The sequence below is a fragment of the Varanus komodoensis genome, unplaced genomic scaffold, assembly GCF_004798865.1.
Source record: "Varanus komodoensis strain SLA01 unplaced genomic scaffold, ASM479886v1 scaffold8, whole genome shotgun sequence".
Classification (NCBI taxonomy): domain Eukaryota; kingdom Metazoa; phylum Chordata; class Lepidosauria; order Squamata; family Varanidae; genus Varanus; species Varanus komodoensis.
Window position 1 is genome coordinate 32616813 of NW_025336481.1, and position 288358 is coordinate 32905170.

General features: G+C 41.2%; 1 protein-coding gene across 11 annotated transcripts; it reads right to left on the reverse strand.

The window, feature by feature from the left end:
• Nucleotides 1–24134: 24134 nt before the first annotated feature.
• FAT1 (FAT atypical cadherin 1) lies at nucleotides 24135–151248 on the reverse strand. 11 transcript variants are annotated; one of them, XM_044455249.1, is made up of 29 exons: nucleotides 150987–151247; nucleotides 137141–140418; nucleotides 103913–104227; nucleotides 89054–89115; nucleotides 78754–79083; nucleotides 77853–78063; nucleotides 73085–73224; nucleotides 68133–68408; nucleotides 67333–67543; nucleotides 60888–64955; nucleotides 55222–55418; nucleotides 54971–55124; nucleotides 51894–52127; nucleotides 50561–50950; nucleotides 49186–49400; nucleotides 48625–48762; nucleotides 47373–47516; nucleotides 44467–44664; nucleotides 41705–42506; nucleotides 40934–41065; nucleotides 40668–40831; nucleotides 39574–40036; nucleotides 38022–38175; nucleotides 37485–37595; nucleotides 35749–36377; nucleotides 34580–34717; nucleotides 31921–31980; nucleotides 27077–27112; nucleotides 24135–25632 (listed from the first exon to the last, which is right to left on the reverse strand). In XM_044455249.1, exons 2-29 carry the CDS (start codon nucleotides 140397–140399, stop codon nucleotides 25007–25009), a joined length of 13857 nt encoding a protein of 4618 aa, XP_044311184.1. In that variant the 5' UTR covers nucleotides 140400–140418; nucleotides 150987–151247; the 3' UTR covers nucleotides 24135–25006. The 11 variants fall into 11 exon arrangements, with proteins under 11 accessions (XP_044311184.1, XP_044311191.1, XP_044311190.1 ...); XM_044455256.1 differs by having other exon boundaries at nucleotides 150991–151007; XM_044455255.1 differs by lacking the exon at nucleotides 150987–151247 and adding an exon at nucleotides 150370–150473.
• Between the last annotated feature and the right edge of the window lie 137110 nt (nucleotides 151249–288358).

Sequence of the window (288358 nt, forward strand, 5' to 3'; positions counted from 1 at the left end):
TAAAAGGAGTAAAGGCCTAATGAAAGAAAGTGAGCACTGAAAGTGATGAAGCCAGTAAGCTGGGTGCATATAAAAGTAATGTGATTCATAGAAACATAGAAGCAGAGTGAGTCAGAAGGGGTCCCCTGGGTCATCTAGTTTGACCCCTGGCTCCAGCTGGCTCCACTCATGACATGCCTACCATGCCATAGCTAGCACCAGTCAATTCCTATGGGGCAAAGCTCAGGGAGCCAAGATTTAGGGTGGATGCCAGGAAGTGCTTCCTGACAGTTAGGACCCCAAGGGTAGAATGGGCTTCCATGGGAGGTGGTTGAAGCCCCATCAGTGAGGGTGTTTAAGGATAGGCTGGAAATGTACATGGTAGACATGTCATGAATGGAGCTGGCTGGAGCTGGGGGTCAGACTAGATGGCCTGGGAGGATCCTTCTGACTCTTTATGTTTCTAAATGAGTCAACTAGAAAATTCCCTAAGGAAAATAAGCAATACTTGATCATGTTCTAGCACATGCACTTTACTCACTATGGTGGTGAGATAAGGGCAGAAATTGTATGGCACTGTTGCCAAGAGAGAGGAAGAGACTTTGGGGAAGTAAGACTGTTCAAGTTGGGAACATAACTTTTGAAGCTAGAATGGATTCTTTTCTTCCTCGCCTGTAACTAGCAGGGAAGAAAATTGTGACCTACTATAATGGATACTTTGATGCTTATTGTGATATTGGGATAATGCATGTGAAATAGGAGTCTTGCAAGAATTCAGACTGGGTACCTGGATAGGGAAGCACCACTCTTCAAATTCTTGGCAGTGCAATGATAGCTTTCCCCTCGGTTCTGCCTGAACTGTTCCTGCAGGTCCTGCTAGATTCTGACTACTTGTCCCAGAATCTCAGGGCAAAGTGATGCATTGCAGACTACTTAAATGCAGGTTGCCCGCCCCAAGGTACATTTTGGAGTCTTTAGAGAGGTCGTGGTGGGAATACAGGTAGCTTGTTATAATGATGTAAAACACTGAACAAGCATCAAGCCTCTTTCAAAAGGAACAGTAACATCTTCAGTAACCCCTCTTGGAAAGTTCTTTGGTGAGCCAGTAAGCAGGAAATATAAAATACACGAGGTGCATCGTATATATGCATTCATTATACTGAATTTAATTAAATCTCGTGAGAAAATTGCAATATTTCATTTAATTTTCATTTTATTCCCTTTTTCATTTTGGTTTTGATTTTGAAATTCACTCTAGCTAGCTAGATAGCTAGATGATTGAGAGACTGCTGATAGATCAATCAATAGATAGATGATTTCCTTTTATCAGTCCAGAATCTCCCAGCATCATTCAGCTCCATTGGAAGACCCCACTGAGCTCTCTTATTAAGAAGAATTAAAACATATCTCTGTTCACTTTCACCACAGTGTAGAGAATTTTATTAACCTGTATCCCATCCCTCTCACAACCTGTTCACCCTTTTCTAGACATGCATCTTGCCCTGAACTTGGAGTCATGGACCATGTAGACAGTCAGTTCTGTCTCCAGGTACAATTCTGCTCATTCATAGTCACAAGACTGTCACAAATTCCTGCAGAGGAATGTGACATGAAATCTCTTCTCAGAGGCAGCAAAGCCTACCAAAAGCAGCCTGGATTCTGCAGCACAGGAGCCCCAGGGAAACCGGCCTCTCTGTAGTATAACTGACCTCCCTCTGCCCTTCTCCATCAAACACAAGGCTATTTTGCTGCCGCCTCCTTCTCAGTATTATTATTTTCAAATGGAGCTTTAGCTTTCTTGCAATGGCACCCTTTGTTTTTATTTTTTAAAATATAGATGCAGCTGAATTGCAGCAGCTGTGAACATAAAGTCAGCAGCTGTTAAATAGAGGCAGTATCAATATTTTGTCAAGATTCAGCTTTCTCATAATAGCAGCAGTCATTCAGAATGGGCCTGCCTTTAAAAAGATCTTTCAAGTGATAACTGAAATGAAGGCTCCTATATGATGAGTAATCACAGTGTGATTTTGCAGATCTGACAATCTCGATTCATGCCGTCTCCTTTTCCTTTCTGCTTTGCCTAGGCCTTGTCGGTGCGATGCTATTTTATTTTTCAAGTGAGCAAAGAATAACTTACAGTTATTGAGAAAGGTTGCTGGTGAGATTAAGCCTGGTTGGGCACTGGCCAAGAATCCACACCCCAGTGCTGAGAAGACCCCGGACTTGCTGCTCCCCTTCCCCACTGCAACCTGCTTCTTCCTCTGCTTCTCACTTTGCTTCAGGCAGTGCTGGCTGGTGAGAAAAGGAACCAGAGATGCTGCTGCTGGTTATAGGTTGTCTCTCAGCCTGTCAAAGCAGCAAGTGGGAGGACGAGGAGGAGGAGGAAGAGGAAGAACAAGAAGTAGAGCAGCTGGTGGCATGGCCATGAGAAGGGGGACAAATCCTGGAGTCAGCAATGCTCCGAACCCCGGGGTGTCTCCCTTGGCATCATCTAGATTGTCGTTATATAGAGAGTGAGGACGATCGTTACTCTTGGCAGGTGACCCAGGGTCACTGTGGCTAGGATGGGACAAGGACAAGGACAAGGACGAGATGATGACAAAGAGGACCTTGAGAAAACAGAGATGGGAGTTTAGGAATAACCTTTGAAGTACCCTCAAGGTCTCTGCCTACAAATTAAAGATTTCTGCTGGCAATTCGCCAAAGGATCTTCTGCATTATCATTTTGCTACCATAACCAAAGCTCTTTGGGTGGTTTACAATATATGTTCCTGGGGAGACTCAGTGGCTCCTGGCATCACAAGCAGGCTTAGAAAACTGGTTAGTGCGCAGCTCCCTGGAACTGGGTATCAGCTCAGTGGAAACCAAGTTCAACATCCAGGGCCTTCCTCTGGAGCCACCTCTGAGAGAGGAACAGTGGCTGGCAGCAAGGAAGACTGAAGAACAAGCTCCAGGCCTGCCTGTTCTGCACCAAGACATCTAATGGCTTGCATAGATTTGGGGGGCTTATGTTCTCACCCAGCTTACTGGATGAATTTCAACTCAATCCTGAATGGGTTTTCAAACTCTGTTTCTCATATTTGTATTCACTTTTTGCTGTCTTGATCTCTTGCACATCATTATTAATGATTTTCAAATGGCAGTTGTAAGCCATCCAGAGAACTGCAGTTATTAGGCAGTATAGAAATTAATTAAATAAATAAAACTAGCCCAGAAAGCTTTGGCTATTGCATGGGGATGATGGTGGTGGTAGTAAACCACCTCATATTTATTCAGAAAGTTCCCCAAATCAGATTTTGCCCTTGGGGGGGGGGTGTGTATGACTGAGTATATTAAGATAAAACCACAAATGATCTGAAAGAGCGAGTCTTGCAAAGCAGGTCTAAGTCTAGCTGGTGCCTGGATGGAAGAAGGATACCCTAGAACCCCATAGCACCCACAGAGCAGAAAAGGGGGGCAAGAAACATTAAACAGTATGTTCAGATTTGTTACATGCTTCTCATGGCACCCAAGGGTACCGTGAGATTTTTCTAAAGTAAATGAAGTTTGCTAGCAAATATCTACAACATAGAAGCCCTTGAATTTTTGAAGCAATGACATTTCCTGGGAGATGTGAAGTTCCCTTAAATCTTATTAGGAATTGACTCAGCACATAATGGAAGGAACAGCACCTTCAATCATGGCTATCAGTGCCAGTTAAGTCCCCCTGCTGGCATTGCCCTTGTCCCAGCGGCATCTATAGGTTGCGCCGACATGCAGTGTGAAGCTGTGTCCCACTGTGTAACCATCCTGATCAAACATTAGCTGGAAAAAGAAACTCAAGAAAGCTTTGCATTTCCTTCTGCTTGCCACTTCATGGCTCACATGGAGACAGACTTGCTTTCTTGTCTCTTTTTCCTGAATTAAGAAGTGCAAGTGGAACATGGAGAAGCTATTTCTTCAGCAAAGATGCTAAACTGTGCCATAACCTGGAAGGAAAACAACAGCTGTTATACAGTCATTTTGCTTAAGAAGCACATGGTGGTCAGGGTGAGGCGCTCACACATGACAGTTCGGGGCTTCACCTGCAATATCAAAGCAAATGGATTACCCTGCTATATGTGCATAGGAAAATCTATGTGCATACATCTCTTGAAAGGCTATATATGCATGGGGGCTGCATGGGACATTTCACTGCCCAAGGTAAATGGAGAATCCTGCCCCCCAAGATAAGTTGCATGGTACCCAAGGCTAACTATGCAATGCAATCAGGCTGCCAGAGGATGTGGGGCATCGCACAGAAGTTGCAAGGAGCACAGAAGCAAAGATTGCCTCTGTGTTTCTCCTGCCCTGCAAAACACCTGGATGACTGTTTTTGATGCTCTCCCTGCAGTGCAAAGACTCAAGGCTGAAGTGCCGTTGGATAAGGAGTGTGCTGGCAACACCTGTCCCCTGTAAACTGTATTGTTGCTGCTCTCCAACTTCTCCCTTTTTACCTGGCTTTTATCCTTTTAGCCTCTATGTTTTAGTCTCTCCATCCCTATGTTTTATCATTTTCATAAACTTGTTTGGTTCCTCAAGCTTGGGATGGTTGTATGCCTGAGAGCTTCCATGTAGCCTGAAGGGCCTGATCATGCCTTATCTTGGAAGCTAAGCAGGGTCAGGCCTGGTTGGAATCTGGATGGGGGACTTCAATGTTGTGAACTACCCAGAGAGCTTTGGCTATGGGTGGTATAGAAATATAATTAATAATAATTAATAATAATAATGCTGAATCCAGTGACTGGTCCAGGGCTCTGGGACCAGAGAAATTCTGGGCAAGATTTTGCCCAGGTGGCTGGGGGATTGAGGATTCCCTGCCATCTTTGCATTACACTAGCCATTTAGTATCCAGGGCCAAGCTGAGAGAGGTATTCTTGCCAGCTGCTTGATGAATAACCCAAGGAAGCCTAGTGCATGAACTAGGTAGCACGGGTTACCTTAGATTATCCAGTTTTCCCAACTTTGCTCCATAACTAAGATCAAGATTATTAATAAGTTGAAGAGTTTGTTTTCTGCTCCAGCTGCTGTGAGTTTTGATACTCCCAGTCATATTGGGCAAGCTGGTGGTTCCCCGAGTCGGGTTCAGAAGGGCCTTGTGGGCCACCAGTGGGGACCATATCACAAGAGGCTAAGGGTATTTCTCCTGCAGTCTATAAATTGAATTTCAAGCGCCATGAATTTCAAAGGCAGGGGATAACTATGCTTGGCTGGCAAACAGCAGCCAAAACCCAGCAGCATCCCCTTTGTCTCAGCCAGTAGCTGAGGTGACTGGCTGGATCAGCTGCACCCAGTGTTCCCAAGGAAGCTGGTCACACCTCTCCCGGTGCTGCTGTACTCTTCGTTTCATCTCCACCTGCTCCTGCCTCCCCTACACCAACACACCATGAGCACCTGCAGATGTGCAATGTTGACAATGTGTATGTAACTTTCCAGCATGTATCATGAGTGTATTCCCTTGCCCATGTCCCCAGATTCATATAATAAAATAAAATAAAATGAGCTCATAGTTTCTTAAAACAAATGTAATATGTGATGGAACTTATAAACACTCTCCCTCTCCCTCTCTCAGTACTAGCACTTGAAGAAGGATGTGATGGGAAACAAAATAAATGACATTGTATACATGCTTACTCAGATGTAAGCCCTACTGAGGTCAATGAGAATTACTTCCAGGTACGTATGCACAACAATTCATCCTTAGACTAGAGTCCCATAACTTACCTGCAATAAGTCCCACTGGGTTCAGTGGTATTTACATCTCAGTAGACATGTACAGGATTGCACTGAATAGGATTAGTGCAAGGTTCCTTTTCAAGCTTATTGATTGCCATTAATAAAAGAATCCCTCATAAATCTGCCAGCCCTTGCCACCCTAAGGATGATGGGTATGATTTGCTTGGAAGCCCACACACTGGCTGAATTCTTCTGCAATTCTTGACACTGGTTTTGTCATCGTTCATTAATTCTTGCAAGGCCTGAAGCTTTGGGTGTAGCCTGATCAGAAACGGATGCAGGTTGTGCTAGCAAGTCAGCTGCATTACACGTCACATACCAGTCTGCCAATTCTAATACTGTCAGCCTGTGCTGTACTGATATGACTTGAAGCTGCCTGGCTGATGTGAGTTGATGGACTTTGGTGGTTAATCAACCGAATGCCAACTGGAAGTATGCGGAACTCTGGTTCTGCATAGCTTCCCATTAATTTGCTTCTGGTTATGATAATGCTCCTTTTCTTTCTTTCTTTTAAAATTGTATTTCTCCCATTTTCCCAAGTGGTGCACAATTTAGGACAGAAATGAAGAGGTTTGTGAAACCATAAGTAAGGCCAAGCCAGTCCTGCAACCTTTTCCATTTCGTACCCACCCAGATGGTCCTGGAAAGTCCCAAAGTAATACATGAAAATAATCATCCTTCAGTTGTCCCCCATCAACCCATATGCCATGAAAGCACTGACTGAATTCTGAAATTCTGTTTAACCCAGGCATGGGCAAATTTCAGGAGCTTTCAGCATGCAATCAGCTCAGACCCCCCAGCCAGACTGATCCATCCATTCTCTGGCAACCTGCTGCAGGGGAAGAGAGAGAGAAGCCAGGGAAGAAAGAGAAACTGAGGTGACCTGCCATGTTCAGCTATGGTCCTTCCCACCATTGTCTTTGGCTTCACTCACCACTGACATGCGGCCCTCTGACAGGCTACCCACAAGTGAATGCTTGAGAAAAAGGTTGCCCATTCCTTATCTAGCAAGCAGGCTAATATTCACTAGGCTAGCATTTCCATTTAATGGGCATGCACAACTCCAGTGGCCATCAACACATCTCACAACAGTGAATTGTATAAATGACCTGCACATGAAAAGATACTTCCTGTACTCCCTAACTCTACTGCCTGTTGAGAGTAACTATAATGCCTTTATAAAAGACCAAAACAAAAAACTGTATATATTTATAGATGCACAGCTGATAAAGAATTACAGCTTTACAACAGCAACCCTAGGCAAAGGCAGGCTCAGTCCAGGTCACAAACATCACAATCACTAAGCATGTGAAGTCAGCGCATTCTATTTTTGGAAAACTGCAAGGGCAGTGCAGTCTAATGCTAATCACTTTCTTCTCCAAGGTTAGACAAGACAGGGGAGTGAGACTGGGCATGTATTGCCCAAACAATCGCTTGCTTGCATGGAAATGACACTTCCTGGTTCAAAACTATAGTTCACTGCTAGATGTGAATACCAGTCTGAACTCAGAAGCCTTATGGCTAATGGGATGTGATAAAAATCTAATAAATAAATACACCAGGAAGGGAAGAATGAGCCATTTTAAAGCTTACCAAGGTTTTCTAAAATTCCACTTGAACTTTATTTTCACATCCTCCTGCATTTTAACTGTCTTTTGACATTTAAACAGGGGAAGTGCAAAGTTTGAAAGAAAAATTGCACTGTTTTGCATTTTGCAGTATTTTTGTATTTTTCAAAAGTGTACACTTTCCCCTGTTGACTAAAGGGTACAACTACATTTTGAATTCTGGATGGAATTTATCTTTTTAAAAGCTGCTTAGTGTTAGAGAAGGGGCTGAGGCAGGATTGATGCAGGAACGCTCAGTGGGGTGCCATCCGATTGACTCCCAGAGGACAGAATGGCTGGCACGCTTTTAGGTTTCCAGCTATTCCATGCCCTGGAAATTCCCTCTTCCTGTGGCACTGTGGGCATAGCACATTTGGCCACTTGAAGAGGAGACCTTAGCAAGTAATACTAGTATTGGTGCATCCAGGTGCTGTCTAAAGGTGCCCAGTCTGAGCTGCAAGAACCGAGTCTACGATTGTAATTTCTGTTTTGTCATCTTTATCTGTGGATAAGAAGTGGGCAGAGTTACTTTTGCACTGGCTTACAGCTTACACAAAATCCTATCCCTTTCCACAGTTTCCAGTCTAGGTGACTTCCTTCAGTTCTCTGGTACAGTTGTGCTTCTGGGTCATCCCGCACTCAGCGGAAATGAATGCAGCATCGAAAATGACGTGGTGTGTGTCGCTTTCATCCATCTGGAGCAGGTGGCAAAATGCAAGGACTCTTTGTTCTGTAAGAAAATGGCTGTTTCCCCAGTTCCATTTTTCAGAACTAGCACAACAACAATGCCACTGAAGGTTACACAAGGGGAGAAAGCCATTCCCTGACATTTTCCACCAGGCTCTTATTGTATCATCACAAGGAAAGTACCTGCCACTTTGATGGGTCATGTGAGAAGATGAGCTTGGCAGAGGCCTTTTCCGCAGCAGGCTGCTGCTGCAGCACAAAGAGCAAATGGTCCCATGGCAGTGGTGACTGGCATTTGGCAGCTGGAACTGGGGCTCAGGGGAGGACCCTGAAGAAATGGAAGCTGGCACTGCTACCAAATACCAGCAAAGCATAATGTTACCAGACAGCCAGAGGATTTCTACGCAAGGCTCTTCATGGGCTATTAATCCACGTGCTCTATTTTTAGTTTTGCTGCAGTTTTGAGATCTGAGCACCGCATGAAGTGCATTTCCTTTCCTGCATTTTCACTATGTAACTTCTAGGTGGCACTGTGGTATACCAAAACAGCACATATACACGAGTGAAAAAAACGGTTTCTTTCTTTACAATTAAAGCCTGTGGTGTACTTGGGAAATTTTAGATCTTGGTCTTATGGGGTGGTGAGAATCTCATTTAAATATGTTGCAAAACATGCAGGCAACTCTCCTCTCCTCTCCTTCTCTCCAGCACTATGCTTTACAACAGCTTTCACACTCCTGTTACGGTGGATCAAAATAAACCAGCCACAAAGTGTTCATCAATCCTGCATAGGAAAGGCACAGTTTTGCCTATTAACCACACTTAAATCATGGCACCAACAAAACTATAGATCTGAAATGCGGTTGGCTTTTGCTGCCTCAGGGCAAAACCTGTCTGCTTGGGAATTGTGCTTGACAAGGTTAACGTACTTCTAAAATACAAGCAAGGAAATGAGCTGCTGTGACCATGTCCTTGTCCAGCTGGCTTTTCCATGACTATGACATGCTTGTAAAATTAAGAAGAAAGAATGGATGTAGGATGAGCCTTGCTGAGCCCTGGCTTACCAGGTGTCGACACCAGGCCTCTTGGCTGCTGCACCAGCCCCTGGCCCTGTCTGGTTCATTTTTGGGAGGCCCCTGGGCTTGGGGCCGTGCACTTTAGCCCTGTAGCCACTGAGGAATTGCCACCAAAGTAAAATAAAATAAAACAAGAGTAAATGCAGCATCAGAAAGAGGCCTGCAGAGGACACTGGTTTCATAACATTTACATATGCTGATTTATAGATACAGATGGAAATTTAGACAATAATTATAATTTAAATAGATATTCAGAACATCCGATCATAATAAGGAAGACCGTGGCCAATGAACCTGTGTGCTTGCCTGCTGAATCTTCTGCTCAGCTGCCAACTATAGAGGGGCATGGTCCTTGGAGTTCTTTACCTTGAAACTGGAATTGGACAGGACATCCCTTCAAATGCAGGACTCTTTCAAAGGACAGTCCATGGCAGCCTTTCAAATAGACGTCTGTCCTCTGTAAACAAGGGCACATGATCATGAGGTCTAGACTTAGCTGGATCGCTAAGTGTGGCATTTGTACCTGCCTGTTCTACACAAAAAGTAACAGTGTTGTCAGTTTTGGCAAGGAAGGGGAAAAGTTAACAATATCTCCTCGAATGCTTTGAAAATAATTGCCTGAAAGGAAGATGCAAATAAATAAAAAATAAATAAATACACAATTGACTTTTTGATTGCTCATATGAGATGATGAAAAGAGTTCTACTTTAGGACAGATTGTGGCTTTGCCTATGTCAATATTTAAGATAAATTCACAGTTGGATATAGAACTTGGATTGCTGAGAAAGAGCTGGTGGAAAAAATTAATATCTGTAAGCATCAAAAAAGAATATGAGAGAAATGGTTTTGCAGAGACAAATGCAGCTATCAGACTGTCATTAGTTATATTCCTAACACAGAATATTAATAAATAGGCACTGCTTCTTTCTTTGAAGAAAACTTCCTAGTCTTCAAGACGGAAAGTTCCATTCAAGGTTTATCACAGAGTCATGAAATACTAGAGCTGGAAGGGTCCAACCCTCTGCTCAGTGCAAGAGTCCAAGTTAAAGCACCCCTAAGTGATGGCTATCCAGCTGCATTTCCAATACCTCCACCGTGGGGAAGTCCACCATTTCCCTAGCTAAGTGCTTCATTGTCATATTGCTCTAACAGTTGGGAAGTCTTCCTGATGTTCAGCTGGAATCTGACTTCGTGTGACTTCAGCCCATGATTCCATGTCCTGCCCTCTGGAATAATCAAGAAGAGATCTTGGTCTTACTCTATGCGAAAAATTTTCACACTGGTTGAAGAGTGCTCTCATATCTCACCCAAGTCTTCTCTGCTCCAGGTCAACCATGACCAATCTTTCAACCTCTTCTCACAGGGCTTTGTTTCCAGTCCTCGGATCATCCTTGTTGTCTACTTCTGAACTATTTCCAGTTTGTCTGTACCATTCTTACACTGTGCTGCCCAGAACTGGATGCAGTACTCCAGATGAGGCCTAATCTGTGCTGAGTAGAAAGGAATTAGTACTTCATGTGCTTTAGAAGTGACATTTCTATTAATGAAGCCCAAAATAGCATTTGCCTTATGAGGAGTAAATTTATACTGCTACTTGTTCTTGGGCTGTAAAACCTGAAGGTGGTTCTCTTTGATTTTTCCTGATATGGGATGCTGTGAAACCAGGTAGCAGTTTTCTCATTATTGAATGATTACATTTCTATACTACTCAATAGTCAAAGCTCTCTGGGCTGTTCACAATGATTAATACTGTAAAAAAAACCTGATAAAAATGCAATATAAAAATTAAAATTTCTGTATAACAACAGCAAGAATAACAGCCCAATGAATTTAGCAGCTGTGCAAATATTTAAAATACAGTATCAATTTTAAATTTAAAAAGCAATAAAACCCCACAAGTTTGGGAATTACCCGCTCAGCTCAGTCTTTGGTCTCCAGATGCTGCTTAAACTATCAGGTTGGATCAGGTTAATATTCATTTAGAAGAATCTGGTGACACAATGGGTCTACAGGTTAATTGGGATAAATCTGAAATGATACTGTTTAATTACAATAACAAAGAAAAGGAGGGAATTAAGAGCAAATTTCATATTAAGATAAGTAAAATTACTAAATATTTAGGAATAAACATTTCAAAAATATGTAATGTTTTAAAAATAATATTTTTGATATATTGAAATCTGAAATAAAGGACAAAATGCATCAATTTAGAAAAAAAGGGTCTGGTAGAATAGTGGTATGCAAAATGAAAATTTAACCTAAGGTTAATTTTTTTGTTTGGGATGTTACTGATTAAGATAAGGAAAAGAATTGGAAGTTCGGAAAAATATGATTAATGAATATTTTAACAGGATAAGAAAGTGAGGATTAGCAAGTAAAGATGATATAAAGCACAACAAATGGGAGAATAAGGTATTCCAAATATCAAATTATATTACGTGGTGAATCAAATGATATATATGCCAGTTATATATAGTACAGTTTGACAAGGCAATATGGGCAGCACTACAACACCAATAAATTGAGGGATCACTTTTAAACCTTCTTTTTAAAGAGGATAACAAGAAGATTGTTAAAAAGATAGAAAACTCCTTCCTTAAGGATGTGGTGCAGATTTGGGACAAGTCTGGAACAAGAATTATGCCAACAATCTCAGCATTAATCCCAGTTGGAGAAAAGTATTGAACATGTATTAATAAAAGGGAAGAGTATCAAATCCTTGTATATTTCAATGCAATTTTGAATGGAGAAGAGTCATCCTTAAAGAGGGGAAACATAGAAGAAGAAGCAAAGGAGAAGAACAGTATATATGAATATGAATAACTAACTACCTTGTAGCCAAAGGTCCTGGTGTGGGGACGTCCTATTCATGTTTAGTATCAAATAAATTAAATTTTATTTTTTCTGACTGATATGTATGGTACAACTTCTTGTATTGAAAATTTTGTTATGGATGTATTTTTGTACTGTATTATTATTACTCAATAGAAATTAATTTAAAAAACCCACACAATTCCCTCCCAGAATTGTTGTGAAGATAAAATGGAGAGGTAGAGAATCATATGAAGCTTTGCAAGAGGGAAATAGTGGGTTATAAATGTAACGTAATAATAACCATAGTGATGATGATGATTCAAAAATTACTGATGTGCTTGACATAATTCTTCCAGTGTGCACTCTCCAAATTTGTACTGCTCCATTGTATACTCTAGAGCCAAGGACAGTGAAGCAAAATAGGGGACGACTTGAGTGCAGATGGAAGGGATGGATTGGAAAAGCTTACTAAGCTTAGTGAGCCAGTGTGGTGCAGTGGTTAAGAGCATGGGACTGGGACTCAGGCAATCTGGGTTCTAGTCCCCGCTCAGCCATGGAGCCAACTGGGTGACTTTGGGCCAGTCACAGACTCTCAGCCCAACCTACCTCACAGGGTTGTTGTTGTGAGGATAAGATGGAGGAGGAGAATGATGTAAGCTGCCTTGAGCCCTTTGTAGGAAAAAGGCAGGATATAAATCAAAAACTAAAATAAGAAGCATATCAATTACACCATAGATGAAAAACAAAGATTACCCTTTCTGGATGTCCCCTCAAACACTGAAAACCATCTAACTGTCCAAGAAGTACATTCTAAGCATACAGTTCTCACCTATATCTCAGCTGCAAGTCATTCATCTGAGCTTGGTTCTTTGGATGAATTGCATTTGCAATAATTAAGACAACTTCCAACATGATGTAAGACCTGAAAGAATACCAAGCAACAGTTCAGATACCCAGTCACATTCTTGAGTACAATAGGGTGTGTACAATGGCATCAGTAATATCCAGGGATCCCCTCCTTTATGAAGCAGACTGTTTGAAAGAAAATCACATTCCGTTTATTATGGACTACCATTCAGCTGCCCATAATTACTACCAGATAATGAAATACAGTTACCCTCTAATATCCTATTGTGCTCATTTAACAAAAGCCGTTCATTTGCTACCTTGCATCCTGTTCAGAAAACCACCCAGCCTGTGTAAATTGCTAGCTAAAACAGCACTTCAACCCAAAATCTCACCAGTATAAATCAGTGGGTTGCATTACCTGCAGCTACCTTTAAGATGTCACTTCTTTTAAGAATGCAGTTTCTAATGAAACCTATTGTGTTAGAGGTTTCTCAGCATGCATTTCCACTAACCTGATTTATTTAATTAAGTATGAAAATTAAATGACACATGAATGCCATATGCAAAATGTAGGGAAAAAAGAATGCAAAAGTCCTAAGGAAAGAGTATGTAAAGACAAATAGGAAATTCTCAATCAAGAAATGTAGAAAACTCTATTGAAAGACTTTTTTGATTCATTTGTGTATAGTTTTTCAGATGTACATGTTCTTTCCTATACGCAAAGGATACTGACATGCCTGATAGGAAAAGTTCTGAATCTAAATTTTGGATCTTTGTACGGTCTTAACCTGGAGGATAATTCAATAGCTTTATACCATTCCCACCTTTGCCGTTTTCCTTTCTAAGAATGTTCATCCCTTCATGGTCCAAACTTCTACTCTGGACACTAAATTCAACCTCTCAAGCCTTCCACTAAATGCCAATCCTATGAGAGGCTCAAAGGGTGGCAACCAGGAGGGCCTTTTCAGTGGCTTTACAGATCCAGGGGCCTGATGTGATGAACAGATGACTTTTTCTTTTCTTCTTGGCTGGGGATTTTTCTTGTAATGTATTTCAATGCTATTTATTTATTTCTGCACACATTAAATGTTGTTTCATTATTGTATTTTGTTCGTTTTATGCCTTATTGTAAATGGCCCAGAGAGCTTTGGCTATGGGCGGTATAGAAATTAAGTAAATAATAATACTCTACTGCTTCCCACCTGGTGCCAAATTTGCCAGCTTTTCAGCACCAGGTTAAGAAAGCTCACACAAGTAGAATGACCACCCTGTGGAATGTGTGTTCAACCTAAAAGGAGGGATGAGAAAACTTTGAGTGCTTTCAAATGGTATAAAAGTAAATGGTAAAGGCAGTAGATGGTTGTTCCAAAATGTGGCGATTGAATTATTATATTATTGAATTATTATTATTTCACATCACAGCTCCTTATGGTACAGGCACGCAGCATGATGAAGCCAGCATGCCATGTAGAACTCCTAAATCCTTGACAATGGGGACGTGCCCTCAGGATGCATCTTGTAATCATAACATGCACAAATGCATTTGTCTGTTTGTTTATTGGATTTTTATGCCACCCAATAACTGAAGTTCTCTGGGGTTTTTACAACCCCAAACTTAAAAACATAAAATGCAATAGAGTAATAGAAGATTATAGAAGCATTGGCAAGTTTAAAGCAAAATAAAAATAGAGTTCTCTAAATGCACAAAATAAAAGCCAGCAGCAGTGGGAGGTTCTTAAAATACCCTGACACGTGTTCTGAACATGAGAGACTAAAAAAAGCCAAAAGATAAAAAGGGCTTTACCTGAAACTGAAGACCACAACACAAGCACAAAGGGAGCCTTTCTGGGGAGGGAATTCCACAACTTGGGTGCCACCACTAAAAGAGCCCTCTCTTCACGGCATTCCGTCCCATCTCACTTCATCTGGCAGCTCCTTCTGGGCCATGGATCCAGGCTGTGATACCACTAGGTAAACACACATCAGTGTTGGGTCACCAGTGCCATTGCTCTTGGCTGTTGTAAGGGAAAGCAGTGCAGCTGAGGCAAGAGAGGGGGCTTTTCACAAAGAAGCAGGAGAGCCATGAAGGACATCAGAGCAGTTATACGATGCACCATATGTCTAATTGTCCACTGTTCACCTGTGTGGGATTCTCTGTTCTCCCCTCTCACTGTCCCAGAGTATTGCTCAGATAGGAAATTACATTCAGGGGCATTCTCATTTTGATTTATTGTCTCCTCTGCCCTTTATGTAAATGCAACGCTTCCAAAGATGAAAATTGATAGCAACTCTAGTTAGGAACTCAAACTGGAGCTTATGTATTAAATGGATTTTCAGATTAATGGAAATGGTGTGAAAATTTATGGGCTTAGTCATTAAACTTCATTGTGCCCTTCATAACTCACTCGTTTTGTGGGTGGAACTTAAATGGAGTTCCTTAACCCAGCATCCGAGCCAAGCGCAGAACCAAAGGTGACCAAAGCACCTTTTTGTTTCCCCATTTCCAATGATACTACAAGTTTAGGGAAGGGCAGAGAAACCAAACACTTTAGGGTGTGTTTGTTAATTCCCATGCCTTCTAGGCTTGATACTGAATGGGTGATTTGAAACAAGGAAACAGGCAGAGTGAAAAATGTAGCAAAGAAAATTCTTTGGCCAAAGGAAGAGTGGGCTGAGATCAGATAACAGGAGAGAATTGTCACTTAGACAAGATAGCAGGAAAAGTGCTCTATGAATGATCTCATGACTATTAACAATAATACTACAGATTTAGGGAAGGGCAGAGAGAAACAAAATACTTTAGGGCAGGAAATTACAACAGTTGTCCCTTCACTCCACTGCCACAAGATGCAAAGACTGCAAATACATTGCCACACTGAAATGTCCCCCATCTTTTCTTTCATGCGGACGCTGCATGAACTCACATAACGGGCTACATAAAGAGCAAGGAAACAGAATCAAATGACTGGGAATTTTTGATTCTCTTAGAAAAAGGTATGTTACTACATTTGTGGAACATTTCTAAATTAAATTTAGCATTAGTGCAGGATCAGTGCTCTTATTATCTGAGCCCTTCAAACTATTTCAGTGCAATTCCCCAAAGAAGTCTAAAGCAGAGAACCAATACTGACATCTTAACCATTTTTTCCAACAAACAGTGCAAAGAAAATATTTTTTTTTCCTTTTTTGCTTTTGTGACCTCAAAACATTGGCATAGTTCAATCTCATAGGTCCACGCACAAGACAACTGTGACCGGCACAGCGCTGCTTCTATCCCTGTAGGGCTGTTTGCATCCAGAACTGAAGAAAAGAGTAAAAAGAAGCTGCCATGATTGTAACTACAGTGAGTGCTTTAGAAGAGTAAGCGACACCGTCCAGCAGATTTTCTTTCAGATCACTTTTATCGCACCCTTTCACAGTAAGCACCAAAGCCTACTCTGTTCATCATGATAACTGTACAATAAATAATCTTTTGCTTTTGCCGCAGGGAAAAACAAAACAAAAGCTAACCCCAGCTTCACCCGCTTTTTTTGCTGTGCCCGAGTAAAGAGTGTGACTGAAACTGAAACTGCAAAGCAGAGCAAAGGAAAGAACAAGGAGTAGAGTCTAGTCCTGGCCCACAACAATGCAAAATACTATTAATTAATCAATCAAGGGCCTAGTATTCAAGCTGCTATTGTGTCTTTGTTTGTTTTCCTGAATCACCTCAGTAATTATAGGGTAATCGGTATCACGAAAAAATAATGCTCAGCCGAAAGGCTTAAATGAGCAGACTTCTGGCGGTTGCTCCAGGTGAGTCTTTTGCTGTGCACTCACCCTGCTGCATTCACCGGATTTTTCACAGGGTCTTGTTCTTAAATTGCTCCTGTTCTGAAAACAAGCTGTCATTCTTTAAATGGAGGCTGCCATTGCCTGTCATGTCTCAAATTAAAACAAGATTTTTTTTCAAAAATATCCTAGGGTGAATCACAGCTTGCAGGGGCGTACGGAAATCCATTTGACTCTCTCTGGCTATCTATGATGTTATACAAATTCCTTGTAGGCATTTTTTTTCAAAATAGTTCAGGAAAGCAGCCTTACTTGGGGAATCATATTATACTCCAGTTAAGCATTAGTTCATGCCTGCTTTTTAACCACCTACAGGCCTCTTTGCAATTACAGAATCAAAAGCATATTAATGTCCCAGCCGTAAGCTGTATTTGAAATGTTTTAACCTTTGTATAGCAAGAATTATTGCAAAGCCTTCTTTCACAAATTTCCCAGCCAATTTTCCAGCAATTACTGGATTCATTGTCCAGAGGTTTTACTCACAGAAGGATGAAATTGATTGGTAGGAAGCAACTGTTTTTCCCAGGCTATTCATATGTGCTGACACCTTGATATTGCTTCCAAGTTTAATATATTAGTCAGTTGTCTGAGTTCTTCTACATGCACATTACTGCTGGATTACACACTGCTTCATTTGAGAACAAAGCCCCAACGTCGTTAACAAAACGCATATACTCTTACTGCAGAAAACAAACAGGAAGAAAAATAAAGGGAGGTAGCATAGCAGAGCTATCTCGTTGGAATTTTATTCCCCAGCAGCCAAGCAGAAGTATAACCAGAGATAATATGATGTAATGAAGCCTGTTGTCATGAGCTGTGTTCGTCCCTCTGACCAGCATCAGCGCCATTTCTTTGCTTAATAATCTTTATTGTTTCACATAATTATCTGAGCATCCACAAAGTAGCGTGTTGAACCCTCTCTCCTGCCCATTTCTCCTTATGATTCCGTCTGCCCTGACCCTGGAAGGAGAAGCGCGGTGGGAACGGGCGTGGCTTCCAGCACCCCTAGCTGGGCTTTTCACTGGTGTTGGTGCTGCACCACTGGATCCACTCCTGGAAGGGAGAGTTGGCTTCCACTGGAGAGATTTCCCATTTGAATGTCCCCTCTGGCGGGCTGTAATTCCCCATCTCTCCCATGGTCGGTATGATCTGCGTCCCCATCTGCTCTTGAGCTAATTTCTTCTACTGCCTCCTCCGACTAAGTTCCGAGACCTCAAGCAGCAGCTTATGGCTGCGCAGTCTCAAGTGCAACCTCATTCTCTGAATCTGAACCATTAAAAATAGCACAGTTAGCCTCCCGCAAGCATGCCGGAGCATTGAGAGTGAGCATGTGCGTGACACCATCCTCAACCATATGCCGGTGAGACTGTAACTCTCATCATCCCCAGACTACAAGCTTAATAGCCATACTGACTCAGCCTGATGGCAACTGGATTTCAGCACATCTGCAGCACATCAAGTTGGGGGCAGTTGATGTAATGGAGCCCTTCCCATCCTTGAGCCTTCTGGACATTTTGGACTACTGACCAGTGACCATGCTGGCTGAGGATAAGAATTGCAGTTCAAAATATCTGGGGGACACCTGGTTGTCGAGAGATGAGGTAATGAATTAAAGAAGAAGGCCTGACAGTTTAGACTTGGCTGTTTAGCTCAGTGCAATTCTAGGACTGTAGTATTTCTTGATCCCGGGCAAAGAACCACAGTTCAGAATGTCACACAAGAACTGATTGAAAATGCTCAGCAACAGATTTTTGGTAAGTCAGTGAGAGGAAGAAAGCTTTCCAAAAACAAGAAGACCAAGAGAGAGCAATGAGGCGAGATATCCTTGAGAATCAAAGATATGAACTTACTTCTGCCCCGAGGCAGCCATTGAGGAAGAAAGTTGTCTTTATTTAAGCCTCTGCTTTGCATTATTTCAGGAACGTACAACAGACAGGGATAATGTTTTGAAGGCTATCAAGGAGAACACAATACTCCAGTGTGCCCTTTTAAAAGGGGGCTTAATTTGATTCTGCTGATTTGATCACCAGCTAGCTATTTTCTCCTCCATGTGATCAGCCTCAGATGAATTCATATTTGCATGAATTATTAGTTATGCATGTGCCTATTCTATTTACTTCCATCGAGCAGGGCAATGTGTGTTTTAGTTGCACGATTTGGTTATTTTAGAAATGATTTGGGAGCAGCAGCGCAGAAAAGATGGTGTCACTGAAGCGCAAGGCAAATCTCAGTCCAGTGGAATCAAAACTTATAATGAAGATGATAATAAAATGTGAATGTTTCTCAGCCTGATGGGGCGGAGGGGTGGCAGGGGTGGGGAGAGGCAAGAAACTACCTTTATTGAGGTCTGTGTAAGAGAGAAAAGAGATGTCTGGTGAATACACAATGGACAGTTTTAAAAAGAAATTATATTGAATTCAGGCCAACAGAAAGAAAATGGGTTTTTAGACATCCATTCTTACAAATTGCAGCATGAAAGAATTCTTATTTTCCACTACCAGCCAAGATGTCTCCTGTACCCAGAGTAAAAGAAAATTAGCATCAAACCATTTTTCCTTTTAAATGTCCTATCATCTCAGAGGAAACTTAAATGGTTTAGGATGTAAAAGATAGGATTGCTTTGGAAGAATACACCTTTTACTCTTGGTTCTTATTTAGTGCCAGCTTGCATTTGCATGGTTGCAGAGATGAGCCTTTGACAGCCTGATAGCCTCCAGGTGTGCCAGACTGCCACTTAACATCATTTCCAGCCAAAGGGACCGATAATACTATCACTGGTTAATTATGACATTTAAACTAACCTACATTGTGTCCAGTTATTTTGCGAGGAGCATCTTGTGCTCATTACCCGCTTCACCAAAAGCAACCCAGAGAAACTGATTTTTCCTTTGTCGGCACAAAACGGTCTGCTCCAGGATACCATGGTGGGGCAGCTGGGGGGGGGTGGTGGTGGTGGTGGTGGTGGAATAAAACAGGTGGCGATCTGGCAGAGCAAAGGTTGAGCAGACAGAGACTAGGGCTTGTGTGGCTTCTGTGATTGCAAGCTCACCACTTGGAAGCTATCAAACTCGAGGTTTCCAAGCAAGGTGGGAAAAGCAGTGGAGGTGATCTTGGTCTGTCCATCTTTCATCACTGGTAATTTTCACTGAACAAGCTTTTTGACCTGCCTAGTGAGGCCACTTTGGAGGGGGAAGGAAACAGGCTGAGGAAGCTCAGGGTATTTCCTAATCTGGCCTCCCTAGTCTCTTCCCCTCCCTGCCCCTTTTCTCCCTAAGGTTGATCTTCTATCTTAGGGAAGAGGCCAGAAATGTTCCCTGTATTCGAACTAAGAGAGAGCAGCTTTGGGGGTCAGATCTCCATTTCCCTCATTCAGGGCTGGAGCACTGTCTCAACCTCAGAGACAGGGTTTTCTGAGCAATTCTATGGCACCCAGGACACTATCCTAGTTACTTAGGATTGCTTTCTTAATGAATAATTTTCAGTCGCAGACAAAACTCCATGGTTTCAAGTTTGTCAGGAGCAAGTGATGCGTATGAGAATTTACTTGATCGAAAACTGAAGGTCTTGAAGACCTCTCTATATGGAAAACTTGCCCTGGCTCCACACACTTTCAGGATTTGAAGATGCAGAAACTATGATTAGATCCAGAGTAGCACTCAGCACTTGCTAAGGGGATAGAGAGGTGATCTTCACAATTCTCTCTCCTCTTGCAGCCCCCTGAAAAGCAGCACTGGGAGGCTGGGAGAGCTTTTGGAGCAGCAAAAGGCCTGATGGTGCTGGTTATGCTTCCCTTCTTCCATCAGGGAATCTTCCCTCCCTGATTCTGTGATTCGGAATGGCTCCTTCCAGCCTGGATCCAACTGATTGTTTGAAGTCATGCTCATCTTTGACACTCGTCATCTTCATCATAGGCTTCGTGGTAACCCATGCAGTCTTAGAAACACATAAAGCACCAATCCCTAACCTTTCTGGATACACATGAGAATTTGAGAAGCTATTAAGGGCAGCATCACAAAATGCCTAATCACTGCTCTGGCATCTACCTGTCTATGGATTGTAGGCTGCATCTTATTCAGCAAAAGCATTTGTTTCATGTCACTTGGGCAGCACAGCATCTCTTTAAGAAGGGCATGTCTAATCGGCTTGCTGCTGGTCATGCAATATGGCCAATGTTTCAACACATGTTTTGGTAGCATCCAGCTGTGGCTTCTTTTTCAGAGCATGTTATTATACTATTAAGTGTTGTACTAAAACAGTCTTTAAGATCCATTGATATATGAGTATACATGCTCTTTCAAATTCTTTGCCTGTTTCACAGACATTAATAAGCGGAAGAGGAAATGGATCCTTTTGAACCCTTTCGACAACTAAAACCTGATAATGCAAAACTGGGAGGATCAACATCTAGCAGCAATATTGAATGGAGAACTTACATGCAGACACCAATTTCACTTTAAGGATGAGGAATCTGTTCGGGGCGTGGGAATCCATTGGATTCCCTGGGCTCCAGCCCTCTTTTTCTCAGTCCTGAGTCTGTTTCTGGCATGCATGCCAAACATTTGTGGGGCACTCACCAGCAACTGAACCCCACCTTCTGGGTAATCAACATCCCTCTTCCGTGGCACATGGACGACCTTTGTTTGTGCTGCACCTGAAGCAGGAGAAGGTCGCTGCTTGTGCAACCATCGTTCTGGGAGCCTGACTCTCTTTCTGAGGCTGGGCTGAGCACAAGAGGAAGTCCATGAATGCTACAGGGATGGATTGCAGTAGGTTCAATCTCAACCGTACTTCAAATGGACAGAGTATGGTTTGAAGGAGGCAAATTAAGGCATCCAGCAGGTTGATGCTAAGCAGGTCTAGGGCTGGTGTGAGCTTGGAGGGGAACCGCATGGAGCCACCTGGAGTTCCACAAAGGGAGAAAGGGGGAATATATTTATTTGGTTATTTGGTCCACTTTTGTTGAAGCCTATGTATGACCGCTATAGACATGCAAGCATTTCATACACATCCAGGTACCTCTATTAAAAAAAACCTTAAAAATGAAATAAATTCACTTTTTAGACATATCCATGTACATATCTTTAACCATTCCCCCCCCCCTGTCAATTGAAATAAATCCATAGGTATCTCATGGGGCACCCCTAGAGGAACCCTCAGATGCCATGGATGAATCCAGGATCCACTTCAGGGACCTGGCTGTAACAAGCCTTTACCTGGTATTATATTAAGAAATGGAGCTTTATTTGCAGTTCCCAAGTCAATATATACATTGAGAATATACTTTAAATAAATAGTAATCACTGCAGAAGCAAAACATAATCAAACAGTATTTAGGCTTATCTGCAATCAATACAAACTTATTTAGAATAATGAACTACGAGAACTGTTTCCTGTGACCAGCTCTAACATGTTGTTAGAAGCTTGTTTTAATGGATTGTACTTCCTAGAGTGGAGCTTCGGTAACTCTCAATGGTTCCACTGGTAGGGAAATGCCTGAAAACGTTTAATTTCCCGTTGAACCACAAAGGTAAGCTTCATTCTTTATCACCAACAATCTTTGCTTTTCTTCACCACTCAGGCCAGTAACTTTCAGAAACACTGATTTTCAGAAAAGAAACATTGCATACATCCAGAATCTGAAACCCACTGTATGTATTTAGCAATTATATTAAATGTAAAATTTGGATGCCCAAGGTTGATTACATGCCTTATATAATTACATGCCTTGCTTACATGCCTTAAAGGTAATCCTCTAATATTGTGACCCAACAGGGTTAAGCATGGTGAAGCCCATTGAATTCAATTGGCCTAAATGCACTTTACTCTGCTGATTGTGTCACAAAAACACATCCGAGTTCCCTCATAGCACCTGGTTTCCTTAATCATTTTAAGCAGCATAATATCATAATCTCCTGTCCCACGCCTTGAAACCCCACCGTTTCAAAAGAAGTCAGACTGGCTGCTGCATTGTTAAAGAAAGATGGGTCCCATTATCCTTTTCTGTAAAGGATGAGTTCCATGGTTTTTGAATCCTGGCCAAAGAAACCGGCTACTGTGGTCCAAGCAGTAGAACCTGGAATGCAACATGGACTTCGTCTTCTGTTGGTAAAGAGGAGCTATGACTTGTCTCATTTTCTCACAACAACTTGTGAAGCACTTCATGGGTGTTACAAATGGATCATGTACATTGTTTTTCAGTTATCTTTATTTTTAATTATAGGGGGCAGGCAACTTATCACAGCATGTGGCCTTGGAAATCAAATGTATAAACAGAATTCTGTTTACCTTCCCACCAAAGTGGTACCTTTTTACCTACTTGCATTTGCATGCTTTTGAACTGCAAGGTTGGCAGGAGCTGGGACAGAGCAACGGGAACTCACCCCGTTGTGCAGATTTGAACCAGTGACCTTTCGATCAACCAGCCCAGCAGCACAGCAGTTTAAACCACTGCGCCACCTGCATTCCTTTTAAATGATGAAACTTTATAAAATCACAGCTAGGGATGTATGCATTTGGCTAAATCCATTCCATCTGTGTTTTGCAGGCTGGTTCTGTCATCTGCTTGGAATCAGATCTTCAAACATTCTATGTGCTGCAATTCATATTAGTATACATTAGTTAATGTGTATTTGCACAAGTGTGCAGTAGCATGGATGCACTCTAGTTAATGTCAATGAATGTTAATGCAACTTAGCATAAACCTTGATCCCATCCCCCAAAACCGATCTACAAGTCTGTAGGATCTGTATGACTTTTGGAAAGGCCACTCCACTGTAGGTAAGGATCAGAATTCAACTGAATCTGTTGAGTTTTCTGACATGCCTAGTAAAAACTACTCATTTATATGCTTCCCTAGAATTACACAGTGGAACAACTCCTGTACAAAACTAGTATGATGCTTCTATAGGAAAAGAGTGGTAAGCTCAGCAAATGCTTCGTATATTCCATCCTGACACCTGAACACATCTTTGCTTGGGTGCCATGTCTTGTGCCTGACCCCATTACATGCTTGTTGTAAACCATCCCAAGATGCCAGTAAAGGGACGCTCTATAAAAGCTTTAAATAAATATCATTATATGAATGATAAGTCTGTACAATTAAATTTTCACTGAATTTTAATGCTGCAATGAGATCTGGCATCTTCTAGTATCAGAACTGCATCAAAAGAACTAAATAAATTAAAACCAAATGAAAAGCATTAGCTGCAATTGAAAGAAAGTTAGGATTCCAGGAATCATTACAATTAACAAATATCTTGGTGATTTTCTAAGTAACAGATGCATACAGCTATCCCTCAGTGGCAGGAGGGGAGCATAAAGCAAATCACAAAAGCATGAGCTGGCACCAGAACAAAAGCCCCCAAAATTCCTGATATTATGTGCTATTCTTCAAGTATAGTATTCATGTATTCCTTGTACTGTGATTTATTTTGAACAATTATGTAGATACATAGTGCCACCTAGTGGTCATATGTCACACTGATTTCCACAACATCTGCATATGAAACCTGTATAATAGATATGAGAGAGATACAGAAAACAAAGCTAAAGTATTTTATTAATAATTTATTGTCAGTAAGAAAGACTGGCTAATGGTAGATTTCAGTAAAAACCTTTACAAGACCATTGCATCACAAATATACAGACACTATAAAAACTGTGCCAAGATGGTTTTGGTTCTAAACAGGTATGCAGCGGGCCCCCAAAACACTTTTCAAGAAAGGAAAAATGTATACTGTTCTAGAGTACAGAAACCCATGAAAGACACTGCCATGTTTCTTGCTTTAAAAAAATCTGGTATCTTTTACAACTGGAAATTATGTACACTTTGAAATGAATGATTAAATGACATTTAAAACTTTTGTGAGGACAAAACAAAAATATGCTGAATTCCTGAATGTCATAAAACCCAGGGGGTATTCGTTTAATGGCACACTAAACACCACTAAAATAAGTGGAAATCAAATTTGGAAATTATCTACAAAAATCTAGTTAAAATTATTGAAATCAAAACTGTACATAACATTTACAAAAAAAGAGATAAGAAAAAACAATTTGCTTTCGAACGATATAAATACATTTATCATGCTAAAATGATGAAACGGTATGCGTTTTTGCTTTATTTCTTTAACATAGACAATGGAAGTACAAAAAACACTTCTGGGAATGGCACAGCCAATGGGTGACCTGTGACAAGCCAAACTGCAAGAGGTCAGGAAAATGGAAAATCGGTTAATATGTTGAAATGAGCTGCATGATGAGTGCAGCCATGCCAGTTTTCGCTCACTGAAACAAAAGCGCTCAAGCACTGCTGCCAAGAAAAAAAATAAGCTCTCCGGGATTTTTGTAAAATCTTTTTTTTTTTTTTTTTTTAGTTCATTAACATCCAGGCACTTTTGTTGAGGAAGAGTGTCAGACTTGTGTGTGCTGCTGAGGATCAAGCGGGGGAATAATCACATCTTCGAAGTGTCCATCATCTCCACTCTCATAGTCACTCATCATGACCTCAGACTCCATTTCACAGCATGCCGACACATCAGAGCACGAAGCCGTGGAAGCGTATACAGACATGGACATGTTGTCTACAGGGGGTGCTTCAAAGTCTCTAGTGTACCCTACAGTGTAAGGAGCAAAGGGTTCTCTGTACGTACTGGAGACGTCGTTGGTTGTGTTCTGAGGTTCTGACATGTCTGAAGCATAGTGATGTGGAAGGTACTGGTTGAGATTGAACCTCTGCCTGCTCCTCGATGAAGATCCCAAACTACCTACAGCAGGCATGTCCCTAGATTGCTGTATGGAGTCAAACTGATCGCTGTAGGCGGGTGGTAACGGTGGAAGGTCGTCAGGCACTGGGAAGTCATCCGGCGGAGGTGGGAAGTCACTTTCAATGTCGTAACCTCCAGGGTAGTAGTCTGCATCAATGGAATTTGGATCTGTGTACAAAGGTGCTGGCTCTTCAACCATCTCGTAATTTGGATACTCCTGTATGCCAGGCAGTTGGACATTTGGCATCCAGTCAGAGGTATCCCAGTGATAGGCTGCAGGTGAAGAGAGATACAAACAAAAATGGGCATCAGCATCTTCTCCTGGGGAGACTCCCAACACTGAAAAAACCAATGCGCTGCACTGAAGACCACACAACCGCCAGTGATTAGAGCATAAGCATAATTGGAGCCAATTCCCCGCAAGGTTAACAAAAACATTCAACGTTACAATCACAAGTCCACAGTGTGCCATGCAGTACATAGTTTATATTATCCAAGTCTGGACTAGCTACAGTTTCAATGTACCTCACGCTCAATTGAGAGGAGCTCATGTTCACCAAAGGAATGAGCTGATGCATGATGGCAGGAAATCATTCTTTGTGTAAAATGAAAAATGTCTAACAGCTTCTGTGGTTCCACTAAAATAGCTGGCACAGGGCAACTCGTTCCTTTGAACCAAATGTAAACTTTTAAGCAAATCAGGTGTGGCCTGATTCAATCCCTGTTTACTTGAAGAAAATTGTCATTGAAATAAACTATATTTATTTCCAAGTAAGAATCTCCAGATTTGTAGGATTAGCCCATTAAAATTAATGGAACTAAAATAACAGTGATAAACTAATCCAGCCGATTTCAGTGTGTTTTAAATAAGGAGGTGGAAAGACTTAATTGGGACTGCATTTTTAAGCAGCTCTAATTCACAATATCTATCTGAGGTTTGTAACAGAGCTATCTTTTAGCCTGCACACTTCTCAGAATTTTGCAGCATAGTTCTCTGTCAAAGTTTTGTTACAAAAACATACTCTTTAGGGGAAATGTATCCAATTAAATGTGAATTTTCAAGTGTTGCTCCAAAATTCATACTGATATGGAAATGGGATGGAAGAGACTCAACAACATGAAAAGCTGACACGGAAATGGACTAATCTGCCCATCTCTAGTTTTAAAGTACAAATTTCTCTGGATTGAAGCTAAAAAGTTTAAACTTCTCTAATTGCTGTACTATCCCAAATCTTTATTGGTTTAATATTAAAGTCAGTTAATAATAACTGCCCATCAGCTCTGCAGTTAATCTTACAAAAGTATCCTATCAAAATATAATCACTTTTTTCCAAATTCAAAAAGACTATTAGTAAAGACATTCAAGCATTCAAATGTGAAAACAAAATTTCCAAAGGTATTAAAGTAATCATGCACAAGTTGCAAAATTGCTTTGTGTTGTAGAACAAATGCACTATGGTTGTGCTGGAAACAGAACTACTACCAGTTTGAGTGGTGAAACATTGCTATGTTACAAACAAGCTTCTTAATTTTTTCATAGCTTGTAAGAAAGGGAGAACTGTACAGGACTGCAATCAGGTGTAACATCCATGAAATGGGGAGAAATTACTGCATAAACACATTGAGCAAACAACTGAAGACAAGTTAGTGTTGAGGGAGCAAATATAGACAGAGACATTTAAGTGAATATCACTGAACAACTACATGCAGAAGTCACCTCTTGAATTGCTCAGGTCAGGAACAGCAAAAGACTCTTTAGATGGCAAAATGAGAGAGGGAAGAAAATATGTGCAGTTAGGAATCAAATCTCTCAAAAATTTGCAATGGCTTAAAAACAGTAAGAATGTACGCGATCGCAAGGACACACAAATCTGCCTTTGCCTTGATCTACTGCAGTATGGAGGGGGACTCTGTAGTTTAAAGCTAAAGCACTTTAGATATCTGGTATTTTAGGTGCCCCATCCCCACTGAAAAGCCATATTGCAAACTGCTTCTGCGAATCCTTTCAGTTTTGAAGGAGATTTATGATGAGGCCTGTCGTCTCAACAAATACAGTTCTTGGTCAAGTTAAATTAGTTGGATTACAGCCAATGGCAATGCTTGGAAGAAAAGAAGGCGTCCACCCAGTGTAACTTCCTGAGGGAGCAAAAAGGCTGAATACAGATTCTTGAGTCTTGTCCGAGTTGTTTAATGCCTATGTCTGCTTTGCATCCTTATGGCTAACTTGAAAATTACATGCTATTTATAATAAACTGAGGGGGGTTGTTTTGGCTTTGCTTTGTTTTGTACAGGGGTGGCAACTGGTGGAACTTCCAAGTAGTCTGCAGCACCTTCTCCTTGTACTGTTCCCTCCATGGGGAATTAGGCTTGGGGAAACTGGTGAAGCTGTAATTCTGTCGTGTTGAGATCTCTTCCCTAATTCCCCCACCGACTGCATTGCAATGAGGCGTTCCAAAGACATTCCACTGGTGCCAGTGGAAAGCTTCTGCTGCATGTACAGGGAGTGCTATTTCATTCACGATCAAAATGTGTGTGTGTGTGTGTGTGTGTATGGAAAAAGTGAATAAATGAATGGGTGCACAGGAGAACTGCCATGTATTGTGGAAACATACAGCGCTGGCTGTAAATCTGAAGCCCATGGGCAAGAAACCCTCAATGCGCTGCCTCGCTCAGTGAACTCAGCATTTGCTTACAGCTCCCCTCTTTCTCACCCTGCAGCTGCTTCCACTAGTTGTGCAACCTGGAATCCACCAGCAACTTCCTCTTGGCTCAACTTGCTTTGTAGGACTGGGCAGAACACAAGAAGTTCTGAATGGGTTCGTCCCAACCCTACCTGCTCTTGCTACCACTGGATGTGTATGAATGCATGAGTCTGTTTATGAAAGGGAGAGTGAGTGGCCCCACCCAACGTACCTTTGGCTTGCTCCCTCTGTGTGTGTGTGTGTGTGTGTGTGTGTGTGTGTGTGTGTGAACCTTGGGATTTCCCTCAGTCTGCTGGTTCTTCCCCTTTACAGAAAATAAGTTTGCTATTAGTATACAGGAAAGATCTTCATCTCCCTTTATTATTATGACCTTGACCTTCATTCAAATGCTTTACTGTAGCTAAGCCTGTAATCAAGCATAAGCTTGTGTAATTGAAACAGCTGCATATTCTTTTCTTGTTTATCCTCATCTTATTTCAGTCTTTCTCTCGTGTCAAAGAAATCTATCCGCTCCTGCTCTAGCAGGTACCATGAATACTGAAGCACAATGGTGACAAATAAAGCTGTCATTCAAGGTAACAGAATGACAGCTTTTAGAAATTTCTCTGCCCAGTGTAACGATATAGCCTGTATCGTGTGTGTGTATGCGCTAACCCAATGATTAGTGATTATTTACAGGGTTTAGTCACATAAGTCAAACACTTCCACCCCTGGCAACTACTAGGATATTGAGCAAAATGGCAAGTTCTGGACTGCTAGTTAGTCGCCCATGGACAGTTGAAATGATTGTAAGTACCATAATTTTCGCTCTATAAGATGCACTTTTTTCCCCCTCAAAACTAAGGGGAAATGTCTGTGCGTCTTATAAAATGAATGTGTGTGTGCCCGACGCCTGGGATGCTGCCGACCCGCCTGCACCATGTGGCACCACCTGGCCAGTGCGCGCTTGGTGCCCCCTACTCCGTCCCCCCCTCCGGCGCAGGTGAGAGCTGTGCCGCTCAGGGGGAGAGGTGCGGAGGAGGAGAAGCCGCGGGCTTTAACCCACCGGCCGCACGGAGAGATGGACTGCTTACCCCCACCGCCTGGGAACTGCTCACCCCCACTGCCCGGGAAGACCTGCTGCTGCTGCCACGCTGCCCGGAAGACGACCGCTGGCACGCTGCCGGCCCCGCGTGGCACCACCTGGCCGGCACGCGCTCGGAGCACCCTGTTCCACCCACTCCTCCAGCGCAGATGAGAGCTGCTAATCACAGGTCGGTGTGTGTTTTCAAATGGCAACCCGTCTTTTAATGAAGTCCATGGGGAAGTGATGGGGAATGTGCCTGTGATTATCAGGAAGCTTTCCATGGATCAGTTATCTGTTAGTTGATCAGACACATTTTTTTTAGGATCAGTGGATATTTGAACAGCATTACCTTCAAAGGCTACTTAGTCTGCTGTGTGTCTGATTTACCATACAATATCTCATTTTTTGTCAGAAGTTTTTTCTATTATTTACTAGTAGGGCAGCGTGGACATTACTGGCTTTTTTAGATTTGTTATTGAATTGTCTGCAGCAGCTCTTGTATAACTGGTGTAGATTGTGGATTCCTTCAATAATTCCACTACTAAGAAAGTGATGTCAGTGATTGTGAGCATCAGAGCTTCATAAATTCTGACTCTAGTGATGATGAGTTCTAAGGGTTCAATGAAAACTAGAAGAGTACTTGAACTTTAAAGTCTCTCTTTTGTTAATGACAGTGATGATGGTTCTTAATGCCACTGTTGACTGCTGTTCACTTTACAAGGTTGAAATATGGTATTACTGTATTCTGTTATAGTTTATTAAATAGTTTAGTAAACCATTTTGATTCAGAATATTTTTTTCTTGTTTTCCTCCTCTAAAAACTAGGTGCGTCTTATGGTCAGGTAAGTCTTATAGAGTGAAAAATACGGTAGATGTCACAATATAACTGGTTTTCTCTTCCTGCCTACTAATGTAATTAAATAACAATCACTGAACAGTAGAACTGGAAGGGGCCAAGAGGGCCATTGGGCCCAGCTCACTGCAGGAAGTTAGAACATCCTTAACTGATGGATGTCCAGCTTCCCATGCCCCAGTGTGGAAAAGCCCACCACCTCCCCAGGTAAGTAGATCCATTGTCTGGAAGTTTTTCCTGATGTTCAGCCAGAATCTGGGCTCCTGTGACTTCAGCCCATTATTCCATGTCCTGCACTCTGGGATGATCAAGAAAAGATCCTGGCCCTGCTCTGTGTAACAACCTTTCAAATACCTATCTCAGTCTTCTCTTCTTGAGGCTAAACACGCCTCACAGGGCTTTGTTTCCAGTCTTTTGATCATCTCTGTTGCCCACTTCAGAACTTCTTCCAGTATGTCTGCATTGTTCTTAAACTGTGCTGCCCAAAACTTGACATGGTACTATGAGCCATTGCTAGTGCTAAGCAGAGGGGAACTAGTACTTCATGTGATTTGGAAGTAATATTTCTACTAATGCAGCCCAAAATTGAATGTGCCTTTTTTGCAGCCGTATCACATTCTTGTGAGATAATTGTATACATAAAAACTGATTCAAGGAGAGTAAATTTGTGTTCAGTAGAATGGATAAACAAGCTTGCTTAATGCATGCACAGGATAGCAATAAATGTGCATTTGAATACGGAGATACTTCTGCAATGGGAAGAAGTTTAGGCATGCACTCAATATTTATGAAGAAATGAGCACTGCAATGCTGTGGCTGCTAGATAGGTGAGCATAAACGTTCTCAGAGAGCCAGCATATGGACTGGGCAAGTCTGTTACATGCTGCAGAAGTGTTCAGTAAGAGTTCCTGGAGGATTCTGAAGAGGAGCGAGGAGGAAGGGTGAAGCCTCTGAAGCTCCTTCAAGGCTGCCTAGTGAAGTTTCTTAGGCTGAGCATGAGCGTCGGTCTGCTTTGGAAGGGGAGGGTGGGCTTTGAGGAGGAGATGGGGAGCAGGTGCAAGGCCCAGTCCTTGACCCAGTGAGGAGGTGCTGGGAGAAGCAAGCTACTCAGTTGGAGGGGCTTCAGCACTTGATGGGACAGCTGATTTTGGTGGTGACTGCAAAACCAAGGGCTTTGGATGGGGGGGGGGGTGACACTCAAGAAGCACCTGTGTACTCGTGGGAGCATTCACCTAAGCAGTGGGGCTGAAACAATTGGAAATACTTGTTTAGTGAATGGGGGTGCTCATCAGAGCTTGCAGAAGTCAGCTCCACTCTGGAACCAAATGTTTTCACTGATTTTAGGTTATTTTTTAGAAGCACCAAAATCCTGTTGTCCAAATGATCACTCCCTGTTGGATACTTTCCAGAAATTTTGGAAGCACTTCTAATTGGGAAAGTGTGTTGCCATTATCAACGTGCATTGATATATAGGAAAATGTAGCTGGGAGGAAAGAAGATGCCCAAAGTCACCTGCACACTTCTGATGAATTCTGGAATCTCATATGGCCCTGTATGAAAGTTTTGCAACAGCACAGCTGTTCACTAGCACTCATTCACATCAGTGACGTGCAATCAAAGCTTGTTTCCTGTGGCCTGCGCTCAATGCTTTTGTTAACATGCCTGAATGTAATGCCACGTTGGTGGTAGAAGGTCTTTGTACATACATACAGACATACTAAGCAGAGACAGCCTCTTTGGAAACTGTCAGAACAACATGGAGTATGTTAACATACCTACATTCATGAGTGTGTGAAGTGTACACACCCATCACAATTCTAGTAATACGGCAAATAATAATTATGTCTGTATGCTCATCTAACATTATCTCCAGTTTATGCTAGAGGGCAAAAGCATGCAATGTTCTGCCCAGGCAGTAAATAAAAGTGAAAACTATATACCTTCTTTTTCCACCGAGTCAACAACAGCATTGACAAGGTGTATTACAGTCACTAGGGAAGCTTGCAAAAAAGTATGGGAGGAACAAATTAAAAAAAAGAAACCTATGATTAGCAGCAGTTTGAAACAGCATATAAAATGTCAACAAAAATCAACACAATGCTTACCAATTCTCTAGCAATTACACAGAATACTTAAAACATTGTAACTGGTTGTAGATATGTATTCTTTACACTGGCCTCACTGATACTGTGTTTAGACTGGACAGAAATATGCCAGAGTAACCAAATTTTTGTCTCTCTATTGTAACGGATACAATGAAAATATCTACAGGCAGTGCTATCCACATGAACAGATAACAAAGGTTATTAGGACTTCAAAAGTGTTGCAAAGATAAACATGCACATATATTTTTGCAGTCACCAAAACTCTCCTGTGTTTTTTCCTTTAGTGTGAGAAATAAACAGAATGGTGGCAGATAACTTAGTTTCTATGCAGGCAAGGTGTTGGACTAGGGTGCAGAACCTCAGGTCCAGGGACCAAATATGACCCTCCCAGAAGATCCCACCCCTCCCTTTCTTCCTTGCTTTCGGGCAGGTTTTCTTCCATTCTAAACTCCAAAGGCTCAGCTACGAGCAATACAAGACCTGGCCATTATTTATGGCATTGAGGCTGGCTCTGTTTGCTTTTGGCCTAGTGCACCACCAGAAGGTGGCTCCAAAGATCTTATTTAAAAGGGAATTTGGCCATCAGGTTGAAAGAGGTTCTGCCCCCTGACCCAAGAGAAGAGGCAGCCATGTGCTGTTGAAAAAGGCGCCTAAACAAGGCTTGTGATGAGGGCTGGCAAGCTGAAAGTTTAGACAGAGCAGGGTCCAAGGCACAGGGATGTGACAAAAGGGCATACAAAAAACCCTCCCAAGAGGTGGGCTATATGTAGTCCCTGCTGCCCCCCACTGCAAGCAATAAATGCAGATGTTTATTTAAAACAAAAGGGCATCTGAAATGGCTGTTTTGATTAGGGCCCCTTTCAGTATTCTGCAGTTATTATGAAGTACCAACAATTTTGGAGATCTGTCAGTGCCCAGGAGGTTTTGGAGTTTGAAGCTGCGCCAAACTCACTCTCTGTCTCTCTCTGGGGATGTGTGGGTGAATAGGGGAGGTCTGAGGAATACAAATATCCACTGAGCTTTCTGAAGTTTTCCAGCCCTGATGTAGGGAATAGAAGAATTCTGTGTTGTTTTCACAGGGCAAGGCAGAAGTTACGTGGAAAGAGGAACTGCAGAATAGCTGGATTTGGGATCGAGCAGACATGACAATAATGTGATTGGAGGCAAAACTTGATTGGGGAAGAAAAGTGGGAGAGAATGCGAGAAGCTGCGACACGCAGAGGTTAAGTACCGAGTGGAGTAAGATTCAATACAGAGCTGAATGATAGGCTGGGTTGTATACAAGTGGAACAGAGGGAAGTGGGTGGAGGAGCAGCCCAGATAACCTAGAAGAACTGACAGCCGGAAAGCCAAGTTGTGGGCAGAGAAGGTGATTTGAAATAACTTGACAAATTGTTGGTTAAGTTTTTCCAGATACAGTTAATGAATTAATTGAGCAGAGAGCCCAGATAAGTGAAGAGTCATGCTTCTATCTGCATAACATTTTCAACGCTGACCTTCAATTTATCATGACATTCCTTTCTTATCACATGACTAACGCATCTGAAATTTTCAAGTGGCCACAAAGGAAAGAATGATGCATAATGAAGGCTGCGCCATTCAGAGTAAACATGTTTCAAAACATGAATTCTATTCTACAGCTTTTAAGGAAATTTCTTTCACCACATACTAAGAACCACTAACACGGGCACACACATACACACACACTTCACTGAAAGTGCTGGTGATCAATACCACTTACTTTTTCATTAAGTAATAAAAGGAAGTTTTAGGCTGAAACTGCATACATGTTAATGCACTGAAATGAGTGGGCAGGACATCTTAACTATCAGCAATATGCATTTCGAAATCATAGCCAATAGTTTCTTTTAACAGTATTAACAGGAAGGGCACTGAGAAAGTGACTGAATAATCACACACTGAAGGTTAAATCTGTACAGATAAATATCAAATTCGCTGTTTTTATGATGGATCAGGGCCACTTTTGGAATGCTTCCCTCCATCTGGGGATAGAATTGGATCCTATGAAAGGGAACGCTTTGTCACTCAGTGTTTTGGCATACATTTGCTCCTTATCACGGCAAAAGCCAGATATCAACACAATTACAATGAAAGCTCTGTTGGACAACTTCCTTCATTACTAGTATAATCAGACTTACAAGCAAGTCCCTCATACTCTGCTTTCACTCAGTACTGCTCTGATCCATATGGGAGCTGAGGCAGCAGCAAGGAAAAAGAAAAGGAAACAAATAAAGCGGCAATCCAGTTTTAGACATTTTTAAGCCTCACTATGTTATTCCAAATATTAGCCTTTGTAACCCAGTAAAGGCTATTTTACAAACATTAAATGTTAAACATTAATGATGATTTGGAAACGTTTTACAAAGTAGCCTATGACATCCACAAAGATACTACTTAGCTCTCATCTGTGCTAAGATTAGCACAAGGCACCAATAAGACACAACAGCAACGAAGGGCAGGGCTTTCCACCTACCATTATCATCGCATGATTCCGACTGGAAAGAGCTCAGCGACTGGACCTCAGACACGCTCTCTCTAGCACTGTAAGGCTGAGAAACTTTTTCTTCAAGGGGCTTCTTTGAAAGGCAGGAATCAAGATCTACAACTTTAGCTAAAAGAAGAAAAGCCAAACAGTGAACGGGAGAAGCAGAGTATACGCAGCCACTTGAAAGATACTAGAAATAGAAATGCTTCAGTTTGATTAATCAGGCAAGTGAAAGCTTCAAGAAATGTTGTGTGTTGCACCAACTATGCATGCTTCTTCGGGCCTCCAGGCAGCCTGGACAAGAAGCCTGGAGTGCTGCCCTTGTCTGCAGATGCGGGGAGACGAGGAGGAAAGGGGTCTCCCCTGTTGTGCTAGGTTGCACTAAAGGACTAGGGTTTGGATGTGACTGCCAGTCCCAAAGCTGAGCTGAATGGGGTGAGGCGGAAGGAAGCCATTGCCACTGTTACTGACACTCCAGCATTCAAATTCTCAGCTTGACACCCTGGCATTCAAATTCTCAACCATGTATTAAATTAATAGACTTGCAGTATGATAAGCTTCTGGTGCCTTTAGACTCGTTTTTTTTTAAACTACCATATCACAAATAAAAGCTGCCTGTTAAAAGCAATAAATTTCATGATTTTTAGTGTAGTTGTGGCTAGGCAGAAGTGTGTCCCTTCTTCCAAAATAAAGCATCTGAAGCAGGAAATCAATGATAATCTGGAAGTTCCCTCTCTGGAGAATGAAATTGGTAACTATAGAATTGTATATTGCTACATGGTGAACCTTGGAAGATCATGGGTCTCTATGGGTCCTCTATTTGGGAACATATTACATTTTTTTAAAAAATGTACAAACTTCTACATCTTTGCATGCCTAGGGAGTTTTATGAGCATGCAGAAATCATTCCCTTGCTTTCATTTCCATTTCACTTCCCAACTGATAAGCCCTCCATCACCCAAGTTCACTACGAGAGGGAATTATTATTTATGAGGAATATTACAGATGAAAGAAAACCTTGTTATTTGTTACTCAGATTGAATGCTAAATGACTACCAGTGACATCTTATTTTATATGCACACCACCTCTTCCTAAATGAGTATCTTGGCATCCAACCATCAAAGTATTTCTAAGACAAAAAGAGGGTGTTGCTTACTGTCATAATCAAAGTCCCAGCTGGGCTTCTGTATTGAGTCACTATCTGATGGTGAATTGGATGGAGGTGGGGGAGGTAAATTGGGGGCTACACTGCAGACAGCCACTGCTTTCCGATGGCCATGCACAGAATCTGGATTAAAAGTGGTGAACTCTGGATGCTCTGGAATTGTAGAACCCTCAAAAGAATTCCGGTCCAGGTTGTTCCTGGAGTCACTTGGAATGCTTGGAGTATATGAAATGGGGCGAACAGGCACCTGGGGTGGAATGTCAGAATAAATGTTCTTATTCAGTTTTGAATCAAAGTATGGTCTCTGCAAGAAAGCTGTTGTCGTTCCCAGATGTTTGTCTTCCGGTTCTGGCTGGCGTTTCCTCTTCCGTCGGATTACTTGGCGGCAGAAAACAAAAAACCCAACCAGCACGAAGACTCCCACTAGGAAAAAGATAATGCCAAGGACTTCTCCTAAGCTAATGTTCCATGAGGTTGAAACATATGTATTCAGAACCTCAGCACAATGTTTTCCTCCAAATCCATGGCTACAGTTGCAGTGGTATGCACCGTATGTATTTTCACAGAGAGCACCATTTTGGCATGGGTTTTCCATGCATTCATCAACATCGGTCAAGCACCTGCAAAGACATACAAAGTTGAGGGATTACTGGTTCTAGGTGACCCAATCACAAGTTCATAAATGTGAGAGGGTGCAATATTTATAACATTGGCACACATAATTTTTGCACATTGTAAACTGTGAAGTATTTTCATTTGGAATCTGGATTGTCGGGTGCCAATTCCATTCCTTATCATGGAGCGCATAATGGCCCCTTTAAAAAGCCTAACAACAACTCTATGAGTAGCATGCACCAGTATATACAGAGACAGGGAAATTCTGTGTGTGTGTGTGTGTGTGTGTGTGACAGGAAAAAGAAACAAGCCACAAGTTTGAAAAAAAAATCTATGGAAAATGCTATGACAAATCATCTACAGAAATGCTATCCAGATAAAAAGAGCCAGGTCAAAATTACCCCTTTGGTTTCTGTTCAGAATGTTAGTGTTTATCAATTTAGAAATGTAAACAAAAAGACTGTAATGCTAGAGAGTCTGTGTTCTTCCCCATGAAATACAGAATGTTAATTAAGTACAAATCCCCTTCCTGATGGCATGAAAGAGAGAGACCTTAAAGAATTAATCACTTTATTTGTCTTGCAGTATGCTCTGTTAAAACAGTATTTCTGAAGACTTAATGTTCTGGCATTGTAAAATGAAGAAGAAGAAAAACAACCCTGTAAACCAGCTGAAATTCATGGCCCTGTATGCAAGTATTTATCATTCATACCTCCTATGCTGGAACTTTTAAATACAGAATATACCTAGAGTAAAAAGATAGTAAAAAACACGTTTTCCAGGTTCAGTGTCCTTAAGAGTACTAGAAGCAATGCCGGATGGAGTATGCATACCCTTGAATCCAATCTGGTTAGCATCATTTCAATTTCATGAGATAAATTCCAATGGACACCACTGATCTGAATACTCTGCAATTCAAGGAAGAATTCCATACTCCCATTTACACCACAGCCTTCCATGATAGATCTAGGTTTGTATTTTAACAGTGTACAGGCTGTAATATTTCAAGTCAAATATTTCACACCAAATTCTTCCACCCTCTCAGATGGATTTTATTCCCTCTGCTGCAATGTTAATCTCGGTTAAATTATGAACTGTGCAAAGCTACTAACCTCTCTCCATGAAAGCCACCCTCACATTCACAAACAGGTCCGTCTAAGCTATCAATACACTTGCCACTGTTTTTGCATGGATTGTCTTTGCAATATGGACCAATCTGACACCTGGGAAAGGATGAAAAAATATCCATTATTTTCTGCATAATAAACAGCATGTGTCTTGATGATAACCATCAAAGTCTGGCTAGGAATTTTGAATATGCTCAAAGACCCACAGAACCAGGTCCCCTAAATAGATATGAAGTTGTAGCGCAAAAAGGGCCTCGTCACAAATTATGCAGGATGAATCTGCCTGTAACAAGCATACTCAATAAACAATCTTTGCTTTCTAAAGCATGTGCATGAAAGCATCTGTTTAATCACCCACATCTGTCCTTACTCACCATTCACTCTTTTAAAATGTTAGGTCTGAAATTCACTCAAAGAATGCATTAACAAAGTGAACAACCACTGAGGAAATACATGAAGTTTACTTTGAAAAAGATACTGCAGATGAAAATAGATGTTAAATAGTTAGCAAAGAAGTCATACCTTTGACCTGTGTATAATCCTCTGCACTGGCAGACAAAATCATCATTCACAGGAATGCAAGTGCCACCATAAAGGCAAGGGTTGGAAGCACATGGATTGACACTTAATTCACAATATGTGCCCATAAATAAAGCTGCACACTTACAATAATAACCTACAATGAAAACACAGATTTCAAAAATGGCTTCAGGCACTTAAGACAAAGTAATTTTTCCACTTCATATAGAGAAAGGAAAATCAATGCAGTCTTTTTAAACTAATCATAAATAAAACAAAGACCCTAACATGCTGAGTAGGGATGCAGAGATCAGGTTAGATTCCAGCTCTTTTTTACCTGCTGGACTGCTTTTCCATGCTCAGTCCTGGTCAGGAAGTGAGCCAAGATCAAGTCTGCAAACGCATGTGAACACTAGCAATTTCTTTGTGCAAATGCACAATTCTTCACACAAAGTATGCAATTCTTGTGCAAGTCACATGTGCAGACACAAAACTCCACTTGCACAGTAGATGTGCAAAGAGTGTGCATGCAAGCTGACCTTGTGGACTCGCTTCATGCCAGACACCATGCAAATATTCAGTAAGAACAAACAGGGCAGAAAGAAAGTGGGCCAGAGTACAGGGAACCAAGCAGAGGAAGTCTGATCCATTCTCATTGCAAATCAGATTCCTCACTCATTGCTAATTCTAAGTATACAGAAACTTGAACACATTTACAAGCTCCCAAGAAAGTAAGAAGAGCCAGTTTAAGCTTTAAGCAGGCATGTGACTGATATAACCAGTCAACACAATCAACAAATCATATTGCTGATAGCCATTTCAAGCAAATTGTATGTTCTCATAATCCTTAGGGAAAAATAATTGTGTTCACATGACAGGATGTCCAAATAAGCTACACAATATGGGTTGTTCCTGGTACACAATTTTTCCAAACAACCTGCATTGGGACAAACCACATGGAACAAATGTTTGGTGAAGAACCCTTGGTGCACATGACGGATGATCAAGCTCATAGTAGACTGGTCCTTTCACCCCAAGGGGATCTGCAGAAGAAGGCATCTCCTCTCCTGCTGGAGAGTGTGAGCTTTTTTGCACATACTGTGCATTTCCCCCTTTTTTTAATGGAGGGTGTTCAGATTTCATGATCTGAACGTGATAGCACCTTCAAAAATGTCATGTATCCCTGATTTTTTTTTTTTTTTTTTTTGGGCATGCTTAGATTTGTGCAAACATTTCTTTTTTATTATTATTTGTTTTTTGTTGGCTTTTCAGAGGAGCCAGCCATTGTCGATTTAGAGCTATTAGACATGGAACCCCATATAACTATCTGGTGGGTGGAGGGAAGAGAGAGCGTGAGAGAGAAGGCACAGTACAATAAAACCTGGGTTTAGCTCAGTTCAGTGACTGATAATAACTCTTACTTCTTTCTGATAGTAACTAACAGAGTTTTCAAACACACAACATCTAAACTAGATGAAACTGGCCACAGCACAATCAGTTCAGCCATCAAAACAGTATTATTTAATGTAAAGTAAATACTGAAAAGAACAATTACCTCCACTGGGTAGCGGATTACAAATGCCCCCATTCTGGCATGGACTACTTGAACAATCCTCCGTAGAAGACAGTAAGCACCCAGGAGAAACATCCACGGATTCTTCCATGTGAGCATAACTCCGTGGTTTGCTGTTTAGGGGCAATTCTTGGCCATTAAGCACAATGGAATCCATACAACCTCTGAAGCCATTGCTGACCTGGGGGCTCCTTCCATGTCTTGCACCCTGCTGCCTAATGTGACCACCGAAATACACATGGTTGTCCAGGTTCAGTGTCCTTAGTGTACCGGGAGCAATACCAGACGCAGTGTGCACCCTGTCCAGAATTAGCTTGGCATAGTTTCCGTCAACTTCAAGAGACACCGAATGCCACTGGCCATCATTGATCTGAATGCTCTGCACTGACACAATCCCAGGACCACTTCCACAGTCAAATTTGTACTGGAGCCTCCCATGGTGGATCTAAGCAGAGAAGAAAAGCAATATGCCACATTTAGTGATATAGACCATTAGCGCTATAAGGTCCCAGTGCACTTCAGCTTTAAGTTGCCTCCAGTAAGAGATCAACCCTGAACATGGGACCTGAAAGCATGTCTCCCCCTTTCTCATGCTTTGGTTATGCTGGGTAACAGGTGTCTGAGCATCTCTTGGCAGGAGCTGCCAGAAGCGGCAGCAGCAGAGTGTGTGGATACACTGGTAGGTATGTAGTGAGATTAGGCAATTTAGTGCCCTCCACTTAATTTGGACTACAACTCTCCTAAGTCCAGTCAGTGGCGTCAAAGGTCACATGATATAGACTTTGCCATCCAACTGTATGAAGGATATTTTCCAACGTTCTAAAAGGCATCACCAATTTTGACAAACTTTTAAGGTACAATCCTATATAAACTTGGGATAGGCATGCTTGCATCCTTACTCTCTTTTATCTGCTTAATGCAGGACATCCTAGAGTAATTATAAGTGAGAGAACACTGAATTGAATGAAATCAAGCTTTCCAAGCCTGCAACAATGTAGATGTAAATGAGATTTAAAAGCAAGGGCAAAGATTCTTTCTCTGATAATTAAAGCTGTTTAGCATTTGGTGCTACATACCTCTAAGATACTGTAATCTGTTCCTCGGGCATACATGACAACTGCATGAGCGGAGTATGTTCTGAGCCTCAGGGTGAGCTTCATTTCTTCTTTGTTTTCATTTTCCATGAGGCGGTACTTCACATAGCTGCTTCCAGTAAAAGTCACTGCTGGTCCAGCTGATACTTGAACAAAGACGACAAAGAAGCAGATACGGTTCAAAACTGCCCGTCTGTGTGAGAAGGCGATAGCTCTCAGCCAAAAGATATTAAAAGCTGAAATCTTACCAGGGCATTGTGCAGTACTGCTTCCATGACAAACACAGGTATACTTTTCTTCTCTAGAGTCTGCTATGCATTCAGTCCCTTCGGGGCATGGGTTCCCCTCACAGGCAGTGTTCACAAGGGGACACCTTTCCTCTACAAAATATGCAAGATAAAAAAAGTTTTACATTTACCCTTTCCTTACAACCACAGGCATTTTTAAAGCCTAATTTTGCTCAGACACAACAGGTGATGAAAATGATAGATGTATTAAAGCAGGTGATATGGAAAATAAGCCAGGCAGCAAGACATCACAGGAGATATTGAATTTCTTAACTGCTGTAATATCAGCTCCTGCTAGGAGAATTGCTTACCTGATACTGTGTTCTTTTTTTCTACCAAGCAAAACACTATTATTTTTGTTACCTATGTAAATCCATGCACACATTTTCACTGTTTCCATACCCCTTAAGGTTAGTAATCCAAATATTCAAGGCTGTGCATTTTTTCCCAATAATACAGTTAGAATATTCTCTTTTAATGGCTGTGCTGATTACTTAAAGCCATGAAGGTTTGGTAAAGGGAGAAAAGGAATTCTTAAGTGTTAAAGAGTTCTTTTATAATGTAAAAGCTAATAGTATGAGTCCTTCTTTCCTTCCCTTGCTCATAAATCTGGTATGCTTATGACAGGGTCCAACCAGGTGCTGATGGTTGTATTTAATGTATATACCACTTAAGTCTTTAACTACTAAATCCTCAGATCATTTCTTCTCCTCCTATGCATACTTTCTTTACCTTTACAGAGACAAATGGAAGTTCTGTGGTGATGCGGTGTGACAAAACTCAGACGGGCAGTGCTGTGGGTGGACATGATGTTTTCATCCAGGGTCACTTTTTCTTCACAGTATTTCCAAGGGCAATCCAGGCCCAAACAGAGCTTGTGGAAAACGTTAAGTATCTGGATGCCTGAGATCTCTTCAAGGTCAGCCACAGAGGCGTTTATCTTGTGGACAAGGGCTCTGGTTGAATGCTGAGAATTACCCGACTTTTCAACAAACAGCAGCACCTCAAGGTTTGATGGGGGATCAGAGGGTTGCAGGCTAATAATCTGTATGTCGCTTCTTCTTACTCCCAAGAAAGTTCTTAACGCTCTCTGAAAATTGCGCCAGTAGTCTCCAATGAATTCCTCTGGAGCAAGGTTAGCAAAACGGATGGTTATGCTGTGATTCAGCAACTCTGGTGTGATTTGTCTGATGTGGACTGTAATGACAGCTGCAGTTGTAAATTTTCCATCTGTCACACTAACATTCAGATTGTACTGCCCCACATCGAGCCTTTTATGAGCAATTAGCTTGCCTCCTGCACCAGAGACAGAGAACAGGGTTTCCACACTGGGATCCAGACTATACGTTAACGTGTCATAAACGTCTTGGTCAGTTGCGTGCACTTTTCCAATAACACCACCAGCATACTCTTCCCCAAATGTTGTGATGAAGATTTCTAATGGCAGAATCGCTGGAGGATGGATACTTTCCTCAATGACTCTGATGTCAACGTAAGTCAAAGATGACAACTGAGGTCTTCCATTATCAGCCACCTAGTGAAAACAGTAAACAGCAAATGAATTTCTGCTCCATTTCATCAGCTTTTAACTAGAAGCATTATACGGTGCAGGTAATTAAGGAGGTGAAGGGCTTCTGCATCAGCATACATCTTGGCAGGATTATTAGTGAATAGCAATGAACTGTCATCTCAAAAGAGTGCAATTTGCTTTCAATTTGTGGACAGCAACCAAGACCCATTCATGACTGCATGGACGTCTCACTATTGTGCAATTGCTAAACAGTAATCTATGGCAGGTGTAGGAAGAAGGTAGATCTTTGCGTGATCTGCAATAGATCAGTCAGGGAAAAGAAACAAATGGAGAAGTCTATGCTAGCTTAGCTTAGATAGCTGAACTGAAGAGGGCTGGGGAAAAAACCAAGAATGAGTTTGTGAGTGAAAGCTCAGTTCTCACACTCAGGGAAGGGGAGGGGGATAAATTAATAAATAAACAAATAAATCCAGGGGTGAACACATGCCCTGCAGTAGCCTGGTCATTAGTTCTAAGTACCTGGGGGCCTCATAATCACTATTTTTCATTTGCGTTCAGCTGATGAATATTAAGATTCTCACCAAACCTAAGCTTGCAGATCCTGTAAGCCTGAAATCTTCCCATCCCTGATCTCTGTAGGGCACACAGCTGAGAGCTGGAGAGATCTGTTTGTGAATGTGGAGTACAGAAAAGACTGCAGATGGTGCCTGTTCTAAGGTCTCAGTTACATACACAGAACACTCTCTATTTACAAGAGCTTCCGTATTCATTGCAATGGAAGCTTCCAATCACTAAACACATTTCCCTTGTGTATACAGCTCACTCAGCAATTAAACTGAGAGCTTACATATATGCAGGAAATCCCCTTGCGCACAGCTGAACTGATGTTAACAGAACAAAGCAATTGCCCTTTCAAGGCAGTTTTAACATAGCCTTAGGATTATTTCATTTATTTCAGAACAATAGGATAAAAGTGCATTAAAGAAGCTATTAAGTAAAAGGGTTAGGGCCTTTTTTGAAGTGGGAACATAAATCCAGAATAAAAACTAGAATAAAATTATATTCTAGAATACATCTCCCCCTCTGCCCCAAACCTTAAGTTTCTGGGCACCCCGTAATTCAGAATGTTCTGGACTGCAACAGAAAAAGTAAAGTGATGCAGTAGCCAATCTGAAGCAGCAGATGGCGCTTGAAACACTCTTCATATTCAACATTCTCTTTTTTTTAAACTTAACTATTCACACTAAATTATTCACACATTAAACTATTTAACGGACAATTTTTTGATATTGTTACAAGTTATACCATAATGATTTCCTAAAAATGTTACTGAATATTCAACAAAATATTTTTGTAAACTGTTCTGGGAACCATGTAAGACTGTTGAACGGTATACAAAAGCAACTACAAACAAACAAGAAGGTAAATCCTAGTTGTTTTCTCCACTCCCTTCCTCTGGAGTTCAGGTTAAGCTAAGAATGTTTTAGCCTCCACTCTGGTTTTTCTGAAGCTTCATACTTGTGACTTCAGAAGTGGTTCCCATGAGTATGAGTTGGTCCACTTGTTGAAATGACTACTTGTGTGTAACACAAGCAGTGTTAAGTCTGGAACTTAAGCCAGGAGCATCATTAAGTCAGTTCAAAGAACAGGACTTGGGAGAATGTCACATGAATTCCTTTTTCCAAGGTTATGTGAATGATTATTTGTACAGATAATCTGCCTGCTGATAGGAAGCCGTTCTTAGGAAATACAGAGCATCATCCCTTGCTCTCAAGTGTTGCTGAGTGGACAGGCTTCAGGGTAACCACCATGAAGGTACTTCAGTTTAGCAACAGTGATTTATGGACTCCAAACTAAATCACGCCTTGCTCCACTCACAGAGGCCATTAAATATCTACAACCGCCACCAACAGTAGCAAAAGGATTCCAATATATTCCAAGCACACACTATAGCGTTTCATACCTTAATGTGAAGAAAATAATGATCCTTCACTTTGCGTTTTAGCTGAATGGCAGTGGAAAGTACGCCTTGTTGGTTAATCTCAAAAGCATTATCTTCATTTCCACTCACAAGGGTGAAAAGGAAAGGTGGCCCGTTGTGGGAAGAATCGTTGTCTGTCACCACCAGCTGCTGGATGTTAAACCCAACAGGCTTATTTTCCTGTTCAGACAGAAAGAAGTTGCAGAAGTGGATCTTATACTGGAATACGCTTTTATTAACCAGAGTGTCTCATAAGGATGAGTTAATGCTGCTTTGTTAATGTTGCTATACTTTCTGCATCGGTGAGGAATCTATTCAGGTGCATACAGGCTTTCACTGTGTGAGAAGGGCAATTTTGTCCCTACAGTATAAAATGGTTTTTGTCATTCGTCCTAGTACCACAGTCTCCTTACTGATGGCTTACTCTGATGCAATAAGCATCAAAAACTGTGATTAAACTGGCCATCACGTGGCGACTATAACGTCCTCTATACAAACAACTATGTTAACTGGACCCAAAGTACAAAAGAGGAAATAATTCTTCTTATAATGGTCCCTATTTACCCCACCCTTCCCTATTCTGGAGGACTTCAGAAGCATTTGGACTACAACTCCCAGAATTTCTATCCAGCAGGGCCACTGACTGGGAGTTCTGGGTATTGCAGTCCAAATGTGTCTGGAAGGCACAAGGTTGGGGAAGGCTGATTTACATGCATGCACCCTCAAGTTAGGAGTTGCCAGACCCCAAATTACATTTCCAACATTTCTGAGAGAAAGCACGCACACTGTGTACCTGGCTTTATAAAAGTGCAAATAATGGAAGGGAGAAAACCCACACTGTGGGTGCTGTTTACTTACACAGATGGTGAAATTTCTCTTTGGGAGAAAAAATCAAAAAGAAATTTCAGAGTTCTGAGTGAAAAAGGTTCAGTGGAAATTGTGTGCCCCTATCCTGGAATCACACGTAGGACTGAGATATAACACTGGGAGAAAAATGAATGTGTTTTCTTTGTAGAACATGCGGCTCCCAGGTGGTCTCCCCTCCAAGCTCAGGCCAGCCCAAACCTCCTTAGTTTCAACATGGTGGATGCCTTATGTACCTTAGATCCCACCCTTCTTCCTCTTACAAGGAACCCAATTCATTAGTTTACAGACAGTACTTCATATAGAAAAGAGTACTTTCTTTAAAATGTGAAAAACTTGCTTTATAAATGCTAGCAAATAAATGAAGTTCTAACTGTCAATAGCATGGGAACCGTAGTTTGCCCACCAAATGTGGGGTATTCTTCAAACAGAAGGTATGTTGCTTAGGCACAGACACTCGGTCCCTGTTCCACCCACATCAAACACATAAAACAACCTGGCCTGGGTATATGCCAAATTCCACCAAGCACAACCTATGCATCAGGCAGGACCTCGGAAAAACAGATAAAACTGGTGAACTAGTTTCAAAGAGCTGTAGTTCCCTCCGATTTGCTTTGCTGTGAGCTCTCTCACAGGCACTGCTGAGGTTGGCTGCAGCATTAGACGGGACAATGAGCTGACCTAGTAGGACAGTTGCTATGTATAAAACGACTGACAGTCAAAAGATCCTGGACTACTTCCTGCCTGTGTGGTAACCTCCTTGTGAAGCAAATCTTTTAATCTCTCTGTCATTCCACTTCCTATCTGGTTGAAGGAGGACAAAGCTTACTGTCTCCCGTCTTTGTCTGGCTCATCCATTTATGGTGTAACCCTATCATGTCCAAGGCCATCAACTCCACGTCATACTATTTGTTGTTGTAAAGCGCTGTCAAATTGTCTTTGACATACGGTGACCCTATGAATAAATGCCTTCCAACATGTCCTGCCCTTGACTGCCCTACTCAGCTCTTTTGAAGGTTACTTCAATGAGGAACCTTTAATTCTGCACCTGTATTGTTGCTATAGTTGAATTAAATATTCAGACATCACAAGTATAATACTCATTGTTAACAATCTTAAAACACAGAATTCAATATTCTGACGATGAGGGAATCAATCTGCTCACATCTACTCTATAAAGTTATAATACTATCAAAGGAAGGAGGCATTCAGAGGAGGGATTTCTATTTCAAATCAAAGCAGATTATAACACTCTTCATATCTTAACTAACCAGCTTCTAAGTTTAGAAGCACTGCATTATTAGGGCAGGATCATGGCAAAGAGTCGCAATCCAAATCTTCCAGTGCCCTTCTTTCTTGTCAGACAGCACAGTGTCCTCTTTCTGTGCATTTCTCTGTGTGAAGCTCATGGGCAGCTCATATCTGTATTTAAAATAGTACATTTGCCAACTTCTCCCTGCTGCTTCAGCTCAATAAACATTACAATCTTTCTCCTCTCTTGAGTGCATTGAAATGTAATTGTTTGACTTTGAGTAGTGCAAATTCCAAGAGTCCTTATCATTTCAAATCCAGCCTTCAGATGACACTGTAACACTATTCTTGGCATGGCAAGTTACATTTGGGAATATGTTCAGGGCTTTTAACAAGTCAATTTGAGCGTACGTATTTGGACTGTAATACAAAGGGGCCCTGCAAATAGATAACTGGCAACATTTACCACTATTCATTCCAACCCTGGTTTTCAGTGAATCTATAGCTGAGTGTCCCACCCCATGTGGGAAACTCTTGCCAGTTTAGAGTCCAGGGACTGTGCAGGATCCAGGTGAACTCAGTCCCAAGCTAGGGATGAAGTCTCAGTTTGTGAGCCAGACCAGCAGTGCTTCTGCACTGTTTGGATTTAATCTTAGTTTATGCATCCTCATCCAGGCTACGATTGAACCCAGTCAAAATTATGGTGGAAGTGCACCAGTGCTACAAAAACCCAAGATCAGATATCAAATGCTACAGACCACTACATAAATTACCTGGATAATAATACTGTAATTCCCTTTTGCAAATATGGGTGGGTTGTCATTTACATCAGATACATCAATATTGACCATAGTTGTGTTGATTCTAGGTGGGTTTCCATTGTCTGATGCTTGAACTGTCAGAGTGTAACCTGAGATCTTAAGAGTAAAACACACACACACGTACATTAAAAGGAAAGAGCAGTTAAATAAAATAAAAAGCAATAGAAACCACATATTTTGAAGCTGTTGTATAAAGATGTTTTGTGCAGAAGATTGCAAACGTACAATATAGCACCTGGAGACTTCTTTTTCCACACACACAAAGAGTTCAGCTCTGATCACTTGCCTATTACAACATCAACTACACACCTTCGACAACACATCTCAACCTTAATCCTTGGTCCTTCCATGAGATAACTTCTCAGACTGGCCACTCTCACGACATCATGAACCTGATTCTCTTGAGCACACACAGGATTCAGCATGCTGTAAAACTGCATGCTCCATCCTCCACTAGGATGCAAAGCTTTTCTCTTTGATGTGATGTCTGAATTGGCAAACTGTACTTAATATGTTGCCTCCAACCAAGGCCTGAAGTGGGTTTATGAGCAATGGTTTGAAGAGAAAATGCTAATCAGAAGTGCCAATTCAGACTTAACAACTAGGAATTGTTAAAGAATGCTGGGAAATGGAGGAGAGAACCTCCATGAAAGGGAAGGCATTCTACTGAGCCAATAAAACATGGTTTGGATGACTAGGCTGCTGATGATTGAACCAAGCCATTGCCTTTCCCACCAGTACTCCACCTTTAACGGCAATATTCTATTGCTTGTACCTTGTCCTTGTTTACATTTTGGTTCACCAGATTCACAATCACTAGAGCTTACTTGATATTATCAACTCCAATAAAAGAGTATGCCCATAAGTAGTGCAGTTGATTATTATTGATCATAATCTTATAATTTGTCCAAAATATGCATTACATAGGAGTGTTGAAATTTAGTTAATCTATGTAAGAAAGGCTTTCGGGACAGAAGCTGTGATTTCCAGGATGGCTTAAGTTCTGCTCTCCCTCCTTCATTAAAGAACTGCCTGGGGATGAAACTGCAGCAGCAAGAACCAGATCTCACCACTCAGTGACACGCTCAGATCTCCCTTCCCTCTTGTTAAGATCATTTGTATGAAAACGTAATTGAAACAAATGGATATCATGCAGCAATACGGACAGAGGATTATGCAGCAATCTCAACATGTAGCAGCTTACCATCTCTCTGTCAAGAGGTTTAGCCACTTTGACTTCGCCCAAGGTGGGGTCAATTGTGAAAGGGTTCCCTTGGTTGCCATCTATAATTGAGTACCGGATGTGGTTGTTCAAGGGTCCATCAGCATCAGCTGCCATAACCTAGAGGGCATCCAGTTCTCATTTAAAGCAAGTCCATGAAGACACAGGCATATTTCCAATAAGCTCAGCTTCTTAAAATAAAAATTCTGATATTCAGGACATATGCTGAATATCCAGAACCATCCATACAGCCTTTTTGGCTGATGGACACTATAGAAATATATAAACAAACAAGCTGCCAGTTAATTAATTTGCCTTTAATCTCAGTAAAATTGCACTCATAATGCAGAACAGTTCACACAACAATTATTTTGGACTCTCTGATGTTCTTAGACCCTCCCTGTTAATTAATATTTCAAAAATCTTTGTCATTAGAGAACAATACCACCCCATATAGCACCTCTTAAGAATAATTTTAATTTTTTCTAGAACATAAGAAGTATATAAGAATATGTCAGGGCAAGGGAGAATGAAGAGACCTACTGAGATAACAGACTGTTCCACTTCGGCATCTTCACTGATGACTGCCGTGTATGTGTCCTGACTGAACACTGGCGTATTGTCATTGATATCTGTAACATTGATGGTCACCGTTACCACATCACTCAGGGATGGTGTCCCTCCATCTGTGGCTTCCATGGTCAGATAGTACTCAGGGGAGCTCTCGTAATCAAGGCTCCCAATAATAAAGATGGCACCTAGAAGAAAAAACCACACGCTAAACACTTTTCTATTAAGGCAAATACCTTGATGACTGGAACAATAAAGAAGTAATCAGTAAGCTATTTCAGGGCCAGTGAGCACTTCTGTTTTCAAATGTCTTTCAAATATCATAATGCACCATTGCATCTCTTTGCTTTGTGGAGCACACAAATTAAGTGGAAGTGTTGCTCAGGAAAGCAAAGACCTGTTTTCAAAGTTAGAGCAATTCCCATGTATCTTCAGGCCGGAATAAACACTCTTCTAATAACACACAGTGAAGCTGAATTGAGACTATTATATTTTAGACCTATGGCAAACCATTTTCTGGTACCTTTTATTAGTCTAGTATCTTTTGTCACATTATTAATGTGACAAACTGCCATCAAGGCTGCTGAAATAGCGGACGTTTCACAATTAAGATGATATGCAAGCAAACAAGAGGAGCCCATTAAGACCTGCTCATGTTCGCAAAGCCTATATTTCAGACCTGTGTTTCTTACACACAAGGATATTGCTTCATGGCATGAGGTGAAACTGTGCCCTCATCTCTGGAAGCATTCTAGGGAAAGTTGAGGTCAGAAGAAGAAAAGGAAGATCAAGTAAGGGATGAACTGACTTTATACAGGAAGCCACAGCCTTGAATTTACAACAGCTAATCAGGGATGTCATGAATAGGTCCTTTTGGAGGACTTCTGTTCAAAGTGTTGCTATAAACCAGAGATGACTTGACAGCACATAACAACAATTTATCCCACATTTTTGCTATCTTAATGACTTTCATCTTCTCAGACTTGAATGAATAATATTTGACTACATGTAATTTGTTCATTAGCATCATAAATAGTATGAAGTGCCTGATCATGCCTAATCTTGGAAGCTAAGCAGGTTCAGGCTTGGCTAGAATCTGGATGGGTGACCTGAGTGTGTGATTCTATGATTATAGTTGTAAACTGCCAGCAGAGCTTTGGCTATGGGTGGTACAGGAATGTAAATGACAGTAATTACTGTGTGGAGGTAAAAATAAAGCAAGGAATATTGCCCATGAGGTTGTGATGGATTGGGCATGACTTTGCGATTAAACAACAAAAATAAAAACCTACATGTCAGTTACTAATTCTGTTCATTTTCCTACCCATTAGCAGCAATAGGTGATTACCTGTTTTTGAATCAATACTAAATTTCCCATGCTCATTCCCACTGACTATGGAATAAGTAATTTCTGCATTGGCTTCAATGTCTCGGCTAGCAGCATAGACTTGAAGAATCTCCATTCCAATCATGGCGTCTTCTGATACAGTTGCACTATACTCTCTGTACTCAAAGACAGGTGGATTGTCATTTATATCCAGAACAGAAACCACAAGAGTGCCAAGAGAAGACAGCCTTCTAGGGGAACCTTCATCTTCAGCTTTCAAAGTCAGCGTATACACAGCCTGTAACTCCCGATCTAAAGGCTTTTCCAATCGAACAATCCCAGAGAATTCATCAATAGAAAAATGTCCATCTGTAGAATCTACCAGGGAATAGTGAATCTTCTGATTTAAACCTACAATTAAAAAAGCAAGTCTTTCAATGGTATTCTGTAATGGATTTCTTAAGCCACTATTCCGATTTGCTGCATACACATGCACACAATCTATATGGAAAAATATGAAGAATACTGAAACATCATATTATGCACACAGTAATCACATACACATTTGCACAAAGGTTTGGTCAAAACAGCCTTTCATAAAGGCACCCCACCTGCTGAGTGCATGGGCTCCAGTGTCGTAAGAATATGTGTGTGTTCATGTCAAGTCAAGCCATCAGCTACAATCACCCCATGACCATGAGGCTGATTTGGGTGGCTATCTGCCAGCGAGGTGACCCTGACCCTGGTAATAGGTTCCAAGCATCCAGAAATAAAAGCAACAACCTTTTGGCAGCAAATATGCCTTTTTCACTAGGGCACACATGGGCAACACAAGGCCTTCGGGCTGCATATAAGCCTCATTGTACACTGAATTTGGTGGCAATGGCCAGAAAAAAGTAGCTTCTGCATTACAGAGTGCTAAAAGGTCAGCTTCAGCTTCAGAACAAGCTAGTTTTGGATTGCCACCAGATTTTTTTTTGGGGGGGGGCAACCTGTGGGATGCTGGTGAGGGGGGCAAAAGTGCCCCCTGGACTGCCTGCTAGGATCTCTAGACCTGCCCTACTGGCTGGAAGATTGTGTATTATGAAGCTTATAGGTTGATCTCATATGCACCTAAGGCCAGTCATTTATATGGGCTTATGAACAACAAATTCCATACAGGGAATGCACTGGGATGTTCAGTTGGGAGTAAGGGATGTTATGCCCTGCAACACTTATATCTGCATATCTGAGTCACAGAATGAATCTCAAAAGGGGCTAAAGCTACGAAATACAACAAGCAAACAAATTCAGATTAGTTATGAATTATTCCAGTGGCGCGGCTGTATTAGAAATGCTTCTCATTAAGTCATACCTGCATCTGCATCAGTAGCTTGAACTCTTGTCAGCAGAGTTTTTGGCTCAGTGTTTTCAAATACTGTGACAGAATATGGATCGGTTGTGAACTCCGGGGTGTTATCGTTCACATCCTCTATATTCAGAATAATACTGGCTTGACAAAATCTTCCTCCTCCATCTGAAGCCCTGACCATAAGAGTATATGCAGATTTCTGCTCACGGTCAAGCGTTGCTAAGGTTTTCAGTTCACCTGTAAATGAAATGACAAAAAACAAAGCCAAGAAAGGGCATTAACAGCATTTGAGCATCCCACAAAGGATATGAGATTAATCTTAAAACTAAACTTTTGAGTTGAGTTTTTAGTATTAAGTAAAAAATTATTGATTTATCTGATTTCTACTAGAGGAGACCCCCAAAAAACAGGAACTATCTTCTGGAGGGCGGCCCCCTTGTAATACAGGCTTCCCCTGCTAGGTGAGTGTTCTAGGAATCCATCCGCATCAGTGTACCCAGCTGGATTGTTGTGAGAGGCTGCTTTTCGCTTCAGAGAGGCTTTTTTGGAGACTCAAAGTGTTTGCCTATTTTGTGATGGCTGATTTACATGAACAATGTGCTGCAGTGAAATTATGTTCGGCTGAGTGTTCAGCAGTTTTTGACTCAAAACAGCATGACCCTTTTACCTCCCTATTCACCCGATCTCACCCCATGCAACTTTTTCTTTTGTTAGAATTTGGATGAGAAACGTTTGCTGATGTGGAAGAGGTGAAACAAGAAATGGCAGAAGCACTAAAACCATCAAATCGACAAGTTCAAAACCTATTTGAGCAATGGAAAGAAGTCTTGACAGGTGTATTGCATCAAACGCAGAGTACACAATAGATGTATTGCATCAAATGCAGAGTCTCAAGACTGAACATGTAAAAATAAATACATGATTTCTTTATAAATAAATTCCTGGAGGTTTTTTTTTTGGGTCCCCCCATATGCTGGCCAATATATATATATGTTTTATATGAGGAAAATCCCTAGAACCAATGGCATAAATCCACAGTGATAAAGGATATTTAAAGACAGACCCACAAAACTACCCTCTGCCCATTCAAGTACTTAAAAGAAGTGCACACATTTGAGTGATGCTACAAACCACAAAACTGGTTTGGAAAAATAGGAAAGCTTTTCAGATTTCCTACAAATGATTCAAGTGACATGGGTATTAAGATGTGTGAAGAATACATTTGGGGATGGGAAACTGCTGAATTCCCTTGTCAGCTTCCCTGACTCTGGTCTACTTTGCAGTGACCCTGAGTCCTAGTTCCTTGTGAGCATGCCCAAATGTTGCAGGCACTTGACAGGAACTGAACCCATGTGCTCCACAAGCAGCATCCCTCTCCTGTGTCAGGTGCAGCAGCCCAAGCATGCTACCCCTGGCATGGTAGAGAGATGCTGCTAGTGGTCATGTTGGACTTGCTGCGAATGGAGCCATATGGGACACTGAAGACTGGTTGAACAGGGCTCACCAGGAACAGAGACCTGCAGAACCACTACCAGTGTCCTTTTCCTGTGCCATCTGCAACAAGAAAAGTTGTCGGTTGCAGAACCTTCATTTTATTCATGCTTTCAGGCTTCCTCTTGGCTCACCTTGCTTTGCAAGACAGGGGCTGAGCATGAGAGGAAGTCTGCAAAAACCAGAAGAATGGATTCCACTAGGGTTTGCCCTAACCCTAGTGGGTTTTCTCAAAGAACATTCCTGCAAAGTATTGGCTATCCTGGAAAAGTTTAAATGCCTCAGGTTGGCTATGGAACATGGCAAGTGAAAAAGATAAGCCACTAAGGCACAGGAGACTGTGAAATGTGTTGTGGTGGGACAGGGAAGCAATGCTATAGATGGTGGTAGCTTCAATTCTACATAGATTTAGAAACTCACTATACTGAATTCTGTTATATCTGACCATATAGTAACAGTCGAATCTCTTGAAGCAGCTTTCAAAAAACTACTGTTTCACAAGAATTCAATGTACACATTATGATTAGGGCAAGAAATGAATATACTAAAAATGTTATTCTAGAAATCAGCAGTGTCCCTCTCATCAGCTTTGAGAGAATGAGGTATAGGGCTAGGAAGTGGGAGCCAGGATTTGTGTCTCTATTCATGGTCAACCTTTATACCACTTTGAGCTTCTGGGAAAGGACAGCTTACAAAGGTAACAAATGAATAATGAACAAATTATACAGAATATTCATCAAGGTTGTGCAATGGTAATCATGGAATCAGAACAGAGATAGAATTATAACAATTTCAAGCATTAACAAATGAAACAAAATGGAACAACCAGAGCTGCATGTATAAAATAGTCTTTGTTATAATAATTAAAGATGCAAATCTAAATACACTTATGAGCACTGAATTTTGTGAGACTTCTGAGCAAATACACAAAGGATTGAACTGTAAAGTAACTCAGTTAATGCATCTGCTGAAAGCGAGACCTATTCAAACAAGTGGGTGTAACAGGCCAACAATATTTTGATTCACTTTTTGTCCTTCACCATGCCTTTGTCTTCTCTATGCCACATGCCTGACCATTCAAACATCTAGGAGAAGTAATTAAAGGCAGAACACTCAAATAGGGCTGAGAGCTCCGGCCATGTTCAACACTGCGACAGGTCACACCAGCCAAGGCTGAAAACATGTGTGGGAGAGCGCTTGACAGACCTCGGTCTTCACAATTTCAGCTACTCTATCTCCAGGTATGGCACTGCTAAGCTGATGCTCGATTTAGCCCATGCAGGAAAATGCAATAGCTCTAGTTTGAAAGCAGGGTCCTTTCCAAAGCTGCACAGGAAACACCCTGTCTGGGATTTGTCTCCCATGCAAGGACCACATGGTTCCATGCAAGGACCACGAGTGGTAGCTCTTCATCCATCACAGTGCAGCAGAGGCCTTTCCTACTGCAGCATATCTGCCTCTCAGTGGTGCTCATCTCTGCAGACTGAGGCCAACAGAGAACCCAAAACACAGAACACTATCCCCCTCCGCCCATTAACACCAGAAGGTTAGTATTGCACCCCTAGTCTGTAACAGCCTCTGAACACTACCTGTCTCGGGTCCAAGCATGAAGTCTTCTGCTCCAGAACCATGCAGTGTATAAGTTATTTCTGCATTGGAACGAATATCTGCATCTGTGGCTGAGACCTGCATGATGAGTTTGCCCGGTGGTGAATCTTCTGAAACAGCTTCATTGTATAATGTCTGAAAGAATATAATATTTGGGATGCAGGAGTATTAAGCAATTGCATAAGAGACTGGGATATGAACTAAGGAGTGGTGTCACTACCAATACTAGTACCTTTTCACAAACAGGACTATTGTCATTTGAATCAAGAACTTTAACTTCCACAACAGCTTTTGTTGCAAACATCCCATCAGTAGCTGTGATATTTAGAAGATAATGATCTTTTACTTCTCTGTCCAGAGGCTTTCTGACGTATACTTTCCATTCATTCTGTATATTTTCCACAGCAAACTGTCCCAGTGGATCACCTCCTAAACAATTAATAATAGAAAGTCACTCATCTGAAAAAGGCTAGACTGGCTTAGACTGTACAGCAAAGGAATGCATTCTGGAACTGCAGTGCTTGCATATGGAAGGCAGAAATCACTTCTGCAGCTCTCAGTTCTGACATGTGTGATGGGCAGAGGATGAGAGCCTTCTATGCAGTACACAGCTAAAGAAGAGCCATCTTGGTATTGTGGCCTCAAAAGATCCCTCCTTCTCCCATCACGAGCAATTAAGTGTCCACATGCAAACAAAATCAGCACTGCAAAAGACATGATGGACCCAGCAAATAAATGGAGGCGCTTTTAAACTTGTCTTGACTCCTTCAAGGGAATCTTTTCGATATGGAATCCTTGCCAATAATTATATCGAACATTTGTTCAACTGTGCTGCAGAGATGATAAAAACAGGTTGCTTACCTGTAACAGATGTTCTTCGAGTGGCCATCTGTGCATTCACACATATGGGTGCGCTGCACCTGCGCAGTGCATAGGCTGGAAATATTGAAAGCTAATGGTTTTGGTGGGAAAACTCTGCTCCCCTCCCCCCTCGGTAGTATATATAGAGCGGAGTGTCTGCCATTTTCTCCAGTCTTTGGAGACCGAATGTTCGCCACCTCACAGAAGAAGATGGCATAACAACTTATCAAGTACCGCCGTAGTCACCCACGGTACCGATGACATAATAAAGTATGAGGTACCGAAGCAGTATCATACGGTACCGATGAAGAAACCACTCACCGACGCTGGGCAGGGCCAGTGGGTGGATTGTGTGAATGCACAGATGGTCACTCAAAGAACATCAGTTACAGGTAAGCAACCTGCTTTTCTTCGTCGTGGCCTCTGTGCATCACACATATGGGTGAATAGCAAGCTTACCAGAGATGGTGGTGGGCAGTGTCATCATTGAAGAACAGCACAAAGAACAGCTCTGCCGAAGGAACAGTCTCTTCTGGCACGCACGTCAAGGCGATAGTGCTTTGCGAAAGTACACGGAGTAGCCCAAGTTGCGGCCTCGCAGACCTCCTGGATCGGGACACCCGCAGCAAACGTGGAGGAAGCCGACACCGCTCTAGTGGAATGACCCCTTGGAACAACAGGTAAGTCCATCTTTGCAAGCTGGTATGCTAATGAAATGGTTTCAACAATCCACTTTGACAGTCTCTGAGACGAAATAGGTGATCCTTGGTCCCGTTGAGAGTACTTTACAGAAAGTCTACTGGAGTGTCTAAGAGACTCTGTGTGTGATCTATAGAAAGCCAAGCGTCATCAAACATCCAAGGTATGCAAAGACCTTTCGACTGGGTTCGATGGCGATGGAAAGAAGGCAGGTAACACAATCTCTTGCTTCAGGTGGAACAGCATGGCAACTTTAAGCAAAAAAGTCGGATCCATCCTTAGAACCACCTTTTCCTTATGGAAATTGACATAAGGCGGATCAATTCGAAGAGCACAAAGTTCACTGGCTCTACGAGCTGATGTAACCGCAACAAGGAAGGCCATCTTCCATGATACGAGATGCATATCGACAGTCGCTAAGGACTCAAACAGTGGTCTTGTAAGTGCCTGAAGGAAAAACCAAAAGACTTCATGTGGGCATAACCGGCCAAATAGAAGGATGAAGATTTTGCAGTCCTTTAAGAAATTTTCAAATAAACGGTTGTGAAAACACCGACAATCCTTGTACCATACCCCAATAATGTGACACGGCAGCTGCATAGACCTTAATTGAGGAAGGTTTCAGTCCCGAACGATGCAGTTGCAGCAGAAACTGAAGAATATTCTCAACCGAAGCTGTAATTGGATTGAATGAGCGTGATTTCGCAAAGGATGAGAAGCGGCACCACTTCGCTGCATAGGATTTCCGAGTTGATGGTCTTAGTGCAGACTCGAGAATCCTTAAAACATCTGGATCCAAAGAGCTCGGTCCCGACAATATCCCCGCCGGTACCGAGTCAGTGAGGGGGTCAGATTGGTCGTGAGTTGAGGTACCAAGTGACCTAGTAGATCTCTGTCCGGAAACAGTTTCTTGAGTTAATGAATTCTCCACGCAGTGAGGTTCAATGAGGACAGGTCCGGGTGATGGACAGTGCCCTTTTGTTGAGTTAGTAGATCTTGGACGGAAGACGAAGGAAATTGCCGTTCAAGATCTGAAGGAGAGTGGAAAACCATGCTTGACAAAGCCACCAGGGTGCTATGAGTATTCCTGTGGCATCGTCGTGTACAATCATCGAGACGACTTTCATCAGTAGAGGAATAGTCGGGAATGCGTAAAACCTGAGAGTTGTCCATGGGATCATAAGGATGTTTCCCATCGATCCCGGTCCTATTCACGCCCTGGAGCAGAATCTTTTGCACAGCTTGTTTTTGTGGGTAGCAAATAGGTCTATGTCCGAATGTCCCCAGTGTTGGAATAACTGTATACAAACATGATGATTCAGTTCCCATTCGTGGATGAGTGACATGTGTCTGCTCAAGGTGTCTGCTTCCTCATTGTCGGTCCCAGCAAGATGAACCGCCAAAAGGGTTATACCCCTCGGGATGCACCATTCCCAAATGTCCATGGACAGGCGGGCCAGAGCAGTGGACTTTGTTCTGCCCTGTTTGTTGATATAGAATACTGCCACTATGCTGTTGGACGTGAGCTGTATCACTTGATGGCGAACAACTTCCTCGAAGGACCGAAGTGCCTTGAAAATTGCTAGAAGCTTGAGGTAACTCAGTGACTCTTGGCGGTTCCACATGCCTTGGGATCAAAGCCCTGTGCATAGTGCACCCCACCCGAACAGCGAAGCATTGGTATATAGGGTCAGCGTCGGGTGAGGGGTGATGAAGGGGGTCCCCATGTTTAAATTGGCTGGGGTCATCCACCAAGTTAATGTTTGTACAACAGTGCAGGGCATACGAAGTGGTTTGTTGGGCAAATCTCTTTGTGGACGAAAGTTCTTGTTGAACCAGAGTTGAAGAGGATGGAACTTCAACCTGGCATGTGGGACAATGGTGACTATGGCAGCCATATGACCCAAAAGTCTCTGGATTGAGAGCGCTGTAACTACATTGTTTTGTCGGATCTTAGAAATACAGAAATACAGAAATACAAAATATAGAAGCGGAGGCTGTCCTGACGAGCTAGAGGGAGACACGCCCTCGCTACCATGGAATTGAGCTCCGATGAAGTCTATCACCTGTGTAGGGACAAGGGATGATTTTTCACCGTTAATACAAAGTCCAGATTGTCCAACAGATCGTCTCAGACTCGATACATAGATTCGTATCTTCTTACTGTGGGCTGAATCTGCGAAAGCAAGTCCCAAGATTGCGTCATCACCTGCCACAAAGTTGTAATAAGCGGTAAGACAATTGCAGGTGATTGCTCTCCCCTGACAATGTCGTAGAACTTGTCGCTGCTCGGATCTGGCTGGTGTTGCACCTCGATCTCGAGTGACCGAACAAGTCTAGACATGAGCTCCCCAAATGAGATATGGGGCTCTTCAGGTGATGATGGTCCCTGAGATGTAATAAGGCCATCCGGGGAGGTGGAATCAGCATCCGAGGCGGAGTCGGGCCCGAGGTGATACAGCTCCAACGAGGAGGTCCCTGGTGAAGTGGGACGTTCAGATTTGACCCGCCTAAAGGTGGATGGCATATCCTCATGGGCGGACGGTGAGGAACGGTCCCGTGGGTGAGGATGAAACCAAAGGAGTGGTAGTTCACCCAACCCAACGGGTAGCTGTAGTAGGGCTGGAACCATCCTTCTTCCCGCCTCTTGTCCAGTCGGGACCGAGGTGGTGGTGATGGAGATTGGTCTCGGGCTCTCTCCGTGGGCATAGGAGTCAGAGAATGAGCCCTAGGAGGGGAGCCTTGAATCTCCCCATCGGAGATCGACTCGCGATGTGGCTCCTCAGGCAGTTGAGCAGGTAGGCCCTGTTGTGGAGCAGGTTGTATTGGAGACCCTGGTGGGGTAACCTGCATCGCTGCTTGAAGCATCGGTACCGATGGTGTTGGTACTGAAGCTGCCGCCGGGATCGATGGTGCTGTCGAACCCGAATCCCTATGCTTCTTCTTATGGGGTGGTTTAGCCGCCTTATCTTTCTTCACCTTGTTATGGGCCGAAGATTGATCTGATCCTCCGTGCTTCCTCTTTTCCCATTGTTTACGCAGGGGGGAAAGAGATTGCTGAGCCCCGGAGGGGGAATTTCCATCATCCGATGGATGCGGCTGAGGCATGGGCAGCGTGGGCAAAGGGCGTTGTCCGGGCATGTCCAAGGCAGAGGCTGGGCATTGAGCTGACGTGGTCGAAGCTACGGCCTTGCACTTAGCACATGGAGCATGTCCTGGCCCGGGCTTTACTGCAGGCTGATCTGATTGCACCAGCGCTTGGTCCCATAGGAGTTTTCGCAATTGGTTCTCCCTATTTTTTCGCTCTTGCTTAGTAAAAGCAAGGCAATGGTGGCATTTATCCGTCCTGTGCCCCTCGCCGAGGCAAAGGAGGCACAAGTTGTGAGGGTCTGCCGGGGACATTTTGGACCCACATTCTGCACTTTTGCGGAAGACTGCCCGCTGCGCCATCGCAGAAACAGGAGAATTAGAATATAGGAAAGAGGGAAAAGTAATATTTTTGGGTTTGTTTTTTTTAATATATATAGGAAAGAAGAAAAAAAAAGGAGAGATAAAGCTGTAACAAGGGAATGATAACTTGGAATAAGAGCAAGAATGTTAGAACAGTAGAAACAACGAACAATACTGAGTCGAGCGAGAGACGAACAGGCACGAGGCACAGCGAACAGCGGTCGCAAAAGACTGGAGAAAATGGTGGACACCCCACTCTATATATACTACCGAGGGGGGAGGGGAGCGGAGTTTTCCCGCCAAAACCGTTAGCTTTCAATCTTTCCAGCCTAGGCACTGCGCAGGCGCAGCACCCAGATCTGTGATGCACAGAGGCCACGATGAAGAAGCAGTGCAGGAAAGGCATATCGGAGCGATGGGGAAGAAAACAGTTTTCTGTGCTTCCAGATACATGATGCTGCACAAATGACAGCACAGTGGAGTTCTTATCCTGCCCCTACCCTTCTAAGTTGGAGAAAAAATGCCCACCCGATATCAATGTATTGAGAATCTCTCTGCTTCTACCAGGAAAGACTTCTACTGGTATTTCTTTACAAGTGGTATAACCAAGGGTGGGGAAACACAGCACAATGACATCATAATATGGAGGAAAAAAAATGTGATATAGGCTGGCCATTCTCAGCAACTGCTCCACGGTTATTATAATAATATAGTTACCATGCCAAAACTGAGTTTCTAAGCACTGCTCCACAAATTTGTCATTTCTTACCAGATATCTTTGTCCCACAAAAAGCGGACGAAGGATAATACAAACCTGAAATTGTAGCAGTGATAGCTATCTAAAAATATCAAAGACCAAGCATTTTGGCAGGATTTCCGAATACTTACCTGTAATAAAATAGCTGACTTGTCTGTTAGCATGTTCTGAATCAGCATCAGTGGTACTCAAAATAGCAACTACTCCTCCTGTTGGGTCATCTTCACTGACTGTCCCTTTGTAAATCTCTGCAGTGAAGCGTGGAGGGTTGTCATTCACATCAGTTACAAATACTTCCACAACCGCTGTAGAAGACAATGGCATTTTTTCAGCACGGTCAGATGCCGCCACAGTAATTCTGTATTTGTCCTGCCTTTCATGGTCAAGCTCTTTCAGAGTGGTGATCCAGCCTGTTTCCAGGTTTATGGAAAAGGACTCCATGATATCAGCATCTTGTGTTGGCTCTAACCTATAAGTAACCTGGGCGTTGCTTCCAGAATCTTGGTCAAAAGCTTTCACTTGTATGACTTTTGTTCCTGCTGGCATGTTTTCTACAATGTATGCTTCATATGGATTGGACTCCAGGATTGGTTGGTTGTCATTTGCATCTTTTATCTGAATGCTTATGTCTACTGAAGAAATCACTTTGTAATCTTCGTTCATATAATATGCTAGCACTGAAAACTGGTACCACTTTGTTGTCTCATGGTCTAAGCTTTTCTCCAGTTTCAGTCTTCCACTATGCTTGTCTATCACAAAATATTCATCTCTGTTGCTTTCAGGAGTATTTCCTTTAACAAGAGTATACAGCAAAGTATGACTGTGCTCTGCACGTATAGTATCAATATCAGTTCCGATAGGAGTATTTTCAGAAAGAGTGTAAGAATAAAATGGTTCTGAAAATTTTGGAAGATGGACTTCAGGGGAGAGTATTCTAACATACAGAGGAACACTAGATTCCTTTTGTGGGGCTCCACCATCCAGTGCTCTAACAAAGAAAGTGAGAAACTCATTTTCTAAACCGATTAAGCTTTCTTTTGTGGTTATTACACCAGTTAAGGGATTGATTTCTAAATTCTCTTGAACATTTTCAGAATCTGCTTCAATTGCATACATGATATCTGCATTGGTGCCCTCATCAGCATCGGAAGCTAAAACCTTAACGACAGTTGTACCTCTTGGAACATCTGATCCAATATTTACTTCATACTCGGATGCGCGAAACAAAGGGGCATTATCATTAACATCAGTAAGTATGACATTGATGCTGCAGAAAGCTACTTTCCCTCCAGAATCCGTGGCCATTAACCTAATGAAGATTACTTTTTCAGTTTGAGTTTCACGGTCAAGCTTTTCCAACGTAAATATTTGCCCCCTCTCATTAGTATAAAACCTATCTTTTGCAAAATCATTCACAATATGGTATGTGATCGTTCCATACCTGCCGATATCTTTGTCAGTTGCAGTAACTTCAGTCACCAGTGTATGCAATGGAGCATTCTCAGCTAGTTCTACCTCATATTCATTTTGACCAAAAATGGGGCTATGTAAATTAGCTCCAATTACATTTATAAGAACCTGAGCTGAACTTCTGAAGACCCCATCAGAAACAGATATATTAAGATGGTAAAGAGGTTTCAGAGTCTGTTTATGCAGGTTTGAAAGGGCAATGACCCCAGTTTTGCGGTTGATTACAAAATTCATATGATCGTTGCCTGATAATATGGAATATTCCAGTTTATCTGCATCTGAACTGTCTGCATCTGAGGCCTTTACACAAGTTACGAAGTGTCCACGGGGAGCCAGTTCACTGATGTTAGCTTCATAAAGCAGCTGGTTAAATACTGGTGGGTTATCATTTAGGTCTGTTATATCAACTGTTACAATAACATCACTGCTCAGTGGAGGCATGCCATTGTCTATTGCTCTTACTAGCAATGTGTGTTGCTGAATCTGTTCATAATCCAAAGTCCTTGCTGTCAGAATGAGCCCAGTGCTACTATCTATGTGAAAATAATCATGACTCTTGCTGTTGTTTTCTACCAAGTGATAAGAAATCCCTCTGTTTGTTCCAGAATCAGCATCTGTAGCCCTGACATGTACAACAGATGTTCCAATTATAGATGCTTCAGAAAGGGCGGCAGCATAAAATTGCTCGATGAAGAGAGGCGGATTATCATTGATGTCTTCAACTATTATGTCAACAAATACCTCAGCATGGGCCCCAGTCAAAGAATCAGTGGCACGCACGCTCAGCTTGTAGGCAGGGTGTGACTCAAAATCAAGAGGAGCAAAAGTATTGATAACTCCTGTATTAAAGTTGATCGTAAACTGATTGTAAGGGTCACCATCTGTGATGCTATAAAACACTTTGAGTCCTTCTGGGCTATTTGCTTGCACATGCACAACAGGACTATGAATCTGTATATTTTCCGGTATCTCTGCACTGTAGAAAGCTTTTTCAAATACTGGCATGGCTTTATTCACTACGGTGATTGGGACTGTCACTTCAGCAGAAAGACTTGGCTCTCCTCCATCCTTTGCTACCACCAATAGAAGATATTCTTTATTCAGTGTATCTGGGTCAAAAGGTTTCTTGAGCGAGATTTCACCCGTGTTTTCTATTTGGAAGTGATCATAATGTTCTTTGAGATAATAATGCACTCTTCCATTTCTACCAATATCTTTATCAACAGCAGTAACACGCCGAATAACTTGGCCCACTTCAGTATCTATTTTAACGGTTGCGTAATACGGAAGACTGACAAAAACAGGGGCATTGTCATTTACATCTTCTACAGTGACCTTTACCACAACATGTGCAATTATCGATGGCTTATGCTCCAATGTCACTTCCACAACAATGTCAAAGGACTCCTGCAGCTCCCGATCAAATGGTATTCCAGTGGTTGAAAGGACTCCTGAAGTGTAGCTAATTTTAAATCTATTGTCTGGGTTTAGAATATGATAAAACAAAGGCTCATTTATTTGACTCCCTATAGGAGTGATAACAGCTATAGTTTTTGCCTCTGTGGAATTCTCTTGGACTACAGCACTGTAGGAGCTGCGTGTGAACTTTATCTGACTAGCTTTGCTTTCTTTCACATTAATTTTTACAGACGAGGTGCTCAAAAATCTGCCGTCAGATGCGCGGACTGTCAATTCATATCTGCTTCTTAACTGAGTTGTATTTTGTACAGTTATCTGTCCAGTCTTAGAATTGATTGAAAATTTCTCTCCAATGTTGCCTTCAATGATAGAATACATTATTTGTGAAAAGGCTTCTGAGTCAGCATCTTTCGCATGCACTGTGACAACTTTCACTCCTTTATAGGTTGGCACGAGAACAGATGTTTCATATAAATCTTTAGAGAACACAGGAGGGCAATCATTGATGTCAATTACATAAATGGTAACGTTGGCAGCATATTCTGCAAATAAGTGTGGCGTTCCCATGTCATACACTTGCACAGAAAAGTGAAATGTATTTGTTTCTTCGTAGTCCAAGCTCATTACTGTACGGATGGCTCCTGTACTGGAATCAATGGCAAAATACTTGTGGACAGATGGCTCCACAATCTGATAGACAAGCAAAGCATTGGATTCTTTGTCCGCATCTATGGCTTGTATCACTAATGGGACATTTTTGTCCGTTAGGACCACGCTGTTAATTGAGGCTGATTCACTTACGCGTCCCGTGTATTCTGCCTGCACAAAAGTTGGGGCATTATCATTTTCATCTTGAAGATGCACCAGTACTGTAGTGTTAGCTGATTGGCCAGCCATGTTTGTACTCTGAATGGTCAGACTATAAAAAGGCAATGTTTCAAAATCAAGTGTCTTCTGAGAGGTAATGACGCCGGAATTTGGGTTAATAGCAAAGGCATCACCTATATTACCATCTTTTATCTCGTAAACTACAGATGACTGACTGTATGCAATAACCATTCCAATGAAACTGCCGATGCGGCTGCCTTCACTGATTTCTGTAGAGTACTCTTTCATTGTGAATTTTGGTGCTGCATTATCAGAAATTGTGACTGAAATGTGCACAGATGTTACTTCACTCATGAGAGGGCTCCCTTTATCTCTTGCCTTCACCATCAAAGTGTATTCATCCTGACTGTTGCGGTCTAATTCTTTCGCGATGGTAATACTGCCTAAGATAGGGTGGATATTAAAAGCATTTCCAATATTTCCTGTTTAAAAAGAAAGAAAGACAATAGCAGTAAGAAAGAGAATGGAATTACAGATCTTAACAACGATATTTACAGAAGGTTAATTTTATTTAGAAAACCTGACAAACTTGAGCAATTGTATACCAAATTCATAGACACACACAGATGTTCATTAAATTCACAACACTTTTACCCAAGTAAAGAAAACCAGAAAACACAGTGCATGAATTTTGCATTAAAACTCTCAGATGGCAGCCACAAGCAATAAGGAATGGTACTCAGGTAAGTGCATGGAATGATACACAAGAAAGTAAGTGGGCTGGTAGAGAAGGGCTGGAGAATTCCTTCCCTCTGCTGTGCCTAGCACAGAAGGCAAAAGGGCTGTCTGAAGGACATACCTTTCTCTGTGCTCAACACAGGAAAACAGCAGGCTGCTGAAGAAGGTGCAAAGTCCTCTATCTATTCTGTCAGCCCACTAGAGGCTAGCATTTATCTGGGGACAGGGACAAGCTCTTACTGTTTTGTGGGCTTATTTACAAGACCAAGTTGTAGGCAACTATCCAGCATGTACAACCACAATCAAACATCCTTTCAAGCATTATTCTGAACGAGTCTCAATTGAATCTTAATTAATAGTTGTGAAAATGTCCTTTTATAATATTATTTCCAAATCAGAATTACTTCAGTGAATTAGTTAAAACATTTCAGCTTCAAAATTACTTCCAATTAAAATGTACAGTTTAAGCTCTGTATTAAAAAATTCCCTTTGAGAAATACCCACTAGAATTTGACTTAATGAAAGTGAACCAAGACAAGCCTTTCAAAATGAAGCAGACAGTACATTGGGGGTTTTATATTTCACAGGAATTTAAAAAAATGAAACAATGGATTAACAGAAACTTCATTTCTAATCTTTTAATTAAAAAGTGCAGCAAAAATGTGCTATTCTTGAAACATTACCTCATCATGAAGAGATGCAATTAAAAATATTAAAATTACGTATTTGGGTAGGCAGTTGATATTATCTTTTTTCTTACTGAAGGTTGTAAACAGAGTGCCATTCTTAGAATATCCCACTGCTAATCCCATAAACCATTACAAGCATTTAAGAAATGTTCATCTCAGATACTTAGAACTTCTGACCTAATGCTTTAGCCATAAAGTAGTTGAAAAAACTAGAAATACAATGCTGAGAAAGTTTTAACATTTCCTCCCACAAAATTCCTTGGATAAAGAAGGAAGAAATGTATGTAAGAAGACAAGAAAGAGACAAAGTGTGTGTGTGGATATATGGACGTGTAGAAAAATTCTTCATAGCAAATGTCCAACTTTCGTTATGTGCTAGCTGCTGGGAGTATATGATGCTAATCTTTTGAGTTCCACTGGTTGCCACTTTGTATCTAAACTAAATTCAAAGGGCTGACAATCTTAAACCTAAACACACTGATGGGCGATATTTTGTCATCCAGATATTTTGGCCTGGAATCCCCATCAGCTCTAATCAGCATAGCCAATGGTAAGTGATCATGGGGACTGTCAGCATCCAGATGCTCCGGTCTGCAAGTTTCCCACTCCTTCTATAAAGACATACAAACTAGGAAATGCCAGTGCTTTTTCTCCTATAAATCCATGCCTGCTGTGAATTATAATCAGGAAAGAAGGTTTGCTGAGTGCCACCACTGTCCAAAGTGAAGCTAGAAAAGAGTGTATTTCTGTGGTAGTACCTCAATCTGTGGAGCATCCTCATCAGAGAAGGCCATCAGATTCATTGCATTATAGCCTTCTGGCATCTAGTGTATTTGCTGAACTCAGTGCAATTTAATTTAGTATGTTCCAGGCAATATCCTGAAGGTCACATTTTCTGTTTATTTATCCAAAAAGCATTTACTCTCTTGCCATTATTCGTCTGTATTTTTAAAGGTTTTTACAACTTACACAGGTAACCATTTTGCAAATTGTAAAACTATTTGCAGAAATAAATGTTGCTTTTTCCAATAATGTTTAGATTATACCACTGTTGAAGGATGGATTATGAATGTACCACAGTAATCACTGCATCAGCATCTATGTATCAACGTACACCCGGTGTGATTGGGCACAATGAAATGGTTAGGTACACTTAACCCATTAAAATCCAAGTAAATATTAAATGGTTAACTTGGTGTTGGCTTGTAGCTTCTGAAGCTTTGTTTTGCTGCAACTTAATGGGAATATAGCTAAATCTTGAACTGCCTCTAACAAGTTAGATCTGTCAAAACTGGCATACTGGATTACTGAGTTATAACTGCTATAGTCCTATATTTTAAATATTGCTGCTTTCACCTTAAAGCTAACATTTTTATTAATAATGAAAAAACATATAAACGCAATAAAAGAAACTGAAAGTATTAGAAGGTACCTGATTCGATGGAATACACAATTTCTGCATTTTCCCCTTTATCCTTGTCTAGTGCTGTAACTTGGAGAACAACTGACCCAACAGCTGCTGATTCATAAACTCGCCCTTCATAGGAAGAACTGGTGAACCATGGTGCATGATCATTTGTGTCACTAACATTAACGATGATTCTTGCAAAGTTGCGTTTGACAGGAACATCTTGATCCCGTACCTAAAATAATTGGCACATTACAAATAGTCAGCATTAAGAGTGCTTAAGAGGGTTGGACTGAGACTCAGAAAGTCTAGGTTCGAGTCTCCATATGAATGCCAAGAACAATGAGTGACTTTGAATCAGTCACTGACTCTCAGCTAGCCTACTTCACAGGGTTATTTTTCTAAGGATAAAACGAAGAGGAAGAAAACCTTGTAAGCCATCTTGAATTCCTTGTGAGAGGAAGAAAGGTGGGATATAAATTTAATAATAATTTTGTTTGCAATTTTATTCTGAATAATCTTTGCAGAACTGCATGAGGTGTATCAAGAAGCAAGGTTGAATTATACCCCTAGGTGACAATGTTAAAAAAAGAGATTTTTATCCAGTATCAATACTTTCAGTGTATTAAGTATTTAAGTATTAGCTCTTACTCTATTTGCAAAGTGCTTGTTTCACAAGAAGAAATACTGGGTACTAAATAAGGAAGGCCATGGCTGGAGATCCCTACAGATGAGAGAGATCACCGTGCATCCAGGATATATTTAAATACAGGGAGTACTGAATTTCAGTTAAAGAATAAAGAATAAAGAGAAAGCTCCTTTACCATCACTGTGAGAACATGCCGATGAATTGCTTCGTGGTCCAATCTTTCAGAAGTATAGAGAGAGCCAGTTGCAGGATCCAGACGAAACTTCTTAAGGCTGATGGGATCCATGCTACTTTGCATAGTATAAATTAGCTTATTCTTTTCATCTCTGTCTGAGGCACTAATTTTCAAAATTTCAGTCTCGGGTACTGTGTCCTCAGGTATAATGACTTGGTATTCTGATGAAGAAAACTCAGGCCTGTGATCATTTGTGTCTATTACTTTAATATATACCTGTAAAGACACAAAGATAGAAGGTGGCAGTGATAAAAATATTAGAATGAAAATATTTTTATGGAGATAGGAAAGAAATCTAGATAAGCATTCATGAAATGCATCAGTGCTCATAAAAGACAACAGACGACAGACAGAAACCAACTTAAATGATTTTCAAAAGGATAGTTGGGTTAGTTCAGGATGGTCCAACTTTTCGTACCTCATGGACTACATGAGGACTTTGACACAGAACCTGGGGGCTACACAAGGAATTACATTTCCATATTGTAAATCAAAGTGTCTGCAATATATTTATTGTACTTTATATATACAATATAGTTAATTAACCATTAAATGAGGGCCTGTGATCTCTACAGAGAACCCAGGTATCTCCTTCTCCAACTGCAGCTCAAGCTCAATGATCGCTCCTCTGGGGTAGCCCATCGCTTTCTTCCATTTCTGCCACCCAGAAACCCTCCCATGAGACCTCCTTGACCTCTCCTTCCTTTTTGGAATTGGTGCACTGAGTCTCTTGCACTTGAACTCTCCCCAGTATACCCTACCCACTCCTGCAGATAAGCATGAAGGTGGCTCAGGGCAAGCTGGGGTGAGCTCTTATGAGGCTACCAGCCTGGCCCACTCTCTTTCTGAAAAGAGCGGGGAAACGTGGGGACCCCTGAATGGCAAGAGGGCCACAGAACAAGGCCTTAGGAACCACATGCAGCCTCTGGGCTACATGTTGGATTACCCCAGGTTAGTTAGTCTGTTATTCCAAAACGGTCCTTTGGCACCTTAAAGACTAATAAATTGTGGCAAGCTTTTGTTTGTCAGAGACCACTTTTTCAGGGACATAACTGTTTGTTTGTTTGTTTGTTTACTTATTTAAAACTTTTATACGCTGTCCCTTATGCATGGCATCTTGGGACGGCTCACAATCAGTGAAATCAGAAATCAGATCCTAAAGAGGACAAATTTACAAAAGTATTGGTATCCAATAAAATAATTCATTCAGCTTTTCCGCATTCTCCTTATTCTTCTTCAAATTCATTATTAACCAATGGTCCAACTCCCTCTCTGCCTGGTTTCTTGCTTCTGATATATTTAAAGAATTTCTGAAACTGTCTGTTAATGAATAGTTTTCTTGACACTGCTCATTAACCAAGCCAGAGACCCTTGGCCGTCATGCCACCTTCAAGTCAAAGTCTGATATTATATAAGGTATCCTGAATATATGGAGGGCCTTTCAGTCATGTTCCCACTGAATCATTGTCTATTCATGCTACTTTGCACCCAGATAATTGTGTGTATATAAGCAAAACAGAGTATGTCAAAAATAAAAACACTTTATTGAAAATGCGAAATATAACCAATGAACAGTATCTTTCATCACAGCTGATTAACACATAATTAACGTGTCACAACAATTTTTAATCTAGGGAAGAACAACACATAGATGGCAGCAGTTATCCTTAAAAAACCCAATGCTTCTATTTATTACAAAGTTGATAACTAAGGCAAAAGCTATTAAGTAGATGGGGCTATAAAATATTTTATTCCCTATAACTATCAACCTAATTACTCAAGCATGCTCTTTTCCATTCCCCATGAATAATAATATTTATTTAAGATCAAATAAAAAAGAATTCTTGCTTTGAAGGCACTTGATTTTTCCCCAGCATAACTTTCTTCCTTAGTCAACTTTAACACTGTCAAAATTACTGCTGAAAGCCTTGAATCTGCTGATTCTCTTTGTGCACCAGGCATTCAGTGTTCAGTTGTGTATGAGGCACTAACAGCAATCTTGCTTACTGCCTCACATTTTTCCTCAAACAAAGCTATTTAAGTTATTTCACTGGAGTCAAATGCTCCACAGATGCTCATGGCCTGCAGCCAATCACAGCTTTCTCATGCAACAATCATATTCAAAAGGTTATTACATTTCTTTATAATGAGTTCATATATTTGGTTTACTATTTTTACACAGACAACAATCTGATAACATGCCCTTTTGCCAGTGAAACTGATGTAACACTAGAAAAAATGGCAGTTAATCAGGACTTGTTATGCTGTTTATTCTATTTCAAATGCTGAGCCAAGTATTTTGTGACATCAAGTATCTCAGGCAGCTTGCTGAACTTAAATATATTTCAGCATATTCTTTGCACACTACTTTATAATACAGCTATCTACAATTTCTAATTATTCTTACAGACCTCTGTGTTACTGAAGGATAAGAAATATCTTACTTAAAATAGTAATTTTTAAATAGTATCACATTCAAGAACAAGCTATAACTAATAAATCATTATTATTTTATTATTATTAAATGGTTGTCATTTCCTCAAAGTATGGCCTACTTTATATTCCAGCAGTAAAACTTCCCATGTTCCCAGAAATGAAATGACAGGTAAATAGTAAAATAGCATGGCAAAATAACAGTTTGAAACACATCTGCTTAAATACTGTATTACATTAATTCTGATGATGTTATATTGTAATGGCCTCTAAGAAAGCACGTTGCTAATGAGTAGACTTTAAACAAAATAAACAAATAATAGAATACTTTTGTTAGATTTTAAATTTCTATATAAAGAGGACGAGGAAGGGGTGAAGGAAGTAGGAATAGCATGAAGACTAAACCTTAAAGCATACCCTATTCATGTCAGAAGCTTTGTTGCTTATACTAATAATGCAGTTCTATTATAATGGCACAGAAATGTGAAATTCTAGCAGCTATAGTTAAAGTTAATTCTTTCAAGTAGGCAACAGGGGAATTCCAATCAAAAACAACCCTGTGTGCTCTTCTGCAATAGCTATTAACTATGTTCTTGTTCTCTTTTGCTAAAAGATGAAAAAAGAGATGATACAGAAAAGAAAGCAGCTGAAAAACTATCTGTGCATTTCAAACAGAGAAAACAGAAATGGACAAATCCATGCAGATTGCCAAAAGCAGGAACAGTGATTCACATTTTAAAAATGCAGAATGTTTAACTATTTTTATGTTAGCAAGCTATACTTCTATCATTTTTAGAGGCCATGCTGAATAAGCTTTAACAATGGAAACAATGTGCTCTAAAGCAGCTGTTCCAAGTAAGGAACAAATCTACTGTCAGCTTAAATTCTGATAAAGAGCGTAAGAAAAGCTCTGCCCAAAGGAGCTTCTAGTCTCTCACAGGGGCAACTAGTGACCAACATGTCTCTCCCAATTATTGTTCCCAGTAACTGATATTCAGAGTTATGTTGCTTCCAATCTTGGAAGTGATATGTTTGTCACAGAAGTAATAGATTTGCCCCTCATCAGCTTTTAAATCCATCCATTTGGTGGCCATACCCAGATCTTGTGGCAGTGAAATCCATACTTTAATGATGAACTGTGTGAAGAAGTCTTTCTATTGTCTCTCTGAATCTCCCATTTCAATTCACTGGCTAGAACCCTGGGTTCTAGAATTATGAGAGCAGAAAGAAGTTACTGTTCTCAGAGAAAGCACCATGTAAAACATAAATATCTCTATCATGTCTATTCTTTCTCACAATTTTTTAACTAAAAAAATCCAGACATTGTAATCTTTCCTCCTAGGCTAGCTACTCTAGCCTACTGATCATTTTGATTACTTGTTTCTGCACTTCTCCAGCTTTTATCGTTTAAGATGATTCATACCCCATGGTAATAAGCTTTACAAAAGTTTTCATGTATGACTTAGTAACAATTCATTATGCAATGTCATTCTAAATGAAAGTAAGGAATTTAACCAATGCAAAGTTGCTATCACTGGCCCCAAAGTAGCAGAGAGTAAGCTTAAGTTGAAAATAGGACATGTCAATGTATAAAAGGCTTTCTTGGTAGTTTCTATGGACTAACCTCCCTACTGTGGCTCAGCTGGCACTGAATCTGTCATCTTTTCAGGTTAAGACAGCCCTCTTTTCTAAGGCTTTTAAAGACTTACTGGCTGCCCGGGGGGGCAGGGTCACCAGTTTTGCAGAAATACTTTTTTTGTTATCTCTTGTTATTGTCTGGTTTTTTCTGTTTAAAACTTTTAAATATTTTCCCCAATTTTATTACATTTTATTGAATTTTTATCATCTGTTTTTATAGGCTGTGTAAATGGCCCAGGAAGCTTTGGCTGTGGGGCAGTATTGAAATTAATGAAGGAATGAGTAAATTAATAGGTAAGTCAGATTCATCATATTGAGACACACATGGGAGAACCAGAACTGGCTGTACTTAATTGATGGGAAAATAGTTGATAGCCGACTCACATAGCTATATACTATTATTTGCAAGATTAGAACCACTGAATATTTTTAAGTGAGATGGTTTTGCTATACACAATAGCTATACTACTGTGTAAATATAGCTGGGTTGAGACTTTTCTGTTTTGTTTCTTTAGCATTTTAAATTATTAAATCCCTTTATTTCTGTGTAAATTTTACATTGCCTGGCTTCTATTGCTCATTTACCTTTATAATACCAAAACATTATATAACCTTAAAACCTTATTGATTTCCTACTTCCTACTGCACCTGCCTTAGGCTACCAAACATTTGGGATATTGTATTCTGTGGGTACAGGAAACCACTTCTTGAAACAAAGTTCCTCTAATTTATACACAATGCAATTCTTCCCAGGAAGGAAAAAGGCAAGAAACTGGTACAAATTCTTCTTTTAATAAACACTTCATTAGAAATTCCATTACCTGGGTGCCAATAGTCCTAGTTCCATCTGTTGCTTCCACTGTCAGATTGTAATTTGATTTCTGTTCTGCATCAAGAGGTTTAGCGACAACAATGGTTCCAGTGCCCTTGTCCACATCAAAGCGGCTGTCATAGTTGCCACCTGCTCCAAGAAATCGAATGAGATAGAAGTTCATAACATGCTGCTCAGAAGTACCATTTCATGAGAATACACAATGCTATGATGCTTCACAAAAAGACAAAATATGTAAGACAAAATCAGCTCGGAAATATTTGCTGCTCAGTATGGGATTTACAACCTAGCTGCAATGCAAAAGACTGCCACAAGGGAGAAACAACTTAATGTCTCTGGCATTGCTATTTGACTCATGGTGGATTGGGTTTCCAGGGGTATCTTTCATGTATTGAAAAGTTTGATAGCTGTGCTTTAACAAACTGAATGTTCTGTAACAGCCTTGCAAATATACCCACTAGTCCTCAAAGAATGTTAACACAGAAATATGTGAACAGATGGGCTAGTAAAGTTATTTGTGGTCTTTAAAAAAGCTTAAATAAGGCTATTTCCCCCTCAAAATCGGGTTTTGGCTTGCACAGGTCAGTTATGTGTATTTACAAAATGTGGTTTTCTAAAATGTATTTATACCCTCTCCCCTCAAACTGGGGATGTTAGCAAAATCTTATTCATGTCTACCATGAGTGCAATCCACTGAGCACTGCTGCTATTAAAGTTACTGGAGCACCACTTGGTGGATTGTGCTCCTACGTACTTGCATGCTCTGGATCACTGGGGGAAAAAACTGAATGAAAGAGTAAACTAGAAAAGGAGTAAAGAGTAAAATAGGAAAGACCACAATGGCTGAGAAATACTAACAACTATTCTCTTGTGTGTATTTATTTTAGTCTTTTACAAAACTTCTAAATTGATTTTGATATATAGTTCAATAATGAAACTGAAATATAGTTTAATAAGCAAAGCCAATCATCTAAGCATTTAATTAATTATAATAATATTAGCAACAGTCAAAGCAGATTGTCTTAACAATCTAATAGCCATTAGAATGTAGTTAACCGTGACAGCTGCTCACCATCAACTTCTATTGGTTTTCAACTTTTAGACTATTTAAAGAAATTAGTTTGCATTGTTGTCAACTTAACACTAGCCATGACAAAACATTACGTGGTGGTATATGTTCTGTCCTGTTGTTTTAGAACAGCAGACATTACACACCAAGTCGTTTGTGATAAAAACTACTAAATGCATTGCATTCTGCAATTATGAATTCCAATTATTGTTGTTCTCAAGTTATTTCGGCAACAACAATACTGTGCACTCTTTCCAATCCTTAAAGCATTTACTTGGAAATAAGGGCCCCAAATGTACATAATGCTGAATTTCTAGGAAGTTTGTTTGCTATTGCTATTTATTCTAACACACTAGAAACATCTAATATTTTAAACGTTATTTCTGCTTTTCAGATCATTCAGTCAGACTGATGAGCTGGATATTGCCTCACTACATGCTATTCAATGTGGCTACATTTTTGGCCATTATTGAGGGAATCTAAGAACAGACTGGCACCTCTAACTGCCCCAAATGATGTTCCACCAACAATGAATAGAGTAGAACACTACATACTTGACCTGAATTGCTTGTGGAATATATTTTACTGAGGATGATGCTCCAATGGAGCGTAACATCCATAAACATTAACCTTTAGCCTGGAAAGCTTTAAGCTACATCCAGATGACAGATGATTTCCTGGTGAGATGTGACCTCAAAAAGGTAGAGTCTACATCAAGGGCAGGAATAGTTGAACACCTGTCAAGGGCCCTGGGCTGCTCCTCCTCCTTGCGATTTTATCAGCTTGTTTGCATGCCTCTTGATCCAGCCCAGTCAATCGTGGAAGTGATGGTGGAGAGGAGGATACCACTGCCTACTTGCTCACTGGCTCTGTAAGGGGTCATTGTCTGCCAAGTCACCGAGTGCAAGCAAAGATGGGAAAGAAGGTGAGGAGCAATAGCAGTAAGTGAAAGGCTGACTCATTGAGGGAGTGGTCCCATGGAGGGTGTCCTGTTCAAGGGCCCTCAAAGACCTGGATCTGGTACTACAAAGAGGGTAGTGTGGACACTCGTTTCTATAGCAGAAGTAGCATGGAGTTTAGTTTCTACAAATCCTGTGTTGCACTGAGCCTGTTGCATCCTGGTCTACAATTTAAAGATTTGCCTAGCGGAGTATCATGCTTTGTAGGGTCAGAATGATAGCCCCAGCCCCAGCAGGAGCTGGGATGATTTCTTATGAAGTGATTCTGTGCTGGTACTCTCCTTTCTTCTCAAGAGGGCAGACCACCCACTGTACAGCACTGCTGGTTTCCTCTTCTGACCCTCTTTCAGCACTGGCAGTGGCTGGGCACAGTAGGACTCACTGGGGCATGCCTGCCTGTTTTCTTTGCTCTTCCCTTCTGTGGCTAAAATCACGCAAAGATTTTCCTGAACTTCTCTAAGTCAGCTCTTTTGGATTTCTACATTTGATTCTAATCATTTTCCCAGAGCCAGTCGGGATCTGGGTATTTGTTTCTGAACACAACAATGAAGAAAGATAGCAAAAGCCAATCAGTATGTTTGCTTTTTTCATTCTTTCCATGCCTGCACAGTGCACGAGAGAGAGAGAGAGAGAGAGAGAGAGAGAGAGAGAGAGAGAGAGAGGGGAATAATCCAGAATATTTTTTGCTTCTTTTGTGACAGTATATTATGCCCCCTTTAAAACACACACACACACACACGACCTGCTGAGATGGTAAATGTGTATCTCTAAACTCTTGGCTAGTTTTTCCTCTATTTTTTCAATTCTTCTCTATTTATATTGGTTCCCTCACCCCCACTTGCTATCTGGGAAACTGGGGAAAACTGCAGAATGTGTGGGCAGTGTGCATTCAAAAGGGAGCTTCTATGTGCCTCTATGTAGCTCTCCAGTCATTGTGCTTTGGGGACCATGAGATGCACATTCTTCCACTTCCACCAGGCTTCACACTAAACGTATTCCTTAAAAAGGTTTTTAATTGCCCTAATTTCCGAATCCCTGGCATGCATCTTTTTGAAACTTTGCAGGGTTCTTGCCTGAAGAAACCTCTATGTTAGGGTGCATTTTCATACAAATTGGCAGTCCTAAATAAAGTAAACAAATGAGAAGTGCCACATCAGCACACCTGAAATTTGCACATCTGTTCATCTAGAAATATCCCAAGACTCTTATATATTAACTGCATTTTTCTGTAACCAGATTTAAAGAGAACTGTAGAACACCTTCAGTCTGAGTGCACTTAAAGTACAGAAGAACAATTGTGGGTGAGACCAGAACTACTAGTGCTTTGATTCAAGTGTGGTGATAAGCAGCAGTAACAAAATAAAACAACAAAACAAAACATATAAGGGAAAGGGGAACTCAAGAGCTACAGGAAAGGGGTGCAAAAAAAAAAAGTCCAGACAGAAAAGGAAAACATATTTCTCAAGAGTTACCAGAATATTCTAAATCTGCATGGTTTTACTTTAGATCTCATAATCCGATAATCAATTATGTGATCTCAGCAGATACCTTCTGCTGTACAGTTCAGGTCACAAGCCATCTGAAAGATGTAAAAAACTTCACTAGCAAGCTTGTCTCCTGGCACAGCCAAAAAGAAAGAAAGCATGGAAAGCAAGCACAGAACAAAGAAAAGTTGTCAGATTGATTCATGCTATTAGTAACAGTAAAAAGGTGCAGTAAAGATAGCTAAAGCAGAAAGTATAATATTCTGATCAATATGATTGTGTTCTTATCTTCATGTCTTCCACTTCTTTTCCCCATGACAAAACATTTATATTCAAACTTTCAACTTCCCTTGCTAATACTTTTTACTATTGGTCTTATGCTAGTTCTTAGTTTTTGACGGCATTTACCATCCATTTTGGTCTTGGTCTGATCTCACACTGTCTAATGGTTGTTCCTTAACCAGAAGCACCCAGATTTCCACAGTTGTTGCAGCCTCCAGGCACTCTTATGGTGTCCCCCTGTCTGAAGGCAAAACACATCCAGGATGTACTAAATAGAATTGGCTTTGGTTTACAGGCATGCTGCCAAGGGAAAGGAGAGATGCCCTTACCCAATAATCAGAATTTCATAAACAGAAGATGGCAAGAATTGGGCACGATTTTTGAGTTGTTTAGTGAACAAGTAAGGACATGTAAACTACCCACGAAAAAATGGGAGACACATTCTATATAATACTCTTTCTTCATGCATTACTTAAATCCTTCTTAGATAAGAACAGTGCAGAACTCCACTGTGGTGTCCATGGAAATCAACCTTTCTGGCACTCCCTAGACTCTCTGCCCTGAGATATTTATTTAAGATTTTTATCAATGAATGTCTGTTAACTGAGAAGCTGGCATACTGCCAAACCACGTGTTGCCCTCCAGAAACATCTTTGAGTTCAAAAGAGCAGGGTTGTACTTTAATTTGGAACTCAGACTATACTTCTGGGTTCTTGGTGAAGTTACTTTTCTTTTAGTCTCAGTTTGCCTTTTGGAAAAATGAATGCCTGTGACTGGATATGATCACCATGGCACTTTTATATGACTAGGCAAATCCCTTTCCACATATCATAGTTGCTTTCTCAGAGCATCTGCAGCATTCCCTCAAATTTCCAAACTGATCTAAAACTTTCAGAGACTTCTGGTGTAAAATACACAACAGCTGCCCAGATAATTCACAAAGAATAATCCAATTATTCTTACCTGTAATATCAAACCAGAGTGGTGTGCTAAGTGGCTCAACAGCTATTACCCCAATCATGTGAGCTACTGGATCACTTTCCATGACAGTGAAAGAGAAAAAAGATTCTTCAAAAGCAATTGGTTCAGAGACTGGAATAGGTTTTGGGATCCATTCTATATGAAGACGAGCTGTTGATGACTTCTGTGGCCGTCCATTGTCCACAGCTTTAATCTAAGAATATAGCATTTAGTCATATTAGAAAAACAAATATGAAAATGGATCATATACAAATGCTGAATACTGACATTGCAGTTGATTGACATGATCAATCATTGGGTGACTGACAGCATTCACAGTGACATCAGAGGCCTCCATCGTGATCAGCAGGGACCAAGAACTATGAAACTAACACTGTAACCCCAAAGGAAATTTACAGTATAACCATACATATGTACAGACAGAGATTGCATTGAGTTTAATGGGGTTAGTTGGCACAGAAATGTTGCTTCAATATTTCTTTTTCTCCAGTAATGTAATGTAATGGCTCTTTGTGCCAACTGGCAAACTGCTTCTGAAGCTGATCAAGGGAAAAGTAAAGTACAACACAGCAAGCCCCTTTTATGATGTTTTAAATTCTTTGGATCCTGGCCAAATATTCATTTGTTATAATTATTATCTCTGATGGATGTTTACAAAACCATTAATTTAATTCTGTATTTTTGCCAGAAGACAAATACATCTCCATTGACTCTTAAAAATAAATAATAAATATAAATAGCATGTTTAATTCAGTGTAACTTGATGCTGGCTGAATTACATTGCCCAAGCTTAAAAAATATCTTTGAACTAAGTAGTGATAAAATTACAGTAAAAAATGTTAACATTTGTAGGTAACAGTACAAAACTGAAATTCTGACTTACTGTAAGAATGTCATATTCTCCAGCTCCAGAATACTTTTTAGAGGACACCACTCCAGTGATTGGGTCAATAAAAAATTTTCCATGCTCATCACCATCCTCAATGCTGTAGGATATTTCAGCATTGGGTCCCTCATCTTTATCTGCGGCTACTACACGGTAGATTGGTTCCCGTCTGGCAGTCCTCTCTCTTTCTGGTTTCTCACGTTCAGGCAACTTGATCTGATAGAACTTTTGTAAGAACTGAGGTCTATTATCATTTTCATCTAAGATCTTCACAATCACCCGGGCAAGAGTTGATTTTGCTGGGATTCCATTGTCTGTAACTGTTACCTATTGATAAGAATAAACAATTTTAAAATTAAATAATGTTATACCTAAGAACAAGTTAAAACTTTACATATGACTCAATGTTTTGAAAAGAGGAAAAACATCAGCACAAGGTCTTCAATCTCTGTCTTGGCAATATGACCCTTGGTATATATGTGAAAGCAATTACAGAATCCATATTAAATTTCTAGGTAGTGCTCCTAGCATCAATCTTCATTTTAATTCTTGTCTTCTCTTTAAGTTGTTCTACATGCATTATGGGTGGGCCTGCTTCCAAGTGCCTTATCCTTCTTCAAGTGCTCCTAATCGGGAACCAGAGATGGTGGGAGATCTGTTAAGAGTTCTTGGTAGGTACTGATGCCAAATCCAAGGGTTTAGGCCAACTCAGTGGCAGGACTGTGCCCAAGTTTGCTGTGGTGGTATTTACCAAAGTCAGAAGCAATTAGCAAGATGGCAGAGGTGTGTGTCTCACCTGTTTGGTAAAGCTCTGGCACAGTGCAAAAGAGTCAATGAAGTATCCTTCACTGAAGCAGAATAACCAAAACAGGCAAAGGAAGTGACCATCCCAAGATGACAATTTAATGCTGCAGTTTGTGCACTTAGAAAATGGGCCCAAAGGGCCACAGGGCACCAAGAAAAATTCTGTGCCAGAAGTCAAATGCACAGGGGGAAAAAATCCTAAATGAAAAGGACAAACAACAACAAAGGTTTAATTTGTTGTTGTTCAGCTGTTCAGTCCTGTCCAATTATAGGTGATCCTATGAACCAGATCGTGCTAGTTTCCAATCCCGTGCCACCTCTTTCAGCTGAAATATGCTCTGGCCCACATCCTCTTTGATGGAGTCTAACCACCTTGCCCTTTGGAGACCTGGTTTTCAATTACAAAGAAGAGAAAAAAGACAAGAAACAACTCAACTTTGTCTACTAAAAATGGAGACAAAGATGGAAAGAACAATCTATCTATACAGCTGCTGCATTCAAAGAGAAACTGAGAGGAAAAATTGGAGCCTCAACCCCAGACATGTGCAGAAGAAGACTGGGTGGCTCTTCCCCACCTAAAACTTCTCGGCTCTAGAAAGTCCCTGACAAACTTTCTATGAAAGGCAGAGAACCCCTGTGCTATGCAAAGGGGCCACACAACAGTAGAAAAGCAGTGTATGTGCTTTTAGGTTGCAGCTAAAAAAATTTTAAGCAATGCTTATATTATGTTTTTGTTGTGCTAAGGTACCATGTATGACGACTAGAAGTTATTTCCAAATTGGACAGTGTCAATTCTTTCAAACTTCTGTTATAGACTGTAAAACTACTTGAATGAAGGTTAACAAACAAGTTCTGAAAATAATAAATATATCAAAAGAAGGATAAATAGGAGAAAGGAATGCAGATTTTCTTACTCGTTAAAGGCAACTCTTTAAAAAAAAAAAACTCCCACTGTTAGTTGCTTTTTAAAAATGTAGGGAAGTTACTTCACTTGCACGCATCTTACTTTCAAGCCATACTTGACACTCAAGTGTTCCTGAATTAAAAAAAAAAAAAAGTTGACTACTATATAACACACACACACAAACACAGAGTGAGAGAAAGGGAGAGAGGACACATTGCAGGTATTTGTGTGTTTCTGGAAAAAGGCTTCTATTGCTTTCAGCAGACCTGTGTCTACACTGTAACTCCAAAAACCATGCTACTGCCTGCACAGAAGAATTATACAAAAGTTATCCTCAGATATCAGAACTCAAATTCTAAAGTGTTCAAATCCCCACGGCAGTCAGCTGCAAGGCCAAGCTCTTGTATGTCAGAACAAATTGGCCAATGGCATCAAGCAACACAAGACTAAAATTAAACACAACAGGCCCAGGAAGGCAAGAGAGTTACTCAGAGCATCGAGATGGTAATGCAGGTCAATCAGAAGGAACATTTGATGAGATGACATTCACAGATTTAAAAATCCATATAGCTGCTCATCTGAACTCTGGCATGTCTTGCATACTGTGCATTGCACCCTTGCCATTTGCACTCACGTAGTGCAAAAGTTGGCTTGAAACTCAACATTAAGAAAACTAAGATCATGACATCCAGTCCTCTCACTTCCTAGCAAATAGTTGAGGAAGAAATGGAGATAGTGACAGATTTTATTTTCCTGGGCTCCAAGATCACTGCAGATGGGGACTGCAGCCAAGATATTAAAAGATGCTTGCTCCTGGGGAGGAAAGCTATGGCAAATCTAGACAGCATACTAAAAAGCAGAGACATCACCCAGCTGACCAAAGTGTGTATAGTCAAGGCTATGGTTTTCCCAGTTGCAATGTATGGCTTGTGACAGTTGGACCATAAGGAAGGCTGAGTGCCAAAGGACTGAGGCCTTTGAACTGTGGTGCTGGAGAAGACTCCTATGAGTCCCTTGGACTGCAAGGCGATCAAACAAGTCAGTCCTAGGGGAGATCAACCCTGACTGCTCTTTAGAAGGCCAGATACTGAAGATGAAACTCAAATACTTTGGCCACCTAATGAGAAGGAAGGACTCACTGGAGAAGAGCCTAATGCTGAGAACAATAGGTGTCAAAAGAAGGGGATGGCAGAGGATGAGGTGGCTAGATGGAGTCACTGAAGCAGTCGGCATGAACTTAAGTGGACTCCAGGGGATGGTGGAGGACAGGAAGGCCTGGAGGAATGTTGTCCATGGGGTTGCAATGGGTCGGACACGACTTTGCGACTACCAAAAACAAGAGAAAAGCAAACAAGCACCGTAGCAAACTGAGGAATTTGGGGGCCAATGAGACTTCCAGCACCATTACTTGAATTTGCCTCTGTGAGAAGTGGTCAGGGCTCACTGCCTTCCACTGGGTGAGCAGGTAAGGGAAAAGCAAACAGCTTGGCTGGGATGGAGGAGTTTTCTTCCCTTAGAGAGGCTTTAGAGCGAAGGACGCTGGCTACAGCTATGCCAGCCAACGCCTTGCCGTAGAGCAGATTCAGCTCAATGAAAAGCAGCTGGGTGGGGACAGGAAGATAATGGAAGTCTGGGAGAAGGCTGGGGGGCAGAGGTGTGCGAGCTGACCGTGCAAGAGAACAGGACAGAAAGGGCAGGCAGAGAGAAGCTAGGCACGTGGCTGCTAGCAGCAGAAGGTGAGGAGGTAAAGCGTGCAGGACTCCAGGCTGGAGGAACGGGCACTGGCCACACATGAAGGCAGCTGCTGAACCAGGAAAGTGCTTTCCCCAGCAAGATTGTGAGACAATCGCCAGAGCTGCTGCAGAGCTGAAAGGATGTTTGTTGATGCTCCCAATGCAAGTGGGAAGGAAACAGCAGGGAAAGAAGGAAGACAGGCACTCAACACTCCAATGAGCTGGGAAGCCTGAGGGGAATGTCAGAGAGGCCTCACCCCCTGCCGTAGACTGACCCAAAGGACTTTGTGTGTTACTCTCACCTGATAAGGCCAGTGAGCTGTCTGGGATGGAAATGATGCTGCTTGCTGTTCAATTGCTAATTCCCCAATAAACCAAAGTATTGGGAGAACCAGAGTTGTTTTCTTTGGATGTTACAACATGCAACGGGGGAATGTTGATGTTCATCTTCCTTCACCAACTCTTACAAGCCTTCCAAAGAGGCACTTGTAGATGAAGTCATTCCAGTCCTATTCAGGCTAGGGAGAGTTCAAACTGAGGAGTCTTTCAGGGCTCCTTTAATTGTGGCATGCAGCCATCTCATACAGAGACCTGCTAGTGAAGGAACAGGAGTCTTGCGAAAGAACAAAGGAATTGAATTTCTTCCCCCTTTCTGGTCCAGCACTTCACCCAGCACAAAATAAGCACATTTTTAATGCTTATTTTCTCCATTAGCTGTTGCTCTATCCTTTCTCTTTATCAGTTTTTCTGACTTTATTTTTATCCTTCATCCCAACCCCCCTCTGTTGCATTCTTGGTCTTTAATATGCCTTCTTTGTCAATGTGTGGAGACATTCAACACAGTCAAATTGCAGGCAGTCATTACTGGAAATTGATAGAAAATGAGCCATTCAGCTATTTTTAAGAAATGTTTTGGCCAACCAACTAGAGTAATTCAAACAAACAAGATCAATCGGCCAGAAAAATAAAAGAGAAACTGCTGAATGTTCTCAGACACATTCTCTGTGCAAAACTGGCAGTGGGTATGTTAGGCTTCAAGGCTTTCAAGCTTGACGTGGGAGCTTTCAATCTTTTCCCCCTGGTGTTCTGGAGCCACACACCTGTAATTGCTCACTCTGCTATTGGTTTTGTGATGTGGGAAGAAACATTCAAGTGCCCACTTCAGAACCAGGAAAGACATGCAGTCAGTGCTTTTGTCCTCAAGAACTTCCTGCTCTTTCTTCTTGCCACTTCTTCCGTTCTTCTCTCACCTCCAGGAGCCCAAGTGAAATCTGGCATTTGCCACAAGACTGGAATTAAATAGGGATGTAAAAGTGGGTGACTGCTGGTCCAGAAATGGAATGGCAGACTGCTTTCTGGTCCAGGGTGACAGAATATTTCCCAACACCATGCTCCTGGTGTCCTGTTACTCAAGGTAAGAATCTTAGGGTACTTGTATCCACTTTCTTCAGGCAGGAAAAAGTTCTTATCTCTGCTTGATGAGAGATAAGAGCTTCCCACTCCCACCACTGTATTGCAATAAAGGCTCCCTTTTTGGTAAAGCATGGAAAGGCAGCACATTTCCTATGGGTTGTTTCTTGCTGCCTCATAGAGAAAAAGAGAGAGCTCTTCATTCATGGAAAGTTTTGTGGCCTGTGCATGTATATCTGCATACAAATGGTGAGGATTCTGGTGTGCAAGTGCATATAAGAGACTGGAAACAGTGGCTGGGTTGGCACATTAAATCAAGCAACCCTGCATGGTTTTCATGGAGTGCTGGTTTTTGCCTGAATGTGTTGACAGATGAGTAAGTGGTTTCTATGCTAGTGTGGTTTCTACCTCCTCAGTCTCCCACTGTTGGCACATATCCCATCAGCCACTGCATCTGAAATTCAATCCCATGCTGGATGGCTGGAACAGCTCCTGCAGCAGCAGCGGCTGCTTCCAAAGAACTCGGTGGTAGCTACACACCAGGACCATGGAAATCATAATGCTAATTTTAAGCAAGCAGAGAAACCATGGCGAAGCATGGAAACCACAGAACAGAGAGATGGTTGTTTCTTATTGTGATTTCAATAAACAATATCTTGCAGAAATACCATGCCAGGGTTCAGATGATACAACAGACCATCCTGCAAAGAAACCACCTTGGCTTGTTGTAACACACGAAGTCATCCAGCGTGTATGCATACGTATGTGTGTAATTAGCATGAATGGGATTTGACTGTGTGTGTGTCTACCTATACATGCCTAAGTGTGAGAAGCCCCTTCCAGTTTGGGCTAGGACTCCTTTCACTGCTGTTAGGGGCTCCAGTATACTTGGCTGGGGCCAGTACGGTCTTTAGGCTGAAGAACAGTCCCCAGCACTGATCAAACATATCTACTGGTATCACATACACCAGGCAAGGTACAGAGCTTGCTTTCAAATGCTTCCTCTACAAAGCTTTGGTGATCATCCTCCCACTTCTGCTCTTGGCACCACTTTCCAGATCTTCCCTATGAATCCTTGAGTCTCAGGAGACAACTTTGGGGGATAAGGAAGGACTACAGTGCAGAGGAAGGGTGAGAAGCCCAACTTCCATTCATACAAAGACAGGACAGCACCCGGATTTATATGTTTAAAGACAGAAGCATAAACAGTAGCAATATCAGGCTGAATTGTCAGTACATGCAACAGGATATTTATTTATAGTTTTCTCTTGGATAGTTATACCATGAATGCATAAATAAAACTGGACAGGTTAAACAGATTAAATATTTTGCAGAATTAAATGGTTTGTCAAGGGCTAATACTCCTAAAAGGAGCAGAGAAGTGTATCCTTGTAGGTATTAAAAGACAGAATGGCCCCAGATGCCTTGAAATTACATTCTCTCTCTCTCCTCCCCTTCCCTATTTTATCTACTATGTATTGGATATTCAGTAATTTTTTAGCATATTTTTACCACAGTGATGCAATGAACTCAGAAAGGCATTTTGGCCACGAGAGAAATAATTCCCATGAGAAATGGTAGACTCAGAGAACTCTGCCTGTCCAAAACCACCAAGAGCTCTTCTGGGCTGAGCAGGGATTTGAATCTGTTATTTCCCACAGTGAAACTCTTTCAGAGAAAGCAAGCGGGTTACCGGCTGGCAGTGTCACACCATCAGCTTCCAGTCTGGATTCAAACTTCATTTGGTGTACAAGTCCGAACAAACACTCCTCTTGTCAGAGCAACAAGACTCACCAACGTGCAGGCAGCAAACACCATGTTTAGGAAACCACATCTAAAGCCTCTGCATACTTGAGAAGTAAGTCCCATATAACTCAGTGGGCTTGGCCTGAATCAACAAGCTTAGGATTGTACTAAGCCTGGCTAATAAGTTTATGAAGGAAGAAAAATAGTCTCAAAAATGGCCATTGTTATAGTGGAGAAAAATGAAATGGAACAGCTACATTCTAAAGTATGAGAGTCTAAGATGAGGTTGCTATACAAACAAACAAATCCTCTGTATTTAAAAGCAAGACACCATTTAATGCTTTCCTATAAAGTCTAGAACAATGTTAGCAAGAACCATAATGCAACATATTTATATTTGTTTCTCTTCAAACCAGAGTGATAAGTTGGATGCAGTTTAATAGCAAACAAGGAATAAACTTGCCAGTCCATCTGGTCAACACTTTAATGCTCAATTAATTAGCCAGATGCACAACATTTGGCTGAAGCAGCTTATAATATCGCTACTGTACTGTGAATATTTTGGACTTCATCCCAAAACATTTTTTTTAAATATAGCAACACAAAACAATGGGGTAAAGCTGTTTGTAACATTTCAACTTTTTTTAAAAAACACTACTAATAGTTTTCCCCATTTCATGCACTCCAGTACCCAAATTAAGATTCTATTGATTTGGGCAACATGATCTTTTCAAGTCAACAATGGAAAAAGAAGCAATGAGGAGGAAGAGAGATAAAGTGAGTATTTAGCATCACACATTGCTGAAAATAAATCAGTTCATTGTTCATATTTGCATGAAGGTGAATTAGACAATGGATGCACAATCTTATTAGCTCCTACTCTAAAAATAACATGGTAGTTTTGAAAAAATGTAAGTGGGTAAAAAACTCCTATTATACTTGCTTAGCATTTGCGGTGTGGTAACGACTCAATATCTATAGTACACTTTACAAATCACTATGTATACAGAAACAGTCATATTACATGGTGCCTGTAAAAGCCACCTTACCCTTTTGAGTCATTCTAGCAAAACCTTTGGCAGACTTAAAGATCAGTTCAGATGATTATCATACCATAATTAAGCATAGATCATCACAAGGGATTCTCCTTTCACTTTCTTCCCACTCTAATTTCAATTTCAAACAATCTTCCCCATTACATAAGAAGTGAAGGAACTATGATTTGGTATAACCATAATTAGTTAAAACCATGGTTTAGTTAAAAGCAGAATACAAACCACGGTTTATATGGAGGGGGGCTAACAAATAATGGCCACCCAATTGTTCTGACTGCACAACTGCCCAGTGAACAAGCAGGGCAGGTAGTTTCTTATCTCTCCCTCTCAGCAAGTCAACATCTGGGCTTTCTCCAAATCATACAAACAGACCACTAGGTTACTTTTAAGGACTGCACTAGAATGAAATCAATAAAAGACAGAAAGTTACAAAGGACAGCTATACCTTATTCAGTGGAAAAAAATCCGAGCACCACCTCGACTCAGCTACTTATGAACCAAGCAGGTAAAGGATCATACAGTTCTCATGTGTAAGTCCCAGGTTCATCCCTGAACTTCCAATTACAGAATCTCAGAGTAAGCAGTAAGATTGTCAAAGAGTGAACCAGAGACCCCATACAAGGCTAGGGAACGAACAGGGATAAGGAACAGCTGGGAGCTGAACTGAAGTCATCTCCAAATTATAGAATCCAGGAGATTCTGCAAATCCCCATTCACCTTGGGTTTCTTGATGTGATTTTCCTTAAAGCTCCCCACCAGATATTCCATACCCCCTTACATATGTACTTAGAGCTGTGAAGCCTCTCCTGTGTCTTAAGGGAATGATTTCTCTTCGGTTTACAGAGCAGGACAGCTATCACCAAGGGCAGATATATGGTTTGGGGACAGGTTATCTGAAAGATCACCTCATTCTGTATGTACCTACCCAGACCCTGAGGACATTGGTGGGTGAGGGGGGTCTTTCTCTGGAAGCCCTTTCCAAAGGAAGTAAGGTAGATGGCTACCAGGAGAAGGGCCTTTTCTGTGGTGGTGGCCTGGTTGTGAAATCCCCAAAGAGGCCCTTCCTGGAGTCTACTTTGGATTCTTTTCACTGCCAGGTGAAGACCTTTTTATTCTCCCAGCATTTTAACAGTTTAATTTGTTAACTTCATTTTTAATATCGTGTTTTATTCTGTACCACTGCAATGCTGCTGTGCTGATTCAATTGCTATAGCTATTGTGGTTCTGTTGTTTTAAGGGAATTGTGTGTGTGTTTTTATTTTTAAAAAACTTTTGTTAGCCTCCCAGATATCCTTGGCTATTGAGTAGTATTAAAATGAAATAAATACATGTTGTAAACAAAGTTACTGTGAACCTAAAAGAACCTTCAAGTGCTCAGCCTATGGCATCTGATAAAATATAATATTAATTTGCCACTGTTCAGGAGGTACAAGCAAGAATGGGATGCTCAGGACTGTCAGGGCCAACACAGATTCAGTGCTAGCCAGATATTTTGTCTTTTAAATAAATTAAGGTGCCATTAGAACTGTACTGCTGTTTCACAAGAGTAACTGAATTTACAGGTGTTTTCATTTTGATCACTGCTGTGGCAGGTTTTTTTCTACTGTACACGAGTGAAAAGCCCTATAAATAGGGTGGCTAGTTTCAGAGAAAAGGAAAGGAAACTCCACAGGTCACAACTAACTTAGGGGCAGAGTATATTACATAACTGGTAGCTGAATTTTCTTGCCTATCCCATGGAGGACCCTGAATGTAAATAAGGATGGGTACTTCACAAAACTCTCATAATCTGATGCCTTAATATAGATGTACTACAGCAGAAAGAAATGAACAAGTAGTTGAAGACCCTGTAACATTCATCCGATGCAAAGAACTGTGGGAAAATCCCTCCCATCAAGAGTCACATGCAACTCTGGGACACGAAGCCCTCTCCTTCAAGCGAACTGGGTAGGGAGAGCATCAGCTCAGAACTTTCTCAGCCCACATTTGACAGACACCCACTGCTTCAGAAGGGAAGGGACAGCTCCGCTGTTTTGAGAGGAATCTGAGGCCTACTGACTTGGGTCAGGCTGGCAATATACATTGCCCCCAGCTAGAGCCAATTTGGAAGGTTAGGTGGGCTTACTCAGGCTTTTGAAACCCCCTTCCCTAGATAGTAGGCTGCAAGTGTTTGTTTTATTTAAAGCACTTCTTTGCAGTACCTCAGTATAGCAGAAGTCCAGCATGGTTCATAAGAATTAATTAGGATTTTAAAATTTTTAGCCGAGAATGCACTGGGGGTTTTTAAACATTTTTTTATTGTTATATTATTATTATTATTATTTATGTATGTTTTTATGCATTCTTTGTGAGCCGCCCCGAGGCTTTGTTGTGATGGGGGTGGCATAGAAATGTTTTAAATAAATAAGAATGATAAACTATCTGATTAAAACACAAACACCCACATCACACAATCAGTCTCAAAACACACTGAAATGGACTTATTACAAGTTAATTTGGCTAGGCAGTTCTACCATTGGAAATCTCCTTCTATTCCCTTGTCCTCCCTTCACAACAATGATTCCAGCACCCAATACAGTCACACATAGGGAATCTACTTGACATTATAAATATATATGCCATGTGACTATTAGAGCATAATTTACCTCTAAAATGTGTTCGGCTTGCTGTTCCCGGTCAAGTTTTCGAGATGTTGTTGTAATTAAACCTGCAATATAAAGAAGCAATTTGTCAGTTCTTCTGGGGGAGAAACAGGTGATGTGTTTCAATAAACAGGAGCATATGCTTTTGTAATAATGCTATCAATTTATAATATTACTTTTAAAGTATTTCCTTGCTTGCTAGGAATCAGAGTTAGCACTGGGATTTTGAGTATGAGTGTATATAAAATAAGGTCAAATTAGCTATTGGTTAGTTGTGAGTGTGTGTACATGAGAGCGATTTTTTACTCTCAAAGTGCCAATAAATTACACAGAGCAGCTCAATATAAACTGGAAAAAATACAGGGAGGAAACTGAAGCAGTGATAAGGAGGGGGGAAAACGTAAATAGATCTTTCTGCCCATTATGTGAATCTAGAATTACTATTTGACATTTCCTCCTCAGTCCACTCCAGAGAGGTTTTTTAAAATGCATTTTGTATTATAACTATATATTATCTTATACTGCCCAATTAATCATGATTAAGTATTTAAAAAGAACCTTATTCTTCCTGTGCAATCCAATGTATGTCCACTCAAAAGTAAGCACTGGTAAGAGTAGAGAGGACTGCAGTTTATTTAAGGGTACAATCCAGTGCACATTCAGACAGAAAAACAGTTCTACAACTCTGAGTATGCTGCTTACTCCCAGTGAATGCTGGAGTAGTAAGGGGTTCCCCCAGCCCTTCTGTCTAAAAATGCATTAAATTGCTTCCTAAATATCACAGCTCTATTAGACAGGGAACCCCACTGAAAGGAATCTTAGACCAAGCACTGTAGCTGCTGGATTGCTCCTTCTGCATATCTTCCTTTCATCCTGCCCAGACAGACACACATTCCCAGCCAGACTTCAGCAGCACATTTGAACTCTTCAGGGAGTGAAGGACTCTTTCTCTTTGCGGGATGTTTTATCTGAAGCAGAGCAATAGTGCTTCAGTGTCCTAAGCTGTTGATGCTGCAAGGAGGGAGAGCATGTTGCAGTTGTTCTCTCTGCTTGCAACGTTCCAGAGGATTGATGTCAGCATGGGCAGGATCCTCATGTGGACTCCTGAGTTTACACCAGTAGCATAGGAAGCTGCAGTACTGCAATGGCTGCAACATGTAAAAACACAACTTGGGAGTGGGACGATCAATCGTTAAAGGATGTGACACAGGTTTTATCTGGTAGACCATTCCTGAGGCTGCCAAGGTCTCTAGCAGAATAAACATGTTCCTTATTTTGCTTGTCTTTTCAAGGCTCCGAGAGTGCCTTTACACACAAGCATGTTTGCCATTCAACATAAGTAACACAAAATGACTGTTTGCAAAGACGAAATGCATCACCAGCTGTATACCTACAGAAAGAGATTTTCTATTTTTTCAAACAGAAGGACAACAAAATTACTCACTCTGAACATTTATCAAGTGGATATAAAATGCTTCAGCATAGGTGGCATGATGCTGTCAAAAGCTCAATTTAAACTATGTTCTTACCCACCAAATTTTAGCATAAACTAACACTGCTGAGACAAGATTATAAACTGATTTTTTAACCTGATTGTTGTTAAGAATCTAATCAAATCTTTAATTATTAACAATAAATAAAATAATGAGTAAAATGTCTTTCAAAAGGAAAAGAGTCACCTATTTCCCTTTTCAAGATACATTGCACCGCCCAGATTTGCCTGCCTTGGGTCTCTGCCAGGGCCAGTTCAAACCCACTGGAATACAATACTATGCTAAAAACCCAAGCCAACAAAACCAGTTCATCAACTTTTTAAAGCTTATCTTTCCTTTGAACTACTGAAATATGAAGACAGTCATAGTACAGTTATACATTTTTATTTTAAAACCAAATGATCCAGTTTGCTTGTTTAAAAGATTTAACAATGAAGGAAGCATATATTTTTCTTTAAAAATTATTCCAGTCCCTTTGTTTGTCAAAACTAGCAGCTGCTTCAAATTTAAATGCACAAAATTATCTGAACATTAAGAATAATGTAAGACCTTGAGCTAAGGGTTCTCTTGCTTTCTGTGTGTGACACTGAAGCTCAACAGGACAATCCATAAAGTATGCCATGCTGTGGAAAGGAAAATATAGCACCTTAATGAAAATTATGGGCTGGAGAATTTGATGACAGGGTAAAGTGTGATGGGGTGGACAATGAGTAAAATGCTATTTAAAATATGGATTAGCCCAACAGTAGGAAAGAAGAAGTAAATGTTGCAGCTTTTGCATCAAGATGCTTCCAATGTCTGAAGTTTATCAGGATATTTTCTATGAAAAGATCAGCAATAGTAGGCAAGCTATGACATGTACAATATTGCAGGCTAACTATTGATAAAAACAGAATGGGACAGGTTTTCAGAGATGTTTATTTCATCTAAAATGCTACATTAAAACCCCTGTGTCTATTTCTAGATTTGTGGCAGTTGTGAAGAACTGATTGATTTTAAGTTTGAATAATAAATATTTATCTCAAATGACAAATAAATGATGGCACTAAAAGTGTTTTATAATGTAAAGAAGTAATTGTTCCATGAGTTCAGCATATTTGAGGCTAGTACAAGTAAAATTTAATGCCAAAGCACCTTGATGTAATTAGTTCATAGCCTTGTTATATATCAGGGATGGCCAGATTTGCTCAACAGAAAAGTCATAAATGGTAAATGTTTGAAAGCCACAAGTGGCAAGGGCACCCATGAAATAAACTCAAAGAGCCACATGTGGCTCCTGGGCCTCAGTTATGTTATATATAGATAATACCAAGACATAGGTATAGAAAAGCACAAATTTTAATGTATAATTTGAAAATTAATAAAAAGATATGCTTCAATTTCTTGAACTATTTCAAACTTCCTAAATGAATAACAGGTTCCTGTAATTTAAATATTAAGTGCATGCACATCAGCGTGGGCTTGAAGCTGATAGAGTGAGACAGGCAAGCAATCTTGGGAAAACTCTTATTTAAAAAATCCCATTGCAAAAATGTAGCATGTACAAGTCATATTAGCAACAAATTGCTGTAATTCTTCAGTGAACTATGTTTCAAAATTTGCCACATGAAAAGCCTGTCAAAGCATGTAGCATTCATCATACATATTTGCAAAGGTGCAATTAATCTTTGGGCATTGGCCCTGAAATTTTTCAAATACTGCTAGTCCCATTAATGTCAATGCACTGACAAATAAACGTAAGCAAAGGTAGTTAAGGTTTCTGGACTGCAGATCTAATTCCCAGTGAAATGAAATGAATGCTCTCAGAATCACAACCATCAACAAGTTTTTTTTTCCTCCTAGGATTCTCAGACTGAACAACTGAAACACTGTAACTAAATCCTAGTTTTAAAAATTCTAGGCTGAAAGGTACAAACCCAAGCACTTCTTATTGAGCCAACCTAGGTCAGGGGTTGGCAGAAGGTATATCTCTGGTTGATTTGCAATAAATGACCAAGGATTTCTAACCCCTAATGGTTTAACAGTAGCAACAGCAAAAGGATGAGGTAACCAGGAGCTGGTTTTTGCGTGAAAAGCTGTGCGATCAGTTCAGCTGTGGTCTCGAAAAACAAATTTCCAGGCTCACAATGTGCCTAGTGCCATCCCATACCTCTAAGGGCAGCCCATGGCCTTAAAACCTTCTACTCAAGCTTTCACATCCCATCTACCTTTATGGGCCCTTAAAATCCATTCTGCAGGATCAGGGGGCCTCTCAGAATGGTATGGAGTGGTGTGGGCTTCAGGGAAGGAAAGTGAAATTCGCAACATCCTCTCTTTCCCTCAGGACTGTGCATTCAAATATCGCAGTGTGAAATAGGTGGGACCAGGCCCAATTCAAACAGCCCACATAACATTCGGAATTTTCAGTGAGGTACAGAAAATGTGGAAAGATGTCCTCAACTGCTATATTTTAGTATCTGAAAATTCAGTACCAGGATACATTCTCAGTTCTTTTTTAAACTCTACACTTCTAGCAGGGCTGTCCTTTGGTTTCCAGTGCATTAGACCTCAGGATGTTCCAGTTTCTGGCAGCATACATGTGAAGGGTCTTTATAAGAAAATTTTCCAGAGCAGAATAGTGCATTTACATCTTTGCATATTCTTGTAGCTGCAGGCCACGTGGTACTAGTATCACCCTTACAGGTAGTCATGACAGCAAAATCAGGCTGATCTGGCAGAGCTTGTAAAATTATAATATGCCCCTCTGTGTACACACTGAGTCCTATTAATTATCTTAAAGCTGGTCCTGTTCTGGAATTCACATATGTACTCCAAAGCCATTAGGTCTCCAAGTCAGAGACGTATTCCTAGACATCTTTATCTTGCATAATGTTTTACAGAAAACTCTTCATTTTAAGTTTGAATGATTCTGTATTTGACTTAACTGGAGCTTAAGTAATGCTTTTTTCTCACACTGTTGCTTGAAAATATAGAAACAAACTCTAGCGCCCATCCCCAAATAAAAGTACAACAATCGGGGACAATTAAACTGTCTGGGGATTAAGTGCCATGTGAAAGGGAGTAGCAATCCTAACCAATAACACACCTATCAGTAAAATATGGTGGCCACTTGCTGAGCTATCATAAATAGACTCTTGTGTAATTATTTGATTTGCTTGCATGTTGAAAAGGAAGAGGACTTTGAGTGTTAGATCAAAGGTTACTGCTTTATCTCATACCCAATATTCACAGAAACTGCAACTATCTTATCAGCAGCCAGGAAATATAAGAACAAGTTTTGGCAACACTGCTGTGAAGATCACAGCATGAGGCTATACATGTGCTTATGAGTCAGGCTACTTCCTTAGTCCCTTTAAGCAGCATTCAGATGTCAAGATACAGAATCTGCTGACTTTGCAGGAATTATTCTTTTGACTGACAAAGTGCAAGGAGGGAAGCTGGGTCAAGATATCGGCTTGGTATCCAAGAAACAACTGGATGCACACACTGGAGAAGCAAATCTAGGCAACCAAAGTCATTAAGATTAATTAGTTTCCTATCTTTATATTGGAGTTGTGTGAGGCAACCGTAGCATTACAGTTTGCATAAATTCACAAATGACACTCTTATGATGCTAACAAATTTAAGTGCAGCTGAGGACAGGTATAGCATAAAAACATACCCCATTTGTGACATAGGAAAGGCAATCTTCACACCTGAATGGTCAGGAAAGCATGCAGGGAAATCAAAAAGTAGCAGAAGCTGGTCATTCTTGCCCTTTCCCTGCTCACTTGCTTCCTTACTCCCCCAAATGATAGCCATCTTCAAGAGCTCACTAATGAGCAAGGGAAAGGGCCTCCGGGAGCACACGGGGCCAGCTCCTACCCACTGACGACACAGCATGAAGTGACAACACTTCAGAACAAGCATGCAGCTGCTGAGTCCAAAGGGGGCAGTTTCCGTGCAAAGTTTCCACCACAAGAATGGGAAGGCCTGGATGCTCGATAGCTGAGCCGGCTTGTGGCTTCTATGTATGGAATCAATTTGTGCAGCACTTTATTAACAATGGTGTAATGGAATCGCAACTAGCAGCACCAGAAACTGTTTTGGCAGCAGAGAAGCTGATATTCTCTGCCTTTTCTTTGAGCTTAGTGGCTGGAGAGCAAGTAATTCAGTCTCCCCGCCACACACACACACACACACACCCTTCCACTACCATATTTTGCTTGTTGTGATGCAAAGTATTTGGATGGCTTGTCTTGAATAGGAAATTTAGACCCACTTTAGCTTTGCAAAAGACCTGCCTTTGGCGGAGATGAAAACCAGTTGGAACTGGCTTCTTGATATGGATCCACACAGCTCACTGGACTTGTGGACTCTCCTTGGGTCAAGGCTATGGGAGTGTTATGATAAGTGCCACTATTTATTAAGTGCTGTCAGCTGGTGGTGTGAGCAGCCATAGCAGTGAGGGAGCAGGCAGGAAGAAATCAAGACTGCTGGTCTTGAATCACATTTGATTTATTGGTGTGCTTGCCTGACAGTTCAGTCGTGAAAGCAGGTTTGCAGCATGGCTGACGAAAAGTTATGTCTCCTTTTTTTTCTGGCATCAAATCTGTCTTCATCATAGAATGATTTGTAAATGATAAAATATATTGCTCTTTACACACAATTCCTCAAGAAGCCAGGGTCATTTATTCCAAATCCTTCTATTTCGGAAATCCTTCAATAGTATGCCTGAGGGCTACACACATGGCCATGTGAGAGTTCCTTTAAGCAATTCTGCATGGTGGGAAATGCAACATAAAGGCACACAGACTCTACTCCCATAGTTTATTCCTTTCTAGCAGCTGGAGTTACTTATATTAAAGGATACAATAAAATGTATGTATTCGTCTATTGTGAGAAAAGTCCATCTAATGTACTCCAAGAAATACATTTAGAATTGCTGTTCTGAAATGCAAAATAATCAACTCTTATTTTTGTACCTTTTCCTTTCAATAAAGCATAAATGAGGAAGTGGAATGGCTTGCTATTTTAATCTCTATTTTTAATTAACTTTAAATTTGTTAAAGTAGAATCAATCACCTAGAACTAACTGACCTAAAAAAATAAGATTTTAAAACATTTTAAAACTGCAGTTGGAATAGCTGGATTACAACCTGGAAATTTACTTGCAATAAAACAATACAAACCAAGATAAATATGTCTACTTAGGGACTCACAGGATTTAAATACATAAGTAATCCCAAACTTTTGAGCATGCAAATCCCATTATCTCCTGTAAGACTCATTAAACTCCTTATTAAGTCTCTATTCCTTCTCCCTCCAGGATATATTGCTTCCAAAACATGTCAGCAATCAAGTAACAAACGGGCAAAATCCACCAAGAACACCATCATTTAATGTTGTTTTTTAAAACCTTTCTAAATATTAAGACTTTAGCTTCATGCAATCTTTTGTGATCCTGCAAGATAAATTCTGGGTTGCTCTCATACATTTTCACTGCAACTGAAAAGAACAAGATGATCTGGGGATTTGATCCCATCAGGATGCTGGCAACACCCAGCTATAACTTTCCTTTCAGGAAGTCCTATGTATACTCTACAAAACTAGGTGGAATATCAAACACCCTAGAAGGCAGAATGAAGATCCAAGATGATCTTGAGAAACCTGAATGCTGAAAGCAACAGAATGAGAGTCAGTAAGGACATGTCCCAAGTCCTCTACCTAGGAAAAAGAAACAAAATGTATCAATACAACATGGGGAATACTTGGCTCAACAGAACTGAAAAAGAAAGAGCTCTCGGAGTAATTGTGGACAATGGCAAACACTATTTTGGGATGCATTAACAGAAGTATTACTCCCAAATCATGAGATGTAGTAATTCCCATATACTAGTCAGACCCCATATAGAATATGGTGTCCAGTTCTGGGCACCAAGATTTAAGAAAGCTGCAGAAAAATTAGAAATAATAATATACACAGCTATAAATATTGTGTTATTTTTTACTTGATGAGATATATTATCCTTTTCTACAATATTCTCAAGTAAACATTCTTAGCGTTAGGGCAGCACAAGCACTGTTCTTGTAGTTATGATGGTGCTGTGATAATTTGGATAATTTAGATTATCTTCTCTTGTCCAACCAATGGAATGCTGCACTGGGTTAACTGACATGAGGTTGTGCCTAGTTATGGTTTGGGTATACATGACTCAGCATGTCTATTTAATAAGGGTTTATCTGAATCAATGAACTATTGGAGTTGTAATACAACTACTGTTTCTCTTACACATATGTTTTAGCAATGCTCAATCAATGAATTTTATTGTGTGGGGTTTATTTTGTCTTCATTTTCTTCCATAGGCCATTCCATTAATCTGCTCCAATTTGTTTAAAGTATACATAGAAAATGAGAAGGAACCCACAATAATAAAGGTCATAATGTAGTTTGACAACTATATTTTAACCACTTTATGTTGTTTTTGCAATTTTATTTTGATGGCTTCATTGTTTGACATCAAGTTCACTTGCCTATGAGCATTCAGGTTTTTTTCTTTTAGATAGATGAATATGCTTCTAGAGGGTCCAGTGAGACAACTTTTCCAGATCGCCTTCTTTCATTGAAAAGTCTCCTCCACCCCCTGGTCATGAAAAACTGGTTTCAAATAGCAATGATTTTGAAAAATGATACTAAACAGGAGTTCCTGTCACTATTTGAAGGGGAAAGAGTAGATATGTAAAATACATGAACTATTAAAGTAGATTTTAGACAAATTTGAAGAGGAAGCAAGGGTATATATGTTGAGAGGTGACTAAGGACGAGGGAGGATCTGCTTTTTGCTGTCTTTCTCTTGCAAAATAAAGATGCATCTTGCAATTGGTATGGCATAATCAATAATAGTCTCTTCCTACTGATGGTCACCTTTGGTCACCTAGAGATGAAAACCAACCGTGATCCAAAAAAACATTAAGGAAGACACTCAGTCTCGTGTGGGAGAGAAGTTAACCACCAACTCAAAAAGAAAAAGATCCCAGCAGTGGCTAGAGATTCCCTACTGAGAGAGAAAAGGGGAAAGAAACTGCTGAGTACAGACCAAATATGTCATTGTGGGAGGTGTGTTGTCTTCCTGGAATATGTATTCAAGATGTGAGGGGAAAGCAACCAAGACTCATCAGACAAAGTGACTCTTCTCCTCTCCTTCCGATTCATGTTGGAATCCACAATATAGTCAGAGGAATTCTTGAATGTTCTCCAAAGACAGACTACACAGAGGACGTCATCAGGAAATATTTGGTTTCATGGGCCATGGCCTACAAAGGTCATATGAAGGATTTCTTACATTTTGCAGGGACTGGAAGGAATGGGTTTGCCAGGAGTATTTCAAATCAGATCAGGAACAATGACATGAGTGCTGAAGGGGGAAAATGACAGTGGAGTTGGCCAGTCATTTTTTTAATTTACTACACTTTTTAGCCCATCTTATTTCATAATGCAACTCAAGGCAGGGCTGCCCATTTATCTGTGCCAGCAATGCCCAAACTCAAACCTGCTTAGCTTTAACAAGGTTGCTGAACTATGTGCCCTCACAGATATTTTTGCATTTTTGAAGAAATATTTGAATGCCAACCATCATTAGCTTGCTTATTTTTCTAAAACTTCACACATTCTGACTTCATATGCTCCAGGAAACCATTCTTTTTTATACTCTGGGAATGTTTATTGTATGTTTGGCAAAGCTACAGTATTGAACCCAAATTCAAATAATGTTTGAAAGGACAAATTCACCAATGTTTCAGCAAGAACATTCTTTCAGCAAGAAAAGCAGATACTATCACTGCTAGCTGCTACTGTCTTTGGATTGGTTATTAATTACCAACACATAAGACACATTTTGCCCTTTTCTCTTCTGCTTGTACAAACAATAAATAACACAGAGTCAAACAAAAGCAATACTTTTCTCCCCTGTGTGAAAATCCAAAGATGTACTCCTGCTGCACAGGTTGTTTTTCTAATACAAATGCTGTCTATTAATTGTGCATGAACATACACTGGAAAGACTTAAATCAATATTTACTGTTCAACATTGCTTTCCAACCAAGTATAGTCTCTTAAACTGTCTTATGATATATTACTAGTATATTTGACTGCTCCCTCATAGTGGTTCACACTGATGTGCTCACTGTCTTTCAGTGCATTATATCTGGGAGTCTAAAACTCTACGACTGAATAATCTTATCTACTAAACTGAAAAAAGGATTTAGAAATCATAAATGTATGCAGTAAATCAGAGGCAGGAAAAATATAACCCATTTTTAAAGCAAGGTGAACAAAGAAACACAGATAGATGGAAATGTAATAGCTTATCTAAATTTGCTGTTGGAAATATAAAACCTCAGCTCATTAAACAATAAAGGTTTCCTCTACATGAGGCTATTTTGCAAGCACAGGCTTTTTATTTCCTCACTAAGTTGTTTCCTCATGTTATCGGAAGTTGTTTGCAGCTGCACCCATTTCCTATTTCACTTCTCTCAGTCTTCAGATCACCTACCACAGTTGACCTGAAGGGTCAGAAGAGTGGTAAGATGATAGCGGAATTAAGCTTGCAAGAGTAGATCTACTGTTGGCTTCCTACATTTTATGACTTAGTACTCTAAGGATGAACAGATGCTAGTAAATCTTGTTGGGAGAATTCTCCACTGTCATTAACAGTAATACAAGTGCTTTGTTTAAAATATTCCTAAGCTCATTCAATACAACAGATATAGTTCACTAAGGTACTAAGCATACTTTAAAGAATACTGATAAAATAAAGAGAGTAAGAACACTATTTATTTCTAAATAAGAAGAAAAAGATCAATGGGAACATACAACATTATGAAACTTTGTCCACATGCGTAGTTTTTGAAACAGACACATAATCAAAACAAGTGAGCTAACGACCAGAATTCTCACCATTTAGCAATGTAATGAGGCTCACTGAACTAGCAAATGCATAGTTTTGTTGTCTTTTTCTTCAGGTAAAAGAACAAATTTAGACTTAAACAGTGTGGAAGGAAGAATCCAAACTGATGAATGACCCACTAACTAACAGTATATGGAGGAAGCAGTGGTTAATACAAATTGTATGCTCACTGCAGAGAAATTTGGATACCCACTTTCCCACTTGTGGCACTCAAACATCCGACCTTTACCATATGTGGCTCTTCTGTTGAGCAAGTCTGACTGGTCGCCCCTGCAATATACGATGCTGCCTTAAAATTATCCAGATCCTGCAGAACAAAGCTGCCGAGATTATTACATGGGATGGGACAATTTGACCATGTTACACATGTGCTTTGTTAACTACACTGGCTCCTAGTCCTTTGGCTCCTAGTCCTTTTCTGAGCCTAATTTAAAATAGTGGTTTAAACCTTTAAACCAATCTGCACTTTGGAAAGCAGATTCTCAGACAGGCTGCCTTCTTCCACATGTGTATGCCTGTACTTTGAAATCATTTTCAGTGACCTTGCTTTGAGTAGCCCTTCCCAATGCAGCAGAGCACCTGACCACTAGAAAGAGGGCTGCTCTGGCAGTGGGAACATGACTGTAGAACAACCTTTGCAACCTGGACCAGACTCTCCATCTTTCTGGTGCTAGGTAAGCATTTCCCTGTTCATCAGGCTTTTGAAATTAGACACACTTTATTGTCTAGTCCTTGTCTTCTGTGTGTTTTGTTTTGTGTTTAGCAGTTGTTACTGTTTCATATTTATTCTGATTGTTGTACTTGTTTTGTGAGCATCTCAGAGAACTTGCTATGGGGAAGCTGAATGTATTTAATAGATAAATAAGCTAGTAGTCTCTTCTCCCCACTCCAAACATGTATGTATACCATGTAACTTCTCGCCTGATGAAGCAATCCGGAGAACATCTTGCACATTTTTCTGAACACTAAACTGGTCTAATAAACATATTATGCTGCGTGGATTAGGCAGTTCTTCAGGCCAAAGCAGCACTCTTTGTTTTTAAATAAAAACAAGTGACTATGCATCTATTACCAGGAAGACAAGGTAGTTGTAAGCTTCACTGCGAAATGCCCTCCCCAGCATCTGGTAAGTCCTGTTTCTCATCCTGTAAAAAAGCACTGCTGTGTTGCCCCATCTACATTTAAAGAAGATTCAGAGGCAGCTCCATGGGGAAGTGGGGAGTCAATCAACCATTTTTATCTGTGAATTGCCATGTGCAATAGTTGTGTCCCCAGGTAATTAACAAGGCTTTCCTCCTCTCCACTTGAATTCAAAAAGCTCATATGGCTGAGCCATTGCAATCTGGGAGGCTTAAATTGCAGCCATTGTCTTCTAATTTCATGTGGTGCTTATGAATGTTCTCCTTCAAAGAGAAAGGAGACCAAAAGATGCAACTTGTTCTAAATAAAAAAGATGCCCTCAACCCCACCAAAAATAGGATTTGCACACACAACTTTCTTAATATAGGAGGAAACACTGTAGGAAAGAAATGAAAAACAGCTATTTTGTAAAGAGTGGACATTTTTTAATGCATCATTTCACACGAGCCTTTTTAAAACAAATTAATCTAAATGTAGTATTACTGGATGCAAATTACATAGTAGATTCTATGTTCCCTGTTTACAACTTTATCCACAGCTCACTTGAGTCTCTCTTCTCTGTGTGTATACTTCTGCAAGTGAAAACAGGGGCACTTTAAACTATTTCCCGTTTTTAACCAGATGAAAGCAGGAAAAAAACCCTTTAAAAGATAAATGCATATAGAAAGTAAAATGAAGTAAGAGCTTTGTATCTTCATTTTTCTTTTAAAGAGGTTTTTCATTAAACCATAGTTGAACTTTCCAAACTGAAGACAGATATCGGTAAGTAAACTGGAAAAAGATAAGACAAGATGCACCTTTTGATTTTTTTCTAATAGATCTTTGTTAGTAACTTCAAAAGCAGCAGGTAGCTATATAATCTAGGATGGCAACTGTCAAACTTGCATGGTATGCGCAGATCAATAATATTTGAAAGCTATGTCTTTTATTGCTACATATTACCAAAAGAAACATGCAAGCAACCAGTATATCTCCCTACAGGAGGATGGGTGAATGCACAGGACCATCCAACAATGCAGGTACCAATGTAGGGGAAAAAATGGAAGACTGTCTGCACTGGGAGACCTGATGCAAAATTTAAGCTTAATCCACCAGTTAAATGACAAAGGGAGTAAAAGAAACTGTCTGAAAAGCTAATGAATGGGATAAATCATGCTTTAAGACAGATGATTCAAGGATAAAACCTATGAAGCAGACAGACAGATAGCTTCTTTCAAGACTGTATGATGACTAAAGTTCTGCAGTTAATCTTAGCTTGGCTTTCTCCTCATCCTCTGCCCCTCCACAGTTTTATCTTCACTGACAAGATTAAATGCAGGATAGAAAACTGTGGATTTGTATTAGTGAAACAATTTACATTTCGTCTGAAAGTTGCTGGTTACAAATATTTATATGATTAATATACATGATATATCATTTTCATTTCAACAGAAATTTCATATACAGGCTACAGTTCTTGAAACTGTAACAGCTCAGCACTTGCAGAACAAATAAAAAACACCCACATTAAGATGACAAAATGTCCAAATTATCTTTGCAATATGGCCAAATTGTTTCAAGTTCAAGATTATTCCAAATGATTAACAGAAATGCTGAGATGACCAGCCAATCTGAATATTATATTTATTGCTTGCAAATCGCATTCTAGAGACTCGCTTCAACTACTTTTACCTTTCAATAACCATCTGGGGAGCCTCAGCTATTGGTGGTATAAAGTTTAAATAAAATCATCATCAGCATCATCATCATCATCAACAACCATGGGGTTTGATGAAACTGCTGACACCACCAGAACAACTCCCACACCAACTACTCAAGATTAGAAACAGATTTCCAGATCTCAAATGGTTGAAACATACTATAAAACAAGTGCTAGAAAGATTGCACTCCATCACAGAAGACTAAGCTGCCTTGAGTATCATTTTCTGGTGTAAAGGTGGGCTACACATCCAATAAAGAAATAAAGGACTTCTCTGAAGTTACTGAGAACACAGATTGAAATGCTTCCCATTCCAAGCATGTTAGAGAGAAAGAGAATAGCTGAGGCATCAAATTTTTATATGCAAGAAGGTTTTGTGTGGAAAACGTTTAAATATGATTCTCCTCTAGGACTCTGAAGTGGTATGGTTCAAGGAAGACCTTATTACATGTTCAGACTTATTTGCTTATTTATTTACTATTCTTCCCAGCAACTTAAGCTTACTGGGTAGTGAACAACAGCAACAAATAAATTGAACTACAACACAATTCCAAAAAAAAAAAAAGTTAGGCCTGCAATACCCTGGCCGATCCCCATGAGTTAATAAATACCTCAGCAAAGAGGATGGTCTTAACCTTGTGCCAAAAAGTTAGTAAAGATGGTGCTAGGAAGACTTCAGTAGACAGATCATTCCATAATTTAGGGGCTACCTTGGAGAAGGCCCTCCTTCCTGTTGCCCGCAGCTGAGTCTCCCCTGGAGGTCAGAGGACGCCCTAGATCATGAGGATCTGGGCAAATTGTGGTTGGAACAATGATCTATTAAGGCCTTGAGCCACATATTAAAGGTTAAAATTAGCACCAGAATTGGTCTTAGAAGCATACAGGCAGGCAATGCAAACTGGCCAAAACAGGAGTTATCTGTATAACACTTTTAAGGGTCCCACTTAGAGACCGATTGCTACATTTTGCACAACTTGGAGTTTCCAAATTGTCTTGAAGGAAAGCACCACATACAGCACATTGTAGCAATCTATTTCAGAGACTACCAAAGCTTAGATTACTGAAGCCAGGCTATCCCTGACCAGACAGGAGTGTAGCTAGGTCACCAGCTGAAGCTGGCAGGAGGAATTCTGTGTCATTGGCCTCAGGTGACAAAGATGGATCAAGGCACATTCCCAAGCTATAACCTTGCTCCTTCAAGGGAAGTGCAACTCCGTTGAGAATAGGGTGAGCATCTCCATGCAATCATCAGGGAAACCACCCACAAACATTTCAGTTTCTGATTGAGCTTCAGTTCATTAGCCCTTATCCAGTCCATGTTTTAAATCCAGGCACCCCTTTAGCACATCCACAGTCTGAGCTGCTAAAGATGTAAAGGAGAAACAGAGATGCATATCATCAGTATGAATATCAGATCAACTCTGAAGCACAATCCTGACTGCACCCATATACTTCTTGTACAGATACAAATTAGAACCACATACTATTCTTCTTCCCATTGCCTGTTTTCATCCCTACTTAAAAAAGCCAGAGAATCAATTCCATCAGTGCGAACATCAGGAAACAGCATCTGGTATTTACTTACCAGTTTTCGGATTCATGAAGAAGAACCCCTGTGGATTTCCACTTGTAATCTTGTAGGTCAGCTTGTCATTAGAGCTTGAGTCAGCATCAAAGGCCTCGATTTGAATGACTGACACATCCTTAGGTGAATTTTCCATGACTTCTGGGTAATAAACAGGCTGAGTAGTCTGTGGAGCATTGTCATTAACATCAAGTACTTCTATGTAGATTTCAACGAAGGAAGATAGAGGAACAACACCCTGATCTGTTGCATACACAGTTACCCAGTAATGTGAAGTAGTCTCTCGATCAAGCAAATCAACGGTTGAGATACTACCTGTTTCAAAACAGGAAGAAAAGGAACAGCGTTATTAGACTATACCACTGACATCAAAACAAAAGGTTAAAAAAGTCTTTGCCACAAGTCACAAATAACAAGCATTTTTATTTCACGGGTTTTTATTTTGCATAAAACAAAATGAAGCAACCTCCCAAATTGGACACTTCATAATCTCAAATTATAAGTGAACTTGAAGAAGCTGTCAGAGAAACTATAGCGTAATTCAGCCCACTGTGTAGAGAATGTTTAAGAAGAGAGTAAGACAATCATCATTACATATCAGATCTTTAGAACTGGATATATTAAATGTACTTAATATAGGCTGAGCTAAAATTTCTGACAAAAGTCTTTTACAATGAGATTACTGGGGTGTTCCTTTTTCTCACTCCCAGAAAAAGCATCTGTCACCTTTTCCAAATATTCTCCACTTTTTTCCTGACAGTGGCCATTTGCCCCCTGGCTCTCACACACCATGTGCGGGAGGAATGCTACATGGAACAGAATCATGGTGGCCAGGCTGCAGAACAGCTGCTGTCATGTGGCAGGTATTTTGTTGTATCTTCCCATGGAAATTTTACACACTGTATATGCCTGGGTTTATGCAGAGTTGTCTGGGCATGTATCATGCAGAATCATGGTAGATGAACTAAATATAGGATATGAACTTTTCTAGGTTATTCTTCTATAGCAAGTGTTGGCACACCCTAGTGACTCTGTTGCCACTGGAGGAACTGAAAAGTAAAGTATGACAACTCCTTTCCGTGCTTAACACAGCAGGCACCTGGTTGGCTCTGGACCAGATGTATACATGGTGTATTTGCCCTCTACTGATAACCTTTTTCAATAAGAGAACTGTTACAAAGACCATGATCACTGTTTCTTTCACTTAAAAATGTAAGAGCATCCATGCTGGATTAGATGAAGGGACTGTCTGGTCTGCCATTTTCTTCACAGTTGTCAACCAGGGATCCTGGCATGCAGGACATGTGTGCAACAGGGTCTTCCTCCCCAAGTTCCCCTGCCTGTGCCCATGGACTCATATCCATCCTTTAGTAAAACAGAACCTTCAACCAGTTGTTCTGAATCAGATTTCTTCTCAACTTGAAGAGGAACCAACAAACAGCGAGTGAAGTTGAAGAGGCTATAATGACTCCAGCAAAAGAGTTTTGAACTGCTGATGTAAGATATAGCAGCTCTTTTGGGATATTTCCTAAAGCAGTTCTTTTTTTTTTCAGATGTATATTTCTACTGCACATGAAATTGACATGGATTAGTTTTAGTACTGTTTACTAAATATATTTTGTGTACTCAGTGAAGGAGAATGTGTGCTGTGAGGGGTGTGTAAAATTAGTCAAATCAGATACTATTATTCAAAACACTGGAAATTCTTCTGGAAATTTTCCTATTTTACACATTACTTGCCATTTAATGATAGCCTCAACCAAATAACCTTCCCAGTATAAAAACAAACTTCCAGCAAATGCAGAAATTGTGGTAGAATCACTGCTAACAGTGAGCCTACCCATGGCAATTTGTTATAGAATTTCTCTTTTCCAGGAGAAATTCAGTAAAATAGCCCCCCCACCCCCAGTTTTGCTGTCCATTAATAAGGCAAAAAAAATTCAAGGGGCAATTTGTGTAGAGTTATTGCAGCTGCAGTATCTATCTAGACATTATGTTTTGCTCTCAATGAACTTGCTACCTTTTCCTTACAGTGTAGATATCACCTTGAGTCTTGTTCCTTTTCACCCATGGTATACTAAGAACAGTCTGTGTATATGCCCACAACCACTCTTTTTTTGGGGGGGGGGGGCGGGGAGGTATCAGTCCCTGCCTATACTATGATACTCATGCACAATCAGCAGATGTTATGGGAACTGGTAACATTTAAGGCCAATTGATTTTTAAAAAAGAGATTTTTAAATCACAACATGCATAGTCTCCAAATTACATTAGATGATGCAATTACTGAATGTGCATACTATTCAAGTGAAGAACATACATCAAGACAAAATGCAAAATTCCTTGCTGTTCCCTCTATTTTCCACTTAAAGACTAGGCTCAGACACTGAACAATATGCGAATATGTTATCAGTGCTGTTTGTTTTTGTAGCTTGTAGATGACTTAAACAGAAAAAACTGCCAAAACATTCTCCATTTAATTCATACTGAACCCCTGTGGAACACTCAAGTGCCCCCTATGTCCTTAGCTTTCTCTGCTATTAGTTTCCAATTCCATAAAGCAAATTTGGAAAAGCACAGAGTGAAGTAGCAAACCAGCAGCTGACATGACTACAGACTGCGATTTTCATGAGCTAAATCAAATACTAGGGAGAAGGGTTGACTTACTTTATTATCAAGGTTTTTTTAACTGGAAGAAATTGTTTCCAACTCCATCCCAGTAAATTCACCCCATAATTTTCTAACTTCAGTTGAAATAATTCTTAGACTCAAATATCGTTCAAGAAATTTATGAGCTACCACCAGATGTCACCACAGAAGCTGGTATTTAAACTGGTGGAAGAGCTGAGATACTATGAAAGCAAGTAGTAGATTTTAAAAGCAGAAATTTATAACCTGTATGCATTTGTCATCCAGACTTATCAGTCGCTCTTCAAACAAAAAGGGCTGTTTTGTTGCAACCCCCCCTTAATGCCTATAAAACACAGTATATCCATGTTATAAAATTTAAAAACAAATTTCCATTTTATATTTTCCAACTACTTCAGCTTAATAGCAGCACATTATTCAGCAACAATTTTCTTTACACATGCATTTACAATCACGCATCATTACTGTATCATTGATACAGCATTATGCTGCCAGATTTTATTCCTGCTGATGCTAAGCATAGAAAGTCTACAGTAATCATGAAAGTATTGTAAAACGACCAGAGTTCTAGGAGCTCACTGAACTCAGTGGGGTTTGTATGAAGTAGTATCAAGGAACTATGTTACAGCTGTTTCTCTCAGCAGTCCAGTGGGGAAATGAGTACTTTAATTCTACTGCTGCCACTCTTTTGATCCACAGAGCCTCAGCCCGTGTACAATCATAACCCATTTGCTGCAGGGGATACAGATGTCTTCAAGATGAAGAAACTAACATTTTCGCACTAAGAAAAGGTATGTTTCTCCCAGATAGCACATTGGTTGATAAGTTGATTGCAATCCTGGATGAGGCTATGCGAGTACCAGAGGCATCTAATGGACAGAACACGATTAGTGACACAGCTGTCTTTCACCAGACCCACCCTGAGATGCCTACGCCATGTTGTAACTCAATGCTTAGCTGGCCCAGATAGTTCCTACCAGAAACTGAAATCGGATAATCTCAAATAGTCATGTAAAATTCCTCACCAAGTTTGCATGCATATATGTAAGCAGTCATGCCCTGATCCTATGCAGCAGGGCAGAAAACATTCACTGGGAAAGAAACAGGAAATCAAATGTCTTCAATATTTCACATACATACTACAGCTGGCTGGGACAGCAGAAATTATACCAAGAAGAGGCATTTCCACACCTTTCTCTCTGTATCTAGGCATCAGTGAACATCATCTGGGGCAAAGAGTGGGGAAGATGAATGCATGCTGGGATCTGCTACAGTCCACCAACCCTGTCTGAGGCAGAAATGTTGCAGAATCCTGTTAGGCTTAAACATAATGAAACTCCAAGCAACAGGCATCCCTACCTACATCCTGTGCATTGCTAAGTACAGACTCTTACTATTGCCTTTGAATCTGAATATCCTTTGAAGACACCGTGAACCCACTGTGTAAGCACAGAGGCACAACAAGCACACCAATCTGTATTTGCAAGATTCAGGGTACACTCATACACACACTTATCTAGAATAGTCCAATTGAATGTTGTAGGCTTTATTGCTGTGTAGGCCTGCATGGGATTGTAGTTGGAAGCACAGAATAATCACTCATCCTTTCTCTGTTTACCACAGATTCTTTATTTTTTACCACAACAGCTCCTTGCTCATGGAATGCAGACTGCCTTAGTTGCATACCACTAACAGAAATTATAATATTCTGTGCCAATATGGCAAAATTAACCCATATCGTAAAAGTTTGAGTTGGTGTGCAAAAATCACACACAATCTGCTGCAAATAAGACAAATGACACATTTGTCATGAGCCAGGGACTGCCAAATTAACCAGCCACTACAAGGAAGTGGAATCTGTTCATTTGTCCTCAGCTGGTTATCTATATCAAGCCAATTCCACATTCTCTGAGCTGATTATCTCAAAATGTGGCCAGCTAATGTTAAAATGGCTATTTTCCCAAGTCTTTTTAAGTGGGTAGACACAGAGTGTAATTAAATCCTCTTGTTGCATTTTGCAGATGCCACCAACATTACAGTCAAAGGCGGGAATGTTATAATGTGATTTTTGTTTAACCAATCATTTCATTAATAGGGGGCAATGAGAGTCCTGCAGAATTTTTTTTCTTGGCATAGTCTTTAAGACTAGCACCAGCTTTCCCCAGTATGGTACACTACTCTATAGCTCGCACAATCTCCATGGGATTGGACATGGTAGAATCCCATACCTGGGCCTGAGTCTTTATTTGGGGCACTGTTCCAAATTACATAAATGCCTAAATTAGTAACATCAAGAACAAGACATGCTGATTCATTAAATCCAAACTGTTAAATAATTTTTTGAGCAATAATTATGTGACACTCGGGCAAATTTTACATTTACTTGCTCCATTTACAATCAGGACTGATGGAAATTTCTACAAATTTTAGCCAAAGATTAATAAGGTATGGCCAAATGTGTATGATGCCTACTTTAAAACTACCTAATAGCCAGGGAATTGTTTTAATACAACTGCAAGGTCTCTCCAATTTTCATCCTGTGACCACAAAACTTTTTAAATAAGTTTGTGAAAACTGAGGTTCTTGTGCGGTAGTGTCTGTAAAACTCTATGTAGGGTTTAAAATTGCCATTAAAAACCAACTGGAGGAGTTATTTCCTTCACAAATGCTTCTATTGTTTATCAACAAAAGCTTTAGAAAATCTGGTGGCCTTTGTAAGGAGACCAGGCAACAGATACAGAGAACCAGCATATAGCTTCGGTGTAGCCTGTAGTGCCTGATCCTGCCTAATCTTGGAGGCTAAGAAGAGTTGGACCTAGCTGAAATCTGGATAGGTGGCTTAAATGTTGTGAACTGTCCAGAGAGATTTTGCTATGAGGGGAATACAAACGTAATGCAACAGTAGTAGTAGGAGTAAGATGACAACATGCCTATTTGCAAAATGAGCAGCAAACCATCAGGTGCAGAAACACACAGCTGGAAAAGGGTAGGTAGAATTTCGATGGTATCTAATCATTAGATACCTTCTCATTTCCAAGTGAACTATCTTAATGTTCCATTTTTGTCTATATGCTTTTGGACCTTCCCTCCCTGAATGTAAACAGCTATTAACTCTCTACAAGACTTAGCTCACCTTTTTACCAAGCCATTCATTCATGTCCTCTCAGCCTTCTTTTTAAACTAAGCTAAACAGGCCAACTTCCTGGAACCTCTATTCCAGAAACTTCATTTTCAAAATTATGTTCTTTGTGCTTGCTCCAACTGAACTGCACTTATTCCATTAATGATTACCATGAGAAAACCAGAGCTGACAAAGTCTTCAACCAAGCAAAGTGAATCATTTGTCCACCTTCTCTCTTGCTAAGAAAATAACAAAAGGCTAACCAAATACTCCTTCAATGCATGAGGTGTTTATATATCCAACTCAGGCACATCACTTTAGTATACCGCAAAAAAAGAACATTTAACTGAAACATGCTTAGATATTTTTCTGTTTCCCTAGAACCTCTGCACCACCCCATTATTGTTGTTGTTTTTAAATTATAAAACATACAAAAATGAGTAATTGTTAACTTCCCTTCTCACAGCATCATGTTTCCCATCCAAGTGGGAGCGGGGCTTTATTAACTGCTGCTGTTAACCCTTTACCGAAGATCTTGCACAGCACAGCTTATTTGGCCCTAGTGTAGTGGGCACTGCAAGGATTCAACACTGCATAGATAACAGGTGTGTGACCTCTCCCTGGCCTCTGAATTCTCCCTGGGAAACATTCTCTAGTTATTTTCAGTCCAGACACACAAGTGCCTGGAATACCTATGTCAACACTAGAAGTGAAGTCTGATGAGGCAAAAGCCACATCAGAAATGTGCATGACAGAACAGGTAGGCAAAAGTTGGTTCCTCTTGTCCACTGGTCCACTCCCAGTACTGAATTCAAAGTACTGCAGTCAAACTTTTTTTTTAATCCACCAGAATGTAAAGGTTATATTTATAGCTTTGAACAGACTAGATCTCAGCGTGGTCCTTCTATCAAGGCAAAAGAAGGAAGCAGAAGTGACAGCTTAAGTTTCTATAGTTTTTTCTTCTATATGCCTAAATTTGCATAGTTATTTCTTGGTGGACTGGGATAATGAAGAACCACAGTGAAGAACCTTCCCTCAAGCAAGCAAAGCAAGTCTGAGACATCCTTTCAGAAGAATAGTGATGCTGCAAAAGAAGGAGAAGATGCTGCAACTTTCCACTCCTCCTCAGACCCAACAGAAGCCCAGCGTTTGTATTTTTCTGTACTCTTTAAGGACAACCACAGAATCATAGCAAACTTCCACTTCCTAGCTCCAGCTGCAAACTGAGAGAAAAGGCAGCCACACAGGAGCTTGCCTTTGTGCCAAATGGGGATTCTGAGGTTGGACTGCCACTCAGGCACAGGGACAGAAAGCCAGTGGACCTCCACCTCCACTCATCCACGCTGGAGAGGGCAGCACAGGTAGAGAGGCTTATCTCTGCATTTTCTGAGCAGCTGGAGTGCCAACTGCCTGGCTGGCACAAGAGGAGCTGGCTTGCTTCTGCCAGCCTTCACTGGCTCCGCATTGAAACAGATGGCACAAGCTGGCTTGTTCCTGTCCTACTGCTGCATTCCAGAGATGCAGTGTCAGGTCAGAGATATGATCCTGACCTTGGGGAAGGGATATTTCCTGTTAACAGCAGCCCACAAATGCCCCCACCACTGGTTTTACAAGGTTTGCTCTGGCAAGCGCATGAAATTAGAGGAAAGGCTTGCTGCTCTTCCATATCTGGAGAAACATCGGGACTCTTCCTGATGTCAGGTTGGTTTCAGTAGCAAGGATTCTCTGGCGTACTTCAAGGAGCCCCAGAGACATGAGAAAAAACAGGAAACTTCTTGCTGAGTGACTGAGGCTCACAGCAGTGGGAATGAGCTCTTATCAGTGTCCTTGGTTGTAGAAGAGAACAGGGTCCAGCATTCTGTGTTGTGCTGGGCCTCAGGCTCAGGACAATGCCAAAAGTTCCTGCCTGCTTCCTCTGGCAGGTCCAATTTTGGCTGCCTACCAAGGTCAGCTATGGTCTGCAAATTCCTGCCTGACAACCACATATTTTGCATTGTCTAACAAGACCTTAATTTTCATCCCGAATTGTAACACAACAAAACATGATATAGTCAAAATGAATACTTCTGCAGAACATGGTATATGCAAAACAGCTGATAACCAGCTTTAACCACAAGAATAGGAAATCTGCTTGACTCAACCTGTACCACTGAGTACAGCCCCTATACAAAATGACAGCAGTACCTCCTTGATACAGCTACCCACAATATTTAAGGTTCATCAAAAAACAATTTGCAAAGCATTAAACAATTCACTGGTGATTACAGAAGCAAAGGGTGCCCAGTGGGTGAATAAAATACTGCTGCAAATTCTCTCTATAAATACACTTGCAGAGCATAATTTGCATTGTTTATGAATGGCATCAAAGCAACAGAAATAGGTGTTTAATAAATACAGGGGCAGTCCTGAAAGAGATTAATTAGTCCATGCTACAACCAACTATGCCTGTTTTAAAAAGATAACAGATAGTGACCCAAAACTGAAACTGAAGTGTCCCAATGGAGAGATGGTACCATTTTTCCTCTACCTAAATTAAGCATACAATCCAAAGTAATTACTGAAAGAAAAGTAGGTTTATTAATTTGCTAAAGGCTGACACAGCTTTTTGAATGCCAATTCTATCCCATTAACCAACTGTAAAACTCTCAACTCCCATGGATAATCCTCCTTAAGTGTGCTGATCCATGAAAACTCTCATTAATAATATTAATGACTCTGTAATGGAAATCAAAACCTGCAATCATTTTTCAGTAAAGCATGGAAATGCAGTTTAACAGACCATGTTCTCAGAGTGACATCTGAAACAAAGCAAAAAAATATCCTGGTCTTCTAGACTTGGTTGCTCAGAATTTGATTACAAGTCTAATTAATCTGAATTACAATGAGTTAAGCAATTCTTTAAAAATCTTAGTCAGATGTTTGGTGCTGCAAGAGTATGGCAAGCAATGGGTAGGTACACACTTTAGTGAAACTTTGATCCCTGGATATATATTAAACACCAATTTACTTCAGATTTAATTTGAAGAAGTCATTTTTTTTCTTCCTTGGGAGTGTCTATTTCTTCTTAAAATTATATCAGAAGAATATATTTATATGTAAATGTATCTGGCCAACCTTACTTCACAAAACTAAGAAACTAGTGTACAAGTTTAAAGGATTTTTGCATAGAAATAGGCAACACCTGCCCAGCAACTGCATGTGTCACCACTACACCCTCCAATTTATTACTTTTTAAACCAAAAGTAGCACGCCATGGCAGCTTCAGAAGGCTACTATGTAGCTACTGAGAAAGCTACAAGTGCTTGCAATCAAATATATTTAACACTTATAGTACAACAGAACACAGCAGAGATGCTTGCGGCTGAATGACATGGAAGGGAGACAAACAGCTAAAGCATCTTGTTCCAGAGAAAATATTTGCAAAATATTCTTCTCTTACAAACTCTGAGCACACATATGCTCAGATATAATGGCATAATGCTATACTATAATGCTGTCAAGGCATGACTAGATAGAATTTTCCTGTGTAGCAGGATTCTGAGAGGAGGTGTTTTGTTTATTTTGAAACAAAGGCCTTACAACTGCCCCTTTTACAAAGATGGAATCATACCTTGCAGTAAAGAGGCTTTCTTCACTGCCTTTACCCTCTCAGCCAGACCCCACTGGCTGCCTTTCTAAGCCAGGAAGGGCAAGGAGCCAGCGCACATGGGATAGGCTTTGTTCCTCCAATGATCCTGTTCACATCATTGGGCTCTACAAATGGGCAAGTGCTCACTGTAACTAGACAAATAGGCACCAAAGTTACATTCCACTGAACCTCTATCAACCATGCCATCTAGATGTGATACAATTTTTTTTTCTGTGAAACGCTTCATCAATTGAACACAGCAAGCTATCGAGTATTTCACTTTCCTGCTTGTAGGCCAGAGTCCTACAGGCCTAGATTAAAAAAGCTTAACTGGGCAAGAAATTCCCATTTATTACCTGCTGTTACAAATGCTGGATTCCTCATTGCTAATGTTTGTGCAAGAGCTTCAGGGTTAACAGTGTCTCAGTTAATAGGAATCCCCAAAACTTACTTTGGAGAACCTGCAAAGCATAAAGTACCCCCCACCCCCTCACAAGGTCTGACACTTCCAGCTTGCTCTAACCACATTTTCATTAATATCTAAATCAGGCAACTACACCATCCCTCAAACTTGGTTTGCAAACATACTTCAAAATGTGTTTCAAAAGGGAGATGTGTTTGCTTGTGGCTCACACATGGTGTGGAGGATCAGAACATCCTGACTGGGGCTGTGTGTGTACACATCTGTATGCTTACATAACAAGTTCTAGAGACACCAAAGAATTACCACACAACTTCAAACTCCTGAGTAAAAATAATAGTACAAGCTGCAGTACATCCTTACAAACAAAATATAATATTTAATTATTTTTCTTTCTTTCTTTCTTAAACTCTGAAGAGTTTCTTTAGTCAAAGATCATGACCATGGCCTGAAGATTCTGGTTCGCATAGCATCCCTTTTGTAAGCTAAAATCTCTGTGCCTACCCATATACAACACTGAAATAATGATGAACTATAATAAGGTTGTTTTAAGTATTTTTGAAATAATTCCTATGAACTGCTTAGCGCACTTATGACAATATGAATTATTTTTAGAAGAGTTCTCATGGGACTATTCTGATACTCCAAAATCAGCACAAATACATGTTTTGCATGAAATGCATAGGCTGCCAATCTGATTTTGAACACAATTCAAGGTGCCAGTGGCTTAACCTATGAAGATCTGAAAAGACTATGTCCCCCATATGAAGCTGCCCATAGTTTAAAATCTTCTTTGGATGCCCTTTTGCATGTTCTGCCACCAAGAGAGTCTAAGTTGCTCGGCCTACTCTCTGGCAGCACACCATATGGGGAAGCCCTTCCCAAGCAAGATCAGACTAGCCCCTTCTTTATTCAATGTTAGACAGGCTGTTCAACTGTATTTGTTCTATGCGGCTGCTTAGAATTTTAACCTGGAAACCTGTACTATTTTAGCCCCTCTGACACTCCCGACAGGCTAAAGGATTGCGTCACATTTCACCTTTAAGATTTTCTCCTGTTCTTAATTCCGCTGTGGATGATGTTGCAAAGTTTTGATAATGTTTTTAAATCATTCAGCAACTCCTAAATTTATAAATAAGGGATCAGTGTCCATCAGCAGCTCCACCTCCTGTTCTGTACTTTCCTTGACATCAGCTACCAAAGATTAAGTCCCGCTGCCTTCAATGGAACTCAATCAGTAACTGGCAGTGCCATTCTACACATGCATGTCCAATCAACCGTGAACCCCACTGATATCCATAGGACTTATATCCAGGTAAATACATACAGGACTGAACCCAGGCTTGCTATCTTATGCACACCTGTCAGTACATTGGGCAAGCCAAGTTCCAGTGCACCTCCTCCTTCCACAAGTCTACCTTCTCACCAATATTGTTACCATCTCTGTTCTCTTACTTATCACAGTTGCTTATTAGGTAGAGAAGTAAAGCAAACAGGGGAATCTCTGTTGCCTCAGCACCATCACTGCTGTCCGGGCCAGAGGTAAGTGAACAAGCAAGCCACATGATAAAGAGGAGGAACACTGCTGAAGAGCCCATCAGTGGGGCCCTACTGGGATATGGGCCTTTGGTAGGTCTCCCTGACACTGGTCCTGAGGAACGGTGAAACAGACCATTTGACTTGAACTCGGGAGTCCTGTTTTCAAGTGCCGTCTCAGCTCTGAAACTGACTGCCTGACCTTGGACCAGTTCCAATCTCAACCCAACCTGTGTCAAAGGACTAATAAAATAAAGGGTAACCCATCATGGCATATACCATACCAGGACTGCTGAAGGAAAGCAAGACAAAATAGACTGGGAAACAAATATTCTAGGTGTGGCATCATATCCCTGAAGCCTGTTTTCCTTTTACGTTCCAATTAAAGTTCCAATTTATTTTTCATTTGTAACACAAACACATATAGCCAGTTGTGAACATAAACTATCTGTGATCATGATGCATAATTATTTTTCCAGATAGAAATTAAGATAGATGTGCCAAATTTGTTTACAGCATTCATATGGCTCAAGATAAACTGCAGAGCACAATTTCCCACAGTTCCATTTATTTGCTATCCTCTAATAATGAGTTGGCAGGTTCTAAAAGAAAACAGATACAAAAAGGAGGTGCCCAGTTGCAAAAAGAACTATTTCAAAAAGCAGCTGCTCTACCTTTGAAACCCACTGCACAGCCCTGATGTGCAAGATTCGCCAGCCTGACTAACGGTCAACTCTTCTCTTCCCCTCGCCAACTTTCCATGCTCTGCTGTGCTCACCACAGAAGGTCCATTTCCCAGGACACACAACAGAAGAGATATTTGGGAATCCTTATGGAAAGTAAGTCTCATTCCGCCTGCCACCGAAGCTTCTTGGCAGCAGGACCTCGACATCTTAACCCCTGAGCCACCAAAGCAGCTCTCAGGCTCACTGAGTTTGGGGTATTGCAATTTTAACCCAGAACAAGCTGATCTGCTATGCTGTCCACTCTCCCCCTGCCCCCCGCCCATGTTGCAGTCCCAGTCTGGAGTGGGGGTAACCTTGCAATGCATTTTGCCAGTCATTAAACTTGAATGGATCACTTTGGGACAATATACAGTGAAGGCATTCCCCAGTGCTCTACTCTGGACCAGAATTGCAACAGTCCCATATTCCCCATGCTGGGATCAAGGTGGAACAGCTGTGCTTACTCTGGAAATTTTACAGTAGTGGGTGCTTTCTCCCCAGAAACATGCTACCTTAATCCTTTTGGTTCCTGTGATGCCCACTGCATAAGCCACAGTGGTGGTGTGGTCAGAGCAGCCATCCACCTCCTTGTGCCCTGTCCTCATGGCTTAGACTACAACTACCATAATCCCCGACCAGCATGGCCTGATCAGGAGGCATGCCCAGATCAGTGACTGGTGTCGAAACACAAAGAAGTGTGCCTCCACAATCAATTCATAAAAATTCCTGCCTCTGTCTTGTGGGAAACACTGGTCTGAATGCACTGTAAGATCTATCTGGGTGGCTCCTGGTTCCATGTAGGTATCTCTGTGTCAACAGTGAACTGCGGGAAGTGAGCAATCCCATGCCACAGCTAGTTACAGCCACAGTTCTTGCCTTGAGCAATAGTGCTGCTTTTAGTAAGCAGAGCTCTCAGACCACTTCAACCTGCGAACTTCCCAAGGGCAAAATTTCTTCCTACTTTCCTCTGAAGCTGCAGCCTTCTCATCCGACTCAGTCTAGGCAAGCAAAAGCACATGCAAGCCCTTTGTCTCCAGCTTTGCCTGGGAGCATTCAGAAATCCAGATCAACAGAACTGAGTATTCCAGGGTCATCCACATTTTTAAAAGCCCAGCAAATGGAACCACGTGATTTTAGTGGTTGTTTCAGATAGGCAAAACCAGTCACTCCTGAGCATTTAAGCTGCAAAGTACATCCTGCCACAGAGACAAGGAACAATTCAGCACTTTAAATGTCAGTAGGAAGAAAATAAAAACCTTTCCGTCCTGTAAACCCCCTGAAGCAATTCCTTGCTGAGGATAGGATGGAGTGACTATCTAGGAGAGTCCCCACCCCCACCCCACACTCACACAACCAGTGAAATATCAGCGTGTACACTATGTAAATAGAGCACCATGCCAAATACTGCACTGCAATTAGAAAAGACATACCCACTGTAAGCAATGGTTTTACTTTGGGGGGGGGGGGCAAGATGTTTTGCCCCTTTTTGAAGATACTTTTTGAAGCAGAGGGAGAGTTTATTTTTGTCTGTTCATAAACAAAGTGCAGCTAGACAATGGTATTTGCATAAAATTACTCAGTGGTAATCCAAAAGTGGGTTCCTGAGTAATTCAGATTTCTCATTTACTGATACTTCTACCAACAGAGAGAAATTGCTATCCTATTATAACTTTCTATAGAACTCCAATATAAAAAGAAAAATGGTCTAAAGGGGTCCCTGAATTAATTGCTAATGCTTTGTCTTGTTTAATGTTAATCACTACATTCAACAGAAATCTCTAAGCTGGCATGTTGTAGGGGAACGTGGGCTGGAACACCCTGCCCAGTTAGGGGCACTTAATCCCCCAGAGTGCAACAGTACAAAGTACATACAAGCAGGAACTGGATCAAGACAACAGTATGGTAACCAAGCAACAACAACATTATTGCCTTCCCTGTCAATGGTACATGCTCAAATTAATAATGTACTCCCTTATCAAGAAAGAATGTAATACATAAGAAAATATTTTGTTTAGCCAAGTTTTGTGGGTATGACATTTATTCACGCACACACAGCAATAACACTGACATTTTGATCTAAGCTATGTTAGATTTTAAAACTACAGCTCAAGAATTGTTCTGTACTGTTAAGACACACAGAATAAATGATATAAATTCTTAAAAATCTGAAAGGTCATGCTGAAAATTACAACCTTCATCAGTGCCTAATCTATTCTAATTTTGGATAGAATTAACATAAGAGGATGCTGCCAATTGTTCTGATTGTCCTTGATGTAATAAGCTATGGATCTTGTACCACTTATATTGCCATTCCAAAAGAATTCTAAGAATTATTCAGTGGCATTTTGAAATAGCTGATGCAGATATGTAACACATTTCATCACAGACAAATAAGACTTGTGTTGTTTATCTGCAAAGGCTTCACAGAACTGCCACTTTCAAGAAATCTGCCTTTTCCATAAGCAAGGCATTTGCATTTCCTGCAAACTGTGGAGCTGACAATATCTGAATCCTTAAGAAGGCCTTGTTTTCTTTGGTGTGTATCTTCTTATTTAAGAACTGGCTTAGGATCCTTTTTTTGTATTCTCTCTTTACATATGAGAGTTTAAAAGAGATCATTTATTCAGTCTGCACTGTACTCTGTGGGTGGCTGGCTAAAAGGAAAGGACACTGTAGAAACAATACACCACAGACCTGTTACAAGCTAATAAACTGCTATCACCTGCTTCACTTGTGCATATTTATCAGTTGATGACTTGTAGTGTGAATGAATTAAACAAATTACTAAAGATCTTTTAACAGATAAAACTTCTGTAATACCCACTAATCTCTTCAAGCACAATAGTATTTTCAGTGGAGTCAGTTCACACATTCAGCTGCCTGACAACAGGTGATGTGCATGAATGTGTAATCCAGGTTTCCACCTGCCTAAATCTAAATAAGTCTCCTGGTAAAGGATGGGCTGCTTTGCATATCATGCCAAGCCAGGATTGAGTGTTACAAACAGAAACTTCTGTGAGGCCCAAGTTATAGATCACATACTCACCTTCCAGTCCTCCTTCTACATGTCTGGAAGAAAAACTCCTGCTGAATCTAAATCCACTTTTCCACTTGACCTTAAGTATGAGGAATTTGGTTCAGAACAAACTCTAGGCAGTTACTTAACAAGCCAATGAAAATGCTAAATCAAGGATCCTGAACATTGTATGGACCACTAGGCACAGTTTGAATTTTGAGAGTGTAGCATGGGCAATCTTGCAAAACAGTTGCCACGGGGGAGGGGGAGTATACACATTCACAAAATGTCTGTCATCACTGGTGTGGCTACTCATAAAGCAGCTCCAAAGCAAACTTACAGAATGGAACAAAGAGAAAATCAGAAGCCAAGCATATCTGATTAAAAAAGATTAATTACACACATATATGCATACATACATTTAAAAAATCAGGTCCAGAAAGCTCAAAGGTGGTTTTAGCATTGCAAATACAATAAGGAAAGGAATGAATTACATTTACAATGTAAAGGTTTTGGGGGGAGGGGTTGCCAAAGTAACAAAGTCCCACAAAGCACATTTTACTACTAGTTGCAGGTATCATTTTCTACTCTCAGCTTTGCCGTATTACTTTCTGAATGTGCATTCTCAAATGGAGGTATGATGGGTTTGCTTCTACTGTTCTCTAAACAGAATAAATCCAGAAACATGTTTTTAAAACAAAATTGTTATTTGAGCCTGTAAAAATTAGACGGCCAGTTATATGAACAAAAGGAAGGAGTTAAGGGAAAAGGCTGTTCAGTCACTAAGTATAAGCATACTTCAAGACAATGAGGACAAAAAAGAAAAGAAAAGAAATGATGCAATTAGAGTCCCTGATGGGGCTGCTTTAGAACTCAACATATTACTTCCAGTTCAGGAAATCTTTTGGGAGCAAAGCAGACAGCTATTGTTATCTCACTTTGTGGTTATTTTAATAGCTCTTGCTTTTTAACTAGGTTGCTTGTATGTCAGATTTGGAGGCCAGTAACAGAGTTGTTCTGCACAGGAACAGTTATATGTCTGTGTATTAAGTCTGATGTAAAGAGGCCAAAATTACTTGGGCATATACAGCTAAAAAGTGAAGGCTTAACTAGTTTGTTGCCAGCAGAGTTTTTGTGACATGTCTTGGGAGAACAAAGGGAAAGAAGAGTCTAGAAAGCCACCAAGTTACATTAGGAAGTCTGGTACCCTATTGCAATGTTATCATTACTCCTGGTTCACTTATGCACAAACACTGCTTGACCTCTTAATGCTTGGAACCAATTCATACAACTTGCTGGGCTGACTGTTTTCTTCACCTAACACAGGAATGAGTATATGCTCCTCCCCTTCACCACAGACATTGTAACACATGCAGTGGAGACTCCACATCACTGCAGAAGCTTTGGGTCAAGCACCTATCATGCAGCTAACAGTCGTCCTTGCAGGTGGAAGCTGCACACATACTGCAGTTTGCAAATGACTTTGGAGGTACATCTGCCCAGATGTAGTGCATGGAACACTTTCCAAAAGGGCCTTGGAATGTGAGTGCAGATGTCCCAAAGAGCCCACACAGTCTATATGCTATTCTGCTTGACAAGAAGTCCCCCATGAACCTAACCCCTGCCAGCCTATCCCACCTTCTTTCTTTCTTCTGATGGAAGTCACACCCCGGTTATCTTATTACTCACAGATACAGGTAATGTTTGACTTGTGGTTGCTTACCTACACACAAGCGATTCTGCAATGCTGCAGTCATCATGGGATTAACACAAGGCCTGACCCAGTGTACTTTGTAAGGCAGCAGGGAATTACCATAGCTGGCCTGACCCAATGCACTTTGTAAGGGAGCAGTGCATTACCATAGCAAGCCACTGGTTCAATGGCTGGACAGCAAGACACAATTGGAAGGCAGCTAGTTACCTGCTCCTGCTCCATTCTCTCAGCCCACCATCCTTGTCCCCCATCTGCAAGACTCTCACAAGCCACTGGGCAAACTATTGCAAGAAGGTGCTGACCTTTCACAGGAACTTCGTGGAAGAGACACAAGGTAGAAATGGGTCAGGCAGGCAGGCAGGAAGCAGCAGCAGCAGCAGCTGGTAGAGCTCTTCCAAGAGCCCAGTGTATGCAGTGGCAGGCTCTCCTGGTAGCCAAATGAACTGGCTGTCACTGAAGAGCAGACATCAAGGTCCTAGATCCAGAAGCTATGCTGTGGGAGACCTTTTCTGGGATGGGATGAGTCCAATACAAATTGCATACATGCGTGTGTGGCAGGGCACAGTCACAAAGAGCTACAGCAAAGGAAGAGAGTGTTTGCTTTGCATGTACAAGGGCCCAAGTTCAATCCTCGACATGTCCCATTGCAACACACCCAACATGCCTGAAAAAGATCCCTGCCTCCGACATTGGATGGAGAGCCCTTGATAATCAGAATGGCCAGTACAGAAGCTACAGCGGCTTCATTTATCACCCTACAGGCTGTGCATCAGCCCTACTTCTACAGGGTGCCACCTGAATTGCTGCAACACAACAACTGTTTGAACCACAGCAGCAAAAGGACAGACAATTGATCTGACAGCCTGGCCATCTTCTTCCTTGTCAGGGTATATGAAAAAATGCTGTAGCACACAGCATGCATGGTAAGAAATATTTATCTTGACACATATACACTCACATACATAAGTTCAGGTCTCTGTTATACTTCTAACCTTCGATAATACGGCACCATAGGAAATAAATAAGGAAAAACATTTTTGAAAAAGTATGGCTGTCAACAGCACTTTCCTGCACAAAATCAGTATATGGTAGTATGGCCACATTTTTACCATACAAATTTGTAAACAACATTCAATAAATGATTAATAAAACTGGCAGTGGATAAGTTAATCTGATATGCTTATTGTAGCCATTTCTAAATTACTCCTAAAAACCTATACAACATATGAAAATATGTTTTAACTGCCACACAATGAAGCCTAATTTCACAGTGAATTAACAAACCTTTTGCTTATATAATTAGCAATCCCCCCTCCCCTGGAGAAAAAGCAATCAACATTCCTAACTCAAGTGGAATAGCATTTGTTGATCAGTAACTATTCAGGTCAGGAAGTACAATCCATAAACACCTGGCCACCCACACTTAGGTGTAAGTATTGCTCCTTTACTCCTTGCTCCATTCATCAGTGAATGGATTTCAATTTTATGATAGCTTAGCAAGTATCAGTACAGAAGGATAAAGTGCTCCATTTAGTACATTCTCATCTTGCCATGTCCTTGGACTTCAAATCTGGAGTAAAAAAAATGAAAATGCCATGTTTCTAACTGAGACAGGAGATGAAAAAGCCAAACTATGCCTGGTACTAATCTTGTGCACAAGGAAGGTTAAACAAAAAGGCACTGCTGTTGGACCAAAAATTATAAAGACATAATCCATGCACACATTCCACTGTTATCTGCCATCACTTTGACACAGTCTACTCTTTTACAATACATGTCGGGCAGTACAAGGGTATTGCCTTGGATCAAGCAGAAAATTCCAGACAGAATTTTTCACATCCCAGCAGACTAAGCTCCCAGTGAAAAAAGGAAACAGAGCAAACTTAACTTTATTTGCTGAACGCACATTGTTGCTAAGCAGGTTTTGGAAAAGATATGCAATTAAAAATCTTCTACTGCCCAACTAGAGTTACTTGTCTGCCAACTTCCAGCCTGATGGAAAATATTGTAAACCCATGAAAGAGCACCCTACTGCAGAATTTCCCTACAGGGAAGGAAAAAAAAACCAGACTATGAAACCAATGCCAATCCATAAATTGTATGTATGTGTGGAATGCACATCATAACTTGAGGTCTTAATTGTGGTTACTGCATGGGAAGAAATGCCTCTATATAAAATATATATATAGGCATGTGTTTACTTTGTATGGCCCCTGGGGGCCTTGTTTGGTTGTTCTCAAAGGCCTCATAGTTGTTTAGTAAAAGCCTAAAAGTGGGGGGGGGGGTGCAGACACTTGAATATTATTAAAGGAGCCCAAGATCAGGTAAATTTAATTCTAATTGGCTGTAGATTCTAGCTAGCTGAAAAACAGCAACTGAGAAATTACAGCTAAGGTTCTGACAGCTAGGAGGGAAGTAGCTCAAACAATGGCCCTGTTCAGATGTCACAACAACCAACCGTGGGTATCACCCACCAATGGAAGCATGATCATTTCTGTGAATTACCCATGATGAGCCTGACAAGTGATCACTGTGGGTACTTCCTTCCCTCTTCCTCCTCCCAGGCGCTATTCTGGGGTGAAGAATGGGTCTCCCCTCTCTGACAGCCACAACTGCTGATGTCAGCTTGCCCCAGGTACCAGAATCCCCATTACCCAAGTGGGGTTCATGTCCTGAAGTGTGAAGGGGTTGACTTTCAGCCTCGGTTGGGACAATGCGCTGAGGGCTACCCATTGCCCCTTGCAGAGCAGAGCTAGCTTTCTACACATTAGCCCAGCTCAGACTGGAAGTTGAGTTCATTGTGCAAACAATATACTTCAGGACATAAGTCTGATAGTGCTACAGGGAGGGTGGTGGGGGGGGGGGTAATTAAACATAGTAAGAATTTAATTTTAAAAAGTTGGGAGGACAGAGGAGCTGATCGGGCACCCATATCACCTGCTGCAAAAGATTCTGCAGCACGAGCCAGGGGTGCCTGATCTGCTTCATGTCATCTTCTCAGGTATGGACAATGCCAAAGAGCAGGTTTCCAGCTCCTAAGCAAGTCAAATCGTGATCCTTTCTGTGTGACCACCTTGAACATGGGGCAGCACTGCAAGCAGATTCCCACTGATGCCTTCAGAGGCCTACCCTCAAGTCAGCAGCAAGGATGGCAGGATTCACACAGCAAGAAGTCGGTTTTATCATTAGGTTCTTAAAGCCTTTATTTATTATTTATTTTATTAGAACATTTCTATGCCACCCCTTGCCGAAGCCAAGGCTGGTTAATATTGGCATTCCTAGGTGTTAGCATCCCTAGTACAAGTACTGTGGTTTTATAACTGTTCTTACTCGAAATGATGAATGATACACATTATATATATATTACATGATTTCAAAAACGTCAATAGCTTTAATATTTTCCTGTAAATAAGCTGGGATATATGTTTTTAATATAAATAAACTGAAACATTTTTGAGCCTCTTTCTGGCTCAAATCCTGGTGTACACTGACTTTATTCATTCCTTGAAATATAGACAGACCTGTCTGTGTGCGCGTGACTGTGTGTGCGTCATCGCACCATATAGCAAATTAGAATAAAGCATGCAAATTCTCTCCAACACTTTGGCTTTGTTGAGTTTAAGATTTCAGATTGCCTTTAGTTATGCAATGGGCATATTTGCATTTTTACTTCCTGTATCTGACTTGATGAAAATATAGAGCAGAGTCCTAGTCACCTTAGCAAGTTGAAAGAACATTCCCCAGGGCTACGGAGCACACCTGATTAGATGAACTTTTGCTAAATGCCTGTATGCAAGATAAGTTTGTCAAGACATGCCAATTCAAGATAGAAAGATGTGTATTGCAGAAGCTCTTAACTGACATACCTGCTGTTTTTGCAAAATACTATCTAGCCACACAAATGGACAAATGTAAAACAATGTCCAGCTTCAGATCACACACCTTGTTGTGGATTACTGTGCCCATCATCTTGCTGTGCTCCATTATTGTGGGGATCAGCTTATATATGCAACCCCACTTAGGAGTATCCATCTCATATAAATGCAGTACAGGTTTATTATGCAAGGGTTAAACAATCCCTCCTTAATCCTAGAACAGACCACAGGTTCTGCAATGGTTGTTAACTCTCACATAACCAACTCTCACCAGATTCACATGACACAACCACTCTTAATATGGGTGTTATATATTCAAACGGTAGCCATATTCACCATAGTGGATAAGCCAAAAGGCAGTCTCTACTTTTACAGAAGCAAACAATGTGAAATATCTGATTCTAGGGCTAAAACCCCTTCCTTTGCGGAAGATCATGACCCCCTTCACACCTTATGTTTTCCTATAAACAAACTCCGTATGGAGTAACTGTGTATCACCACTTAAGTAGCAAAGCACCACAGTGAACATTCTGTCAGGCCCAATGCAAGGTAGGGCTTCTCCTCACAAGGAATAGCTTTTTACCTAAAAGCCCTGAGCAAAAGCTCTGAGCCCTGCAAACCTCCAAGAGCACTTCACTCAATGCGCATGTCTCTGCCCAAAGAAATCAACACCTGCTCAGCATTGCACTGTGTTATGGAGTGCTTGTGGAACAGCCGTTCCTGTGTTGTGGCACATGGTCTAACTAAGATTTTCCTAAGGGATTTGGTTCAACTTCCACCATGATATAGAAAACCTCTCTGATTTGCAAAAATTTTTGGAGAAAGCTTCCTTAGTGTGACCTTTTTTAAAAAAAGGCAGTATTAGCTTTCATGTTGGGTTCATTTTTGTCCTTAGAATAATTTTAGAAGGATCATTCATCTTTAATTCCATATGGAAAAAGACTAGTTTTGTTATTAATAGTAATGCACCAAACATTTCATGCATAAATGTAGGAATACTATACTTTGTTCCTGATGGCCACATATACAGCATATTCTTAGAAAACGGTGTTTTTCATTTATTGTACAAAAATATGTACAGTAGAGATCCTCCAAATATATATCTGTATTGACTTGAGCTTCAAAAGAATGATCATTCTTTGAATAGAATGATTTATTTTCCCAAGATATTGTTGACACTGAAATATTAGGTAACAGTACAGGTATATTAGAACATGAAGGCAGTTCTAAGGATGCATTGATTTAATTTTTTCCAATATACATTAAATTATACACATAGTAAGAGTCAGGTCTATAGAATGGTTTCAAGGCTACATGGTACACTTAAGCCCAAAATCATTTCTACCACCCTTCACTGACCTTAATATATACTTCAAAGGTGTTACAGTGGCAAATTAATCTGCTAAATGACAGCAGCAATCCAATGAGAGACACCTTCCACAACATTAGACATTATCTCCTTTCATTACTCCTTTGCTTGCCAACCCCTTTTCAAGGAAAAAGAACAAACTAACAAAAATGATACAGACTTAGAAAATTTTATTCATCTCCATGTGTACTTCACTTAATGGATCTGTTCTCTTTTACACAAAAATGTTAAGCCCAAATAGGACTGTTTCACACCTAAACTCAGTAATGATCTCAGTGGTCCTCTTGACCTGTCTGCTTTTATCTGACCAGTCAAAAGGATCACTAATAAACAACGCTTATTTCTAACAGCCACAGAAAGAGGGAAAGAGAATCCCCACACCTTCATATTGAGCACCTCCTATTTACTAACGGCTATTATGAGTCACCTAGCAGAGCATTTAAAGAGCTCAGCAGCTTCCATTCTCACAAAGCAAAACAAACAGTTAAGAGCAGTGCAGCTTCTTCCCAGTCTCTATTTCACATTTTTAAGAAAACTCAGCAATAACGCATTTTATGTTGCTCATGCAATTGTTCTAGGATGTCAGCTATTCTGTTTTATGCTTTTTATAATGTCTATAAAATCACATTAAAATGTACTGTACCAGTTTTATTCAATACAAAATTCTAGTACTGTGAACTAGAAAAACATTGACCTGGTTTACATGTCATGGTAGCAATTCCTGGGTTGTTTAACCCATAGATAATTGGGGCATGCAAACTGCATATAAGTCATTTCAATTTTCAATTAACAGTACTGGAACACTCCCATTCTGGAATTGTTCTCTTATGTTTGAGCTCAGAAATTCTAGGTTATTTAATAGTTAAACAAAGCAGAATCAATGCAGCAAACCACGTGCATTCTGGGTTCTTTAACCCCTAAAAGCCCAACATTTGGGGATTTAAATACCCAGATAGTTCCTGTGTTAACTGCAATCAGAAATGGCTAACATGCTGCTCACACATTCCACTTGTCCATTGTACATTCATAAAATCTGAAATAGGCCACTGAATTTTTCTTAGTGTGTGTAAGGGTGTAATTCTGTACATGCTTAGAAAAAATGTTACATAATTCTCAGTGTTCTCCTGTGAACCATGCTAGATGGGGGATGCTGGGAGAGATGGTTTTTTTTCTGTTGACACGTGTGTAAGATGGTACCCTAAGGCACACCAATTCTGCTACATATAAATGTTGCTACTACATTATAAATCAGTAGAAAAAAAATCAATTGTCAAGTTCTAGACAATATGCATTTACAGTGGTACCTTGGCTCACAAACTTAATCCGTTCCACAACTCTGGTCGTGACTCAAATTAGTCGTGAGCCAAGTCAGATTTCCCCATAAGGTTCAATGCGAATAAGGTCTGTAAATTTTTTAATCACAGGGAAGATGGGTGCGATCGCAAGCGCGCTCGTGGGGGAGATGGGTGCAATCGTGGCCCTCTCCCACCCCCCAGCATGACCATGATCGGCCTGTCTTCCCTGCAGGAGCATGACCGGAATTGTGGCCATCTACCCCCTCCTCCGAGCATTACCGTGATGACACCCGTCTTCCCTGCAGAACAGTGACCATGATCGTGGCCATCTACCCTCTTCCCACGAATGTGATGCGATCGCACCTGTGCAGGGAAGACAGGCACGATCACGATCGTCACCCAATGCAGAGTTTGGGACCTGAGGAATTTTTTTCCTGAAATTTCTGTTCGCAATCCAATTTGGTTGTGAACTGAGGTGTTTGTGAGCCGAGGTACCACTGTATATGGCAGACCAATTTAAGTTAAAAGACAAGAAAAGTAGGATATAAATCTAATTAAAAATAAAAGTCATGTGAGAATCAAAGACTTTATTAAAATGTCACTCTGTGGAATCAGTCCTGTGGAAAAGTACAAAAGACAACTAACAGCACAGCCCTATATATCTCACTGAGTTCACCTAAGGCTAAAATACTATCTACACTGTTAACCTGGAGCACATTCCGCTGATTCAGTGGGCCTTACTTCCAAGCAGGCAAGCATTCAGTTGTGCTCCAAGTCCTTAGGAAAAAAAGCGAGGCAAGACATAAGGATGATTCCTTATGCCAAGTAGTCTTGCATACTCCTTAAGCAGTTTCAAAACTGGATAAAGCTTTCCATAAGCACAGAAGAATTTAGTCAAGTGGCAGAACAACCATTATCCCTACCTTGCTAATACAAAGTATCACTATTAACATCTGGAAAAATACATTCTTTCCACTGTATAGTCATATAATTTTTTAAAAGATAAGTCTGTCCTAACACACACTGTGGGAGAAAGTTATGGCCATAATCCAGAACCTTGTTTAAACTGACTTTTAAAGGACTTCTGCACTGCTTAAGAGTAATATTTATGGTCTAGTGGCCACAAACGTACTGACTAAAAATATAAAGTGCACATAAGTTTAACAGAGCACATTTTTAATAAAAGCCCCTCCCCACTCCCACACCCTTATATTATAAACTGTTCTTGGTCTGGACCATTTCATTTAAAAAGTAAAACAAGGCCCTGTAAGGAGAGAGCACAGCAAAGAAGAGCAAAGGGGGTGGTGAAACAAAACACATGACTATAGTGTCCATAAACCTCACTGCAGTCTCCATAATTGTGAGCACAACTTTTTGCCTAAAATAGAGTGGGAGAGCACACTGAAAACATGGCATGCCAGTTGGCTTTTATATTAATTGTCGTAGTTCGCTTTCAGTGTTCTTCCACTGTCTTCTTCCAGGATTTGAAAGTATCAATGAGCTTTGTGGGTCAGTTCCTGCCATGAACTCAGGACTTCGCAATTCAAGCCTGACCACTCTCATTATTGCTTCTAGAAAAACCTATGCAAGAGTCCCACCCTTGCCAAAATTTTTGTACCTGCTTTATAGACACTCAGGACACATCACAGGTGTGTAAGGCCCTCTCCTCTTTGTGCTAGCTTAACTGGGAAATGCAAATGATAGGTTATACTAGAAATCAGCACAATCCATTATTCTAAAAGCATTAAAAATAGAAAGTTACATATAATCACCAATGCTATAAAAGTTCTCCAGGCCAAATACTTTTCAAGTTGTTATAATACCTAATGTCCTTTTGGGAATGCATCCCAGTGTAATGTTTACATAATTTTCTAAGAGGAAGGCAGGAGCAGAGCACTAGCTTTGTATGAAGCATGCAGAGGGTACTGCAATTGGCAAGCAAGAAACAAGTATTTCAGTGAGTCACCAGATAATGGTAAAATGAATGTACCAGTTTACTGTATAAAATGAAACTGGGAATGGAGGAGAACAAACATGTCTACCAAGAAGCAGCAAAATGGCAACCCACTAGGACTAGAGATCAGAATCTTTTATTTGGAGTCCCAGCAACTTCTGGAAGAAAGATTCAAGAGGGAAGCATGAGGCTTGTACAACATGTGTGCAAAAGACCAGCTAACCTAGGGGACTGTCTGCAACTGAGATCATCAAGGCCTCTGGACCTTTATTTCGGCAAGTGCCCATTCACAGCAGAGTAGTTAGCCAGATGGCCTCCCAGACCTGTGCTGTTTGGATTCCCCCCACTCATTTTTTTCAGAGCCATGGAGAACCATGCTTTTTGTTCCTTTGTAATAGCTGATGCAACTGACCTCACGAGGACAAAAAAAAAAAAAATGCACAGATTTGCTGATGCACTTATGTTCTGCAGTCTCTCTCTTAGGAAACAAATGATTTTGTTCCTAAGGCACCCCTATTTGTAAAATGGGATGTTTTGGAAGAGGGCAAGGAAGCTGTTTCATCACATCATCAACAACACCAACAGCAGGGTAGATTAAAATCAATGTTTTTTAAAAGCAGAGTTTTAAAAAATTTTAAATGGTTTTTATTTAAATCTTTTTTAAATTGGCTTTTTTAAAAAACAAAATGCTTTTTGAGGCAAAATCTATCTAAAGATAGTTTTCTATTTAAGATACTTTATAGTCCAAAGTTATTCATCATAAAATAAGGATTAGTTTTTAATTATGTAGCATGATATGCTCACGCAATGTGTAAATTTTTGGTAAATGAATTCCATTAATATATTCACAATGCCATGCTCTTCCAGAGGTTTCTGTAAGATTATTGGGCAATTTTTCTGTCTTGAAGATATTATCACAGATGCTTCATTTTACAGTTCTCAAAACTGAATTTGTGTCTGCAGAGATCACATGCCTCTTCTTCACAGCAAAAATGTTACAAAATAAATATACAGAGCTGAGAAAAAAGCTCTTAATCCCATTGTTCCTTTGCAAACCTATGTACATGGAATCAAGCTCTTACCTCTTAAGTGCTAAATTTAAAAAAAAATCAATGAATAGAGGAAGATTGTTGCGAGTGGAATAGATCTGCACAAGAAGCTAAGTGTGAGATGAGGGGGCAAGCATTAAAAATTAAAGTGAAACCTTTTGAGCAAAATATTACACAAGTTTTGGGATCTTTTTGTGCATAGCCTGAGGTTTATTATTCTTTCCCTGGAGGAGAAAACTTATAAGGGCAGCAGGCTGTAAAACAGAATATTTCAATGAAGTTTCTCTACTTACAGGTAAGGCAGGCATGCGTGCAAATTATGTAGAAAACCATGATTTAAACCTAGTCTGAGTAGTGACTTAAATCATGATTCAAATCATATCAACCCTGGCAAAGGTGAATGGAAAGAAAGAGTAGAGGCTAGCACAATGGTAACAGGGACAGGAAAGCATTGTTTTGTCCTAATTGGAAGGAGGAAAGTGAGAGTAATGAGGCAGACACTCAGAAGCCAAGTGTGTGGGAGCAGCATACAAGCCTGGAAGATATTTTTCTGTGCAAAAGTAATCTCCTTCGCTGCTGATCCTGCAGTCTTAATAGGAAAACACCAACTTCTCTGCCTCTAAGAGCCAAAACAAGCATTTGCTTCTGCTAGTGGCATCTTTTTTTAACCTTTTCCCCTTTTTTTTAAAGCATACAAAGGAAACTGATCTGGTTCAGCACCTCAGCATAGAGGATAAGACAACTTTAATCTTTTTCTATCAGTTTCAGTATTATTTAAGTACCACACAACAGCTGAAGTTCATGGGTAGTGCACAACAATTTCTCATACAATAAAATACAGATAATAAAACATAATATAAAATTCCAATATACAGAATTGAAATGTTTAAACATCCAAAACCATTTCAGTAAAACTAGACATGATTAAAATTGCTGACATATCCCATCATATACCATTAAATGACTGAAAATAGAGGGCCATTTAAACCTGATGATGAAAAGATGACAATGTTGACATCAGGCAAACCTCCATGGGGAGGTCATTCCATAATTTGGCTGGAGGGGCAATGAGAAAGCCCTCCTCCTTCTTGTCTCTTTTAGGGCCACCCTTGAAGCTCATTGTCAGAGGAAGGCCCTTGGGGTAGGCTGAGGCCAGAGAAAACATCTGTACCAATTGGAGCTTATCCAATAAAACTAGACCAAGCTATACTCTGGCAACCTTGCTGGATTCAACCACTGTAATGCTGGCATACCAAGAGAGCACACGAGGGCAATCAGGTCAGCTGCTCTGTGTTCCAGAGATATTATCAGGATTAAAACAGGACTGCCAGCCATATCAGCTGGGAAATCTCGCAGAATTTTCTGTTAACCAGATCCATTAGGTTCAAGGGACAGACCATCTAAATGCCCTTCCATCCCTTGCAGAGGAGAAGAGTCACCATCAGTCTAAACTTCAGCAGGTGATAACTGAATAAAGGGACTGAAATCATTTCCCCTGCATTCAGATCACCATACCATGTCCACCTGGAACAGAACAGAACAGAACAGAACAGAACAAAACAAAACACCAGCCTTGGGGTATGCCCTGATATCCAAGTTGGGTCAATGACTAGTTGGGACAGTTTCATGGTTGTCATGGGGAACTGTGCAATCCTGAGCCACCCCAAACAGGTTTTCCTTAGCATTAATGTTTACATCCTCCAACAGCCTGAGGGACCCCAACATCACATATGAGGCCACCTCTGTCCACTCAGATAGTAAGTCTGTTAAGCAGCAAGGCAGCCTAGCCAGCCCTTCTTCCTACACCATTTGGTATCAACAGAATCCCTAATCTGGCCTAACACAAGATGCAAACCCTGCAGGGGGGCAAGCAGCCTGCAGAAATAAATGAAATCCTTATGGACCATAGCAACACCTCAGTCCAGCCTTCAAGTCTACCCTGACGCTGAACCAAGTACCCTGCTGGGCACAACTGGGAGAACCTAGCCTCTCTCTCTGCTCATCCACCCAAGCCTTGGTTATATGTGTCTGATAAGCTGCCTCATCCATTATTACATCATGAAAGAGAAGACTTGTTCTGCACCTATCTGGCATTTACTTACCGGCAGGCTGACACGGCAACCATCAAACCTACAGATACAATCTAGGCCATGTTCGCTTGACCTAGCCAGCCCTCCTTCCAATACCATATCTCCTTTTCCCATCACTACACTGATGTAGCTCCTTCAAGATTTCTCCACTTGACCCATATCCTCTCAGGCACATAGCCAGGCCCCACAGTGGGAACAAATCCCCTACCAAGGACCTAATTTCAATTTCCTCAGTATTGGTGGGGGTAGTTGCATGGCATCCCCAGTAGCTGAAACACATGGGAACAGTTCTTTAGCTCCTACCCTTCAGCTCGAGCCACTGGCTCATGGCTTCAGCAAGCTGGAAGCTAATGTACATATAAGAAGTGAGCAAAAACAAATGCTCAATGATGGTCCCCTACTGACAAGACTTGCCCTCGTGGTCTCACCAAAAGCTTCAGCTATTCCCCCAATTCGAGTTGGGGATCCCAAACATACAAGTTCTAGTGTAAAATAAAGCTAATGAACAAAGCATAAATAAATTCATGGGGCAGATCCTGACTGGGTCCAGAGAAGGAAGGAAAGTTATCTTGGAGCCTATGCATGGATTGGGTTCCCAGACAAGCTAATCTTTTTCAGCTTTGGAACAGAAGCTGGAATTGCACCACTGAGGACAGACAAGGAAGAGCTTGCAATGTTCCCACAGCAGCCTAAGGTAATAGCATACACTTGAAGCAAAGTAAAAACAAAACTACTCAGAAAATGCCCACGTGCCTAGCAAGTGAGGTGTGATGCAGAGAAAGGTGCAATTATGGAGAAAAGGCTGAAAAGCTTCACTGGGGAATCCAAATCAATCTTTCATTTCCGATTCCACATGTGCTCAACTGGTGACTAGCTCTGCTATGCACATTTGTTTGTTCAGTTAGAGCAAAGGTGTTGATATGTGCTTGCTTTAGAAAAAGGGACTTCTTCAAACTTGATTCAATTTTTTGAGTGTTTTGTTTCAGAAGAAAGATCACATGCTGCTCATTTAAGTGCATTTGGCAAAACCAGCATGGAAACGGCAAACTTGTAGTGATGGCATTACCAAAACCCTTGCATGTTTATATTTAAGCATTTTACTACATTTTGTATCCAGTGATTCCACTATATTGGCTGGTAACTTCTGTATCATAGCATTTGTTGTGCAAAGCTCTCTAGAAATTTTCCCACAACCCCTGCACAAGTTAGTCACACAGTTTCCTTCCCAAACTGTGTACACAGCACAGAACAGGCAGTTCTTCAAACCTAGAGAGGACAAATGCAATTAGGTGGAAGTCTATGGCCATGTTTGCACAAAACAAGTCAGAATTTCACAAAATCCTCATTTACCAGGCACATGCAAATATGCTGGCAGAGGCTGCCTGATCACGCCCACTTGGTTCCTGCTGACAGTGAGAACTCTCCAGGAAGAAAAAGCTTAGCATTAAATCTGTACCATGAGTCCAGGTTTGTTGCTTTTCTAACGGCCCAGAATCTGAAACCAGGTTTTGCGCAGATCCGTGGCTTATTCTGGAATAGTACACACAGAATTGGTTTCTGATATACTGCCAATCCTTTTTTTTGGGGGGGGGTGGGTGGAGGATTCCTGAGGGAGTTCCTATTGGATTGAACCAAGTGGGAGCAATACAACAATGTAAACTAGTGTGTTTGCACATGAAAAAGCAAAGAGCCAGGATTCTCCAGAATTCTGACTATCATTTTGGATGGAAGTGGCTTATTTCACAGCTCTAACACATATTACATGCACCACACTTTAATTCAGAATTAGAGTGTGAATTTTCATTACAGGGAAACATGTTTCAGTAAAATCATTCATCTTTCTAAATCATATGTTTTATAGCACAATCCTATGCACCTTTGCTCAAGAATTAATCCTGTTGTGTTTGATGGGACACATTTCCATGTAATTACTATATCTTGGGTTTTCACACGTAGATTTTTCTTCTGTATTCTGGAACATAAACAGTGGTCATTGGTAGGAACACTGTTACTGCTAATGCAAAGAGTTTTCTGCTAGCAAAAAGAAAATGGCAGTTTTGTCCCCACTTTTGTCACTGCACACAAACACACACATTTCGGACACCAGCTCTTTCTAATCCAGAAACAAAGCTTTTACCTCTCTTCGTATTGCAAAGGTGTGCCTTGCCATAGGATGAACAGGATCAGCTGGTAAAACAAAGTTTGCCTTTGTCCTCCCAGAATTCACTACTTTGTAAGGACCTTTTTTCTGTCTAAACAAACATAGCAGTACACCCTTAATTTGATTACATTTTTAAAGTTTTGCTTTGTAACCTTGACAAGTTCATTTGATAAAACACATGCAATTTGGAAGGTAAAAGCTGAGAGGCCTAATTACAACTCTTGGGACTGTTTTAAAAAAAGAACATGAACTGTTTTGTATAATAGATTTAAAAATACAATTACATAAGTGGCATTTAGTTCTTTCAAATGTTAATTATGGACAAGTATGTATATGCCACCTCAAGAAATGTATACATTATCTAATGGATGTCAAACATCAGAATTTACTATCTCTTTTACCATTTCCAGTAGAATCTATCCTCAGTGAGGCAAATTAAGACCACAGTCAAAATCTTCAACATAACCCAATTCAAAATTAACAAGAAACAGAATGGATATTTCTGCCAAGAATTTTACTTCTTCAGCTTCAGAGAACTACATCTCCAAAATCATCCAACAATACCAAACCTGCCTGTGCTACCAAGATCCAGACATCTGGACCCGGGCCTATTCAAATAGCTCTTAGCTCATAGCCATCATAGATCAGTAGCTTAATGTGTAGGTGTGAAGGAAGTAATGGAACACAAAGAAATCTCTAACTATACCTTCCTGGAGATGAGTCATTTGACTGCTATGGAACATGCATTCCTAAGGTCATATATTTAAGAGACTGGGAATTCTCTGGACACTTGGAAATGTATGTCAAAAAGCTGGCACTGGATTTGATGCCAACTGTTCTATACTCAAACAAGGCTGTATTTTAAGAAACTACAAAAGCTGCTGCAATTCCATCCAGCTACTCCATCTTACATCCCCAGAAGGTAAGTAGCACTGAAATGAGATCTACAGAGCTACACCTGTCCACTATACACAGGACAGGTGCATATCTATGTTTTAAATATTTATTTAAATAACCATCCTTTTAAAAGTATAATAAGGGTTTGAAATGAAAATTAAATAGAGTGCAAACATAAAAGCTTAGCTCAGGGACAGGAAATGCACAGCCCGCTGTCTGCAAAAGGCTCCCATCCAGCAGACCATCTTCTCAATAACATTCTTTCCAATGATAGACAGGATGTAACAGTCTTCCTGCTCCCTGCCTACCCTGCATTAAGACTTCTGTAGCATCACTGTTTTTTGCTTCCAAACCTAATTACTGGGTCGGGAAGAGTTAAACCAGCCTTTGCCAACACTAATACCCCCCCTTCACATTCAAGTATTTTTTAAAAGCACCCAGTGGTTGCAATGGATATGTTGCAGAATGATGGGGGAACTTTCAGGAGAGGAAGGCTGCTAGGGAGTGAAAGGCTAACCAAGCTCTTCCCGACACTGCCAGACCCTTGAAATATTAGCCCTCTTGCTGCAATCTGGCCTTTTTGCAGGTTGAGGCTCCTGACATCCTGGCCTAAAAGGTGTTCAGCCCTCATGGTTACATGGCTACTTCCCTTTCAGAACTGGGACAGCTTGTTATTTCCTACTGCCACTTCCCTCTGCAGCCCCTTTCACCAGAAAGTCAACAGCTGGCAACCCTTAGGAACGGTATAAAAGACACTGCAGGGGCTACAGCAAGAAGACGAAATGTGTCTTCCTCTCTTCACCAGCAGAAAAGCAAGACAGAATCTAGACCAGTATCTTCAGACTGGACTTGATGAATGACCCTCTTGTGAAAGTTTGCTTTCCACTGTAAAGTTAGAACTCTTCAGAAAATGTCTTTGCCTGTCGCCGTATAGCACAGTAGTTAATGCATTTATGTTATGGTTTGATGCTGGGTTTCAGGGATTGGCAAGTGACATCCGTTCTTCCACCCGGGTAAACTTTTAGCCATTTTATAGCTAATGATGATTCCATATCTCAAACAGAATCATAAAAAGTAGTCCTGCTGTAATATGCATAAATCTACCTACCAAAGAACAGGGCTATTTACCTTCCAACTCACAGATGGCACTGACCAAAAGCCAAGGCCAGGGCTTCATTAATCACATCTTAAGGACAATTTGTGACCCTCCAGAGATTAAAGCCTTTGATCCCCATGATCCTTTACCATTGGCTGTGCTGGCTAAATTGTTGTCCTGCAATGGCTTGAGTCAACAAACTGCATACCCTGCCCATACATGATCCTATGGAAAGCACAATGCCTTTCCTCTGGCAATTAACATACCACAGCCTTCTTAGAAACTTACTGCTTTTAGGGTTCCTTAACACCCACAGCCTTTTATGACTATATTTTCAATTCTTTTATTTAATCGTAGATTCTATTTCAACCTTTTTCTGGAAAGGGGGGGATGCATCCATACAAGTTGTTCTACCCCCATTTGCATTTGCAAAGCACTCTCTCACTGGGAGACTAAAACTTTGTAATTTAGTTCTTGTGAAGTACCCCATTCACTCATTTTAGAAACTTTGAATGCTATAAGGCACTGCATACAAGTCATACTTGAAGTTTTAAATACATGCATGTTTATATATTTATGTCTTCTATTTGAATTCATAATCAGTAATACAGAATAATCGATCAGATTCTTACCTTTATCTTCATCTATTCGGAAAATTCCGACACCAGATCCATCCCTTATTGAGTATTTGATCTTGCCATCTCTTCCTGCATCCGCATCAGAAGCAGACACAGACATTACTAGAGTACCAATAGGAACATCTTCATTTACAAAACCTTTATCCACAAAGTTAGGAAAATGGGGAGCGAACAGATTTTCATTTACATCAACTACTTCAATCTCAACATAACAGGTAGATGACAATGAAATGGGTTTTCCTTTATCTTTGGCCCGCACTGTTAGGTTGTAAACTTGCTTCTTCTCAAAATCCAGTCCTCGTACAAGACGAATTGCTCCACTGAGCTTATCGACATCAAAGCTTCCATCCCCGCCATCTAAAAGGCTGTATCGCACTTGGCTTGACTGGCCCAAGTCAGGATCATGTGCTTCAAGCCATGTGATAATGGTTCCTTCTGGAAGGTCTTCCCGAATTTTCACACGGTAATTTGATGGTATAAATTTAGGAGGATTATCATTGACATCTTCCAAGGATACTTTCAGTAGTACAGTTGAGGATAGTTGTGATTCTTCTTTAGCTTGGTCCCTAGCCATTATTTTCAGGAAATGCACAGGTTGCTCTTCACGATCCAAAGGTCCTACAACCTTCACAATACCCGTCACACTATCAATAGAAAATTTATCTGTATCTGTAAGAAATGAATACCGCACTTCCCCATTAGTCCCTAAATCTTTGTCCGTAGCACCTACTTGAATTATTTCTGTGTTTAGCTCCTTGTTTTCATTCACATCAACAAAATAGCTATCCTGTAAAAACTCTGGAGAATTGTCATTGGCATCTAGAACTCTGACATCTAAAAGACACCAGGCAGACTTCTGTGGTATTCCCAGGTCATAAACTGTAATATTCAATGTATATTTATCTTTTCTTTCTCGGTCAAGGGGAGATAAGATTTTTACAATTCCTGTTTCCATACCAATGAGAAAACTGCTATCATCATTACCTCCAGAGATAGCATAGACTAGCTTTCCATTGAACCCAGTGTCAAGGTCAGTAGCATTCACAAGAAGGAGGCTGGCACCTACAAGCTGATCTTCTTTTACTTCAGTGCTACTCGGAAGACTATTTCCAAACTGGGGGGCATGCAGATTCACAGAGTGAGTGTCAAAAACAGTGTCTTCAACTTCACCACGACCATGCAGTTTATTTGCCTGCAGGAGCTTCTCTGCCAGCATTTTGGCTACACCAGTCTCTTCACACTGTAAATTTACTGGTTTGTGGCTGGCAACTACGGTAATGTTAATATACAAGGGTATTGCAAAGTTCTCGCCATCTGTAGCTGTTATTCTCAAGCTATGAAAAGATGCTTTTACACCTAAGCCATCTCCTAATGACTGTTTCAGGGAAAGCACTCCAGAATTTGGATTTAAACTAAACAAATCTAATTCATTTCCCGATACAATTTGGTACTGCACCAACTGGAGCTCATCAGCATCAATAGCAGACACAGTTGTTATTTGTTCTCCAACACTAAGTTCCCTTGGAATTGTTCCCACACAATTTATTTTCTCAAATAATGGAGTGTTATCATTCAAATTATTTAAAACTATAGTAACAGGGACTTCAACTTCTCGGCGATATGGCGTGCCCCAGTCTGATGCTCGAATTCTTAATTTATATATCCTGGGCATCAATTCATAATCCATGTTTTCAGCAGTACTGATAACACCAGTGAAATGGTTTATCACAAAAGGAACAGAGTTTATGTTTGCAATACTGTATGTTATGTAGCCACTTTCACCTTCATCCAGATCTTTTGCACTCACGCTCATGACACTCGTACCTACAGGAACATTCTCATCAAATGAAGCTTTGTAAGATGTCTGAGTGAATTCAGGGGAATGTGTATTCTCATCGAGGACTTTAACCAATACTTTCGTAGATGCTTTTCTGTCACTTGTCATGATGTCAAATTCAAACTGAGATGCATGGTGTGCTTTTATGGGATCTAGCGTAGTAATGAGGCCAGTGTGAGGGTTCAAGTTGAATCTGATTTCATCTGGTGCATTTTTAAAAATATATTTGAAATGGGAATTAGGATGCAAAGCTTTTACCATAACCACAGGAGTGTTTGGGGGAGCAAATTCACTTATTTCTACTCTGTAAATATCTCTTTCGAATCTGACTGGACCAGACCTAAACTGGGGAGATGCCACATGAATTACTTTTGGAGAAGAAAACTTTGGAGGATTTCCTTTATCTTTAGCCTGCACAGTAAGATTATAGCCAGATGGCCGGCTCTCCCAATCAATACTGCCAACAGCTTTGATTTTATATTCTTTCCCTCCTGGAAAAGTCCTCACAGCTTTGAACTGCTGAAGTGGATCGCCTGCCACAATGCTTAGGGATGCCACCTCTCCATTGGCACCATGGTCCCTGTCCTCAACAGTCACAACTGCGTATTCTGGATCCTCGTCCTCCTCTGAAGGAGCCAAAGCAAGGGCTGTGATAACCGGAGCGTGTTCGTTAGCCTGCTCTATATGGACAGTCAGTCTCGCCATGCTGCTGATCCCGCTGCTGCCATACAACTTCATTCCACGATCCACAGCCAGGATCTCCATCTCATAAACTTTGATTTCCGAATAGTCAAGTCTGCCTGTCAGAACAACCACACCGCTTGTTGGATGTATAGCAAACATATCCGTCCTCTCTTTAAAGCTGTAATAAAACTCCCCATTTGTTCCTATATCTGCATCCGTCGCACTGACTCTTGCAATGCTGGTCCTTATTGCTGTGTTCTCAGGCAATGAAACACTGTAGGATGTCGGAGAGAACAAAGGCCTTAAGTCATTTGTATCCAGTACTTGCACTCTGACTTTTGTGCGAGCTTCCGCATTAGTGTTCTTCTCTATTGCTTTGACAGTTAGTAAGTAATTGTCTTTTACTTCTCTGTTAAGTATAGCTGTGTTCCCTCCCTTGGTTCGTATTCGTAAGAAACAAAAATCACCCAAAATATACTCTTCAGCTTTGAACATGTTCTCACTGTCCCCAGAAATTATTTTGTACTTTATATCCCAGAGGGAGTTTCCAATATAAATGCCCATTTTTACAGGATGCCCAACGTAAGTCTTAACTGCAGAGTTTTCATACACTGTGGCATTGTAATGAACTTGAGTGAACTGCATTGGCACCGTGCGATACTGTCTTGGATTTCCTTCACAGTTTCCAAAATGCTGCACAAGCAGCAGGAACAGCAGCAAATGGCTCTCCATGGAGGCGATTTCCCAAAATCTGAAACAAAAACAGGAATATTAGTCAAGGGTTTCTAACGCCCGTTCTTCAAAAGTTATGCAAAACTGTATCTTAAATCGTTCTCTTATGAAGTGAAAATAATTTATCTGTGGTGTGCTATGATTAAGCCATGTAAGATTGCTCACCCACATGTTGGACATTATATGAGCGGAGCCAGCTTGCACTGGGGATCAGACCAGATGTCCCAGGAGACCTTTTCTGATTTGCTATGTTTCTATGTTGCTAAGTGTTTCGATGCAACTGCCATGGGTTCCCATCCTAGTAAAGTTCCCCAAAGAAGGAATGCTCCTGTTTTAACCAGCCTGGGAAGCCTACCAAACATTTGTGATCGTGACAACTGTGTCCCTGTAAGAAGCCAGGTCATCTCTGGGACTCTGTACTGTGCTTCCCAAAATCACTGTGTTGTGCTACCCTGACAAGCTTCAAGCTTGGATAAGAAAAGGGAAATTAGAGAGCAGTTACAAAGTCAGCTTGGGCTTTTGAGGCCTCTGGGAAGATGGCTCCCTTCTGATCACATCATCTTCCAGCTGGAGAGAAAGTGGGGAGTCAGACCTGAAACGGCACTCCAAGTTTAAGGAAGGTGATACCTCGGTGTTGATGACAGACAACACAGAGAACTAGCGTGGCAGACACCTGTATACAACTTGTTTTATTAAGACAGACTATGACCAACTGAAACAGCCTTCTTCAAACTGGTATCTTCCAGATATTTTTGGCTACAACTCCCACCATCCTGGACATCCATGCTGTCTGGGGTTAACGGCAGCTATAGTCCAAAAAATCTGTAGGGCCCCAGTTTAAGGAAGTCTGTCTTGTTTTTTCAAATGTATGCTATCATGGATCTTTTCATCTATTTGACATTTAACATCTAGTGTTTTATTCAAAATTTTGTGAAGCACCCAGAAGACTTGGAGAAGTTTCCAGTGCTGTTGATCTGTAAAACAAAGTAGTGCTGGCAGAGCTCCGCAGAACCTTCCAACTGCAGAAATACTAGCAGGCTGCATTTGCAAAGCATGTGCTCATGAAACACAGCCCAGTTGTGGCAGTGGTTGTGCAACCACTTGTGCAAGCAATACTTTAGCAAGATTCTCCCTTTGTGCACTGTTTGTGCAAGCAATACTTTAGCAAGATTCTCCCTTTGTGCACTGTTTGTGCAAGCAATACTTTAGCAAGATTCTCCCTTTGTGTCTAGCTTCAATGTCACAGTCCCACCAGCTTTCCAACTATACACAGACCCAACTCTAGATCTAATGACCGGTATATAATGCTGAAAAAAAGCAATCGGTGCTTCCCCAGCAAAATATACCACTGCAGAACATGGCTGAAGGATGGTATACAAATTTATAAAAGGACCCATCCTTTGTAACATCTTGCTTCTTTAAATATCTCCTAAAATCTTCCTCCCAACAAACTGATGTCAAGCATTTTGCCTGCGGAGGGAGCACTTTCTATAATTCCAAGTCACTACAGGTGCGCATGTGAGGTGGCGAGTGTCCTGAACATTGTTATTTTATCTCTTATGATGAATATGATTTTAAAAAATTTTCACCATGAAGAGAATTTTTCCTATTAATATTAACTAGAGCTTTACTGCTTCTTTCCATTGCAAATGTATTAATTCCTAAGCTAGTCTCAAAGCACTGTGCTGTAATGACAAAAGCAACTCCTGCCTATTTAATGAATTAAAATATTCACTTCTTGGATTCAAACTAAATGTTCATAAGCTTTTTGAGGGCAGATGATTTGTCTTAAAAATTTCCCACTAGAAGTCTCTGAATAACACAGTGCATTATATGACAGTCTATACCTTTTGCATGATATAGCAAAGACATGGTTAGCTTCTAAAACTCACACTAATGTACTGAGTGTACTAAGCCCATAAGATGTGCTTCTACACACTGCACATTTATCTGGCTAGAGTGCAATGCTTAAAGCATCCATTTTCAGCACAAGTGAACTTTGGCTTTTTGCTCCAACTGAATTGCAAGATAAAGCAACATGCGGTTGCAGATGAAGATACGTTGTGATGGAAACTCTATAGCTAAATCTCAACTACTGAAAACAGAGATTCCAACTGATGGGCACTGTCACTGCATAACTAAACTGGTTATCTATATATGGTCAAAAATGCACTCTACAATCCAAAAGTTTCTGCTTGCACAGTTTAATCTGTCTCTGAGGAGCATGGTATTTCCCTAGAAATTAATTAAATGTGCATGAGTAACATCCAGGTTAACCACAAGTTAACCTGATTGTTCAACAGCCTAAGCCAAGACTAGAGCAATAGGCTAAGGACACTTATTTTCTCTTTTCTTTTTAAAAAAGGAAACATGGCTTAAGAAATAAACAAGAAAGTGAGATATCAAAATAAAGTGGGCAATTTGCAGATCTGCAACTCTGACCAGTCCAAACCAGCAGACTATGGCAAGTTGCAATCCAGCAAGTTCTATAAGGCCCCAAGTTGCCCATCCTTGCTAACTTCCTCACTTCCTAAGTAACAGGCTGGTGGTCAAGAACTGGAGTGGGAAGCTCAAATGATATTTACCTGCCTGACATCCTGCTACTCTCCGAACTCTAATTCTCCATTTCTTCTACATGCCTGCAAAATACTAGTTGCCTAAACAGCTCGCACCTTCAAGTTGTTCACACAAACGCCCCCTATTTATCTAATTTACATAGCTATAATCAGGTGAATTCATCAACCTAAATTGCTAGATAATCTAAATACAGGAAGTCTCTAGGTTATAAGAGTTCTGTGCCTGAGAAAGTGGACATTTGTCTTTAATTAGTATGTAAAGTTGGATCATGTAGCCAGCCCCCCACATTTGTGGGGGTTAGGGACACAGGCCCCCAAGAAAGTGGAAAAAGTGCAAATCTCTCTCCCCCCCCCCCCCCCGCCACCAGTGCCTTCTCTTTGAAGCAAGGAAGTGCTAGAGATTTCCCTCTCTGGATGGGTTGGGCAGGAAGGCATACTTCAAAGGCCTCCCTCTCTCCCTATGGTGGCAATGATTTTCTGCAGTCTTTTTTTTTTTTTTTAATTACGAGGCTTTGTGGAAGTTTGTTTGTAAGTATAGAGGGTTCATAACTCAGATGTTCATCACTCATAGACTGCCTGTACATCAGCTGTTGTAAAATTAAGGACAATCTGTAAGGCCAACAGACTGTGGTAAAGGGTCATGCAAAAAAGTTACTAACTAGAAGCTGACCAGGGGGCAGGTAACCACATTACAGAAGTGTTTTGCCAGCATCTTTTCAGTTTTGCATACAGAGAGAATTTGGTTGGCTCTTTCTAAGAGCTTGTTGTTAAGCACTTGATCCCACTGCAGTTGAAATCAGAGATGCTGATCCTGGATGGGAATTACTCCCCATGTACCCTTCCTGAACCAATATTCTTCGTGTGCTGGGCTACAACTTCCATCACTGGTTAAAGGCCATGCTGGCTGGAAATTATGGGAATTGCACTCCAGCACATTTGGAGGGCACTAGCATAACACTCCAAGGATGATGCCCAACAAAGAGCACCAGGAAAGTCCCAAGTTAAATATGCTTTTACCAATATCTATGCTAAACTGCTGACTACAAAGATCTATGCCAGTGCAAAATCCAACAGTACTGTACAGCATCAATTCCACAGGCAAAACAGAAAGTATTCAAAGCAATGAAAGCAGAGCATGAGTAAGCAAACCAATATTTAGCACTACCTGCATGCGCTGAGATAAGCCCAAGCAATGCCTTCAGACTCATTCCCTCCACCCTCTTTCTCCTGCGCAAGCAGATTGACTACTGTTCCTAAGCTTAATTTCCTTTTACAAAGGACAGAGCTCACTCAGTACTGCATTCAAACCAGAGATGGTGGTTTAAAACCAACTTTGGTTAGTTAAATAAACCAGCAAAATAATCCAAGATTTGAAGTTGGGTCGCTTTTAAATTGACCAGCTTTTATTTTAAACCGCAACTTCTGGTTCCAATGTAACAAAGAAAATATTGACTGAATCAGCAGCACCTTCTTATTAATGCTCATTCAAAGAGTATATTCAATGGAGTTTATTCTTCAGTAAGTGCGAAGCTAGTAAGCAGACCTATTAATGTATGATAGCTTCTTTGTCTTCCCTTCCTATAGGCCTGGTTTAATTCCTAACTGACTGAAAGTTTTTCAAAGTATATTTGAAATCATCTAAGGAAAAAAATGAAGTGAAGGTGCAAAACCCTGAGGCAGCATTTTTTACAGTGTATAAATGTGGAAAATACACATAGTTAAGATGGCCTGGTCTATCATGATGTGCTAGAACTGTCCTTGAGTTCACTTGGACTCATTCCCAGTGAAGAGTAAATATGATCAAAGCCTTAATTTTATTGATAGAATAAAGTCTGGTTGAACTAATTCATGAATCAGGCTGTTGAGAATTGTAGAGTAATTTGATAGCATCCTTATTTCCTGTGAATAACCATGGTTTTGTACAACTTTTAAGGGAATCAATAAAGTCACTTCTTCCATCCAGAATCAACAGAGGCACACAAAGATGAAAGTGAACCTCTCTTGTTTGCTTGGTTTTGTTTGATGTTTGCAAAGCTTCACAGGCTCTCATGTAAGAGGAACAGACTGAGGTAAGAAAACAGATACAATTTACCATTATATGTAAACAATGCTATCCTGTACAAGCTACTCTGAAGTAAGTCCCACTGACATTTACTCTCTGGTAAATGTGTATAGGATTGCAGCCTGAAATAGTCACTGCCGAGTTCTTTCTTTCTGAACAGTCTGGTCTTTATCCTTCAAAAGAGTGTAAGGGTCAACCTACTGCAGAAACTGCCAAAGGGGTGGAGGGGAGAGAAAGATCAAGGGTACAATTCTTGCTGAAATTAGGCACTTTGAACTATGTCCTGTTAAAGTCCTAATGGGATCTGGCTGCCCACTGCTGTTCGGATCCAGCAGCTGGGTGCAGGAGGAGCGTACCTTCGCGGAAGTTTCAGACTGCAATTATATGCACAACTACTTGGGAGTAAGTAGTTACCATGGAATTCAAGAGCAGTCTCACTAGATATTCTTAGGATTGTAATGTTAAGCATTGACTTAACCTTTCTTTTGGAAACAGGGGAGTTGAGATGCTTAACTAGGACTGGATTATATCTCAAGACAGTGGTAAGCATGAAATGATTCACAGTAAGCAATTCTTAGTTTATGGTTATTAAGTTTAGATTTCGACATTACATACATCATTCACAGGAAGAACTTATGCACACCTTTCCCTTAGGATACAGTATCAGTTACTTCTTTCTCTTCCTCAAGACAATTCTAGCTGGCACAAACACACACACTCTCCACGGTGAAGTGCTCTCTCATTTCCAAGTACTACTAACAAAGAAAAAGGAAATTATTCTTGGCTTCCTGTCATTTGTCACCTACTCAAGCAGGTAACAAACGGGTTTCATGCTGGGAAAGAGGAATCCGGTGCATTTCTTACTTTCATTCAGAAAGAGGGCAGAGTCTTGATAAATCCAGATAAAAGTAATTGGAAAATCCATCTCACCTTCCCCTCTTCAAGCAGGGGCTGTCCTGGAATCAAGGCTGGGAATTTTTAGCACGCAGACCTGTATTGCATTTTGAGGGTACACTACACTCTTCGGACATGATGCCACTGTGCCCGCCCACCCATCAAATTTTCCAGCAACCTCTCCTGGCGAAAGCCCCTCTGCAGACTCCTGCAGCACCCTCTTCGATTCCCAGCACGGCTTGCCGTGTGTTGCGCGGCTCATGGCGGGACAATGGCTTTGCACCGACCTCCTGTTGCAGTAGCAGCCCCGGCACCAGGTTTTCTATTCTGCTCACGTTCTTAGTCGTCCACCCCCCTCCCCCGGCACACAGCCCGGGGCTTTTTGGGGAGGGGCAAAGCCAGATGGGGCCATGGAAGGAAAATATTGACTCTACTTCCAAATCGACCCACCCCGTGCCCACCTTGGGTGGGAAACAGGGACGCTCTCCTTTGGATAGAACTCCTCCCCAAGTTGCAAAGCCGGATCGTCCTGGGTTTCTCTCCCCCACCCTGGCACCCACCCACAGGAACAGCAGCCGGTCTTGCGCCGATTCGCGGCCAGCGGCGCCCCCACTCCCCAAACTTTGCCTCTCCGCCAAGTTGCCCCCAGACCCGCAGCCACGGGAAGCGAGTCCGCGCTCGCCGCTCTCACCTTCGCCGCGCCTTCAACGGCTGCCCGGGGGAGGGGGCGGCTTCCCCAGCGGCGGAGGCGGAGGCGGAGGAAGGGGCAGCCTGCGCTCCCCAAGCCGCATGGTGACTGCCGCCCGCGCCGCGCTCGCCCCTTCGCTTGCGCTGCGCCGCACACGCGCTCTCCTGCCCGGATTCCTCCGCCGGCGCGGGGGCCGCCGCCGCCGCCGCCTCCAAACCTCCTCCGGAACTCATTTCTCTGGCACGAAAGAAGGAATCCAGACCACACTTCGCAGCGGCTCCGCGGTGATTATAACCCTCATCGGGATCAAACGCGCCACTGTCTTTCCTTCTGAGGAGGGAACGAAGCTGGCGGGCGGCGGCGGCGGCGGCAGCCGTGATCAAACGGCCAGGCCGGAGAGGGAAATGAAAGAGGACTTAAGGCGAAGCTGGATGCACGGAGCGCCTTTGCTCGCGGCTAAAGGCCGCCGAGTCCTCCTCCGAGGAAGAGCGCGGAACTTCCCGTCCACGCACTCACCGGGAGAGCACATCGGTGGAGCTTTGCGACGGACACGCGCGTTTACCTTCGAGAGCGCCCACCGCGTGGCGGGCTTGCCTCCAGGTGAACGGTCCCAGAATGGGGGGAGGCCAATGTCTCTCCTACTTCAAGTAGTCCTATTGAAATGAATGGGACGTAAGGTAAAGATGGGCTTACTCCTGCGTAAGAGCGTTCACAAGGCTGCTTCCCTAAGTGGAGTGTTACCGCGGGCGGGTGAACTCTCGACTTAATCCTTTCCTTAGAGGGTTGAATGTTTGGACTTCAGTTCATGAGGTCGACGATGTCAGTCAAGAAAGTGTGAGAACAAGGAAGCTTTTATTCTTTCCTTTTTTTAGAGGGAAAAAAAATCAAAGGATACCCTTCCCCTCGCTTCTCAAACTTTGTTGCTTCCCGCCGCCCGAGCTCTCCTGGAGAATTATTGCCTCTCGCCTTTTGAACGCGTCTCATCCCGTTTGCAAGCCTGTAATTGCTTTCCAGTTTGCTGATTGTGCCGCAAGCCCTTAAAAGGAAGCCTCCGCCAACCACAGCTTCGCCTCCTCCGGGGCTTTTCACACTCCACTTCCCCGCCACACCGCTCGGGAGCGTCATAAATCGTCCTGCGCGGACGGGGCTGCGCTAGCGGAGCTCTCCTGCTGCAAAACTCCTGCGTTACCACGGGGCTCCGAGGCGCGCCCTAAAGGACAGTTGCCTCCCAAGCTCCTCATTACCCAACCAGAAATTAAAGACGGGAAACGGCCAGGAACGGGGGGGGGGGGGAGCATCCCTACTTGGGAGGCCCGGAAAGCTCTGGATGCAGTTATGTATTTTGAATTAAAGGAGCTATTTATAACTGTTTTTTTAAAAAAATCCTCCAGAGAATACTGTGGAGATCTACAAACTTCTCCAAGAACATCATGGTTCCTCACCAAAGATGATCAATTAACAGGGCCATGTCTACTCACACGTAAGCCCCACTGAGTTCACTTGAATGTGCAGGTACCTCGTTGCAGCCCAAGGGTTGAAGCCAATGCTAGTCCTACTTAGAGTAGACCCACTGAAATGAATTAAACTTAAGGTAGAGTAGCCCTCGATAACCCTAACGCCCCAAACCTATTGCACATTTATTTGGGAATAAGCTTCACTGGATTCGGAGAACAGGATCCGGCTATTTACAGTGCATTTCTAAACATGAATAAGTCCACCTAGCTCCTTGCCTCCACTGTGTTTCGACTGGGCGATCTTCAACCAAATGAAGCCGTCATACTCCAGTTGAAACCAACTCGAAACAGTTTACCTGCAGGAAGCCACACCCACTAAACACTTATTCAGAAGTAAGTTCTCCTGATTTGCATATGACTTGCAACGTGATCCTGCGCAGAGCGCCTAAACTTAACTCCTGCGCGCACCAACCTGTACGCAGGATCGCTCCGTTTGCGTTTTCTACAAGTACGCACAAGATACATGCTACTGGAGCTATTCATATGGAGATTTTCTCCGCCCATTTTAAATTCAAGCTCCTGCTAGCGAGAAAATGACTGAGGTAGTCCAAGAGCTTCAAAGCTTAACTACTTACGCTTAAGAGCAGGGATTTCCCAGGAGTAGAGACCCAAATGCATGGCTGCCTTATTCTGAGAGACTAAACTCCAGATGGGATTCTCCAAAAGGAGAGGGGGGAGAAGGGGTGGTCTTTTCCTGGGGGAGGGAGAAAACTCCGGGACAAGGGGATGGATTTTGGGATTCCATTTGGGAGTTTCAGTATTTAAAGAGAGAGCCAGGTCTAGCAATCCAGATTGCACGCCTTTCGAGGACTTGCCCGGACAATCTACTCGTTGCTGCTTTTCAGCCCACTAAAAACACGACGGGGGGGGGGGCGCTCGAGCTGGGGGAATGGACTTTTTTTAAAGTGTCGCGTGAAAATCGGCAACCTACTGCCGCTCATGCTCACACCTGGAGCCCACCTGTTCATGTACGAGGCCGCAAACACGCCCGGCTCAAATCACTCCCTAAAAGCCTCTGGCAGCGACATGCTGCGCACGGATTCGGAAATTAGCTGCACTGTGCTCAGTGGGCGTTACTTCACGCAAGGATGTATAGGAGTGCAAGTGCAATTCTATACGGCCGGCTTACTTAAGAGTAAGTCTCACTGAACTCAGCGAACTTACTCCTGAGTAGACATACCTAGGATCGCGTAGTCGATACGCAGAAATGTGTCTCGACTTATGGTCAGCTCAACATCTTCATCCAACTTTTTGGATGCTAAATTTCTCTAATGAATTTAAGCACTAACCATCACCCACAAATGCTTGGCGTCAAGCTAATTTGGTCCTATTCCCTTCAAAGGAACGAAACGGACGGATAAGCAGTAGCTTGGATTAGCCGAACCCCGATTCAAAGGGAGTCTACTCAGAAGTAAATCCCATCGAACTGGATGGATTTACTTCCGCGTGAGGATGATTGACGCGGGGTTGTTCGTCTCGGTGGGATGAGAATTAACCCGGTTTAAAAGTCAATATCCCGATGTAAGGATTGAAGTCTGATTTGCAACAATATAAGGTAGCTACAAATCCGTTCAAACAGATCAATAAATATCATTGAAAGGAAAGGAGGAGAGCCTGGTTTCACTCCGCGCTATTCACCGTTACGCCACGAGCAGGTTGGGAATAAACCTCTCCAGACACCGAGTGTTAATCGGAAGGGCATTACAGATTACGATCAATCTCCGTCCAGTGAGGTTTACGCCAAACCGGCATCTCCCCTCCCCCGGCGCTGTCCTTAACAGCATCAAAAGAGCGTGAGAGGGCAGGCAGGTCACCTTGACGGGATCGACCCTCGCCAATAATTGAACCGGCTTAATCACGACCAGGTAGTTCCGGTTTCCAGCCCAGCCGCGCGCCCCGCTCCCGCCCCGGGGAAACTTAATGGCTTGGAAGGAAGCTAGCGAAAGGAAGCCAGAGAAAAAGGGACCCAAAAGATAAGGCGGATCATCCGAATAGATTCTCTCCCCGCTAGGCTCGCCACATTTCATTTCCTCCTCCCTACGCCGATCACATTAAAAAAAAAAAAACTTTTTGCGTGGTAACTGCGAAAGCTGTGGCGGACTCACTCTGGATCAAGCAAAGCCTAATCTCCCCATTTAAATCCATTTCTCCCCGCCAGTCATCCTCCCCTCGCGCCCCGGCCCTACCCCAACAGGCACAGCGAGTGAAATTGAGAAACGGCTGCGCCGCGGCTCACCTTACGAAAAAAAACAAAACAAAAAACAGAAAGGCCCCAAGAAGAGGGAGAGGGAGCGAGAGGACAATGAATGGGGCAGTCCTCGTGTTTCTTCGGCTCTCCGGGCAAGTGGCGTGTTACCGGGGCCAGGCTAGCGGCGACGAGAGGAAACCCGAGGAGCCGCAGCCCGCTAGAGGGCGCTGCGCCACAAGGCATCCTCTCTGATTCCCCAGTTCTTCTCCCCCCTTCCCAAAGGCACCATTTCTAAAACAAGTTACACTCGACAATAAATGCAAAACCCAGTAGCGCATCTTTGAAACAAGGCTCCTTAAATCGCGGTTCTGTAGCGTACACGCTTTGATCCGAGATAGCTGTAGCTCGTTCTCTCTCTCTCTCTCCCCTTGGAGAGAGTAGGAACTTGCAGCAGCGGCTATTATTTATTCGTAAGATATCGAGATAAGGATCTGTGAATCCTTGTGATCCTGCAACTAAAAAGCACGATCACGTATTAAATATCCGAATGTTAATTTCCTCCCCTCCTTTTAAAAAAAAATACTAATGAAGGAAACGACCTCGGCTAAGTAACTCAAAAGCAACTGGAAGGAAAAGAAATCTGGGGAGCCAAGCATGAAACTCACCAACCAGGCCAGCTGGGTGCAACGTGTCTCTCTCTCTCGCCTAGATCCAGCCCCCCTTTTGTCTCAGTCCATTCCAGCAGACTTGGACCCAAAGCAGAGCGATGCACATCGCGAAATCAAACACCAACTTTGCCCCGCGCCTTCCAGCGCCCGGGCAGTCTAGCGCCTCTCTCCAGAGCCGGAGGGCCGCCTGCCGCCGGATTGAACCCATCCGGTTTTTAAACTTGATCGCGCGGAGGGAAGATCCAAGTTTCCCGAGACATGTCCAGGCAAAGAGTGCGGCTTGACTTGGAGTTGCAGCGCTCGGGAGCGAAGGCTGCGGCGCTCCCTGCCTCCCCCGCCCCCCTCCGCCTGGAACTCGCTCGCTGGAGCGCCGCCCACTCCCGCTCCCAACCGCTGGACTGGAGGGGATTCTCCAGTCAGCCGGCGGTGGCGGCAGCCTGGCGCTCCTCGCCTGGCCTCGGCCGATCTCCGCGCAGAGGGCGGCTGCTCCCGCCGCCGCCGCCGCCGCCGCCGCCGCCGCCGCAGCCTCCGGCCGGCTGGGTGAACACCAGGCGTGGAGCACCGGGAGCCGCCGGCGGGGCTGCTTCAGCTGCCGTCGTGCCGAGCGCCTGGAAGCGACTGTGGGCAGGTGAGAGGCGAGTCTTTCCTGCGGAGCCCAGTCACGGCAGCTGGATGAGGCCGGTCCTTTGCAAAGCAAAGCCAAGAGCAAACCACAGGGGGCGAATCCATTTTAAGAAAGCCATGATTTTAGGTGACTTTTCCAAACTTCCACCGTATGACATTGCCCCATCTGTCTCATAATTGCACTCAGCTGTTACTATTGCTAGAGCAACACGCCCCCCCCCCACACACACATGACCTCGGCAGGTGAAAATCCTGGAGCCGTGACACGGATGCCGAACCTTTGTTTTAGACCCACAGGGACGAATCGATCTGTCAGCACGTATTGTATTAGAAGCCTCTAGGATCCCACTGCTTCCGGAAGGGGTAAACCGAAGCAAAGCAAAGCAAAATAGTTCTGCACTGTAGATCCTGCTCACACATGTCCAGCTTACAACTGAGGAGACACTAATAAACAGCTGGCTGGGAAATGATGGAAACTGTCCAAATGTGTACAGGATTGCATCCCATGAAAATTTCTAATGCAAAACTGAATACACCGAATATACAAGACCAAACTCAGTGTCCTGGACTGAGCAGGGGATTGGACCCGATGGCCTTCTGGCCCCTTCCAATTCTATAATTCTATGCTTAGAAGAATCCTTTAAAAATGCAGAGTTGTTGGACTGTTCTGCCCTTCTAGATATGCCAGGAAGATCCAACCAGTTTGAAGCATGATGTGGGCACTCTGGAAGAGAATTGGTAGTTGTGTACTTCACAAGTGTTGTAATCCACCTGGCTACCTACAAGCCCTCCATGCCACCCCAAGCTGCAATCTTATGCATGCTTAGACAGGCAAGGAAAAAATCCACCAATTCCCTGCCTTCCTTGAGACAGACGTGCTGTCTAACTGTGGGACTTTTTTCCTTTCAGATCATACACAGCATTACCCCCTAAAAATAGTCATGGGTTAACCTCCACTGATCACTTCCCTCATTCCCTAGGCATCAGATAAAGTAGGAATAAAAAATTCGGGGTTGCCCTGTGGCCCTGTCACCTTCTGCTACCGCCATGCTTTTCCCTGACTGTGGATCATTTGGTTGGGTTCTAGCTTCTGTGCATGCCCTCCCCTCCATTCCGAAAGAGAATACCTCCACTAAGGCTTGGATACTGGCGGAAAGAGCTTCATGCAAGGCACTTTTGGCTCTGTCCCCTTGGCCTCTACTCCCGCCTAATACTGGAAAGCACTTCCTCAGTCCCTCTTTGAAAAGGAATTCAGAAGTTCAAGACCCATGAAACACAGGATCATCTCCACCCATACCCTGTCCATCCCCCCCCCCCATTGCCGCAAAAGAGCTGGTGGGCAGAGGCAGAGCGCAGCACCCAGCAATGTGTCTCTTCTATTACTCTCTCCTCCTCCTCCAAACAGACACCAGGGTGCAATCAAGAAACAAAGAAATAAAAATGGACTGACAGACCCCAGATGATAGGGTTGGGTTTTCAGAAAGGAGCGGGAGGAGCCAGCAAAATCCATGCACTTGGAGGCTATTTTTCTCCCTAAACCTACTGTGATTCATCATGCTTGGGATTTTTGTGGCGCAGATGGGTAACGGACATCCTGTTTCTTGTTTAGACAGCCAATTTGAGGAAAGTACTTTAAAAAAAACAAAACAAAACCTTCCAAGAACTGTAGCAGGCACTGTGCTCATGCCTGGAAATTCTAGGTGCTGCAATGCCATGGCATTACAGATCAGCCATTCCCAAAATGTGAGCTGTGGACCAGTAGTGTGCTGGGCATAAATTAACAAATTGAATCTTGATGTGCATCCCACATAACTGTGCATATTGGAGTCGGCCTTCTGCATCTCTGTGTGAATCATGGTTCTTGTCTTGCCTCTGGAAGAGAGTAATTCTGTTATGTCTCAGCGCTGATGTTATCAGATTGTATACTGATCCTCCCCACTTCATGTGGGGTATCCTCTTGTGCTGCTGATTAAATCACTACTGTGGATTTGCAGAAGTCTCTCCAGTCATGCCCAAGTCAGTGATTCATGCAGAAACAGAGCAGGTGAGCTCTTATAGAGGTGTGTTTATTTGTTTAAAAACTTATTTTCTGCTAAATTGGCTTGACAGTGTTTCTTTCAACTGCGCACTCTGAAAACAAAGATCTTTTAGGCTGCGAGGTTGATGTTTCTGATTGATCTGGACCTGTTGTGATTGTTGTGTTCCTAACATGGACTGGGGCACAATCCTATGCAGGGCAGAAAGATACCAACAGTATCCCCCAGCCAGCCACGTGGGACTTGTGGGACTTACTATGTATCAGCATGCATAGGCGTTTTACGTATTTCTTTATTTACAATTGACTTCTAAATGTATGATTTGTGTGATGTATTGACATGGAATGGATACATATGCATTAGAAGGTACTGCTGTTTCTGTGCTGTTATGCTCATCATTTTTGTGATCAATGAAAGACACTGATGAGAGATTGTGGCTTTTGATAGCTGCCTACCATAATGAAAAATTAGGACCTGGCATGGAGATACCTACTATTTTTTAATCACCACAAAAGCCTGTGTTAGTCTTCAGCAAGAACAAAGACCCAGTGGCCTTGTAGGTGGTTGTCAATGATGCAAGTTGGATTGCAGGTTCCATCATCACCATCCATTGGTATGTGACTCATGATTTCTTGCATTTAGGTAGGAAAATTAAAGGGGGAAGTGTTTAGCATGGCCTCTTCAGCTATGGCCCCCTTTTACCCACTGATTGAAAGTTCCCAGTCTCAGATGCTTCTGTATTTCCTATAATCTTCTAGATTAAAGCCAGCATGGCAAGAGGAGTGGTTTAGGTGATGAATTTATTTTTACTTCCCATCTTCCAATCACTGCCTTTTCCCTTCTCAACCCATCTGGTGAGGGCAGTTTGAGAGGGAAGGGAAGGAGGCTTGGATAATTCATACACTGACCTTGCTGCTCTCCTCTTTCTCCCACCAACTGAATTTACCCCTCCCCCCTCTCCAAGGTCAGTTTCAGAGGGACAACTGGGGCAGTTCCCTTTGAATCCCCCTTCTGAGGTTAGATTACTGCATCTAACCTTGGGAGAGGGCTCCTGAGCCATTCTATGCTCTCTGGGATGCCACACTGGAACCATCAGAAGGCACTACAATACTTTTAAAATATAATAAATAGATGTGGGATCATAGAAGTGCTCAGATTTTAATACTTACATATATACTTGAATGGTTTTACACAACTGTAATTTTTTGTACTCCATTAAGCTGCTTTGAGCATGTTTTGGAAAGGTAAACAAAAATTTCAAAAACCACCACCACACCAAAATATGGGTATGTTTCAAAAGAAAAAATGCAGTAAGTATATGCTTAATATTGTTTCCAACATGGTCAATATTGTGAGTCTATGGAGGAGAAAATCTCAGTGAATAGGTTAACCGTTAACTCCACACTTAGCTGTCAGCTATCAGCAAGCAAAACCAGTTTGCCTTGTTCCAGTTAAGGAAAAACAATTGTTTGATCCGCTTTTTACTTTTTTATGTGTGATTCAAGTTGACTCTCAAGTCATTCCTCCATCTGAACCAAAACAAACCTGTAATTGTTCAGACTCCCTGCTTTACCACCAAAGCAGTCTGCATCATTATTTGCTGTCATACAGTGACAAGAAAAATACACAGTAGTTTTAAGAGCATCTTAGAGGATCTGGAAGGATCATTTTCACTACATGGCAAGAGGTAGCCGATTTCTGATATTCTTAGAGCAATAAGGGCCTACAGGTATGGGATGAGGTGGATCTGAGATGATGGATTTTGGGAGTCCAAGAGAAAATGATCTGGCAGGATAACATGACCCTCTGTGTCTGTTTTTCCACTGCTGCATCAGATTCATTATTACAGTGCTGCGATGAAAAATGACAGATGTGACAGTAATGTGACCTTAGATGATGGATTTGGGCAGCAGTGAAGCTAGTTAGGGGGAAAAAAATGATCCAGTAGGATCATTTTCACCACTGTGTTGGCAGTAGACATTGGATTCATTTATAGTGAACAGATGTGATGTACATTTAGATTTTTGCTGGAGTATAAAATGCGAGGTGGAAAAAGAAATCAACAAGCACGAGAAGTGTGCTTTCTGCCACTGTATTTTATTTTATCATCTTCCTCTGAATCCTCTTGCACATATTGTTTGGGATGATTTTCTCTGGTTCTCCCCTTCCTGGGCAATCACATTTATCTCTGTCCCTGTATTAATCTGCAGAAAAGAATACTTGGAAATAAAAAAAGAACTCACCCCGCACCAAAAAAAGTAATTGGACACTTCTGAAAACTCATACTTCACTCCTTATACAATTCCTACTCTGTCCTCCTCTTCCCATCGTTCACTCCTCTAAATGACCATCCAAGTGGGCTTATATTTTAACATAGTGCTCGACAGAATTGGAGTTGTATTGCAGGAGGTAGAAGCTCTGTGATAAGCGTGCTGAATAACTTACACGCGGAGACCAAGTTCCATTTCGTAAAAACTCATGGGCTTCCCTCCCCTGGTTGGTGGAACTGAAGGCAAAATGGGTGGGGCTGAAGATACACACATATTTTTGTCTAAGGTTCTTAGTTCTACTCACCAAACCTTAGGATAAGTTTCTACATTTCTGGACTGGAGAAAATGTTGCACAAAATCAGGGAAATCGCCAAATGATCATGGTTGGGGAAAGAGAGTGAGGCCCGGGAAAAGGGTACAGCCATTTTGGGGAGCTCAGAGTGCCAGCTTGGGACTCCAAGAGAATTGGAGTTGGCTTCAGGTACTGCACCCTTGGTGAGGTAAGGAAGACAATGCTGATGCACCATGAACACAACCCTTTCTACCCATACTAGCACATAGAAAGAAGTGCTGTAGTTGCAATGCATTTTGATATGCTCACAAAAGAATTATAGAGCTGTGATGCTTACACACAGACTTCTTTATTGCTGGGGATATTAAGTCTTTTATGAGCTCTGAGCCTGATTACACAAGAAAATGGAAAGCTTCACAGATGGAATCAAGTACTTTTGCCATAGTTTCCAGCACTAATTCAAACCACCTTCAGAATGCCTTGGCATTACTGGGCATATGGGCTGGGAGTTTTTCAAATCTAAAATGGACCAGAAACTCATGCATCTGATGCAATGGACTCTACTCTATGAAAGCTGTCACCATCATATTAAGCCACTGTTGGCTTCTGCTGCGACACTCAAACATTGTTATCACCATAAAAACAGAGATTCAAGCTCAGGACACAATCTTATGCAAGCCTGAACAGGGAAAAGAGTCTTGGTTCCCACCTGTGCTGAATTGCATAACAACTCTCTCTCTCTCTCTCTCTCTCTCTCTCTCTCTCTCTCACACACACACACACACACACACACGTTTTTAAAATTGTCATTTCTAACTGAACACCATTTAGGACTGCTTGTGATGTTCATAGGAACATAAACTGCATGCAGGTTAAAGTTCAGAATCTCAATTTGAATGGGAAAAAGTAAGACAGTCCCTTCCCTTTAGTGTTTTAAAATTATTTAATTTGTTTCTATGCCACTGAAAAGGGATGCAGTGGCACAATGAGTTAAACTACTGAGCCACTGGGCTGGTTGATCGAAAGGTCGACAGTTCAAATCTGCAGAGGGGGTGAGCTCCCGTACTCTGTCCCAGCTCCTGCCAACCTTGCAGTTTGAAAGCATACAAATGCAAGTATATTAAAACGTACCACTTTGGTGGGAAGGTAACAGCATTCCGTGCACCTCCGTGTTTAGTCATGCTGGCCACATGACCATGGAAACTGCCTGTGGACAAACGCTGGCTCACTCTGCTAGGAAAAAGAGATGAGCACCGCCCCAAAGAGTCAGACATGCCTGGGCTTTAATGTCATAGGGAAACCTTTACCCTTTTATACCGCTGAAGCTTTCTGGATGGTATGTAGAGATACTGTAAAGATCACATGCTCTTGAGAAGGACAAAGCATTTAATAATAATAAGAAAAAGAAGTTATCTGTAACAAAGCAGGCTCTTAAGTTCTTCCTAGGAATTTGCTTGGATGCTGTGATGTCACAGAACTGGAGAGGTTTGAATTGTCTGAACACTGACCTCAGGGTGCTGAAACAATTGTGTGCTCTAGCCATTGTTTGAGATATGCCCCTTGCAATGTTTATAGCGAGTGTCCCTGGCCCAGCACTCATGGATGGGTCTTCAATGTGCTGGGATAAACCCCCCATGGATTTGTACATCCATAGCAACAAATACATATGAAATGCACGCCATGTTCAAGGTATTAGACATAGACTTCAATAAAAGGAGACTAAAGACCCAGGTAAGTATCCATTTATGTCACCTGTTCAAATACTGAAAGCACTGTAAGGTCCTCAATCCACTGCATTAAAGGAGGCGAATGTTTATTCTTCAAGTGTAGTAATATCAGTATCTGAGCTGTCAGAAGGGTTCAAAGAATCCATGTATGCTGACCATTTGTTAATTCCCATGAAGCAGGAAAACAATTTAAAAGAGCTTTTACATCAGTGAATATTAAGGGTTATCCCAGTACAAAACTTATGTTTAAAGCAGGCATTAGCTATATTGCACTTCCAGCAGTTAGCCAAATTAGCCAAATTCTTATTAAAGAGATGCTGCTGCATCCAATAGACACAAAAATCCTTGCTGAATAAGATGCAGCCTATGATCCATAGTCCTGGCTGGTAAATTCCAAAGCAATGATCCCGATTAAGCTTTTTGTGGTGGTATCCACAGCAGTTTCTCAAAGTCCCAAATGTTTCCATGAGTCCAAAAAGCTTGTGGACCCTGAGTACACAGACTTTCTAAACTGTTCAAGAATGAACAGTTATATAAGTACCTCAAAGTCTGCACAAAGAGGAAAGTCAAGATCTCTTCTTGCTGATGCCAGAGTGTAGGACACGGAAGAATCAATTCAAGTTGCAAAAACCCAGATTCAGGCTAGACATCAGGAAAAGCTTCCTTGCTGTCAGAGCAATACGACAGTGGAACCAGTTGCCTAGAGTGCTCAGAGGCTCTCCCGCACTAGAGACGTTCAAAAAGAAACTGGACAGCCATCTGAATGGGATGATGTAACATGGTCTCCTGCAACAGTAGGGGGTTGGACTCGAGGGCCTTCATGGCCCCTTCCAACTCTACTATTTTATGAAACAGCTGTGTTTGGAAGGGGCTGAACATGCTATTGCTGAAAAGCAGTACAAAACATTTGAGTAAGCCAACTAGCTACATGCCCTCTTCATTTCCTCAGACAGGTCTGCATCATTTCCTGGAAGCCATGATAATTTGGGAGAAACTGAACAAAATCTCCTTCAGGAGTAGTGCCACAACATGTTCTCTTGGACTGTGGATGCAAAAGGCATGCGGAAAGCCAAAAGCAGGATGGAATCAAGCTTTCCATGACTTCCCATGGACTTCCACTCATGTATAAATAAAGTTAACATTTATAAGCTTGTATATAAATAATGTCAACATTTGTCAGGGTATAGTAGAATATTCTTTGAGAGGTATACCATGTTGCTCTCAGCATCTAGCAATTCGGTTTATTCTGAGTTACATTGTGAATGGATCTGCCTACAGTATTTAACATCAGGATTATTGCTCCCATACGTATCTAGCAGAAGACACAGATGATTCTCTTATTCCCCAAAGGGTTTATATAGAAAATGTCATATTTTGAACAGAGGGAGGGAATGCTGGGGAAGCAATTATACCGAGCTGAATGGACTGCTTGTTCGACAGCCACTTAAACAGTGGAGCGCAAGAACATGTTATGGTTGCTGTACATGATGGACAGCTCTGGGCAGCGAGGCAAAAGCGGCTGCCAACTATGTTCCTCTTCGTGCACTACCTGCCACATAAACCAGCCGCGTCTGTCGATGGTGCGATGCTTTAGATGGACTGTGTGTGGGAAGTGAGGAGTTAACAATGGCACAACTCCTTATGAGGCCTTCTGAAGCAGAGAATATGTGCACGGGCCAGCTTTTGCGAAGGCAACGAAAGGGGGCAAAGCAGGGCTTCTCTCTTAAAAGAAGGGTCAACCGCCTTATTTTAAGGAAGAAATGGCACTGTGAGAAGAAGCCCATCCTTATATATTTACTTAATTTTGTTGCTAATCGGGAGTTTTATGGGCAGCAGAGATGCTGCACAAGATGGGACAGGTCTCTAAAGAATCATTGGATCATGACAGCTGCAAAACAAAGAACGGATGGAGCTCTAGCTACTGAACTAGATAACCTGTTTCCTTGCAAACAGCCCATGTAGTGTGTTCATATTTACAGTCCCGTCCTAGCAAACACCACCCCACCTTCCCCAGAACAACAACAACTGTATCCTTTTCTGGCTAAGGAATTTCATTTTGTCATTTATCAGTCTTTTCCCCAGCTCTTGAAAGAATGTGGCATGCTTTTGAAATCTTGTGGCACATTCTAGCTAATCTTGTGCACTTTCAAATCTTATTTATTTTGTTTGGAGAGATTAAAGCCTATGCTTAACTTGAAATTAATTGCACTTTAAGAACTGCTTATTTATAGGGATAGATGAATCTGACAGCTTTGCTTTCTCCCACATTCTTCTTTTTTTTAATCTTAAGTTAATTTGTGAGCCGTTTGAAGTCTGTGAATTTTGGCAAGTTATTATGAAAACTGACTGAACAAAATTCTTACCCATTCCTGTTGCGTAACGTTGGCTAGAATGTTTTCTTCAATATTGATGAAAAAATGGGTGTGTGACAAAGTTGCCATCCAGCTTTGCTCTACAGCTTAAAAAATAAAAGCAAGAAACACACCACACCCATATGCAAATTAAAATTCTGAAATTAGGACACATCCTGGTTTTTCCATAGCTTCACCACATCCACTAATCATATGCAGAGACAAGCACTTTCCAGAATTACTTTTTTAAAAAGTTTGACTTGATTTTAGAAAGCACAATATTTTAAAACAAAGCAAGTGGCAGAAATCTTATCTAGAAGATCTGTGTTAAGTTTTTAAGATTCAGGGTATGTTTGTGAAGCATAAAAACAACAAGCCTACAAAAAACCTTTTATAAAAAGGATCAGAACGTGTAGGCTGAAATGTGACTCATAATTTTTTGGAATCACTTTGCTTGAACTATGGATGCATTTGCAGACAAGATTCTTGGGGTTTTTTGCAGGTTGGCTGCAGAAACAGTCTTTCATTAACATGGGCTTCAGTCCAATATATGCTTACCTAGGAGTTGGTCCTATCAAACTTGATAGGGAATACATGCATAGGATTGTGCTAATTAATTTACTTATTTCATGTGGCAGTGTCTTCTCTTACAAAATGTCATTAACTGTTTGAAGGGCTGTCCTGTGCCTACAGTTTAAAGATAACATAAAAACTGTTACTCATTAACAGTGAGCACCTGGGGTGGAGGTGGAGCAGGCAGGTATTCAGCTCACTGGAACAGAGGCTGAGATGTGTTTATTCCTCTTTAAACTCTACTAAACTACATCTGCATCTGAACATATAAAGCAGCATAAGTAAATCCTATCCAGAGCAGCAGCCTCTTCTGACCTGTTTTTTTAAATATTCAGTTCTTCTTTTCTGGCTGGCTCATAGGTATCACCCTACATGGCACACCAGCCATCCTTTTGTGATATGACATTGCACCAGTTGGGATTACTGGGTGCAACTGGTAAGCATGTGAGGTCTCCCAGAGATCCAGAACCAAGTGATGCTTTTGCTAATGGGTGACCTCTGCATTACTTTTCCCCTGAATCTTCATCCTGCACATCTGTCCAGAGTATGTATTCTTATCCTGTGTGGAAACAAACAGTAGTCTTACAGAGCCTTTTCTAAACAATAAACATACAAATGCTTTTTACATGAAACCAGATATGCAATATTCTACTTTTGTTGTCAAGAGCTGGGCTTGGCCTGAGGCCTAGCATGAGACATTCATCAAGACCGTTACACCGTGAATAAAAGCCAGCATCGCTCAGTTTCACTATGGGCAAATTTCCCTTTATGAGAAAAGGTATTGAGGCTCCATATTGCATTCTTGTCAAAAACAAGCAAAGAACAACTGAAAAGAGCATTTCCAACTGAACAACGATCCTGCCCCAGTCCACCTTTCTGTTTTTATGCACATAATTTTCCTTGCAGGCGGATCTCAAGCAAATGCCTGGACAAATCTTTCACTCCAACCTGAATGATAACAAACTAGCACCCTGTCAGATAAACTAGGGATGTGATTTATGGGGAAAGCAAAGGCACAAGGCAGGGGTCTTTTGCAGCAAATACCATGGCAGCAACCCCTGGACATTTAAATCTAGGGAGGGCTATCTCAGACATTTCACTGACAGCATAGCTGCTTCAGCAGAAGGGCTAGGAAACAGAGAATGCAGTTCTTTCCGGCTGCTGGAACCAAATCTGTGGGAAGCTTTAAAAAGTCTGAATCTACAACTAGGATCTCATTTGATGCTAACAAAAGCAAAGGGAACCCTGAGCAGAGTCACTCCAGTGCTTTTTATAAAAGAAGTACCTGACTCATGGCTTTGCAGTTTTTTAAAAAATATTGTGGGGCAGGATTCCTTCTTCAGTAATATTACATTTTAAGTCCTTAAATTGTAGAGTCCTTTCTTGAAATAAGTAGCAGTTGGAAACTCTGCTCCTCATCCATCTGTCTCCTTACCCACCAGGCTTCCGTGGATCATACTGGGTCTTGGTTTGCACCATAACTCACTGGACCTGCTTCTAGAGCTTGCTTTTAATAACAGGTTCATTCAAGGCAGATGGAAAGTAGCTCTCCAACATGGGTGGCAAGATGTTTGCCAAGGTCAGCTAAGTTTCTTCACCTCTTCAAGATCTAGGACACTTCTCACTTTGTAGAACTCCTGTCTCCACTCTCCTGGGAAGAATAGTCTGAGAGAACTCTTGGTCTGAATGTACAGCCCTTCCAGACCAAGCTGGTCCACTGACAGCGCTATGGAACTCTTACCTGAAAAATACCTTTAACTGCAACCTGGTCATTGGTTAGTTCTCCATAGCAATGCAGTGAGTGGCCCCAGTTGACGTCTGTGAGGCAATAATGTCAATCTGAGGCTTGGCAGAGGGGAAGTAAGTTGATCCTCCACACAGCTCTTGAAGACCTGCAACTTTGCTTGTTTCTTATCCAGCAGCCTGCAGTCACATGACCCCAGCAGCAGAGATGAAAGGCCTCCTCCAGCACACAGAGGGGCCATGTGTCCTTGTTTTCAATGGACAGTCTTCTGTTTGATGGGCTGCCAGAGGACCATCCTCTATATGAAGCCATCCTCCATTTTGAAAGGCTGCCCTGACCAGTTCCTTTATAAAGACAGAAAACAAGGGGAACTGTTGCTGGCACCTGGGTCATAAACTGATGAAACAGGTATTAGTGAGGCAGGTGCCCAGGTGACCTGGTCTGAGTCTGCCACCCTGCAGTAAGAGGGACTTATTTCTATTCCAGTTATAGTGATTCATTCTAAATTGGCATCGATACGTAGGCATTAGCATATGTACATGTCAGGGAAATTGGCATCCTCTATCATTCCTTTCTGGAGGGATGTATTTCCTCAGTTTTAGGGATTCATAAGTGGTCACCCTAACTTAGAAAACAGAGCTGCTACAAGGTATCAATATAACTCCCAGGCAAGTTTGAGCCCCAGTTTTTGTTTTGTTTTTAGCAAAATTAGCCACAGCATCCAACCAGGGAAGAAAAAAAAAAAAACCATGCTAAGCTGCACCTCGCATTAAGAAGAGAGGATCTGGCATCCCACCTTCCATTCTTTAAGGGCAATACATAGCCTCTGTGTCCTCTGGCCTCTGTGTACACAGACACGCACATGTACACACTGTAATGCACATGTAGGTGCAACGTTAGTGTTAATCACTTACATGCAACCTTTTTATCGCCCCTGCCTTACCAAAGGATGGAGTCATAGCTTAATTTAGCAATTGCATTGTGAAATGCACTTTTTATTCAGGAATAATGCTCAAAATTACACTTTTAATGGAACTGATTACTAAGTGCTACTGCATTCAAGAGATCCTGTCAACATATATTCATGATGAAATAAGGGCAAGAATAAAAGGATGTAATGGAAAAGATGTAAATTTCTCAGACTTTTTATGTTACAGAAATCTAGCATGCCTCCCAACCACTTTGTAAGTCTTCAGTTAGTCTTTAAGGGCAAAGCCCAGCTTAAGTGAGAGGAATGTGAGATGCAGAAGACAATTGTTACCGTACAGGAAAAATAGGTGGATTGAGCCTCAAATTATAAGGAATTATATTTACCTTCCTCTTCCTTCTCTCCTGCACTACAAGCTTTTAATTTTAATTTTAGCAGGCTGTTATATAGCCTGTAGTAATGCCACTCTGTGTCTTATTTTGTAGGTTTGGTTTCTACACAACCTTTAGCATGTTATAGCACCTTAGATAAGGCTATTACCATGTAAATTAGACAGATAATGAACTCTGCAGAAATGTTCATTTAGAGCAATATTATATATTAAACTGAAGGTACTGAATTTCCTGCTCTAAATGAGATCGTATAAAGGTCAATGATTGTAAAATAAAAGCACATATCCAAGTAGGATCTAAGTAAAAATCAATACCAATCTGCTTTATTTTCACATCACTGTGTGTATATAAATGTGCCAGTTGGATGAAATATTCCACGTCTTTTTCTGTTTGTGAGTGAAACATCAACTGTTTACCGTCTTTTCATGCCTTTTAGCATAAGATAACCTTAAATGAAAAGAAAAACATAGTATTCTTTTCTATTTTCAGGACTTATACCTGTATATTTCAAAAAATTGAACAGAACTTATTCTTAGCATTTTAATTGACATAAGCAGGGCAACCATTCAATTCATGGAGTCTTTAATTCAAACTGGGTGTGGAGACAGAATTAGCAGCAGAATTTCAGAATTAGAACAGAATAAATGAGGCTATATGTAGGTGCAAACTATTGAGCCAGAATCCAAACAACTGCCCAACTCCAAATTGTTTGAAAGTTCTATTTTCCAAACATAAACTCTCTGTACCATATGACAAACAATTTTAAAACTAAAAAGGTTTCTAAAAGCAGCCTGTAGGATGGCATAAAGATGTGCTATTTAACTTTTTTAAGTCCTTGGGCTTTTTGCAACTTGCCCTTTCTTTTTCTTCTATGTGAAGTCACTTTATCTCATGTCTATTAGGTCAGGCTATAGGTCTGCATTGTGTGTGTACCATTTCAGATATGATGCAGCTCACCGTTCAGTTGTCAAACTTAGTGGCCCACTGTTTGTGCTCTATGCACCAATGTTTCTGCTTCCTTTTCCTCTTTCCTGCTCCATTTCAGCCTCAAAGGAAATGGAAGGATTTCTTGCATTTTCAACTCAGCACTGTTTCTCATTAAGCATGAACTGAGAACTATGGTTAACTGTGGCTTATTGAAACAAGCTAGGATCATTAACAGAGAAGGGCACTAAGCACAGTTTGTCCAAGTTTGGAGAAAGCAGCAAACTGTGGTTAGTTGAACATGGAATTGAAGGCTTCTAAACTGTCCCACATGGCAATACTGCAAAAGGATAGGAAGAAAATGTAGAAACTACAGGCTTCTGTACATAACAATGAGTTATGGTTCATTATAAAGTGCACATTTTGTTGCCTTGCAGAAGTTTTGGTTTACATACCCATCATCTGGAGGACCACAAGGTGTCCCGGTTTAGTATTACATGTGAATGGCATCATTGCTATGAACAACTAGGTGTTTGTTAATTCAAATGTCTACAAAGATACTAGCTTTGTTGCAAATCAGCTGTTAATACAACTCTGGATGGTCAGCCTTTGCAGTGTCTTGATGCTTATGAAGACAAGTAAGAGTTTCCCATCTTCATGCAAAGATTTGGCTGCCAGTCATATGAAATCAGACACCATGGAAGCCCAGAGGTCCGAACACATCTGTTATCTTATTATGTGAAGTACGAACGCCTTTGCTAATCTGGCCTGCAAAGGTTCTACCACCAGCCTGTAAATCCTCCTTCAGTTCATCCATGGTTGGTGCTTGGCCCATACCCTAACCCTGTACCCAAGGAATTCTTCTTGGAGGAATCTAAGGTGGGAAATATAGACAGGATGGAGAGGTCATCCTCTGGCTGATTACTTTTTCACATTGTTTGAAGCCAAGGATTCACCAGCACGAGGAGGAGCAGCCACTTCTCCCCGTGCTGGTGGAGAGAAGCATGAAACTTGATGCCTCTCCCTGCATGAAGAAAGGCAAAATGAGTGGGGCAACGATGCCCATGGGTGGAGCCACACCCAGGGACAAAAAGCCTGGTGGGGGACAATCTGTCCCCTGCGCCAAGTGGTTTTACACCCTTTTGCACACACTCATTTTTAGTCGGTCTCTCATGTGCCATTTGCATTTGTGTTGACGTTCTCAAGGCATGGATACATTTTTCTGCAGATTGTGGACATGATTATCTGAAGTCTTTGAGGCAACTGAGTGAGTAGTCTTGGTCTATGTACTGGAATGCAGTATTTGTATATAGATTGTCATATGTCTTTATATAAAGGGATCTTTACACAAACCTGTTTTAATTTTTGCTTTAGGCTAAGTATCATTTGTGTCATTGGTTGAAAATGAATTTAACTTAGATACACCACAGAAATGCAGTTCATGCACATTTACACTCACAAGTCCATGGCACCTCTTTTATAAAAACATTTCTGCCATGTGCAGTGACAAAATTCAGTCTCCAGGCTGAACCCATGAGTAAGGGATGTAACAATGCAGCTAATGGAGTGTAGCAAAATAAAATATTGGCTATTAAAGAAAGCTGAGCAGAGAAAGAAGAGCTACAGATGATACACTGAATGGGATCCTGCCATCAAGGAAGAAAGGCAAAGAGGAATATAGTAAGGAAAGAGTTGAGCCCAAAGGCAGATGGTACCTGAAAGAGGAATGAAATGGAAATTTAGAGACTGCTGGAATATAATCTCATGAATGGCATGACATTTATTTCATTCATCGTTTATTTAACATATTTCATAATACCCATTGAGGCATAATCTCAATGCAGCAATTTAGTAAAATTACTAAACAAAAAGTAGTACAATGACTTAAAACAAAAGTTAAATCATTTTATAAGACAGTAATAATCCATATTTTATAAAATAAAAATGGGCACACATCCATTTGAAAGCAGAATAGAATGTCAAGTCTTTAAAAAGAGAGAGCCATGCACACTTCCCATGGGAGGGTATTCCATAGGTAGATGGTTGCAAACAACAACCCCAACTATTTGTGCCTGTCATCCAAACAAAACTTGCATGCGAACAGGATTTCTTTTGGCTGCTCTTAAGGCCTGGACAGGGCAGCTGTAGGTGCAGGCAGCTTTTCGAATATGGCCCAAATGTTGTACCATAAAATTGCATTTACTACACAAAGGGGAACTGTTAGAGAAAGGGAAAAAGAAGACTGCAATCACATACCCCCCTAAAAGAATAAGGAAATAATCACATCTCGTTCAATGCTTGAACCCCCAGTGTTCAGCACCAACAGATACCTATTTCACAGCAATCCCAGGAAACAGCAAGAAAGTGTGTGTGTGTGTGTGTGTGTGTGTGTGTGTGTTTAAATGGAAAAGACAGGACACCTTGTTGGACAGCAAGGAAAGTAGCTGGGGTTGCCTTGGTGTCACCTCCTTGTCTGCCTCTACAATGCAAATAATAAGCTGGATGGCCAGCTTTGTTTACAACTATAAAGGATGATGCATTCTTTTACATTTATTCCTGGCCTCCCTGTGTTTTGTTACTACCTTCATCAGCCTTCCAGAGACTCTGGTATTGGATGGCATGTAAAATATTTATTTAAAGTAAATAGTATTGCTGCATTATATTTGAATAATCTGACTCCAGAAAACATGTTTTACAAATTCCTTTCCTGCACCCTCCTTCCCCTTATCATATATTTTAAATCATACATATCATGTTTTACTAATCCATATCGGAAAAATATCGGATAACAAGTGCAAGTAATTAAAAAAACCTAATAACCATTCACATGGTTGATTGATGCTTTATATTTAATCCAAGCCATTCCAGTGGAAAGGCCTATTTTTGGCTCATATTTTATTGTGCTCAATGCTGTTTTTCCCCCCATCACAGAATGTATATTGTAACCTGTGTTATTCCAGCAAAATCCCCCAGTTTTACATTTATAATGGAGATTATGGTGTTATTGGTGCTTGTGGAACAAAAAGCTCTGCAGAAAAGATACCGGCTCCTTATCTAACTTCATGTGAGGTATATTTTCAGCTTTCAACTTGCACAGCGAGGTCCAAGAAAGTGTCATGCCATCTTGTCACCTTAGGGCAGATACAGAGCATTACATGCTGTGTTGCTTACTGTGTGAATAGATTCTTTCCTTGTTCAAGGGTGCATTTGTCTGTGGTGAGAGGGAGACAAAACCTAATTGGTGGACATTGTCCACTGGGTGGAGGGGAAAGGAGGATGCATATTGGCAGGACTCGTGAATCAGAGGTGTTTGCTCTGAACAGTGTGCATGCAGGCAGCCCTCTGCTTGTCTGCTTTCAAACCCAGGGCTCTTCCTTGTGGGGCTCAAGGACCACTGACTGTGCCTCATCTCAGCTATGCCTCTCCAGCTTTCCTTTTCCCACTCCATTTGCAGTAGCCGCCCACTCTGAGCAAGGGCCTGCTCACTTGACCTTACGGTTTACTCCAGTAGTGGACCAGCTGTTGTGATCAGGGCTACCAGAGGAACCTTTGGGAGTGAGAGGTCAGAATCAGCTGTAAGATGGCAGAGGTGGTGGTGGGAAGACGCAGCAGCAAAGGGCAACATGATAGACTAGCTGCAATGGCATGCTATGCAGGAGCTGGAGGGGAATTTGCTGAGCGGATGAGAGAAACAGAGTGCCATGTGGACCTTCTTGGAGAGATTTGGAGCACGGCACAGAGCAGAGCACTCTTGCAGTGAGAAGGGAAAGATGGGTCACAATCCACGGACAAGTGAGCCCAATGGATTTTGCCTGCCTGGAGACTTGATTACTAACTGATGAGGCCTTGTTCAGTTGAGGTGTAGTGTAGTGGAATGGGGAGTAAAGCCAGGAAAGGCCTCCAGTCAAGCCTTGGTGCATAGCACTGCCATTTGACCAGCAGAAGAAAAAATCCCCTGCCACAGCCCAGGAAAGACCCCCAGGTGCCTTCAGTAGTGGCAGCTGGAGCGCTTGCTTGAAAAATAGTCAAGGTCATTGCCAAACATATTCAGCCTTGGATAATATTTTAGAGCAGATTCTCGGTCACAGGGAAAGGAACCATAGCTCAGTTCCTGAGCTTCATGCTTTGCCTGAAGAAGGTATCAGATCCAGCATATTGAGATCTCTGTTTAAAAGGTTCAAATGATGGGCAAAAGTCCCTTCCTGTGTCCTTAGAGAGTTACTGCCAGTTGCTGCGGGATCTGGATCAGCCACCAAGGAACTAGGGCAGCATCACGCTCTTTTTCTCCTTGAGAGACACTGGTTGAACACTGTGTGAACAGAATGCTGGGTGGGATGGAGCCATAGTCTGATGCAGTATTGCTCTTCTTATGCTCCCCAACCCTGGTGCTCTCCAGGTATTTTGGTTCACAACTCCCAGAAGCCCCTGACAACATGGCTATTGGCCTGATGAAGGGAAAGCAGGGCTCCTAATGTCATGTCTGCCCTGCTGGCTCAACCTCCACAAGCTGAAAGAAGTTTGCTATAATTATGGAGGCTCTTCCATGTGGCATTAGACACCTTGTGCCCTCAGAGGTCCTGATCCCAAGGAAGAGTCTCTGTTTCCCCATTCAAATGTTTCCCAAAGCTCAGTGCCTGGAGCTTTGGGAAAGAGCCAAAAGGATAGGCATGATATCAGAGGTTGGGCATCTGCTTCCATATAGCTGCATGGACCCACATGGAGGGAACACTGCTAGGCTTGGTCCCCTGGGGCCCTGGCCCTGACTGTTTTCGAAAGGGACCTGGATCTTTTCCAGAGAGCCCTGAGTGTCCATTAGTATCATTAGGACGGCTTCCCCTGCTGAGTATTATTCTTCTCACATGCTGCAACATCCCCTCCAAAAAATCTTCCCCTGCATGGCAATTAAGCTGGGGGGACATTGTTCTCAGATGACCTGGGGCCAGATGCAAATTAACTGATCAATCTATTTTACTTATGGGCAGAGGAGGATGTGAGAGAGTGAAGGGAGAACAGGCATACAGAAGAGATATCACACACAGGTAAATTGACATCCACTGCCATTTTTGTAACATCCAGTTATCCATTCAATGGCTTTTCTTATTGGCTGGCAGTTTAAGAAAGAGGGTCAATAGAAATGTATGCACTGTGCTACTGGGAGCACAGCACATCTCACTGCATGAAAAGGATTGAAATTCTTGTTGTAATATTGTTTTTTGAATTCTCCTATTATATATGCAGTAGCCAATCAAGGATGCTAAAAGGCATGGACATTTAGTCATAGTCAATAGGCAGGTCAAGAGACTCTCGATTATAACAAAAAGAAATGGGGAAAGCATCTACATATACTGGAGTATAGCTCTCTGTGTAAATGAATTATCTTTACAACAAAACAGATTACTTTTCAGAGATCCTTCAGAAAAGCATTAAAAAAACCCTCAAAAAGGATATACAACATATTGTATGTTACAGTCTCCCTGGGCTCCATAACAATAGCAAGATTAGAATCTTCATCTTTAAACACATTTTATAGACCCATTGAGAATAGGAAATCCTAAGGATAATACAAACAGAAGATTTGGAAGACTTTGGCACAATGCAACTACACAACAAAAATTATTCCCCAAGCCTCACAGATTCAAAGAAGACTCTTGTAATGATAGAATTTCTTCTGCAGAAATGAATCTGTCAACTTCTGCCCTAGCCCTGAAGAGCATGACCTGGCAGAAATGAATAGTGACATTAAGTCTTCTGAGAGAAGATATATATCAAAAGCGTATGTCCATAATGATACTAACACTCTTATTTTGAACCCATCCTGTTATCTTCTGTCATAATCTCTGCTCTCAGACAGAGATTATGAGAGGAGAGATTCTCTCAGACACAACCCAGATAGAAATCCAGAACTGAAGAATTCATGAACACAAATGTGGATGTGTCTCTTACAATCTACTAAGAAGAGTCAGCCCACAAAATTCAAATTAGAAAGCTGAGTTATGAAAGGAACTGATGAAGGAGGAACAGTTGTTATGATGAAGACTGGGAATTACATTTCTTCTTCATAGTCTCTGTGCATCTTCGCACCTATGGGCTCTGCACCTGCTTGGAGGCCATCACTGGGAAGATTAGATTCAATAGCGAAGAGTGTTTTGGCAGGAACCCCTCCCCCACCCCAGCATCCATACAAAAGGGAGGAGTTCCTGCCATTTTTCTCCATTCTTCAATTCCTTAGGTGCCTCGTAAAGTTCTTTCTCTCACTAGATTTTTTCTAATCATTTTATCCGTGTTCTTCTTCTTTTTAATGATTTTGCATCTTGTTTCTATATACTCAGCTTCTTCTACACCTCACAACCCTTTTCTCTTTAAAACGCACCCCCCCATTTTGATCTAACCAACCAAAAAACCCTCACACCCAAAAAACAAAACCCAGTAAAGCAAGTTTCATGATACTCTCTTATGTATCTTCTTATATTTTCTGCACATTCTTTGTTTTCCTCCCTTGCTTCTTGATGGCATGGAAGGGACCCTTCCACATGTGTGTGTGTGGTTGGAGCTAAGCTGTCCTCCAACTGATGGGCACTTGCTGTGCCTGCTCTGCTTGGATTAGGGGCAGGTAACGCACCAGTGTCCCCACTGCCAGGGCTTTGTGAAGCAGGCCTGCAAATGTTGAACAGAGGACCTCTGCACAGAGCTTGAGAATAAGGTCCAGTTGATGGCCCGGACTTCCTCACCCATCCATGGCTGTCTCTGCAATCTTGCAGAGGTCTGCACCTTCAGACACCACCAAAGCTCCCTCTGTGGCTCCATCCCCTCCCCTGACTCTAGGAAAGTTGGCGAAATTCAAGAAGGTGAAAAAGTTGGCCAAGAAGGCCAAAGAGGTGTAAGTGGTGGATACTTTGGTCTCCTAAACCATTCAGTGCTGAATGAACTCTCAGACACTACTGGCCATCTTGAGACCCACCACCCACAAGGATACTGAGTCACCAGCAAGGCTTGAAGACATCTCAGTGTCAGCAAGGGAGATTTGAGTTGATCTGCCTTCTCTTCTCACTGCAACAGCCATGGTTTCAAGGGTGCCAGTTGTACCATCATCAGCTGAACATCCTGATGAGCTGCTCTGTACTGACAACCAGTACTCTTGTTCCTCCATCTCAGGCTGGGCCAGGGGATCAGTGTGACCAGTTCCACAGCCCTACCAAGGATTTTTCAATCCATAGAGCTACTACCACTGTGGTCTCATTTATGATCCTCAGTGTGGCTGGTGTACCATCCAACATTTGAGGGGGGTGGTCAAAAGCTTTTAGCCAAGCTGCCATTACCTTTGGGGGTTATATTTCTGAAGGTCAAGGACAACTAAGTTACAGCAGTACATACAATCTGCTTGTTCATAAGATCTCAGATGACCTCAATTTAAAAACTGGCAATGTATTTCATACTTTCCTGGATGAAAGCATACTGAACAGAAAAATTGCTGACTTTATAATTAACTTATCTCATTCCGAAGGAAGATTTTACATGATCTCAATGATCCACGAAAACAAAACACCAACATAAAAAGCCCAGGACAACCTGCTGTTTCATGCAGCAATGCTATCACTGAAAGAATTTCACTGTATATTGATCCCATAATTCAATGCTAGTCCATAAACTTCCTTCCTTTATATATTAAGGACACTACATATTTCTTTCTGCAGATTAAAAAACTAAATCAAGAACATTAATTTAACAACAATACCATTATTGCAAGCTTTGATGTTACTTCTTTATGTACCAACATATTGCACAGAGTGATTCAGCCTTAGCATGATTCTGAAACAGCAGAATCTCTATTGAATCCGGTACTCTAGTCTTAGTCTTCCTGGCTAGGTTGGTACTCACTTGCAGTTCCAAGCTGCAATAATGGGAACATGCATGGACCCATCATCTACCAACCTATTGATGGAACTACTCAAACAAACAATATGCCACACACAAGCCCAGCATATAGTGGTAATTTTTTATCTTTTGGAAGGGATAGCTTGGAAAATTTTCCAAATTTATCAATACTATTCACCCAAGATTAAAGTTTACCAGTAAGACTACAAATGAAATCCCATTACTAGATGTTCTCTTAACTACTGTAAACCATCGCATTGTTACAGACTTAGATTGTAAACCTATGGATTCCATTTGTAGTTTAACTATAAGCCATTCAAATCATCTAAAGATTCTCTATAGTTTGACTCTTAGGATAAAACACATTTGCAATACTGAAAAATGCTTTTCAGGAAGATATAATGAACTTGAAGAACATTTCCAACCAAACAGATATCCTAGTGATGTTACGGACTGCAATATGAATCAAACATCAGTAATATCCATGGATTCTGTTCTTTATGAAGCAAAGGCCAACACTTTGAAAGATAATTGTGTACAATTTGTTGTGGACTACTATCTTCCTGCCCCTAATTACTACCAGATAATGAAATATAGTTAGCCTAGTATATCTTATTGTACTTGTTTAATAGAAGCCGTTAATTCACTGCCATACATGGCATTCAGAAAAATTTAGTTAAAGCAGCACTTAGGCAAAATATTTGCAACTCAGAATCTCAGCAGTGCATGTAAGCCAGTGCAGTGCATTAGTTGAAGCTACCTCCGAGAAACCACCAAGAACACAGTTACTAACAAAACTTGCTGCTTTGGACAGTTGCTACCATACAATTCCACTGGAAAGTTTTCTTTAAGTGAATGTTTAAAAAAATCTAGAGCAGCCTGTTGCATATAAAACACCTGCACATGTGATGGCTTCCAACTGAACCAACAGAGGACCCTGCCACGCTGGACAGAAAGCAAAACCTTGAGATCTGCAGACCTAGAACTCAGTCCAGATGGCCTTAATCTGCAGGACAATTGATAAGCTTTCTTCCAATCACTCCTCCTCCCCATTTTCTTTGTAATTTCCATTTTCCAGCATTTCAAATTACACTTGGTAATCCATTTACTATCACAGTTACTGACAAAGCTGGAAGCTGAAACATTTAGCCCTAAATACCTGTTTAAATTATCTGTTTTAATCTATTTTTCATAGACACCTATGCAAATGTCATGCAAATCACTGTCTTATTTTGGGGGGTGGCGGCTATGCATTTCCTCTTTCTTTAGCAATTCAGAAATGGCCAGAGTAGCTGAAATTTTCCCTAGTCAAGCTGAGCCCACAGCTGGGGAGCCGCCTTTTGCTTCCTGCAATAACTTTATTAGATGTATTGCTGTTGTGCAACACAAACCTACATGCATCAGCTTAGGAGGACTCTCCTTTAAGTGTGTGCTAGATTGTTAGCAGCATCACACACACGCTGTATGCGTGGCAGGCCTTGCACACTAGCCATACTCGTGCACTCTTCCAAAAGCAGTCGGTTGCCTCCTGTTTCTCCGACATATTACAAGTGTGGCAGCTCCGGGTGTGACAAAAAGCCAGCATGTGGGGACTAGCATATATGCAGATATATGCCTTTGTGAAACAGTGATTTGCAGAATTAAAATGCTTAAGTAGCAGGCGTTGGCACTGTGGCGGTGTATCAAATAACACAGCTGTCAGATGCACTTTGACCAGGAGAGGCCGGTTGTTAACAGCTGACAAGTAACAACTCTTCAGCATTGCTAGTGCTTAGCAAGTGATTCATGTTGCTGGTTTTGAATAGGTGAGTCACACGCCGGTAGCAACAAAGCATTTTTAAGCATCACCGTAAGGCATGGTTTTGCAAACCTCAGAATATCAGGAAGCCAGTGCTCCCCCTCCCCAGGGACCAGGCATACCCTGTCACTTATATTCATGTCACCTAATTGCCACTGAATTTTGGCAAAAATGCAGAGCCAAAAGGAAAAAAAAAGGAGCCACATTTTCCTTCTAAAACAAGGTGTGCAGGAAGAGTGTGACATGCTTTTACAGACAATCATGCACTGAAAGTCCCAAGGGAATGAAAAGCGGCTTTAAAACAAGGCGTCTGCTGCCCATTTGAAAGAGAAATGCAGCTCCCTCCGCCCCTTTCTGCTGTGGCATACTGTCAAAATTCAGCCGCAACTCAGCACCCTGGAGGTGGTGACTTTGGCTTGGCAGAGCAGAAAAGGGCTGGAGGGACACCTACAGACTGAAAGTGACAGGGGAAGCCCAACTCATTTTCCTAAGCATTTAGGCTTTCAATGTCTGCTACTTTGCATCTGGGAGGGCAAAGCAGATGCACAGAACCCTCCAAACTCCAAGACTCAGGTATCCATAGGTAGGAAGGAGGGAATGCTTTGGTGCTACCTGGTACCTTTGCTACCTTTTTTGTTGATGGCCATTTTCAGAGTTGGGGCTAGCTGGAAGGAGAAGGCTGGGCTACCAATTAGAATTAGCATGACTCTGCAGCCCCAGAATTCTTTCCTCTCTACCTCTGGTATGCCTCTTTCCTCCACTTTGAGGTTCAGTTGCTAGCTTTGGAGCTGGGGGCAGTTCTGTCTGTGCCAGCTGCAAGGGGGAAAGGTGGCAGTTCGGTCTCTGAAAAATCCAGAGAAACCCTAGGATATCGCTCCCACTGCATTGTAAATCTGCTTGATTTATTGTGCTTTTAATGCTCATTTTATGCTGCAGATTTAAATGTTTATATTGTATTATATTGTGTTGCATTTTGTCTCTTTTAATTGTTGTGGACCACCAAGAGTGCTTTGACTATTGGACAGACCAGAGATGTAATAAATTCAAGCAAGCAATTGTAGGGCACTGACATTTGGGGCAATGAAGGGGACAGATGAGCTGCTGCGACTCCTTGCTCTGCCTCATGTGACTAAGCAAATGGCATTTCAGAAGCTCTTCTGTCACTACTGGGGCACATGAAACAGGCAGGGAAGGGATAATTCTGGGCAGGCCATTTCCAATCATTTTAAAAGTACCAGTTCTTTAATTTGCAGCAAAGTGCTTTTAAAACAGTAGATTCTAAATTGAAACAAACACACTGCAGCATTCAATTTAATTCCAGATTGCACAAAGCCATGTTCAACTACTTTGGCATTTAAAAAGCCTTGTTGTTATGTGCCATCAAGTCTTCTCTGACTTATGATGAACCTATGGATGAAAGCCCTTCAAACATCCTGTTCTTGGCGGCCTTGCTGAGCTCTTGTAAATTCAAGGCTGTGGCTTCCTCTGTGGAATCAATCCATCTCATAGCTGGTCTTCCTCTTCTTAGGTCACTTAAACATGTGTCAGAGCTAATTAAAAGACTGTCAAAAAAAACTAACCCAGTGAAGCTGGGAAGGTGAGGTTTTTTTCTATTAGTATCAATCAATTTAAGCCCTATTGTATACCTTTTTCAATTGCATGTGTGCATGCATGTGCACACCTTTGATGCATTTAAAAGGATAAATCCCTTTATCATAAATAAACATATTAACAAAATCGTCCCAGTGGAAAAGATCTGGCAAAGTAGTTGCATGGCAATCAGTTCACACACCTGATAAGTTCCTGCACACATTAAAACACACACCTCTTATAAAAGACTGAAGAGTACATCTGAGCATATTGCACTAGTATTCAGTTCTTAAAATAAAAGGTCTTATTTTCTGTAGTTGAAAAAAGGACCACAAGAAAATACAAGAGAAGATAAATTTGATGGAAACATCATGGGATGAAGAAGCAGAGGCTAATTTAGAGTAAACACTTGGGGACAGACGCATGATTTTCCTTGTGCAAGCAAAAGGGCTCCCCAAGTGTTCCTCTACCTGATTTTTGGGGATACCCTCCCTCTTCACACCACAGCTCACTGCATTCAGCAGGGATCCCTGACTCTTTGTAGCATTTTCAGGGGGGCCAGAGTGGCAGCTCTGAGAAGGTAGAAGAAACTTCCGCCAGCACTGTTGGAAAGGTAGGTCCTACCATTAGTATGGAAGGGCCCTAATAATAGTCTGGTCTTATCTGAGTTGTACTCAAGTATTTGCATTCAATCCCATTTAGGTTCCTCTTTTACAGCTGACATAGGACTTATCATTCCTCCTAGGACCACACAGGATTTAGAGATCCAGGATAAAATAGTATTTTTTCAGGGGGTTCTTAAAAGCCTGCAGTGATGGGACCTGGAGACACCCCAAACAGCAACTCATGCCAGAGGTGAGGCTGTGTGTTCAGTCACTTTCATTGTTGCCAGGTTCACATTAAAGACTTTTAAAAAAATGTTCATAATATCTGCATTCTTAATAATTTCCCCCACCTTGAATGGTTTGCTTTTTCATGACATTTAAATCCATGTGCCATTGATTACCATATCATGTAATATTTATATATTCTGGGGTTAAAAAAATGGAATCTAGAGCAAAATCTGCATCTAGATGACAAATGTATTCATTTGCTCAAGCTATATCAGAGCAAAGCTAAGTGCTGGTACAGCAGTTATTTTCGGTTATGGTATTTGCCAGGACTGGGGATAAATGCAGGAAAATATTGCCACTCCATATCATTTCAGGATGCCAACAACCACCCTATTTGTATAAAGACAATTCCTGTAGCCAAAAGAAAGAAAGAGTCTAGATGGATGATGGAAGAAACACTCCAATTGTTGAGGACAGGTGAGAAGCAGAAGCAAAAGGTGACAGAAGTTGGGTCAGAATCCTGAATACAACTTTTTAGTGATGATCATATAACGTAAAAAAGAACTATCACAGTGGTTAGTGTAAAGAAATAGAAGAGAACAGCAAAAGAAGGAAAACAAGAGACCTCTTCCAGATGATCCAAAAAATCAAAGGGGAATTCAAATCTAGATCAGGAATGCTGAGAGACCTACAGGGGGACATATGACCACCATAAAATAAAGGAAATGTGGAAACAATATATGGAGAAACTATGCAGAGGAACGAAAAAGATTACAGATGCCTTCTAAGATGAATCCTTGCAGAAAGAACCTGCAATATTAGAAAGTGAAGTGAAATTTGCTCTGAAAGCACTTGGAAGGAATAAAGCATCTGAAGTAGATAGGATATCAACAGAACTATTCTAAGCTGCAGAGACTGAACCAGTCCAATCCCGACAAGAATATGCTGTCAATGATGGGAAACAAAACAGCAGCCCACAGACTAGGGAAAGTTCAGCACACATTCCAGCCCCGGCAAAAAGGGATGCTAAGGAGTGCAGCCCATGGTGCTAGTTTTCCCTGGAAGCAAAGTCATGCTCAATGTGTTGCAGTAAAGGATTTTACCCTATATAGAATGAGAAATTCCTGATGTTCAAAGTGGATTCTGAAAAGGAAGAGTAATATCTATTGAGAGCATGTTTCTCCCTCCCTCTTTCCCTCTCCACTACTCTCAGGTGAAACTACAGAAGCACAGTTCTTTTATTAAAGCTTAACTGATTACAGTAATAATCAAAGTGAGATTACTGACATGCGGGAGAAACATCTGCCCATTCTACTCCTTTTCAGGAAAGCTTCTTACTCCACCCTTGGGTGGCTTCTGCTGCTTGAGGATTGGATACAAATGCTGAATGTTTTGCAGTTGGTCGGTTCATTCTTTGGACTGGGTCAAGGTATTCTGTTTCTATCACCTCTCCTCCAGCTCTGAAATGCCTCCCTCCTTTTTAAAGGTGAGCTTCTTTCTCTGCTCCACCTGAGAATCTTTACTCAGTAACCCTGAAATTGTCAAGCCCCCTGCCACCTTTTGCCCTTCTGCCTCCTCTGCAGAATTGAATGAATCTAACTGAGCAGGCCATAATGTGTGATAGCTGCACCTTCTCTGTACATCACCCTACCACAAATAGATACTGGCTACTGGAATGTAACAAAGACTACAGACTTTATTGTTGTTGTTAGTCACGAAGTCACATCCGACCCATTGCGACCCCATGGACAACATTCCTCCAGGCCTTCCTGTCCTCCATCATCCCCTGGAGTCCACTCAAGCTCATGCCAACTGCTTAGTGACCCCATCTAGCCACCTCATTCTCTGCTGTCCCCTTCTCCTTTTGCAATCTATTGTTCTAGCATTAGGCTCTTCTCCAGGGAGTCCTTCCTTCTCACTAGGTGGCCAAAGTATTTGAGTTTCATCTTCAGTATCTGGCCTTCTAAAGAGCAAGCAGGGTTGATCTCCTCTAGGACTGACCGGTTTGATCACCTTGCGGTCCAAGGGACTCGCAAGAGTCTCCTCCAGCACCACAATTCAAAGGCCTCAATCCTTGTCAGTGAGCCTTCCTTATGGTCCAGATTTCACAGCCATACATTGCATCTGGGAAAACCATAGCCTTGACTATACGCACTTTTGTTGGCAGGGTGATGTCTCTGCTTTTTAGTATGCTATCTAGATTTTCCATAGCTTTTCTCCCCAGGAGCAAGCGTCTTTTAATTTCTTGGCTGCAGTCCTCATCTGCAGTGATCTTGGAGCCCAGGAAAATAAAATCTGTCATTATAGACTACAGCAAAACCTTTGACAATGTGGATCATGACAAGCTCTTGATTGTTCTGAAAGAAATGGATGCTCCTCAGCATGTGATTCTCCTGTATCCCAGACAACAAACTATTATTATGACAGAATATGGAGAAACAGAAAGGTTTCTTAAAGGCAAAGGCATCAGACAAGGGGGTATTTTACTTCCATGGTTGTTCAGTCTGTACACAAAATATATCATAAGGAAAGATGGACTAGAATCAGGGGAAGAAAGTGAAAATTGTAAGAAGAAACATCAATATTTCAAATTGTGCAGATGATATCATATTACTGGAAGAAAGCAGTAATTGCTTTCTGCCAGTCAAATTGAAATGACTCCTAATGAAAGTCAAAGAAGAAAGGGCAGGACTGTCAGTGAATATTAAGAAAACAAAAATCACTACTACAGAAGAATAATGCAACTTTACTGTCAACAATGAGGAAGCTGAAACTGCGAAAGCTTTGCATAATTTGGATCCATCATCAATTCAAAGGGAGACTAGACATTAGAAAAAGATTGAGACTTGGGAGGACAGCAATGAAGGAACTAGAAAAGATTTTCAAGTGTATGGATGTTTCACTGGAGAATAAGGCCATGATCAACCACACTACTTTATTCCTCTGTGGGGTTTGTGAAAGCTTGTTGTGAAAGTGAAGAAAACTGTCAGGAAGAAAACTGATGCCGGAGGAGAGCTTTGCAAACACTCTGGACCAAAAGAAAGATGAACAAGTGTGCCCTAGATCAAATCGAGCCAGAGCTTTTCCTAGAAGCAAAAATGACAAAACTGAGGCTGTCATACTTCGGACACATCATGAGACGAGAAGACTTACCAGAGAAGACAATAATGCTAGACAAGCTGAAGGCGGAAAAGGGGAAGGCCAACTATGAGGTGGATTGATTCCACAGAGGAAGCCACAGCCTTGAATTTACAAAAGCTGAGCAGCGCTGTCAAGGACGGGGAGTTTTGGAGGATATTCATTCATAGTGTTGCCATAAGTCAGAGATGACTTGATGGCACATAACAAGAACAAATGGGGTTTCATAGCAAGTGGGAAAGAACCAAAGTGCTGCCAGGCTCTTGGAGATGCAATTGGTCTATGGCCATAATACACGGGTAATACTAACTGTGCTTCAACTGGCTTATCAAGGCCATTTCCTTCAAGGAAAACAGCTTGACTTAAATCCAAGGACTTCAGTGTAACTGTGTTCTGAATCAAGTTGGTAAGTGCTACAACACTGGATCAAAAGCAAATAATGTATTCAAAGAAACACGTGTACTAGATCTGAAACATCACGTGAAAGCAATCTGTGATGCGTGATAGGAAGTACATTCTGGGAACATGGGCATGTCTCACTTTCAAGGTACCCTTGTCTTCCCTACAGTGTGTGTGTGTGTGTTAATTTTTATGGACACCTTTCAGAAATTCTTTGCTAGCTTAGGCAGCCAGCAGACAGAAACATAATTAGCCAGTCATTGTTCATTTTAAGTGTTCTGCCTTAGGTTAAAGTCTTGAAATATTTTTAGTAACAAGTGTGTATAGCATATCTAACACTGAGCAAAACCATCATGGCATAATTATATGGCAGTTCACTCTACTATTAAAGGAGCACTATGTTTTACTGGTAACCCTACAATTAGCGAGTCGATATCCTGCCACATGGGTTCAAAGGAGATGCATTAGCATGTAAGCCGTGTCTTGCTACTCAGACTGATCTTTGTCCCCTCCCAGACTTTCCAGAACCCTTTGCCAATGACATGCAGATTATGCTAAAAGATTAATGTATAAAAATGTGTCTGCTGTTATTCAATTTTCATTGTTTGTTTGGTGCTAGCTTGCCTTGCTGTTCTTTTGTACTTCTTTCATGGAAGGGGAAAACTGTGTTGTTCCATATGTTCTTAGAAGTTGTGCTGAAGATATTACTGTTGCTATTATTGTTACTATTATTTACATTTTTATCATTTATTGTATTGCATTGAGTCCCTGACTTTTTTCCTCATGTAAACCCAGGGAGGCTTACATGATGAAATCCTCTCCATTTTATCCTCACACAACAACCCTGTGAGGTAAGTCGGGCTGTGAGTCAGTGACTGGCCCAAAGTCACCCGATGAATTTCATAGCTGAACAGGGAGTAGAGCCTGAATCTTCTGAGTCTCAGTCCAACAATTATAGCATACATCACCTACCACTAAATATAATATAATTCTTACGTGATTTACATAGAACAATAGTGAAAAACAGCCTAAAACACACTAGCAAGAACAATTGCAGCTATGGTAAGAGTGGAAGACCTATTTCTACCAACCAAGGAGCCAGCATATAGGTGGAACTCTCAACCCTGTGTCAATTTCTACCTTCCTTCCCCTGTAACAGAGAAGCAAAGACTTTTCAGTAAAGGTCAGAATTACTAGCAAGAAGAACCTCCAGGTTCAGAGGCAGTATACCATTGAATGTCAGTTGACAAGGGAGAACAAAGGTGTGGGAAGGATATGGCCTTCAATTCTCATGGCTTTAGCCAGCAGGGCCTTCCTTAAGTTTTCTTTTTATGTTTAAGCGGACTTACCCAAATTGTTGTTGTGTCAAGTATTTCCCTGCACTGATCCATATAACTGGGGAAGAGGTATGGCATGAGAAAATCTGCCTAAAATTAGGAAATGAGGCTGTTGGGCTGAAAAAGATTCCTACCCACCCATGTCCCAAATTACTATGAGCAACCCCACCACCCACAGGTCCCATGGGACCCTCATGGGGATGCCTCTTGCCACTGTTGTCCCAGATTCTCCCCTCCAGCTTATGACTCAGCTGCTCATCAGAATGGGATAATGGAGACTGTGATGGGAAAAGGTAAGTGAGGGTGACCCTTCCTATGTACTGTCTTCCCTTTGTGAATTGCATTCTCCCTAGCCTGTCAATTGCACTCTCCCTGTGGCTTGCTAGCCAGATGGAATGCAGTTGCATTGGAGAGGGCAACATGCAGGAATAACTCCCCCAATGTGTCTTCCCCCTCATTTTACAATCACACTCCCCCAGCCTGTAAAGAGGGGCAATTTAAGTACTGGATGAGTCATATCCACTTGCCAGCTTCTCCACTGAAATCATGCACACATCCTGGTAGTACCGGGGAAAGTACCAAATTGATGGTATATTTCCCCACCCCACATGCTGAAATGTGCGGAAGTGTATATATGGGTCTAACTGGTTATGGCAACCCTTTATGGGTAACTAGCCACAGCGGTTTGCAGCTTCATCTGAACTCACACCACTTCCTGCAAGGTGGCTTCATTTTGAGCGACCAATTATGCTGACAACCTGTGACATGTGCTAGTAGTTGCTTGACCCATGATGGATTGTTGTGTTATCTGAACCAAGCAGATCTATTTCATCTTGGTTTCTATTGTTGAGACCATACTTTTCTCCTTCCTTCCACGCAGACTTAGAAAATGACTTATTAACTGATAAGCTTTATTAAATGAAAGCCAATCAGAGTGTCTTAAAAGTACAAAGAAAATGTATTTGCGGAAGTCAATAACAAAATAAACAAGCACAGTAAGAATACTAACTATTAAGAACATTTGACTTATTAGCAATAAGTTGATTTAAAAGTCAATAGCCTTCCTTCCTTCTGGACTCAGATTAGTGAAACATAATCTTGAGGTGAATTCTCTTTTGGAGCACCTAACACTTTTAGCTGGTCTCCTTTTAGTTGATGCTGAATGCTGAGATTTGTAATCCTCCCTACTGTTAAAAGAGCTAATTGGTTTGGTTTGGCTTCTACAGAGTCTGCAACTGAGTGGGTCTCACTTTTGCTTGCCTTATACTTGGGTTCACTGGCCTTGGGTCTTCAGAGACTCACCTCTCCTCCTCGGCTGAGTCAGAAGTTCATCTTACATTTCCTGAAGGCTTTTTTTTTTTTTTTGCAGGAGAAAGCAGTCTAATCCCTACAGCAGGGATCAAGAGCAAGAGCAACAAAAAATCCCTGCCGCTCTTCACAAGTGTCACTGGTTTGCCTCGCTTTGTTACATTATATTTTCAGCTGCAGAAGATTGCACTGTTAGGTTTGTTGTTCTTTCACAAGCACACAGGACCAAATTTGTGGCTGTCCAACATGTGTAGCATTACCTAGACAATGTCCTTGTTTGTTACAGCTCTCAGAGGGAGCAGCAAAACGGAGTCCTTAACAGATTGGCAAGGAGTGATCAGCTGCCAATTGCTGGGGTGTGAGCTGAAAGGCACCATTATAGGAAGAAGAGAATGAAGAGATTTTCACATTCACTCTCTACCCTGTTTGTGACTCCTTTGCAGAGCACTTCACCCCTCCAGTTACTGTGGTGCCCAGGCAGTTCTAACAAAAGAAAGCTCTCTAAAAAGGCAGCTGGATGAACTGGAGAGAATGGGCCATCAGGCTGGGGCTTTAAGTACCACTGGAGCTGGTGTCCCATTTGCTCTGTCCTGCTTTGCTGTCCTGTACTTTTCAGAAAACTGTCAGAAATATGTGCAAATTTTTGAGCTCATTTAATGGCCTGAAAATAGAGGAGGAATTTTCACACCAGTGCTAACTATTCATTTACTGCAGGTGCACATATTTCCCTCTTTTCACTTTCCAGCCATTAGATCTGGGTAGAGTTCTTTGCTTTCTTGGGGTGGGTGGGTCTTTGTGGGTTTGATTTGTTTTAGAATAATCAGGGAAGCAGAAGAACTATAGCAGTAAATTCTCTGAAAAGGCATCCTGGAAAATAGGGGAACCCAAGGCCTCTCTTTTCTGAAGTGGCTGGGGGCAGAAGCAAACACTGAAGAGGAGAGCATGGACAGGGGTCAGTCCGACACTTAAAACTGGGAGGGTTACATTGCAAAGTGGGTCATATTTGTGCACCTGCTTTCACCATATTTTCCCCTTTACTGATGTTTTCCAGCTGGCAGATGTGCATGTTTGCATAAATTATATAACATTTCACCATGTCACTTTCCATGTCACTTTCCATGTCTCTTTCCACCAACTCCTTCAAGTTAGTCCTTTCTACAGCTGAAACACACAAGGAAATTGACCATTCTACATGTACTGGACAGCCAGAAGTGGTCTCCTTTGCACCTGCAAAAGACTGACAAAAATGAATAAAAATATTGCAAACAAAATTGCAATTTTTGTGGGGCTGAAATAGTCCATGAAGAAGAACAATCCTGATGCTGCTCTTTGGAGGTTCTGAAAATAAAAATGGTGGTGGACAAAAAGGGGCAGTGATTGGAGTAGGCAGTGGGACACAAGAGAGGGCCTGCCATGAAGGATACTGGGATACCAGCTGGAGGATAAAGGGGCAAAGAGGAGGAGAACAAGCTATGGTGAACCTGGTCATCTGTCAGGCAAACCATTGTTTGCCCTGCAAGCAACCCACACTACATAGCTTATTTGCTGCAGGGTGGCTTAACATGATATATGAATGTGGCCTCTGCCATCTCTCTCTCAATCTCTCTGTGTGTGTGTTCTTTGTTTGAGAAAGGGTATGTAAGGGGATCAGCTATGTGTGTATGGGGGAAACAATTGGGCAGAAGACTTCAATGTTTGCATTATAGGTTTTGATTCCTATTGATTTACTTCTGTACCTAAGAAATCAAATTTCCAGAAACAGCAAGCTGGAGGGGATTTGGATGGAGGAGAGCTGTTCTTTCCTAGGAAGAGAGGACCGTTGCTGATGAAAGGAGGGGGACATGTCCACCCTGGCAGCCCCTGATACATCCGCAGAAATTTCTGTAGATATAGCTCTACCATTGGTAGTGTTTCTATTGGGAGTCAGCCCCATGACAGGGTATCCAGAGTAGCTAGATCTGCTCTTTTGTAGCCCCCACTATCCAGCCCACTACCCATGGGAGGAAATTAGGTTTTGGAGACCTCAATTTCAAAAACGATCGCACCAACTACCTCAACCAGGTTGAGACATGAGGACTTTGAAGGCGGCAGTCTGTCCCCATATCACACTTGCCTCTACTGTTTAGAACAGATACATAAGCCCCTTATAAGCCCTTGGAAACCTCTGATCAGAATATTAAAATTATAGCATAGTGTGCAATATACTGATGCTTATGTTCCCTATATTAATTTTTTAATTCAATGAAGCATTGTGGATTTTTGAGATATGAGTACTAAATCTGTTGCAAAGTTGGCTCTCTGGTCTTAGCATTTTCATGAGGAAAGAAAAGAAAAGAAAGAAAGAAAAGAAAAATAAAAGCAAGCAAGCAAACAAGCATTTTCATAAGGAAAGAAATCTGATGGAATCTGTGGGAATGTGCATGGCTCCGCACCACATGCCACTAATTTTATTTCCCACTGATGAAAAAGGACCATGCACTTAAACATATATTTTAAATATAATACATCAAACAAAACCAACAGCTTTGATCTCAGATATAATTGACTGCACATGGGGAAGAACTTAGTTCCTACAAATGTTTAGTAGGTAGTTTGTTGTAAACAAATGATTAATAACAACACATGAGTGTCTGTTTGTTCCAAGGAAGCAGAAAAATGCAGGCACCTATAATCAACCAGCCAGGGAGAAAGTTGTTATATAGTCTAAGTGATGCTTACAGTGGGCATGTCTGTATCACCATGGTTTTAAAAGCACCTCTTACAAAACCACACTATTAAAGAGTGGGGGAAATGGACTTGGAACCTTCACTCCAAGCCAGCTCTAATCATGGGCAACTAGCTGTCCCTAACAAAGCATGGCCTATTGCTTAGCAATGAATTTTTGCTCGTATCGCTTTATTAAATTGTACTTTGAGAAAATGGGTTTGAGTGTTGCATTTGCTCTAGAAGGGCAGGATATCAGTAATTTAAATAAATGCAGTCAATTAGGTATATGTAGCATCTCTGGGACTTCACACAAGCATGAGAGAGCCCTACCCGAGGGGGCTTACAGTCTAAAAATAGATATAAGGGAAAGAACAGAGCAGGGGAGGGAAATAGAGGCAAAGGTAATGCCAAAGAATGTGTGACTCTTGGAGTTACATGTGTTTAAGTCTAGTTCCATTAGAGCAGCCTTCCCCAATCTTGTGCCTCCAGATGTGTTGGACCACAACTCCCACAATCTCCAGCCAACATCCCTCTTGACGGACTGTGAGAGCTCTAGTTTAGCACATCTGGAGGGCACACGTTTTGGGGCTAGAAGGTTGTTCCAAAGGTTTTTCCAAAAAAGTGGGTTTTTATAAAAGAAGGGCTTGAAAGAAGTAAGAAAGATGCCCTCCTGCAGGCATCCTGGGAGACAGTTCTAGGCAAAAGGGGCACCAAGGGAGAAAAGGATCCTTGCACACCAGAGACAGGAAAACTTTGACAGCTGTGACTGGTGAGTTTGGATTGAGAGATGAAGATAAAGGGGTGGGGGGAGGACAGGAAGCCAATCTAGGGATTTAAGGAGGGCTATCTTGTGGTCAGGGTGATGAGAGCAGTGAATAATTATGCTACCCAAGTGCTGGCTGGATGTGAGTGCAAGAGAACAGAAGACCAGAGGAGAGCAGAAGCAATGATGATGAGAGATTAGCTTTTGCTGAGGGAATGCAGTGGAAGGCTCATAGCTCTGCAAATGTAACAGGGAGAAGCAACAAGATGCATCCAGGAATTCAACAAGATACAGAAGGGGCACTGTAGGGCAAATGTAGCATTTGAGCAAGTAGGAACATCCAGATCTTTATTAGCAATGTACACAGAAGCTTCCTCCTGTACATGGGTGTCTCAAGCTGGACGAGCTACTCCACTGAAAGGAGGAATGTTTTTCCCTGGAGATATTTGACCCTCCACGCTGCATCAGGAGCTGTTCCCTAGAGCCACAATTGTATGGCACAGATGTAAGCCCTACCATTTGCCAGGGTCATGGTGGGGTGAGATTCCTTTGGCAACCGCGAGGCTGGGGGCCCATTGTGACTGGAGCCAATGACTGGGCAAGTGCTGTTGCTCGGTGCTAGAATGCATGCACAGTGTGCCGAAAGTCTTAGACCTTGGCCCTTCCAGGCAGGGCTGGCTGAAACCAGTGAGGACCACTAGCAAGAAATGTAAACAATGCTGCATCAGATGGAATGTTGGTGCAAGGCATCCTCCTGTGCTTCTTCCTATGTGTTAACCATTGCTAATAACAATGGAGGGAGATTGGATGCTGCCATGCAATGGGCCAGTCATTGGGCTCAGGAAAGAGTTTCGGCAGTACTGGAGTTCTGGTGCTAGTAACTGAAGAGGCCACCCATGTACCACCCAGTGACAAAATAGTACATCTCCTTTGACCTCTTCAGGCATGTTCTGCATGGCTTAAGGTGGCTTTGCTCCACTTCAGGCTAAGCATAAGACCATGGATTCCGTTCACATCACTGCTGTCACCAACAGGATTAGAATGTTTGTAAGTTGTGTTGACAGCATCTCCATGAAAAAGTGTCCATGCCCAGCAATCTTCGCTTTCCTTGCCTGATCATTATTACTTGTTTCTCATTGTTCTCCTTTCCAAAAAGCTTTAGCCCATCTATGAGGACCAGAAATTATCACAGGAGGCAAGAATGAGTAACAGATTTAAAGCTCTCAGAACTTTTACTTAAAGAGAAGGTGTGGGCCAAACACTGGTTAGACAATCTATTTGGCAAACACAACCAACTACAGAGTAACTTTTGAACTCAGAATACATTTATTCTAAATGGGACTGATTCCCAAATAACTTGGAAACAGAAAAAAGATGGAAATTTAATGGATAATTAATTTGCAATGAACCATTTCACCAACGTTTAAATTATTAAAAGCTTACACAGTGCTTTGAAGATATACCGCACTATATAATTGCCATGTATTACCTTTATTTTTATTACGCCTGCCTTCGTTCTCTCTTTCCCCTGAAGGAATCATGCAAAGATTTTACCTTCCAAACAGGAAGTATATATGGGCCCTTTTAGTTGTGAAATACTGTAATTGCTTTATAATTCTGGAAATGAAGCTACATAATTATAAAACACAATCCAGAGCCAGACAGGAAAGGAAAAAGAATTAACACATGGCTTGCCACAGTATCCCACATTGTAAGGAGAATAGTTCAAGCAAGCCTTGGAGAAGTAGATACCTTATTATTTGAATCCACATTGTAGCTTAGAGAAATAGACTTCTTAATGCTTTTTTTACTGCTCTCTAAACAAAGTTGTAGGACATGGAGATGCAAGATAGAACCAGAATTTTGAAGCTTTTTAAAAATCCTCCCAATATTTTTGTGAATGTCTTTCTAATCTGATGGGGATCACATCTAGTTTTTTCCACCCAGGGCTTGATCAGGCAGGTGATACAACATGAAACAAATGTAATCATTTGGGAGTCAGTATAGTCTTGGATGTAGCAAACCTTAAATTAAACCATGGATTCGGATGTAGGTAGCCTTGGCAAAAACATTGTCTCTGCACCTGACCTTATCTCTCAAATGTGATGTGAAGCAAAAACAGTGCTCCAGGGAAGAAACAAATAGATTAATCTTATACTAATCAATTACCTTATTTTCTGCCTGACATACAATATAACCCTTGTTACTGATTCTGTATTCTAATTCATTATTTGTAGAATCTGAAACACCTTCCAGCTCTGGTGATGATATGCATTTAGCATTTTCACCAGGCATATCTGTGCTTTATTTTGAGACAGGTTTTGCAGACAATGTCTCCAGTTTCCACATGACTAATTGATATCAATGGGGCTTTAGTAACAGGATATCTGGATAACTCTCAGAGACTATAGTACAATTTTTAACTAAATGTACTTGATGTAAAAGCAATAACAGAAAGTAAGCCACGCACACCATGTTGTGTTTGTTCCAGTGGAGCCCAGGCCTGAGTCTTACACATCTCCTTTCTCCCTGTGATCAGAAGGTGAAGAAAACCTGAAGATGAATCTTTGGTACACACATACACAAAGGCACCCACCTATCAACTGATGTTACCCCATGCATCTCATTAAGGGGTCATTTTGCCCCCAAATTTATACCATAATGCTGCTGTGCTCACCCTACTTCTTTAAATAGGAACAAATTCCAAGGGAGCTTGTCCTGGTTTTCCTTCCTTTGGAAGGAAGCCACTGGAGGCTTATGGAATTTTATAAGTACTGAGTTGCTGTACAGTTGTACAGAAAAGCCAGAGGAATAGATGGACACTCCAGCAGAAAGCTCCAGCACTCAAAAGATTCCACAGTAGAATGGCTGCTCTGTATGCAGAAGGTTCCAGTGTCAACTTTCTGAATCCATCCAGGAATACTGGATAACCATCACTGGAAAGGAATGGCTTTCCAGGGAAGAAGGGAAAAAAGATTCAGCTGAATCAACAAAAGACCGAGATGCTGTCAGTGGGTGGTTTTTCTAATCAGGTGGAAGATACACTCTGCCTGCAGAAACAAGTTCATGGCGTGGAATTTCTGCCAGTACCATCATTGTCACTTGAGGCTAAAAGCTCCATATGCAGCTGCCTTGGAAGACAGCCGAGGAAGCTGTAGCTTGGGCAAAATGGAGTCGCCAAACCATTCAAGAAGTCCAGAAGGTCTGAATCTATAGCACCAATTCCTTATGCTACTGCTTGTCGCCTGTATGTTCCCAAGCCCTATCAAACTACTGGTTTTAATCAATATAGACTTACATTACCTGCATCTAATACCTGATTGTTCCTCTTCCCATGTGAACCTTCCCATACAGTGTGATCATCATCTGATGCTCTCCAAGTGCCTCCTTTGAGGGAGGCTGGGGGGATGACAAGGAGGGAGAAGGCCTTTGCATTTCTGGCCTCCCTATTGTGGACTCTTCTTCCAGTGCACCACTCTTATCTCTTCTGGACCAGGATGTGGCATTCCTGCATTCCTGGGCATTTGGTGACAAATGAGGGACTTCTTAATACATCAGTTGCAGAGTTTTGTTGTCACTGGCATGTTACTGTTTATGAAGTTATATTTTATGAGATTCATATTAGCTTTTAAAAAATTTGGAAGTTAAGTTGTCTGGAGTTTTTTATGGGGAAGCAAACTAAGACATCCAAAAGATGAGGATAACAACAACAACAATAATAACAATGATGATGTGTTCTTTTATAATGTTTTTAATTGTCTAATGATATTGCCTTCCAATAAAATTGGAAATATAGCCAAGATCCATCTATTCAGAATTCCACCCCTGCCCTCTATCCTCTGCAGAATATGAGGATATAATATATATATATATCCTCGTATATTAGTGCATTAAAACAAGGTAACATTTCAATAGTAGGTTATGCCACATTGTTTACTATCATTATTCCTTATACTACTGCTGTCATTATTATAATTAATGGTCTTCTTGACCAACTCTACAGAGCCTTTCATTTGTCCTTGCCCCCCAAAACCACCCCAAGCATGTAATGGCACAAAATGAAAGAATGACTTGACAAATGCTTCCAGACACAAGTCTGGATCATTTATTTCACAGGCACATTTTAATATAGCCATAAAGTCACACTTTTCCCTGGTTAGATATAGTAGGTGACAATCCTCTAGAGGCAGTAACAGTGTGAGATACTTCAGAAGCCAGTACACACAGGCTCATTCCCATGGAAGCAAAAACCTTAATCTCTTACTAAAAAGACCATTTCAATGTTTTAGTGGCTCAAATTTGAATCTACATTTTCATTTATGCAAATAGTTTGACTATTTGCTGCTTGAGTCTGGAGTTATTTCTGCACCAAAGGAAGGGTAAATGATTTTTGCCCCAGTATTTTTGTTTCTAAAGGCATGGTAAAGACCTCTTGGACCTATACTTCACTAAAGTAACCCTTAATTATTCTAACATGATTCTTGTTTTCTACTATTTGCTTAATCCTCTTGATTATGGACAGCTTTTGTGCCATCTAAAACTGTTTTGATTTAGAGAGCACTGGTATGGAAGTAAAGCAGCATTCTTTGTGAATATAAAATAATAATATGCTGAAAGTCAGTGACTGACCCAGAGTCACCCATGGAACTTTGTGGCAAAGTGGGAGCTAGAACACAGGGCACATGGATCCCAGTCCAACACTCTAACCACCACACTGGTCCTCAGTGGTTTAAATAGAGACACAGTATATCTCACCACAGTGTGGAAACTCCCACCAGGCTACTTGTGTGCCTACCTGGTCAGTCTGCTGTTCAGCTTTAGTGGACAGGCAGCAGTCCTAAGATTCTTCACCTTTAACCCAGAATTGAACAGGACAGCCCTTCAAATAGAGAATACCTTTGTGCTGAAGTTGTCTTTTTTGCAACCCTTCAAATAGAGGCCTGTCCTATGTAAAAGAGGACACTAGGACACCCTAAATCAGTACCTGCCACCCTTGAGCAGCTGCTAGAGCCCCAGCATCCACTGCTTATACATGGGGTCTCCTTATTTTTATTTAGTAATTTGGTTTGCCACTCCGATCAGTGCCAAAGAGTTGTTTCTTGCCACCATTTTAATCTCCCAGCATGCCCTAACCTACTCTCATTCTGAGCCATTATGGACCATTAAGAAGGGGACAAGTTGGAATTGCCCAGAACCACTTGAAGTATTTCTACTACAGCCAGTTTACTGTACATCTCCAGGGCCGAGTAACATAAGAAGGACTCATCAGGAGCTACTTTAGCCTGGGTCACCAGAAACCTGGCTCTGAAGAGATCCCCCTCCCTTGCATACCCAGATGCCTGTTTTCACAGCCAGGGAAGATGGAACCTAGTAAAAGTGTACATATGAATGCATACAGAAGGCATTTTTCTCAAAACCAAAGAGCTACAGCTGGAAGTTCTAGTTAACAGAGCTAGAACTACAGAGCTGGAATTATCATAAGGTAAGTTTCTGAATCATAAGGTGTGGCCCCTAGGTAGTCAAACCAGGAAGAAATGAGAGAACTGATAACAATTAGGAAGAGTGCAAAGTCCAGGTCATAAAGCTAAATTGCATCCGGTAGGAGAAACCTTTCCTCCACAGAGGATGGCATGTGAATTTATCATCTCTGCTGTGTCCTGCTAAATACAGTTTACCATATTATAAATGTAATGTGGGAATTCATCATTAGAAACTGCCTGAACATAGAGATTCATGGCCCAATTACTCTGCTTAATAGCTATCTTGCAGGAATTGGTTTAGATGATTTCATATTATTTTGTTCATATTTATATCCACCTTTGTGCTTAAAAAACACCCAAGGCGGCTGAAAACAAAATTTAAAAACAACATTCATCACGAAACCAACTGAAAGTCTCAGAGACAATCGATTAAAAGCTCTATGAAAGTCAACTCTCCAAGAATTTATTACCATTCATCATCTCAACAGGCCAACCAAATACTGAAAGCAGAAAGGCATCTAAAAGGCTTCTTTAGTCAAGGAACAGCAAAGCCTAAGCCCAGCCCCAGAGAAAACCCTCAGGGCAGGGACAAGATACTTTATTGTCTGAGGTAGATGTCCTTCACCCAGGTCGAAGTGTGTTGTCTAACAAAGCCGGCCAATTTAGTTGGCACCTAATGAACACACTGCTATGAGGGCCTCTCTGGGAGTATGTGAAGTGGCCATTTGCTGCCCTTTCATGACACCCAAAATCAACCTGCTGAGGCAACTGCCTCCCTCTACCCAGTGGTTGTGCCAGACCTTTCGCACTATCACAGCCACGCCTCCTCAGTTGTTGTCAAGATGTGTAGGAGAGCCTCCACAGTTAATCCCTACGAGCACAAAGGCTGGCATGAGAGGCATTCCTTTAGGTATCCTGGCTTTAAGCTGTTTGGGGTAACCCAGCTCTTTGAACTGAGCCCAGGCACAGACCAGGAAGCTGTTGCAAAAGGCAAGTCAGGTACTCCCAGATGTGGCTTCAGCTGAAAACTTTGTCAGCATTCCGAAGGTCAAGCTGTCTGTCCTTAACCATGTGGCATGCAGTTGAGCCTAGGCACACATGGCAGCAGTTTGGATCAGGACCACTGCATTCCTGGGGTGGATCGAACCCTCAAGTAGCAAAGAATGCCAGTGCATGCAGGTCCTACTCCAAATCAAGGCTGTGCACACTTAGCTCAAGTTAAAAAGAAAATGCAAAAGAGTATGTTCAGCTACGCAATTAATGTAAACATGAAGTTGAACCCCAGCTGCATTAAGAACTTCTTTCCAAGGCAACCCCAGCCAGAACACATCACATTAATCTGATCTTACACTCCCTAGGAATGGGATGAGCTTTTCATGTATTGCCATCACAGACTGAATCACTGTTAGATAGGAGGATAAGCATCACATTATACTTCAGGGATCACCAAAGATTTTCCCTGAGGTCAAATGGCTGCTGAACTTTCCTCTTACTTACACACTTACACACACACATGCACACCTTGCCAACTCCTGCCATGAAAGGAGATTGTATTCTGTTCAACCTACACCCTGCAGTACTTAATTGGAGAAGAAAGCAGTATGTGTTTAGTCATGCTGGAGTTTGTCTGGATTGAATCAAGTTTCTGTTTCCTTGCGGGTCAAGCCAATCCCAGATTTAACCTCCAAACAGCTCCTTCTCTCTCCTTTCAGCTTTCTAAATTGTGTGTGTGTGTGTGTGTAATTTTGTATTCAAGTATTCCAACACTAAATCACTAGGACCCTTTTAAACAGCCTAACATTTGAGAAATATGTTAACACTTGGGAGCCCATTTGATTCAAGAGACTAAAATCATCAATATATTTATTTCATAGCGACTTCTGTGGCAGGAAATCCCAGCATTCATTTCCCTTGAAATCACCCTAATCTTTTGAACGTCCCCATACATCCTGTTGTAATTTCTGCTGAGGAATTTAATCAGTGTCACCACGTTCTGATGTGATGGTAGTTTATTGTCCCATATCAGTTTTGCCAGCGCATCAAGGCCAATAACCACTTGGGTAGGGATTGGCTGACTGGTGCTCAGATCCTGAACACTGATCAAGGACACACTATCTAGATGTACCTTACAAACTCCAAATCTTCTTAAATATAGTAATGATTCAGACTTCTAAACCCACCCATTGGGAATTCTGAGGAGAAGTATGACTGGAGTCTAATGGCGATCTTTGAAAAGGCAGAAATTGCACATGAGAGAGCTACTTTGCTGAAGCTAAGCAGGTCTGAGTCTGGTCAGTGTTTGGAGGAGAGACCAACTGGGAATCCGATGCAGCCCCCTTTTGTTCTGTGATAGAAGAAAAGTGGGATATAGCCGTAATCAATAAATCAATAAAGACCTATTATCGTAGATGTATGGTGGGAGATGAGGGCGATGGCTTCAAGTCTTCCCTGATGTAAAATGGGCTAAAATAGAAATTCCTCCTAGATATATGAAATCATAGTGACTATAGAAAAAGGTCAGTTGCTCATAGGCCCAAAAGTTCCTCATGCATTGCTTGTGAGCAGCCATTTCACAGCTGTGGGCATGTGAATTTCCAAGTGCAGAGTAAGCAAGTAGCACTATGGACCTCAGGTACATGGCAGCTGCAGAAAAATCCACTTCTGTGAGTTGACCCTGAAATGTTCTTTTATAATATGGCCATTGTTGATCTCCTGAAAGGAGATTAAGCTTCCTAGCTACTTGTTTTCCTTTTAAAGCCTATTAGTATATAATCAAGACTGGAAACATAGTCCAGTGTTTCAGAGCAGTATCGCCATATAACACTGGCCAACCCTACTGTTCTCATTTCTCAGATGTAAATTCACTTAGTACACATCTCACAGATAATATGTGATGATCAGGAAAAACTTGTCTGCTGAATGTTTCATATCCTTCACAGATTTTAAATGCCCCCACCTCACTGATCCATTAAATCTCATCACATTTAGATCTTGCCTTTCCTCCAAGAACATCAAGTACATGGTCCTTCCCACAAATTTTTATCCCAACAACAACAAATAGGCTAGGCATTATCATGTAGCCTTGATCATTCCAGTATATAAAGGCACTTCTCATCTGTGTACATTTGAACTACATGGGCTATATAGGGTATTTGCAGAGGTGTGGATAAACGGAAGGTTAAATTGTATATTAAATATGTAGCATGCAGTTGATCCTCTCCATTTTGCTTATACCTCAGTATAAGCACATAGAGCTGCAGTGCAGAATGGGATCACCACATTCAGAGAGGGGAGGTTGAAAGTTTCCCACCCAGGAACCCTTGCCCTTCATCAAGTACACACCACACAGATGAAATTAAATAAATGAGCAATGCCCATGGACTTCTCTCTCTCTCTCTTAGGATTCACAGTGTAGGTAGGGTGGTTTTAGGGGAAGAAGTAACTAGGTGGGAAGGGTTAACTTCCAATATGTGCACGATGGTCCCAATCCAATATGAGCTGCTGTCAGAAGATCACTGTCCTGTGTTCAACAGTGTCAGACTGGACTCAAGGGCAGCTGTAGATTCCAGCAGAACAGCTAAAACTTTGGGTGGGCTTTGGATGAGGTTAAACAAAAGATTCAGTAGTGTTGCTCCAGGAATTAAGAATAAGATCCTTCCAGAGGTTCCTGGCTGCATGATGAAACTTGGGCTGGGCAGTTAAGCATTACAAAGGCATTCCCTGAAGGCCAATGTTGGTGGCTGCTCAACTTCTGGGTGGGAAGTCTGGATTTTAGAATGTTGGCAGTTGAGTTAACAAGGGGTCCTTGTCCTCTTTCGGGCAATGAGTACAACTGGAATGTTGAGATGAGTGACAGGGACACTACCGCAAGGTGGTGGTCATTGGAGGGAGTCGCCCATTCAGAAAATGAGAGATATGGGTAGTCTGAATATCAAATTACTTTATGATGTCAAAATCGAGGGTTAAGTGAGATAGCTGGGTCACCTTTGCAGGCATTGCTACCGGTGCTCTTGCTGATATAGGGACAGGTTGCTGTACTCCTATCTGCTTACTCTCTGTGCTTCCACCAGTCTTCCCTTCACTACCTGTCCCTCTGCTAAAGTTGCTAGCATTGGTCTTTTTTGCAGGGCATTTATATGCCAGTGTGCATGTAGCCGTGGATGTGTTTATTTACCAGTTCCAGTATTATTTATTCTAACTGGCAGCAGCTCCCAAGACTGAGATGTTCCTCCTAACCTACCACATGATTGTTTTAACAGGAAATGCCAGGGTTAAAACTGGAATGTTCTGCATACGAAGTACATGTCCTACGATCCTTTCCCCCAAAGTCACTCAACTCTGGAAAACATGTCATGGAATATAGCATCTAGCAGAAGTAGGATCCAAAAGCATCACTAACATGACTTTTGGAAGTCACTCGCTTAACAATTGGTGGACCGTGTGGGATAGGGAACCCTAGCTTTGAGAAACAAAAACCTAAGTCCCCTTATGCTGTGGGGACTTTTGTGCTCTTGTCTGGATTCTTTCTATTGACTTTGAAAATTAAGTTTTATCTTCCATGCTGAAGTCCTGGATGTTTTGAATTGTTCTCATCCCAGCATCTTTGGAAGCAGATACACAAAGAATGTTGTGTTGTTTGCTGGACTGGTTGCTGGCAAAGGAGTGTCACTTGCTATTGATGACATGTGACCAGCTGAAATCCAGCAATTCAAAGGAGCCCTTTTATTCTAAAGGGTAGCATTCTGATAAAAACAAGAACTGTCTCTTAGTACAGAGGAGACTCTATTTCCATTTCCCATAAAACAAAGTGTGTGTTTATGTATGTATTCAGTAGGGAAACACCTTCTCATGTTGGGCTATGATACAAAATATGAAGTAAAATCACCGAACCTTTTGCAGTTGCAATCTTTTTCTCCCTTTTCCTATGTCTGGGGTGTGTCGTATTTCCATCCTAATCCAAATGGTAAACATGCACTAATTGGATCATGCTTATTTCTCAGACTTCTCCCCCGATGCTGCTATCCAAGATTATTTCTTGTTTTTGTTAACCGAACATTTTCCTGAGTGCTCCCAGTGCAAATATGGAAGCGATAATTTGTACTATTATTGAACAAGTGGCCAAGTCACACAGTCATTGTGAGGGTAAATAGCACATGCCCGGACTCTGTGGAGTGGAAAAATATCAATGGGGGGAGGCACTGGGGAAGCATCTAGTGCACACACATCCAATGCTCCTCCACACACAATGGCCTCTTATTAAAACAGCTTTTCTATTAAAATAGAATGAGTCTGACAAGCCAACTGTGAGGTCTTCTGGTGTGTAACTTACAGTTTTGCCTCACAGATGCAGCTGGCAACAATTTTCATGACTGTATTAAGACTTTTCTGGGGAAACTGATACTATGGAGTACATGCAGATAAGGAAGGCACTTCTTCTAGATCAGTGGTGGCAAACCTATGGCATGCATGCCACAGCGAGCATGTAGAGCCCTCTCTGTCGGCATGTGAGCCAAGTTGCCCCAGCATTGCCCCAGTAGCCGAACATCGGATAACAGTGCACACAGGGGCCATGCACATGCTTGGAAAGAGTAGTGGTCCCGGCGATGACATCACGAGCTGCGACTCATTAGCCACAACTCATCTGAGTTTTGCATGGCTGGGCAGTGCACTGCCAATGTTATATATATATTTGCTTGGACTGGCTGTGAGTTTTAATACATTTGTTTTTATTAACACAAGATTTTAGCTTTGAGTTTTCTTATGTATGAGTTGTTTTTTCTAAACTAAAACATCAGTATTCAAGTTATACTGCAGTGTTGGTACTTTGTGATAAATGGGGAGGGGGGTTGGGTTGCAGCTGGGCACTCGGTCTCTAAAAGGTTTGCCATCACTGTTCTAGACCGAGCAATGTTTTCTCGTGTGTAATGTCAGCTATAACCACTGGGGTTCCTTGGGTGTCTCTGCCTCTGCATTTCTCTCTCCCAACACCCCATCCCACACCTCCCCCTTGGCTCTGGCTTCACACTCTTTCTGCACTCCATGGCATCCTCATCTCTCATTCTGTATTGCTGAGTAAAACTCTCATTTATTTATGCCTCCTGTGAGCAAAATTCTTTGGGTTAAGCACTGGAGACAAATCACCCACGCTGGATCCAAATAGCTGCAATTCATTCTCTTGCTTGTCTTTGGAAGTTTGTCCCTCTCTAATTTCTTTCTAAAGGCTGGACCTCAGGAAACAGGGCTCCTAAGATGCTCAGGGGAGAAAATACAGGAACAGGCTGCGAAAAAGCAGATTACAAGTGTTTTTGGTGTGACAACCTGCCTAGTGAGGCGTTCTTACCTTACCAGGAGCAAGCTAGCAAATGTGTGTGTGCATGTGGAATGCACGGGCAGATCTTTTACACATTAATCATGAGCATAACTTGTACTAGAATTTTCCATCCCTGGGGAATATGAAAATCGATTTTATTATACAGATGAGAAATTTAATTGATGCATTTTCAGTATATTTTGTTTCTTTTTACAAAATAAGAACATCCTGTGGTAGCCACATATGGTTTTCCCCTCTAGTGAAGATAATGTTAAAAAAGAGTTATTTACTGATCTCAAGACCATGTTAGCTGGATAAAGGAATTCTTTTTTGCATATGCCATATACAATTGTTTAAATCCATGAAATTTCCATTTTCCCCAGGTGATCACCTTAATGCACTAGAGGAATAAAATATGCCTGTCTTATAAATGCTACAAGTTCCAATGGCTGTGACAAAATTCAAACTGACTTCTGTGAGATCAAGATCTCACTATCTCTTTCCCTGTCTATCCTCTGCTCCCCCTTTCTCGAGGAACCTGCCTCGTATGCTTTTAAAATAAATCTTTCCTGGGGATTGGGATAATATGATCTTGTCTTTACTGCCAGATTCTTTAATGTTCATATTTACATGCCTTTACCAGCATGCCTTCTTGAAGCATCTCTCATCAGCAAAGAATGTGCACACAAACATTCATTCTTTCCCAGAGCTTCTCTCTAAAGTGGAACACCCTAAACCTAAAATAACAGCTGTTCAACCTCTGCCATACTGATGGGATTCATTACTTTTTCCCATTTACTTGCATTCAGCATTATATAGATTGACACAGATGAACTTAACTGAAGACCAGCATTCCAAGAAACCTTGGAATACCAGATAGAGTTGTGCTTAGTAGGTGGAGAAAATAGAGGTGGAATGTTCATTCCTAACTGTTCTTTGTTTACCTAACCTGTTAGGAATGTGAAAGAAAAACTTGTTTAATAATTTACTTTTTTCATCTTTCTGACAGCTGCCTCATCGCAAGAGATCAGTCACCTGGTTCGATGTTCTTCATGACCAAGATTCAGTCTGTTGTAAAAGTGTGAGTTTAATGAACGCTGCTAAAATCATCCCTTCTTAGTTATACTATGTATTTCTTTGCTGCCCATATAAAATAAGCAAGAGCATATTTTAAAACCTGTATTGGTAGTTCTGTAACGACAGCATCTAAGCACTTTTACAGAACTACAAAGAATGACAGTCTTTTAAAATCAGACCATTTTTCAGATGTGATTAAGCAGCTATTTGAATAGGATCTGCACAGTTTACTTGGAAAATATTATATTCCCCCCACCCTACCTATCAATGCTTAAATGAAATACAAGTCATGAAGGAGTAATTCACCCAGAAGCATGAATATGCCACATCAAGTATAACTACAAGTGACTTATTCAGGAATCATAGACAACTTGGCTTCTGGGTTATTACATATGAATGCAACATAAAATCAACAGCATTTAAATTATGCAGAAAGCTATAAAAATAGAGTCATCCCTGCAATTATTTTATATGTGAAATATGCTCCCTACACTCTCTCCTAACGATCCATAACAAAGCTTGTCAAAAATCTCATTTTAATAAGAAAATGCATATCAGTACGTTTGCATAACCCCTATTAGAAATTATCGTAAAACAACCCTACTCCCCCCGCAACCCGCCGCATCTTTGCTTCCAAATGCCTTTATATATCTATTGTTGACAGTTCAAAACATAGCACTAGATTGTTCTACAAAATGTTTTAAAGCTGCAAATTGAATCCAAGAAATACATTTTACTTTGCCATGCTTGTTTTTAGTGTTTCTAGAAGGCAAATGCTACAATAATATTTGATAAGGCTGCAGGATGGTTTATACAGCTGTGCGTGAAGCATCTGCAGGGCTCCGGCACACCTGCCAGTCACTCTGCGCTTCAGCCTTCTGCGCTGGGGCTGCACATGGAGGCTAGCCCAGGCCTGCCCTTTCAAGTGGGCTGCAAGTGTGGGAAAATCAGCCACATTTGCATGTCTTTCTGGTTGTGTTGGACCACTTGTGTTAGGCTCAGAGCTGCCTTTGAGGAAGATTAATTCAAACATGTTCTTGTCTGCTTTTCACACATAGAATTGGATTTTGTGTGGAAGTGTGTTTCCCTGTAATAACTTAGGAAAGATGTAGCTCTAAATCTGTATTGCTCATAAAAGGAAAGAAATGGGCAAATTTTAGCATCAAGTGGGTCTTGAACTAGTGATTTGAGATTGTTAGGCCTGGGGACGAGTCAATGCAGCACCTGAGGAACAACAGGAGAAGCTTCCATATAACCTGAAGTGCATGAGTCTGCCTAATTGTGGAAGCTAAGCAGGGTCGGGCTGGGTTGAAATCTGGATGGGTGACTTGAGTCCTCCATTGAGCAGGCTGTTGGCCTCAATGGCTTGTTAGGCCCATTCCAAGTATACGTTGCTATGATTATATGTTGCTCCTTGGTGGAACATGCTTTGTACTGAAAAGGTCCCAGTTTCAGTCTCAAACATTTCCAGGTAGGGCTGGGAAAGCACCTGCCCGAATCCTGAAGGGCCACTGCCAGTCAGTGCTGGCAGTGTTGGCCCAATGGTTTGGCTCAGTATAAGGCCACTTCCAATGTTGCTTTGTGCTGTAACCTTTTAGCACCGAAGACCCCGGGCCTCCAAAGCAAGTGCAGGGAGACTAGTGTCTTTGCTACCCTCCTGTTCAGAGGAGGTGATTCCTTGTGCCAAGAAGAACTTCCAGGCTGGGGCTTCTTCCTGACCCAAGCAACTAGGAAGCAAGAAGGCTGTTACAAAATGCACACTGGGGCCTGCACTCCAGATCTCCTGAGCTGTCCCAATGACATCATCTGCCTCAATTAAAATCTGCCTCTTTCCTCAAGCTCAGTAGCCTTGCGTTGACGAGGATTCCCTAGCATTTCTCCCCTTAGGAGGTTATTAGGGGGTGAACCATAAAAGGAGCAACCTTGTACAGCATGGGAGACATCTTCACACATTGTTTTTCTCCCTTGCTCCTTTTTGAATCTTGGGAACTTGCTTTCCAAGACAGAGGGAGAAGGGGAGGACAAGGAGAACTTCCTATGTCACATTGGGATTCCATACAGCTTCTGATTTTACTGCTTAAAACTGGAAGTTTGGCCTTCTGCAGAAGTTCAGTGCTTCGGCACAGCAAAGGATTTAATTAAGCTCTACAAACATTTTCCTCCCCTCCCCCTCACTTTTAATTTCTCTTTCATAGCTGAAAGCAGCAAATTATACGAAAAGGAGTGTTGGGAATGATGTGATATCACCTTCCAGGAAGTGCTGGGGAGGGAGCGTGAGCAGTGCTTCATGGCTCTGTCTGTAGGAATGTGGATTTTAAACAAGTTTTACCCTTTAAAAAGCAAGAAAATGAGGATGAATTGTTGAGTAGCAGGGAGGAGAGTCTCTGTGGCCCGGATGAAATTATCTTGGAAGCGGTGTGGTCAGTGCTTAATCTGTAGAAAGGAAACACGAAAGCTTTAATCTGTGTGGGGGATATTCTATTACTGTTAAGAGTCTGCGGGAGGGGGAAGCTGTAATTGCTCCCTGCTAAGCAAAACCATGCTATGTTTGGAGGCATTCTTTATTTCACAGTTGTTTTTGTTAACACTGGTGAATTTTTTATAACTTCTGTTAATTTTAAGTGTGTTGTCTGCACACAAACACACATACACTTGTGTCATAGGCTGGTGCAGGAATTTTAAGTACCTACCAATACTCCTGGCTAGGAGACTTAGCCTTGTTGAGAACATATTCCTGCCTTCTGACAAAAGGGAATGGAAAAGGCAAAACATAATGTAAACAATTAAACAACAATATTCAACACATTCCTGATATTTACTATATAACAGGCACTGTTTTTGTATCTGTAGAGATGCACAGATTAGCATCCAGTGGATTCAATGGGCCATCAGATACTCAATCGTGTATTTGCTGACTAATCTTCATGTTATTAATTCATTTATTGGATTTCTTTGAAAGCATCCTATTAACATTGTGCTTTCTGGGCAGCCATTATTATAAAAGTACCAATAAATAATCCACTACTATAAAAGTACCATATATAACATTAAGTAAAATGATGCAATTAAAATATAAAAAATAAACAAGATAAAATCACAATAAAGGTAATCAAGTAAAAGCAAAATATAAATCAACATATTAAAATCAGTGCAATTACTATAGATGGTCTAAGTGGTACCACAGATGTGCCAAAAAAGAGGTTTTTGATACGTGTCTGAAGCTGAACAAAATAGGTGCCTGATGAATCCCCAGTGGTAGAGCTTTCCATACTTGGGGTGCCACCACAGAAAAGGCCATAACCCTAAACCCAATCCCAACCCCAACCACTATCCCAATCCCATCCATCCATTCCTCCTTCTCTAACTGCCCCTCAAACTTTCTTGAATCCAAATGAAAATTCCTGCAAATTCCAAGCTTCCCTTACATTTATTGGGAAACATACTGCTTGCAGTAGGCAGAGTTGATGTCAATGTGCCATGAAACTGATGCAAGTAATATCCAAGTCTTCAAATTTCCTTCCTCAGAGGAATGCAAACCCTTTCCATGATGTACAGTCTAGAAAAACCCTGTGTTTGCCATGGAAGCCCTTGTGTGATTGTGAACAATTTGGGGGCATGTTCTAGGAAGGCTTAGGCACACTTCAGGCTTCCAGGATCTACTTTGCATTTCACTAGGACCCTGAGATCCAACATCCTGTTGGGTCATTCTGCTCATTAGGGGATACCCTTTGGAAGCTGCCCAAGGTTTGGAGGGCCAGTTCCTGATGGCTCAGAATCGGGCCTTCAGGATCATAGCGCCTGCTCTCTGGAGTTCCCCAGCACCACGCAAAGCACAGTTGCCAAGCCTTCTCTGTTTCTGACACTTGAGAACACATGCAATAGACTCCTTCTTTCTATTGTTAGAAAGTTGTTAGATACTCCTGCCAGGCTACTGAAAAGTACAAAACTAACCAGGAGTAAACCTGCCCATCTAGAATGCAGAATGTACATTCTAGTACACTCTAGAATGTACTGCTCAGGGCAATTAGGCCTCATAATTCTTTAGTGTGAACTGCAAATGTGGACTAGAACACATTCAAAAGTGCTGTTTAAGTGTACTTTGCAAGATAGTATCGGCCAAGGGTAAAAGCTGTCTTTTGGAGGAACTAGTCTGTCCTTATTGTCCGGTTAAGGAATCTCTGCTAAACTTTCAAGGGACTTTGGAAAAAATTCAGAGTTCAAGGAACCTTGCAAGAGTTCTCTGGAGCACAACCTGAACATTCTGAACTATAACATCAGTGGAACAACTGCATGAGATCTGCGGGAGAGGCCCTTCTTCGGGAACCCTCCGTGAAGGAAATTAGGAGGGTAGGTACTCGGAAGAGGGCTTTCTCTGCGGTGGCGCCCAATCTATGGAATGTGCTCCCCAAAGAGGTCCACCTGGCGCCATCACTATTTGTTTTTTGGCGCCAGGCGAAGACCTTTTTATTTAAACGTCATTTTAATTGTTAACAATATTTGCTTATTTATCCCGGGTGACTTCTTTTATATTGTTATTTATTTTATATTGTTATTTTTGTATTTTATTGTATTTTATTTTATGCTGTGAGCCGCCCTGAGGCTTCGGCAAGGGGCGGCATAGAAATGTTTTAATGAATGAATGAATGAATGAATGAGCAATAAGCTCATAATGACCATCTCCAGTGTTTTTGATAGTTTTGGCTCCCATAACTGACCCAAGTAAGATGAGTTTCTTTTCCTTGACATGAGAGGATCCCACACCAATCTGGGATTTTTCATTGCCTTTCTCCTAATGCGTGAATGCCATTTGCAATTTCTGTTCTTGTTGCTTTGCTTGCGTGTTTCAACCAATGCCATTATCATAGAAACATTTAATTACTGAATGTAACAGATAGGGTCAATCTCCATTTGCTTCATGTACGCCAATAGCCTCAAGAACCCAATTGCAGCCACATGATTTAGGGCTGCAAACAATATTTGGCTTGCGCAGATTGCTTCGTTAAGCAGTGCAATTCAATATTGATGAAGCATTGTATTTTCTCTGCATCAGAAGTTTGATCATGACACTTCTTGCTAAAATATTAAAGGATGCAATAACACAGATATACAACTCCAATTCTCAAACCATTTCCTCTATTCAAACAGCACTTTCTTCACAACTAAAATCCAGTGTATACTCATAAGCCATGAACGTAGTCACATGTCTTTATTTTATATTCAATTTCGCAGCATATGTATACCACAGCAATTTGTGTGCTTACAAGTGTCATGTAGCAAGAGAAAATAAGTGAAGGCTGCAAATGGCCCATTGGGAGCTTTACTCCTTCCCACACAAGACAAGATGATCAGCAACCAAGGTTGGTCTGTACCTGAGACAGAAAATTCCAAAAGTCCCCTTTTCCCTCACTAGTAGAAAAAATACACTCCCCCAAAGGACAAATGAGTGTAAGATCATTTGAACATGACTTTAACATATTTCTTTAATATTAATTATGTATCTGCTTCCCCAGTAGTTGGTGCATTTTCACTATGGGGTGTTTCCAGTTCTCCATGTAGTGGATGGATATATATTCAGGAATTTTAATTCTGTGCTTGATGGTGACATTGGACAGATTTGATTTCAGACTTTTTTCAAATAAGTTTGTTTGTTCAAGCTGTACAGAAGAACAGCAGTTAGGGATCAAGTTAGAAATAAATAAACAAACAAATAAAAAAATACAGGTGGCAAATGCTTTCTCCAAGCATGGATCTTTCTGTAGTCAAAATTGCACAATCCATGAGGATGGTAACAGCAAGTTCCATGAACTGACAAGATTTGCGCAAGTCTTTTCTTTTGACTGGAAAAAACCATAAGGCATGGCGAACCAGAATAACAACCTGATCTGGACTGAGCATGTTGATGGCCATGCATGAGAGATAAATGGAAAACCAGTAGGGGCATGGAGGACTGATAGTAATAATCGAAATCTGGAAAAAGGAGCAAAAGTCCCCCAAAGGAGCACACTAAAGTTACTCTAGATTCATTCCCTTCCATTCAAAACAATATAATGGAAGCTCCCAAAAGATTACAGCAACAAGGTATAGTATTCCACCAGAAAAAAGATTCCCACTGCTCACTTATGCTTGCTTATACTGAATTTAATGAACCATCTATCTAGTTCAAGAAAATCCTTTTAGAGCTCTTCATAGTCCCAGTAGGTTTTCATCCTCAGTAATTTGGAGCAATTCATGAACTTGCATTGCTCCCTGATTACCCTTTCCTATATTTGCAGGATCTGCTTTTGTGTGTGTATGTCAAAGTACAGGATGGGCTCAAGTGTATGGGAGGCTTAATTAGACTAATCGCATTGAAGCTCACAGTGTCATAAAAGGGATATATTATTCGCACTACGTTATTCCACACTTGTGTAAGAACATTAAGAAGAGCCATGCCGGGTCAGACTAAGGGTCCATTTAGTCCTGCATTTTGTTGACTGTGCAATACTACCATCTCACCCATGTTCCCCATGGGTGCGGAAGACCAGCATGCTGCTTCTGAAAGTGGTGGTAGCAGAAGGCCATTAGGAGAAATAGTCATTGATAGCCTTTTCCTTCTGGGATTATTTAAACATCATTTCAATTGTTAAAACATATGATCTGGCCTGGGCAACTTCTTCTTCCTTCTCTTTCTCCTCCTATATTTTTATTTTATACTGATAATTTTAATTTTGTATTTGTAAATCAATGTATTTTTTGTATTGTTATATTTAATGGTAATTTATTATGTACTATTGTATTTCAATGTATTTTATCATGTTGTAAGCCGCCCCGAGGTTTCGGCAAGGGGCGGCATAGAAATGTTATAATAATAATAATAATAATAATAATAATAATATTAATAATAATAATGGCATTCTAATTGGTTGTCATCACTACATCTTGTGGAAGTGAATTCCATAGTTTAATTATGCACAGTGTCCAGAAGTATTTCCTTTTATCTTCCTAAATCTCCTTGGATGTTCTCACAGATTCTCATGGGAAACATTCAGTAACTGGAAATGGTGACATCACCTGAGGATCTAGTTCTTGGAGGTCATGGCAGCTGAGCTTAAAAACTAATGAAAGATGAGAGTAGACTTTTCATGCATGCAGCCCTTAGAAATAGGAGTGCTCAAAAGGGCCAGCCCAAGCAATTTTGCTGTTGCGATCCCTCCCCTCAACCTGTCCAATTCTATATGCTGAAGCTAACAGAACTGATAGTTGAATTGTACTTCCCCATCAGTGATGCTTCAGTATCATCTACATGTGAGAGCAGCAGGATGCATTGGACTAGGAATGTACAAACATTGTAAAGCTCATTCCATGTTTCATGGATTGTTAGGAGGCATGTGCCACCTGCTCACGGACAGAATCTCATTTTGTGCAAATTTATTTGTATGCAGACTTGAAAATTTAGAAAATTCATGAAAATGTGTGAATTTCATACCTCAGTTTATGGGGAAGTTCAAATGTGTGGTCAATTTTTCATTTTTCTATATTTTTCTATGACTAAATTGGTATAGAACTGCAGAAAATTAAAACAAAACACAAAACTGTGATCTGCAACTGCACATTCTGCACAATGGATCCTTCAAAATTTGAATCCATTTGAGTCTGATACAGATTTCTCTGTCATCCCGACAAGGCGCATACATTCCTGTCTCCCAGCACCTCACCATTGCTCACTCCTTGGTCGGCTGGGTGTCTACTTGGTACCCACACAAAGGAATGCTGCAATGCAGCACTATCACGCATCACATTTCTCCGGTTTCACTATGGCTTGAGACCTACAGCGGAAGCAGAAGCAGTGCAAATGAGTTTTCTCCGAGCAGATCAGGTCAGGCAGGGTCCAGCCTCATCATACAAAGTCAAACCATATAAGGTCAAAGCAGAGGTCAGGCAAGTCAGCACCACGGACAGTTTCCAGTGGGTTCTCTGGGCTGGAGCTCTGGCTGAAGAGCAGTGACACACCAGTAGAAGGCCGAACACACCTGAAACCTTTTGTAGGTTGACCAGTCTGGGTATTGTGGCTGGGGACAACCTCCTGGGGGAACTGTCTTCTTTAAAGGTCTCCTGCCTGAATCTGTGTCCACTGGTTTTTTTCAAGGTCAAGAAAGTAGTTGGCAGGGAGGCATCTTCTAAGTTGGTAGGGTCATATCCTCTAGTCAAAAGGGCATGGGGGAAAGCAATGAAGGTAGTTCCCTGGATGGAATAGAGAGCATCTCATTCCCCCATTATTCTTCCTATGCTATGACAGGACATTGTGAGATCAGGGTCATGACAATGTGAGCAGGATAGGATAGGTTGGCTTACCTGGCTGAGTCCCTGCTTGTTCTCTTTGTGGCCTTACTGATGGTGTTGCCTGTGACACATTGGGAAAAGGCACCTGTAGTGTTATGGGACTGTGTTCCTTTAAATGTTGGTAAGTTTCAGAAGAACAACGGGAGTAACAGAAGAGGATGAGTGAGTGAGGTGGTTGGTTGGTGCCTGAGAGTATGTGGGTGGAACTTGGAAGTATGCAAGGAGAGAGAAATAGATACTTTTCAGTCAAAGAGTGGTGGTCTGTCAGCAGTGACAGTCAAGTGTGAGCTGTCATAAGGTAACAGATGGAGCTGTGGTATGTCACAATTGTACAGCATCTAAAGAAGCAGCTTTCATATTGGAATCCTACAGAATGCTGTGAAAAGCATTTTGAGATTCTAAAGAAGGAAATAGAATACTTGGAGAACATATTAGGGACTAGGGAGAGTCAGAATCTCATATTGTCAAGTATTATATGGGTGTGAGAGAGAAGCTGACAGAAACCTGAGTGCAGGAGAGAAAGGTGTGTGAGGATTGTGAAGAGAAAGATTGAGATACCTCAGTTAGAAGTTATTATTATACATTATTTTATTCACTGAGAAGAAGTTACAGAACATCCTGAAGCCAATACACTTATTGTACAAATATAGTTTTATTTTGTTTAACTCAGCATTGTTGACTTTGATTATCAGTGTTTCATCCACAGGACCACATAGTCCAATGAAGGAGCCTTACAGCGTAGGCACTGTACTGTGTGAAATGTTCAGTGAAAAGATTGGAATTAAAATTCCTGGAATTAAAATTTTGATTAAAATTAAAATTACTGGAGATAAGAAAGTTAAGAACAGACCACATGCATACAAGGAATGGAGCATATTTGTGACAGCACCTAATGAAGACAGCCTGCCAGTCCAAGCCAGCAACAAGCAACTGTTACTACTACTAGAGCACTAGATCAGGATGATGGAAACAGCTGAAAGGCTCAGGGGGAATAGTCACTGACACCAGCATGTACTACCTGTGTCTGACTAATGGAAGGATGAACCCTGATCCAACTATTACATTGGAGTAAGCCTCATTGAAGTCCAAAGTTGATGGGATCAAGCTTAAAGTATGGTGTCTGGATGACTCTGTGTTGGCCTCAGGACAAGACAGGATTCCATTTTGCATCAAGGAGAGACTCTAGAAGCCTGAAGGGAATCTATAGATGACTGGAAAGGAGAAAGCTCTTTTGGCTCTTTGGACTGAGGCAAAATCAAATTGGAGAGAGAAGCTGTAATCTGAAGTTTCAAGGAGGAGAAAGCTGAGGCCTGTTGACTTCCTGTACCTCAAGTAGGACCCTGCAGCAGGTCAACATGCCAGTCAAGGATGACTGAAAGACTAGGGATCCATTTTATCAAGCCTGAAAGCTAACCTGGTGCAGAAACTGGAACAATGACCATTTAGGAGAGACTCTACCTAAAGCTTGCAGGAAAGTGGTATCAGTGGATTCAGGGCTGTCAGTGGATTCTCCTGTACAATTAATGGAATAAAGTTCCTTCCTAAACCAGCCTTCTGCAATCTCATGCCCTCTAGATGGTTTTGATGATGGGCCATGCTGCTGGGAGCTGCTGGGAGATGGTCCAAAGGAGTACCAGGTTAGAGAAGGTTGCCCTAAACTTCAAGGTATGAAGGGAGGGTCTTCTGTCTCCACCTCCTTCTGCTCTGTCCCTTGGTAATGCTCAGAAAGGAGCGCTTATGTCCATATATGCCGTCCCACCCCTTGAGATCGGTGGCAGAGGCCCTTCTCTGGGAGCCCTCCATGAAAGATATTAGGAGGATGAGTACCCAGAGGAGGGCTTTCTCTGCGGTGGCGCCCAACTTATGGAATGCGCTCCCCAGAGAGGTCCGCCTGGCGTCGTTGTTATTTGCTTTTCGGCACCAGGCCAAGACCTTTTTATTTAAACATTATTTTAATTGTTAATTTTATTTATTGATTTTAACAATTTTTTGCCAGGATGTCTCCAATATTTTATGTAATTGTATCGATTATATTTACTTATGGTTTGGAAGCCGCCCCGAGGCTTATGTGAATGGGGCGGCATATAAGTGCTCCAAATAAAGAAATAAATAAAAATAAAGGCAAAATGGTGACTGTTGAGGGGAGAGAAAGGGAGGGAACATGGGGCTCTTGCTTTTGGCAACCACCACATGTGAACTATATTGTGTAGTTCTGGCCTAAGATAGTAAGCAAGTAATGGGAGATCAATAGGACTTGATAGCATGCAGTGGAGACAACGACAGGATAAGTCTTTCCATATGAACTCTATACACTAACATGTAAAAATGAAAAACAAACAAACACACCATAAGCCCCTTTGAAGAACGAGAGGAAGGGATGTGATTCTGACTTGCGTGCTTGTTAATTTGGAATAACTTCACAAAGAAAATCTTCTTGAAGGCAATTCAGTATGAATCACATCATTTGACTTCAAAGAGTCAGCATCTAATGCAAACAAATGTATGAAGTACACAGATGAGCCAGTTCAGAATGCTAACTTCGCCACGCTTGCTTACATTTTCGCCCCATTGTGCGAAGGGTGAGGCAAGTGAAAGCTATTTGATAGACCACAAACATTTTAGCTGCACTCAAAGGGACTGAAACAGAGGGAGAAACAAATGAGTAAAAATAAAACAGATTTCTTCACAAAAGGAAGCAAATAACATGACAATTTCTCTGTCTTTGAAAAAGATGCACTTCCAGACTGTGCAAGGCATGTGGACTGATGTCACAGATAATTCTTCTTCTCATGACAAAGCCATGGGCAGGCTTTGGTAAATTTGCCTAGAACATATGCTTATTTATAAAATCTGTTAATGACTGTACAAATGGAAGATAGATTACCAAACATATTGTGCATGGGGCTTTTACTAGTAGCAGCTATTACTGAGCTGACTACCTTAGATTAGGTGCTGTAGTTATGTTTGAACTATAATCCTTCTGCTAAAGAGAAGAAAAGAAATGAAAAGAATGAACAAACCTAACTCTGTTTTGATCACAAATTGTTTTCCCAGAAAACTGAATTTTTGTATTGGCACTATAGGAGGGAGAGCTTATGCATATACTGCTGCTATTACTAACAGCCCTTTGGAAAAACAGTTATAAACCATCATGCTTCCATCTGTATGTTCATGCATGCAGAAACCCACTCACCCTTCCAAAGGAATGAGAGGCAAGCTGGTCAGCTGGCACTTTTGTTTTGTTTTTTCTCGTCTAGCCAAGCATAGTGGTGAGATGCTGGTAAGCATTTTTCCAGCTGATATTCATATAACCTCACTAATGGAAGACAGATTAGGAAATGTATTTGAAATCAGGCTTAGGCATATAATAATGACGGAGCTGTGCCTTAATCCTAGCAAAGTTTATGGAAAATGTTTCCATTTGTTTCAATGGAAATAGGATCAGGCCAAGGCCAAATTGTCTCCACTAGACTGCATTAGACCAGATTTGCCTTTCAAGTGTAATATTTTCCATCATATGCTGCAGTAATTTCCAGATTCAGTGATCTTTACCTCTGAGACATATACATACCAATTGTACCCTTCATAGAATTAAGGTTCTGTTCAGTAGCATCTTTGCATGCAAACCTTTATCATAAGGGAGTGAAGAGAGACATCAAAGTCTACTTCAGTCATGACAAATGTCACACATGAGTATTATTTCTGTGTAGGAAGCTGTGTCTACACCATCACATGTGCCACTGACATGTTTGTGTAACCACAAAGGCATCCCAATATGAAGGCATGGCGAAACAGACACATATGTATCCATCCTATGTGATGATACGTGCAGAAAATGCATCACCTATGAAGTGGTCCTGTGTTGGAAAAGTCTTCAATAAGATCTTAAACAAACTGGAAGTCATCCACTACATACCCACAAAGAACAAACATATTCTTGGATGCTGGAAAAATTGCTTTATTTTTAAGAAAGCCCCATATGACTTAGCTCAGATTTCTTTGAGCACTTCTTCAGGAGCATCTTTTTAAAAAGCCTTCAGAGAACTCTGCAAGATAGGTTTCATATGTTCAGTAATTGTCCTTCCTATAGGAAAGGCTTATGTGAGGGATGAAGTTACTTGGAAGAGGTGGCAGAGGAGGAACTTGGTAACCACAAATAAGGGCTGGCTGGCGAACAGGGCCAGCTTGCAACTGAGGACTTCTGCACAAAGCATAACTAATATGTAACAGGCTCAATGGATTTAAACCCATCAAAACTAAACTAATATTCATAGGAACAATTCCCACTGTTGAGTGATGTTGCTAAAGAAAGGGTGACATGTCATCCATTATGACAGAACCCCCTCCTGGATGGCCCTCAAGAGAAATTTGGTGACCAGAGATTCTTGAGACAAGGTAAGGAATGATAGAGATAGAAAGAGAGAGTTATTAGGAAAACTGATAGATGTTGGGTAGAGTGAGTTAGAAATGGAGTGAGTTAAAGAGAGTTGTTGGAAGAAGTTAGAGAGAGTCATTAGAACAAACTGGAATGCATGTGCGAGAAGGAAAATTCTTAGAAAAAGCTAGAGAGCTAGAGGTTGTTCTTAGAGCGACTTGAAGGAGAGGAAAGTTAACTCTTTTAAGAAATGAGTAAGATTTCTCAGTGGTCTCTGTCTTCTAGTTCCATCACCATCTAAGAGCCTTGAGAAGTGTAAAACAAGGGTGGACAAGTAAATTTAAATAATAATGATAATAATAATAATTTATTAGCAGAATTCCAACATTATGTCCATATTATTCCATAATAAAATAAAAGTCTTCCAAACTTCCACAAATTTATCAACTATATTTTACTTTTGCATTATTCTATGAACCACTACAGATTCACATTTTATACAACTAATCCTCTAGAGTTGGTATATTTATTGATTTCTTTAAAAAATTAAAATTTATTTTTCAATCTAAAATGCAAGTACAAAAACTTCTCACTAAAATAAAAAAGATATTTAAAGATTAAAGTACTTAAAGCATTATTGACCTTGAAGATACTGTGCCCTCCCACCCCCACCCCACCAACCAAAGGATATATGTTGCAGAAATAAAAACTCTTTAAAAATTATTTCAGGACATTTCCCCCTTTTGAAATTGCAATGATCTTTTAATGGTTCAAATTCTTTCTCTAAAAAAAAAAATCACTAAATGCATCCCAAATCTCATTAATCTTATTTTTCTTCATATGCCCGCTTCTCACTTTAATAGCACAGGTTAATTTATCATTAATAGCTATACTGCAAACTTCTCTGTACCAATCAGACAATTGATAATCATATTTTGCTTTCTAATTCTTAGCTATGATTAATCTCACAGCAGCTATTAAATTTATTATTAATTCTTTGTTATTCTAACTCTGCTATTTTTTATCAAATATTGAAAGTAATGTGATATTGGGGCATACTGCAATATTTAAACTTAGTATTTTACTACTATCAGTGCAAACTTATTCCAAAATTTTATTATATATTCACATTTCCACCACATGTGAAAATGTACCCACTCCATGACTACATCTCCAATATAAATTGGATTATTTATTATCTGTACAGTTCAACTTCAGTGGAGTTAGGTACCACTTCCTTACAATTTAATAAAAGCTTTCCTTACTGACAAGCATTTTCATATCTGCTTCATCCAAATATTTTCCCAGTTTTCATTACTAATGTTTTCCCTCAAATCTGTTTCCCATGTAGCTTTAAGTGGATCATATTGATCCTGTTCTAACAATATTTATAAATTTTACTTACTATCCTTTCCATCCTCATATTAGTTTTTCTTTTTCTATAATCATATATTCAAATTTAGTGTAATACTGCATCTACCTCTTTTATTTATCCATTCCGTAGTCCAGCATTGTAACTGGATCAAGCTATTTACTTTCCTAGTTTTGGTTTTATACCCTAATTTTTATTAGTTTTTCTAACCAATTTTTAATCCAATTATTTGTTTGTTCTTTAGTATTTTCTCTTAGGTCTCTGGCAGATTTAATGGCAAATGTTCTAATTAGACATAATGATGAGATTGATGGCATAAACATTTTCCTTATTCCAAATTTGTAATGTATTTTTAAGGAAAGGATTTTCTACCATTAAAAATAAATTTTATTTTCATATTTGAAAAATGGTTCTGTCAGGATCCTTCTATTTGAGAAAAATTCTAATTTTACCTATATTACCTATCTTTATTGATTTCCAGTGGGATGAAAAACAGCTTTTTGGCTGATAAGATTGTTTTATTTTATAATTTTTATTTAAATCCTCCTTATCTATTAATTTAACATGGCATACTTGTATGTGGTAGGATTATTTACATGGGGAAATATCAAAACTTTTTCTCTTCTTTCCCTGCCGTCTTTCAGACCACTGAAGTCTGAAAATAGCACAACCTGGGCTGGCCTGAAGTAGGGTGGAGATCGTCTGTTTTGGAATCTTCATTCATAAGTGAGGAAAGTGAGAAATTTGGGAGTGTGGAAACAAATGGGATAAAGGGAGGAATGTACTCATGGCAGAAGTGGAGATCTTCTGGTTGCCCAGCTTCCTTCTTTCATAATTCCCTTGTATATGATGTCAAATAGTGATGAGCAGTCACCAGAAAGAACTTCATTGTCACCCCTGCTGCAAATCAGATGGTGCCGCTGTCTGGGGAAAAAATTTAGGGGGCATTTTCATAGAAACATAGAAACAGAGCGAGTCAGAAGGCGCCTACCGGGCCATCTAGTCTGACTTCCGGTACCAGCCAGCTCTGCTCACGACATGCCCACCACAAAATGCCCACCATTTTCACCCACACTGCTGCCAAAATTATTTCCCAAAACAAATAACTAGTAAATGTAAATTATGCATTTCTTATAGTACCCATTTACCTCTAGGTTATCATTAATTGAAACAAGATGATACACTGTAGTAAAATAAAATTACATAAAATACTAGATACATTTAATCCTTTATACACACAACCTCCTGCAATCTATCCCTCTCTCATCCAGCAGCGGAGAAATCCTGCCAAAAATGAACATAACACTTGAAAAAAGAAATAACTGGGCTGTAGCTTGCACAGAACCCACTCATTTTGATTAATTTCATACTAAAGATGTGTAGCCTAATTATTAGGAACTGGTCCCATATATAGTAACTCAAGCCAGAGTACTGTATACAAAACATTGGCAAATGCTAAGTATCTCCATGCTAGCAGAATGAAAAAAAAACTGTATGAATATAACACCATGTTCAAACCTATTTATCTTTATTAGAGAAAAAGAGTGTGGACATGAATGTAGTACATTTATTAAGAAATGGGTTTCCTGAATTAAGTATTATCAAAAAAGGCTTATAATTCCACAAATGTGAGGCATGTTCAATGTTTGATTTTTTTGGTTTTACAAAAAGAGAAGAAAAGTGCTTAATGATGTGGTTACAGGTTTCTAGCCCTGGCACTGGGGAGAGTCTTGTGGGGGGAAAAAGGAAAAGAAATTTTGGATAACCCCTAAATGAGACACCAGGGAAGCCATTGGGAAAACTGGGAATTAAATATATATGGAGATATTCAATCTAAGCAGCAAGTGATGCCCAGTGTAATTACAGGGCAAGTAAACCAAACTACGCATTTCAGGAGGATATATGCCTGCATGCACTAAGAGGAGGAGAGAGTTTCTAGAAAACAGGCAAGTTTTATCTGCCCCCATCCCCTAGCAAAAAGGGAAACACTTGCTGAGAATGTTTGTATGTGCTACACCAATTCTGAATTGAGCAGAAGGCAGTTGGTCCATCATAAGCCATTTATTGTTTCCACTTCTGCCGTTTTCAGCATCAGAGATAAGTCACTTAAAAAGCTGAGCAATGGCTCATCTTGTTGAAAGTGGAAGCTGCTGCATAGAAAACAACAAACCTTTGGCTGTGCTTGCCACTTCCCCTTCCACACACACCTCGTATCTTTTGTGTTGACCACTGTGAACAATGACATCTGAAAACAAGTAATGCTGAGAGCTAGGAAGTGCAAAGCTAAACAGATATCCTGAGGCAGTTGCCCATGGGATGCAACTGGGGAGTCTTGGCCCTGATGCAAGGAGTCATCTCTGTACGAATGGTTGAACTGATGAATGATGAAGAAGTTCCTTTCTTATCCCTACCTGGCAGAGCTGTGCCAGTCACAAGGAAAGGAGGAAACAGCATGAGGGAAGAGGTTGTCAGTTGTGTCTAGTCCAAAGAGTTGCAAGAACAATTTGTGGTAGGATGGAAGGAAAGTAGGCTGTTTGGCCAGTATGATGGAATTTGCAACCACAAGATCTGGTGATGGCTACCAACTTGTGTGGCTTTAAAGGGTAATTGGACATACTCATGGAGGATTGGGCCATATGCCAGCTGCTGGGAAAACAAGCAGAAGGGTGCCCTTGTACTCATGTCTTGCTGGTTGGCTTCCCACGAGCAGCAAGTTGGCCACAGTGTGAACAGAATGATGTCTAGATCGGCCTTGGATCTGAACCAGCAGGGCTTTTCTTACTGTCAAAGGGGAATCCAGTCTACTTGCTTGGTTATCACATCTGTAATTTCAAATTTACTGTACTGAACCGGTGCCTGGCCCAGGTAATGGTCTGGATGAGGGCCAATAAACTGAAGCTCAAACCAGACAAGATGGAGGTCCTGTTGGTAGGTGGTTCGGGCTTTGGGGAGGGTGAATTGAACCTAGTCCTGAATGGGGTTGCACTCCCTCTTAGGGACAAGGTTCGCAGCTTGGGAGTGCTCCTCTACCCAGAGCTATCATTAGAAGTTCGGGTGACGGCGGTGGCGAGGAGCGCTTTCCTTCAGCTTCGGCTGATCCATCAGCTGTGTCCCTACCTGGAGAACGATTGCCTGGCGACTGTGACACATGCATTGGTAACTTCCCGATTAGACTTCTGTAACACGCTCTACGTGGGGCTGCCCTTGAAGACGGTCCGGATACTTCAATTTTTGCAAAACAGAGCTGCCAGGTTGCTGACAGGGATTGGACATTGTTCTCATACAACCCTAGTCCTCTGTCAGCTTCACTGGCTTCCCATTGAAGTCCGGGCCCAATTCAAGGTGGTGGTTATCACCTATAAAGCCCTCAACAGCTTGGGTCCTGGTTACCTGAAGGAGCGCTTGCATCCATATATGCCCTTCCACCCCTTGAGATCGGCAGCAGAGGCCTTTCTCCGGGAACCCTCTGTGAAAGATATTAGGAGGGTGAGTACCCGGAGGAGGACCTTCTCTGCGGTGGTGCCCCACCTATGGAATGCACTCCCCAGAGAGGTCTGCCTGGCGCCATCAGTATTTGTTTTTCGGCGCCTGGCCAAGACCTTTTTATTTAAACATCATTTTAATTGTTAATTGTTGATTGTATTTATTGGTTTTTATATCTGTGCCGAGATGTCTCCGGATTTTTAAGGTTAATTGTAGGATTGTTTATTTGGTTTGTAAGCTGCCCTGAGGCTTTTTGCGAATGGGGAGGCATAAAAATGTTCTAAATAAATAAATAAATAAATAAATTTCTTCTGGGGAATGCTGCTATCCCATTTGGTTCTGAGAAGATGGCAAAGAAAGACCAAAGCCAGCTGGTGAACTTCATGGCTGTGCAGAAATTTAGCACTGATTTTTCCAGTGACTTCTCCCTAAAACAGGCTCTTTTAGCATGCTCTAGTTGACTAGTGCAAAAGGCTAATTGAAGGGGCAGTGAAAGAGGCATACTGAAAGTCCCAGGTTCCTCCAAGATCTCCAAATGGGGCAAGTGAAAGACCCTTGTTTAAGACCCCGGTGAGGCACTGCAGGACAGCACAGAAAATGCTGAGCTAGATGGACCAAAACTGCAGCATGGCATTAGGCAATGTGATACAGACCATCACCTGCTTGTTCCACAGCAATGAGGATGAGGGTTATAACTGAGGAACAGGTGCTAACAAATAACAATTAAACAGAGTACTTTGGGTACCAAATTGTTTTTGTTTGGCAGTTATTATTAATCAGATGGGTTGCATCTCATTAATGGAAGAATTTAGCACAACCTGTCATGACACAATCCACCACAGAACTAAGAGTTCAAAAGTATGAAGGGTCAAAGTGCACATTATATAAATTGAGCATCATGCACTTGCAGGTTTGTTTACTCTAGAGGAAGAGTGCATGGTCCCAATTCCGAATGCTGGGAAGCAGTCTGCCTTGGAAAGGGGAGGGGAATTAAAACTCCGCTCACTTCTCCCCACCCCCATTCACACACACACACACACACACACACACACACACACGTATTGGTGGACCTTCCCCACTTTTCTTTTAACCTCTATGGAGGAATTTCAGGAAATAATGCTATGTATATGTTGGGGGAAATGGTTTGCAGTGGTATGAACCAGGGACACACACAGGTACTCTACAGTCAAAAGGTGTGTATGTGAGGTGGGGGAGGTTATTTTCAGCAGCATGCTAGGCAACTAGTTCCATGTAGTTCTTATTTTAAAGTTATTCCTTGTTAATTTCTTTCTAGAATGGTGTCATATCTAATTCTGGAATGAGGTGTGATTTTTGGTGAACATTCTTTTTTTTAAAGACCAGATAATAGAATAATTCAAAGAAAATCTAGTCTGCATGAATAAATCATTTGAAAACTTCCACAAGGCTAAGGACACACAGCAGTCTCTTAACACTCTCGAGGAATACGTTGAACAAAATCAATCTTCTATTCTAAGTCAAAGATGAAATATTTTTATAGCTGTCACAGATTACATTTTGTGCTTGCCTAAAAACTTGAGAATAAGATACAACTGGGGAACAATAAAAGCAGGAGATGGGTTTAAATTCTAATGAGCTCTGGGCTCTATAAACAAAGCCCCGGCAGTGATTCCAAGAGTCTCATCCAAAGGACTGGTGGCTTCACCGTTTTGTCCGGCTAGAAGCTAACTGCAGAGCTGCTGGGGTTGTCCCACTTGTAGTGACCCACCACCTCCTGGAAGGGTAGTTTTAAAAAACCTTTCCCCACAACAGGGTCATTCCAGACCCTGAACTTTATTGTTCTACAGAGTGGGGGTTTCAACAGGAACATGGCTTCCTTCAGTTAGGAAACACACAATTTCTCTTCTCCCTTGCATCCCCTCCTGCCATTGCAGATATTGCAACTACTTCTACAACTCTAATATTTTAGAGTAAAATAAAGAGTGTGGGGAGGCAGGAAGAAAGCACCCTGATGGCCAAGTCTAATAAAAATATCCAGATACTTGAACATGGGTGGCTTTGCATTTTCAGCTTCATGAAATCATAGTACCATGACTACACGAATAACATTTTCTTGATTTAAAACAGACCTGTGCCATTTTTTTCTGTCAAGTCCATGTTGGTCTACAATGTTTAAATACTGAAACAAAAGTGTCCCCTGTAGTTGAACATGGAAGACCATTATAATTTGGAGGAGTTAGCAGGACATAGCTCCTCCTTCTGTCTAGACTTCCAGTTGGTCCTGTTGCTTTTGAGGTTCGTGATGCTTTATTGGTTCCCACAGACACGTGTCTCCTTGGGACTCAACAATATGAAAGGATAGTAGACAGCCTCTGACAAGAATTCCAAGTTAGCCTAGGTAGCTGGAATGGAGTTAACTGCACTGTGTTACTGCCAGACTTTCTTCCAAACCATCAGACTATGGCCAGGAGAGGTGTGGAGTTGCTATTAGCATAATGGTTTATATGAATCCCTGAAACCCATCCAGGGCAGGATTGCAATGCAGGCTGATCCAAAAGGGGGCTGTGTATTAAAGGCTGGTAGCAGAGATATGGGCATTGCCATGTTTTGATAGCGACCCTGGAACCTGTAGGAAGATAATCTTACAAGCTTGCTTTGTAGCTTTCTTATGCTTTGTTAATCTGCTCCTGCTTAATTAAATCATTTCCCCATCATTAGTGTGTCTCTTTTATTCTGAAGCCTAAAGCAAACCCCCACCTTTTGGCAATGCCCCCTCCCCCAAAATCTATACCAGAATATAGACTGGTTGAACGTCAGTATCTGAGATCTGATGGCTAAACTCCTGAGGACTCCTCAACTGGTTGGGACTATTTTGTTCTAGAAGATTAATAAAAGAAGCAGCACCAGCTTCAGTGGGTTCTAACCTGCCTGCACCATCCAAGGGAAGGAGGCAGGCCGGGCTGGTTTGCTGCTGCCCTCCCAACGACTGCTCTTGTGCGGAGGGTATTTCTGCCTTGTGGTCCAGCCCCATGAGCACCATTGCAACTGTATGCTGCTAATGGAAAAAATGGAAAATTCCAGGCTTTCCCAGCCCAAGGTGCGAAGCTGCTTCTGTAAGTGACAGCAGCAAAGAGCTTGGCGTGTTGCTTGATAGCAAAGGCAGAGTGAGAAGATGGTCCACTTGGGTTGATGCCCCACATCTTCCATGTGGAGTCCTGAATCTCTGGGAGGCCCTCTGCCCTGCTGTTTGTGGGCGCTGGATGAAATAAAGGGATGGGGCCCTGATGCTCTCTGTTGCATCAAGTCCCATGAATTAGCTGGCGTTCCACCTCCTCCTGACCCCACCTTGAATGTTTGTGCCTGATGTTTGTTTCTGAAGCCAGATGCCCTTCTGTCTCCTATTCATACATCCCTTTTGACAAATAAGGTTGTCCTGAGGAGAGAGGGGCCTGTAAAGACACACAGGCCAACCATTTATTTATTTGTTTATTTATCAATCACAAGCTTTTGTATGCTGCCCTTTATATAAATTTCCCAGGACAGCTTGAGATATTTATATAAACTTCAGTGCATGTGTAAATTAACAAATTCAAATTTTGTTTTTGTCCATGGGGGTTTAATCCCTGGGTCTTTTTTTGGTACTGATCACCACCCACACTCCATTACTTTAAAAAAGCAGTTGATGGTAAACTCGTTTTCTGATTGCCAATCTTGTTTGGAGTAAAAATAGCACTGCCTGTCCACACAAAACAGGGAGGCATCAGCAGGCATGGGAAGACACCAAGGCTTGTAAGAAGGAAAGAGCAGCATGGTATGAAGACAAATGATGGGAGCCACCTTGCTGAAGCTAAGCGGGGCTGGGTCTGGCCAATGCTCGGAGGGGAGACCATCTGGGAATCTCATGGAGTAATCTGGAGTATCATATTGGAAGAAAGACAGAACTCTTTAATGTGATAAAGAAAATTAAGCAATAAATTAATTGAGGCATGAATTACTAATTCTACACCTATATGAAAGAAATAAAATGGGCTGTACCATCAAAGACCTGGTGTGATGGTTAGAATGTTGGATGGGGTCCTGGGAGCTCCAGGTTCTATTCTACAGTTGGCTATAAAGCTTACTAGGTGACTTTGGGCCAGTCACTGACTCTCAGCCTAATCTACCTCACAGGGTAGTTGTGAGGATTAAATGGAGCAATGTAAGCCACCTTGGGTTCCTCTGTAGAGGACGAAGGTGAGAAATGAATTCAATGTTGCAATAATAATTGCAGGAGTACAAACATACCTTAGGAAAAAAGCCCTTCTTTGGTTCAGTAATGGTCTAGTGTTCTGGCATTCATAAAACCTGATGGGTTTAACCAAATATCTACCACACTCTTATTATTTATACAATGATTGGAGAACTTAAGAACACACAATTATGCTTCCAAGATTTTCAATTTCCTTTTTGTCATACGCTTTTCAGCATTAGATTCTCTTTAAAAAAATAATCAACACGACCACTCCTAGAATCATAATCTCCTGGAGCAGGCATGACCATGTGAGACAAATGCAACACTGGTATAGCAAAATAAATAAAGTAACAAAACATTTCAACTGCTAATTGACAAGCTCCATACTTTTGAAGCCAAGTTGTGTCTTATATTCTCTACAGATGAAGAAAAAAATACATGTGATTGAACAGGTGCAAAGAAAAATAATTACATGCCACACTATATTTCTTCAGCTGAAGTATAATGATGACTTCTAGTCATGTGCTGAAAACAAAATGTGAATATAAAATGCCTGGTGGAAAGAATTAGAAGTGACAAATTTAAATAGCACATTCAAATTAGAACGGCATCAAATATTCTTAATTTTCCATGGGAGTTGGGCAATGTAGAAATCAGCTATTTTGATGCAATTTCATAGAAATTTTCCTTATTAGGTTTTTTTTTTTTTTTTCCTTTTTTTGGTGAAGTTCACCTTTGTTGGCTCTGGGACATAAGCAGCAGGTGCTTGACTAGAGTACCAGAACCAGAGGTGATGGAGGTGGATGGAGTTCTTGCTGAGATGCAGTAGGGCTCAGGCAAAGGGGAAGTCAGGAACTGGCAAGGGACAGATTCTCAAGAAGGCAAGGCAGGACCAGAGGTGAAGGCAAGGCCAGGAGCAGGTACCTGGCAAAGGTGTGGTAGGGCCAGAGGCAAGGAGTAGCCAGAAGCAAGCACAAGTTGAGGCATGGATGAAGATGTTGCGAGACGGGAGGCTGAAGCCAGTTCAGGAAGGCAAAGCAGTCACCCCGGGCTCCTGTTGCTCTGGCAAAATTAGGAAGAGCTGGGCAGCCTTGTACAGAATCTCCTCTGGCTTCCAAGTAGTTTCCGTGATGGCAGTGCTTCTAATCCCTGCAAACACCTACAGGCTTGAAACCAATCCTGCAAATGTCAGATGAACTGGGAGGCCAGCTTGGGAGGAGAGGGGGCAGATGCTGCGCCACAGGTCCTGACTTCTATTTGGCACCATCGTTTCTTTCAGCCGCTTTTTCTATGGTACCATTCTCCCTTCTCCCTAATTAGAGTTGCCAGTGATGTTCCTGAAGATGTTTTTCAACCTGAAGTTGGATTTCTGTATGTTACTGTATCTGCATGCTGGTCAGAATTCACAGACTCATTTTCCCTCTTCAATTCATCTTTAAACAGCAAACCTTGGGGAGAACGCTCTGTTTTTCTTGAAGCCATATTAGTCAAGTTATATCATTTCATTGGAATCAATAAAGTCTTTTCCTCACCTTTTTAACTCTCCTCCCTAGGTTGGGGAGTTAAAAACAGACGGTTGCCTCCACTCTCCTGAAATGCCACTCTCCCAGTCCCTGTTGGGGTTGCATATATTTGCAGGACTGTAAAAAATGCAGCACGTAAAGCTCCACTATGCATGCTTAAAGGAACATTTAGTTTGGCCCAGGGTAAATATTGGGACCATTCTCCTGTAGAAAGTTGGAAATCTGTGTTGCGGTTTCTTTGCTTGCCCCATCATGGTCATTGTAATAAATCAAGCAAGCAACAAGCTAACTAGCTAGCTAGCTGTGCTTAATTACCTGTCGCAGAAAGGTAACACACATTAATTGGGCAAAATTTCCTGGGTCCCTTGCTGGATCCCATCACAGCCGACTGAAAAAAATGTGTACCATCCAAATTTCAAAGCAGAAGTTCTAGTGTTTTTAGTGACAAAATATTTGACATCATTGCTTTTGCCATCTATAGTATTTTTAAAAAATAATTTTGGGGGTAAGAAAGAAATGTCAGATTCCAGTAATATTCTTTGGAGCATTTTGTTTGCACTCTCTTGGCTTGCAAGACTTAATATGAGAAATACTGTGGTAAACCTACTTCAATTCAGCAATCACCAGCTTTCTGGAAATAACTCTCTTTTGGTTAGAAAGAAATTGATGCAGCATCTTTTCTGGTGTTTCTCTAGTCCGTTGTGTTCTATGCTGTCTTTTCACTGCTTTTCTTCCCTCGTTTTGAAAAACTTTGGCAGTGCAGGATGCATTCTTTTGTAACTGTGTTGACTTTGTGAGGCCAATTTCTGAATGCCTCTTCCTTGCACCATTCATCATTTAAAACCACACAAATACCTTATCTTTTTTTTTTAACCATGCCACTGTCTGAATGTCCTTTGTTGCCACCACAGTCTTGTCATCATCTGAATGTTTTTATCTCAGTTTTATAGAGAAGTATTATATGCCCAGAACTGAGCAGAGAGACCTTCTTGTGTCTCAGCTGGTGAGACTCACTTTGCTGCAGAGACAACAATAGAGAACAGCTCCTGAGTTTCAGATCAGTCTAATATACCTCTTTGCCTACTGCTCTTCTCATCATCCTCTGTGGGAAATTACTAAGAAATAGAATTAGATCAGCATTAAAAGTCTGAATATCTTCCCAGAGCTAGACATCACAGTGAAGCTCTAAAGTGGGGAGATATAAGTATTCTTTCTTTCCTGTTCCTCCCAAAACTGTCACAGTATCTGTGAGCTTCCTGAAGTTTCTGATCCTGCCTAAACTTGGAATCTAAGCAGAGTCAGGCCTGGTAAGAATTTGGATGGGAGACTTGTGTCCTGCATTGGACATGGGTTGTACTCAATGGTCTTTCCTACTGTATGATTCTATGAATCTTTTGAATTGCCCAGAGAGCCCCAACTATGGGTGATATAGATATATTATCATTTTCTAGGCTCTCATTCCACTTCTCAACAATTCAGTGTGGTGTAGTGGTTATGAGCATGGGACTGGGACTCAGAGGAACTGGGTTCTAGTTCCCGCTCAGCCATGGAGCCAACTGGGTGACTTTGGGCCAGTCACAGACTCTCAGCCCAACCTACCTCACAGGGTTGTTGTTGTGGGGATAAGATGGAGGAGGAGAGATGATATAAGCTGCCTTGAGCCCTTTGTAGGAAAAAGGCAGGATATAAATCGCAATATAAACAAATAAATAAAAAAAAATTATCTGGAATGGTCTGTTTAAAAGTTTCAAGACTTCTCCATCACTTCTCTGGTCATCCAGACCCAGGATCACCATTTTATCATTGTTGGTATGGAAGCACCATAGAGTCCCCTGGCAAGAGTTGCTATGGAAATGGACCCTTCTAGCCTTCACTCTTTACTGCTCTCAGCTCCTTAGGAATGGAGCATCCTTTTTTTGCTTTATATTAAGTGAATGAGTAATGTGCCAATCTTACTTTTGGAAACGAGACAGCATAAAAATACACGGGATTGAACAAAATTGTTTATTTTCATTTAATAAAAATATCTGTGGAGGCTGAAGCATCTGTGAAGCTCTACAGAAATGCAGATATATTCAGGATGCAGAAGAGGGAAACCCAAGTCAGTCAATCAGTTAGGAGTCTGCTGCAGTGTGTAAAAAAGAACAGGAAAAGGATGGAGATTTTGCTCACAGGGGCTGCCAGGACATGCGGCAATGCTGGGTGGGGGGGACAGAGCAGAAAGCGTGAAAACTACAGTACCTGGTAACCAAATGATCATCTGACCAGTAAGTACTGGCAAAAACCCACATGCTGTGAACTCAGCCAGTGGTCCATAATGATCTGCCATGGTTCACTGCACGAGGACGACAACTGCAGCACATGTGTAACAGATACAGTTTGCATGAATGGAGTGACATTGTTAGTGTGTATCTCCTACACCAAGTGGTTCAGCTAGTGGTAGGTTGACGGGCCAAAGTGCAGCTTCTCAGAGACTAGCAACAGGTATTGTATTCTTGCACTTGTGGCAGAGTTACGATTTAACCAACTTGACCATGCAGAATGGAAGATACTCAAATGATGGTGGTTTAAGATCAGGGCTAGCAAACTGTTTTGTTGTTGTTTATTAGGAAAGTAGAAACAGCTAAAATAGTAGTTGGGGTGCACTGAAAAACCAATGTCGTGGTATGCTTCATGACCTAAGTAACACATGATTGTCCAAGTCCCCCTGCCTCCACTGTCAGAGGTTATGAAGTCCAGATTTAAGATTACCTAGCTTGTCACCACTGCCCCACAATGTTCCTACTTTTTAGCAACTCTTCAAGGCTAAATAATACATCTTTGATGCATGAGCTAAGACCGGGGCACTGCTGACTCACAAGTTATCTTGCTGACATGAGTAAGCATAAGACCAATGCATTCATTCAAACAAGTCTGGATGTTCATACCAGAAGGATGTGGAGGGGAAGTATGAGTTATGTGGCCGCTTTGGTGGCTAATTCAAAACTTCAGAGGAAGCTATGTATACTGCAACACCTTCAGGAGGAAAATGACAGGTCTGGAGGCAAGTTGGTCCTTGAGCCTGGGCAGTTAATCAGCCAAGCAAGTAAGTAGAAATGGGCGATCCGAATCTGAGGGCAGCTCAGATGGTGTTGTTTGAGGAGTTACGCATTCCCAGAAGCCCAGCCAGGGTCAGCAATGCTACTAGGTCAGACAGAATGCTGTAGATCCCTATAATGGACAGACTTTTTAATGTCCACGCAGAAGTGATATGGCCTCTGGCTTACAGCAATTCATTATATGTGAGGATGCCCAGAAATGGTCCAAAATGGGACAGCCAGATGGCTAACCAGGCTAATTGGCCATATTAGACCAATGCTTTACAATTTGTGCTGGCTGCCAGTCTGTTTCCAAGTCCTATTCAGTGTTGGTATTAACCTCCCTCCTTTGGCAAGTTATCCTGTTATCTCAAAGTGTAAGAACCCCAGTCTAGCTGCCAGAGTATTTGGTTCAAATCTTCCAAGTGGCCCAAAAGCACAACACGATGCATCTCAACAGCTGATGCTAAGCAGGATTGTCTGCATAAGCTGCCTAACTAGGAGACAAACCTCTTGGGAGACAAACATTAGCTCACTGTGATAAAAGGACCCATAGATAAAAATGTGTGGGTTCTGTTGTCAGGTTCAGAACAAGAGTGTGTAATGAAAAAGTCTGTAAACTTTCCCTCTCCCTGAAACTCTTTTTTTTTTAAAAAATCAAAGGCTTCTATTCCCATGCTTCTATTCCTCCTACAGATGTTTCTTGGGTACTACTCATCAAGCACTTTCACTCTACCCATAAGATTGCATTCTGATCAGCCATTGGACCCTTGACTGTATGAAGCAACGAACCTGTTGCCTGTAGTGGCACGGGGTGAGGCCTGCTTGGGACCACTAGTATCCCCCATCCAGCTCCACCACTTGCCTTTTTCAGCCGAGCTCATGATCTGAGTTTGTATGGGTGTGCTGTGCAGTTACGTTCCCAAGAATGGGGACAATGACCTTATTTCTAAAATGAGCAGGTGTGACATTGGGGAGAAACAACATTAAAAATGCATTCCCAAAGATAAACACAATCTGAAATTAATATAAATCCCCATGCTTAATTTTGTACAGTTGATAGGAAACGGCTTCATTTGACTGAAGAAAAATATACTGTGTTGATAAGAGAGAAATAGCCAAGCAATATTTAGGGCTCTCTTAATGAAAAATATTAATTTTCTGATAACATTTTTTTTTGCAAAGCTGCACATACAGATGGCAGAATTTAACTTTGCCATAGAAATCTTAAGCCTTATCAAAGTGCTTTATGACTCATATGTAACAGGGTCCAACTGCATAATATAGAAACACATCAGAGGACTGGAAAAGTTGGGCCAAAACCAGGGGGTGGGTGAATGGGCTGCCCTTGCAAAGGTCACACTTGCTGAAAAATATGCATGGTACAGTAACACTGAATTTCATGACACTGGAAAACCTTTAGGCTGCAATTCTGCTGGAGGTCCACAGACTCACCTGGACCCACAGGCAAGAGCCCCCTGATGTTGGACCTCCTCTTAAGCTTCGCAAGCTGTCCACTTGTCTGTTGCTGTGGTCTGTACTCCAGAGAGCCATGGTGGTAAGAAAAAGGCACAGCAGATGCTCCTACTTACCTGTTCCCTGGCTCACAGGCAAGAAGGAGACAACAAGGATGAGAAAGAGGATGAAGAGCAAAACCAGCTGGTGATTACAGCAGTGGCATGATAGGCTTGCTGATGAAGGGAGGGCAAGGAGTGGGCCTTGCCCAAGGACCGCCAGAAACTTGAAGCCAAGACCTTGTCCAGATAAGTTTTGTGCAAACCAATCAGAAACAGCTTTTCAGATGAACAAGTATCAGCAAGCTATCAGCCTAGGCACTCACTTAGAGCAGAGATACCATCGGATATACTTTTGGATTGTTGTGCGAGGTTTTTAGCAGCTGCTTGCAACATTCATAAAGATATTGTTTGTAATGTTTTAAAATTTTAATTAAAATTGTAATTGGTAATTTTAAACATTCTATATTATTTGTTTATTGATATTTCATCTAATTAATAGTTGGAATATTTTAATCTATGGTGTTATTTGTAAATTGTTTATTAAGAATGAGCTGGTCACTGACTGTAATAAATAGTTGTTAACGTATAGTTAGAGAAACAGAGGAATGTGTGACCACCCATTTTTATTATTATTATTATTATTATTATTAGAACATTTCTATGCCACCCCTTGCCGAAGCCTCGGGGCAGCTTACAAACACAATAAAATACAATAAAATATAAAAATAACAATATAAAATTAAAATTAACAATATAAAATAAATAAAAATATAAATATAAATATAAAATATAAATTAATATAAAATATTAATTAATATAAATATATAATATATATTTTTACCCTAAATCAGGAAGGCTGAAGTTGATAGATGCTTCTTATGACCAGCTTGTAGAACTCCAGTGCAACATGTTTATGTGCCAAGGCAACATTTACCAACCTGGTACCCCCCACATGTTTTGGGCTACAGCCCCAGTCAACACGGCCAATGGTCCGGAAAGCTAAGAGTTGTAGTTTAAAATATCTGAAAGGCAGCAGGTTTGGGATGATTGTGCTAAGGCAAAGTCCTAACATAACAGTATGTAGTTCAGCGTAGAATGACAAACAAAAACAACCCGATGGCTTACGGATGTGCACAGATGGTGCCTCGCATGCTTCTGTCACCTATAGAAAGCATCATGGACTTGAGAGAAAGTTCATATCTGGTTTGGGTAATACATGATTTCTGATTCCAGTACAAACTCAAATAAAGGAAAGTAAATGGAGGGAAGCAATTTATGACTGAGTAACTGGAGAATCAGGGCTGGAATTTAAAATGTACAGATTTTTCAATCTCTGGCTTTGGAGAGGGGAAAAGTGTCAGTGTCACTCATCTGGAAAGAAAAATAAAAATGACAATAACCCCTGTATGTTCATTTTCCAAATTGTTCAGTGTGCAGTCATCTTGCAGCAACCGCAGATCTGCAGCTCCTTATGTCTTTTATATTTGTGACTCCAAATCCCCAAGGAATGTTTAACTCCAACCGGATGGGATTAGCAATACACTAAAGCCATTTATGCCAAATATGTGGAAAAGCCAACATTTGTTGGAATAAGCTTTCCACCGTTCGGTGGGTTGCATCTGTTCCCAACAAGAGGTGTATCATCCTGTTTTTGTCTTTAAGGATTATCTCACAACAGTGGGCACAATCCTGCCAAAATTAAGCACATCAGGGCTGCATGCATAAGTGTGCTTACTAGGGGTATCGTTGGAACTTACTCCTGAGTAAGCCCACCTTAACAGTACTGCACATCCCAGTGATTTCACTGGGGAAATTAATCTCATGTTTCTCTCTTTCCAATTAAAATAATGACATGAAAGCCCTCAGTTTTGGCAGATTCATGACCCTGAGATAGTTTGTCTTACCAACAATTCTGAGAGCTATCAAAGTTTAATGTACAGGCAAATTTTGTGATGCAGCCGGGGGCTTGAGAGTCAGAGGGTTGATGAGAATCTGAATATATTCTTATACCTGTGGATGCAGCAAGAGAAAAGGCAGAGGTGAAGAGATGAATGGCAGGGCAGGGCAGGGCAGGGCACCAGTCAGGAGGTTAGAAAAACGGTCAGCTGCTTTGCTCCTTTGTCTGGATATTTAAAGCTATATGTGCATTCTCCAGCTTTAAACCCGGCTTGGAGAAGGATCATAGTTCAGTAGCAGAACAGTCAGAACCTCTCCGCTCACTCCCCAGCCTGTCTGGGGAGGGCTGGGAAAGCTTCCTGCCTAAACCCTCCGGAGCTGCTGCCTATCAGTGATCGACTTATTAGATCTTTGATCTTCATCCTCATGTAAATGTGAGCATCAAGTGACAAAAAGCTTTCTAGATGGAGGCTTCAATGAAAACAAAACAAAACAAAAAGACAAAAATGAGAGACTTTGCATAGTATGCAGGATCTCTTCTCTTCTCTTCTCTTCTCTTCTCTTCTCTTCTCTTCTCTTCTCTTCTCTGGAAGTGGAAATGCAAAATTAATCATGGATCTCTAGTTTCTAGACATTCAAGGGGGGGTTACTGGAGAAAAAGGTGTCTGTATGACTTACTCCTCATGGTGCATGTGTTTCCTTTCCATTCTAAAAATTTGCAAAAGCTCATATGTATACATATACTAATGCTCACTTGAAATGTAGCACTGTGTGGTGAAATGAAAGGCATTTAGCCTTTTTCCCAGCAGATTATGTACTTTGGCTAAACTGCAGTGCCTTCAGTCTAATTGCATCTTTTTCCACCAGTCCAGATTTGTTCTCATTTATCTAACAGTTAGGGACAGTTCTACACAGGCATTTAACGCATCAGAATAATTTTTCTTCCTTTCAAAGTATGACATTTTCTGTGTAATCTTTTATAACTCTCTCCACCTCTCTGTCTGCAAATGTAAATGCATTCCTTCCTTGTATATTGATTAAAAAGGCAAGCCTGCCTCATGTAGTCTTTTCTGACATGGAATCATTCTCCTTTTTGATCCATGTTTCATTTACTTTATTCAACTTATATCTTCCACCGAACCAGCACCTGTTCAAAATGGAAGCAGTCCCATTTTTACATAAATGGAGCCTCACTTAAGTCTCAGTGCATTCAGAGGCTTAAGAGAAGCAAGTAGACTCATCTTTTTTTTTTTTTTTTCATTGTATGAACAGGTAATAAAAGCTAAAAGCAAAGGTTTGTCCAAGTTCCTTGAATGGTACTATGGGTGAGGGAATTTGAAAGGAGCTATTAAATCTCATGCTAAGATCCATAACACAGAAATTTGCAATGAATTCTACAAATGAAAGGAGCTTGTTGAACACTGGCCATCTACTTAGCAAAATGCCTTCATGTGTTTCCAGCTTGTCTGGGTGCAGGAGTATATGGGGGTGGAAGTGAAAGCATGGTAGTCACACATGACCGATGAGGCAATGTGGGAGGCTTTTAGAGTGATATGAACTTGTGGATCTCAGCCTTAGCTCACCCTCTTCCAATCTTACTGCTCCCTCTATGCCTATATAGAATATGGGGTTTGCTGGTGCTCCTCTTGGGGGCGGGGCAGGAATTTTGGCAGGCAGTCTGACTGGCCATGGGCTGTCTGTCTGTTTATATACTTCACTTTAAGCAGGAACGGGCAACGGTTGTTCATAGGTGATTAAATAAATAAATAAATCACATTTAGACAGGGAGATGTCAATCTTAAAGGAAATCAACCCTGAGTGCTCTTTAGAAGCCCAGATACTGAAGATGAAACTCAAATACTTTGGCCACCTAATGAGAAGGAAGGACTCACTGGAGAAGAGCCTAATGCTGGGAACAATAGATGGCAAAAGAAGAAGGGGACGGCAGAGGATGAGGTGGCTAGGTGGAGTCACTGAAGCAGTTGGTGTGAGCTTAAGTGGACCTTGGGGGTGGGGGTGGAGGACAGGAGAGCCTGGAGGAATGTTGTCCATGGGGTCGTGATGGGTTGGGCACAACTTTGCGACTAACAACAACAAAAGGCAGGGAGCTGCAGGCATATTGTAGCTGGGTTAGGGTTGGTATCCATAGACCCTATGGTGACTGGCAATTCCAGAGGCTTCTTGCTTAGGATTGTTGTGAACTGGTGTGGAGTTAGGAATTGCCTTTGAGGCTAACTCTCCTCACCACTTGGAGTTGTATGGTCCTGGAAAGGGTGGCATGGGAGGAAGGTGAAGACATGAGGTATGGGAAGCAAACAGGTACCACCTGGCAGGACTAGGATGTCTTGCCCAATACAATCATGTTAGTTGCCCTTACAGAATAGAAACCCACATCATCCCCATCCTTTGTAGATCTTTTACAAATAAATGTGATCAAGTTTATACCAAAGTTCTGTGCTTGCCTTGTTCCCCCACCACTGTTTCACTTAAAACCAGCATTGAAGCTCAGACAAATTTTAAGAGCAAGTTAAAACATGGCACAGGGACCAAGGAAACAAGACCGAAGACTCATATAGTGTGAGGAAACTTTAAGCCTTAAGGGCTGTGCAAAAGTAGCTCTTTGGAATCAGGCCAACCACATCGCACTATTCACTGGACCACACCATTTGTTTTGATATAAGAGTATAATGGACAAATATGAATACATCATGGGAAAGGCAGTTGTGCGGTTAGTCAAAATACAATGGGTGAGATGATTCATAAGTTTGGAACCACTCTTCAGTTCATAAAATCAATTTACCATCCAAAATTCATCTGGAACTTGGAGCATTTATACTTTAGGCTGTTGACCTGCACTGCAACTTGATGCACCTGAAAATCCATTTTGGCATTGCTTGATTCACCCTATATTGGTGGTGTCTCCAATTTCTATTTCTTGACAGCAGCATTCACTAAGGGAATGAATCCAGGCCCACACACAGACTACACCATAGCCAATATGTGTGTATATTTGTCCACGCACACATATGCGCACACCCACCAAAGGGCCCAGGGAATTTCTTTCCTTTTCTTCATCAAGCAGCATCTTATAATGAAGAAAAGTTCCACGTCATCACTGAAGCAGCTAAAGCCTTGAACAAAGATGTCTATTAATAATAGAGCTAAAAAAGAAATAATTTATAGGAAAGACAGACATAGTTGAAGACCATGAAACCAATTTGTGAGACTACTGCATGGGGAGAGGTGGGGGAGATAGACCTGAGAGGAGAGGGACGGATGCTAAAAACAAAAGGTAAAAGGGGAAAAAAAGCGTCCAGCCAGATTAGGAACTTGGAGAGTCCTCCATCATCTAGCCACCCGCCCACCCTTCGTGTTCTTTTTCTGCCAAAGGAGAACAAAGATTGCTGGAAAAAGCAGATTCATTCAGCAGCAAATGCCAGGGCATTAGACAAATGCATAACAGTGCTGGCCAAAATAAAAGCCAACTACAGCTTGCATAATGATGCAAAAATGATGATGAACAAAAGGAATTGTATGACATGATAATGTGAAATAAACAACATGAGCTAGTACTTTTTTCTCTGGCAGCTGAAGAAGCGTGAGAGATTTCACACATAAGCAATGGATTGCTGCATATGGTGAAATGCACGCGACAGGCAATTAAAGCTGCAATCCTATACACAGTTGCCTAGGAGTACATGCTACATTAAATACATAGCATGCAGCTCTGTATGTGCTTTTTCCCACTGAAAAAGAATTACATGGATAAAACAATCCTTGTTTCTTCCTTAGCCACCTGTTCCAAAGTTTGCCAAGCAGTATATTTTCAGCTGTTCTAAGCTTGCGCTAAATAATGCACCACCACCACCACCACCACCATCACCATCATCATCTTGTTTATCATGATTTATAGAATGACAGCATGTCTGGAACAAGGTAGATTTGGAGAAGGTAAAATTGATTTGTCCAATAACTCTCCAGTTGCCTTTGCAGTACAAACACTGAATAGCTCTAATCCTCTGGGAATCATGGCTTTCAAGACACACCGATGAATAGTTTAAAAAAATGAAAAACACGGGACTGCAGCAAATAGCTCCATTGTGGAATGCTCCTATTGAGGTGTGAGTCTGCCAGCTAGCTATGCTCTTTTCCAAAATATGCCTTTCCGTAATATATTTTTTAATCTTTCCCCCCACCCCAGACCCAGATTAAAGCAAATGGAGATCCTGGTCTAGGAGACCTTGGGAGGTTGAAACTTAATAGCATCTGGTCATGAGAAACAAGTCTTGTTCTTTATCTACTTAGTGAAAGTAGAAATTACTGAAATTAAGTAATTTAAGAAAAGATTGCTCATAAATTTATAATGATTTACAAAAGTACGGAATTAATGAAGACATTCACGCCGATCATTCATAGGGGAATCATAGCTATGTTATAACATTACACCATATACAAAGTCAGAACAATTTCCTTTGAGCTTTTTTGGATGCAAGCTTATCAATTATATCATTAAAATCAGTACATATCAGTTTTTCATGTTCTATGCCAAAAATGCTTAGGTCAGACAACTGTATTTCAGACACTGTTGACGATAGATAATTCTTTATCCTTTTTAGTTTAGAAAACGATCATTCACCTAGGTAAGCCCCTGATTTTTATTGTTACAAATGAAAAAGAAATAGTGATTTTTTTTAAAAAAATGCAGGAAACAGAGCCCCCCCCCCAGATTATGAGCCCACTGCAGCCCGCTCAGTCCATATGTAAATTCAGCAGCTGCCCCCCTCCCCCATCTGAATAATCTCTGTTCTGTGGCCATTGAATATGCTTACTGCATGGTTTGGGTATTGGGGTGCCACTGTAAGATGTCCAAATGGAATTGTTTTCCATCCTGCTGCAGCCCTCAGGGTCCCTGCAAGCATGCTGGCAACTCCCACATGCGTGGAAGGTGTCTTTTTAACCACATATGCAAAGGCAGTGGAGAAATAACTTGCTATTAGAATATATGATTTGGAAGCAATTTCTTCAGAAGAATTGTCAGTCATTTGCTAAAGCTATAGTTGCAGATTCCCTGATGGAAAAATCATGAATGTCAGCCTCATATGAAACTGGTTTTCCAATTATAGTGAATCATCAGGGATGAGAGAAGTTTCAAGCACTGGGGGTCCCATATCAACTCTTCAGCCAGGCTTCCATAACCACATCACCATTAACGTAATCATCCTTGAGTCACATCAGTTGAGGGCAAATCTGTGCATATCTACATGCTTCAATATGTAGAGCTACTTTCAGAAGACACATTCACCTTGTAACAAATACAGAAGTAAAGGTTTTTTCTTGATACAGTTATTTCTCTCTCGATAATTGTCCAGGTATTAGGTAGCAATATTTCCAATATTTGTAGCTTTGGATTGAGAGTATTTTCATTTGAAGAACAAATTGTTAAAATGTCATGATTCCAAATGCATAGTTAGAATTTCAGGGAATGCAATTTGTGGATGTGATGTCAGGACAAAATATGGCACACAGTGCTAGCATGCTTATGTTCCAGAAAGTACCTCAAGACAAGGAAATGGCTTGGAGCAAGATGTAGCAAGAAATAGCAGCTGGGAGGTGGGTTCTCTTTTCCCTTCCTCAGATGCTGAAAGGGCACGAATGCAAATCAACTGGCATGGCAGAAGGGGGAAAAAAAGGTATATCTAAGAGTTGGTTTCCACATTATGCTGATGTAGGAGGAAGGTGGCAGCTGTATTCTAACACCCATCTATGAAACATATTCACATTTTCCATTTTCTGCAGGCACCAGAAGTCTTGAGGACATGTTTGTTTTGGAAAAACATGCTTTAGTCCTGTCATTTCTCCTCTTCTGCCACCTTGCCTCACGTGGCTTCAGGACTTTTTGCATAATAGACTGGGACACAGCTGTGCACCTTCTATCAGCACTTCAAGGTGGACTCTATGATGAGTTTCCAAGGAAAATTTTAACCTCCAAGTCAAGGTCGATCAATATGACAGTTATTCTAATATTTCTGGAATGTCGTAATGATGATAACTCAAACTGATGCTCTAAAATAAATGTAATACATGCAATCAATTGAAATGTCTGATGACATCTTGCTGCTTCTTGCTTCTAGTCATTTTGTTTTATGGATAATAGAAAATGAGCACCAAACTGTGATCCAGTTGTTTATTGAATATGTGTTGCAAATCATTTGTGAGTGCGACAGAACAATGCCAGATCACATCGCTGATGTGATTTATAATTCTATAAGCCAGATTTCCAATTAAGTGTCTAATGATATCTTAATTACTGAAATTAATACAGAGGACTAAATTAGATGCACCCAACAGCTCCCATACACCTAACAGGAGTTTGTGTATGTGTGGGGGTGGATTCACTTAATTGACCATGCACTGCCATGCCATGCTCCTAATGTTTTGGAACACACGGTTTTTGAGATTGTGGTACAGGGACAAGCTTGTAAGCAAGGGCAAATGGCTCATTCGTCTCCCAAAAATTTGAAGGCCTTATCTGCATAAAAGAAATATTCTGAGCTGGTTTACAGGGATCAGCAGGTGTGTAGAAATCACCACCAATCACTCCACGTGGCAGCTCTTATCAAGTGGCAGTCACTGTGTCCATTGGGCAGTTTTTCACTCTGCCACTGGCAACAAATGTCTGCACGGTGAAAACTCCCAGTTCACATGAATAGTTCTCCCTAGGATTACAGCTTCCACATGGATTTACATGGCAGTCCTCAGATAGTGATCCATATTTTATGCATCCATTTGATTTCTTTTTCATCAGGATAATGGTGCCAAAGGTGGCTAACAACCATGGGAACTAAATTTGCTTTAGAGAAAAACTTGATGACAACAGTACTGATCAAATCTATTTAAAAGTAGCTTTTATTTTTAAAGGATTCTATTTAAAAACAGAGCAGAAACAGAACAAAAGCAGTGTGCCACCTAGCAATCCTCATGTACCTTTACAGGAAATCTCATGGAATTGGGTGCAGATGCCTACGGCCAGGTGGGCTGTCCATGTCAGGAGTAACTCTCTTGTGGGTATGGTTACAGGCATCCCATGGGTTGTACCTAATGCTCGTTCTGCTTAGAGCAGACTCATTGACATGAATGAATCTTAAGTAGGCTAACTCTGGATACAACTGCATGGTAATTTATCACCTATTTTTATTTTCTGTGCATGGGTTTCAGCAGTTTTAGCAGAATCTTTCATGTTAAACAGCTGCCATGAAGCTAGTAACTGTGCATCTGTCTTCCTCTCGTTAGCATCTACAATTTAGCTCCTGTTATGGTCTTTTGCATTTTCCCATTTCCAGTGAAGAAGGGGAATCCAGAAAACTGCACCTAGTACTAGAAAATATGGGCAGGACTGAGTAGGGCAGAGCATAAGCTAAACATGTGATTGTATCCTTTGCCAAAATTTTGTCCAGTTTTGGCTTTTCTATCTTGTCCGGTTTTGGATTTTATTTTTATTTTATTCATTTATTTAAAGTTTTTATATGCCATTATATACTAAAGTCTCCGGTTTTCTTTGGTTTGCTTATTTATGGCAGAAATGGGGACTTGGTGGCTGTCCAGTTGTTTCTGGACTATAATTCTCATAATTGCTCACCACAGGCCCTGCTCCCTGTGGCTGATGGGATGCAGTGACTTCTGGAAGTCTGCACATTCTCCATAGCTCATCTAAGGAAAGGAAGAACCCTCCATGCTTAAGTCCACAGCCTATATCATTGACATGTGGCAGTGAAATAAGTAAATGCTACTTTCACCCCACAATTTAAAGATCATTTCTAATTTGATGAGCACATTAATGATGAAGAGGACCAAATTTGGTAATATAAGTACAGAAACATAATTCATAAATACATAATTAAGTAAATTACCTGGAGCTGAGCAATAAGAACTTTTGAGTTGGAAAGTAAAGCATTATCTTGTGAGGTTCTGGCCCACATTTGTCTCAAACCATGGCCTCCAGCAGCTGTTCTTTGGTGCCATTCCAGTCTGTCAGCAAATCCAGCAGAGTGTGGTTCAAGGGTGCTGCGCTTGAGATTCTAGCCAAGATACACTTAATTATCCACAACTAACCCCAAACCTTATAAAACAGTTACTCCCCACTCAGTACCTCAGTCTGAACATCTCCTCATTAAATGCTACTCTTACAACTTTTGCTTCCTTTCTTCCTCTGCCTTCGTAAGAACCTGATTCCCAGCCTGTCTTCAATGTGGACTTTATTCCAGGAGACATCGACTGTATTATCATCATTCCTTACTCACTGTTCTTTGAATATTCTTTAGACATCATGGTGGTGCTCTGGATTTCTCTCTGTGTCTAAACAATACTTTCAGCTGGTTTTTAGAGTGGGGAAAATGAAGCATTATTTGTGAAAGAGAAATAAAATATTCTACCATCTGTGTAGTAGCACTATTTCATTATGTCACTGTGCTGTCCAGAGATTTCCTGGAAAAAGCAGGAAAGGAAACCTTTTATGTACTGTTCAGATCTCAGTTCTGCAAGGAAACCTGAGGTAGATATTGAGGATTAAAAGCCTTGTGTAGAAAAGCTCCAAGTCTTCTCTCATTGGTCCTTTGATCCTCAGCTTTTTGTATCAAAAAGAACCAAGCTGCAGCCTTTGTTGTAGCTATGCCAAGGCTGAAATGCCTAAAGTGGAAAAACAGATACAAAACCCATAGATTTAGGTGGCTAGGGAAGAATATTTTTCTTTCAGTTCATGAATACTTATTTGCTTTGATGGATACTTTTGACATTAAGAAAACAGAAACAAATAAGAAAGGAAAATAGCATCAACAACAACACAAGTCCACTTCTGTTGTAAATCAACTCACCAAAAATGGTCGAGAGTCCTGTCCGGGAATAATTGTTAATCAGAGAAAGTGAAAGAATTGTTGTACTTCAGCCATTCTAATTAGAAATGCACAGGTAATGAATGAGATACAGGGACAAACAGCCCATGATGAATTCAAATGAGCTGTTTTAATGATGCCTACATCTACTAATGATTAAATGAAAAGAAAGCTGCCTTCTGCCAGCTTTAAAATAAATCGGCTGGTCAGTGGGTGTTCAATAGTGCCAGAATTCTGCATCAAGAGAGGGCTTGAAGGCACCAGCACAATCCCCAAATCTGAGAGGTTCACTGGATTGACTTCTAAAAGTTTTAACCATGTTCTGGAATTGAAAACTCTTTAGATTGGCCTTATCCTCCAAATGTTTTGGAGTTCAGCTCCTATCAGTTCCAACTGACAAGGTTCATGGTCAAGAATGCTGGTAGTTGTCCTCCAGAAACATCTGGAAAACACAAGATTGGGGAAGGCAGTTTTAGACAATACCGATTGACAGGCTTCCTGATCCAGAAGCTAGAAGTGTACTTCCATCACTAAGTGTACTGCCATAAAGTATTTCAAGTGCAGTATAGCTGCTGATACAAAATGGGTGCTACTTGAGGAAGGCTCCATGATGCAGGAGAAAGGCATGAAACTGGCTTTGTCTGTGGGCCAGAAGATCATGTTGCACCTTTGGCAGTGGCAAAGCCATCACATAGTCTGTTGGCTAATGTGAGAAGGTGATGGCAGCCATTGCACTTCCCCATGCCAAGAAGAAGTTTGCATCAGCAACCACATCACACTCCAAACACAGCATGAGGTGTTATGGACCATGTGTGACACAGGCATAAGGCTGCCAGTTTTCTGTCCAGCTGAAAATGCCCATTCCATTCAATGGTAGTCATCCTTGGATCTGAGAATCCGTAGCATCATACAGACCTTTAGACACCATCTATGGACCACATGATCATTCCAACTGAGAGGCAGTACACTATGATTACAGTGCCACTCAGACAAGCTATTCTCCAGTCAAGATACAGTTCTAGTGCCAAAAATACTTTCACTGCATCTTGCAATAACCAGAGGGTTGGGCTAAATAACTTTAAAGGTTCCTTACAAGTCTAATATTCTATGACTGTAGAATGCTAAGCACTGTGAGACTGTAGCTGCATATGTATTTTACTAAAGCTTGCTGTTACCTGTTGTCTTAAGTCCCTGAGTGATATTCTTGGTTGTTGAGTTAACATGCCATGCTGTAAACCAATCACTTAACTACAACTATCTTATCTGCATCATCACAACGGAAGATCAAAGCAGGTTCATATTTGAACCACTGATTGGCATAGTTTTCGGTACTGCATTTCTTCCACCGTTTTATCAGTCCAATACGGTTTTCTTAGGATTAAAGGAATAACTATGGTAAACAATGAGAGGCACCTTTTGCACTTAGTATTTGCAAGCTGAAATTATATTTAAAATAGGTTAATTAGTTTAGGATTTCATTAGTGTGGGTGAGTTCTGAATTTCTATGTTTCATCTCAAAACTGATTTATAAAGGGCAAAGCACAGACATAAGAGCTTAGCATGCATTATTAAAAACAACAACAGCAGCAGCAGCAAATTTTCAATTAAAAATTGTCTGCAAACAGCCTGTGATTGATTTTGTTAAAAAGAAATTAATTAGTACACTGTGTTCTTGACAAATATAGATTAGAAAAACAATGGGATTTAGGTGTAGGGAGAAAAATAAAAACAACTACTGGATGAGTGAGAATATTTGAGAACAGGCAGCAGACCTGCTGATAAGCTCAAAGAACAACTTAGGCACTATACGGAAAAACTCATTGCTCAAGACAGAAGAGAGACGACAACACACAGATATGAAAAAACATGACATGCACACTTCCAATGCAAGCATACACATGGGGTCCCCAACAAGGGAGCTCATAGGCACCGTTTGTGGCTGCAGGTACCTTTCTTGGTGTCCATCAGGCTCCCTGTCACTCCTGATGTTTATTTTATTTCTTCAAAAATAATGATTAAAATCAATTAACTAAAAGATAGGTACACCATCTTTATTTGGATTCAAAAATATCGTTTTGTGTTAAGATGCAACATTTTCCTTGTATGTAGGTTCCTAGGCAAGATACTTTTCATTTAGTCTGACATTTCCTCCTGAGAAATGAGGGTTTTGTGAATGGGCATGCCCCCCCCCTCCCCAGGGCGGCCATTTTATGAATAGGCAGCTTCCACAACAGCCATCTTGTCTGCCACACTCTCACAAAATTCCAAATGTGCCCACCGAGCCCCCAACATTGGAGACCTTAGTATGCAAGCTTGCACAAGAGTATTTGGAGAATAAAAAGATTAACAATATCATTCTGTCTCTGCATTGCTTCACTCGATTCCCATGTTTGGTGAGTTATATGTCTGTGGAACTGCTTAGAACACTACATGTTGAGGTGAAATTGTCTCTCTGCTTCACTAACAATGGCCATCTGGTCCTTCTTTGTCCTTCACACACTGCTTTATTTCTCCAGGCAGTAGGGTGATCACAGGGCACATCCAGGGGTCACTTGAGTCAGGTGGTCCTTTTGTAATATCTGTTTATTTTCAAATAGAGATGCAGCACAGGGCACGGGGTGGCGACAAGCAGACACTTGACAGCATTAGTCCTAGAGCAGTTTCCCATCCCTCATATACAAATGGAGATTTTTGCAGCACCAGTTGTTTTTCTCTTTGCCAAGTTAAAAGCATCTCTCTCTCTCTCTCTCTCTCTCTCTCTCTCTCTCTCTCTCTCTCTCTCTCTACCCCCCTCCCCACTTGCCACCAAATTTGTGAGCAGGCCCAGGCCAAGACATTTTGCTACCTGAGAAGAATGAAAAGGTTCCTCCTCCACAGTCCATGAACCAAAACTGGCAGCTGAAACTTAACTTATTTCAACATGGCATACAGCCCTCCTAATATGCTATAGCTCCTTCCCCAGCATTGGCCACTAATATAGGGGGCTAGTACAGGGGGCCCAGGCCACCATAGCATTGGCCACCTGAATCCATTGCATCGCTCTGCCTAATGGTAGGGCCGGCCCTGCCTGGGGCTGCAACATTCCTTTGTGGCCTGAATTTCTCCTTCCCTGCTTGTAATGGTTATTTACTGATCGTACGAAAGGCATTGCTGACAGGAACATTTCTCTCCATTCTCTCATCTGAGATGTACTTGACTAATTGGAACAAGCAGCTGTGACACCTCCACATTTTGCCTTTCATATGTGTGTCCAGCACTTAACCAAACTGAATAGCTGCTCCTCAAAGGAGAAGGATCACAGCTGCAAGTCCACTGAGGCCAGAGAAACACCTGCCAGGCATAATTCAAGATAAGTTGGAGGTATTTCAATACTGTCTTCTTCCCTACCTGCCCAACCCCCAACACACATTCCAGGAGATGCAATTGGACCATGGTTGATTTAAAGTACATAAACTGTCCATTAAAAAATCAGTCCCAGGCTGCAGAAGCTCTCATTAGAAGTGAAGGATGGTGAGATCTTACATTATCTGGAATGCATCTCCATCTGCTTTGCCAGATGTCTCACCTGTATTCCCTTCTTATAGCATTGGCAGGCAGGACACCCACCTTTCAATGCATGCATGGTCTTCCTGGCAATAGCAAAATGGAAGGATGAAGGTCAGAAAATGCAGGGTGGACATGGCAGAAGGGAATTCAAGAAATGATGGGTGTGGGAGACCAATGAGTCTATATGTTGTAGTAGGTAAAACAGGCATTGTATTGGCATGAAGGCAAACATTGTTTTGGCATTAATGCAGCCTCATCGCTTGAAGCCGTGGCCCACCATGGTTTTTCTGCAGCTTTGTGAAATGTGCATGGAGTTGGGTGTGAAGCAGTTTGCAGGGGATCACTGCTAACTGGCCTCTATATTTTATGGCAAGGGTGGGGAACAGTGGGCCATCCTGTTTGAAATCTCAGCTTGGGTTCCTGAGATGGCTATGTCTCCTTTATGCGGCCCTATCCTCTTTCTCCCATTCAGTAACCCCAATCTAAAAGGTTGAAATGCCTCTCCTAATGTTTACTTGCTGGCAATAAGAGCTTTAAAATAACACAGACTGCTAGCTTTACTCTTTTGCCCCTGCCTCTTTCACCTTTTTGTTACACCCATCACTGGAATGCAGCCCTCAAAGCTGGCCTTCATACTGAAAGATGTTCCTCAACCCTTTGATAGTGTAACCTTTTCTGATCACATCACTAGATGTAGCATTTTATAGTAGCATTTTCCTTTTTGGAGTAAATCCATTTGTGGTGATCTTGTGTTTCAATTTCTGACAACAAATATGTGTCAAAAACCTGGTTAAAGTACCTCTCCACACTTTCTCACCTGCTCAGTTGAACCTCTTCAAAATTCAGAGCTAATTAAGCATCCAATCACTAGCTTGTCTTGATTTCTATGCCCATAAATTTAAATTTCGTGATCTGTTTAAAACTCTTTGAACTGCTGAGCACATACTGAGGTCTTAGAGCTCTTTAAATTGTAGTATATTTTAAAAAAACCAATTTAAAGGTTTCTAGGGAGTGTTTCTACTGACTGGGCTGGTATCCTGCTGCAGTGGGGCACAAGGGGCACCATAAAGACTGTGACATATATAGCTCCTCCCACACATATTCTCCACTGTCTGAAAACCAGGAATAAAATCATAGAAAAGCGTAAGAAGAAGAGGAATTCTGTGCAGGAAGAGAACCCATTATTTGGTTTTGGGTTGTGAACTCTTCGTTGTTCATGGTTAAGAACTCATAGTTGAACCACAGTGCAGGGTTCGCACGAAACAACAGCCTATGCTTCACCAGCAAGCAAGATTCAGCAACAATTCATCTTCAACCCATACTTTGGGTCACTGCTACATGTGAACCAGGCTTCAGGACTGTAAGGAGGTGGCTGAAGGATGTATGTGTGCTCTTGCTTCCTCTTTATGCTTTGCAGCCTCCTGGCTGCCTGTGCATCCTGGAAGGCCTACCAGAAGACTTAATCAGGACTTCCTCCCTTGGGGTTTTCTAGTGCTGCTGTGTGCAGAGTGCCTGAAAGCTGAATGAGAAGTCATTGTTGTTGTTGCTAAAGGGACTTTAAACAGAAAAGCAAAAACACTTCACTTTAACAGGCAGCAGCAGTAGAAACCCCAAGAAAGGGTGTCCTGGTGAAGTCTTCTCGGACAGAAATTCCCATATTTCTTCCTGCCAGGGCCTGCCTGAAAGAGCTGAAATTATCTGAGGCTCACCAGTCACAAAGTCAGAGTTTGGTATAAAGACCTGGCAATTGGGGATAATCATTTTCTGTTGATATCTAGTCTTTCTGTTGATATGTGGGGAGAATCCACTTGTTCACACTTAATTTCAGCTCATAGTCCTGTTCCAGCATTTTCTTTTCCTTCTAAATGCAACTTATTTGTCATTTGGGGCTATAACAGGGGCTGGATCTTAGACCCCACGGATGGATCTTAGACCCCACAGATACCACAGGGTTCCTAAAAGCACACCTTTACTGTTGCTGCTGCTCTTGGTGTCCCAATTCTTGTTGTAACTTTTCTTTATTTGTTTCAGTAATAAAACTTGCCGTGTTTTTTCTTAAAAAATTCTCAGTATTCTCAGTATTCTATCCCAGTGCTGCCACTGACTGCATATGGACAGATGGATTCTCCATATTTTCCATCAACATCAGTGAAGGAAAAGGGTTCTTCAACATGTCTGTAAATGGGCATGTCTCTTTTCTGTGATGTGCCCAAGCATATCTCACTTTGAATTCATGGGCAGTGGGACTTACTTATCGCTGATGCTCAGGGCCATGTATGTAATTCTGCAAAAAAACCTTCTGGACTCAGACTGAATTTTGCTTCTTGAGAGAAAGCAGGAAGATGTTAGAAGACATGGTAATGGATTCTGTCCTGAGGACAGAGAAATCTCAGCCTGAGAGAGCTCAGGTTAAAGGCTTGATTTGCATAAAATGTGTAAGTTTGTTTGGAAAGCAAAGTCTGCAGGGGTGCAGTCCCCAGTACTGATACATTTATTTATTTATTTATTTATTTATTTATTTATTTATTTATTTAAAATATTTATATGCCATCCTAATCACAAAAAAGCCTCAGGACGGCTTACAATGTAACAGCATAAATAAAATTCCCGACCCACACTGGCTGCAATTAAAAACATAGAAAAAACAATATTAAAACTTATTAAAATACCGCTGGAATAAAAAAGTCTTAACCTGGTGCCGAAAAACAAATAACGAAGGCGCCAGGCGGACCTGTTTGGGGAGTGCATTCCATAGGTGGGGTGCCACCGCAGAGAAAGCATGATGGTGCATGATGGTACTCCTGGGCTCGTCACACCTCAAATGGGCAAGTCACACCTGAGAGGCTATGTAGGAAGTTCCTGATTTTTTAAATTTATGTTTTTCAAAAAGAGAAGTGATGTAACAACAGGAGGCCATGCTGTGTTCAGCCTGAGCTGGTTGTGTTTCCCAGGAGAAAGCAGAAAGTTGTTAGGGTAAAACCTATAACTCCTCCTGGTCTTGAGGAGAAAGGCCACAGGCTGAGAGAACTTTGTGGAAAGGCCTGGCTGCTTAAAACAGGTAAGACTCCTTGGAAAGCAGAGTCTGTATGAGCCTCGGGGGTGCTGCCATCAACTTTGAAACAAAGTGAAGGTCTGAGAAAAGGTTAGTATCATTCCCACATGCATCTGTACACATGGAGGTCTCTCTCTGTGTAATTGGAAACTTTACTTTTCCTTTGTTCCTGGGCACACGGGGAAAGCCTTGGTGTTCCATTGTGTGCAAGCGGCTCTCTTCAAGACTGTACAGCAAACATAGATTGAATAGAAACATAGATAGAAGTTGGGGCCACTGCCATAAACCTGCTCCTGCATGAGCATTTCTTCTAAACAAATATGTTGGAAGCTGCCAGTGGGTAAGGCTGGTGGGGAAAGGAAAAGCAACAATGGAGAGGTTAGAGAAAAGACAATAAGCCAGGGGACTATTTCCAGGGAAAGAGGGGATTGAAAAGGAGGGTGGTATGGAGTAGGTTTCAGTAGCAAGAGATTGGGCAAGGAGCTAAAGATCACCACTTCCGTCTGTACCATTTGCTTGGAAGTAAATCTGTGGTAAAATATACTGGAGGTCCTTCTTTCCATTTTGCAGAAGGACCTCCAAAAACTGGAAAGTGTTATGGCCAATTTTGGGTGGCACAGTTTAAGAAGGACATTGATAAATTGGGTTTAGTCCAGCAGAAGGCAACCAAGATGATGAAGAATGTGAGACCCAGATCCTATATGGAACAGATGACAGACCTGGAAATGTTTATCCTGGAGAAGGCAAGTTAATGGGAGATGTTATAGTGGTCTTGAAATATCTGGAAAGCTGTCATGCAAATGGCAGTGTGGGCTTGTTCTCTTGCTTCAGAGCAGGGCTGGCATTGGCATAGGCATTGTTGGTCACTGGATGAGGCCCACAGCCCTGTAGGAGCTCGGCACCACCATTCAATGCCTCCCGGTCTTGCTTTTCATTAACTTGTTCAGTGCAGTCATTGTGCTCTTTCTGAATAGCCAAGCAATGACAAAGTTCAGGAGATGGAAGAGCAGCTGAGCAGTTGTGTGGACTGTCCCAGAGCAAGTGAGTGGCCAATAGTGCCTTGTGGGGAGGGGGGGGGGAAGGAAACAGAGGGAACTTTGCCAAACAACCTGGGAAATCTAGGGCTGCCATTGCTCTAGAGGGCAGGACAAGAACAATAGCATTGAAATTGCAGAGAAGCCGATTTTGGCTTAAGAGACACTGGACCTGCTTCCTGCACTGAGGAGGAAGGTGGACTAGGTGGCCTCTACAGTCCCTCCAACTCTACAACTAGTCATGTTTAGTAAAACCATTTACTGAAGATCAGCATTAAGGTACCAGATTCTAGCCCATATCTATACAAGAAGGATATGTGTATTGTGAGCATCGATTGTGGCAGTACTGTAGGCCCCATGTCTTTCTCTTAACATAATACATCCACTGAAACAGAAGTTCCTGTTCTGAAGATTTCGAGCAACCTGCATGAAAAGCAGTGCACTCTCCTTTGAGGCATTTGGAGCTGTCATTTCATTGCTTGAGACTTATGAATGAAGGTATTGTTGCAAACAGCTGTAGCATGAAGACGTTGAAGCTAGACATTACTGCCTGTGGCGCTCAGTGCTCCAAAATGTTTCAAACATGGAAATGACAATTTATAGAACTAAAAAAGAAAAAAAATGCTGCCCACACAGTCTGTTTAGCACTCTTTACCTTTTATGGGCTTGATTCTGAAATAACGTCCTTACATCGGCTGTGAGTTTAACTCCAGCTAGTCAGAATGGAATCAGAAAGGCACAACGTACAGGCTGCTTTCTTGCAGCTACAGTCTTATAACGTTTGGCTTGAGAGAACGAAACACAATCACAATTATAGCACTCTCCCAGGATAGTAATTATGGTCCCTCTGCTGGCTGTCATTTTCCTGGCAAAATTAATTGTTGTACATATGCCAACTTAGTGAAACATAAGTAGGATGCTTGTCATGCCACTAATTATTTATACTCTTTAAAATATCTGATTATGTAGCTTGCAGACATTAATATAATTTCTTTTGTGTCTTTCTCTCTTTATGCATTCATTCATCCATTCATCCATCCATTACATTTTTAAACAACCCAATAACCAAAGTTCTCTGGGCGGTTGTACAAATTGAAATTCATAGCATATGATGAAGCAATAAAATAATAAGTCACATAAAAACAAAATAAAGTGAGTCAAACAAAAGCCAGGATGAAAGCACAAACTGCGCATCATTTATTTCATTTATTCATTTGTGGCATTTGTATAGTGTTCCACATCTAAGCAGGTTCCTGTCTGCTGAACTGTATGAAGAATAAATAAAATATATTAAATAAGAGCATTAGAAAACAGTAAAAAAAGGATAGTGTCAAAACCTCAGTTGGATAGCAAGAAGGACTTCCAAGATCAAGAATGTCTCCTGTAGGCACAAAAATCAGCATAGTTAGTGGCTGCCTGACCTCCAGAAGTTAGGAGTTTCTTAGTAATGGAGCTACCTTTCTGAAGGCTCTTATCTTGGTAGACGGCAGTTGGGTCATGGCAATTGGGTCTATAACGAGTCACCAGGAGAATGTCTTCTGATGACCTCAGTACAGAGCAGATTAGTAAGGAAGAAGCTATTCTCCCATGGCTCAGGACTTTGAACACTAATATAAGAACCTTAAAACTGGCTGAATATCAAGTAGCCTTCCAATGTAGTTCCTTCAGCAGAGGAGTTGCATGCTAAAAGGAGGCATCTTCCCAAACCACCAAAGCCACTGAATTCTGTACTAGCTCCAGCTTCCAGAGCAGCTTCAAATGACACTAATCCAGTCTTGAGGAAAAGGCAGTACATCTATATCCTGAACTCAGGACCTAGTCACCCACAGGCTTTCCATCTTGCCAGGATTCATCCTCAGTTTATGACTCCTCACCTAGCCCAACGCTGAGCTAGACAGTGATGTGAGGACTATCACAGCTTCTGATTCAGTTATCACAGGGGGAGAGAGCTGTGGGTCAACAGTGTACTGATGGCACTTGGCTCTAGATTCCCTAATGACTACTCCCAATGGCTGCTTCTAGGTGTTAACACTGGGGTCAGGGTGGTACCCTGCAAAACCCCACAACTTAATGATCAAAAGGCCAAGGAATAGTCACCCAGTAGTTTTCCCTTGAGACTGACCCTGCAGGTAAGACTGGAACCCCCGGAACACAGTGATTCCAAGTCCAAACCGGCAAAGTTGATCCAGATGGATACTGTAGTCAATGGTATCAAAAGCCAATAAGAGATTGAGAAGAATGAACAGTGTTGCTCTCCCCTGTCCCTCTCCTGATGAAGGTAATCCATCATGGCCTCCACACTGATTCGGTCTGAATAGCCCTTTTCAGTTTTTTTGATGTTTCTATAGGCTATTCCTTTGCATTCAGGATAACCTGTGAAGAATCTCTTATAAGTTTTGGTAAATTGGGCTGAGCAAGATTGTATGTTCTTCTTAGAACTGGAGACTGCTGCATTGTTAACTGCTGATATTTGCTTTTGTAAATACTGTCTTCATCATGGCTATCAGATAAAATGATGACTTCTGGACTATCTGAAATATAACTAATAAAAGGGAGCTGTATGGCTAATGAGGTGGGTTAGACATTTAATAAACAAACAAATGAATGAATAAATAAATAAATATAAACACAATCTGAAAGTATAGCAGAGTTATTTTCTTGGTCCTGTTTACACACCGAGTTCTGATTTTTCACAGATCCAAGTTCTTCCACTTCTTCTTGTTTAAGGTCTTGTGCATAATGGACTTGATGGCAAAGATGAAATTCTACCTCACTATCAACATTCAAAATCTCTTGAAATGGGAACTGGTGCCACTAATACTCTCACTGACCTTCAGATCAGGCTCAGTAGTGGTAATTCTGGTGGTGGTGGAGGAGTGCCTTCTATCTCTGCTATTGCTCCGTTCAGAACTGAGAACTTTGTGCTCAAGTTTGTGTTCTCTTGCTCCTCAAGGGAGAAAAGATGATGGGATATGACTTAGCTGCTCTTAATTTTCCCTGAGGAGTGATGTATGGCTGTAAGCCTGGATAGTTCCACACACTGAACAAGAAATTGTGGATGCTGCCGGATGGACAGTCAGTATCACAATCAAGTCAAAAGGCCTTGTACATACTCCCCCCCTCCCCTCAAGATTGATATATATATTTCTTGTAAGAAAAAAGAGAGAAGAAAAAGAAAAGGATATATAGATTAGTGGGAAACCACAGGACGGTAACAAATGGAAGACGATTCCATGTTTGGTGCAGCGTGATTGCACAATAAAGACCCCCCTGGAGGCAGGAAATAATGCTGATTTAAAAAAGATAAAATTCAGGTGTGTGAATGTAGCTTTTGTGCCCATGATGCCTAGGAACATCAGCTTCGTACCAAAATAGACTATTGATCCATCTAATTCAGTATTGTTTACATTGCTTGGTCGTGTTTCAGCCCTACCTGAGGAGAATGAACTTGGGATCTGAGTCTACCACCAAGTCCCAGCCTCATCCTAAGGAGTGTTGTGCTGTTTATAGTTCATGTTGTGAGAAATGCAGCAGGAGATGCTGTGCGTGTGGGTGTGGGAAGCATCCAGCATATTTAGCCTTGAAAAGTTAGGTTATAATTATGTTGGAAGGTTTATTGAAAGGAAAGAAATCCTTTCTGCTTTTCTCTAAATTGTCAGCTTTAGGCAGGGAAGAAAGCAGCTCATGAAATTAATGGCAGATGGCACAAAAAAGAAATAAAAATCTGTTGAATTTTCAAAATCTGTGGAATTTTCCCTTGTATCTTGCCAAAAAAACTTTGAAATGAATGGGAAAATTGTCAAATTGAGAGGCAATTATCATGTTTTGTTTTTTAGATTCGAGTTTCGTTCCTATACCTTCCTGCACACACCTATATCAAACATTTCATGTAAATAGGTAATGCACAAGCTGGCTTTAAAAAACAGATCCATAAACTTGCTTATGAATGTGTTTGGGTGCTCACCTAGTTTATATAGAATGAGAACCAGAGGAGTTGCTCTTGGGAGTCAAATTATATTTAAAAATGGGCCAGTGGGTAGGGGATGAAGAGAATAATCTGAGAATCAGATTAAGTTCCAGTGATTACTCCTATGCAGTCCTGCAAAACTACTAACGGACTAAGGATATCATATTATAAGGAAAGTTTTGAATCACAACACATTGTGCCTTGAAATATTTCCTGGAACACCTTCCCTTCTTCCAAAATGGATTTCCATTTGCAAAACCCATTTGCAGATTGTAATTATAGAAAAGTTGTCTGATGGGCTGGATGATCTGCGTCTGTCTCCATTGATTTTCTGGCAAATCCAGAAGGGATCAATGTGATACACAGGCCCTGGTAGATACTATGCAGCTCCTTCCCCTCCCTCTCCAGATTGCAAATAGCAAACAGTGAGCATTACACTCACAGTCTCGCTCTTCTGCTTATGAAGAATCATATCAGACCATTAATTGTCCTCTCTTTTTGGTATTCCAATGAAGGAAGGGAGACACGAGATAGATTTTGCCTTTGTTAGACACAGCAATCTCTTTGCATCCCATCTAAGCCAATTGAAGGATGCAGTTCTTGCACTGATTTTACATTCCTCCTTTGGTCTCACAAGATGATTAAAAAGCACCCCGCTCTCTGCTTCTCAGCTCTCTACTTGTGCTAACCTCAATCTAGTACCAGCAATTGTAGGAATCCAAGCTGCAGGAGCATAGCTTTCTAAAAAAAGAAGTCAGGTCTGGTATGTACTGCAGTGTGATAGATGGGAAGTGCACCGCCTTTAAAAACAATCTTATAAAAGCCTATACTTTTTATAAAGCTCCTGTTGCTGAAGGTGTGCAATAGGGACAGAGTCAGACTCTAAATCAGAACAACAAAATTAATCTCTTTCTGTGTGTGCCAGTATTTAAAGTGAAATTTATTTAAAAAGTGATCAAATTATGTGTAGGGTGTAGAGTTGGAAAAGTTGCCACACTCACAAATGATGTCAGGGGCTTCCCACGCATGCATCGCACAAGCAATTGCAACTGCAACTGTGGAGGAAGTGTGCTTGCCCAGTGGAATAATCAGGCAAGATGAGTGAGTGCTGGAAAAAATGCGATGACCCCGTGTGAAGGAACAGAACTGCCCTCTTCTTTTGGCATTTAGTTTCAGTTTGTGATCTCATAAGGATCAATCCTTTTTTGTGTCAGTGCTAGTCAGCTGCAACCTTAAGAGCATATTTTGGGATATAAAGGCCAGGAAGTTTAGCTTAGGAAGCAGGAAAGTGAAAAGTGTAACAGGAGGTCAAAGAAGAAGGAGGTTTAATGCAGGAAACAGAAACTTAGTCATTAGAAATGATTGGAGTTGTAGGGGGATGAAGGCCAGAAAGAGAGGCAGCAAGCCAGATCGAGAGTCATAGTGAAGAAGAAACGAGAAGATAAGCATGCTAGAAAAAAGACAAAATCAGAGCTGTTGGAAATGGAGAGATGATTGAGAGAGCTGGGTCAATGCCAGTAAGATAATGCTTGGATAAAGGATCTGAATAAATAAATCAGGGCCAGGAAAAGCTAAGAGCATCCATACCAATGTCCAGATCTGAATGACATGCTTTCCAGCAGGGGTCCTTGTCCACCACAATGGAAAGTAAAATTAGCAGGGTTAGAAAAGGAATGGAAATTGAGTTAGAACAAGGAGATGGAAGCACAGCAGGCAGATGTGCTGTGTTGACTAAGCGAACTCAAAAGATCATGCCAAACAATTCAGAACATTTCCAACTGACCCAATCAATCTAGAGCATGCCTAAATCATGCTAGGCACCAAAGTCAATGTTACACATTATTATTATTATTATTATTATTATTATTATTATTATTATTATTATTATTAGAACATTTCTATGCACAAAGATCCACTAGGCTAGGTTGGTACCATTAGCTTCTTCATCCTCCACCAATACTCTTCCAGTCAGGTATCTGATCTGCTGAACTTGACTGTTTCTTGTTTCTACATAGTCCTTGCAGCCTTCCAATCTTTCCCACCAATGGCATTTCCTCCAGCAATGCTTATTTTACAGCCATGCAAACTCCAAGTCTGCTCTAGCATTCACAAGAGTCCGGTTGTGATCACTGACGCTTCAATATCCTCATGAACTTGCTCTGAATTCAGCCTCCATTTGTCTTCCTTCAGCCAACTGAGATAATGGAAGACTTAAGGAAGTTCCATGTGCTGCCTCTTCTGTATCTCTTCTAGGCTTATAGACAAGTCTCCCTCCTCATTACGCCACACCCTAAGGTGACTCACAGCTACTAAGCTCTTGGACATTTACATACTGAAGTGCTCCCATCAAAGACATGGATCATGATGCAAACATGTCTGCTAATATGCATCACTTTCAAGAAGCGTTTCCAAGAAGCCAAATGCTTGAAGCAACTAGAAAAGGATTTTTATTGGATTGGGTACCTGCTTTCCTGCCTTATCACTACCTCTTCTATTTCTAGCACCTTCCTGAGAGGATGGAATTGAGACACTGTGTGGCCTTGGACTACATTCACCCATTTTCCAGCACCTAGGCTGGTTGGCTCACATAGCAATTCTATAAGATAGATCCAAGGTTTGGTAGACTCCTTGCCAGCCTGGAGAACCTGAGACAATTTCTAGGTTTGTAACATCAGAACAATTTGATTTTTTTCATTTCTTCCAGAATCTGTTGGACCAGGGTTCCTCCTGGAGCTATGTTTATGTTGTCCAAATAGGTTCCCCACTGACTTCACTTCTACATCCAACTCCTATTCCTGGTTCTCCACCTTGTGAGTCATCCATATTCTAGGAAAATATTTCCTTTGAAAGGAATGAGTGAAGAAATAAAGAACTGTAACTCTTGTGTGACAAACTAATGTGGAGTTGGTGGGGGAGGAATAAACAAGCGAAAGGAGTGTTTCTCATGGAGAACTGTGGTTCATATTGTACATTTTGTACTTGTTTCACAGGTGGAACAAATGCACACCAAGTCTCCAAGCTCCAGATGACAGACAACAAGCCTAAGTGGAGACATTTACTCATAATGCCCTCAAGAACAGTGTTAGATGTACAACATTTCCTCCCCTTTGGAAACACTAAAGAAAACAAAGCAAGCAACAACAACCAGACGTTTCATACTATATTTAGAATGTCATGTATATTTATGCCTTGACTACATAATATTTATATTATAATTTACTATGCAGATGGGCTTGGGAGCAGTTTATAGTTTCCTTATTTGTGTCCTGAACATTTTCTTAACAGTATGTTTTGAACCAGCAGGTTATGTGTACTGCATTGAGAACAGCAGAACACCCTGAGGCACTCATGCGATTAACCAAGGACAATTTATTGAGTTGCACTCCTTCGAAGCATCCTGGGCAAAACTTCATACACAAAAACATATTTGGCTGCTGAGACAGGCATTATCTGATATGAGAACAAACGCAGCAAAATCTAGGTTTCCATTCTATGAAAGCTCAATCAAGCTTTGCTACTAACTTAGCCATCTCAAAAGTTTGCAAATATTTTTATTTAGATTGCCTGGTTATGAAAACAGTATCCCTAGCAAATTGCAAGCATTCTTTATATGTTTGGGAGGTAATATGAACTCCCTAAGTACATCCACTTGTACATCTGCAATATACCTATGTATGCACATTTATAAGCACAGAGGAACACAAAAGAACAATGAAGGCTATGAACAATGCACGTATGGCAGAAACAGTCTTTAACCATAAGACCATCCTACCCTGTGTATATTCATTTGGACATGGAGAAAGTTGTCAGAATACATGAAAAAGACAAAAGAAATTCTGGAAGAGATCAGAATGCCATCTAGCCCAACTCTCTGCCCAAAGGCTGCACATATCATGCACAGCCCAACTTCCACCACTCGTAGGCAGAGTACACTGAAGAATATTATGAGCAGGTCACAGCACTCCATGTTACTCAACAAGGGGAAGCAAGTCCTGTGGAATGGGAAAAGGAACCCCCAGATCACTGAGATACAGAGTAGCTCATTTAAGCCCCTGAATCTCTCAGTGTTTGTCCATGGCTGGTGTTTTGTCAGACTTATCATATTTCTTATAGCAATGGGTACCTGATATATAAAGGGTGTTCAAGAGAACTGTGGTATAGTAGTTAAAGTGTTCATAGTGGTTAAAACAATTCACAGAGATTAGAGAGGAGATGTCTTCTGACCCTTCCCTTATTCTTAAGAAGCTGGTGTGGTTGCCATTTCTTCAGTTGCCTCCTTTGGCCAGATGTTGATGGAGATGCTCAACTCAATCTGACTTGATGTTCTTCAGATCACAGGTTCTCAACCTGTTGTAGGCTTTAGTGTGGAGAGAAATCCAGCAGAGGCTGGTGATGGAAAGAAAGAAAAATCTTTATGTTCAAAGACAATTTTTCCTACTATAAATACTACCTTCAAGCTGGCCCCTACATGAAATAGCAGTATTCTTGACTGCCTTATCTATTTCCAGTTGTTCCTAGAAAATAGAATCTGTCTAGTCATATAGAAGTTGATGATGTGGCAGGCAGGGAGAATATCATTCTCTAGACTGCGTCTGCACTATCAGTATTAAAATTGCTTTAGTCAGTAAAGTAAGTATCTATTATTCAAATGACCCTAAGAACCAATTAAGGTCCTGTAAGAAGTCAGTGAGGTCTCCAGGCATCACTTAAAGGGGGAATGTGACTTATTAAGCTTAACAAGAAATGAACAAGAATCAAAGGTTTCTAGTTTAGAGACTAAATGAGTCCTGGGACAGTTACAAAGAGGAATCAGACGTATTATCTAGGACATCAGTTTGCCAGTCCAGCTGGTTTCAGTATAACAACTGTTAGGATGTTTGGTTAGAATTTTCCATTCAGTTAATATTTATAGATCTCTTTCTTTAAACAAAATTGCATTACTGGCGCAAGGGCCAATAACGTTGGAACAAAAGGGCTGGGTGAAATGATAGTTGAGTTTGCATTTTTCAGCAGAAGGTGGGCTCCCTCCCTCTTTCTCATTCTCTCTCTCCCCCCTGCCCAACAGCAGTAATCCCTAAGAGAGGGATATCATAGGAAGTCACCTTTTCCTATGAAACTGGGATCTCTCCTCTCTTTTGGCAAAACTCTCCCCAGGAGAATGAGAGAATTCATCTTTTTTCGACTGGCTGATGCAGTCTAAAAAAGATGAACCTGCTTTTAGGTGCCATATAGGGCCCAATCTATGTGCTCTTCTAGCAGGAGAGGTGGTGGATAATTACCTGCAGCAGCCTCTCTAAGGGAAATGATCCTAACTGTGATGGGATTACATCTACTCCCACACTCTTCCTTAACAAGGCACATGATGGATGGTACTCCATATATCAGCATCCTGAAAATGGGAACGACATCCATCTGAAAAAGCCAACCTGCAGAGGTATGGGGCTGAATGGCACACCTTCTCACCTATTGAAAGAGATGGTGGATTTTATATCATCCCTCCTTGATGTCCCACAAAGGTCATAGAAACAAGGGGAGGGGGCTTTTCATAGGGGAGGAAAATAATTCCTCCTTTAATTTCAGCTCAGCCCTAGAAGGAATCATATTCTGATGAAAACAGTGTTTTGCAATTGCTGTCTGATGATTCTATTGTTTTGCCTAGGAATGCTCCAAAAATTAGAATCAATACAACAAAATGGAGCCTGAAGAGCCATTTTGAAGCTTTGGGGCCCTTTGAGTGTTCTGCAGGTTTAGAACATCAGAAGTGTTACAGTTAGTGTAAACCGGCTAACTTTAACCGTTCTGGTGCTTTGCTGTTTGCTCTGGATGCTATATTGTATTTATGTATTCATTTATTTGGCATTGCAACCATGGGGCAAAAATGGCTCTTGGATCTCTAGAAGTTACCCATTCTTGAATCAGATCAGAAATCAGATTTCCTACATAGATTGAGCTGACCTGACTTCCCCAGGCTGGTGCCACCAGATGCTTTAAGACTACAACTCACAGCATTCCTGACCATTGGATATGCTGCATGAAGCTTATGGGTGCCAAAGTCCAAAGCATCTGGAGGGCAGCACACTGGGAAAGGCAGGCTTGGCCTACTGTGCAGATTGAAAAGTAGACATTGATTGGGTTTTAGACTTCTCTGAAAGTTGAATGAAGTTTTCAGCTTGGAAAACTACGTTGAATATATGAACCTTGAAATAAATTATCTTTAGAAATGTGCATTTTGAGATAAAATACCAGAAGGATTACATATGTAAAGGTGAGTTTTCATGGAGCTTAAAAAAAACTTGTATGTTAATACGGAAGTGGGACCAGACTAAGGAATGAACATATGCAAGTGACACTGAGCAAAAGCAGAATGGTTTGTTCATCCTCATTTTTGCCTTAAGGCCATACTGAGTCAGAGCTGGGAGTTGCCAAATGAATGCGAACGACTTTTCATAGGAAAAGTCAGTGCCTACAGAGCAGCTGGAACTAACCCTCGTCCTGTACGGAGAAGGAAGGAGGCAGGTTGTGTGTGTGTAAAACAGAGAGAAAGTATGTCCAAGAGAGTGTGGATAGCCGTGTATGGTTCTGGGGAGCCCATGGGCAGGAAGGCCTCATTTACCCACCTCCACTGAGCCCCCAATACATTGTCATCTGTTCTCTCCCTCCTGGCCCATTTTGCACAACTGCCCGGAGCATGGGGGCAAAACAAGACAGTGTCTGGTCACCCTAAGCATATCAAAGAGTTCTGGGTCTTATAGATGGTTGTGTGAATGGTAGCTTTGAAGATGTTGTGCCACCTTTGGTAACATTAAGGAAAGAAACTCTTAGGCTGGAGAAACTAGCCCAAGAGTTCAAACACAATATTTGCATAATTTATACTTCTGATAGAAATTGAATCCAGTGGGTATACAGTACTGTCAGGCTTGGGGTTAGGGTTATTCTCATAGTTGAACTGATTCACAACTGGAGAAAGGTGAGAAGATACTGATTTCATATCTCTAACTCTATCTAACAAAAAGGCAGAAAAGCTGGAAAGTGGCTCCATTAAAGTCAATGGAAGGCATGCTCTTGACTGTAGGGAGGGACAGGAGCTCATAAAACCCTGGTAAACCAATCAGTGTTGATGATACTGGATTAGATGGACCAATGGTATAAAAGAGCTTCCTAGACCCCTACTATTTATAAGATTTGTAAATCAAATGCATTCAGTTTTGGATTTTTCATACTTCATTGTTTAAAATGTCTATAGGATCTCCTCATCACTAAAAGTGAGCCCAAGATGGCATTCATGAAATTATAAAAACAGTATGCAACAGTAAAATGAAATCATCTTCATCATCACATTACATTTCTATGCTGCCTGTAGCCAAAGCTGTCTGGGAAGTTCACAACATTTAAGTCACCCATCCAGATTTCCACCAGGACCAATGCTATTTAGCTTCTAAGATTAGGCAGGATCAGCCACTTCAGGCTACATGGAATAGTCTTAAAACCATAAATCCAGGCAATAAAAAAAGACAAATCTACCTAAAATCCTTTTCAGGGTTAGGGTTAGTGCTGTAGCCAAACAGCACAAAGGTGTGCAGAAAGGGGGCACTCTGGGCCTTCTGGTATTAATTGAGTTCTGAAAAGGAGAACCTCTTGTACCCACAAAGGATTTCTATGAGAGCCAGCATGCAACAGTCTGTTTCAACGTAGCATCCACAAATATGGGAGGCTATCTTCTGCAGAACATCACCTTCCATGAATACAAGATAATGAAGATGTGTGAGGAGGTAGGAGAGCTGGAGCACATCATGTCCTCACATCGTTGTTGTATCCAGGTGCAGAACATGCACCTGAATAGATTTAGATTGTGTTAAAGTTACCTTTTAAAAATTCTCATAGTGCCTGGGTAAACAGGAACATGGTAATTTTGCAGTGAAAGCAAGCGAGAGAGAGAGAGAGAGAGAGAGAGAGAGAGAGAGAGTTGGCACCAATCATTCTTGGGGGCATTTCAAAGTTGGGATGCTTCACAGAGAAGTCTTTCGTTTGTAGATGCATAATTTACTTCTCTCAAGGCTTGTACCCACAGAAAGGCCACTTCATATATCAGGGCATGAGGAGGATGGGACGAGAGATGGCATTCCCTTAGATAACTTGGACCCCAAGGCCAGTACTTGTTATTTCCCATAGCTGCTTGAGCATTTTATCATCAGTTGGTATTTTGGTCCTTTCCAGGAATAGCACATAATATTCTGGCAGTGAAAACTAAATTAACATCCTTTCTTTTGCTTGTAAGACATTACTATAGCTTTTAAATAGCTCATTATTACTACCTTGGGATCAAGGGGAAAGCTGTAGATCATCCTTTTAGATCAGAGCCATAATATTGCTTTCCACTATACTATAATCAGCTATTGTTTGTGGGAAGATGCACAATGCCTTTCATGGTTTGGTTTTTCATCAGTAGTAGAGACTTTGGTGTGTGTCTTCTCATCTCTGTTTACAGGAATTTGTGGCAGAAGGATAGCAACTATGCCCAATTAAGAAGAAACCTGAAAAATGGGATTATCTTGTTCCTTTGAATATTAAACACCACAGCCCATGAGAATATGTTAGGTCACCTGCACTAGCCCCTCATATAACAAAATCAAATCACTTCTTCAACAAATACTGTTTTCAGCAGGGAAAAAACTGAACAATCATGAAGTAATATCAGTTAGAAGAAACAGAACAGGTTATAGATGCAAATGCTACAGGCTACAGTATTGGCCATAATCCAGAATTTTGCATGTACTGAGATGTGCACATGGGTCTCTTGCATGCATTTGTGTCCACAGTCCAAAATCATGGGAACAGAGAAAGCTGTAGGTTACTGGAAGAGCATAAGCTCTGTATAGCGAGGGTCTCAGGTTTGATGTCACATGTCTTGGACTTGTATCCAAGAATCACTGCCCTGTTTTGTCTTTTACAATTGTTCAAACTTTTATAAGAATAAAACACAATTTTAAACCCTTTATAAAAACATATGCACACTTATTATATGAAAATAACATTATGTTCATATATTTATACGTGAATGACTTTGTTCTTTTAAATATAACAATATTCCAAATCCAGCAACTCCACAGTAAAACCACAGACCATCAACATTATGAATTCTTTCAGTCTGAAGGATACTGGGTATAATATTTTCCATTGAGGAAATAGGATACACAATGTTTACTTGGGATTTTGACTTAATGACAATTGGACATAATGGGACTTGGTTCTGGGTAGACAGGAATAGCACTGCATTGTGTTACTCCTAACTCTGTCCTGTCCATGTCTTAGCAATAAGCAACATTGTGGTGAATGGGACTTCACTACAGGTAAGAATATATAGAATAATTGCAGGGTAATAATTGAAAAGAACCAAATTATCAACCAAATTATCTATTAATAATAGAATATAACCACAAAAATTAGTAAATAGAACTCTGAGTACTGATCAATAAATATATCGCCTTTCTAGTCATCAAAAATTTTATCTGCTCAGCATCAGGGGTAGGTAGCTGGGTGCTCTCTAGTTGCATTTGGACTACCATGCCCATTGGCCCCAAGCCAGCATGGTCAATACGCAGGAATTATGAGAATCGTGGTTCAAAATATCTGTGGGGACACCAGCTTGTCCACACCTGCTCTGTGGTAACATCTAGCATAATTAAAATATCTTCCAAGTTCAATAGCTACCATTACTAAAATATGAAGCATTGATTGCAGCTGTGTACATAATGGGCTTCCATTTCAGACAGAATGGGAGGACTTAGCGGTCCTCTGCCCCTCCTCACTTTTAGCCTGATGCATTGAGAAGAATCTCTGAACAGAGTGTGAGTTATCATCTGATCTTTGCACATTCTGAAAAGAAAATTGAGAAAATGGAATTTGCAATATAAATATGAAACCTGGCCAATGTAAGCTTTATGTTTGCATTAGTAAGCCAAACAAAGCAAAAGTCCTTTTAAACGTCCTATGTGAAAGTACACTTAGATATCCTTTAGGTTGGGGTATTGAACTTTTTTTTCCACCAAAGGACCAAATTGCATTTCAGAGAAGGCTTTGGCACCCATTTTCCAATGGTGAGAGGACCTCAAGGCAAAACGAGTAGGGAAAAAATCCAAAAATTACCTGCACATTTCAGCATAAAGTTTTTACTGCCAGTAATGGAAGCTTAGAAGAAGCATTTCATCCTTTTAGAATATTTGTGTGTGGGAGAACTGCATAAAAACTTGGGAAACTACCAAACATTCCCTTGTCAAAGAAAAGACTGTTATCCTGCACCTGAAGTCCTTAGGTCATTGCTAAATTATAATTAACCAATGCTATTGTTGATATAAGCTTGGATCTCTGGAATATGTAGCGGAGCAGACTAGAGCCCATGTCTAAAACTTGGCCAATTTCTGGTCTTGTTTAGGCAATTCCTGTCTCTACCAATGGTCCCCCCAATGTCCTATTTCTCATTGTTCAGGGCGCACACATGACCCTCTAGGGAGGCTTTTTGGTGACCACAAACAGCTGCCAGGAGAAGGACTGGACAGGATACTTTTCTTCTGTGAATGTCTTATGTCAACTTCTACTTGGATCCAAGTCACCAGCATGTGAGAGAGACTGACTGATTGGATACTATCTTCTTTGCTTTTACTCAAACTTCTGTTTGGTGCGCAAAGCCTTGATAAAGTCACTTCAGATATTTTGCCTACAAGTCCCATGATCTCCAGCTATTTGCCATGCTGGCCATGGATGATGGGATTTGTAGTCCAAAACATCTAGTGATCCAGAGGTTGCTCACTCCTGCAGTAGGGGAAGCTGTGGATGGGTCACCCCAGCAAATATTGGGGCGGGGGGAGCATGAAGACTCAGATCTTCTGACTCTTTTATCTTTGAGCTAAAGTTTTCCAGTCAGTATATATTGAAGCCAAATGATGTTTTGTCACTTTGCCAGCCATCTCTGTTTGCTTTGTAGAACTAGAAACCTGTAACATTAAAAGGAAGAAATGTCTATGTGCCAGTTACAAGATAACGAACTATTTCTAAAACAAACTCAGGGAATAGTAAATATTCTTAGAGATTATGTTATGTCTTGGGGGTCACTCAGTCCACATATGAACACCCACTCAAAAGTACACAGTAAAAATTAAGAGAAAAGCACTAGGGAGTAAATACCACTGCAAAGGAATGCATTAAGGAAAGGATACATACATGAAAATGAAGTGATCAGATTGTATGCATGCAGAGATAAAAATTAATCAGGTTATGATCAGGGTGGTAGAAATGGAAGGTTAAAGTGGCTAGCACAGACACTGAGGGAAAAAGCTGGCTATGGTGATAAAACCAGGTTTCATTTTTTGTAATTGTCCATTCTGCGGCTGCCGACTCAGTCCTCCAAGTGTAGTTCTGATCTCTTATTGTTTTGCCCCCTTAGATTTTATATATTTGAAAATACTTATTTTGTGCTTCTATGAGCCACAGGGTCCCCCAAACATCAACATCCTCTTGCTTTTAATGGGCCAAGATTGCTACAATTATGGAGGCACGTACCACCTGTATTAATATGAGAGATGATACCACCTGGGCCCAAGAGTAGCTTTTTCCACAGCACCCTACAGGCACTTGGGGGTTGCTTGGATAAGTCACCATTCTTCTTTGAAATGCACTGGGGTACTCACAGCCTAGCCCAGCCTTCAATCCCTTCCAACCCAAAAGGAACTTGCAATAAAAGCATTACCCAATCAGGCCAAATTGTGAAACTACACCCTAAAATTGTCCTCAGTGTGGATTAAGTGAAGAAAATGACCCTCAACTTGTTTGAATATACCTTATGTATAACACGAAGGTTCCTGTTGGTAATATATACACTGATAGCCTGAAAATTACCCATTTCCCTCCTTCTCCTTCCCTCTCTCACAGAAAAACACTTAACTTCTAGAGGTAGAACAATTTTCCCAAAGGCAATAGGAAGAGACTAGATAATGGAGACTGTCTTGGTGAGTAGAGGCAGTCAGAGGAGAGTATGGTATTTGCTGTTGTGGCTGAAAATTGTAATAACATACATAAGGGAGAAATAATGAATGCCTAGCAATGGAATAAACAGCCCTCAAGGCTGATGAATGATAAATAGAACTAATAGCTGAATACTGTTAAATCACACAGGAAAATATTCAATCAAAGATCCTCGGGTTACCGTGTGCCAACCATTGTCAAGTTTGAAGGCTGGATAATTATGACCATTGTGACTCCAAGGCTTACTTCTCATAAACAGCAGATGAGTGGGCAGCCTGCCTCTGGACTGTCCCACTTCTGTCTGCAGGTGGGGGAAATCACATGATTAAATGCTGTTTTTGTGCCAGCACTGCTCCTCATTAAAAAAAAACACCCACATTGAACATGTCAGGAGAAGGCTAGGTGAGGGCTTTTCCTACTGCAGTGTCAGTTTTGTGTGTGTGTGTGTGTGTGTGTGTGTGTGTGTGTGAGAGAGAGAGAGAGAGAGAGAGAGAGAGAGAGAGAGAGAGAGAGAGAGAGAGAGAGAAGCATTCCGCAACTTGCAGACTGACCATGTTCAACTCAGACACTACTTTCCTTCCTCCTCTGCTTTGTGAGAACTAGCCCCAAGTGTAACCAGGTAACACACATGCAAGGGTTAAAACACCACAAAAAGAATGATTCAGGGCCAAGCTATGGCAGAATTCCATATGGTGTTGTTGGAGAAGATAATTTAAAGCACACTTGGGTGCAAGGAAAGGAGGCACTGACTCTCTCCCATCTTTTCCTTCCTTTAGCTTTAGCTGAGTTTTCCCCTCAGCTGAAATGCAATATTGAAAATGATTTTTGGGAAGATCTCAGAAGGGAGGGACTCTTAAAGAGAAGAACAGTGAGCAGAGGGATTTCTTGCACTCGAAATTGTACCATTCCCTTCTTTAAACTGAGAGAAGCTGGGAATATGTATCCCTGCAAGCTAGAGATGAAATATGGGGGACATACCTGCCTGGCCAGCATAGTTTGCATAATGGAGAATTTAGCCCATAATGACCACAATCAAGGATGCACCATTGTCTTATTTGAAAAGCTCCATTTAAAGGGCATGGGCTGGTTTATCTTTCAATTGGCCCAAGTCGAGTTTAAAGTTATCGAACCACAAGGAGGGAGAGTAGGAAGGCCTTGGAGTTGCCTGTCACAAGTTGGTGCCTGAACAGCATGCTGAACAGACACACTAGTCAATTCAGCCACAGGCTTCCCCACAGTGGGGAGATCTTTTCCCTTTTTTAAATTACAGTAGTTTCTACATTCACATCTACAAGGGGTGTTCAATGTATTCTCGGTATCAGCATGAAGATAAAGGAAGAAAAAATTGAAATAATTTTTATTTTTCAATGTAATCTCCCATAACTTCAATACACTTATTACATCTAGAAATTAACTTTTCAATTCCCTGTAAAAAATACCCTTTCTCCTTGTCTAAAAAATGTGTGATAATTGCCACCTTGAGCTCTTCATTGTCGGAAAATCACTTTCCACGAAGATCTTTTTTAAAATTCGGGAATAGGTGGTAGTCACTGGGGGCCAGGTCCAGGCTATAGGGTGGCTGGTTTATTTCTTCGAAACCACAGTCTCCCACAGCAGCCTTCGACACATGCGCCGTGTGAATGGGTGCGTTGTAGTGAAGAAGCAACACACCTGTGGTCAGTTTTCCCTGCCTTTTTTCTTTAATTGCTTCTCTTAAATTATGCAAAGTGGTTGCGTAAGATGCTGTGTTTATGGTTTCACCTTTTTTCATGTACTCGATCAATAAAATTCCCTTTGAGTCCCAAAATACTGTGGCCATGGTTTTTCCGGCTGATGGAGTGACTTTGAATTTCTTCGGAGCGTCAGCACCATTTTTATGCCACTGCATGGACGCCTGCTTACTTTCAGGGTCATAGTGATGAACCCAAGTTTCATCTCCAGTAACAATCTAGTCAAAATACTCGATGGATCTTCACCACAGAGCTCTGAAAACTCCATACAGCACTCAACTCGCACTTGTTTCTGAGGCGCCATGAGCATTTGTGGCATCCATCTTGCACAGACCTTGGAAAGGTTAAGATGGTCATGAAAAATAGTAAATATGGTACCCACAGATAGGTTTGTCATCTCTGCTAACATTTTGATTTTTATTCGGGCATCTTCCATTACAAGTTTCTCAATTTTTTTCACATTTTCTTTTGTAGTGGCAGTAACTGGCCTGCCCGAGTGAGGGTCATCTTCAATGCTTTCTCTGCCCCTTTTAAATTCACTTGACCACTTTTGAACAGTAGATAATGAAGGTGCAGAGTCCTGGTAAATGGCCACCATCTCTTTGTGAATGATATTTTGACTTTTTCCTTGTTTTGTAAGGAACTTAATCACAGCGTGGTGCTTCATTTTCTTCAACATTGTCGTGTCAGTCATTATGGTTGTCTTTCACTGAGGATTACTAGGGAACTAATGATCACACTTATTTGAAATTTTGCATGTATACCCTCAGATAGTGTCATTAGCTAATGAAATAATTAAATTATCCACATCAATAGCAAATCAACCTGATACCAAGAATACACTGAACGCCCCTCGTATAGGAATTTAGATGTGGAGGTCAGCATGTGCAAATTGTATTCAATCCCTGTCCTCTGCCTGGGTGATTCCCCTGTGTTTTCGAGGCATACAGGACCAGCCTAACTGAGTTTTTCTGGGGTGGGATGATGAGCATCCTTCACAGGGCAAAGATAGTATAGAGTGGGCAGACCTGGATTCAAATAATGACTTAACCATGAAACTGACTCAATGTTCTTGGACAACTCATTGTTTCTTAGCCTAATGTATAAAAAGTGGTTGGGATGAACTCTGGAACACCTACGGTGGTGGGTGCTAATGGGGGTTTTCTATTTGGTTCTAAGGCTGGAGTTGGTCAGTTTTGCTGGCCAGGTCTGGCTAGTCCAATCCCATCGTTTGGCTCTTAATACTGGAGCATTCTGAGAAATGGGCAGCCTCCACTTTTTCCAAACTCCCACTAAAGATGATGTGATATAGGTACTCCTGTGTAGGAAAGAAACAAAGTCTGATCCTCACCCCACACAGGACAAAGTAGTTGTGGGGAGAGTGATTTTTTGCAGTTATTCCCAGGGATGTTGGGCTGAGTGTGGAGGCACATCCACACCCTCAACCTTGGTAGCTGGGCTGGGGATAGCCCAGGCTATTGAAGCACATCCTCTAGTGCAGCTTCTATTTTTCCAACATCCTGCTGTAGGTTAGGATTCATTACAAGTAAAGCTTGACCCTGAGAAGCTGAGTAGATTTTTCTTTCCCCAGACAAACAGAGTGGCTGAGATTCTTTGATTTCTTCACCTGTTCACTTATGTACTTGAACTGAGACAATGGACTGATCATGGTTCTCCAGCACAGAAGACATCAGTTACAAGTCCCGCTCACAACAGGTAAGGCTCAGAAGAGTGCAGTAGGTTGGAGTTGTTGGTGAACATCTGGAGGCAAAAGAGGATATCTTAAACTATGGGCTGTGGAATGAGGAAAGGGGTCTGAATGGGTCACACAATCCTGGGACATGAAGGGGCCATCTGTAACCTGGAACTGCACAGCAGTTTATGTGTCCAGCTCAAGCTTCATTCCAACTGGTACTCTCTAGGTGTGTTGGACTACAATTCCCAACATGCCTCAGACGTCTTTGCTGGCTGGAACATGCTGGGAGTCATAGCCCTTCAACTGGACTCCTACAGAGTGTTGCAGCCAGTCTGTTGACTGGGGCTGGTTACAGGGAGCATGTGGCTCCCTTGTTGCAACAGCTTCCCTGTCTGCCTTGTTTTGGGGAGCAATTAACAATAGTGGCTGTATGATCTTTAAATCCCCGTACATGGGACTGAAGGGGCTGCCTTTAAGAGACGGGGCAGCCAGTGCTGTTGGCACTCATTGAGATTTTCAGAGAATCCACTCCATGCTTGTCTCTCCTCGTTTCCAGGTGTGCTTGCAAGTATTGTTCAAGCTGTATTTTATTTATTTTATTTTTTATTAAAACATTTCTATGCCACCCCATTCGCCGAAGCCTTGGGGCGGCTCACAACATGAAGTAAAATACAAAAATAACAATATAAAAATAACAATATAACATGGGGGCACTGCAGAAACCGAACACAATCAAATGGGAAACTTGTGCAAAAAAATGCTTATTTTAAGTAATTCAATTACAAAATGTTTTACACTGAAATGTATGCAATTTTTGAATGAGAGTGTATGTCTGAGAATTTGCTTTTTTTTTTTTTTTTGGCCCATCTATAGCTGCCTTTTCTCATATGCATCTGGCCAGGCTTTAAGATCTGCAGGGGAGGCCCTTCTCTGTGGTACCACAGCCTTCAGAGGCACCTTTGGTGATGATACAAGAGAGGACTTTTTCAGGGGCTGCCCCAGGCTGTGGAGCTCCCTGCCGAGCGAGGCCAGTTCAGCTCCCTTTGTGTTGTCCTTCTGCTGGCAGACAATGATGTTTCCATGAAGCAGGCTTGTAAAATAGTTTGTTGGGTGGGGTGCTGTTTTTATTCTGCAATGTTTGGCGTGTTTTTGGTGCAATTATTTTAAGGTGCAAGTGTATTCTGTAATGCATTATTATTTCAACCGTATTAAAAAGATTATAAAATAAGTCATCCTGGATGCTACTTTCCTGGAAACAATCAATCAAAAAAAATATAGAGGGCACTGGATTGGAGTAGGATGACCTAGCTAAGGCTGTATGCATTTCTAGAGATGTGATAACATAATTACATTACCAGAAAAGTTATTTTTCCCTTTGCCTATGAATTTTTGAAATGCACTTGACTAATACCCCCTCACAAACTCACACATGCACACAATTTTTTTTAAACAAGCCAGATGAAAACTTATGGTTCATGTATTCTCCTAGTCTGTAGACAGATCTTGCCAGACAGTCTGGTCTCAAAAATGTAAGTATGATTTAATGATAATAAACAGAAATAAATGCATTATAAGATGACATTAAGACATTTCTTTGGTATATATCTCTATATCTTTGCACAATGGAAACAAGAAAACAAGAAAATGTTGCTGGATCAGACCAAAGGTCTATCTAAACCAGGATCTGGTTCTGCTCAGAAGCCACGGAGATGCTCCTGAGAAGATCACAACCAAGAAATGAAGCCAGCTGCAGCTCGCTGTGAGATACTCTGCCTCAGAACCTGGTGCTGACATTTAGCTCTCATTTAGCTGTTGATGGACTTATCCTCCATGAAATGATTCAACTGCCCTTCAACACCAGCCACCCCAATGTTCACCACTATATCCTGTGCCAGGAAGAAGTGCACCAAAGTCCTGTATCTGTACATCTCTATAGTGTTGCCAGTTCTTGCCACCCTGGGCAGAATTTTATAAAACTGTCTTCTCCCCAACAGCGAGCAACTTCAAGTGAGATCAGGGGCTGGGGGCACTCTGTGACAGCGTTGCAGATGACACTACAGCAAATTGTCATCACCTATAACTTCATGGGAGGCCTCCCCCACCCCCAGCTTATGAAGTCAGGGGATGCCAGAGGGACAAACCAGAGTCCTGGGCTGATATAAAACTCTCACAGTCATGCCATTCCTCAGTCTGGGTGATTTATTCATGGAGGAGGTCCATCCTGTCTATTTTATACCAAAGAAAAGAAATGTGTGACTTTCATGAAGTCCTATTAGATTTATCAATCAAAAACGTAGATCGACATCTACAGTCCATCCTCTTGTCATTGTGGATTTTGTGAGCCATCAGGCCACAGTGAATATTTACAAGGAAGCTTAAACAAAACAAACTCCAACTCTTCCAATTCTTTCCTGTAACTGTTGCTACTTGCTGATCTTCATATAGCGCCTACAAGATATTTGTTTATTTTCAAATTCTCTTATTGACTTGTTCCTCTTTTGTAGCTTGGATATAATTGAATAACCTTGCCTTATTATTTTTCTCTAAATACTTACACTATGTTTATACTCTCCTTTCTGTTTTGATGTTATAATATTAGTATTCATAAAGCAAAATGGAATCTAACTTTTGTTTTAAAGTACAGGAACAACTATCCTATTTTCATAACATGCTCTTGAATACCAATTGGTTGAGAGAACAGAGCCAGCCGCAGATATTTGGCTGCTCAGATGAAGGACTCCATCACACCATTTCATGAACGAGAGACAACTGTACTAGACTCTTATTCCAATACTCACAATGATAGTCAGTGTGGTGCTGTGGCCAGGAGCACAGAACTGGGGCTCAGGGGATATAGGTTCTAGCTGCACTCAGCCATGGAGCTTACTCGGTTACTTTGGACCACTCACAACAGCCCAACTGATCTGATGGGACTTTTGGGCTGTTGTGAGAATAAAACTGAGGGGAGGAAGAGAACTATATAAGCTGCTTTGATTTCTATGAAAGGAAAAAGAATGATATAAATATAATAAATTTAAAAAATGGGCTAACACATCTGAAGCTCACTTAGTGGGTACAGAATATACCGAGTGGGACACGTAACTCTGTTTTCCAACACTCCTTACCTCCCACCTTCCAGTGCCTCAGATGGCTTCCTCACTTGGCCTGATGGTGGCCTTCATATGGAATAACAATTACGGTTATTAAATTATTGCATTGCATTTATACCCCATCTTCCTTCCTCTTGCAAGGAACCCCAGGTGGCTTGCAAGGATCTCTTCCTCTCCATTTTATCTTCACAACAACCCTGTGAGGTTGCTTAGGCTGAGTCTGCCATTGGCCCATCATCACCCCGTGAGCTTCATGGCTAGAAGGTCGGGACTAGAAACTAGATCTCCAAAGTCCCAGCCTGCACCCTAACCACTACCCACCACTGCCTCTCAGTTGGCTGTTACCTTCACATCCTCCTTGTGGGCTTCCTGGATGGCATCTCATCAGGCACAATGAGAACAGGATGCAGGACTAGAGGGAACTAAGCTATGGGGCCATCAGACCTGTTCTTGTGCATTGTGCTATTTTCCAGAGGAAAACCAGATGGCTGCAATCATGATCCTATTGTTCCTTTAGTGCATTTGTGCTGAATGCCCACCCAATGTTAGGGAGGTTAGATCTCCTTGGTGCTTGCTGCCTAATCACACCTATGAGGCCAATCACTCATTTGAATTTTGAAGCTAGATTCACCGCAACTGCAGCTGAAGCATCATATTATAAGAGATGGCCAGGATGCAAAAAGCAATTTTAGGTACATTCAGGATCTTGTAACATAGTGGGAATGTTGAATTCTTATTTAAAACTGTACATATACTTTATATCCCAGCCTAGTTTTGAAACTTTCCTCATTTTAAAAAGTTGTTTAGGTAGCACGGGAGGCAACATCCTAAACTCCTTTGAGCTACATGCAAGTATTTGCACAGTCATTATCTCTGATTGTCCTCCGTATATGCAGCTTGCTATGGTGATGGGAGCTGTTCACAGTCTAGACTGGGGCAGCATCAGAAGTCTGGGGAGCTGTGGCTGGCCCCCCTCTTCAGGAAGACCCACTGTAAGGCATAATGTTTCACTTCCCATCCTAAGGACACAGTAAATTGAACCATCACAAGATGATTCAAACTGCAATCCATGTTATCGTTTCTCAATATAGCAAAATCAGCCCTTTGGTTAGTTTTCTCTTGGCGTGTTGTGGGGGAGGGCAGCCCTCCAGATCTAAAGGGTTTGAGTCTGCTTTAAGGGGATGATAAATATTACAAATAAACATTGATTTGCTGCAAGGAAGAGATAGTAAAATAAGACACTCAGACATTCCTTTTGTAGAAGAACAGGGTAAAATATGAGAGCCATTGATCCCTGCACACAGGTAAGTAATGCAGTGCAAATACAAACTGTTATTTTACAGCAGCTTTCACACAACATGTCCCAAGGTGCTTTCTTCCCTGTCAATAAAAGAAAGAACAAAGCTGCTTTGAACTGGATAAGCCAGAGAAAACAGATATTGCTTAAACAGTTTTAAATACAGACAGCCAGATCTTTGGGCCCAGTGAAGCACAGTTCAGAAGCGATAGGCAGTGCTGAAGCCTTAAAGAATCACATTGACATTTTCTGTGACATGGAAAGCTCAGGAGACAGTTGCCATGGGAGGTCATTTGATGGTATTGGCAACATTTTCTGAGCCTATGGGATGGCAATAAAGTGCAGGAAAGGCTACAGGTTGAGGCCAAAAAAAGGAGAGACACTTCTGAAGACAACTTCCCACAAACAGCAGGTTTGAATGATCAAAGTTTGGACAGTGACACTGAGATATCCAAGAGGCTTTTGCCTCCAAATGGAGCTTCTTTGCTCCCTCTTTGTGTAAACCATGATTAAACCAGGAAACTGTGGGTACCAGTTTTGGAACAAGCCAGAATATTAGACAACAGTTTGAAGTTGGTTTAATACCCTGTCTAGTTCTGAAGTTGGTAGCCAGCTTCCTGGTTTGGATGATATGGGAAGCTATGGCTCATTAGAGGTGTTCTAGTTTAATTGCTGCTTTCTACAAAGGAAATAATGAAGGGCTTACACATCCTGCAAAAAGGATCTTGCATATTCCAGTTTGAGAAATCAAGCTATAACTGTCCAAATACAGTCATTGATTATGTCCATCCCCTCTTGCTAGAACCTTCTGACACCCACCAGTATTCTTACAAGGTGTCATTTCTCTCTTTCTCTTCAAAGAGCTCCTCACAAACTGTATTTTCCCCAGTTTCATAAACCCTCAGCACCTTAAAACTACTGAAACAAAGCTGAGCATGCTTAAAGTCAATGAGTTGGATCCAGATTTTGACACATGCAACTGGGGTGGCTGAAGTGGACTTAACCTACCCTCATCCCCATGGCAGCCCCTCCAGCCATTAAAAATGGCAAATAAAGGTTTAGGTGCACCCAATTGTTGGAAGGTACTTTTGCCTAGTTCTAGGGAAAGCGCTCTCTTTCCTCTCCATCACAGCTTACTCCATTGGCAGGATCCTCAAATCCTCTGCATATTATTTGGGAATACGTGGAAAGGCTATCTCAAGGACAAGGGGGTGGGCCCAGCTGGGGAAGTCCAGTTCAGCCGATCAAGTTGCACATGCCGACCCTTGGATCCCACCCACTGAAAGCAAAGAGCTTAATTCATACATTGGCTTGTGGTCTTGAACTAAATGAATGAAGCCTAATTGCATACACTGGCAGAGCAAACTAGTGGTCTTTAGACAGCATCTGGACAGCCATAGATGCCTCAATTGTCCAGCTCCGAGGCTGGAAAAGGGCTGCCACTGCATCACTAGGGATCCACACAAAGGTCCTGCTCTCCTACTCACAGCAGCATGGCAGAGACTGCTCTGGATGCTTCTTTGAGGCTTCAAAGGTGACTTCCTAGAAGGGATTAAGCGGCTGTTCCAGGGGGAAGGGGAGGAAAGCTGCACTGCCAAGATGCAAGGAATCTTCGATGAGGATATGCAGCACTGCCTCAGCTTCCTTCTCTCCCCCTCTGAAATGGACCATCTAGTCCATTTTGCAGAGGTGACCACTGCAGAGTGACCTCCATGTCCACGATCCTCCTGCCATGCCTTGCACAGGATACCTATTTCCATCCCAGTTCAGAGGATTACTGACGTTCCCATAGGTTTGTATCCCAAGAACATGCTTTTGCTTACATTATGTTGTACAGGCCCATGGTGGCATCATTGTTGTCATCATTAAAATTTATTCCATTTCCTTGCCTTTCAGTTTGTGTCCAGTGCAGCATTTCTAACAAAATCAGGCATCAGGAACAGCAAAGCAATAATAGATTACCTGGCTAAAATGGTCCTGGTGCTTTTACAGTGAAGTAGTACAAAAGTTATAGGATTCCTTTCCTTGAAATGCAATAGCTGAAAAAAAAAGAATAACATCTTGATTTAAACAAGTCAGCCAAAAAAGAAAAGGAAAAAAAATATGAATGACATAATAAAGCACATAAACAAAATGAAAGGAACTACTGCCAGATATCTGAGTTAAATTAGGCATTTAGGGAAGAGCACATTTAAAAAAAAGAAGCACTTTGATGTAGATTAGTCATAAAATCCACTGTATAATAAAGCACTTGTAGAATGAAAACAAAAGCAAAGGCATTAGAAATATGACATATATTTAAACTGGTATAGAAATAGAGCTAACAGCCACCTCTCCGCTGTAAATGAATGAACAAGATCCATCTGGGTTCTTTCTGTTATTTTTTTTTTTGTTATTACACTTCCATTCATACATACAGACACAATCATTTTCATCAGTATGAAGTCTTTGAGCCTATCAAATGCTTTGTCGAGGCCACGCCGGATGAAGGAACAGGTAATACACAGAGTACTTCATTGTAAATACTTTATGGAGAGCAAGTGTGGTGTGACAGTTAGAGATATTTATTAATTTATTTATCTACAGTATTTTTATCCCGTCCTTAACAATGTCTCAGGACGGCTTACAAGACAGTTCAACATAACAATAAATAAACAGACCAAATACAACAAACATAATAAACTAAAATAAAAAGTGAAATGTGACTAAGTATGACCATTAAAAACTAGTTAAAATATTTAAATATTAAAATGCCAGGAGAATAAAAAGGTTTTTACCTGTCACTGAAAGGAATATAATGCTGGTGCCAGGTGAACCCCTCTGGGGAGCACATTCCACAATTTGGACCCAACCTCCAGTAGATCTTGACTCTAGTCCCCTTTCAGCTGTGAAGCTCACTGATCAACTCTGGCCCAGTTGCTGATGCTCAGCCTTACTTACCTCACAGGCTTCTTGGGAGGATAGGATGGAGAAGAAGAGAAGAGAAAGACTATGGGTTGACTATGTCTTGGGTTCCTAACCAGGGGAAAAGGCAGGATATAAAGATGATGATGATGATGATGATGATGATGATGATGATGATGATGATGATGAATGCTATGGTTGGGGAGCAGCAAATTCCAACACTGGGAGTCATCCTATGCAGGTGATTTAGTTAATTATATTAAGCAGTCTTTTGACAGTGCTGGTGTGACACAAGTCATGCTATTGATATGGTCATCACAAATACTGTTTATATTACCTCAGGAAAAAGGCACTGTCCACAAGAGCTTTTACTCCATACTGCAGCACATAATGGTAAATGTATGGGCCACCCACAAATGGAGAGAAGTGAAAAAGGACAAACTGATATATTTATGCTACAACTTTAATTCTTGTTCAGTGATCATGGCTTTGGAATCCTTTGCTCACCAGACTATAGAACTGTGCATAGAACTAGAGCTTCTAGGCTTTCCTAGGATGTGGGAATAATAATTAAGCAGTGGACCTGCACAAAAGGACAAACTGATGACTAGTGATGAATCCCGAGGCCCCTCCAGTCATTTCTACTTATGCTGTTCAGGTAAGCCAGACCAAATGATGTACCAAGGCAGCCCCAAGATTGCAGTAGTACTTTGATCTTAGACATTCTGGTCTTCTCCAAATGGTCCCAGAGGCCTCCTGAGCATTTTGGTCCAGAAGATCCTGACTCCTCATTCTCTGTTGGTGTTGTTCTATACACTAATGTTTACATTACATTATCAAAGCATTTCATTCTAAACTAGCAGTAAGGGCATCTCTAGTAATGAGTGTTTGCTTGTAAGGTAACAGCTCAGTTCTGCAGTTACACCAAAGAACAGCAAAAGCCTCAAATCAAACTGCCAAGTGTGTTGGCGTGTGTCCCACACAAGCAACAAAAAGACCCTCTTCTCTGCAACTCCAACAAGACCAAGAATCCAAATAACATCATGGTTCTTGCTTCTTACCATTTGAAGGATCAGTGTTCCTCCAGCACTTAGATAAGTTATAGATCGTTTCCCAAATATATTTCCTGGCTTATATGGGACAGCCCAGCCCTAGTGGCACCAAAAATCTGCTTGATCTATGCTTAAAGATGAATAAGGGGCGGCATAGAAATGTTCTAATAAATAAATAAATAAATAAAAATAGCACAAGCTAAGATCCAGAGAACCCTCTAGGGCTTCTCCCTTGGAAGCAATTCCATTATATCCTAAAGCAGAATAAAACATCTGGGAATTTGTCAGATGATGAAAACTGGAATTCCTCAATATGGGATGTCATGGATAGCATAGAAAGTACCAAAAAGCTATTTCACCTCCCAATAAATATTACTCTTGAACCCTTATGCCATAGTATACTGTGCATTAGAGTTTCTAGAAAAACAATCGCAAAAAAGTTCTAAAACAAAATGATGGGTATAAAAGAGACCCCATTGACACTGGATGCAGCCCAGGCCTTATTCCAGCACTTCTTATAAAGCCCACTAATGTAAGGACACTGTAACTCTGATTGGGGTCTATTTTAAGGGATACTTTACACAATCTTGATATCAGCCCCTTCAATGTATCAGTAATGCTTCTTAGCAAATGCATCAGTTAGACTTCCTGGCTAATTGTACCATTGCCTTAGAAAATAAAATAAAATAAAATAAAATAAAATAAAATAATAAAATAAAATAAAATAAGGCTTTTAAAATCCTCCACCAGGCAGCCTGTCTCATGTCCTTCCAGATATAACTGTACAACCATATATTCACTATTATGTTTTCCTACCATTGCATTCATCTCAGACTGGCAAAATTTGAAACAGAGTGAAATAAAAAAAAGCCTAAGATACAAGAAATGATAGCAATTGAAATAGATTGAATAAGAATGCGAAAGTAAACACCTTCAAAGGGGATGAATTATGATGCAAACAATGTCCATATTTTAAGAAGTCACATAGCAGAAGTTTGAAGGTCGGAAGAAACCAAAATAAAGAACAAGATGTGCAAAAGAGAATGTAAGATAACAGAGACAAACTGTCCACACTAAGGTCAAGATAAAAATGTTTGGAGCAATCTTCTGGGCTGAACCAGTCTGCTCTGCTCCGGCGAAACTGAAATGCAGTTTTTTCTGTATCTGTATTGTGCATCTGTGAGCAGAAATTAAACACACTTTCTTAATTTTTTTTCAGGCAGAAGCTTGCTTGACTTTGCCAGACCCCCTTCTCTGATGTACATATCCTGTATGAATAAACTGCACATGCTTCTATAATAGCATATTTCCAGATTCCTGTCCTTGCCTATAGGGACAGTTTTCAGGTTCTGGTCCAGTCTCCATGATTGGTGTCACTCTGCTGACAAAATGGTCCAGTGGAGGTTTCAATTAGCAGAACAAGAAAAGGTGCTCCACCACCACATTTCCTGCTCTTCCAAAGGGTCCTCCAACCCCCCATAGGAGGCTTTGAAGGAGTGAGCAGCAAGATTGCCAAAAATTGAAGGATCTGCTCAATCAAAAAGCACTGGATCATAAAACGCAAGGCTGCTGGCTGTGCCTGTAAGATGAACTATGGTGCACATGTGAATAAAGGCAAAACAGAGTATGAAAGTATGATGGGAAGACACAAATGGAAAAAGAAAAGGACCTGTTGGAACCAGGGGCAGAAAAAAAGCCACGCAAGCTTTCTCTGTGATATTTGAAAGTAGATATCTGTTACTCAAGACCAACTCTGTTGGGATGAAAGGAGGATGTCAGTGTTTTAAGCTGGACTGTAACATCTATTTTTGTTTTCCACACATTTATAGCATCAGGAAGCATCAGCTGCTGCAGCGACAAATACTCTGGGCATGGCCCTTGCCCTTTTCATGCAGCATTGGTAGTCCTGTTTCAATGACCATTGGGATACAAGGACAAAACAAACATGCAAACACCCATGGGAAAAAAAACTATAGTGTGTTTGAGGGAGGAGGGTGCCTTAGATGAAAACAGTTTTAAGTCCTCATTGTCAGAAACCAGGAAGGAGGTATGCAACATAAAACACATAGGGCATCCAAGACTGTGATGAAGACAGTCATCCCAGGTTCTCCCTAAGCTACCCAGGCCAGCTGGAACTTTGATAATTACTAAGGACTGGCACAAAGAAATTGCAACCAGGTGATGATAACTTCCTCATCCAAACTGTCATTTAAAAGGAAGATAAACATTATTTTGCTGTTAAATGAGCAAGGGGTGTGTGTGTGTGTGTGTTGATCATAATTGTGTGACATTTCTGCTACAGAGTGCAGAAAGTCTAGACCCACTATGTATATGGAGGATTTGGTAAATGCACAGATTTTGGAAATCTGATTTTAAGTCTCATATTTGAGTCAGGACAGCGTAATGTTAGATAAGCACACATCTGAAGGGTATATCTTTCCCATCTTGTGCATATTCATCTTGAATTTCAATGTTGCTATGCTTTCTGCATTCTGTACCATTTTTCACTTCTCAGCATTTTTTCTGGAACCAGCTGTAATAGTTTTGCCCACTTTAGTGTATTTATCTTCAAAATCTTAAGTCTCAAAGAGAAATTCAAAGTATACTTTGGTGTGTGTGTACTTAAAAAAAATAGCAGGGCAACATTCTAACTGCATGAATCATAAGTTTAATACAGCATTATGGCTACATATTTAAATTATTTTGCTGGAGGCCACTAGGTTTCAGAGCAGTTTTAAAAGGACCTGTCAGAACAGGAAATCCTTGCCTCTATAATATATTTTGGAAGAAGACTGTGATTCTAACAGAAATATCTCTCTCTCTCTCTCTCTCTCTCTCTCTCTCTCTCTCTCTCTCTCTCTCCCCTTTATTCTTAACTTTGATAATGTTAGTGTGAGCATATTCTTTGTGATAATATTAGAGTGCTAGAATCCCTGGAATTCAAGGGATCCAGGTTCTAGTCTTCACTTGGACAAAAGGTTTACTGGGTGACTTTGGACCAGCATTGACTCAGTCTAACCTACCTCATAGGGTTGTTTTGACAAGAAGAGGGAGAGGACGAATAGGTCTATATAAGCCATTCCTTGTAGGGAAAAATGGCAGGATATCAATAGCATATCAGGGTGGGAGAAGCACAGAGTCAAAAATTTCCTTCAAGCTCCTTTCAATCTGCAAAGCACTCAGATCACTAGCTTTGGTAATCAAAAAGTAGCACTTCAGAGTGGGAAGGAAAGGTGCTGAGATGCCACCAGGATATCTTGGAAGGAAAGGTGCTGAGATGCCACCAGGATATCTTGATGGTGCTGGTCATCTTCACTCCCCCAGAACACCCCTTGAAATCCTTCTCTGAGGTTACTCTTGTGTCTTCAGAGAAGTTGCTTATCTTTCCATGCCAACTGTGAAGGAGGGGAGAAGGGAACCTGAATGCTGATCCCCAGCTATAGGGCCAGAGCAATTTTCTGAGCTCATTGTTGGTAAACCAAAAAGTGCACTGACCATCTAGGTGTTGTCTACAGACTGGAGGATTGCACTGTGCGTAATTGAATAAAAAGAGTGGGTTCATCCAGCTCTGGAAAGCCTGCCTTGTAGTTACCAGATGTAAGAGTGACCAGTTACGAATCACCAACAAACAGAAAATGCATTACCTAAAAAGAGAACAAAACATGATACCAATTTGCACAATATTTGCATGTGCTAAATTTATATGCATATATGCAAATTTAGAAATAAAGGGTAAATTAAGTAAAAATGAGCTACATTTCACCATAGTACAGAAAACAAAAGTAGTATTCGCTGATAGCTAAATCGTCCATGAATTTGTTTTATTCTGTTTTAAAGTCATACACATTGGTGGCAATCATTATATCCTAAGGAACTGAACTTACCTTAACCATATGTTGCACAAAGAAATATTTCCTCTTATCTCTCCTGAATCTTCCACCAATCAGTTCTCATATTATGAAACAGGAAGAAAAATGTCTTCCTAACTGCTTTCTCCATGTCATGCATACTGTCATGCAATTCTATCATGCCTCCCCTTCCTTGCCTTTTCGTTCTTAAACTTAACTGCCCTTGCCTTTTCTTTCTTAAGTTATTGAGACCTTTCCCTGCAGATGAATGGCTCCAGCCCCTTGATCATTTTTGCACTTTTCGCAACTCTGCAATAGCCTTTTTTTAGCTGCCGTGGCCAGAAACATACACAATTTTCCAAGAGTGGTTGCACCACAAATTTGTATAAAGGGAGTATGATATCAGCTTTTTTAGTTTTGATTCCTTTCCTAATTATGCCTTACATGAAATCTGTCTTTTCACAACAGCCACAGACAGGGTTGACATTCTTATAGAGAAGTTCACCACAACTCCCAGAAGTATTCCTTGGTTGGTCCCTGCTAACTTAGATCTTATTTGAATAGACAAGGTTGATTTTCTTTTTCTTTTTCCTTTTTTCAGCCCCAACGTACAACACTTTACACTTGCTTGCAATAAACTGCATTGGCCATCTGTTATCCATTCTCCCAGTTTGGTGAGATCTTCACAATCCTATTTTATTTTAACTACTCTAAACAATTTGTTGTCTTCAGCAGACTTGGCAACCTCACTACTCACTCCCATTTCCAGATAATTTATAAACAATTTGAAAAACATTGGTCCCAGTATAGATCCCTGTGGAATCTTGCTGTTTACATCCCTTTATTGGAAGAATTTGCCATTCATTCCTGCTTTTTGCTTTCTCTATAACAAAATATTGATGCATAAGAGACATCTCTTTTGGTCAATTGCTAAGTTTGCTCAGGAGACTTTGGTAAGGACTTTGTAAAAGCCCTTTGGAAGTCCAGATGAACTGTGCTTTCTGAATCACCATATCCACATGTTACTGGCACTCTCAAAGAATTCTAAAAGGTTAGTAGAAGATTTGTAAGAAGTTCTAAGAAATGAAAATGAAAATATAAGTCAGAAGATCTTGTCCTTCTAAATTCTTACAAATTTTATCTTTAATGATCGCTTCAACCAATTTATCCCAAGCTGACCATCCTGTGATTTCCCAGATCCACCTCCTGGCTTCTATTTCAAAACTGATGCTACACTGACTGTGCTCCACTCCTCTTCAGTACACACTACATATTTTTGTTTTAAAAAACCAGCATTTTCTCATTTGTGTTCTTTAAGAGCCGTAGCATGGTTATCATTTGGGCCCAGTGGGGTATTAACTTTCAGTCTGTCAGTACATGCAAGAACTTCAGCTTTTGTCATCACTGTCTTCTCAGTTCCTCAGAGTTCCTTTCTGAAAACATCACTTCAGGCACAAGTATCTCTCCTACACCTTTTGCAAGGAAGACAGTTGAAAGAATGCAGTCTCCTTATTTTATCTCCATTGTCATCAAATGGCCCAACCACCTCCCTAGCTTCTTTCCTGTTTCTGATATAGTTAAAGAAACATTTGAACTTTCATGTTATTACAGATATGCTCCTCAAAATGCTTCTTTTGCATACCTTATTGTCTCTTACATCTCCATTGTGCCAGCTAATACTTTCTTTTGTTTTCCTCATTTGAGCAAGGCCTCCATTTTCTGAAGGAAACCTTCTTTTTGCTAATAGTTTCCTTGTGAACCACATCAGTGACTTCTTGGATTCTGTGCTGCCTTTCCTAAATTATGATGGTATACATTTTAGCTCTGCTTCTATTATTGTCGTTTTGAGTGATCTCCAAGCATTATGAAGAGATTTAAATCTCTTCCCTCCCCTTTTAAACTTTTTTTTACCAGTTGCTTCATTGTGGGGGAAATAAAGTGGAATGTAAGTATGTTGGGCTGGCTTAGGAAATTCTCATTTAAATATATATTAAATCTAATAACACTGTGGTCCCTGTTTCCAGCAGGTTCAACAACATCTCATACTAAATTCTGGGTGGCACCACACAGGATTAAATCCAGGATTGCGTTCCAGGTCTGTTTGCTTGCATGACCAGGCCAACCTCTCTAGGGCACAGTCATTTAGTGTACCAAGAAACGTAGAGTCTTTGCCATGCCTGGAACATGCATTTATCCAATCAATGTGGAGATAATTGTAATTGCCTGTTCTTACAAGAGGTATTTAGATGCCTCTCTGATTTCATTTCCCTTTTCAAGATGTCCATCAGCATCTGGTCTGTGAGTCAATAACGTCCCTCATACCAAATTGCTTTTCAAACTTAGTATTGTCACACACTATCCTTTTGTGAAAAAGTCCACACCTTTTAGATTTTCTAATCTGCACCTTTTAGGCTTTATAGTCAGCTCAGCATTGTACCTGGGCAGATCAGCAACTCCTCCAAAACACCCTTTCATGCACTTCCTACGGAATTTATATCCACAGATGACCATATCTGGTTCTCTCCATTCCCTCAATTTCCCTCAATGACCACTATAGCTAGTTTGTGCTTTAAAACTAGGCACACTAACTTTCCTATTTTGGCTCAGAGGCTTCTAGCATTTGTATAGAACCACTTATATATGGTGTCCCTCCCCAGATCTCTCTGGCCTGTACATCTTTTGCTATGGCGCATAGACATATTCTTTGGAGATCAAATTTCTCCATCTGCCCATGGACTATTTTATCTCCTTCTATATTTGAGCAATCAGAAGCTTCCCAGGTCCTGTCAGCCTTTCCCCAGGGTTCAGTTCAAAATCTGCCTTGCAGCCTTTTTATGTTTAGCACCAGCAGTCTGGTTCCATTTTGGGTCAAATGAAGCTTGCCTCATCTGTAAAAAATGGTGAGGTAAAATGGGAAGGGGCCCTTATTTAGTTATTTTGGATGCCAAGGTTTTTCAAAGCTTTCGATGTTAAAACCAGAGGCTTGAATTTGGTTTGTAAATGAATAGATAGCCAATTAAGAGCCTTCAAAGTCTGCATATTATGCACAAATGTTGTCCTATTAATGAAAATTCTGATGGTCATATTCTGCATCAATTGAATCTTCCAAGTTGTCTTCAGCGGTCTCATGTATAACACACGGTCTCATGTATAACACACTGTGGTGACTCCATTGGAAGGCGAACCATGACAAGACTATCCCTGTCCGGAAATGGTGGCAGTTGATTCTTTATCAAGAAGTCCACCTGGGCCTATAGTGATGAAGCTGAAACTAAGAGGATCCTGGAATTGCATACCTCAATTTAGGGAGAGTGCAACCTAAACCAATGCAGAAGAAATACTGATTTCCTGGACCTAAAATTAATTTAGTTATAGTAAATGCCCCCATCACATCAAGTTTCCATTTCTGTTTGTTGCTCTTCACCCAGCTCTTTACTTCTTCCAGGATATGGTTCCTTACCTCCACAACCCAACCCAGATATCATGAAGAAATAGAGCTAGATATTATCAACATAGGCTCATTATTTAGTAGGCAAATACTGAAGTTCCATGAGTAATTTTGGTATCTTGGGATGTACAAGAATTTTATTCCTATTCGCAAATCATGCAAGTATGTTCCACTTTCAGCTACAGTTGCATTGCAAGCGAGGAGGTTATTGCTGGAAACACTTCACAATTTCCCAAGCTTTGCATTTGTATTTAAAGACATGCTTTTTAACAAGTACACCCATATGCAAATACATATTTCCCTACCCACATTTTCATAGTTGGGAAAAATCAACAGTTTTTTTTGAATTTGGAAAAATATACACTGAAAAGTTCTCATGTTTTTGTGATCAGAAAAACATTCATTTGGCGGGCATGGGGACAAAGTGGAATGAACCTTGAGGAGAAATTTTGGGAACCTCAGTGAGTTTGAATATTGCATGATCAGTCAGTCCAGTTGGTACCATTATCAAAATTCTAGACTATAATAATATTGCTCGCATCTCTAAGCAAGAACAACAATCAGTTCATATTTTGCTTTAGCTAAAAGGGTCATGGGAACTCAGAGATGCTGGTAAACTTTACTAGTCTTTTTGGAAACTCTTAACTTCCCTTGAAGGTCCTTATATTTGATTTGAGCATCATTTGTTTCAAATTTTACTCCTATTGAACTGATCCAGACACTTCTCAAAAAGTAGTATCTGACAAATTCAGTGAATTAAAGTAGTGTCTCTCTGTCCTTGTATGAAAGCATGGTCTCTTAACATTTCACTGTAAATTCTGGACAAAATGGTTTATTGACAAAATATATATTGAAATAGATATTTAAACTGTGTCGTATACAAAACCAACTATGAGTGTATTGTTCCTAACACAAAGTCTGCCAACTATGTGGTAAACCTAAGGGTGTTTTAACATTTATGTAAATATCCCTAATAAATTCAACACCTTCATTGTTTCAGTTCCATGCAGAAGGAAAGGGTTATTTCATTGTATGGGTAAAGGAAACAGAAAATGGTCCTGTTTATAATTTGCATTTTGTGTGGGTGCCATGCATATTTAAGGGGTCACTTTAAGTCCTTTTACAGTAATGAACAACAAGGAAACTCTCTTTTTATTGTTCAACCCTCTGACTTTTTTATGCATGTGAGAAATCTGAAGGGAAAGATGTTGAAAAACTGCAGTTGCCAGTGTTTTTTCCTTCTAAAGCTTGTATGCAATGATCAAATTCACAAGATGCAGCAGTAATATTGGAGGCTGGTTCAAAGGGTAAAAAAATCTAGGAACACACATTTTATCCCTGAATTATGTGGTTATTGGAAATGATTCATGTACAAAATTGTACATACTTCCAATCAAAATATACCTCATATATGTTTTTCTGTTCCAAATGTCAGAGAAAGGGAGGGAAGGAGTGTTGAAACTAAGAATACATATTTTTTAGCATCAGAAGCTTGAAGATTCATAACTACATATTGAAGCTGGCAATAATTTGAAACCTGAAGTAGCCAAGCTAATGGAAGTCTGAAAAAAAATCCTTTCTCCCACCACCCCTTCAGTACATTTAAATCTTGCAGAAAGTATAAGGGTACTTGGTGTGTTAAAATAAATCACTACAAACTGGATGGCCAGATTTGTACATTCTCCGTAGTGTTCTTTTTCATCAGTTGTTTCTTTTATGTTGAATATACACATATGCAATATGGTTACACAAGTCACCAATATCTATACTTAAGAAATAGTAGGCTATATGATTTAGACTAAAAAGACTCTAAAAACATAAACACAGTTGACAGCATGCAAAGAAAGCCCACTGTGTAAATAAAACATTTGTGATTAACTAGGTTTCCCCCCATGCTTCCAGACCACCCATAATGGCACTAGTGACCACAGTAAGACGAAAGCCTTCTTTGAAGTTTAGTCCATCTTTAATTGTTGATTATTTGGTTGGGGTGATGGGGGTGGTTATACAGCATCTCTGGGCACACCAAAAGATAACCAGGTGCCCTAGTTTAGCTCTAAATATATGTTCCTCGTTTCAATTGCTCTCGTTCCATGCTACTTCTGGAGCAGCTAGCAGTTTTCAGCTGCCAATTTCAAGTGGTGTTGAAAGGCAGCATGGTTGACAAATATTTCCATCAGCACAGACTGAAGTCAGGGGAAAAATGCGAGCCCAACTGAAAGCTCTACATTCCACATAAAGATAGAACACATTGCATAGTCATCCAAGGTTCAACCACCAAATACTCATGAAATGATCCTTCAGTTATTTCTTAACTGAATAACTTGTACTATGCCACATTCATCTCTTTTAGCATGTTCAAGCCTGCCAATTGTGCAAGGTGTAGCCTTAGGCACAGGTTCTGAAGAGAAAAAGGGAAAAGGAGAGAGACATGATCTATAACCAGTTTCCCTTATTTACAATAACATTTAGACCAGGGGTCTCAAACTCAACTTACCTGGGGGCCGCTGGAAGTAGAGTCTGGGTGAGGCTGGGCCTCATCAAGTATTCCACCACCGCAGTGGTGGTGAGCTGCTCATCCCACAGCTGGCCCGGGCGCTGCCAGCACTTTGAAGGCCGCAAGGCCTCTCCCCCATGCCCCGCGTGTCCCGGCAATTGGCCCGCAGGCCGTGAGTTTGAGACCCCTGATTTAGAGAAACTGCACTATCTCACACTTCTCCAGAGCTCCATCCATGGACTTATGCTTCTGTTTAAGTCAGTGGAAGCATAACATGTGCAGCATCACTCTTAGTGAAAGCCAACACGAGATCCACAGATGCAGCCATCTTGGGGAAGTGCTAGGGTTTCTTCAACACTCCAAAGAAGACAAAAAGTCTGTAGTTGGTGTCAGTGAACCCTCAGTCAAAAATCCTTACTGGTCATAATTTTGGTCCTCAAAAATTATTTGACTCTTCTCTTGCACTGTTTTTTGAACACCGCAGGTGGATTGCCAAATTGCCAAAGAAAAATTATTTCCTAAAATTGTTACCTATACGGATCATTCTTTTGTCATGACTTAACTGTAAAAAGCACTTGGTTATCCATGAGAAACACTCCTAGTTATCCTAGCTGTTCTGCTTCTAGAATAACTTCTTCTGCATCCCTCTTTTCCTCTTACCAGTTTCCATTCAAGACCTGACAATTTAGCATATCACTCTAAAGAAATGATTTAGACAGAGGTAGAATGTGATTATGGGCTCTTAAAAGGTAATTCAACAATGTGGTGATACAATACAGATCTGAACTGCTGAATATGTATACATAAATTTTGTAGTAAAGGTCAGAGTTTATTATACTAGACAAGACCATGACAAATACATCAAATATATGCATATAGACAACAAAATGAAGATTTTCAAACAATATAAAATCTAAATAAATTAGAATATATATACTATGAACATAAATTCATCTTTAACTTAACTCTGAATTTCTAATGCAGTTTGTAATAATTTCATCTAATTCTCTCTTCCTGATTTTTTTTGCTGGCAAAGCAAACAAAGCAACTTTATGTGTCACATCACAATATCACTGAAAAGAAAATGAACTGTTTCTGCCAAATGATAGCAAGGGTCTCAAGATCTCTCTCTGGGGTCTGTATATACAGAATAGATTAACATGTAATGAACGATGACTTCAACTTGATATAAACCACAGATAACATGATCTGCATTCAAAAGACACCTTGTTGTATCACCCATCCAAAACTGTTTTTTGGCATAACTTGTATTACAACTCAATAAAGGCGTTCTTAAGAAGGATGGTCTCAGTCTGGACAGATAGTTGGCTCTAGAATGTTCTGTTTTCAAAAGAGGAAACCACTGAGAGAATTTAGAGTTTTTAATTAATTACAGGCCTTTTCTAGAGTCTATCCAAAATAAGCAATCCCTTAATTGTCTCTTATCCAGAGTAAAGATGGTATTCAAATCAGAAATATAATAGCTACATGCCAAATTATGGAGCATTGAATTTTAGACATGGTTTTAATTCATTGCCAAATGGCACAGAGCTGGAAAGTGTTCACTAGGGGTTACAGCAACTCGTTTAAGATACCACAATCGAGCATAGTCTATTCTTGTCCTGATTGATGGTCATCGCAATTCTGCATGCAAGAAGGCTGCAGGGGTTGTGGGAGGAAGACAGTAAAATTTATGAAAGAAGTTGTTTTGCACTATTTCCAAAACATTTATTGTAGTGCTGTCAGTCCCCCAGATTTCAGCCCCATAAAGCACTTGTGTAATCGCTTTACTATAATAAAGGTTCAGGGTAGGTTCAATCAGCAACCCACCTTTGTTATACTAAAATGTCATTAATGCTGCAATGGTTTTCTGTTCCTTCAATTTTACCGCCATCCTATGCTCTTTCCACAAAAGCAAGTCATTAAAAAGAATGCCCGAGTATCTAAATGAGCAAGTTTGTTTAATAACATGTTGGTCCAGGCACCATCTGTACTTAGATCTATGACTGCCAAAACCCATGATCATAGTCTTAGAGTAATTTATTGACAAGTCTTCATGCTTACAGTAATCACTGAAGGCCTTTAGAGGATTCTTCAAGTCCAAACAGGAGAGAGAAATTAATCATCTGCATACATTAAAATAAAGATTCTTTCTGTTCATAATTACTGGAGAAGGAGAATTTACTTGTGCTAGATATGGCACCAGATCATTAACATAAATATTAAAAAGAGTGGGGCTAAGAGTATCCCTAAGTTTTAAATGCTTTAATTACGGAATGATTCAGTCCTACCCTAATCCTCATTTCTGTGTTGGTATATAGTTCCTTTTTCAGAATCAGTACTCTATGATCATTCTTAGAACTTGACTATGTATATTGGAAAACTGGTGCTGAATATCTGCCATATAGCTGACTGAAAGGGGGAAAAAGATACCACTGTTTCATAAAGGTTCTGAGATAACAAACCCTCCTAACAAGCTGACTTCATTAAAAATGCCACAGTTGCCCTCAAATTGTATATTCATAAAGCTAAGAATAGTCATACAACTAATGACCTTTTAATGAACAATTAACAATTAACTCCCTTCTGTGACAGTAGGCTGTTTTTGTTTGATGTTCCACAGCAAAAAGCATTCAGTAGCTGTGGAAACTGTATTTCCCTTCAAGAAAGCAAAGAAGATTCAGCAGCTTAGGAAGAAATCATAAATGTAGCACAGGAAATTGCAAGTGGAAGGGTCCAAGAGCAGGGTGCTAATTTTGGTGAAAGGTGTGTGAGGGATCTCAGGAACAGGACTGAGAAGATTCACAAATAGTTGTAGAGACTTACTCTTTGCACTGAGCAAGATAAGATTGCCAAAATTGATTGATTTATATTTATTTAACTTTATACTGCCCAATAGCCAAAGCTCTCTGGAAAGTTTACAATGGCAATGTGTTTCAAGGTCATTTAAATATAACAGGGTTGGGGAATCTGCAGCTCATCAGATGTCATTGTACTACAACTCCCAATGCCCCTCATTATTGGCCCAGTGGGCGAGATTGATGGAAATAGGAATCTGACACTAATTGGAAGGCCAACATGTGCCCATCCTGGAAAGAGGGCAATCAACAGGTCAAACAATCAAAGGAGATCAAAGAAGTGTCTGTCTTTAACATGCATGTGCAGCTCAAAGAGCCATTTATTATTGTAATAATTATTATGCATGCAGAGGCACTGGAGAAAAACTTTTGGAGGTAAACTGTCCTTTCCAGAAGTGACTGCAGGGTTGCAGTTACAAGCATCAGTACGCAATATGTACTTTGGCCTGAGGCATAACAACACTGAAAGGCTATTCCATATTCCTAAAAGGTCCTTGTTCAACCTCTTCCCCAAGGGTAGGAAAATCCACCCACCTCTTACTGATTATGTTCTTCCATCTGGACCATGCATCTCATTCTCCTAAATAAAAACAGAGAACTGGTGCCTTGGAAAGGAAGACAGGTCAGCAGGCCAAAAGTACTTGCAAGGAAAATGTTTTCAGATTATTTCCTAGTCATACAGGAAACTTAAGGGAAAGGCTTTAATTATTAGTTCCCATGAAAACACATCCTTGGAATATTAACACTTTGTTAAGACTCAGGTAATCTACACTGGCAGCCTTCCTCATGAACAGTGATAGGAAGCCCATAAGATTTGAAATATATTTCAGCCCTCAGTGCAAGATTTAACTTCTTTTGAGGGTCCTCACATTCATTCATTCATTCATTCATTCATTCATTCATTCATTCATTCATTCAATTAGTTTAAAGGTTGCCCATTAGCATCATGATCATACTGTCATGAAAGAATGAAACCTCAGGACCAGGAGCCAGAAGTAAGGGGGAGATGGTTTTCACATAACCCATCATCCCCACTCTTCTGTCCAATCTGAAAGTTTATTACCTGCTTTTCTACCAAAAAATCAGCACTCATGTTTACCCTGTGTGTTATCTTTTTCTATCAGATCCAGTGACTAATAAGGTGCATGGAGGGAGTTTGCACCAGGCCACACTGGTGAGCTGATCTGCTGAGACTGAGCCTTTGGAGAAGAGGGTGGTGGTGGGAATACTTTTAGTCCAAGAGCTGAACTGAGCCTTGAAAGAGCCCTTGAGGACCATTTTCCAGGGGTGAGTGAAATTCAAGGCAGAGGGGCTGGGGTCAAAGGCAAAAGAGGTGAGGCTGATTTTTTTTTTTTTTTTTTTTAATGGCAAGCATTAACAAAAAGCTCTTACTGCCAGTAACTGAGATTTACGAAAGCCATTTCAACTGTTTAGAAAGGGGGAAAATGCACAGGGGAAGGGAAGCCACAAAATGGTAGCATGGTTTTGGTGTGTAGTTATCAGAGGAACCCTGGAGGACCTGAGTGGCATCCCCAGATTTGGCCTCTAGGCCTGACATTCTCCATCCCTGATGTAAAACCATGGCCAGCCAATGGGTACAAATGAGATGATATCATTGGCCTGTCTATGATGCCACTGCTGATTGGTCACAGACCTGCATCATACTTTGTGAGTCTTTTTCTGCAACATCCTTACCCTTCAGTAAGCATGGGGAATATATGAGGGGGAGAAGAGTGTGATCGGTGTCTCTTGGGCATCTGGCTGGCCATTGCATCAGCAGAATGCTAGAACAGATGGACCTTGGTCTGATCCAACAGAGTTCTTTTTATGTTCTTAAACACTCAGTGGCAATGGCCATTTCTAACTATTGTGCTATCTTTCTGCCCAGCACTAAGGCATGTGGCCAGTTCAGGTTTCTGCTTAGCTGTAAACAGGCCCCTATAGGTATTGTTCACAAAAATGTAAAACATTTTCCATCCAAAAGCAATTCTATTCCCTCTTTGCATGTAGAAATGACTGTACTCATTCAGACACTATTATCTTATTTAGCCAGAATATTTATCTTATTTCTTCGTTTAACAGTTTTGCTGCTCCTTCTTATTAAAAAGCTCTTCAGTAGCAAAAATCTTGTGGACTGCACAGTTTGTGGTGATTTATACTGAAAGACCATCTTGTTAAAACCTTGC

Excerpts from the sequence above, each read along its gene's own strand:
- FAT1 (XM_044455249.1), bottom strand. The coding sequence starts at position 140,399 with ATGGAGAGCCATTTGCTGCTGTTCCTGCTGCTTGTGCAGCATTTTGGA. Across the intron at positions 40,832-40,933 it reads CAGTACTGCACAATGCCCTG|TATCAGCTGGACCAGCAGTG; the intron begins GTAAGATTTCAG and ends TCTTTGTTCAAG. Across the intron at positions 37,596-38,021 it reads GGATTATACACAGGTCAAAG|GTGTCAGATTGGTCCATATT; the intron begins GTATGACTTCTT and ends ATCCTTTCCCAG.